This window comes from Pipistrellus hanaki (genome assembly GCF_964339955.1).
Source record: "Pipistrellus hanaki genome assembly, chromosome: 4".
In the NCBI taxonomy this organism is placed as follows: Eukaryota; Metazoa; Chordata; class Mammalia; order Chiroptera; family Vespertilionidae; genus Pipistrellus; species Pipistrellus hanaki.
The window spans coordinates 48157837-48446194 of NC_140506.1; the positions used below are offsets into that span (position 1 = coordinate 48157837).

At 40.8% G+C, this 288358-nt stretch overlaps 7 protein-coding genes and 2 long non-coding RNA genes across 18 annotated transcripts in view; 5 read left to right on the top strand and 4 right to left on the bottom strand.

Moving 5' to 3' along the window:
- ARSK (arylsulfatase family member K) overlaps positions 1–13613 on the top strand; it is a 25359-nt gene extending 11746 nt beyond the window's left edge. For all 3 annotated transcript variants that reach the window (XM_084882681.1, XM_084882682.1, XM_084882683.1), the window contains 3 exons: positions 10301–10525; positions 11753–11977; positions 13168–13613. In XM_084882681.1, the coding sequence (XP_084738807.1) occupies positions 10301–10525; positions 11753–11977; positions 13168–13490 (773 nt within the window). In that variant the 3' untranslated portion in view covers positions 13491–13613. The remainder of the gene's footprint in view (positions 1–10300; positions 10526–11752; positions 11978–13167) is intronic.
- Positions 13614–20150: 6537 nt separating this feature from the next.
- GPR150 (G protein-coupled receptor 150) lies at positions 20151–21607 on the top strand. Its single transcript, XM_084880632.1, has one exon. It carries the CDS (start codon positions 20216–20218, stop codon positions 21497–21499), a length of 1284 nt encoding a protein of 427 aa, XP_084736758.1. The 5' UTR covers positions 20151–20215; the 3' UTR covers positions 21500–21607.
- A 7956-nt stretch (positions 21608–29563) lies between these two features.
- On the top strand, positions 29564–38608 carry RFESD (Rieske Fe-S domain containing). Of its 3 annotated transcripts, XM_084881972.1 has the most exons (6): positions 29564–29692; positions 30859–30903; positions 31626–31712; positions 35606–35788; positions 35889–35923; positions 37309–38608. In XM_084881972.1, exons 4-6 carry the CDS (start codon positions 35611–35613, stop codon positions 37570–37572), a joined length of 477 nt encoding a protein of 158 aa, XP_084738098.1. In that variant the 5' UTR covers positions 29564–29692; positions 30859–30903; positions 31626–31712; positions 35606–35610; the 3' UTR covers positions 37573–38608. The 3 variants fall into 3 exon arrangements, with proteins under 3 accessions (XP_084738098.1, XP_084738099.1, XP_084738097.1); XM_084881973.1 differs by lacking the exon at positions 31626–31712; XM_084881971.1 differs by lacking the exons at positions 30859–30903; positions 31626–31712 and having other exon boundaries at positions 29565–29692.
- Positions 38609–38770: 162 nt separating this feature from the next.
- SPATA9 (spermatogenesis associated 9) lies at positions 38771–90068 on the bottom strand. 5 transcript variants are annotated; one of them, XM_084881967.1, is made up of 6 exons: positions 89934–90068; positions 78070–78214; positions 61181–61269; positions 53713–53940; positions 44056–44151; positions 38771–40297 (listed from the first exon to the last, which is right to left on the bottom strand). In XM_084881967.1, the coding sequence occupies exons 3-6, from the start codon at positions 61244–61246 to the stop codon at positions 40019–40021; spliced, it is 669 nt and encodes a 222-aa protein (XP_084738093.1). In that variant the 5' UTR covers positions 61247–61269; positions 78070–78214; positions 89934–90068; the 3' UTR covers positions 38771–40018. The 5 variants fall into 5 exon arrangements, with proteins under 5 accessions (XP_084738093.1, XP_084738094.1, XP_084738096.1 ...); XM_084881968.1 differs by having other exon boundaries at positions 53713–53953; XM_084881970.1 differs by lacking the exon at positions 61181–61269.
- LOC311621665 lies at positions 57795–60836 on the bottom strand. Its single transcript, XR_014794861.1, has 2 exons — positions 60636–60836; positions 57795–59790 (listed from the first exon to the last, which is right to left on the bottom strand). It is a non-coding gene; the product is annotated as an uncharacterized lncRNA (long non-coding RNA).
- Positions 90069–90242: 174 nt separating the features above from the next.
- RHOBTB3 (Rho related BTB domain containing 3) lies at positions 90243–146673 on the top strand. The gene is given in 14 exon segments (XM_084881964.1): positions 90243–90617; positions 90770–90995; positions 95633–95819; positions 103264–103418; positions 106644–106755; positions 109328–109693; positions 118986–119098; positions 121498–121618; positions 128911–129084; positions 130688–130854; positions 136175–136271; positions 146180–146300; positions 146302–146609; positions 146612–146673. Coding segments are annotated over 14 exon segments (2196 nt in total). The 5' UTR covers positions 90243–90615; the 3' UTR covers positions 146659–146673.
- Positions 121790–126399, top strand: LOC311621666. Its single transcript, XR_014794862.1, has 2 exons — positions 121790–122758; positions 122993–126399. It is a non-coding gene; the product is annotated as an uncharacterized lncRNA (long non-coding RNA).
- Positions 146674–157407: 10734 nt separating the features above from the next.
- On the bottom strand, positions 157408–166377 carry GLRX (glutaredoxin). Of its 2 annotated transcripts, none has more exons than XM_084881974.1 (3): positions 165799–166377; positions 160181–160303; positions 157408–158576 (listed from the first exon to the last, which is right to left on the bottom strand). In XM_084881974.1, the coding sequence occupies exons 1-2, from the start codon at positions 166018–166020 to the stop codon at positions 160187–160189; spliced, it is 339 nt and encodes a 112-aa protein (XP_084738100.1). In that variant the 5' UTR covers positions 166021–166377; the 3' UTR covers positions 157408–158576; positions 160181–160186. The 2 variants fall into 2 exon arrangements, with proteins under 2 accessions (XP_084738100.1, XP_084738101.1); XM_084881975.1 differs by having other exon boundaries at positions 157408–158571; positions 165799–166308.
- Positions 166378–215060: 48683 nt separating this feature from the next.
- On the bottom strand, positions 215061–286293 carry ELL2 (elongation factor for RNA polymerase II 2). Its single transcript, XM_084881965.1, has 12 exons — positions 285973–286293; positions 264828–264875; positions 243028–243149; positions 237067–237230; positions 230881–231140; positions 228343–228467; positions 228110–228197; positions 225638–226205; positions 221915–221981; positions 218840–219011; positions 216795–216839; positions 215061–216703 (listed from the first exon to the last, which is right to left on the bottom strand). The coding sequence occupies exons 1-12, from the start codon at positions 286117–286119 to the stop codon at positions 216587–216589; spliced, it is 1923 nt and encodes a 640-aa protein (XP_084738091.1). The 5' UTR covers positions 286120–286293; the 3' UTR covers positions 215061–216586.
- Positions 286294–288358: the final 2065 nt, after the last annotated feature.

The window sequence follows — 288358 nt, forward strand, 5'->3', positions numbered from 1 at the left end:
CTGAGGGGCAGCCGAGGTCTCTAGCAAGCTAGGGAGCGATCCTCTGGACAGAATTTCCTGGCCACGGCGGCGGCGGCGGCCCGCGGCAGCGGCAGCGGCGGCGGCGGCGGCGGCGCTGCGAGAAAGGAGTGGCTTCTCTGAGGCCGGGAAAGCCCACAGCGGAGAGGTCCATCCAGTAGCTGAGACGCCGGAATTGGCGCAGGCGTGTGGATTCAAAGGAGTTCTTCGGTCACCCACGGAAAGGTCAGAGTTTGCGGGGAAAGCCTGAGAGATCGCGATCCTGCGGCACGGCCAGCTTTGGTAGCCGGAGAGTTCCGGCCCCGCCTCCATGGAGCGCCCGCAAAGCTGAGCCCTAAGAAGGCTGCAGCGACATCTAGTGCTGGGTTTGGCATAAGCTTCCCCAGAAGCGGGAATTTTTGATTTTATTTAAAAAAAAAAAAAAAAAAAAAAAAAAAAAAAACGCCAGGGGACAGAGTGTTAAGAATCGCGGCTGTCCCGCCAAGGGCGGAACGTCTGGACACCTCAGCGCCTGATCCCCTTCAACCCCTAGCTTCGGAATACTAGGGAAGGCCTGCCTAGTTGGGCATATCCAGGGAATTGGCAGGGAGAAATTCCCTTTCGGGAAACAAGGGATCGGAGCCAGAAGAGATAGTCTGGGAGCCAGCTAGCACCCTGCCAGCTAGAGCCATAGAGAAAGAAGGCCAGAGCAACCAAAAAGACTGGGAGGTCAAACCAGAAACACTGACACCTAAGAGCTGAATTACAAACTGCCCTTCTTTTTTTTTTTTTTTTTTTTTTTTTTTTTTCTTTTCTTTTCTTTTGTCTTTTAATTAATCAAAAATAAATGGACACAAATAACTAAGATATAGCCTACTTAAAATTAAGGATTACCTTACAAAACTGAGGTGCAGTGGAAAGCTGGGAACTGCAAGACTGTCTGGTCCGAGAATCAGAAGTGCCAAATACATTAACTGAGGAAGTAAGGGACTACTACTGGTCATTTTTATGCTAATTTTGCTATTCTTTATTTTATTTTCATTTTTTACATCTTTTATTTAATTTTCATTTTTCATATCTTTTACTTAAGAAACAATTTTTTTTCTTTTTTCCTTACTTGATTTTACCTTTTCAATTATTACATTTTTCAATCTCTATCATCACTATTACTACTGCTATTTTGCAATTTTTTTAAAAAATTTTTATTTATTTTTTTTTCTCTCTCTCTCTAGTACCATTTTATTTTTTCTTTATTTTACATTAGGAGTAACCTTCATTCTATTTTAATCTCTACTATAACATCATTCAACCCTATCTCAACTCAACCTTTACATTATCACTCTCTTACTAAACTTTACCCTTTAGTCTACAGTTTATCCTATCCCATTCTGGCTTTAGTTTTTCCTCTATTCTCTCTGTATACCCCCTGCTAAAGCTCTCACTATACTTATAGATCTAAGTTCCAACCCCTGATCCAAGTGTATAAATACCAATCTCTGCACTATATTAACTAGTTAAAAAAAAAAAAAAAAAAAATCTGTTCTCCCCTCTATCCTTGTCGCATTGTTTGTGTGAAGGTTGATTATTGTGAATTTTTATGCTTTTTAGTGAAATTGTTATGCTTATTCCTGTATTGTTATTGTTGCTTTGTATTTTTTTTTTAAATCCTCTGTTTTTGTTTGTTTTTTTTACTTCTGTATATCATAGCCTTACTTAATAATAGTGGATATAGTAGTTTGTAATAATCTCCAAATATTGTTCCTGGCATTGGCGGGGTCCAGAGGTTGTTCTTTGGCAATTTTCTCCACATATATATAGTTTGTTTCACATTTCTCTTTTAGTTTGCTTCTTCTCTCTCTTTCTCTCTCTCTCTCTCTCTCTCTCTCTCTCCATCTTCTTTTTTTTTTCTCCCTGTTTTCCAACTTCATTTTGTCATTATTTTTTTTCCTCTTCTTCTTTTTCTATCTCTTTATCCCTCTTTTTTTTTTTAATTTACTTATTTTTTTTTTTTAATTTTAATTTTAAATTTTTTTAAAAAAATTTTTCTTTATTTTATTTTTACCCCTATTCCTTCTCAACTATCCCCTAAGTTGCCTTTCTCTAGTGGTCACCTTTATTAGAGGTTATTAATATTGTAAATACATTCCTGTTAAGTGCCTCTTGTGTTGTACCTGGTAGTGTTGTATTTTGTACCTCAAAAATCAACGCAGGAGAAGGAATACCGCATAACCAGACTTCCTGAAAAGATGGGGAGACAAAAACATAGTCCGCACGTGAAAGAAAAGCAGGCATCACCAGAAAAGGAAGTAAACGAGTCAGAGGTAAGCAGCCTACCAGAGCAAGAATTCAGAGTAATGATCATAGCATGGCTAAAAAGAATGGAAGAGAAATTTGACAATAGCCAAGAAGAAATGAGGAAGAACCATGAGGAAATGAAGAAGAGCCATGAGGAACTGAAGAAGAACCAAGAAGAAATGAAAAGTGACATCGCTACCATGAAGAACTCAATAGAAAGCATCAAGAGTAGACTAGATGAAGCAGAGGACCGCATCAGTGAGCTAGAAGATAAGATGGAAAAAAATACCCAAGTAGAGCAATTTCTAGAAAAAAAGATTAAAAAGCAGGAGGAGAGCCTACGGGAGCTTTGGGACATAACAAAACAAAATAATATTCGAATAATAGGGGTTCCGGAAGGAAAGGAAACTGAGGTAGACATGGAAAAAGTATTTCAAGAAATAATGACAGAAAACTTTCCTGAAATAGAAAAGAAAAAAACCACACAAATCCAAGATGCCCGCAGAGTCCCAAGCAAAATGAATCCCAGAAGACAGACTCCAAGGCACATTATAATTAAATTGGCAAACAACAATGACAAAGTAAGAATCTTAAAAGCAGCCAGAGAGAGACAGAAAGTTACATACAAAGGAACCCCCATCAGACTAGCAACTGATTTCTCAACAGAAACTTATCAGGCCAGAAGGGAATGGGACGAAATATACAAAGTCATGCAAAGGAAGGGTCTGAATCCAAGAATACTGTACCCAGCAAGGCTATCAATCAAAATTGGAGGGGAAATCAGGAGCTTCACAGACAAAAAAAGACTGAAGGAATTTATCTCCACCAAACCAGCAATGCAAGAAATGCTAAAGGGTCTACTGTAAAAATAAAGAAATAAGAAGTGAAGAAGGAACATGGGTATAGAATAAAAATGGCGTCAAATGAGTACCTATCAATAATAACCTTAAATGTAAATGGATTAAATGCTCCAATCAAAAGACATAGGGTAACAGATTGGATAAGAAAACAAGACCCATACATCTGTTGTCTACAAGAAACTCACCTCAGAAAAAGAGATGCACACAGACTGAGGGTGAAGGGATGGAAAAAAGTTTTCCAGGCAAATGGAAATGAAAAAAAAGCTGGGGTAGCAATACTTATATCTGACAAATTAGATCTCAGAGTGAAGGACATAACAAGAGATAATGATGGCCACTTCATAATAATAAAGGGAACAATCCAACAAGAAGAAATAACCCTGGTAAATATATATGCACCCAATACAGGAGCAACCAAATACATTAAAAAACTGCTGGAGGACATTAAGGGAGAGATTAATAGCAATACAATCATAGTAGGAGATTTTAATACCCCACTGTCACCCTTCGACAAATCATCTAAACAAAAAATCAGCAAAGAAATATCAATCCTAAATGACTCACTAGACCAGTTCGAATTAATTGACATCTTCAGGACACTCCACCCCAAAGCCACAGAATATACATTCTTCTCAAGTGCACATGGGACATTCTCAAAGATAGATCACATTTTGGGACATAGGCAAAGTCTCTTCAAATTCAAGAAGATAGAAATCATATCAAGTATCTTCTCAGACCACAATGGCATAAAACTGGAAATTAACTGCAATAAAAATAATCCAAAGAAATCAAACACATGGAGACTAAACAGCTTGCTATTAAACAAGGGCTGGGTTACCAGAGAAATCAAGGAAGAAATTAAAAGCATCCTGGAAACAAATGACAATGAAAACACAACAATCCAAAATCTATGGGACACAGCAAAAGCAGTTTTGAGAGGGAAGTTCATATCCTTACAAGCCTATTGCAAAAAACTAGAAAAAATAGTAACAGATGATCTAACTCTACAACTCAAAGAGTTAGAAAAGGAGCAACAAGAAAAGCCCAGTGTAAGCAGAAGGAAGGAAATAACAAAAATCAGAGCACAGATAAACGACATAGAGACCAAAAAAACAATACATAAGATCAACAAAACCAAGAGCTGGTTCTTTGAAAGAATAAACAAGATAGATGGACCTCTAGCCAGGCTAACCAAGAAACAAAGAGAGAGGACCCAAATAAACAAAATCAGAAATGAAAGAGGTGAAATAACAACAGACCCCACTGAAATACAACGGATTGTTACAAAATACTACGAACAACTCTATTCCAACAAACTGAACAACCTGGAGGAAATGGACATATTCCTAGAAAAATACAAACTTCCAAAACTCAATCAGGAAGAATCTAAAAATCTCAATAGACCAGTGACTTGGGAAGAAATTGAAACAGTCATCAAAAAGCTTCCAGCAAACAAAAGCCCAGGGCCAGATGGCTTCACAGGAGAGTTTTACCAAACATTCAAGGAAGAACTAAAACCTATCCTTCTCAGACTATTCCAAAAAATTCAAGAGGAAGGAACACTTCCAAACTCCTTCTATGAAGCCAGCATCACCCTAATACCAAAACCTGATAAAGACAACTCAATGAAAGAGAATTACAGACCAATATCCCTCATGAACATAGATGCCAAAATCCTCAACAAAATTCTAGCAAATCGGCTCCAGCAGAGCATCACAAAGATCATACACCATGACCAAGTAGGATTTATTCCAGGAATGCAAGGTTGGTACAATATCCGCAAATCAATAAACGTGATACATCACATAAACAAGTTGAAAGATAAAAATCATATAGTCATATCAATTGATGCAGAAAAAGCATTTGATAAAATCCAACACCCTTTCCTGATAAAAACTCTTAACAAGGTGGGAGTACAAGGATCATACCTCAACGTAATAAAAGCTATATATGATAAACCCACAGCCAACATCATACTCAATGGGCAAAAACTAAAACCATTCCCTCTAAGAACAGGAACAAGACAGGGATGCCCACTATCGCCACTCCTCTTTGACATAGTACTGGAAGTACTAGCCATTGCAATTAGACAAGAGGAGGAAATAAAAGGCATCCAAATTGGAAAAGAAGAAGTAAAGTTATCCTTATTTGCAGACGACATGATATTGTATATAAAAAACCCAAAAGACTCCATTAAAAAACTAATTGGCTTAATAAATGAATTTGGCAATGTAGCAGGATACAAAATTAACACCAAGAAATCTATGGCATTTCTATACACCAACAGTGAGTTTATAGAAACAGAGACTAAAAAAGCAATTCCATTTACCATCGCACCAAAAAAATTAAGATACCTAGGAATAAACTTAACTAAGGAAGTAAAGGACCTATACGCGGAAAACTACACGACACTGAAAAAAGAAATAGAGGAAGATGTAAACAGATGGAAGAACATACCATGTTCATGGATTGGTAGAATCAACATCATCAAAATGTCCATACTTCCTAAAGCAATCTATAAGTTCAATGCACTCCCCATTAAAATACCAACGGCATATTTCACTGACCTAGAAAGAACTCTCCAAAAGTTCATTTGGAACAATAAAAGACCCCGAATAGCCACAGCAATCCTGAGAAAGAAGAGTAAAGTAGGAGGTATCTCAATACCAGACTTCAAACTGTATTACAAAGCCACTGTTCTCAAAACAGCCTGGTACTGGCACAAAAACAGACATATAGATCAATGGAATCGAATCGAGAACCCAGATATCAACCCAAATCACTATGCTCAATTAATATTTGACAAAGGAGGCACAAATATACAATGGAGTCAAGACAGTCTCTTCAATAAATGGTGTTGGGAAAATTGGACAGATACATGCAAAAGAATGAAACTAGGTCACCAACTTACACCATACACAAAAATAAACTCAAAATGGATACAGGACTTAAACATCAGACGGGAAACCATAAAAATACTAGAAGCAACCACAGGCAACAAAATCTCAGACGTATGCCAAAAGAACTTCTTCACTGATACTACCCCTAGCGCAATCGAAGCTAAAGAGAAAATAAACAAATGGGACTACATCAAAATAAAAAGCTTTTTTACAGCAAAAGATACCATCAACAAAGCAACAAGAAAGCCCACTGTGTGGGAGAACATATTTGCAAATGTTACCACTGATAAAGGTTTAATCTCCAACATCTACAAACAGCTTATACAACTAAATAAAAGGAAGATGAATGATCCAATTAAAAAATGGGCAATGGACCTAAATAGAATATTTTCAAAAGAAGACAGAAGGAAGGCCAAAAGGCACATGAAAACATGCTCAAAGTCACTAATTATTCGAGAGATGCAAATCAAAACAACAATGCGGTACCATCTCACACCTGTCAGAATGGCCAACATCAACAAATCAACAAACGACAAGTGTTGGCGAGGTTGTGGAGAAAAAGGAACCCTCGTGCACTGCTGGTGGGAGTGCAGACTGGTGCAACCACTGTGGAGAACAGTGTGGAGTTTCCTCAAAAGACTGAAAATGGAACTCCCATTCGACCCAGTAATTCCACTTCTAGGAATATATCCCAAGAAACTAGAAACACCAATCAGAAAGGATATATGCACCCCTATGTTCATAGCAGCACAATCTACAATAGCCAGAATTTGGAAACAACCGAAGTGTCCGTCAGCAGATGATTGGATCCAAAAACTTTGGTACATCTACACAATGGAATACTATGCTGCCATAAAAAAGAAGGATTTCTCATCATTTGCAGCAAACTGGATGGAATTGGAGAACATCATGCTGAGTGAAACAAGCCAATCAATGAAAGAGAAACACCACATGACCTCACTCATTTGTGGATAATAAAGAACATTATAAACTGATGAACCATAAGATAGATATAGTGACAGTATATCAACAAGTAGACTGTCAAATTTCAGCGGGGAGGGGAGGATGATCTGGGGGAGAAAATAGATCAACGAAGGACTTGTATACATGCATATAAGTGCAACCAATGGACACAAAACTTTGGGGAGGGAGGGGATGTGTGGGAGGGAGGGAGGGGGTCAAAAAATATCAATAAAATATATTTAAAAAAAAAAAAAAAAAAAAAAAAAAAAAATAAAGGCAAAGTCAGTTTCCCCGTGTGTATTCTGGTACAGAATCATTTTGAAGTTCCTTCTCTAATTCAGCTCAAAACCAAATCTGTCTCTATAAGATGATTGTCAAGAAAGTGTTTGTAGAGTTATGGCGGTGTCCAGTTCAGGTGGAGAAGCCCTAGTTTTAAAAAAATACACATTTTTATAACAAGTTTTTCCCCCCCACAAAACAGTATCATTTATTTTGTTGCACATTGAAGTAGAAGGTAACTGCATTAGTGAAGTATGGGTCACACCTTTTCTGCACAAAGTAAACTTCAGGTGTGAACAAGTGAATGGTTTTCTTTAAAAAGCATTTATTGGGCAAATATAGAAAAGTATAAAACAGAAAGCAAAACAGCCATATGGATAAATTATAATTAAAAGAGTCTAAAGGACCTTCCAATTGCTTACTCTAAAATACAAATCAGATTTTGAGTCAGTTTCTTTAATCTATTGAAATTATATCTATATATTTTCTAATGTTAGTGATAGTCACCCAACTACACCTTGAAAATCTCTTTTGAGTCAAAACGGGTTTGGCTCAGTGGTAGAGCGTCGGACTGCGGACTGAAAGGTCCCAGGTTCGATTCCGGTCAAGGGCATGTACCTTGATTGCGGGCACATCCCTGGTAGGGGGTGTGCAAGAGGCAGCTGGTCGATGTTTCTCTCTCATCGACGTTTCTAGCTCTCTATCTCTCTCCCTTCCTCTCTGTAAAAAATCAATAAAGTATATTTTTAAAAAAAAAAAAAAAAAAGAAAAGAAAATCTCTTTTGAATGTTTGCTGCTATCCATTCTTCCATGTCTACTAACGTGAAATAGGATGTAATGCTGCTGAAGAGAATACTACTCTTGAAGTTTCTTCAGGCAAAAAAAAAAAAAAAAAAATTTTTAAATACAGCAGCTCACTTCAAGTTACAAAGGTTATGAAATATATTGTATCCTTGTTAAATTCATAACTGATTTTTGTCACCACTAAGTATTATGGTATTACTGTTCACAATGCTTGTTCAACAAACATTTAGTGCCTCTTAGTAATCAGGCACTATTGGGCACTGGTAGTATTAAGTTGAATATTATTATTTTTTAAATAATGTATTAATTAAAAACCCTTTAGGCATGTAGTCTCTACCTGAGGGCCTTATATTCAACTGTTCCCTCTCCCTGGGATGCCTTCCCTTTGCTTTTTACATAGCTAACTATTGTCAGTCTTTGGCTGGCCACTCAAATATCACCTCCCCAGGCTATCTCCCCAACCACTAAGTTAGTATACCAGCCCCATCATCCTACTTACTCTTGTTTGCTTACTTTATAGTCTTTGTTTTGTTGATTTACTTGTCTGCTGTCCATTTCCCTTGAAGAATATGAGCTTCATGAAGGCAGGAACATTGTCTTATTCAGCATTGTATTTTGAGTGCCTAGCTTTGCAACCATAGTGCCTGCCACATGGTAAGAACTCAGTAAACATTTACCAGCAATGATAATACACTGTTGTAACTACAGTAATATACAAGTTCTAGAGTCTTGGGGGACTCTAGAATTTATATATTACTCTACCTGGGGTAGTGGGGACTGCTTCACCTGGGAGGAAAGGCTTGAGCTGGGTCAGAAAGGAAGAATGGCAATTTTCCAAGATGATGATGGAAGAAAAGGCATTCAATAATAGAAGGCAGAAGTACAGAGGCAAGAAAGTCTAAACTAACTATTATTAGTTCAGGGAATTCTAAGTTGGTAGGGTTGTGAAAGTTAAAGGTGTAGGAGAAGCTGAGGGAGCTGAGCTTGGAGGGTGGACAGGGGCTTTGTGTGTTGTACTAAAGAATTAAATGATGGGAACTGTGAAAAAGGTCTAAACTGGGTGTCACATGATCAGATATTTTAGAAAGCTATCCACCAGAATGGTACAAGGAATCTGTGGAAGGGAAGGGAGGAATGCAAGCAAGATCAGTTAGGAAGCAATTACAATTGTCCAGTTAAAAGATCCTCATGGTCTGAACTCTGTAAATTACTCCATGGAGTCCTGGTCTCAGTTTTGACTGGACCTCTGAATCACCTGTGATTTTGTGGTTGTTGTTGTCTTGGTGTGTGTGTGTGTGTGTGTGTGTGTGTGTGTGTGGGTGTGTGTGTATGTGTGTAAAATAAAACAGAGAACCCTGGATCCCAGATTGAGGAACTGCCAGATTAGGGATGCCTCCTCTCTCTTGACTGTGCCTTGCTGTAATTCTTAATTATAATGAGGAGGCAGTTTCAGGACACTAAGAAACAGAGACTGGTCAGAGGATGTTACTGTCCAGGTATTCCCCTTTCAAGAATATGCTACTGTCTATACTACTTCCTGTCCTCCTTCAAAAATGGAATTCCGTAACCCTGCACCACTTTCATGGGCATGATCTGGTGATTGGGGATTTGGGAAAAGGGTTGCAGGAAAGAGGAGTTCTGACCCCTCTTATCACCTCCCATTGGACAGCAGTTGTGGGTCAGTGTGATATCAATCCTGGCACTATCTGACATGTATGGAGTGCTGATGTCCAGACCTGTCTTTGTATCATTCCAGTCGCTAAGGGGAAATTTTCCCCCCTATTCTCTAATCCTATATAATAAAGAGCTAATATGCTAATTAGACCAAACAGCAGAATGACCATCCGAACGACCTTCCAAACAAATCAGAGGTTGTGAGGGCTGAGGCAACAGCCAGGGCAGATGTGAGGGTTTACCTTTGCACAAATTTCGTGCATCGGGCCTCTAGTAGAAACATAAAAAGCCTGCCAGCATGATCTCAAATAAAGAAACTATACTATAGGGTATTATAATTTCTCCTTCCTCTCTCATCTATCCACTGAGGAACAGGCACATGCAACAAACAGTATTACTTAGGAGCAGTAGATAATATTCAGATGTTAAGTAGCATCCTGACAAACTCTTATAGGATAGAGTTGTGATGAGCTTATTATGATAGAATAAAGCATTAACTAATTAAAATTTATCTTGATTATATTGTAGGTGAAATTATTTTGGCTCTCCGCCAGTTAGATCTTCTTGAGAAAACTATTGTCATATACAGCTCAGACCATGGGGAGCTGGCCATGGAACATCGTCAGTTTTATAAAATGAGTATGTATGAAGCTAGTGCGCATGTTCCACTCTTGATAATGGGACCGGGCATTGAGGCCAACCTACAAGTGTCAGATGTGGTTTCTCTTGTGGATATTTACCCTACTATGCTTGGTAAGTAATGGAAGTCCATAAATCTTTATTTGTAATAATGCTGGAGCATGAGGAAGCAAATTAGTCAGAGGCCCTGCTGCCTTGTTTATAATCTTGAGCAACTCCTCTGTGAGTCAATCCATATTTGAAATATGAGGATAATATTCCTCAGGTTCCTTTGGCCTTTACTCCATGTAGTCATTTTTCCTTCCAGAGATTCACAATCAGGATATGACTATCGAATAAGCCACTTAAGATATTCAGGTTCATAACTTCGTAGTTATGATTGTTTAATTTCTAGCAATGCAGATACACTACTTATAACTTTCTATTTTTTATTAGAAATATTTAATTAGACCTAAAAACGCAGAACATTGAAACCAGAAAGGGAGTGGAGAGGGCAACTACAGGCTCATTTTGGAACTATCCTGAGTGCCTGGCCATAAATAATGATAATTTTTCTATAAGAAGAAGATAGTTTGAATTTTAAAAAGACACCTTAGAAGCAATTTTTACATTATATTTAAATACCCCTTTTTTTACAACCTCTTTTTAAGTTAGACATTTCTCATGCCATTTTTATATGTCTATATTTGATGAGGAAAAAAAGAAATTATTTTTCCTTAAATCAGTATAATCTGGGATTTATCAACATATGTTCTGCAAAATACTAATTCCTCAAGGTACTATTTGGGGGTAAAAAAATGTTTTGTCATCAAATAACTTTGGGACACATGGAATACTATACACCACTTCTGAAGGTTTATGATCTGTATCAGCAATAAATTTACATTTACAATAAATTCACCTGTGTAGTTTTAACCATTGTTTGCAAACAAGTGTGACTAATAAACCCCTTCTTATATAGGTGCTATTAATATCTTACGGAACAAATGTGAGAAACAACTGTGATTATTTAATCACTCAGAAATAAAGGACTGATGCTATAAATTAATATTTGTTGGAGGTTTCCAGATACTGGTCTCAGAATTTCATATAAATTATCATATTGAAACCTAAAATAAGCCTATGAAATACAGGTGCTATTATTATTCCCTTTACTGATCAGGAAACTAAGATTCAAAATAGTTAACATGCCCAGGCATGGTTATTGGAATAACCACTTGGATGCAGGCAATCTACTTATAAAATACACGTATAGCCTCTGTGACCTTTAATGATGTCATTAATGAATGTCCAACTAACAAAAAATGAGTTATTTTAAAAGATTGTATTATTTGTGTTTAGACATTGCTGGGATTCCTCTGCCTCAGAACCTAAGTGGATACTCTTTGTTGCCATTATCATCAGAAATGTTTGAGAATAAATATAAATTAAAAAACCTACATCCACCCTGGATTCTGAGTGAATTCCATGGATGCAATGTGAACGCGTCCACCTACATGCTTCGAACTAACCAGTGGAAGTATATAGCCTACTCTGATGGTGCTTCGGTATCTCCTCAACTCTTCGGTAAATTTGTTCATATATTTCCTAAGTGTAGTATCATGTGTGCTGAGCTGACCTACATAGTGTTGCCTAAGAGATCCAGTAATCATTGTTACATGAATATCTGCTGCTTCTCCTGGTAGAACAGACTACAAAAAAACTGCCCGTGTGAGGAGCAGATCCTTTGCAAATCACCTTCTGTATTTCAGAGCTAGTGCCCTAAAGCTTCTGATCTGAGACTCAAGATCAAAACCACTGTTTTTCTCTGGTCAAGGTGTCTTCTAATACTCATGGTTATCTTTCCCAATCAGTAGTTAACACCCTCTCATTATACCTTGCTTTCAACTGTTCTGGAGGATTATTACCTATCTATATATATAAAATCCTAAGCAAACAGTTAACTGGTCAAAAGCTCGATTGGTAGCTATGACACGCACTCACTACCACGGGGCAGATGCCCAATGCAGGAGCTGCCTCCTGGTGGTCAGTGCGCTCCCACAACGGTGCCAGATGCTGCTGCATGTGCTTCTCCTGCCTTCACAAAAGCAATACCAGCAGTCTGACATGCCCCAAGAGGTCCTGGATTTCGAGAGGGCACAAGCCAGGCTGAGGGACCCCACCGGTATCTTATAGACTAGAGCTTTACAACACTACTAGATGAGACCATTATCCTGCAAAATCTGTGAATTAATTTTAAAGCAGCATTATTAGAATTGGGGTTTGATTTATCCCTTGCCTCCTTTTTGTACATACTATATGTATTAATGCCATTATTAACATTAATTTCTCCCTACATTTCCTTCCTTGTTACAAAATTATTAACTCAAAATTATTCTTTAGTTTGGGTTATTGATGTGGGTCAAAGAAAGCATACTATTTTTTTTTCTCGGCCTGTCAAAGAAAGCAAGGCATCAAAGTCAGAAAGAATTAGCGCTAAGCCGCTCACTAGTGATAAGGATTTGACTGTTTCTGCCATCTAAGTGTGGATTAGAAAAAATGGGATAGTGGGATGATGGTAGGGAGATAATTTGAAAAAACATTCAGAGAGGTATTTAACTTTTGGTACACTTATACTGGCCATCAACCTACTATACTAAGAGGAACTGAAAACAAAAATAAATTCTAAAACATCGTCTGTCACAGAGTAATGACATCCTAAAAAATGTTCTTGTTTCAGGTAATTCTCTTGACATGTATTTAATTTTTTCTTTCAGATATTTCTTCAGATCCAGATGAACTAACAAATATTGCTACAAAGTTTCCAAAAATCACATATTCTTTGGATCAGAAACTTCGGTCCATTATAAACTACCCTAAAGTTTCTGCTTCTGTCCACCAATACAATAAAGAACAGTTTATCAAGTGGAAACAAAGTGTAGGGCAAAACTATTCAAATGTTATAGCAAATCTTAGGTGGCATCAAGACTGGCTGAAAGAACCGAGAAAGTATGAAAGTGCAATTGATCAGTGGCTTAAAACCCATACTCCTCCAAAAAAAAATCTCAACAAAAATAAGAAAATAATGTTCTGGAGCTAGATAAAAATATGTTAAAAGATAATGATTAATTATGTGTTTTACATGTTTTAAATGTAAACTTTTATTACAGGTATTTTTATTTTAAAGAATGAATATTCTTTTAAATAAATCATTATAGAATTATATATTTTCAAAAATGATTACTATTAACATCTCATTCTTAGCAACTTCTTACAACTTAATGGAAGTATTTAAAGGTTAAATCAGCCTAACCAGTTTGGCTCAGTTGGTAGAGCGTCAGCCTGCGTACTGAAGGGTCACAGGTTCGATTCTAGTCAAGGGCATGTACCTTGGTTTCAGGCACATCCCCAGTAGGAGGTGTGCAGGAGGCAGCTGATTGATGTTACTCTCTCTCATCGATGATTCTAATTCTCTGTCCCTCTCCTTCTCCCTTCCTCTCTGTAAAAAAAAATCAAATTATATATTTTTAAAAATCTCTTTAAAGGATAAAATCAAATAGAATATAAAGTTACATTCATCTGAATAATATAAAATGTAGAATAACTTTATTATTGATTATTACTTATAGACCATAAGATAGTAATTTGTGGGTATTTGCTGGTATCTGATGAATTATTTGTATTTCATGGGACATGGGCTGTTTATGTTTATGTGGTGCAAGTATTTGAAATAATTGATGGTAAATAGACCCTGGATATGACTGACTTTATTAATGCCTTTTAAAATAGGTCTTATTCTATAAAAGGTACAAGCTTTGAAAGGTATAAAGGAGTTAACAGTGAACATGAAGTTTCCTTTCTTTCCCAGTCCCCCAGCCACCCAGTCCTCCGTCTTGGAGGCCACCACCTTCTTATGCATTCTTTTAGAGACAGACCATGTGTCTACAAACTTCATACTCTTACACACACACACACACACACACACACACACACGGTAGCATACTATACAAAAATATTCTGCATCTTGCTCTTTTTCTTTTCCCACTTAATAGGTACCTAGAAGTGAAATTGCTGGTATAAGACCTATGTCTAGCAAATTTACACAAAATACTACCAAATTACCCTAAGAAATGATGCCAACTTAAATTCTCACCCAGCAATGACCTTCACATCCTTTGCTAACCTGATAAATTAAAAATATACTATTACTTTTACTTTTCTGAGTAAGGTATAATATATTTTCATATGCTTACTAGCCATTGGAATTTCCTTTACTGTGACCTATCCTATTTTTCTATTCTTTGTCCATTTTTCTTTTGATGGTTGGTCTTTTTTATTACAGTTATGCTTTAAATATTAGGTCTTTGTAAGAAAAGCTGAAAGTTTTTTGTGGTTTTTTTTTCTTCTCCTTTTTGTAATTTATCTTTTGACTTTGTTGTGGTGTTTTTGACATGTAGAAATTGGTATTTTCATGCAATCAAATTTATGAGTATTTGCTTTTGTAGCTTTGGGATTTTGTCACATATATTTAGAATGATCTTCCCCATTTAACTTCTTTCAGAGTTTATTTTTCATCCTTTTTAACCCATCTGGAATGGTTATCAATTAGAGATTTAACTTCAGTTTGTTTTATAAGATGGCTATTCAGTTGCCTTGCACTGAGTAAACTAACATTAATCCAATTGGTTAGGAAATGCACTTGATTATATAACATTTTATTGAATAAATTATATTTTCCTCTATTGATTTGAGTTCTTTCAGAACATTTTTCATTTTTCAATGGACCATTCTAATTTGTTTACTGGTGTGATATCTGGTCAGACAGGTCCCTTTGCTTTTCAGAATTGTCCTGGCTAATCTTTTTTTTTTTTAATAATGTTTTTGTTGATTTCAGAGAGGGAGAGAGAGACAGAAACATCAATGATGAAAGAGAATCATCCATTTGCTGCCTCCTGCACACCCCTACTCGGGCATGTGAATGGGAATCAAACCTTCGGCTCCTAGTTCCGTGGTCAGCAAACTGCAGCTCGCTTGAGTGTGGCTCTTCCACAGAATACCACGGCCTGGGCGAGTCTATTTTGAAGAAGTGGCGCTAGAAGAAGTTTAAGTTTAAAAAATTTGGCTCTCAAAAGAAATTTCATTCGTACTGTTAATATTTGGCTCTATTGACTAATGAGTTTGCCGACCACTGTCCTAGTTCATGGATCAATGCTGAACCACTGAACCACACAAACTGAACTGTCCTGGCTACTCTTCCTAACTTATATTTCTCATACAAATTTAGAACAAATTTGTCTAATTTGAAAAATGAAAAATCTTGTTAGACTTTTCATGAAATCATATTAAATTAATAGCCAACTTTAGGGAGAATTGAATTCTTTGACATTCAGTTATTCTAAAGAATAGAGTATGCTTTTCCATTTCTTCACATCTTCTATGATAACATTCAGTTTTCCTAAAATAGATCAGTATCTTCATAGAGATATTTGGAAAGTAGGAACCTTTAAAAAAAAATACCTCCTAGGTCCCACTCCACACCAAATGAATTAGAATTCTAGGGGTGGAAACTGGGCACTGTTTTGTTCTTATATTGTTTTGTTTATATCCACCTGTTGATCCTATCATATAGGTCAGGGGTCCTCAAACTTTTTAATGTGGGGGCCAGATCACGGTCCCTCAGAGAGCTGGAGGGCCGGACTATATGAACTACTAATTCCTACTGTAACACCTCGGCTGCACTCACTGCCCAAAAAACCTGGCGGGCAGGATCAGACTCCTCTGCGGGCCACATGTGGCCTGCGGGCCGTAGTTTGAAGACCCCTGAATAGGTGAGCTTACTCCCGGTTGTTTTATCATTTGTTGTTGGTGGTGCTATTTTAAAGTGGATCTTTCTTCCAATATATCTAACTGGTTATTGCTTATTTATGCAAACTCTATTTCTATATGTTTATTTTGTACCAAACCATCCTGTTGTTTGCAGTAGTTTTTCAGTTGATATCTTATGTTTTCCATTTACATAAACTAATCTGTAGATGATTTAATGGTTCTTCAGTGAGTTTGTATGAGGTTGCCTTTGTAGTTATGTATGAATTGCTGAGAAATAAATTTCACTTCAGGCATATTCTGATGTAAAACCCTTAAGAAAGACATCTCAGTTTAGAGTATTAAGGTTAAAAGTAAAATATGCAAATCTACCTTCAATCTCCTGATTATAACTAAAGAACATAAAATAGCTAAGGCGTAGACATATGTGTTAGTTTTAGGAAAAAATAAAACAATAATCATAGAAAATGGTTCTGAAAAAACAGGTATTTGAAGATAAATGTAATCTACTTGTCCTATCCAAACCTTTTACTATGCATCCCTTGTTAGAATTTACTAAGCATTGGGAATATTTTAAGTATTTTAGGTACAGAATCATAATTAGGTATATATAATTTTAAGAACAATATCTAATTCAAAATGGCATCTAACAATCAGAAAAACAGAAAAACTTACAAGACCAAGACAAACTATAAACTGAAGACAATATTTGGGCTTCATTTTTAACTACCTCTACTGCTACCATCCTGTTACAATCTACCATACTCTGATATTTAGAATTTTGCAATAACCTCCTAAGAGGTCTCTCTGAGTCTGCCCATTGCTGATTCTATTAAAATATATCTAATCACATCACTGGATACTCAAAACGCTCCACTGGTTACCCATCTTACTCTGTAAAAGCCAAAGCCAAGGCCTATAAGACCCTAATGATCTGCCAAATGTTCTCTCCTGCACACTGCCACTTTGTTCACTCTGCTCCAGCCACACTGACTCCCTGTTGTTTCCTGGCACACCAGGCATGCACCACCTCAAGACCTTGGTGCTTGTCCATGTTTTTGGCCTGGAACGCAGTTCTGCCCTCAGATTTCCACTTGGCTCACTTTGTTACCACCTTCAGGTCACTGCTCAAATTCTGCCTTCTCATAAAGCTTCCTGCTTTATTTTCCTCCATAGAAAACACCACACCCAATTTAGTGTGTGTTTTGCACATTTAATTTGTTTATTGTGTCTCCCACATCTCCTTCCCCACAAAGATGAAAGCTCCACACAGGAATGGCCTTTTGTAGCCCAAGTGCCTGACACATGGTAGAAGCTTAGTATTTGTTGAATTAATATGAGCTAGAATTAGAGTTAAGAGTTTTTCAAATATCACATTGGAGGAGAAAACTAACATTAGGTCATGGCAGGGCAGGGGGTGAAAGGAGTAGCCTTCACAATAAAGCAGAACCTTCTAGAAACTGTAAATTCTAGCAAAATTCTGCACAGGACAGTTGACCAACTATCCCTCTTTGTTTTCTTTTTCTATGAAAAAGGCCAGATACTATTTTAAGCTTTGTAAGCCATATGGTCTCTGACAATTACTCAGTTCTGCCCTAGAAGCATGAAAGCAGCAACAGTAAATAACAGACAATAGTAAATAAATGAGCTTGGCGGTATACCCAGGAAACTGTTTACAGAAACACAGGATTCGATCTGTGGGCCATAATTTGTTAACCGCCAATCTGTAACAATGGTGCACAACCTGGCTGCAAATTAGAATCACCTGAGCATGTTTAAAGACTATCAATGCCTGGCTCTCACTTCCAAGCATGGAGGGTTTTATTTATTAAATTAAAAAATGAAGAAATAACAAACACTTTTTTCATGTAAGAGAATGACAAAAATTAACAATGATGGGACTCAATGGGAAAAATACACATACATTGCTTGTGCACCATGTATTAAAATGCTCTAAAAATTCATGTGCTCTGCCCTACCAATTCCCATTCTAGGCTTTTATCTTACGGGAATAACTGAATGCCAATAACTGTATGGAAGAATGTATCTGAAGGGAATTATTTCTAAAGTGAAAACTGGAAAACATTTATCCGAAAATAGGGGGCTATTTAAATCATTGTAATTTCACATTAAACCATAATTACATCACATCTTTTTACTGACTGGCATAGACAGCTGTCCAAATATAATTTTAAATGAAAAAAGCAGGATACAAAATATTATATATTTTTGTGAATATATAGATCTAGTCATTAGTCTGAAGGATATGTAACTTGAATATTAATGTTACCTCTGCATCGTGTGATAAGTGTTTTTGTTGCTAATCTGTATTGTATAATTTTTCTGCAATTAATATGTACTATTTTTATAATAAAATAAATACTTAATTTTGAAACATATGTCCTATGTCATCAAAATTTAGACAAACTAGCATTATGTGCCCTGAAATGATTACACTGAGGACAAATTATCTCCTGTAAAATTTCTGCCCACAAAGTCTAATCCAGATTTAATTAAGTGGAAACAAATACACACGGTAGAAGCTTAGTACTTGTTGAATTAATATGAGCTAGAATTAGAACTTTAGAGACAGTCTATAAAACATGTGCCATTGACCCTTCAGACCCATCAGTGTCATGAAAGGAAAAAGGCAAAGAAACCTTTTGGTTTTACTTGGATTACTACAGCAAATAGCAAGACTGCATTTGCACCCACCACGCCCTCCTATCCCATGCACCTTGAAATGCCAAATGTCTTAGCCTGGATATGTGAACCCCAACAGACTCCCAGATCAGGAAGTGCAGGAATCCTACTTTCAGGGTGACTAATAAGGAGGGTGCACAAAAGACAAATGGATGCTTCCAACAAGAAGACTAAAATTTGTGAAGATGGAGGGCTAAAATAAGAGGCAGCATTTAACCTACACCATTTCCTGTAACTTGGATTTCTTTTTAAAAACTTGGCTGCCTTGTTATTTTCTTAGTCACCTTTTCTCTAAGCTTATTGGAAGCGTAGTCCCTCCTAGCTACCTCCCACCTGCTGGAAGACAGAACCAAGATAACGAGAAGCCATGATGACACATCATCGCTGGATGAAAATACTAGGGGAAAAGTAACAAATGTACTACCATTTGCATGAAATCTCTTGGTGCCCTCTTCAGACTAATAAAATGAATTTTGTATCGCCCAGAGAGCAGCTGTGATCCTCTGCTTCCAGTAATGAGTATTTGAAACTAGGTATCTGCAAACCACTGCAACTCCTAATTGCTAAACATCACTGACTTTAGTCCAAGGAAATCCTCTCATTGTTAGCCAAAGATACATATTATTAAAGATTCATCTAATGGGATCCTCTCTGCTCAAAATGCTGTTAAGTTTCTTGTGTTTGTTTCTCTCCTGCTAGTACAAATCCACAACATGTCAAACCATTTTTTTATTGTTTTCATCAAAACTGGTTTCTTGTTTCTTTCTCTCTCCCTCCCCCACCCCTCACGTCCCCCCTCCCTGGAATCATGGAACCATTTGAGGGGTACAATCTCAGTCAGGAGCTTCATCTCTTGTGTGCTGGTCTTGGGTTAACATGAGCCTTTACAACGGCCCAGCAAAACGACCTTCTGTCCAGATAAGCTCTCCGGGTAAATTGGGAACCCTGGAGCCTCCAGAGCCCAGTGGTATGAGGCTCCTGCGAGGCCAGCCTGGGGGCCTTGGCAGAGATGGGAAGGGGAGAGGACTGGGCGGGCAGACACGGAGAAGGTGGAGAATAGGAATCATGTGTGATCCTCGAGTGTTACAACCCACATTCGAGTGACAAGTGACGAAAGGCAACCTGTGGAAAACATCTAAGCACAAATATACCGGAATCCAGCTGCTTCTCTCTTGCATGTGGGTTTTCAAGTAACTTTGGAAACGAACAGAAGCGGCATCGCGCCCGGCCACCTCGGTTTCCTAAGGTCTTGGGTACCTGCCTAAGGTCTTGGGTGCCTGCTCTTCCTACAAGGTAAGGATGGAGCATTCCTCCTTCAGCCTCCCAACTATGCCGCCTGCGCCCAACCACTCCGCACCCATCCCTCTGGGCTGGGGTCCCAACCTGACGTCCGGACGGGAAGCCCCAGCTCCGGGGCCGCCGCCGCCCGGCCGCCTGGTCTACCTGGGGGCTGTCCTGGTGGTGGCCGCGGCGGGCAACGCCAAGGTCCTGTGCCGCCTGTGCGGCAGCGGCGGGCCCTGGGCGGGTGCCAAGCGCCGCACGATGGACTTCCTGCTGGTGCAGCTGGCCCTGGCCGACCTGTACGCGTGCGGAGGCGCCCTGCTGCCGCCGCTGGCCTGGGACCTGCTGGGCGAGCCCCATCGGGCGGCGAGCGACCACGAGTGCCGCTTCGTGCAGCTGCTGCAGGTCTCCGGCCGGGGCGCCTCGGCCCACCTGGTGGTGCTCATTGCCCTCCAGCGCCGGCGCGCCCTGCGCCGCCCCCAGGGCGCCCCGCTGCCCATCCGCGCCCTCGCCGCGCTGGGCTGGCTGCTGGCGCTGCTGCTGGCGCTGCCCTCGGCGTTCGCGGTGCGCGGGGCAGCCCCCTCGGCGCCCGCCGTCCACGCCGGGCACGGAGGGCAGCGCTGTCACTACATCTTCGCGCCCCCGCCGCGCTGGCACCGGCAGATCTACGCGCTCTACGAGGCCGCCGCGGGGTTCGCGGCGCCGGTCGCGGTCCTGGGCGTCGCCTGCAGCCGCCTGATCCGCGCCTGGAGGCAGCGCCCGCCCCCGCCCCCGGCAAGTCCCGGCCAAGCCCCGGCCCCATCTGCTGGGGCGCCCACCGCGAGCCCTGGCCAAGCCCCGGCGCCCCGCGCGCTGCCCCGCGCCAAAGCGCAGAGAGTGAAGATGAGTCTGGTCCTGGCGCTGCTGTTCGCGGGCTTCCAGCTGCCCTACTTCGCCGCCCGGCTGGCCGCGGCGTGGTCGTTGGGACCAGCGGGAGAGTGGGATGCCGAGGACTTGGCGGCGGCCCTGCGCCTCGTGGGGGCGGCGAACAGCGCCCTCGATCCCTTCGTCTACCTCTTCTTCCAGGCCCGGGACTGCCAGATCGGGAAGTGGCTGGGGAGGCGCCTGGGCGCGGACTGCTGCGCGCGGAGGGGAGTTACGGAGGACGACGAGGAGCCTCACGGCCTCCGGGCGCTCCACCGCCACCGCTGGCCCCATCCCCACTATCACCACGCTCGGCGGGAGCAGCCGGAGAAGGGCTGCCTGCGTCCCCCGCCGCCGCCCCCCTGGCCGCTGCCCTGCTCCTGCGAAAACGCATTCTAGGTGGTTCGTGGCCAGAGACAGGGCATCTGTCGCAGCGGCACAGCCTCTGATCACAGCGGGCCGGAGGGTCTCCGAGAGAGTGGCACTGAAGCTGTCCGCTTTCTCCATTCTCCTGATATATATATATATAGTGTTTACATTTTTCCTACATTCTTCTGGTTCCTTTCAGTTCCTGTTCACATTTTTCCCACTTGGAAACCAGGGAGCAAGCCTTTGGGAAATTGTAAAAGTTATAATTCTTTTTTCAAAGTTCTCTTTTACGCTCCCATAGATTTCTGGATAACATTGTCTGTTTTAGCTAAATTGCCAAGCTTTTATTTGCTGGGTTGTCGTCTGTTTTTACTTAGAGTTGTGTTTCAATCAAGTATACCTTGGGGACCAGTTTGCCTTTCTTTCCAGGAGGAAAATCCCCACGTTGCTCTTCCCAGGAGCCTGGAAATTGTACCAGTGGTACTGAGAGAAAAGTAATTGTGCCGTTTTGGGTTTGTTGGGGTGGGGATGATATGTAGTGTTTTTGTTTCATGGCAGTGTTTTCTCAGAAGAAAATCAGTGTGGGTCTTTATCTACAACCTAGCTTCCACTCCATTAGAAGCTGGACTTGTAGGAGAGAGACATACAGCTTCCCTTGGTCCCTTTCAAAAATGCCGAGTTTCAGTAAGCATTCATCCTTGAGCCCAAAGCAGCCTCTACATGGAGAAAAGCACCAAGTGGTACGGGGCGGGGCTCCCTGTCCCAAGGAGATCTGCAGCTAGGAAGGAAGCTGTAACCTCAGAATGCTGTATGTACATATAAAACTCCCTTTTAGAAAATCAAAGTAGTGTCTATTGATGTGGATTGCTGAGAACAAGGTCAAGGAGTAGACTTAGTGGGTTCCTCATTAACTGACCTTGGTTCTGCAGCGTTTATGAACAATACATCCACTTGTTTGCCAGTGTCCTTCAGCTGAGAATCTGCAAGCTTTCCCTTATAGCATTTCCTGTACATGCACAAATGCAAAACTAAGGTGCAGAAAGGGGCAAAGGTTGGTAAAATCTACTTGCAGAGTTGATGCTCTGTCAGGTTTTCGTTTTTTAATAACTTGAAAATTAGTTGCAGACATCATATGCTTACACTTCACCTCTGAAAACTTGAGCATGTATCTTCTAAGACATGCTTGAATAACCACAGAAGTATTATCACTCTTAAGAAAATTAGCATTGATTCCCTAATATCATAATGCCCGGTTCATATTCAAATTTTATCTTTTGTCCTCAATATAATTTGTAAAGATTTTTTTCTTTTGAACTAAAATATAATTACAGTCCATCATTACATTTGATTGTTAAAGCTCTTTAGTCTCTTTTATTCTAAAACAGCCTCCCTCACTTTTTTATTTATTTTGTATAAAGTACACAGAAGCCAATTTATTATATCCCCAAAATTAATAATATTCAAAACTTTAGAATGCAGCATAAAAATTGAATGGTGGGCTTCCTACTTCATGAATATAAAGCAATATATTTGCCAAATTCTGATGTCAGTTGTAGCATTAGTAAAATTCCAAACTACTGAACAGAAGCTACAGGGGCCTGAGGAGCTGATGTGGAGGAGAAAGAGGTTTAGATGCCATTGTTATAGTGCAGAGAGGAAAAGAGAGGGCGCTATAGAAACATCAATGATGAGGGGGAATCACTGACTGCCTGGCTCCTGCAAGACCCATACCTGGAACTGAGTCCCCAACCAGGGCCTATGCCCTGACCCAGAATTGCACCCTGGCCTCCTCGTTCATTTAACCAAGCTAAACCACTGAGGCAAGCCAGCCAGTGCTTTCTCACATTTTCTACAGTGTACGGCTTTCCTCCACTATAAAAGTCTCTGATATCCAGTAAATTTAAGGCTATAGATATAGGATCTTGCACATGCTCTATATTTGAAAGATTTCTCTTTTGTATGAAGTCTCTCGTGTACAGTAATACATGAATGGCTTTTAAAGACTTGACTACATATTTCACAATCATAAGGCTTGTTCCCAGTCACATTGGGTGATGTTCAGTAAGTTCTCACTGCTGGTCAAGGACTTATGACACTCCTCATATCTGTAATTCTTCTCTCAATGCTACTCTGCTGCACAACAAGGCAGGAACACTGATTAAAGGCTTTGTTACATTTTTACATTCATAAGGCTCCTCTCCAGTGTGAACTCTCTGATGCGCAGTAAGGTTTGAGGACCATCTAAAGGCTTTGTCACATTTTCTACATTGATAAGGCTTCTCTCCATAATGAACTCTCTGATGATAAGTAAGGTGTGAGGACGGGCTAAAGGCTTTGTCACATTCTCTACATTGATAAGGCTTCTCTCCAGTATGAACTCTCTGCTGCTTAGTAAGGTGTGAGGAGCTGCAACAGGCTTTGCCACAATCTACGTTTATAAGGCTTCTCTCTGATGATAAGTGTGAGGACTGTATGAATGCTTTGCCACATTCATTACATTCATAAGATTTCTCTCCGCTGTGATTATCAGATGAATACTAAGTGCTGAGTGTCGGGTAAAGGCTTTGTCACATTCTGAGCATTTATAAGGCTTTTCTCCCGTATGATTTCTATGATGATTAGTATGTCTCGAGGACTGACTAAAGTCTTTTCCGTTTGCCCCGAGTTTGTAAAATTTTGCAATAGTATGAATTCTTCCCTTATGTACATTGAGAGATGAATGGCATTTGCCACATGCTTTACATGTGTAAGCAGCCCCCTCCCCAGTATGAATATTCTCTTGTTCATTGTAATTTGATGATTGCTGAAAAGACTGGACACGTTTACTTCCTGTGTGTGTCTTCTCCACAATAGGAATAACCTGATGTATGCTGTGATTGGACAGTTGGTCAAAGACTTTTCCACTTTTATAGTGGTCCTCTGCAAGCTCACTTGAACGATGATTAAGATGTGACTCTTGCTTAACGTCTTTCCAATGTTCAACCCACTGATAACTGCTATCTCCATTATGTATACTCAGTATTACTTCAGAGAATAAATCTTTTATTCTAGGCTTTGGCATAAAGACCTGGTTATCTTTAGGTGGTCAAGCCAGACGGGCCAGGTTGCTGTAGTTCTCCAACATCACATCCATGTACAATTTCCACTGAGCTGTATCCAGGCATTCCCACTCCTCCTGAGAGAAATCTACGGCCACATCCATGAAGGTCCATGGTCCCTTGAGAAGCAGCCATTTGGTCCTGGTCCTGATAGGGGTCTGGGTTGTTTTCTCAGGTGACAATACGTTAAGGAGTCCCAGAATGTGCCTTCAAAGGCATCCGCACCTCCTGTTAATCAGCTCACCTCACACTCGCAGTCAGGAGGATCTGGAAATGAGGAAAAGGCCACTCCCTCCTGTCCTTTGTCACAGGTAAAAGTCAGTCCTACATGGAGACCACACTGTGAGGTGTCTTATTTCATCTTCATGTGTCTCTCCTCCCAAAGACATCAAAAAACTGCACTGTGAGAGGCTCCAGAGCGGAGACTTAAACAAGGACTTCAGCGCCTGCAGCGCCCCTCAGCCTTCACTGCTGGGAGGTGGAGGGAGAGCATCAGCTTTAAAGCACAAACACCCTCCACAGGGAAAACCACCCATCTTCCCTCCCTGACCTTTTTTTTTTAAAAGGTATTGTGTTTTGAAGAGACCAATCCAGTTATCTTTCAGAATATCCCACAATATTAATTTAAAAAATATTTCCTTATGATATCTTCTAACGTATTCATCTTTTCCCAAACAGGTTTCTTTACAGAAGTACCTCTCAGAGTCATTATGTTACTGCACAAAATGCCTCTCCAAGTGTATACCTTTTAGGAGCCTCTGATCTCTTCACAATAACCCTTCCTTTGGGAATTGTCCTCATCTCCAAACAGAAAACACACACACATATACACAAGCCTGTGGAGTCATATTTCAGCTATGTAACCCCACCTTTGGGGCTAGCCCATTAGAAACACTTCCTTGAAGATGAATGCAGATATAAGTGGTTACAGAAATGTGGACAGTTTTATGGAAGAAGATGAGAAAAACAGGATTAAATACCTATTGTTTATAGGTGAGTTTGAAAGTGATACAGTTATTGTAGTTATAATGTAGTTATAACTACATTATATTGTAATATTGTAGTTAAAACATAATTCTCTTGCCTGTACCTGAGGGAACAGGCAAGAGAATTGTGTTGAGTTAGGTCCTAGAGGAGATACAACCAAGATGACACACACTAAAGTCAAGTCAGCTGGACAATACCAGAGCAAGTACAGGTCTGGCTTAGCTGTTGGTCTGATGGAAGGTTATCTCCTATTGTTACCATCCAACTTTAGGAAGAATTGTTTTTTGCACAGTGCATTATTTATGCAGGCTCAGAAAAAAATCCTGGGCTAGAAAAAAAGTGGAAAATAAAACTCTTACCATTTGTAACTGAACGGATGGACCTGGAGAGTATTATGCTGAGTGAAATAAGCCTGTCAGAGAAAGGTAAGTATCACATGATCTCACTCATATGTGGAATCTAATGAACCAAATGGATGATCAAAAATAGATCCAGAGTCATAGAAGCATGAACAGACTACTGAACCTCAGAGGGAAGACAGAGGAGGGTAAATAGGAAGAGATAAACCAGTGAACTTATATGTATAACCTGTGGACACAGACAATGGGGTGGGGGGTGAGGGTCTGGGGAAGGGAGGAGGGTGGGAGGGACAGGAACTGGCTGGGAGAGGTTAATGGGGGGAAAAGGATGACTATGTAATACTTTCAACAATATTTTTTTTTTTTTTAAGAAGAAGAAACGCAGTGTCTGTAAAAGCATGTGGCAGAGATATTCTTACTCCCTATGACCAGAGAAAACCAGATGGAGCAGTAGCAAGAAAACCAGATGGAGCAGTAGCCACAGCAGAGCCCCAAATGTGCACAGGTGATACCCCAGGTGGCACAAAGGTGAGGAACAGTTGGAGAATCACCTCTGCAAGCATGTTGCATAAACCTAATTCATTCCATAACAAGAGGAGCTGAAATCAGCCTCTGTGTTAAAGACTTAAAATGCCACTCGCAGAAGATGTGGAAACTCTGGCACTCCATAGACTCTCCCTCAAAGCAGCACACCCAGCCCAGAAACACCAGGCTCTGTGGAGGATTAGACGGGAACCCACATCCCTTCCCCTGTGGTCTCATGTAAAAGAATTTCAATTGGACTAACACTCCAGGACTCTATCCCCTATTAGGGTGAAAAGGGAACCGTTAAAAACAAAACCAACAAAGATGGACAATGTTGTCATTTATGGAGGAACAAAGGGAGTATAAGTATGTTTATGGGAGGAAATTACTTCAATTCAGAACACAAAATTTGAGACAGTTATGTATGAGATAGATTAAATATGCTATGTTGCAATCATAAACTGAAATCTTAAAATTTCAGTGGCTTAACACCATAAATGTTTATTTTTCACTAAAGTTGCGTGTCATTTATAGCTTGATAGAAGTTGCTGAGTTGGGGGAGCGGGTTGGTAGTCTCTTTTCCACATAGTCACTCAGGGACCCAGGCTGGTGGAGGCTCTACCATCTAGAACAGCAGTCGCCAACCAGTTGTCCATGAAATCTGAAAGGTTGGCGACTGCTGGTCTAGAACGTCAATTGTTGTGACAGAAAAAGGAGGTGACTGGAGAAGTCTTGTATCAGTTCTGCTATGCTTAAGTCTAGGTGCACTTTCACTCACTGTTCATTGGCCAAAACTAGTCACTAGGTCTCAATCAAGTGTAAGTGGGGTTGGGAAACATGGGGCAGTAGATGGGATGCTTGGTGAGCATCATTCTTTCTGCCACAATACCCAGGTTGGAATATCAGGCAGGTATGAATATTGTGCACTTCCATTTACAAGTCATAAGCAGATAGGTGGCATTTAAAGCCACCCTCACTTTCTCATCATCGGAATTCCAGTGGACTAATAAGGGCAATGTTATCTTTTTTTCTGGTTTGAAGGAATAGGAAATCCAGATTGATGGATATTCTTCAAACTTCCCTGTAGTGAAACTGGCAGCACACAGATTTTTTCACTAGCTCACAAGACAAGCCTGGCTTAGGATTGAAGGCAGTTTTTGAACCTTTCTGAGAGGAAGGACTTAGTCCTGGAAAACCCTGCCTAGAAACAGCCTGGTGCTCAGACCAGAGGAGTGAGGCTCAAAGGTGAGAAGAGACAAGTGACACTATCTGCAAAGATATTGAGGAGGAAGATCACAAAAGAAAAGGCAGTTTTTTGTGTTGGGTTACAAAACTCATGCCAATGGTTACCACTAGGTGTCACTAGTAGGGAAGGAAAGAATGAAAGTTAGGAAGAAAGTGCCTCCAAATGCCTCAGGTGGACCTTGTGGGAGCTGAGCCTACACTGGCTGGAGCTGTTGTAAATGGGGGAGGGGGGGAAGGGGGGAGGGGAAAAATGTAAAATGACAGCATGAATCATGAATTTTATTCTGAACTGTAATGACTTTCAAATGGACTTCACGGGCCCCTGCTCTTAATTCATGAGCATGCCAACACTGCATGTGTGTGTGTGCATGTGTTTGTATAACTGAGTCTCAGAAGTGGAGAAAGATAGTTTTTAGCCTACAGTTTTCAAAGCGTTTTATCCTTTTCATGACTACTCACATTATTTCTTTCAGTGGAGGTTTAAAAAAAAATCCCATTTCTCTCTCATGCTTGTATATGTATATATTCATGTATATCTACTGAGTTCTTCAGTTTATTCAAAATCAGATTTAAGGTCAGTGGATCTAAGATGTGCCTTATCTTAATGTCCAGCTTATGCCAAAGCAAAAAATAACTTTTCATTAGAAATAGCAAACCTTACTTAGTCCTTCAGTGACACCAACTGAGGACTACTTACATATTCCACATGTCAATAAAATAATTTGGGATTGCTAACAGATAATGTAAATTATAATAAATCCAAATATATTTTATTATCACTTTGGTATAGCAATTCTTCAAAACTATATGTTTAATTTGTGCTTGAATCAGTGAAACCAAAGGACAAACTGGAAAATCTCCCATAAAATACAACTATCACCCTAAAGCTATACTAAACATAATAAAATTCTGAAGAAAATGACATTGTAAGCAAACTCATTATTCTGGGCTTCTCAATCTTTTACATGTTTTGGCTCAGAGGGAAAAAAAAAAAAAAAAGTCATTTGCATGGCATTTTGGGTTAAATGGAAAAGGCTTCTGGGTTTCAGCAGCCCAAGGCCCTATTGGCAACTCAAGGATCTGCGATCCGTGTATCAGAATATTACACATAGATTGTGGTTTTCAACCTGACTACTGGAATCACCTGGGAAGTTAGAAAAAATGTATCCTTCTCCCCCTCAAGATTTTTACTTCGTTGGTCTGGGCATCAGGATTTTTTAATACCCCGAGGTGATTCTAATAAGTTTAGCCAGAGTTAAGAACCACTGCATTAGAAGACAGTCAAGGACGCTTTAAAAAAGCACACACACAAAATAAAACTATCCCAGCATCTAGCTCCCACTTTTGAACACAAGTATAAGGTCGTTGTTGCCTTTTCAATTCGGAAAAGTATAAAGAGAAAAAAAAAAGTAGAGTTCAAAATATGAAAGTGAAAATCTTTCCTCATTTCTCAAAAAAAACCCACTAAGCTATTGTTTTTTTTTTTTAAAGAAAAAGCTTATGTACATACCTACGTATTTGTATCTCGAGAAACAATTTCTTCCACTAAAGAGGGTACACATAGTCTCCACTGTTTATTTCCTGTGACCATTCCCTTGCCGGTGATCATTTGGCTATACTCATTCTTCCTTGCAATAAAGCATCTTTATCAAGGGATTCCATGCATTGTGACTAAACGTTTGCAAATGTTTTTACAAGGGCAATAATCCCTAGAAGTGAGATCGCTGGGTGCATTTAAAATGTGGATAAATGTGGGTGAAATAAACAAAATAAAGGGATGCCACCTACGTTTGTGAGACACAAGATTACCAGGATTTGGCTCCCTGGTCCCGGCAGAGGGCTGGGCCGCGGCCGCTGTTCAGTGAACCCGGAGGCGGGCGCTCCGGGTCACGTGGGCGACTGGCCCCGCCCCCGGAGGCCCGGCGGGCGCCCGGCGCCCCGGCTCTCGCAGTAGCTTCTCGCGGGGCCCGCGGCGGCCGCTCTCGCCGGGGAGAAGCGGGGACCAGAAGGTAAATTCCGTTCCGGCCGCGGAGTCTGGTGGCTGGGCGTGGGGCGGGGCGGGCATCCCGGGGCCGCTGCTTCCGGCTGGGGGGCGGGCCCGGGCTCGGACTTCCGGCGGCGGCGTTGGCCTCGGCTGCCCGGAGCTGGGAGGGGCGCTGTCCAGTGGCCTTGACTCCCCTCCTCCCCCCGCCGTTCTGAGGACCGCGGTCTCCCCGGGCCGCGGCCCCGCGCCGGTTAACCATTAACCCCGGGGCAGCTCCCGCCAGGCCCAGGGCGGCCACACGCCGGGTTCAGCCGGAGCCCGCGCCGCCGCCTCCGCGGCTGGCGGGCGGCTTTCCCCGCTTCCCCCGCCTTGTGAGCCCCAGGCGGCGGGTCCGCCTCGGCTTCTGCTCGTCTCCTGAAGGGGGCAGGCGGACAGCCCACCTCCGGGGGGCCCCGCCGGGACTGCAGACATTTACTAAAATGTCCCAGAGCGTGAATCCTGTGCCCGGAGCGGGCGGAGCCGGAGCACGGCCGGGCCCCGCGCAGAACACCGGCTGCCCTTCCTGCCGCGCCGGGGCCCCTGGCCTCCCTCGCCGAGGCGGGATTCCCCGGTGATCCCCTCTCTCAGGTCCCAGGGGTCCCCTGGCGATCTCCCCTCCGATATCCCAGGGGCTCCCCTGGCGACCTCCCCGCCGGTATCCCAGGGGCTCCCCTGGCGATCTCCCCGCCGATATCCCAGAGAGATCCCCTGGCGATCTCCCCGCCGATATCCCAGGGAGGCACCCCTGGCGATCTCCCCGCCGATATCCCAGAGAGATCCCCTGGCGATCTCCCCGCCGATATCCCAGGGGGGCACCCCTGGCGATCTCCTCCGATATCCCAGAGATCCCCCCTGGCGATCTCCCCTCCGATATCCCATGGGGCTCACCTGGTGATCTCCTAATATCCCAGGCCCTGGTAGCCGATTCCATAACGGCGGTGCGACTTCATTAAATTATTGGGGGAAAGCTTCCTTTTTAAACATTTGTTGGCAACAACTCTTACACATTAGCGTTCTTTAAATAAATAAATAAATAAATAAACAAACAAATAAATAAATAAGGAGGGCCGCCATCTGTCGTGATATATACGGTGAGAGAGAGATTTTTACTGTGTTAAACGGTCTGGTACCTTTCAGATTGTTTACTTGCAGGCCACGTGTTTTTATAAACCTTACCTGGCTGCCTGGTATGAAAAGGTAATGTTTATATTTGCAGATTCACAAGGATGTGGGTAAGGTTTATATTTCCACGTTCACAAAGGTAGACTCATAGGATCTGGGTTTGAATCCTGACTGCTCCTTTGTGAGTTTGAGGAAGCTTTTGTTTAAAAAGAGCCCTTTGCCCTTGGTTCTCTGGTCTGGAACAGAGATAGTGTACCGCTGGGTTTTGTGGAGATTAATGAATTCACATACGCCCAGAGCCCAACCATTGACACGCCCTGAAAGATCACTAGTTTCATCTATTATTCTGCCATCCACAGAGATGGCACAAAGATATTTCTCTTCTCTGAACCTAAAAGCAGAGGTGACACCTGGAGCTATGTAGACCATGTCTCCAGACTTAGTAAAAGCATTGTGCTCAGTGCTCAAGAGGAATAACAAATTCCTTTAATCTCGTGTCTCTTTTGGTCTCCAGTGTCTTATAGAAACTGGATTACTGTCTATTTTTAATGTAATCTGAATGGATTCCTTATGCTGGAAAGGTAGCTAATAGACACTGGGACCCATTTAGCTAATTTGTGATTTTATGTGGTGTCAACACCTTTAGAAACCCAATTTTAGGCATGAGTCAAAAAAAGAAATATTTCCCAAAGAGTGAACTGTGGAACAAAATGGCTAATTTTTTTCAGAAAGACGTCTTCCTCATCTATCCTGCAAACTGGGTAACCTGTTTAACTTTTCACTTTCTTTTTATCCAGTTAAGATTCTACTATCTTAAAGTTGATTCAAAGTAGAGGAAATGTGTGGAAGCATCTGAATAGTGCATCGAAGTAACAGTAGTTAAGGTGAATACATTGACTCTTAAGCTGTTCTCTGAAGGGACCAACTATACTCACAATATGGTTAAGAATAATATGGGTGTTAATTATAGTCACCAGATATCATAAATAAATAAATAGAGCCATTTATGATGCATATAGGGAAGAATTATTTGAAGGATGAGATAATAGTTTCCTAAGCAAAATGAAAGACTATGATCATGGTTCTCAGAAACCTTTATCATTAGCCCCAGCTTTCTCTGTTCATTTCTTATCAGCCCCTGGAAAGTTCACTACAGTTACTTTTTTTTTTTTTTTTAATTGAGGGCAAAATCCTGCAAAGACTGCATGTTCTAAGAGACTGAAACTTGAGGGAGGATTGTATTTAGCTCTCATTTATTTGGGAATGGGAGAGAACTTACTTAACCTTTGATGCTACTCCACATCTCATGTATTTTGTTACTTGCTTGATACTAGTATTTCCTTTCTAACTTTTGCCTGGAAAAAGAAATAGAACTATTTATTAATTTCCTCCCCTAATGCCACGTTTTGAAATAAGCTGTACAAAATTCTCAAATAGTCCATTAATGATCTATGCATAGGCACATTCTCTAAGGATAGAAAGTGCCATTTTATCCCATTTTTCTTAGATTTTGGATTAGTTGGGTCATAATTATAAAGTAGGATACAATATAAATTTTGAAAAAGAATAATTTTAAATATAAGACTAAATGTAATACTTTGAGATGTTTAAGAACATTTGTATTTACCATCTCCTTGCTTTTCTTTATAAATGTACTCTTTATACAGTGTCCATGAATAATGTTTTTGGTTTTGCCTGTTTTTGCATTTGATAAAAATATTTTTTTCCCCTTAAAGTTATATTTTTTAAATCCAACTTGACATAGCCATACTACTGCTACATTCTACAATATTGACTGAATAATAATTTAAAAAATTATCCATTTCACTGTTGATTGATTTTGAGTTGTTTCCTGCCCAATTTTGCTATTGTAACCTTTCTTGTGCATGTCCCCTGGTGTACCTCTGAATGTTTCTCTGTAATACACAGAAAGTGGGATTATTGGGTCATGAATATGTTCAGCTTTACTAGGTAATGCCAAGCTGTGGGGAGCACTAATTGATGTCATCACACTATCAGTTAGTTGCTCTGTATCCTTGCTAATACTTGGTATGATTTTTTTGCCAGTTTGTTGGGTAGAAAATAGTATCCCATGTGTACTTTGCTTTTCACTTCTTTTAAATTTTTCTACTAGTAAAGTGAAGCATCTTTTTGTGTGATTAGAAGCCATTCAGATTTTCTCATCTGTGAAATGTTTGTTCTATATTTTGCCCATTTTTCTATGATTATTTGGTATTTTCTTTCTGAAATATAGTTCATATATTCTGAATCTTAACCCTTTGTTGGTGAAATGTGTTGCAAATTCCATGTTTCTTGCTTTTTCTTCAGCCTGTTTCCCCCCTTTCAGTTCATCTTTCTGTTTCCATTTTTCTTATCATTATTGCCCTTCTGTCCTGTCACAAAATATGATAAAGGGCTGCACGTCCGCCCAACACTGTGGAGGTAATTACTACCACATGAGCAACTTGTGTACTTTGGGTAGCTTCCAAACTGTTTAGAGATGTAGTATTCAGAAAATCATGGCCTTAAAAAAAAAAACAAAAAAAAAACTGTATTTTTTTGCTTTTATTATGACGAAATAATTTTTCAAAAATAGCATAGGTGCTTTTCCCATCCTTTAAAAAAGGAACTAGGTTAATTAGAGCAAAGTTTAACAACGCTAATGTCAGAGCACAAATTTGACATGTTTGTACAATAATTCCCTAAACTTGATTTGTGTAATAATGCTTTCCTTTATACTTTGAACTTAAAGCTCCTGATTCTTCCCAGCAGCGCACACACACACACACACACACACACACACACACACACACACCCCTCATCCTATACTTCAATTTTGGAGCTCAGGCTCTAATATCTATCTTCCTTATGGCTCAGAACTAACTTCAAAATAGTGGTGTATAAATCCCTTCTATCTAAAGCTCATTTCTACACATTCACATAGATATTTTACCTCTTAATCATTTCTGTTTTATGAACTTTTTTTTAATTGACCCTCACCAGAGGATATGTTTTTATTGATTTATTTTTATTTTTTTAGAGAGGGAGAGACATCGATATACACTTGCCTCCCATGTACTCCCCAGGGGTCAAAATCCAAAACCTAAGTATGTGTCCTGAGGGGGAATCAAACCCACAACCTTTTGGTATCTGGGATGACACTTCAACCAACTGAGCCACCCAGCCAGGACTGAATTTATTATTTAAATGAGCTATCCTTTCATTTGCAAGTTGATGAGAGAGTAAATCTTAAAAATTGTCATTACAAGAGAGAAAAAATTCCATAACTATGTATACTGCTGGCATTAACTAGACTTATTGCACTGATCATTTCACAATATATATATCAAATCATGTTGTACACCTTAACCTAACATATTGTATGTCAGTTATACCTCAAAATTTTTAAAAAGCTAAATGAGCCAATGCTCTGTTCCTACTAACATTTTCAAACTTCTAGTCAGCCATATAGGATTAAATAAGTATTTAGAGAAACCACTAGAAGGCCTGAAGACTATGTTCTTAAAATATACAGAAGGTGTCCTTGAAAGGGTTGCTTTCAAAGAAATAGGCTAAATATCCGGGATGAGAAAAAAATCTATTTATAATACCTGCAAATGCTTCTAAATCTTTGTTTGGCAATATGAGTTTATATACTGCTGTAAATTAACTGAAGAGAAGCCATCTCTTTGAATGCCCAAATGAGGCAGAAGAAACTAATGACAATTTCTTAATTTAAGAAAGAAAGAAGTGTTCATTCACACACATCTGCTAGAATAGTCTGGTTGCTCTGTAAGAGCTGGCTGTCCATGCAAGGCAAAACCAAGTGAACCGACCCAGTAATTTCACTTCTGGGGATTTATCCAAAGAAACACAAAACACAAATTTGAAAGAATATATGCACCCCTATGTTCATTGCAGCGTTATTTATAATAGCCAACCTATGAAAGCATCCCAAGTGCCCATCAATAGGGCAGTGGATAAAAAAGCTGTGGTTCATATCTACAATGGAATATTACTCAGCCATAAAAGAGAATGAAATCTTACCATTTGAGACAGCATGGATGGATCTAGAGGGTATTATGCTTAGTGAAATAAGTCCATCAGACTTATACTGTATGATTTCACTTAATGTGTGGAATCTAAAGAACAAAATAAATGAACAAACAAACTTGAAACAGACTCATAGACCCAAAGCGAGAACTGGTGTTTGGAAATATAGTGAATATTGTGTACCTATGTATGGTGCCAGTTGAGGTACTGGAAATATTGAGGGAAACATTATGTAAATTATGATTGTCTAACCACTGAGCTATACACCCAACACCAATACATAAAGAAGGGGGGGAGGGAGATAATACACCTCAACCCAGAGGTCGAAGACTACCCAGACTATCGTGAAGTCCTAAATTCAACAGGATAGCAACCAAATGTTGTTTAGCATTGAGTTTGATCGGGAATAAAAGGATAGTGAAACTTTAGTCTTGTGTTTTAAGAGTTCTGAAATATCCACCTTACACACTGAAATGAATCTAATACAAGTCCAGCTTTAAAAGTGAGGAGTCCTCCCTAATTTTGGCAAGCTTTAAAAGTCTGTAACTCAAAATCATTACTGTAATTTAGTATTTTAAAATGTATTATATAGCTACAAAAATGCTTCTATCAATTTCAGAGAAATCAGACTTCTCTTACAATATGATTATCTCTGAGTTAAGATATAGTCTGACTAGTGAAGGCCACTTACCAATTTTTTTTTTTCTTTTTCATTTTGGTTCAGCTAGCATGGATCTTGGTAGCCCTGAACAAGATCCTGAAATGAAGGAAGAATATTCTTCTGTCTATGTTGGCAGAGAAGAGGACATTAAGAAATCTGAAAGAATGACAGCTGTTGTCCATGATAGAGAAGTGGTCATTTTCTATCACAAAGGAGAATATCATGCTATGGATATTCGCTGTTACCGTAAGATTTTATTTTTTATTTGTAAATCTTGTATTTGTTTGCTAACAACAAAACTATCAAAATTTCCAGTGACTAGATTTAATACTCAATTTCTTTTCAGACTCAGGAGGACCTTTACATTTGGGAGAAATAGAGGTATGTAAGATTAAATCTATTCTCAAAAAAACTCAAATGTTTTCTATTTATATTCTTATTTCATTCTGTAGTAAAAAGTAATTTACATTTGTCTTTGCACTATATTTTAATGCTTCTAGTATAATTGCTAATATTTTAGGAATTTTCAGCCCTACAATGTAAAGAAAACCATTTCACAGATAAATGTGAGAACTATGTATGTCTTCTGACCTACCAATTGCACTCTGAGATATCTACCCTACAGATATAATTGCACAAATGTTTAAATGTATATAGGAGATGGTCATTGTAGCATTAATTATTGTAATTAAAAATGACGACAACCTAAATGTTTTAACAATAGGAAACAGTTTAAATAAATTATGAATAGCCATGCTGTGGAATACTATGTTTTTCTATTTCATGAAACTGATAGCCCGCACACTCTATCCCTCTCTCTCTCTTTCTCTCTCTCTCCCCCTCTAACTAGTACAAAGTACAATCTTAAACATAGTGTTCCACTCTCTCTACACTTCATATATACCTAGTTCCCCACCTGCGCTCATGTCCTCATGTAAAAGGACATGTGTATTAAAATTATGTTAATTTATAATTTATGAAAATATGAATCTTTTCTAACAGTTTTCTGGAGATATAATGTCAGTATTCCAGCACTTCGAGTGTTTAAAAAAATGTAAGCACCTGGTGCTGATAAATGTGGAAGAATTTCTCCCAATTTCAGACCATGACAGACCTATAGAACTGTAAGACCTTGCTACTTAAAGTATGTTCCATAGACCAAAGTATGTTTCATGTGTCACTTGGAAGCTTCTTGGAAATGCAGTATCTTGCACCCACCCTAGGCCTACTGACTTTAAACAGAATGTTGGTGACTCCTGTGCTCTTTTAAATTTGAGAAGTACTGTTTTAATACAATTAAGAAATTGAGAATTGACTACTTTGGATCATAAATTGCTCTTCAATTAATATATGCACTCAAGCTTTTAGTAACCTCTCTTGAATTATATCTGAAGCTTACCATTCTTCCAGAAGTTAGTGAAAAATTCCTTAAGAAGCATCTGAAGCCATTGCCTCATTTCTGTCAAGGAAGTAACACTGACATCTAATATAGTTCTCTCATTTATCTGCAGCAATAGGTATAGTCGCTGAGCTAGTAATCTCTGGCAGAGCTCTAACACACTGGGATTCTCATCAACAGCAAAAGGGATGATGTGATGACTGCTAAGATTAGATCCTGTCTGATACTAATTTCTAAATGGGAAGGAAAAAGAAAAGTCGTCTTGTTCTTTAACCTGGTTCTTCTGCAATAGATTCCGTTCTGAGTCTGAGGTTTATTGTGAACATTGGAAATAGCAAACTATTAAATCAATTATTTCCTTCCCTAGGATTTTGATGGACGACCATGTGTAGTTTGCCCCTGGCATAAATTCAAAATTACTTTGGCAACAGGAGAAGGACTATATCAGTCTATAAACCCTAAAGACCCATCAGCAAAACCCAAGTGGTGTTCCAAAGGAATAAAGCAAAGGATTCATACAGTGACAGTGGACAATGGGAAAATTTATGTGACTCTTTCTAATGAACCTGTTAAGTATGACTCTGATTTTTATGCCACTGGAAACTTCAAAGTAATTAAGACTCCTTCCTGATAAAATCATATGGCAATGAAAAGTATAAATGTTTTAAAAATAACCTTGCTTCAATACCAAAGATGATTTTTTTCCAACATAGGCCCATTACTTATCTTTAAAAGTCATACAGTTCTTGATAGGTTCAATAGCACAAGTACTGAGTATGAAGAATATAAAATGCATAGGTCTGGAATGTGCACTTAAAGAAGGATGAAGGTAATTTGAACTAAAATGAAGAAAATGTATACAATAAGATCTATTAAGGAAAATTGGGGGGGGGGCCTCCTTATTTGATGTAGCAGATTTTATTTATCATGGAAAAGTTGAATTTATACAAAGTATACAGAATTATATAATAAACTCTCATCACCCAACTTCAGCAATTTCAGCAGTCTTCCATTCTTGTTTCATTGATACCTCCACATATTTCCTACCTCTCCTATTTGGTTGTTGTTATTACTTTTTAAGGTAAAATTTAAATACATTGAAATGCTTAAATATTAACTTCTGTCTTTTCAAATATGTAAATAGCAGACTTTTTTACACTTAAAAATTGCCTCCAGAAATGCTGAATTTAAAAATAAGAAACTTATCAATGTGCTAGACATCAAAGCCATGTAAATCTTGGCTCAGTTTCTCTGGTCAAAACAGATAATCTCAACATAGGAAGACACAGCTGCTGCCCGGCCCTGGGAGACGTGAAGTCTCCTATTCGGTGAGCTAAAGTACTTTGAATGCCTATATGCAATTTTCAAATAATTGTTTTTATTTTTAGAGAACTTTGTGCATGTATGTACAACTAAGTGTTTCATGTAAATGTTACAGAGGGAAGAAATGTAGGGTGGTGTTCCTCAGAATCCTTTCTGCTAAGTTGATGTTAAATGGCTTACCCTGCCAGTTATTTTTGGCCAATGCTGTTCTGGTTGCCTGATTCCCGAGGTGCTGGTGATCTAAAACTTGACAGCACATAGAATATATTACACTAGAGGCCCAGTACATGAAATTTGTGCACGGGGATGTGGTAGGGGGGTGTTCCCCAGCCTGCACCCTCTCCAATGTGGGACCCCTTGAGGGATGTTCAACCGCTTGGTTAGGCCCCATCCCACTGAGATCAGGCCTAAACGGGTGGTTGGACATCCCTCTCACAATCCAGAACTGCTGACTCCCAACTGTCCTCCTCTGCAGGCGTGATCCCCCCTACTGCCCTCCCCTGCTGGCCTGGTCCCTCTCCCCCCAATTGATCTCCCTTGCAGGCCTGGGTCCCCCCAACTGCCCTCCCCTACATGCCTGGGTCTTCCCCCCTTCCCCCCCCAACCAAATGCCCTCTCTTGCTGGCCTGGTTTCCCCCAACTGCCCTCCTCTGTTGGCCTGGTCACCCCCAACTTCCCACAACTGCCTTCCTCTGCAGGCCATCTTGTGTCCATATGGAGGCAGCCATCCCCTGTCTTGGTGTGATGGTCAATTTGCATATTACTCTTTTGTTAGATAGGATTTCCTTTTCTGGTGGAATATGGGTAGCATGAGGTAATACAACACTTGCTACTCATTTCTCAGATTACTACTAAAAAGCCAGGCTTGAGCTTTATATAAATATTGTTTATGGCAGTAGCTACTCACCAGGTATAGGAATTGTACCACCTCTAGGATGAACATATCCCAGCTTATTATATCAGATGCCAGTCCTCCAATGACCAGGCACATTTTTAATTTTAGTGCATAGAACAAACCAAAGTACCTCCTACAGGCAAAGCCACGGCTCTAGTTTGCAGGCTCACTTACAGAGCATTCTCTCTCAGGATCCAGTGGCCACAATGAGTAATATGGACTTGATTTCTGGTTTTAGATGTGTTACTCTAATCTGAAAATAAAAAATGTCATGTCAAGTCCTGTCCTCATATACAGAAATCTTCTCATCAGATTTGTAAATAACATTCTGTTTTATAATAAATTCCTGACATCTATGAATTGCAAAATATTCATACTTTACCAGAGAAGTTACAAAAGAAGCGAAATAGGCAGATTCAAACTATCCAGCCTGTAGATAGAAAACAAATATTCTTTGAAAAATGTCTCTAAAAAAAAAAATGTGTAGCATTTTGATAGAGGTTTTTTTCCTTCCCAGAAAAATAATTAGAAAGATTAAAACAAGCCTTTAATAAAAACATAAATGTATTGTGCATACTCCTATATTATAAACCAAAGCATAAAGTCTAACCCACCAAAGGGTAAATTTTCATATTCATTAAAAAACAATCAGAGAGTCATAAATATATTCTACACCAAGATTCATTTTGTTTTCTCTACCATATAAACACTTGAGAATGACATTTTACTAGTTCCTCCCCACTCTTCTTAAAAGCAGAGTAGTCAGTATATGAAAACTAGTTTCCTGGTTTTGTCAGATGAAATGTTATTACATAGATAAATCTTAAGCTGTTCAAGTGATATTCATGATCAGATTTGTTCATTCATTTATTTCAGTTGATTCGTCAAACACAGAATGTAAAACCTGGATCTTATTACTCAGCATATCATCAGGAAAATCAGAAATATTGTTTGGCTGATCCAGTAATGAAAAATAAGTTTTCGCTTTGATTTCATCTTTGGGAAACATAGGTTCAGAAAGTGCAGGCTCAGAAAAGGCTTTTCTAAGATGTTTGCTCTCCTCTTTGTTTTGCCTTATGGATTCTTCTTCTTGGAAAATTTTCTTTACCTTCTCCAGAACAGCATTAACACAGACTGTCTAATAATGAAAAAATATTGAAAAGTAAAGTTTCTTTTTAAGCTACTAAACTTGCAGATAAAAAGCCCAATAAAATCCTATATAATAAAGAGCTAAAATGCTAGGAACGACCTTCTTTAACGACCTTCCTGAACAACCAGTGGGCGAGGCCTTGAGGCAGTGGACTGCAAGGGAGCAGGCAGCGGGGGCCGCGAGGACCAAGCCCCTTACGTGAATTTCGTGCATCGGGCCTCCAGTGTTGAATATAAAGTCATTAATCTACATACTCTAATAAAGAAGCACTTCCTTTCTGGAACCCTGGGCACATGGGGTTGATTCCTTGCTCTAAATATATAGTACCATAATCTAGAAAGAAAATTAAAACCTAGTTTAACTCAATAAAGATATGCTTTACATCTTTTTTTCTCAATTCATTAATGTTCTATATATTAATCCTTTGATTTAATTAAATGGAACATTTCCTTTATTCTCCTGATTTAATTAAATGAAAATTTCTTCTGAGAGATGAAATGTCTCCAACATTTTAATACCTCACAATAGGTTTTCTGTTTTTGCTTTTTTAGCCACTGGACTTTGCTTATACCTGTGTGTACAACTGGAAGGGCACAACTATTTCGATAAAAATTTAGTAAGGTAAATGATTTCTAAACAGACATGATCCACTTCCCCTCAAAAAATTCCACTTAGAACTTTAAAAAAGTGTCAAAACATATAGATAAATACAATTCCAAAAACAGAAAGCTTTGGGTTCATGATGACATTGTAAATCCATTGTACAAATCTGGGAATGCCAACCTAACTCCAGACTTTTAATTAAGAGTGATATTTAAATGTCTTTATCAATTAAGACAACTGCAGGTATTTTTTTTTTTTACTTGTATCTGAGTATATCCAAACTTAGAGCTATAAAACTTGAGGTGCAAACAGCTTCATGCATTTATCCCAAATATGATCATTTTCTGTATAGGCCATGCTATGATAAAAGTTTGAGAAGCTCTATCCTATTTAATATATTTCTTTTTCCCTCACCTACAAAGTTTTATCTGTGTCCATTCTAACCACTTCTGTCCCAGTTTTAGAAAACGAGAGAAAGATAGTTACTTCCAACACTTTTACTACTAAATCTAATGGAAACAAAACCCTCACTTTTCTGCTTGTCTTGACACTTAACAATCTCAACTTCTGAGTCTATTTCCTTGACACTGTTTCTCCTGATTTTCTTCCTACTTTTCTGATTATTGCTTCCTTATCTCCATGGGTTTCTTCTTAGCTCATCTTACTGTTGTTGTTCACATTTCTGTCAACTTTTCTCTGGGCATGATTCCAGTCAGAGTGTTAATTTTCAACATATATGTTATATGCCTTCAAAACCATAATTCCAGACCTGACCCCTCCTATGTCTTGCTTGGATGCATATATGACCAATTATCAGATAACCAAAAATTGTTTCTATTACCTGCTTAGAAAGTTTATAGCATGACAAATCATGTGAGATTATTTCAAAAGCCTTTGGGACATTACAGTATAATTTTGGTTTTAGGCTTTCTTTTTTTCTTTTTTGTTCAACATAGCTATTTCATTCAACCCATTTTTTGCAGTGTATTTGTATTCTAGCTGAATTTTTGTATTCTAGCTGAAATTCACATTAAAGATATTGAATACATCTCAAAAATTTAAAACATTTTCAAAATATTTATTTGATAAACTCTGTTCTTAAAAAAAAAACAAAACCTGTATATGTGTTTAAAATCAAGTTCTTTATTTTTTAAGAAAGTTTTCTTGGGTATTCTTGACTCCTTGTAATTCCCTATAAATTTTTCAATTAACTATTCAACTTACACATATCTGCTCATATTTGAATTGGGACTGCACTGAGTCTAGATTATGGGGAATTTTTGTCTTTATTACTGTATGTTTCAATATGATAAAAATATTAACATAAATGTGCAAGACATCTAACAAAAAAGCCATAAAATATTAAGATAAATTAAAGAAGACCTAAATAAATAAATTAAAGAAGACCTAAAAGAGATGCCATAATCACAGACTGAAAGGAGGACTTATTCTGCCAATTATTAAGACTTATTATAAAGCTTCTGTAAATCACAGTGTTGAAGTGGTACAAGAGAGAAATAGATCAACTGTATAGAATAGAGAGTCTATAAATATACCTACATATGTAAGTTCACTTGATTAAGAACACAACAAGTGCTCTTGGGCAATAGTAAAAGGGTGTTTTTTCACCAAGAAAGTGAGTCTGTTCAATTCGATATCCATGGAGAAAAAAATTGTTTCTTACTTCATACCAATTCTAAAAGTGATAAAGCTCCTAGATTACATCAGAAGTAAGAGTTTCATGACCTTGGTTTAGGTCAAAATTTCCCAATTAATATATTTAAATCTCTTAACATAATGGAAAAAGTTAATAAACCAAATTATATTACAATTAAGAACTTCCATTTTAAAACACACTGATAAAACAGGAAAAGGTAAGTCCTAGAATAAAATAAATTTGCCCATATATAACCAAAAAAGGGCTTGTTCCTAATATATTTTTCAAGTACAAATCAAAAATAAAAAGGATGGGCAATTCCCAATAGAAAAATAAGATACTTCAACAAAAATTAACAAAAGGGATATTTAAATATCCAATTAATGTATAAAAAGGTACTCAATCTCATTAATAATCCATGACTAAAATGGAAAAGACAATACAAGTGTTGGTGATGATGTTGAGCTACTGGAATGAATTGTTAAAACCATTTTTGAAAAACTATTTGACAACATCTGTACAAGATGAACATGTACATATTCTATGATCCAGAAAGTTCACCAAAAACATGTACAAGAACATTCATAGCACCTTACAATAGCCAAAACTGTAAATATTCTAAATGTCCAACAGTACAATGGATAAATAGTGATAAGAGTCAATCAATGGAATACTACACAGCAATGAAAATCAACAAACTACTGCTATAAGCATCAAATGAATGAATCTTACAATGATAGTGCTGAGCAAAAAAAGGGCAAATACAAAAGAATATGCCTTATATAATTTTATTTATATACAATGCAAACAAAACTATGGTATTGAAAGTCAAAATAGTGGTTGCCTTTATAGACAAGGTTAGAGATTATGAGGGGTACAAGAAAGAGACTTCTGAATGATAGTAATATTTTGTTTCTTGATGTGTTTGGTACATAGGTTAATAGATTTTATGATAATTGAAGCTGTGTACTTTTCTCTTTGTTATACTTTTAAAAAAATTAAAGGTAAGTATAAATGGAAATAGATTAAAAGAAATAATCCTTATCATTTACAAAAGCCTTTATATTGTCATTTTTTTTATGAACGCTTTTTAATTACAGCACTTATAACTCAAAATACACTTTTAATTTACATCATAATTCAAAACGCACTAATATTTGTTTTCCCCCATATCACAGACTTAAACAATGGAATACTGTATTATAGCCAACCATGGCACAATGGCTGGAACAAAACAGCTATGGCTAAATGAAAGCAAAACCCACAATATTTTGACCAACTGGTAATAAACTTTTTGAAAACAAATAATTTAAATTATTTAAGCAAACTAGCTTTTAGTGGATTGAAGTAAATTTTTAATGTAAAATTATTTTGTGTAACAAGAGAATAATACCTTGGTTTATGAGTAGAATGTACCGTATACCTTTTAATCTTATATAAGTAAAGAATGTTTATTTCTAGATTCTAATAGTTTAGCTTAACTTACCAAATAAATTAGTGCTGCATATGAAGCATACATTATGCTAGTTAAAGCAGTCTTTGCTGGAAAGGAAATGATATCAAACAAAGAACCCTTTCTGATCTGCAAAAACAGAAGAGAGTTTTCTTGTTAAAACAAGTTTTCAATGTTACAATGTTAAATTTTACAGTGTTATTGAAAAATGAGAATTTATGTATTTTTTTTCCTAAATAAAGTCATCCACTTTAGATCTACCTGGGTTCTTTCACACTCTAAAAATATATTAGTTTCTCTCTTTTTTTTTTTTTTTTTTTTTTCCTTTTGTAAAAAGATATTTTCTTTTGCTCATCAAAAGAAACATCAATTTTAAAAACCTTGCACTGGGCCAGTGGTGTGACTCAGTTGGTTACAGCCTCTTTCCTTGTACCAGAATCAATGTTTCTGTTTCTCTTCCTCCCTCTCTCCCTCCCTCCAACCCTCCTACTGTCCCTCCCTCCTTTTCCCTCCTTAAGATCAAATAATAAAAAATAAAAACCTTAACTTTTTTTAACATATACCAAGTGTTCACTAGGGGGTGCTGCTGTGCATGTTAGAATAACTTTTATATAATCATCCTTTACTACATTATTCATTTCTTCAATTTAGCAAACAGTAATCAAAACACTGAACATTTCCTAGAGATTAATGACCTGGTTGGAAATGTTAATCATAAGTCTGCTGAAGGCCAGCCTTAATCCTAGATGATCATTAAGCTTTAGGAAATGCTATGTGCTCGTATCCAGCATGCTTTTTGAAACTAAGAGAAGGTTTGCATCAGTAATGGGTTTGTCTCTCAGATGTTTCCACCTTCTGGTAATAGAAGGTGTCCCTGCCTAAAACAATAATAATACATATTTGATTCAAGGGAGCTGTACTTTCATAGGCCACTTCTATTGCCTTGAGTGGGAGTGGGATATAAAATGAGGACAGTAGGAAAACCATTCCCTTCCCAATCAGCAGCGCCATGGCCTCTGAAGTAACAGCTGAGCTACTTGATGGCTTCAATAACTCCCAAAAGGTACAGGCTGTAGTGGATAAAATAATGCACACAAACTACAAGGAACAGATATTTACAACATTGGAAAACTGGAACAATTAATGATAGAATGATTAGGTAAATTACACTACCTCTACTCAATGGTATATTGCAGCCCTTTCAAATGTGTTTACGTGGCACCAGGTACCAGGTCCTGTTCTAAGTACTTGTTATTATAGTAAACTCTCTTTTTTCTTACTGCTGCCACTGCTGAATGGTGAACAAAATTGCCATCTTATTTCTTAAGAGATTTATGGAATGCTGAAGCAAAAATACTCTCTAGCCTAGTAGCTAAGAGATGGCTGGTGAAGGGAGGCCCTTCTTATTCCCTACCTTTCAGGCCATCCAACTCTTCGACATAGGGTTAGGTAGGGGCAGTTTTAGCCCCCTCATTCTATGTGTCATTCTGGAAAGTTTCCCAATGTTCCTGGCTTCTGAAAAGATTTTCCAGGAAATAAAGCACCTGTTGCTATTTTCTTTTTGTGGAAGAATCAAAATGATAGCATGCCTTTGAATTCCACTGTGAGGCTACAAGGAGATGTTACACTAATAGAGAGCAGATGCTGACATTAGGAAGGAAAGCAGATACACTCTAGCAAAATGCCTCCTAGCAGAATAAAAGATTATGAGTTTGTGAATATATAAATGCAAGTGAGAGGTCCATATTTAATAACTGGTAAGCCATATGCAGTAAAAATAGAAGTGTCTGGCCGAAACCGGTTTGGCTCAGTGGATAGAGCATTGGCCTGCAGACTGAAAGATCCCAGGTTCGATTCCCGATCAAGGGCATATTCCTTGGTTGCAGGTACATCCCCAGTAGGGGGTGTGCAAGAGGCAGCTGATCAATGATTCTCTCTCATCGATGTTTCTAACTCTCTGTCCCACTCTCTTCCTCTCTGTAAAAAATCAATAAAATATACTTTAAAAAAAAAATAGAAGTATCTGAATGCATAAGTCACTCTTTGAATGCATCTTTTAGATTTTGTCTTTCACCTAAAGGTAATTAAAACAGATTCGTTTCAAAATAAATTATGTATTTGATACACATTGTGCTTCTGAATGATGAATCTGTATATTGCCTAAGGGTCAGTTTTTCACCATTTTAATGTTTTTAATAAATACTTGCTATTCCTTTGACAAATCATCCTTGTAGAAAATACATTTCCTCCAAAATTCATGGCTACAGACAAGTGGCCATTCTCCAATTTTATGACTCACTTGTAATACATGTTTTTCATAATATAACCTACCCTGTTTCATCTTTGGCATGCTATGAGCAGGAATAGTGTATGGTAAAACTGAGATAAAGAGAAATTTGGTAAATTGAAGGCTTTATTTAGATTGTCTTGGCCTATTTCAGAAATTTTATCTTAACCTTGTTAATTTTATGTTTTTGCATATTTAAAAGTATTTCATATCAACATGCCCATATATTTACTTTTATAATTTGGTAATGTTACTACATAAGATATATGGATGCTTCAACAGTAAAAACATTTCAATATTTAAATTTCCTCCACATAATTTTGACTGCTTCATCTCATAAAAGAATTGTGTTTATTTTATTTTCACTAGTAATGGGATAAATCACCAAAAAAAAAAATGAAACTAACTATAAGCAGTTTAGAAAATAAAGATCCACTTACAAGTAACCTGAAGGTTAGAGTATTACTAGGTCCCACTTAGTTTATGTTGTCCAAAACCATCTTGGTGAGGGATACCAGGGGAATAATAGGGAAAACTAACTCAGTGACTCACGAGTAAGTGTTGAAAGAGATACTGACTACTGTTAATAGGTCCAGAAAAAAAAGAGTTTCCTATAAGTTTGGGAAAGTTACATGGCCATGTCTTTGCTTAGCAACTCACAATGCTCATGAGCACAGGAAATGATACTAGCCGTCCACAGAGTAAATGAAGTTATTTGACTTTGTTTATTCTAGTATTAATATCCTTTGTTAACACTGGTCTCAAATAAGCTCTTAATTGGGTGGTCCTGTAAAAGTTCAAATATCCCACCCTCTTGGTCAAACTGGAGAATTATGTCTTCAAGATTTCAGTAGCTCTGCTTTCCAGGAATGGGCCCTTTCCTCAAGTCTTGAATTATACCACCCAAGAGAGCCTCATGGCAGGCTCATCCAAGGACCTACAGAAGTGCCTGCTATTTGTGAGGCTTGTATATTTTAAACGCAAAACTGTAGTCTACACCAGAGGTTTGGGGGTAAGGAGTCAACTTTATTTAGAAAAACCTGACCCTCATCTTGGAAAAGGCACTACCAGTCTCTGGGGTCCACGTGTGGCACAGACCTTTTAGAGGCTGCTTGCTTCCCTTTGCCTGCACAAAGTAGAAACAGTTATCTCTAATGCCGGAAGTGCGCCCGGTCCTGTGGCCCTGCTTGGCCTGCCAAAGTCAACAACTATGTCTGGGAGCTGACGTGTCTTGGCCCAAGTCAGCATTCAAAGCTGATTATCTAGGTCACTGCAGCTTAGGGCAGCTTACAGGGCTTAGCAGATGCACCATTCTATGAGTGCTGGTGCTGGGACTGCTGAAAACCATCAGGATATTCTCCACTTGGTTTTCCATTCCTGAGCCCCTTATAGAAACTAGCAGATATATCAGTACAACCTCAGCCCTGCAGAACCTAAAAGGTTTTGAGGAGCAACCTGACTCGGCACCCACAAAGGTGCAAAGCAAGTGCCGGGCGCCAAGGAAGTCTCTTTTAACAAGACGTCCAGCGGGAACCTCCTAACCCAAACTCCCTGTGCTCATGTCACAACATGCCACCAGACTCTTCAGGTCACCTGTATCAGTTGAGTCTTTGGGTAATTCATATTTGGCACAATATCTTTGAATATGTCATTGGAGATATATAGCCAGTGTCCTAATGAAAAGACTCCTTTATGTTCTTAAGGGAGACAATCTGCCTGACTGGTGTTCCCAGCTACATAATATCCAACAGAGTTTTGGTAGGATCATTCAGGGTTCTCTGGGTACACCATCCTCTCATCAGAGATGAGACGGAGCACATGAAGAGGGTCTTTGAACGTACCTAAACATAGGTTAATGAGGCTGTTTCCTACATAAAGTGATGCCCTCCATGCATCCACAAAGCACATCTCCTTGCAAAGTAATTCCAGATTTCACTCCTTTTACTCCTGTACACCACAAATTCCACCTTGATACAGGCAGCCTGGAAAATCTTGAAAGAATCCATGTTGGAATTCTCTCTGCATAAGCTGAACTCCATCGCATTGGGATGGCAGCCAAGCAGTGTACCAGGGCTGGTATAGCTCCTCTGTGCTATGCCACCGACATCTTGACGCACTTTCGTACCATCGACCAATCCATTGATCTCCACACCGCCCATGTTATTCTGTTGTTCCTTTACTCTCCAGGCCATTGTCTTCACCGTTCATACTTCTCTTTTTGTCATGACTGAGACTTTCAGATTTGAGATACAGTATGTTGTTTTCTTCCTTGATGCAACTTAGTTTGCTCTCGGTGGTAATTCTGATTCTACATCCTAGCTAATGCATATTCCCCAAGTAAGGCTTCTTCCTCATTCCTACCCTCAAGGACCCAGGAACCTCTGACTTGGTACTTTCACACTTGTCTCACTCCAGCCATTTAAAACTACTTACACTTCCTAATTAAGGCATGCTCTTGATTGCTTCGGCATCTTAATATACACCGCTCTCTTCCTGGAATGATTCTCCCTTTGCAAGGCTAATTTCTCCTACTTTAAGTCTCAGGTCAGGTATCACTTTCTGGAAAACCTACATTGACTACTCTTTGGAATGACATGCTCCTTGTTGATGCTTCCATAGTGCACTTTGCACCTTTTGATGATGTAATTGCTATAATCTACTAGCATTGCTCGCTTACCTATAACACCTACAGTTCACAGGCCCAGGACAAGACATCTATGAATGCCTACTACCTAAGCTAATGATTTTACATGTCAGGTTTTCAAAAATATTTGTTGAATGAATGAAAAAGTAGAATTATACTTTACTTACTTCCAAAATCAATTCAACCATCTTATACTGAAATTTATAAAATATATTAAAAAGTAAAGCTGGGTCCTGGCAGGGTAACTCAATTGGTTAGAGTGTCATCCTGATATGCCAAAGTTGCAGGTTTGATCCCCAGAGCACATACAAAAATCAACCAATGAACAAATAAGTGAAACAACGTATCTCAATATCCACCCCAACTCAATTCTCTTCCCTTTCTTCTCTCTCTCAAATCAATCAATAATTAAAAAAAATAATAATAAAACGTACCCTGGCTGGTGTTTCTAAGTGGTTATAACATCAGTCCTCAGACATAAAGTCCTGGGTTTGATTCCTGGTCAAGGGCTTGGGGCCTGAACTGCAATTTCAATCTGCCCAGCTGCTCATGTGGGAGGCAACCAATTGATGTGTCCCTCTCACATTAATGTTTCTTTCTCTCTCTCTCTCTCTTTCTCCTCTCGTCTCTCCCCTTCACTTCCTTCCCTCTCTACCCCTCCCTCCCTCTCTTCCTTTCACTCTCTAAAATAATCAACAGAAAAAAATAAAAATATTCGTGGGTGAGAGTTAACAAACAAACAAAAAAAGCAAATCTGAAGGATATTTGGTTCCAGCAACATGGCAGAGTTAATGGAGAACCACACACAAAAAACCCACCTAAAAATTCTATGTAAATTCATACACCAAAAATGTAATATAAAACTGAGAAGAAAAGAAGAAAGAAAAATGGGAAGGAAGGAAGGGAGGGAGGAAGGGAGGGAGGAAAGGAGGGAGGGAGGGAGGGAGGGAGGGAAGGAGGGAGGGAAGGAAGGGAGGGAGGGAGGGAAGGAAGGGAGGGAGGGAGGGAAGGAAGGGAGGGAGGGAGGGAGGAAGAAAGGGAGGGAGGGAAGGAGGGAGGGAGGGAGAAAGGGAGGGGAGAAAAGAAGGAAATCCCCTCGCCAGGAACAAAGAGGAAACTAAAATCTGGAAGAGTAAGTATCTGAGTTTATATCCCAGGAACTCTGGGGATGTTACTGGACCCTGAAATAATGGCTGGGGCTTTAGTTTCAATAAAGAGACTAGAGATGAGACTTAGATACACATGAGGTAAGGAGTAGGCCTTTGGGGAGTCTCAGTGAGGGCGGGACTGGGACACCTGCACCCACCAGTCCAGGAAGAAAGTAAAGAAGCTAGGCTCCACCAGGGGCTGCTACCCCTGGAGCACTACCTGAATCCTTACAGGAACAGTTCTAAGAGACAAGGAATTTCTAATTTTAAAAAATTCCCGTTGAAAAAAAACCTTTCAGTTAAATAAAACAAAACACCAAAAGAAATTATCTACCATGAGTGAGACATAATATATACCACAGTAGTCAGGAAGACTAGCATCCTCCAAATATCTCATAGAAAAATCTATTAAAGAACCACAAAGAAGTGTGTTTAAAATAATTAGATTTTTTTTTAAAAAAAGAAACTCATAAAAGACACTTCGAAAAGAAAAAAAATTGGAAGTTTGAGGAAAACACCAAATAGAACTTCTAGAAATGGTAAATATAATGTTTGAAATTTAAAACACATTAAATAAGTAAAATGACATAGTAGATACAGCTGGAGAGAATTGATTAACTGGAGGATAGCTAAGAGGAAATTATTCAAAATGCATTTTTAAAAGATAAAGGGAAAATATGAGGACATTATATATACAAAGAATAAAGTGAGAAGGTTCTAAGCATATTTTAATAGGCATCCCAGAAGAAGAGATTAGAGAAAATGAGAAAGAAGTAATATTTGAAGAAATAATGACTAAGAATTTTTCAGAATTGAAGAAATTATTCTCAGATTCAAGAATCACAACGATCCCCAAGGTACTGAATCTAAAAAGCATTTGATATAAAAGCCAAGTGACCATAATGGTGGAACGACCTGAACAACTGGAATGACTGGAACGACTGGAGCGATTGGTTGCTATGACACACACGTGGCGGCCAACCAGCTCAATCAGGGCCCTGATCGGTTCCCCAACCTCCCACAGTGCCCCCCCCCCAACTGGCCCGGCCCCAATCGGCCCCATAGGGGTGAGTGGCCGGACCTCACCCATGCACAAATTCCTGCACCAGGTCTCTAGTAGATAATAAAATAGAAGTCATGCATCCCTCATGACCCAGCAATCCCTCTTCTAGATATACACCCAGATAATGTCTCATACATATGCATGAGGAGTTATTTACAAGAATGTTCACTGAAGCACGGCTTGTAATACAAAAAATTTGGAAACTAAATTGTCCATCTGTCTAGTAACAGATAAACTGTGAGTTGTTTTTCTTATAATAGACTAACCCAAAGAAGTAAAATAATAAATCATAGCTACGTGTATAAATCTTTGAGTAAAAAAGGAAGTTTCAAAATGATTAAGTACAGCATACCTTTTATATACTAGTAAATTTTAAGTATACATAGTAAAATACATGTATACAAATGTAGTGAAAATATAAACATATGCATGGAAATGTTCACATCAACGTCAGAATAATGATTAAATTTGGTAGAAAGAAAAAGGGGCAGGATTGGAGGGTGGCTAATTATACTTCCTTTTATAAAGGAGATTTCTGAAGGCAATATGGCAGAATATTACTACCAGGTAAATATTGATGGAACTTCTGATAAACTACCTTTCACATACTTTGAAAATTTTTATTGATAATGATTTTAAAAATAAAGCTATGTCCTAAAACAATTAGAACAAGAACAAAGGAGAAGAGATGGCATAGGTGTTGATCTTGAACAGATGTCAAAAGAGAGTCAGAGCTAGCATATGGACCTTAGATAAGTCATCTAATCCTTCAACCTGTTTCTCTCATCTCAGGTTCCTGGAATAAGCTATCACCACTAAGCTGTAAATTTACCTGTGAAGCTCACTGTCAATCAAGGCAAAATGACAAACACATTGTGGTTTTTGTTTTACTATAAAAGGAAACACAAATTCAACAGAAAATAGAGGTTATTTTTCTGCCACTGAATTTTCATGAGTATAGGAATACAGTTCTCCAAGGACTTCTCTCAGTTCTGTACAGATTGGATCTTCTGAGAAAAGGACATGGTTGAACAGCAAACAATTTGAAAGAAGTATATTCCTCTGGAGAGATCTAGCGATGTACTTCCCAAGACATGTCACAGGCACTAAAAGTAAAGGCCTTTGCTCCTTCCCCTCCAGACACATACGCTCTTCTCCCTTTCCCTCTCTCCCTCCTTCCCCAACCCCACCAAACTGGGCAGACTACCAGCAACCATATAAAAGGCTAAATCTCCTAATTGCAGGTGTCCTCTCCTATGATGCATCTTACTGTGTACACACAGAGGTAACATCTGGCTCTTAGCTCATTGCCCTGTGGGAACCGAGTGTAGAAAACTGACACAAGATACTGTGTTGGTTGCTGCACTAGCTGTGAATAATAAACTGCTGTGAATCTGCCACAAGGCTCTGTGTCTCTGTCATTGTGTGTGTGTGTGTGTGTGTGTGTGTGTGTGTGTGTGTGTGTGTAACTGTGGCAGGCTAACTTGTTAGCTTGTAAATGATGTAAAAATCTCATCCTTCACAGCAAAGAGGAGCAAAGGGAAAGACTATGTAAATAATGTAATGGACAGTCCCTTTAAACATGATTTCATAATGAAGACAGAAATAGTCTTCAAAGGACACTTTTACATCTATCTTCTGTAAAAACGTTGGGTCTAATAATGCAAGGAAAGAAAGGTCAAGGCAAAACATTAGAGTCAGACAGACATTTCAATGGAAATTTAAAATAATACAGGTCAGCTATATTTCTTTTTGATGATCTAAAGACCACAAACACAAATCATTTCTTACTTTCTCAAGCATCAGATATTATAAGAGAGCTCTTTATAATGCTGTCTCAGGCAGTTCCTAGTTGAAATATCTGATGGTTTCTGGGAAATGTCAAAATCTTTGGTTAGAGAAATCCCTGTATAATGAATATTTTGTTCATTTTAGCCATCCCGTCCATTATCCATTTTCTCGGCGCAAAACAACGCAGATTTTTGTATGAGGATTCATCCTTTCCCCTTTCTCCAATCCAGATTTTTGTTTGAGGAGTCATCCTCTCCCCTTCCTCAGATCAGGTGGTCCGGATGGAGTTCCAACCCTCCACTCTAGGAATGCTGCAGGTAATGGAGTTCTAGGCCAATTTGTGATCACCATTCCCCTGATTTAGACATAAGTTCCTCTCTAAGAGTGAATCTCAGGGTTGGCCAGGAATGCTGAGTCAAGGACACTCATTCTTTTAAGGTTTGTTGTAGGATTTTAGGTTTGACATAAGTAGTCATTTGTAGGCTTATATTTTGGATGATCCATCTGAAATTTACAGTTTCATATAACTCAATTAAATAAGAAGATTAAAAAACAGTCCACATAACTTCTTCTTTCAGATTTAAAGCAGAGAACATAATATCTTGGGAAAAGACCCAACTATTCATTTCTCTTATGCAACTGTTATTGTTTTACATGTAGGACAACCAAATGTGTCCTACATTTTCCAAATCTTGCAATTACAAAACATTTTCTATAAAAAGGATCCACATCTCGTGCAAAGGCAACGTTCACTCACCTGCATGTTGTATAGGGGCTGCTTTGGTGCATTCACTTCCCTCAGCAGGCGGTGAGATATGGCCCTTAGCTCTAAAAGTCTGCAGGCCAGCCGAGGCTGCAGGAGTTTGGCCACTGAATGGGAGGATCTGGATATGCTGTTCAATCCTTGAATTAATGCTCCTCGGTTGATCTTGGCTAAAGTAATGGCCATTTTGTCTTTAGATGGTTTTTTCATGGTTTCTCTTTTCTGGAAAATAAGCCTTTGAAAAGTGACTGATGTGTGATTATCCAGAGAATTAAGATCTACTTTAGGCAGAGACCAAGGACCACATAATTGTACACTGTGCATGGTCCTGGGCATACACTCCATGTTTACTGATGATATCCCACCCCCTACGACTCATAGATACCACCATGTACTTAAATCTATACCTGAATATATGCATTGTTCCTTAGGATCACTACCCAGAATTTCAGTTATTAGTGTCAAGATATACATTTTTCCACTTTTCTCTCTAGGTTTATTTATTTATTTATTTGCACTGATATTTAAGAGCTCTATAAAAAATAAACAATTCTTATTCAAACATTATTCAATGTTTGAATTATTCTTATTCAAACATTATTCAATGTTTGAATTAATTAAATGATAATTATCATTCAAAACTTGTATTTCCCAGCTTGCTTTAAACATTTTAAATGATAAAACAGAGCATACATATATAATTCATAAAACAAATACCCTATATACTGATCAACAAGCTTAGGACACTTTTATTTCTAAAAAATTCTATGAGTGTTCTGGTAGAAAAATGTGTGGCATTACCACAACACATAAAATGAAATACTTCTCTGCTCTACCAGAAAATGAATCACAGGGAAATTACTTACAATGTGGTCAGACTGCATTCCAGGCAACACACAAGTATAGTTTCCATTCTTCTTTAAAGTAATGTTACAGGCTTTTTTGGCTTTTTAGTATAAGCAACTTTGAATCTCTATTTGTTGAGTCAAAATATATGTAATTATAAAACATCTTTTAAGTGAATTTCTTGATCTACAATTAACATCACTAGTATATATTTGTCTAAGGGCTGAACATGCTATATATTTTAAATGCCTCCATTTTTATCCTGAAGTAATAATTTTATTATTGTTGCCTTTGTCCTCAAAGGTCAGTCTTCTCTTACTGGTCAGCATTCGCCATGGGAAATAAAAATAAAAAGCCATTCTAGCCTGTCAACGAGGATGTATTTCTGCAGCATGTGCTGGCTTAATCTGTTAACTTTATGGAAAAGTCCCATTAGCTCACCTGTGATCTTATCCCCCCTGCTAGTCAATATAACAGGAGAAAGTGCAGTCTAAATTATGGACTTCTAGAATTCCAAGCCACTTTAGAATAGAGTAATCCTCACAAGCAAGTATGTGGTAGAGAGAGCAAGCAAAATAGCTGGAGGTACAATCTACTCGGTTGCGAGCATACCCACATGCGGGAGAGGAACCACATTGTCGGCAGTAGCCAAAGCTCCTGTACATACAGATTCAAGTCCTCTGTGACCTTATGCTTAGCTGCTGTCAGGGCATAGGGCAGGCACCCCAAAATATTCCACAATGCAAAATATCCCACAATGGCATATCAATTATTTTGAATTAAAATTACTTAAGAAACTGCTCGTTCAAGAACAACTCTGGCCTCTTTCTCTCTCTCTCTTTCTCCCTCCCTCTCTCTCTCTCTCTCTCTCTCTCTCTCTCTCTCTCTCTCTCTCTCTCAAAGCAGAAGATAAATCTCCAATGTGAAAAGTTCTATTCCTGCACCTGGAGTCTAATGAGAGACATCCTTATTACCAGAGTTAGGGAATTCAGAGCTAAGAAGTGTGTATTTAAAAAAAAAAAATTATCATGTTTTCTTTGTTTTACTAATTTACTACCCAAGCCCAAATTTAGATTCCTCACTAATGAGTACCCAAATCTAAGTTCCTTCATTGTGATAATTCTTCACAATTTATTTCTTTGTCTGCAAGATATGAAATGCTGCATCGATCATTTCTCTGAGCATCATTGATGGTCTGTTTGCATGCCTCAAATTGGTTTTTCCCCTGTTATTTCAACTTGCGCCAATTTAATTATTAGTCCAGCTGTAAAAACTCAAGAGGGACAGAGGAAGGACTTTCCATCCCCCACACTGCACCAATTCTTCCTCGCAACTCCTCCTCAAGGTGAAGCATCTGGAGTAAGTACATTCTGATTACAATAGACTGTGCTTTCTCTCATTACAATTTCTAACCCTCAAGGTGAGGGCCACAGTGCCAGGGCAAACAGGAACGGGACATGCACAGCTGCTCTGCCTTTACTGGAACCTCCTCTACAGGATCATTCTGTGCTTTAGAACCCTTCATCTTTGCAGTTGCAGAACATTAGCATTCTACACTTTTCCTCTTTTTATTTTATGTTTCTTTATAAAATGTTGGTGATCTGTACACATTGGCCTATGCGCTGACTTTACATGTGCACTTCTATGAACCAATCTTAATTATTTCCCCCAAACACTATACTAAATGAGTCATTCAACTTGCCCCTTTTCTCCAAATTGTCTTTTCAAATTTTTCTCTCTGTAGAAAATTAAGCTTATTTGTAACTGATTATCTTTAATCAAAACTCTCCTGTAGGGTTTACATAATTTGTGTTGAGCAAAATAGTATGTATTATAATAATGCTTTCATGCACTTTTTATTATCTTTCTCTATTTAGTCTCATCGTGAATTTGTGGCTTTTTCCAACAAACTAACCTGTTCCTCATCTTTGTTTCCTTTAATGTTCAAATGGTTTCAATTTAATAACTATGCTTCCTTTCAGAGTTTTTTGTGTTTTTTTTTTTTTTTTAATCCTCATCCAAGGATATTTTTCCATTGATTTTTAGAGAGAGTGGAAGAGAGAGCGAAAGACCGAGAGAAATATTGATGTGAGAGAAGCACATCGATTGGTTGCCTTCTGAATGAGCCCCAACCTGAAAGGAGCCTGAAATGGAGGTACATGCCCTTGACTGGAATCGAACCCAGGACCCTTTGGTCCACACATCAATGCTCTATCCAATGAGCAAAACTGGCTAGAGCTTTTCAGAGTTTTCAAAACGCTTTCTCTTTTTTGATACTTTCTTAGATACCTTGTAAAGAATTACTTCTGACAACCAACTGTTTCTGACCACCTCCACTCTCCCTGCCACAAAACACAAAATCAACTTGTTACTGCTCTTAAGAACAGTGTTAGAAACCAAACCCAGCCACTGGATGCATGTGTGGTGGTTCCTCATGTCTCTGGAATACTAAAGTGACAGCAGAAGAAGCTAATACTTACATTCATTAGATGGATAATGAGACATTCTTCTTTAAAAACAACAACAACAACAACAACAACAATAACCAATCAATGAGTCCAATTAGTTACTTTTAAAATTAGCTCTAATAGAAAAAATGTAAATAAAACATTTCCCGTCTTTTTTGAGCTACCAGCTTTTTCTTTTTGTCTGTTATCTATTTTCTTACCTAGCTATATGTGTAAATTTAAATGTTAACTCCAAGTTAAGAAGTCCTCATTTCTTTTCCCTCAATTTTTTTTTTTTTTACTCTTGGCATAGGTAAGCATCCTTGAATTGGTTGCTAAGTATGCAAGCTTAGATGATTATTTTTTTAAAATATATTTTATTTATTTATTTATTTATTTATTTATTTATTTATTTATTTACAGATAGAGGGATATAGAGTCAGAAACATTGATGAGAGAGAAACATCAGTCAGCTGCCTCCTGCACTCTCCCTATTGGTACATGCCCTTGACCAGAACTGAACTTGGGATCCTTCAATCCTCAGGCTCTATCCAGTGAGTCAAACTAGTCAGGGCTTAGATGATTATTTTTGTCATCATTATCTTCATCAGAGCATATCAACAAATGCCAGAAAAGAAATTCCAACCACCACCCTCACCTCAGAGACACACAGAGGTACTTAAAGACCCTTTACCAAAAGAAACTCCATCAGATTGGTTCAAGAATCCCACCCCGGATTTCTCTATTTGAGCTCCATCCTTTCAATACATATCCTGCTTTCCCTTTTTATTTTATTTTCCCTAGAGCCAGGCCCATTTCTCTATCATCAGCAGTTTTAATGCTGAACTCCAATTTCTATTATGCCAGCTTTTTACTACCCTACAACTATAAAGCCAGCCTGTCAGCAAATCTTACTCAATTCTTCCTCTGAATAGCCCACTTCTCACTGTCCCAATACCAAGTCCATTGTATTTATATACCACCATCATCTCTTCTGGACTAGTAAACTAGCCCCCTCAGTGGCCTCCCTGCTTCCAACCTTGCCTGTTTTCATTCTTGTCCCCAACACATCAGCCAGAGAGCTACAATGAAAATGGATGTCAGATCATATCTTGCTTTTATTCTACTCAACTGTTTCCGTGGCTCCCTGATGTACTCAGTGTTAAAGCCAAAGTACATACCATGGGAGACAAGGCCCTACAAAGGTCGTGTTTTCTTTACCTCTCTGGCCACCTCATCTGTTTCTCTCCTTTTTCCTCCTCGTAACTTGTTGAACTAGTTAGGTATACTCCCAGCCCAGGAACCTTGCATTAGTTATGCCATTTGATCCCTCAAGGATACCAATGTTCTCTTCCTCACTTGCGTTAGTCTTAATTCAAGAATCACTTTCTCACTAAGACCCTCCATCAATTGTTATCCTTACCCTTACTTCATGTTTCTTCTATGCTGTATTTTTTTTCCCTTCTCCTTAAGACCTACCATTAACATAATATGTTTTTTTTTTCTTCTTTATTCTGTTTTTGCTTGACTAGGATTTAAGTTCTATGACAGTGTTTTATATCCACTTCGCTTACTCATCATTCCTTAGTGCCTGGAACTGTCTGGCACACAGTAGATGCTCTATAAATGCAAGTTAAAATGAATGAATGAACAAATGAAGACTATCAGAAAAACATCACAATAATGAGAAATATCATAGAAATATACCAAATATTAAATTAGAAATCACCCAGAAAGTTTTCAGTGCATAATGTAGTTTGTAACTTTCACAATAATGATAGTGCCCTACAAGAAACAACTCACCAAAAATAAAAATATAACTGAATTATAGAACATCCTAGTTACAATCAGGTAGATTCCTCTATAAAAACTTCACCATCATTCCCATCATAATTTTTTTTTTTTGCCCCAGACCAGCAAGATGGCCTTTTCCTAAATAAATAAATGCCTAAAATAATAATTTTTAAATTATTTAAATATTAATCACAATGTTTAGAGATTTAAAATACAATTCAATTAATAAAGCCCTCATTTATTTTAGTATGTTTGGGAACTAAAATGCATTATGAAAATAATAAAATTTGCAGCATTTACAATGTGACCTTTTTTTAAAAAAAATAATCTAGTTAACAGTGGAGTATTAGCATTGTTTTCTGGATAATTTATTTTTGGAGAGCAAATAACTTCAACATGTTACCATATCCCCTAACTATTTAGGTTCCCTGCCAATCTCAGTAACACATTCTTGATGGTAAATTGTGGAAAAGAACAATGTTAAGTGTTTTGAAAATGAGAAATGAAGAACTTTTAACTATGTCTATGTTCTCTGAGTGGGGTAAAGTTTTTATAAGTAAATGACTTCAGTGAATTGGAACCAGGAAGAGTTCTTTCTTTGAGGATTAGGACACCAATGTTTCACCAGAAAGCATGGTGCTACTCTAGTGATAATGAGGCTATGCAGAGGGTAGGAAGAAATGAAGGGAGTTGTAAAGAAACCTGCAATTCCTTTGATTAAATAAATACCTGTTCTCTAATATTGGCAATTGTGGAAGAATCACAGTCGGAAGGGGCAGTGGGACTTTCCAGGTCTGTGTCTGGCTCTCTCAATAATTAGTGCCACTGCTGTGCTGGCCTGAACCATTTTACATCCCAGACCAAGCACGGCCACCTGCCCATCCCTTAATACACCAGGGCATAGCCCAGAAAACTCTCCAATGCTTCAAAAGACTTATACCAAGACCAGGGGCATATAAAGAGGGGAATCAAAGAGACACTAAGTCTAAGATATGGTACTACAAAACCCAACTTGCCTTCTGGAGCTCATAGGCCTTATCCTACCCTACCTAGATGACCTCCGTCTGGATGCCACCTTACCGCTATGCATCCAGATAACTGTTCTTCACTGTCACCCCTCCCCAAGGTCTAGGCCCAAGACCCATGCCATTTATTCAGATTTACTTGACATTCTGGGAGCATGATGTTTAATACTTTCTGGTCTAACTGACACTGCTTCCTTTGAAATATTCTTCTCTGCTCCACTTATATCTTTGCTCAACTTGTAAACTCCTGTTCATCCTTTGACACTCAATTTAAGCATCCTTCCTATATCAAGTCCTCTCTGACCATTCTAGGTAGAGTCCTTTATTCCTCTAAACTGGATTTCCCTCTTTCCATATTCTAATGCAATTACTTGTTTACTACTTAGTCTCCACTAGATTACGCACAATGAGTGAAAGAATCCTATCACGTTTATCTCTGTATCCCCTCTCCCCAGTCCCATACAGTGGTAAAGTATTTAGTAAAATACTAAATACCAGTCTGATGCACTGTGTGTCTGGATGAATGGTTAAAGGAAGCTCTCATACCTCCTTCTCTGGGATGAAATATATAGATTTTGTGATTATAATGTGTTACTTGGAATGCTTTTTTGTTTACTTCCAGGTTTTGGTTACATTCTTCATGTTTGACATTGCCAAAAGTCTGACTTCTGGATAAGCAGATTGTTATTGTACCACCTAACTTTACAACGCATTCCATTCCAACTGTGGTCAAAATGACTGAAACACCACTTCCATTAAGAGCTGTGTACTTTCAAGTAAAGTAGGTTACATGTGTCCTCTAAACATGTTACTTTTTCCTGACCATATGTATCTTTAAAATTCTCTCTCTTATCCCTCTTCTAATCCCAAAATTTTATGTTTCAAATCCTTTTTGGAACAGATGTTTAAAACATATATACTTATCTTTCCATTGGAATAATTTATGTCAGTTATGCTTTTTCACTGACTAAAGTGCCAGATATTTTAATTAAAGCACATTTAGGAATTTTTCTGATTTTATAGTAATCAAATCTAAATAAACAACATTGCAATTGTGGCTGAGAGAGTTCTAGTTTTTCAATCTAACAATATAGTGACTATCTTTAAATGTAGTGACTATCTTTAAATATAGTTTATTTTTCTACTTCACTTCTTTATCCCTATCTCTCCCAATGAGTAAGAGTTGAAATTTGTGGGGTGGGGGTGGGAGGTGGGGGAGAAGCTTGAAGTGAAATTAATGTTTTTCTAATTTTCAAACACTGACCTCAAAAATAAGCATTAAATAGCTGATATGATATTAAAAATACAATATACTTCTTATAATTCTTTTCAGTTATGAAATCACATTACCTGATTAGACTGTGATACTCTTGGGATGTTAGAAATATCATCTTTAAACTCATCTACTAGGTCCATGGTTATTCTCTGGATCCCCTCACCTGAGACAAAAAGAAGTTAAAGGGGAGTGGGAATCTTAAAAAAAATAAATAAAAAAAATCCCCTAACCATAATTCAAAATAACAGGGAACACTGGGTCCACTGCTTAGGTGGCTGGGAAAACAAGCAAACCCTAGGGGGCTTTATTCTGTTTCCCACACCCATATCCCCTTCACAACAAGCTGGTGTTTACTTCTTCCAGAAAAGTTCTTCAACACCTGCCCACATATCCACCCAATATATCTGATTGACATGATGAGTTCTTGCTTGGGTTCCTTTTGCTTGACAAGCATGCAAGCCTGGGCAATGCTTGTCCTTCTCTCCCATTAGTGAGGGATGCAGGCAGCCTTCCACTCGGGGAAAGCAGGGAAGGGCGGAACCTTCAGCTTACTGCCAGAACTCTTTGTTACTGCACAATGGGCCTCTGAGAACTTGCTACAGAATCTTCTGAGATTACTCTGGCGGTGAGAACTGCATTTGGAGGCACAGAGGAAGAGAAAGGGGATTGAAAACTGAACCGCACTAAGGAGTTCCACAGTATAAATTGAATTTTGTTCCAATTTCTGCAGTGATACCTCAATTAATGGATCATCTGAGAACAAAGCTCCCTTTGGAATGAGTTGGCATATGTTTTAAAAGAAATGCTTCACACACGATGCCAAGTGGAAAAGAAATACCAGCAGTTAATTCAGAAGGACTTCTGGGCAGATTGTTTTCCGCACCCACATGAAGGTCACTAGAGCCAACCTAGGCAAAACGGTGCGGCCTTTGTTTTGTCTGTCTTCTTTACAATCTCTTCATCCTTTCCCCTCCTGATTCTCTCCCACTTAGACGACCATTATTCTCCTCTTATCAAACCGGGGAGGAACTGCATGTTGTACTGACTTAATAGACTACCTAGTTACAATTCAGTGTGGATGAGTTGATTTGGTTAACACAAATCCCATTGTAACTTGAAATCTTTTCATTTAATTGTAGCGGAATGATTTTCTTCAGTAAGCATAAAGCGGCTGCTGGAAGTCTATTGGTGGAAAGTGTTTGGAAAAGAGAAATGTTCATCAGGAGACTCTTCTACCCAGTGGGGCCTGACAGACTCTCGGCTTTCACACAGACCTTAGTCCTAAGAAAGCTACCACCACAGCACAACCACCCGTCCTAACCTTAACCTGCCTTCCTTACAGTTTAAGATAATCACACCCTTAACATTTGGGTGCGATCATTGCCAGAAAGAATATCTAATTATACAAAGGTGAATATCAAACTGGGCTCTATAAGAGAACAAAGCTCTTTATTTGCCTTATCAGGATCCTTGGCTATCTGAGTCTTCCTCAGAGGAAACGCCTGGCAGGACCTTCTCTTATCTTCTTCCCTGGTCTCACTGGCATCTACCCCCTAATTCTTTTTATCTATCTATTCACCCACAGGGTCCCACCTCCCAATTGGTTTCATCCAGTTTTCTTCTCTTTTCATCAGTTCTTGCTCTCCTGGGCATCCTATAAAATTAACACATCTACAAGAAAAATATTTTTCATGCTACTATTTTCTACACTTCAAGCATAACCCAACCATGTGTGTTATGCTAACAAAGTCCTTTTTGTCTCTTCTTTCTAATGGCCCTGATGGAAAAAAGACTGGGTGTGGTGGTGGTTGTAAAGAAAAAAAATTCCACCCTTCCACATTTATATTTGTGACCATACGATAATAGTTTGCTTTTTATTTAATCATATTTATATATTTGTATCCTGATATAGCATCTTAAGTGATTTTAGATAAAGTTAGATAAAATGTAAATGAAGATTATTTTCTTTATTGTTATTCTTTACAACTTATATTAGAGTGCTCCATACTGATACATTCTAATACAAATTTGAGGCAGCTTATATGTAAATAGCATGTTTGTAAACTGAATCTTTTGAAATATACTAGGGAAGCCCTGGCTGGTTTGGCTCAGTGGATAGAGTGTTGGCCTGTGGACTGAAGGGTCCCAGGTTCAATTCCCGTCAAGGCATGTACCTTGGTTGTGGGCACATCCCCAGTGGGGGGTGTGCAGGAGGCAGCTGATCGATGTTTCTCTCTCATCAATGTTTCTAACTCTCTATCTCCCTTCCTCTCTGTAAAAAATCAATAAAATATATATTTTTTTAAAAGAAATATACTAAGGGAACTTTTTCTTTAAAAGTAATTCTGGTTAAATTATTCTGTTGGGTAAATAATACTTGTTAAACCAAAAATAAATTGCTAATACATCTCTTGTAAATACAGATTTTTTTTTTAAAAGATGTTTCAAAACAGGCATATTTATATCATTTTTCTTCTTCTTCTTAAAAATTCTTTAAAAACTATATTCTATCAGTTCAGTTGGGTACCATTATATATAGACCTGGAAAGCCTGATGGAAATCTTCAAATAGTTACAGTAAAGTGCAGAATTAGCAATCTCAGAATTACTGCCCAAGTTTTGGGATTGCTGATGTTTGGTAGGATGGTAGGAAGTTGAGAAAGTCAGATTTGTTTGTTCACTATTTTCACTATCTACATATATAAAAACCTAAATGACCATTACGACCAGATGACTGGGTGACTGGACAATAGGCCGATAGCCATGATGCACACTGACCACCAGTGGGCAGATGCTCAATGCAGGAGCTGCCCCCTGGTGGTCAGTGAGCTCCCACAGCCAACCTCCTGTGGTCAGCCAACCTCCCACAGTCCCTCTCCCCGGCTGGCAGTCCCCAATTGGCCTTAATTGGGGCCGGCCAGCTAACCTCCTGGCCCCAATTAGGCCAATCAGGAATGGGCGAGATGGATCCCTGATCGACCCCAATTGCCGGCTAGGCCCAGGGACCCTGCCAGTGCACAAATTCATGCACAGGGCCCCTAGTCACAATATAAGCTCCATGAGTGCAAGGATTCTGGTTGGCTCAAGGCTATATTCCCAATAGTTAGCATGCTTTTACAATTTCACAATATTACAGTAAACATTTCCTGAAGTAATGTCATCAAATTTGTTACTGATATCTCAGGCAGGAGGAAATATTTTATCATTAACACATTCATTATGGAGTCAATCAATTGATCTACTAGTGCAGAACACATAAGACATTATACAGTATATATACAAATAAATGCACACATAATGCTTATCAAACATTAGAGGGAGAAAACTTTTTCTTCTACATACAAAGCACTGCATTATTACTATCTATTTAACCTCTCAGAATAAATACTGGCTCATGTCACATGCCCTAATAAACGGGATTAATTAAATCAAGATAAGCTCAATAAAAACTAGAAAATAGATACAATGACAACATATGTCTTTGATGTACTTTTCTGCTTTTTAGGGGGTAAATAATACTGAGTATATTAATTGCAAATAATCTATTATTCTTTATATCTGAGAATAAAAAATAAATGTATAGCAGGTTAATGGGGTTAGTATTGGTATGAGTAAAGTATATGAAAATATGTAATACAGTAGATATCAAAACAATGTACATGTGAAAAATTTCAAAATATTTATTTTTTAGAAAATAATCCCTAAAACTGAAAACCAGTTGAAAAAAATTAGCTGTACACCTAAAAATGATTTATTTTGAGTGATGTTAGAACATAATTCAGAAGATCCAAAGACAAAAAGAACTAAAAAGACATTTTAAATTTATTCAATCATTTTCTTGGTAGTGTTAATATTGGTTTTCTTTGAAATTTTCCTCATACTACAGGAAAGCACACTTGTAGATGAACAATGTTATCAAGAATTTCAGTAAAATATAAAAAAAACTTAATGAGAAAAATCAAAGAACAAAGTAAAACATTGTAATGTTGAACAGAATTGAAAATATTATCATGAACGAATGATTTTTAAAAATACATTTCTTTTCTAGCTGCACAGACTTCAAAGGCTAAAAACATTGCCAACTGGTAGAAAAGAACACGCAGGACTCCTTGGAAAGGAGGAAATAGTTTCTCTCAGTCAGGGGAAGAAGTACAAGGTGATCCAGGGAGACCTCAGGCCAGAAGGGAAGAAAGTTTTTTGAAGATTAATGAGGTCCTATTAAAAGGACACAGCAGCCAGCTTCAGGTGGCTTCTACGGGCCTTCAATGTGATGACTATGATTTGGGCTTTCCAATGGAAGGATCAAGCCGTCATCATGCTAATCCAGTGGTCAGTACAGCATCATTAATTATGGGGCAAACAAATCCTATGTGTCTCCTAATATAATGCAATATGAATTACACACCATCTATGACATATCCTAGCCAAAAATGTTCCAACTTGATCTAACTTTTAGATCTATCTTCCAGTTTCCCAGAATACAGGAGATGGGCAAATAATCTAATTCAGTGCTTCTCAAGCTGTAGTAAAGAACCAGTACTTCTGTAAATTAAAAATGAATTATCTGACGAAACCGGTTTGGCTCAGTGGATAGAGCGTCAGTCTGCAGACTGAAAGGTCCCGGGTTTGATTCCGGTCAAGGGCATGTACATTGGTTGCGGGCACATCCCCAGTAGGGGGTGTGCAAGAGGCAGCTGGTCGATGTTTCTCTCTCATTGATGTTTCTAGCTCTCAATCCCTCTCCCTTCCTCTCTGTAAAAAATCAATAAAATATATTTTTTTAAAAATGAATTATCTGAAAAAATGGAAGTGCATATGAAAACATCAAGGTGGTTTTGGTATTTATTTTTAAATATTTATACAGTCAGGTAAAATTATCTTTTCTTTTGAAATCTTCTGGTTTTCCTGTTAAGGTAGTTTTTTCATATATATATATATATACATATATATATATATATAAAATTTTGTCAGTTTTTTTTCTTTAAAAATTAATTTATTATTTTTAAATGTTCTATCTATGCTTCATTTTTAATAGGCTGTTATTTTATTCTATCTGAGTACCCAACTGTTTTAGTACCACTAATTAAATAAGCTATGATTTTCTCATTGATATGAAATACCACATATCTATATAGACACACACAGAGATATATATTATGAACTATTTCTGAACTTCCTAGTCTGGCCCACTGACCTATTTGTCTATTTCTATAGCATTACAATACTGATTTGTAGTATGCTTTATTTTCTGTTAAGGAAAGTTTCTGTTGCTCTTCTTTTTCATTCTATTATTTCTAGTAGAGTGACCCCTCAAAACCCAACCCCTACCTAATCTTGTTTTTTACACTAATCTCTTGGATTTCAGTATCATTGGGGAGGAGGAAGGGTAGTTATCATTTTATTGCTTCTTTTTCCATACCAATTATTTTGTTATCATATTTAACTGTATTCCCTAGGTCCTAGGACTTCAAAATGAAAGCTGAATAATAATGATTACAGTAGAAACACCTATCTTGTTCCTGTTTTCCATGAAAATGACTTCAATATTTTACTGCATACCAAAAACTAACCGCAAACATCATTCTAAACAGTCCTTCATGTACTTAGTTTCCTTCTATTGCCATTCTGGTTTTGTTTGTTTTTATTGCAAATGGTTGTTAAATTTTATCAACTTCTGTTTCATAGTCTAGGAATAGGATCAGTTTTCCCCCTCAATTTGTTGATATAATAAATTATATATTAACTTTCCTGACATTAGAAACATCTTACTATTCCCGAAAAAAAAGAATTTGCAGGTGATTTGGTTATAGTGTATTATTCCTTTGATATTTTGCTAGACTTTATTTGCTAAGATTTGATTTACACTTCTTTCAACTATACCATAAATGAGATTGGTTCATGGCTTTCTTTTTTGTACTTAATAGTTTAGTATTACAGTTGTGTGCGTATGAATTGAGAAGGAGTCCATCTTTCACAAGTGTCTGGAAAAAATCAGAATTATTTGTAATTTATTTTTTTTCTTATCTTTTCCTTTTTTATAATCTATAACAATAAAAGCATAATATGCAAATCGACCAAACAGCCGAACAGTGGAACGACCATCTGGACAACCCTCCGGACCTTCTGGATGAAGCCGGGGTTGCGAGGGCCGAGGCAGCCATCAGGGCTGCGAAGGTCCACTCTTGCACAAATTTTGTGCACTGGGCCTCTAGTAGAGCTACAATTTAAACACAGTAAAATTTCTTACATTTTTTTAGTACTAGTAAGAATTCAATTGTGGAACTATTTGATCCTAATATTTTTAAAAGCTATATTTACCAACTTTTAAATTTCACGTATGTCCACTTGTATATGAAAATTTTCTTGGGCAGGTTTCATAATTTATGTTCTATTAGGCAATCTTCTTTCACAACAGTTTCAGTTATGTTGTCACAGTTGCATATAATTATTTTAATCTTGTAGATGGATATTATTTCTAAGCTTATACATTTTCTTTCTCTTTTTTTCTTTAAACCATGCTCAGGATGAATTTAAGATAAGTGTAAAATTTTCCTAGTTTTAGTTTTCCTTTACTAATGAATGTGCCCTAGCCAGGTTGGCTCAGTGGATAGAGTGTCGGCCTGCAAACTGGAAGATCCCAGGTTTAATTCTATTCAAGGGCACAGACCTAGGTCGCAGCCCTGGTAGGGGGTGTGCAGGAGGCAACCAATCAATGTGTCTCTCGCATCAGTGTTTCTCTCCGTCTCTCCCCCACCTTCCACACACTCTCTCAAAATCAATGGAAAAATTCCTTGTGAGGATTATTAAAAAAAATAGTGTATTCTAAATATATCTTTTACTTTACCCCATAGATAGATGAAATAGTAATTTTAAATGCTTCCATTTATTTCCTCTTTGCTACAAGAACTATCTTAATTATGTTTTTAAATTTATAAGTAATTAAGATTTGATACTCTTCTTATTTATTTCTACTTGATTGGCTTTCCAATCAGATAATACAGCCTATAAAATCTCTACTTTCCTGATTTTAAGGTTCCCTTTGTGTCCAACTACCTGACAAAATTTTCATAAAGTTTTAAATCATACAAAGGAAACATGTTTTGCCAAAGAATATGAAAATACAATAAACTGAGTTTATCGACTGTATTATTAAATTATTTTATAGCATACTAATATTTTATAGCATACTAATATCAGCTCTATTACTGAAAAATAAATGTTAAAATATTTCACAAATTGTATTTTCATCAAGTTTTCATATTGTATTAAGTGCTACAATAGATGTGGAGCTCAGAAATTCTCAGACACTGGTGTAAAGAATGTTACCTACTTTGAGAACATAATTAGTAGCTATGAACACCATTTTCAATCTTAAAAATATCCACCAGAAGATTATTATGATCTCTGAATGAGTAATAATCTGGCCACTCAGTGTATATCCTATATAATAAAAGGTTAATATGCAAATTGTTCCCTCAACCAGGAGTTCTACCAGCAGGCAGGCCAGGCAACCAACCACCCATGACCCCTTCCCCTGGCCAGGCTGGCCGGACCCCAATCATGCACGAATTCATGCACCCATGCATGAGTTCAAATACTGATTGGCCAGATTATTATGCTTTCAGAGATCATAATAATCTGGCCAATCAGTGTATTTAAATACATATTAAATTATTTTAAGTATTCATTATCTATATATTTATGGCCTTTGGTTAGAAGTCTTAGATTTACTCACACTGTAACCTCTGCAGAGCATGACTAAAAATACATATTTGTATTTTTGCCACTGCACTTATGATTATACAATGTATAACTTAATTGCCTAGATACATAAACTGGTGTCCCTATTCAAACCAACAATGTTAAAATATAATGAAAAAGAAAACTGGTAATTTACACAATTATAAAAAAAATTGTTATGTTCACTCAACAGTGCTAAAAATGAAAACACTAAAGGATGCATTCCACTCTTTCATCCAACACTTTGACAGCAAGTTGATGACACCTCTTTAAAGCTCAGTCCATATGCCAATGTATCTAAACTCACCATGAGACTACATTTATTTTTATCCAGTACCAACCAATCCTCTTAGGTATTTCTAAGTTACTCTGTACAAAAACAATTTTTACATGTTTAAAATGTAATAAATTTCTCACAGTCCTAAATTGTGAAGACAACATGTAACATTTATATTAATAACAATGTCTTTTATTTTAAAATAAAGTCTACCTGGTCAATAATTTAAACTGCATTTACCTGATTTGTGGGTATTTTTTAATTTTTTTACATGAAAAAGCCAGTAAAACTCAAAACTATGTCTAGTATGAGTTATCTTGGCAGATAGAGGATTGGAAAAGCAAAGAACTCTTTGTTTTTTTTTCTCTTAAAGGGATGTAGTAAAGGCAGATTTCCTCCTAGATTTTATGTAAAACTAGAGGCTCAGTACAGGGATTCATGCACCAGTGGGGTCCCTCAGCCTGGCCTGCGGGGGTCGGGCCAAAAACAGCTTTCCAACATCCCCCGAGGGGCCCCAGATTGTGAGAGGGCAGTTCTTGGATGATGCACCCCGGAATCGAGCTCCCTCCTCTCTGGTTCTGGGTGCTTCACCCAGAACCACAGCTGCCAAGTCACCACAGCTCAGTAGTTCCTGCATTGAGCGTCTGCCCCCTGGTGGACAGTGCACATCATGGTTACTGGCCAGTGGCTTAGGCTTTTATTCTAGTATATATAGATAGGAAGCGGAATGATTATGCAGACCATACATAAGTATTACTATCTATACAAATGACAAATTTAACAAATCATCATAAACCATTCTGTTCTAGCAACATGCAACAATAGTTCTGGCTGTTAGCACTGAGCTTCATTCCTACTAAAGTCAAAATTTGTAATACTCTGACATGGGCCAGACCAGAAGGAAGCACTTATTTAGGAAGAAAATAGTATTAGGTCAATTGCCAAGGAAATTAATATTTATAAACTAGATTCCCCCTCAAGATCTGCAATTAAAATTTCATGAAAATAATAAAAGCTTTTGTGCTTGGACTAAAATGTTAGTAGAAGATCCATGTAAGTAAGATCAGTGCTAAAGTAAATATTTGTAGGCTGAGTAAACACCATTTTATAAAAGTGGCCATGAGATGTAGACTTTGTACAACAGTCACCTTGGAAAGCTTGACAGCCTTCCTACATTTCACATATTGATGGTAACATCCTGCAATAGTAAGGTTAGATTTCTAATTCAGTAATGTTCTATAAAATAATAACAGTGGACTAAAGCACTTCATGGTGTACCTTGTACTGAACTAAAATTAATGGAGTATATTTAAACTCTTAAAGGATTGTTTAGAAGCTTGTTCCATTTAAAACTATACCAGTAGTTTCATTTCATGACACCAAGGATTCTTTTAGGGGACAACTTAAGAACACAAAGTACTTGGCTTTTGGTCAACAAAGTTGGTAGAGAAAAAATATTTCTCTCCAAGAAGTAGGAAACATGACACAGCACAACCCAGGTATTTAAGATAATAATGGCAGAAAGTATTTTTTATGTTGTCTTCAAATTTGGGGCGGAGAATCTTAGTCTGATCTGGGGATCTACATCTAGTTTGTTCTCGTATTTAAGAATAAGTATCTATTTTGGAAATCCCTCTCAAGGAATATAATGTCACAGACAGACAACCATTTGTTGGGTGCTAATTCGGGGAGGAAGGCCTTGATATCCCCAATTTACAGATGCTTAGAAGCATTAAGTAATTTTTCTGCTATCACACAGCTGCTGAGGGGTAGAGTGGGATAAGAACCAAGTCTTTTGGGCTCAAATCCACTGCTCTCTGGCATATGCTATGTATCTATACATTGTTCCTACATATTTAAATAGAGCAGAGCCTCTATCGAGGAGCATTCAGCACTTTGTTCCTACATAACACATTTATTTCTTTAAAAGTCACAATAAAGCATCATTTCTTTTAAATCAGATGACTTTATTCAATTAAACGATGTATTCAAATAGTATTTTTTTTTCTTTTGGAAAAGGCTAATTAGAATCCTATATAATAAGGAGGCAATATACAAATTGACCATCACACCCTCACAAGATGACTGCCTATGACCAGGCCAACAGCGGGGTTAGTGAGGGACGAATGAATGACTGAACAAGCAGGCTGTGTGGGGTGACCAGGCCGGCGGCGGGCAATGAGGAGTGACCAGGCCAGCAGGGGGGGGCAGTTGGGGGTGACCAGGCTGGCGGGGGGGGGGGGGGGAGAGAAGGGAGCAGTTAGGGGCGACCATGCCAGCAGAGGGGCACAGTTGGGGGTGATCAGACCAACGGGGGGGGGGGGGGGCAGAAAGAGGTGACCAGGCTGATGGGGGGGGGGGGAGTTAGGAGTGACTAGGCCAGTGGAGGAGCAGTTGGGGGCAACCAGGCCAGCAGGGGGTGACAGGAGCGATGAGGCTGGCAGGGAGGGGGAGACCTGGTCATCAGTGGGGGCAGTTAGGGGCGACCAGGCGGGGGTGGGGGGGAGTTCAGGGTGATCAGGCCAGCAGGGGGAGTAGTTAGGGGCAACCAGGCCTCTAGTTAAATATAAATAGGGAAAACAGCAATTGTAGTATTACAATTGCTATTTTTCCCTATTTACACACACACACACACACACACACACACACACACACACCCCAAAGGGCCAAAATCTTCACTTTCTATGAAATTCATAAATAATATATAAACACATCAAAGGGAAAAGACTGACAGAACAAAGGATTCCTCCATTTATTTAACGAGTATTTTTGGAAAGTCTTCTACATACCCTGCACTGTACTGTATGTTAGGGATAGAATGAATGAGTATTCATTGATTTCATTCCATATTGCTAAAAACTGGCTTATTTAGGATAATTCCATTTTACAGAAATATGTGTATACACACACATCAGGAGGGACATTATCAAGTGGTCATCAGTGGGTGGTCAGATTTGTTTATTTGAAACAAAATAATGAACAAGCAATCAGGAGAAGGTGATGCCCCATCATACCTCTGCTGGTGCCACTGCTGGCAGCACAAGCCTCGGCCAGCCCTGGTTACCTGAGCCTCAGGTGGCCTGGGTGACTGGGGAGCCACCATCCAAGGCTTGCCTGTATCTCAGGCCAGCCTGGGTGGCTGGTGAGCTGAGGGGACTAGGGGACTCTGGAGGCAGGCTCTTTGCCTGCCACCCCAGCAGGACCAAGGGGACTGGGTGCCACTATCTTGTGACTGTGGGCACCACCCTCTTTGAGGACAGGACAGTCAATTAGCATATTCCCTCCTTATTGGATATGGGCACTGCCATCTTTTAGGGCAGGGCAGTCAATTAGCATATTCCCTTCTTATTGGCTGTGGGCATGAGGGTCAATTAGCATATTCCCTCTTTATTAGATAGGATAACTTCTCTTGGTGGAAGATAAATCTCTGACCCCTTTTTAGGTTTCTGTTTTTGTGACTAATCATTTGTTCCATCTATTTGTCCTGTGTACTAGACTATCTTTGAACATGTGACAGATGCATGGCTGTCACAGCTGCTAGTCTAAAATGATAACAAATAGCTTTGGGGAATCTAAACAGAAACAGACTAATATGAAACAGCTGACAGAAGATAATAATTTTTTATTTAATTTAAAAATTTATTTTGTTTAGATGCATATGTATAGAATTGTGTTGTTAATCTATAAGAAATAGTTTTAAATAAAATATGGATATCCATTAATTAATTAATAAAAAAATCAATAGAGAGATAAAACTAGTCCTCATAAAATAGTCCATATATATCATTAAATATTTCATTCATGAATTCAATAACTCCATATAGGAGCATGTCAGTGACCATTTTATAAATATATAATATTAATGGTTTAATCAGAATATAAAGTCACTGATTCTCAACTTTTTCATTTTTACAATTATGTCCAGAGTTAATCCTTAACATTTTCTTTAAAAGTCAAATAAAGGTCAGCTGGTAATAATGTTTATGAAGTATGTTTCCCTAATACAATTTTGTAAAAAGAAAATTAATTGAGTATTTATGGAGAGCCTGCTTTGAACCCAACACTGCACATTTATTTGAATGATGGTAGACTAGATTGAATTTCACTGTAATCTAATAGTTATCCAATTTTTTGCCACAGTGTAAGAAGCCTTTTCATTTTAAATAATTTTTTACAGCTAATAACTGTCAAGAACCACACAAACATTAATTGAAATTTGAAACAACACAAGAGTTAGTGAAAACCTATTTCCAGTGTACTGTATTTCTAGTATTTGTCCATGGTTTCTAATCAAACATAATCTAAGGTTCCTATTACTCAGAAACCTTCACAGATTTATTTTTAACATACAGAAAAAATTATCTATTTCCTTTCTATTTTATTTCTGAAAGGAAAGTAAAGAAGGCACGGAAGGAGGAAAGGCAAATATTTTTTGTATTGTTTGAGGGTTCACTGATTTCTGAATCACCTCCATTTGATCTTATCCCTCTTGTGGAAAAAATCCATTCCTCAGACCTCTTTTAGGTTGATTAGTACCAAATTCTTTATTTGCCCATTTGATTCCTGTAGGCTATGATGTTTTCCAATCAAGAGAGGATTCCATCCTTCCTACAGTAACTGCTCCACAGTCAGTCTCAGAGAGGCCTCAGGCAGATCCTCTGCTTTACATTGTAAAGGTAAATTAAGTCTTCCCCCTCCCTGCTCATTCCTTTAATCTCTTAACAGATTTTCAAAATTCCAATATTCCTTTCACTAACTTTCTACCTTTCTCAAACTTACCTAACCAGAAACTCTGAGTTTATCATAAAAACTTTCAACAATGCTTATTTTGTTTGATATATATCATATAAAAGACACAATATAAAATTTTGTATGTAAAGTCTATTTTATATTCTAATTCGTGCACCTGTGGGGGTCCCTTGGCCTGGCCTGAGGGATTGGGCCAAAACTGGCTCTCTGATATCCCCCGAGGGGTCCTGGATTGTGAGAGGGTACAGGCCAGGCTGAGGGACCCCACTGGTGCATGGCTGGGGAGGGACATGACAGGTTGGCCAGCCAGGGAGGGACTGCGGGAGGACTCCAGGGTGTGTCCAGCCCATCTCGCTCTTTCCCCATCAGCCAGACCCCTACCAGTCAGAGCATCTGCCCCTTGGTGGTCAGTGCACATCATAGTGAGCGGTTGAGAGGCCCTAGCATATCGTTAGCATACTATGCTTTGATTGGTTGAACAGATAATTGAATGACTGGACACTTAGCATATTAGACTTTTATTATATAGGTTTTAAAAGCCTAAGCAACCGTTCAACTGTTCGACCAGTCACTATGACATGCACTGACCACTAGGAGGAAGATGCTCAATGCAGGAGCTTTCCCCCTGGTGGTCAGTGCACTCCCACAGAGGGAGCAGTGCTCAGCTGATCAACAGTCGCCAGACACTGGGCTCATGGTCCATGGACACTTCCCTGTGTGCCCCTCCTCCATCCAGACATGCACCAGTATTGGGACCGGCATCAGGACCAACTGGGCACGAGCCTGGGGTCACTTTTCGGTCATAGGCGCTCTGGTATTGCCCTAGGACAGGCTCGCAGAGACTGCAGTGGAGCGCAGTGAGCCTACCGAGTGGTAGCGGCGGCAGGCGCAGCGGGACCAGGATGAGCAGGTGCGGAGCGCTGCCTGGCCCAGGCTTGGCTCCTCCCCAGATGCCTGCCATTTTGTGCACTACTACATCCTTCAGGGGATGCTGGACTGCCAGTTTTGGCCTGATCCTCGCAGGCCATGCCGAGGGACCCCACCAGTGCACGAATCTGTGCACTGGGGCTCTAGTATCCAATAATAATAAAGTATATTGTTCATTTTTTTGTTTAATATTTCTGCTTTACAGCTAAAGAGACAACAAGCTCCTTGCTTGCAGGAATGTGCCTTATCAAGCCACTTGTACTAGTATAATATAATGGGGCAATGGAAGGTTTGGGTTTGCCATTTTGGCCCTGCTGTATTTGAACCCGAGGGTGTTTTGATACAAAACATTTTTAATAAAAATACTTAATATCAAAAGCAAACATAAACGAATCTTAGAAGTCCACAGTCAGCTAAATTATCATTCAAGAATGAAAATAAAATAAAAGTGTTTGGGTTTTTTTCCAGACAAGAATCAGAAGAATTTACCAAACCTAGAGCCTATTCAATTTTATTCTTGAATGACAATTTAGCTGAAAGAAAGATGGGGGTATGATAAAGTTAATAAAAGAGATTTATTAGCACATGCATAAATCTAACCGAACATTGAACTTTAAACTTATAACAAGGACTAAGTTTAACAGTAAAAACAGAAAGCTAAAATACTGGGTACAAGAAGAGGACATGTGTGAGCAATCTGGTTGTTCCCCAGCTGAAATCCTAGCCAAACGTAAGCATTATCTGTCAGACATGGGAATGAAAGTGGTCTCCAGATGATTCCAGCCCCAAGTCATTGGGCCACTCAACGCTGTTGCTTCACTGTGAGCCATTAGAATCTACTCTCTCTCATCTACATATATAAAAGCCTAAGCGACCTTTACAACTGAACCACCAAATGACCAGAACAGCTGGTCGACCATTCACTATGATGCGTACTAACCACCAGGAGGCAGATGCCCAATGCAGGAGCTGCCTCTGGTGGTCAGTGAGCTCCACAGCCAACCTCTCATGGCCAGCCAACCTCCCCATTTGCTGCCCCGGCCTATTCCTCCCCCCTGGTCCCTTTCCCCGCTGGCCAATTTCTTGCGGTCCCTCCCCCGTCCATCCTCCCGGCCAGCAGGCCCCGATCAACCCGGCCCCAACTGTAACTGGGCGAGATGGCTCTGATTGGCCCTGATCACTACCAGGCCTAGGGACCCCACCCTTGCACAAATATGTGCACTGGGCCTCTAGTATTTACCAGGGTTAGCCAGAGAAATGCTATGGTTCTGTTTCTGTGACTTATCCTGACGAATACAGTTGTTGACAAATCCAGCCCTGCTAGCCGTTGGAGAGACTTGGTAGGGATGACACCAGGAGAGGGAAATATCCTATCTTATTTTGCTCCCTCTAGCCTTCCTGTTGACAAAATGCAATCAAAAGCCAGAAAGGAGAAGGAGTCTATTGATATACAAGGTGTCCCAAAGAAATGTATACACATTTTGAATGATTATAAAGTCAGTGTTTAATAACTTACAGTTGATTTTTGAAATTTAAAAGAATCTACAGACATGAATAAATTTTTTGTCAATGCCTGTTTTCAAACTAATTACCGCTCTGGTCCAGGCACTGCGGATAACACAAAGCAATGGAATTGCAAACATCAAGAATCATTTCATTCGGTATTTGTGCACCCTCGATTTATCAACTGTTGCTGGTTTTGTACTGTAAACTTTATTTTTTATGTATCTCTATTAAAAAAAAAAAAGGCTAGTAGCACTTCAGGATAAGTTTTCTTTGTTCAAAACTTAGTCTGGCTTCACCCATTGTTTCAAACCAGTTAAACCTGAAAAGGAGTGAAAATTGAGTTAAAGTATGTATGTATTTTGGGGGACACCCTATGGTTCATACAGCCTAGCTTCCCAGTACACTGGAGCAGGGTGGAGAAGAGAAAAGAGTGGGACTGGATGGGCAAAGAAAGAGTTAAACTGTTAAAGAAAAGCTGTGTAATTATTACCGTAAAATTCAGAATGGTGGTCACCTCCAGAAGGGTGAGTCAATAATGATCCAAAAGGGACACATAGGTGGCGGTGGTGAGGGGCGTAGTTTCTTAATCAGAATGGTGTTTGAATGGGTGTTTGTCTTACAATTATTCACTAAACTATACACGTAGGTTTTGTGCTTTTTGTATATTTCATAATTTAAAAGTTTAAAGAAAAAACAATGCTGAACAATAAGAACTTGTCCATTTGAGTTCTAAAAGTCATAATAAATTTTCAGATGAGCACAGCTGAAAATTTATCTTGTTTTAAACAGACTTTAAACAAGTCTGTTTAAAACAAGAAAATTTGTTACAGAAAAGCATACAAGTCCTGACAAGCGAAAGAATTAAATAACTCATAACTAAAAGATATTTTCTTAAAAAAAAAAAGTTTGCTTCAAGCCAGATGGGGAAGAAAGTATAGTAGCCAGAGTCTTGAACTGTTTAAATGCTGACAGTAAAAACGGTAGAGAGACCAATGCTGAAGGAAAGGGAGAGAGATGCAGTGCAGTCCCTCCAAGGTCAAAAGGGATACACAGAGCACTGCCAGGGGAACGAGGCAGAGGGAGGATGAGGAACATTTATTGCACTCTGGCCGAAGGAAAGAAAAGCATGCATGTGGCTGCATTTACATTTGCTGGCTTAGTAGTGGGAACCAGGGGAGTTCCCTATTCGATGCTTCCTTTTTCTGTGACAGAAAACATGAGGAAGGAACTGTCAAAGTCAGAGGTGGGGGACAGTGAGAAGGCTTATACCAGGCTGACATCATGGAGGACCGTGGACATATTGGGGTACAGAGAAAAGCCGTGAACAGTTTATAGGGGACCATAATGGGGTTACATGGTGAAGTTGCTAACTGACAACAACAGAAGAGAAAGGGGGCAGTATAGTCTCTCTTGGATCTCAGAACAGAAGTTCTTCAGGAGGAGGGGGTGACGGTCTGGTTCTCATCCTTCACTCCAATGGGAAGTAGAAGATGTAGTATAAAGTAGGAAGCAAAGCATGGGCCAACCTAGCGGACCAGGATAAGGTATAGATGGGCCTGTAGTGAGAACATCAGGAAATGGAACATGTTAGGTTAAACCAGCTGTAAGGTTTTAAAGAAGAATTTGGCCTGATACTGAGTAGTGGGTGGTATGGTAGCCTAGATGCCCAGGTTGGCTCTGGAAGACTCCAAGTTTTAGATCACTCCCTGACAGGAGAATCCAGTGGTAAAGAACACATGCTCATTATACACAACTGTTTGCATACCTGTTCATCAGGTTATCAGATTCCTCTGAAGCTCTGGGTTAAGACCATATTTAGAAGGTGGCTTTGTGTTGAACGTGCCTATTGGGTGATGTTCATGGCTAATTCCTCATGCAGGTAGGTATTAGTCTCTCCTAAAAGGCTGGGCCTGCCAATCAGAAGAGAAAACTTTAGAAAGTTGATCAAAGCATACATTGGCTTAATGTAGTTTCCTTTGGAAAATAATGTCTTTCTCTATGACAATTCAGTGTTCCCATAATTCTAATTAAAGTGTTTATTATGCACAAACGCCCTTGGGATCAAAATAACCTGTGCCTTAGGTGCTGAATAAATGTTTGTTGAACTCAAAAGATAATAATGGGCTTCCCATGTAGGCTTTCCTGCAGAGAAAAGAAAATGTAGACCACCTATCATATGTTCCTAGGCCCCTGGATAGTTTCCTTTCTCAATACCAATGAGCAAGTTAGTATTCTAGTTTACACACTGGCCTCTTGTGCACTGGGTTAGCACAAGCTTTGTCCCTTGAGTAAGATCAGCTCTGGGCACCCAGACAAAATAAAGTTTCTGGACTTGCAAAACCAAGGAATGAGCCCTGGAAAAATGTGACTTGGGTGAGGCAATGTTACCCTGAGGCCAGCCCAAGCAGCCCAGCTGGCCTCTCCCTATGACATTTCTAGCTTGGTTGCTCGGAACAGTGACTCTATTTAAGACAATCTGACCTCCTGCCATAAAAATCTTTGAAGCCCTGACGAAGTTGTTACCAAAACATTGTTGTAATCATAGTTAATGCAAGAGGGCTGAGCCATTTCTTAGACATCGCAGTGAATTAATAAAACACACTGTCTGAAAACGCCTCCTAAATTCTCGAGTCTAGCACGGGAGCTGCTAACAGTGCACACTGTGTGAGTGTTCACGGGGAGCAACCTAGAAACAGACTGTTCCATTTTAAGGCTCCAGCTAGTGCGTTCCAGCCTGTTTGCAGCAAAACACAGCCAAGCGCTATACATTCTGCTGCTGGGTCTGTTCTGTTTTGTTTGTATTCTGTTACACTTCATTGCTTCTTGTGTTATGCCAGGGTTGCACATTTCTGATTGTCTCATTCTTTTTGTTTATAGAAATCTTCGACTCTTCCCCACATTCTGAAGAGGTAGACATAATGACCAGTAAAAACAGAATTTTTCCCCCCCCCAACTCAACAAGCATTCCAATAACAATTACTGATGATTCTTTTGTTTCTGTTCACCTACAAAAAGATAGATTATAACTAGCTAGATCTACAAAGTGTCATTTCTTGCCAGATTTCACAAGAAGAGTTTTCTCCTCCATCAGAATTTCATAAATTCTCTTTACGATTTGCTGATTTCCATAGTAGCAAACCAATGTATGTGAAAGAACAGGGTAAGAGGTGGGGTGGGGCAAGGAGTGGGGCGGAAGGGGGGAGGGGAAGGTTAGAGATGCAACGTTGAAGGTTTTGCTCAAGTGCCTTTTTTGGGGGAGAGGGGTATTTCAGAGGAGAGCTTGAGAAAGTCTGCTTGCTGCTGACATTACTCCAGGAGCGTCTTTGCCTTGTTTCCCTATCTTATCTCTTCACTGAGGAAGCTATGAGTGCCTTTTAGTGTGCACTGAACTGCCCTTGTCCTAACACTGGAAGGAGCCTGTACCACGAGAACATCTTGAGAAGCGCATGGAACAAGCCCCCTGGTGAGCAGGAACTGTCAGCCATGTAGGAGAGGGTCGATCATTGGCTGAGAAAAGGGTTGGGTTTGGAGCTCACTATGGTACGGAAAGAAACTGAGAGTATAGCTGAAGCGATGATAATAATTACAGAAGCCCAGGTTGTTTTAATTTAAAAGTGAGGGAATATAATAAAAAACGATACTCAAGTCCCAGATTACGATGTTAAAAATAGAATGGATTCTAAAGAGGAGCATGGAGATCAGTGTCAGTAGGAATGTGACCAAGGAGACCTCTGGGGAAAGTGAGAAGCAGGGAACGATAGGGGGAAATGTCCTTCAGATAAGCCAATACATATTTAAATGCTTCAGCGAGGTGATTTGTTAGAATGCTGAAAGTACTGTTCACCAAGAAACTAACCTGCAAACCTCATATTAGGCGGGGGGGGGGGGGGGGGGGGGGAGACATATAAGAAAATTTCTATTGCTATTCACTGTAAAATAGAGTTTTAAACTGCAGTCAGGATTATAGACTCAGAAGTATAAAGTAAAAAGCACGTCAAGAAAAATAAGGATCAGAATTACTGTGTGAGGGCAGAAGTCAGGGTAAGTGGCTTATGACAGCTGTTGAATGACAAAGTAGAACACTGTAAAGCATGCTTATGAAATGCCCCAGTGGGGATGATATCCAATGGTTGGCCATAGCAGAGACACATGAACAGGACAAGTTAAAGAGTGCAAAGGATGATGGGGAAGACTTCAGAATTTACCATTGTAAATGGCACAACTTTTAGTTCAGTTAAAACTAGAGTCAGGTTATAGTAATATTTTTAAAAATCTATTTTACAAAATATATATTTATTGATTTCAGAGAGGAAAGGGGAGGAGGAGAGGAGAGAGGAAGGGAGAGAGAGAAGAAGAAAGGGGAGAGGGAGAGAGGGAGAGAGAAATATCAATGATGAGAGAGAATCACTGATTGGCTGCCTCCTGCACATCCCACACTGGGGATCAAGCCCACAACCTGGGCATGTACTCTGACTGGGAATCGAACCAAGACCTCCTGATTCATCAGTCAATGCTCAACCACCCAGCTGTGCCAGCGAGGCTATTTTTTAAATGTATCTGAATTCTTCAAAAAGAAGGTTTATAGAATTCAAATCTAATATCCTGTATTTCTGTTTGGCTACAAATGGACAACTTCACAAAATATTATGTATAAATAAATGATATAATCAATAGTGCTTGATTAGATACTTGTATACATATTTTTCAAGGGCTAAATAACAAAAAGACATATTAAAGGCCAGACTTCTTTGAAGTTCAACCCTTTGAGAAATGCTGGTAGGAATAGGCAGTCCCATTTCAAAGGAACATATATGTATTAGTATTTTAAAGTAACATTTTAACTGAAAACAAAACAAAAAAACAAAATGAAACAGCAGAACAGTTGTTTTAAAAACACAACTGGCCGGGACCGGTTTGGCTCAATGGATAGAGCGTCGGCCTGCAGACTGAAAGGTCCCGGGTTCGATTCCGGTCAAGGGCATGTACCTTGGTTGCGGGCACATCCCCAGTAGGGGGTGTCCAAGAGGCAGCTGATCGATGATTCTCTCTCATCGATGTTTCTAACTCTCTATCCCTCTCTCTTCCACTCTGTGAAAAATCAATAAAATATATTAAAAAACAAAAAAAACCCAAAAAAAACCAACACAACTGGTAACATAAATCCAATCAAACAAACAAAATGAACATTTTAGACCTTTTCTGAAAGAGCATAGGATAACAGTATTTTGCATATAAATAACATTCTGGATTCCCACTTTAGCTACTCCAAACAGAAATGAGGATATTGCAGCCTTGTGCCTTAGAAGAAACCAACAATTTAGAAAAGAAAAAAAAACAAAAAACAACTGTTGGTTATTTATGTGAGAAAAATTACCCAGATAATAAAAAGAGTAAAGTCAACTTTCCTTGTGACTAACTGTATGCTTACCAACCCTGGCACATGACTTTGCTTAGGTTACTCTATATGAAGTATGTGCAAGCTTTTGTAAAAAAATAAAATAAAATAAAATGCTAATCTTGATTTTAATGATTTTTGTGTAAATTTGCAAACTTTATCGCTCACAAGATTAGTTAATACATACAAATACATTTTTCACGAGGCAAGTAGACCTGCAGTCTATCTGTGTTGCCTTCTCCTATTTCCTTTCCCACAGCCTCCCTGGCCCCAGCAGCTAGTCCAAGTTCTCTGTTCTGCTTCCTAGTGGCTCAGGACTCCGCCACCGTGTCCTTCCTTCTTGGCTTGCTCTCTAAAGCACAGCCCTAGGCACCAGACCAGTAGGTCTGGAAATTATTTATTTACTTATTTTTCAATTACAGTTGGCATTCAATATATTAGTTTCAGGTGTTCAGCATAGTAGTTAGACATTTATATAACTTACGAAGTGATCTGCAAACTTTTTTGACTCAGCGCCCCATATTTTGAGTATGCCCTTAATATCTTTATAAATTACATACATATGACTGCCAATATATTAGGATTACAACAAAATATTCTGAAATAGAAAATTTTCAATAGTTGAGATAAAGATTAGATAAATCATTGATTTGAAACATTTAAAAATGCATTAATAAAACCAAATACATTTTCCTCCAAAATTGTATTGTTAATAAAGCTTTTAAGGAGAACAATGGAATATGCCTCATTGTTTTTAAAATCTCGGTTTAACATTTTTGTGATACAGCAATGCCGATTTCTGCGTTTAGTTACGTTTATTTAAAGGCTCTCTGAGGAAAGCTCACAAAGATATGTGGATTTATTTATTTATTTATTTATTTACAATATACTAGAGGCCTGGTGCATGGATTCATGTACTGGAGGGGTCCTTTGGTCTGGCCTGCAAGGATTGGGCCAAAACCAGCTCTCTGACACCTCCCAAGGGGTCCTGGATTGCGAGAGAGTGGTTCTCAGGTGATGCACCCCAGAACTGGGCACCTTCCTGTCTGCCTCTGGCTGTGTCACTAGAGAACAACAACAGTTGCCAAGTCACCACAGCTCGGCAGCTCCTGCATTGAGTGCCTGCCCCCTGTTGGTCAGCGCACGTCATAGCAACCAGTCCGATGGTCAAATGGTTGCGTGGGCTTTTATATATATAGATTTTTTAATTTACTTCAGAGAGGAAGGGAGAGGGAGAGAGAGACAGAAACATCAATGATGAGAGAGAATCGTTGGTCAGCTGCCACCTGCACACCCCACACTGGGGATCGAGCCAGCAACCAGGGCCCATGCCCTGACCTCCTGCTTCATAGGTCGATGTGCAATCACTGAGCCACGTCGACTGAGCAAGATATGTGGATTTAAATGGTAGAACTGCTTCCTTAGCTGTTTTACTAAATCGTGACACTTATTTTTCAGTCCCATTACTCATTATGCAAAGATTTTGGCTGAAATCTGATGAATACATTTCCATCTTGCCTACTATTACTCATTTGTTGCAGCAAACTAATTAGGTGTCATACATTTTTATATTGTTCACAAAAAATTTCAAAGTCGATAGCAATTTTATTTGAAAAATAGGTTGGTTTTAAAAATCTTTTAAGATATGAGTTATTATAGGCTATATTCATTATTTTCAATCACAAAAGAGGCTGCATGCATTATTTTCAATAAAAATTATGTAACGAAGGAAACATCAATCATCAGCATAGCATAGTGGGTATGGGCACAGATCCTGGATCCAACTGTCTAAACTGGAATCCCAACTCCTCTGCTCACTACTTGTGTAGCTGTGGGCAAGTTACTTAGCATGCTATGCCTCAATTTTCTCTCAAAATTAGGATCCTAATAGAGCCTAATTCAATAGGGTCACTATGAGATTAAATAAGCCAATACTTATAAAGCACTTACTATAATATCTGGCATATAGTAAGTATATTAAAGTGTGTAAAGGATTATGGGAAGATTTCTTATGCCTTGCTATTAGAAGTGTCATCATTAAAATTACTTTTGAAATCACTTTGGTATTATCTACCAAAGTAGGACATACACCTACCCTGTGACAGCGTACCCACCAAGAAACTATGTTTTAGAACAAGAGCAGTCCTAGCAGCTGTATTTGTAATAGGCAAACCCCAGAAATAACTCACATGTCCATCTACAAGAAAATGGATATTTGAAGAGTCACATCGAAGGCTATTCAAAAAGAAATGAAAAGAACAAATCACAACTACAGCAACGTGAAAAAATCCTACAAATGATGATAAGCATAAGAACCCAGACACATAGAGTATATCCATTGTGACGTCTCCTTTATCAAGTTCAATGAGAAGGATAACCAAAACATTAGTTTAGGAATGCACATATAGGTACTAAGACAATAAGAAAAAATAAAGAATCATCAAAAAAGTCAGGCTTGTGATTATCTCTGAGAAAAAGAAGATAACTGAGAAAGGGCAACCAGATAAGGGGGGCGTGTGTGCGTGTGTGTGTGTGTGTGTGTGTGTGTGAGTGTGTGTGTGTGTGGGGGGGCGTGTGTGCGTGTGTGGGCGTGTGTGTGTGTGGGGGGGGCATGTGTGTGTGGGCGTGTGTGCGTGTGTGCGTGTGTGTGTGTGTGTATGCAGTGTAGACCTTGCATGAGTGCTGATAACGCTCTATTCTCCTGACCTGGAAAATGTTTAGAAATGTTTATTTTATCATTATTTATTAACTTGTGTGCATATATATTATGCACCTTTCTTAATATGTGTGATATTTCACAATGAGGAAATGTTTTTTTAAAAAAAAACAAAAAACAAACACCCAGCTATACAAATCTTGCTTTCACAAACCTAACCACATTGATAATATCCTATATTATATGTATTCTGGCTCCAGATTCTTTGCTAAAACAACTATCTCTGAGATATATCATGAGTGAATTTAATGTAGTTGCTCTCACTGTAACCTTAGTTTGGACTCCTTCCATTATGTAAAAATATTTTTTAGTCTAAACAACTAATCCATCAGTGGTTACATTTATACATGTCTTGCATACAACAGTTTTTTGTTTTTTTTAAGTCAATTGCTTTTTAAAATATCATTGAAAGATGTACTAGAGAAAGAATATCTTCTCAAATATCCCTTTCCTTTAATGGCTCACCAAAAAATGTTATTTTAAAATGTATTTTGTTATTAAAGCACAATCTGATAAGTACCACTCTGAAACAGAATCTATTAAAACCATAACGTTTTATGTTTTTATATATATATTAAAACCGCCTGCACCCCTGCGATTTAACCTTATCATAAATTTCCCACACTGTGTAACTTGTTACAATACCTCCTGTGTCTTTTTGGGTCTTGAGCAATACTTCATATCCATATTCTCAATGTATTCGCTGCCAAAGGAATGCAGTTTTTGTTTTTTTCATTTGTGTCCCATGTATAGTTCAGCCATTTCTATCTTTGTAAGAAGAAAACTATTTTCCCTATTCGTGCTGCTTTTTCACTTTCCTTTTTTAAAGGAAGTTCAGAAGAGGCTTTATAGCATTTATAATCGGTGAGTTTTCTTTAAAGTATCAGCTTTAATAGTAATTTACTTTAATATCCTGCAAATATTGTTGTTTTATCTTCATGTCTGATGCCTAGTTTTTAAATGGTTACCTAATTGTGATCAGTTCAGCATATCGCTATCTATTAACTATACTACACACTTAGAGTGAAGTTGATGTTAGCAAAAGTAAGATGCAAATTAATACCAATGTTCTTTATAATTTCAATTATTATGGCCAACTTATTGTCAGATCTGATTAGTCATTAGTTTTTCACCTCCCAATATGGCTCCCTAAGGGTGTCAGAAATGTCAGCTTAGCCAATTGTGTTAGCCTATTATTGCATTATTAATACTATCTCCATTGGTCCACGCTGTAACAGTTAGTTTATTTAAATATCCATAAATCCGCTTAGATACAAAAGCTGCAACATGTGGCAATATGTTGACAATCAACAAAGGAGAGAACCCTCTGTCCCCCACCTGTGCTGTGCTCCCTCCCACTCCCAAGAACACCGAGTGCTTGCCCACTTACAGATCAAGTGGCGGTGCCTCATATTAAATATTAGTAAAGTTTAATTTCTTTCTCTCTTCGGTTTAAAACACACACACACACACACACACACACACACACACTTGTAAATAGAAGTTCAAACACTCAATTCTGGAATTTCAGGGGTCATCTTTTGCACCCCATTTTGGAGACCCTTGCTTTAGGTAAGTAGTCTTTAAATTTTTAACATTAGAAAGCACTATTTTTAACAAAAATGGACAAGAAACTCAAAAAAAAAAAAAAAAAAAAAAAAAAAAGATGGCAAGAAGCCTGATGAGGGAGCAGTAGGGGCTCAGACCCTCCAGGCATTTTCTCCCCTGCTTCTTCAGGTGGACTTGAAGATGCCTCGGTGGAAACCTGGTTTCCTTGAAACACAGTAGGAAAAATCTTATGCCATCTTATGCCAGGCTTCCTTCTGCAGACCTGCCCTTACTAACACTTGCTTCTTTAAGCATCAAGGAACCAGCGCATTTTTGAAAGGCTGCCATATTAATATTCATGATCTGGGGACCAATGGTAGTTCACTGAGTTACCTTCCCCTTTCCTTACATTCATTTGTGGCTACCTTTAATCTGAGGATACGGACATCTATCAAAATAAATATAAAATGGTGGCATTTCACCCAACAAAATAGGAAAACATGTTTTTTTGGGCTGGAGGCACTTCCTTGTGTGTTGTTCCCCAGTGAACTTGAGTTTGGAGAACATATGATAATCCAATCTGTTACACCCTGGTTTAAAAAAATTTAATGCTACTAATGAGAGAAAGTACAGATATATAAACCAAATAAAAATCTATAATATCTGTAATAATAAATATGCAAATCGACCAAATGGCCGAACAGTGGAACTACCAGCCAGATGACCACACTATGACATCCATTGGTGCCAGGCCAGCCAAGGCGGGTGCGATGTGATTGGTCGGGAGGCCCAGCTATTGCCCCATGATCACCCTCCAGAGGGAGGCCCAGGCCACTGGCTGGTAGGGCAAGTGATCAATTGGGGGTGGGGGGGCTCCACAATCGACCCAAAGAGGGAGACCCAGGCCACTGACCAGGCTGCAGCAGGTAGCCTGGGCCTCCCTCTGCGGGGGGAATCTATTGTGGAGCTCTGCCTGGACCTCCCTTTTCGGGGGGATCAATCACAGGGCTCCCGGACTGTGACAGGGCGCAGGCCAGGCTGAGGGACATGCCCCCCCCGCATCAGTGCATGAATTTAGTGCACTGGGCCTCTAGTTGTAAATAAAAGGAAAATAACTATGAAAATGTTTTAAGATAATTATGAAAAAAAATCATTAAAATACCAGGAAATGGATCATCTGTGATAGTATATTAACCAAGATAATTAGCAATAATGCTGTAATAATTGACCCCAAAATGTCTGGTTTAATTCAACAAATATATATTTTCTCATTCATATTACAGTGAAATGCATGCAGTGAAGAGGCTTTACTGTGACCGGTCATTTAGGGACTCGAGCTTCTTTCACACTGCAGACCAACAAATTCAAACTCATGGTGTCAAGGTTGACCTAGTTTTATCCAGTTGGTAGAAGGAAAGATAAAAAGAGCATGGAGCCGAAACTGGTTTGGCTCAGAGGATAGAGCGTCGGCCTTTGGACTGAAAGGTCCCAGATTCGATTATGGTCAAAGGGCATGTACCTTGGTTGCGGGCACATCCCCAGTAGGGGGTGTGCAAGAGGCAGCTGATAGATGTTTCTTTCTCATCGATGTTTCTAACTCTCTAACCCTCTCTGTAAAAAAATCAATAAAATATTTTTTTTTTTTAAAAAGAGCATGGAGAAGGCACACCTTCTCTTATTAACTGCTCAGCAGGGATTATGTTCTGCTGGTGAGAACTAATCATATGATCCTACCTACATGCAAAAACTTTGGTAAACATGGTTTAGCTATGGGTCCTGGAAGAGAAAGTGGGTTTCGGTTAGCATCTAGCCAGGCTTGGTCAGACATTCAGAGGTTGGTTTAGGGATTCCCAATCTATAACGTGAACATCACCAGGTCTGCCTTTGGAAACCTCTTGGGTAGTCTCTACCACTCTCTTTTCAACCGGCTGTAATAACAGAATCTGCCTGCCAGCACCAATGTCAGCTCTCATTTCCAGAACAAGTCCCGATCTTCCAGTTTTTCACATCTTTGCATGTGATTTGCATATGATGCCCAGTACTCCTTCCCTCCCAGCCTCCTCTTGCTCCAAATCTCCTCTTCGTCTTTTAAGACCTAAGACAATGTTTACATTCTCTATGAACTTGCTCTAATGATACAGAAGACACAGATCTCTACTTAACATTCACCAGACTTGACTCTTGTAGTTCCACTTCTATCATTAGACTCATTAGCCTGTATGAGGATTATTTAAGGAACCAGTATGTTTTCCAAAGGATTGGACACATTAATATTCACAGTATAGTGACCATGAGTAGTAGACTTAGCTTCTAAAGGGTAAAGACTGACTGAGTCTTATGTACCTTAGTAGCTCCCCTGCCTCCGCAGCACAGGGTTGGCTCACATAATAACCGAGGGGAAATGCATCCTGTCTCCCCTCCTGCCACTTCCCCGTATCTCTCTCCCTCCTTTGGGTATTGTGGTAAAAACACAACAAAATTTAGCATCCTCACCATTTTTAACTGCACATTACGGTAGGGTTAACTATATGCTCCTCGTTTAGGACAGATCTCTAGAACTTTGTCATCTCACAACTGAAACTATACTCATGAAACAACTCCTCCCTTCCCCCCTCTCCAGTTCTGAGTGACCACTGTTTCTAAGACTGTGACTACCTTAAGCTATCTCATCTAAGTGGGGGGAAATCGAATTTGATTCTTTTGTGATTGGCGAATTTCATTTACTAAAATGCCCTCAAGATTCATTCATGTTGTAACATATGACAGAATGTCCTTGTTTTTGAGGCTGACTAATATGTCATTGCATGGACATATCACATTTTTATTTATCCGTGCATCCATTTATGTGTCTTTGATTTTGACCTGTGGTCACGGAAGAGGGCTAAGAGAAAATAGATTTTCTATTGACCCAAGAGAAAAGGCTTTCTTGTACTTAAATATTATAGGATGGCTTAGGTTCTGGAGACTAAAAGATAAATGATACTAAGTGCAAAGAGAAATTAGATTTTTTTTTTTTTAATCAGTGACTACAGATAGAATGCCTCCTACCATGCCCTACCTGAGCATAAGATACTGGCACTCTTTCCATGGGAGCAACAAGGGCCCATAATAAACAGCGCGTTCCAGAGGCCTCTTACCCTGGTCTACTCACTGCCCTACGCAGTACCTCCTGCTTCGTACCCTCAAAATATCAATAGCTCTGTTGAGAACAAGCAGCTGCAGAATGTTAAAGTAGGGCGAAATAAATGAATAGAGGGATAAACAAGAACTCGTTCAACACAGAGCACTTGTAAGAATTTTCATGTTGATAGAGAAGCTGAGCCCAGGGTAACCTACGGCCCTTCTGCGTATGAGTGGATTCCAGCGTTCATTCGCACCGAGGTGGTGTGAGGCCCTTAAGAGACGTCCATAACGTCCATAACCTTGGCCACCGTGCGCTATCACGAAGGAATCTAAAGTAACCTTGCATTAGCATGAACCTTATTTTTGCAGTTGGTCCCATGATAGACTATTATGAAATACGTAGCCATAATGTGTGCCGAGGGAGAAAAGAAATCTCCAAGAAAACTAACATTCAGCTTGTAAACGCGTCGAACACCTCATGCATAACTTGTTTAAAACCAGGGCACTACTACGAACCCCAGCACTTAAAATCCTGCAGTGTTTTCTTTCTTTTCTTTTTCTTTTTTTGTAAAATATGCCAAACGTAGCTTGAAATTGTAAATAATCCCCCCCCCACCAGAGCGATATTAGCAAATTGGTGTGTGAACAAAGGGCCCTTTCTGCACCAGCATGAATGCCGCCTCCCCCCACCGCACCCCCCACGCGCGATTTTGGAAAAGAGCTGAACTGCATGTTGACAAACCACAAAGCGGCGGACGCGGTAGAACCCTGTCTGTCAAGGCCCAGGGGGGGACCCCGGGCTGCTGGAGGGAGAGGCGGGCGGGCTGCCATCCCGGGCTTCACCCACCTCCTTTCTCTATCCAGGCTTTAGGGAGCGGGGCCTCCCTGCCCCACCCCCTCTCCCGGGCTCCGGTTACAGCCTTCCGAGTTGAACGAACTTGCTGCGGGCGGCTCGGCGATCGGGAGCCGCGGCGGCTCGGGCGGTGCATTGATTCATTTCCATTCCGCCGCCTCCCGGGCTCCGGTGGCCTCCCCCGCGCCCGCCCGACCCCAGCGGCCGGCACGTGCTGCGCCCTCCCCCGCCCGCCCGCCCGCCCCGCCGCGGGGGCGGAGGCCCGGCTCTCCGAGCCCGCTCCGGCCGGGAGGAGGAGGAGGAGCAGCAGCAGCAGCCGGAGCCGCAGACGGCGACAGCTGCCCGGCCCGGGAGCGCGGCGGAGCGGGGCTGCAGCGCGGGGCGTGGAGCTCCCGGGGCGGCGGCGGCGGTGACCGGGGCGGGAGGGAGCGGCGCGGCCGCCCTGGATGCTCCCGGGCGCTTCCCGGACCGGCCGGCCCCGCACGCCCCCCGCCGCCCGGGTGCTCGCCGCCCGGCGGGGCCCGCTCAGCGTCGGCCGCGCGCGCCGCGGCGGAGCCCGCGAGGGGGTCGCGGCCGGGGATGAGCTGATCGCGGGCCAGCACGCCGCGGACCGCGCCGGGAGGCCGTGCGGAGCCGCCTTTCTCCGGGCCGGCGCCCAGCCCCGGGAGCCGAGACCATGTACGTAGGCGGCGGGGTCCAGCCTTTGTCTCCTCCGCGCGCTGCGCCCCGGGCCGGGGCTGGGGCCGGGGCTGGGGCCCGGCCTCCGCGCTTCCCGTCCAGCCCCGGGCTCCCGGCGCTGACCCCGCGCCCCGGCCCCTCTGTGCCCGCAGGTCCATCCATATCGTGGCGCTGGGGAACGAGGGCGACTCCTTCCACCAGGACAGCCGGCCGTCCGGGCTCATCCGCACGTACCTGGGGAGGAGCCCGCTGGTGTCCGGGGACGAGGGCAGCTTGTTGCTGAGCGCCGCCAGCGCCGTGGCGCGCCCCGTGTTCACCGAGTACCAGGCCAGCGCGTTCGGCAACGTCCGGCTGGTGGTCCACGACTGCCCCGTCTGGGTAAGGCGCGGCGGCGGCGCGGAGCGCGCGGACACGGCGCTTCTTTCATTTTTCCCCTCTTCCTCCCCCCTCTCACCCTCCCCCGCCCCCGTCTTTTATGTAGGTGAAGTGGCCGGTGGAGTTTTGGAACGTTAGAGGGGAAACCTTGGGTTCTTTGTGTGGCCGGGCAGGGAGCACTCTTAGGAGGCACGGAGCCCAGCGGGAGAGGGGAGCGCGCACACCTCGCGGCCGGGCTTGCCCCGGGGTGACGCTGACAGCTGAACGTGCCAACCACGAGGGATGGGGTCACCGAGTTTCGCCAGCAGAAAGCAATGAGTGTATGCCCGCCCCGGGAGTGATAGTGTAATATTAGCGTTCTAAAAATAAACCCTCCCTCTGAAGGCTCCACACAGGCAGAAATACATTCCACCGGGCAGGTCGGAAACAGGACCGGGAAAGGAGAAAGACGGGGGCTGAGGATTCATGTCAAAGAACTCATTTATATTACTGTGAACCTTTGGCATTTCTTACCTGGCGTTTTTAATTTTGCCAATACGGATACTCTTGGTATAGTAGGCATTTGATTTTAGTGATCCATAAATAAGAAATGATACTACTAACATGCTTGGAATTTTCCAAAAGCTTTACATTTGGCAATACTTGGACAACACTTGTCATGAAAGTGATAAATGCTAATTCGATTCTTGACTGTTTGATAAAGGGAGAAAGGAATCCACTCCCTGACACATATAAATGTTTTCAGTACACAATGACATCATATGTTTAAATGTTTTCATTTAATCTTATTTGAAAATGCCTGATTGCTACTAAAGGTTAGACTTTGTAACCGAAGAAAGTTTAGTGTCTGAAAAAGGGAGTACAAATGATCATTATGTGAGATTTTTACATCTGGCAAGATTTAAAAACTGAATTTGGGGGAATAAGGAACTAATATACCTTTCTAAGGAAATGTGTAGAATGTACAAATTTCTAAATTGTGGAAAGAGATCACTTGTCCAAATAAATTTGTGATTAAAGGAAGTTTACACTAATAGACTAAAATAAATGAAAAACAGGCCTTTTTAATAATAGTGATGCTATTAAACTAGTGATGAAAGAGATGTTGCTGATCATAAGAAGCATTGATAGAGAATTTATTGTTTGAAGTCCATGCAAGCAAATAAAACACTGCTTTTAACTTCGGTATTTCTTTGTGAAAGATTTTACAGTCTAAAAACTTACTGGCTCTACGTGAACTTGATCAACCATTGAGTGAGTAGAGGAAATAAATGTAAGGAATATAGCATAAACTGGATTAGGATGTTAGGATTACCTTTTACATTTTTTTCTTTAAGCTGATAACTCTTTCCTATTTATAATATTAATTTAGCAAACAGCAGTACTTTTGTGATCCAATGAAATCTTCGAAATAGATTAAAATAAGCTCCAGTGGATTTTTGCTATTTACTGATTATTATGTTTTATCATAAAATCACCTTTTGTTTGGTTACACTTGGGCCCTATTTAAGGTAACGAGGTATAGTTTTCTATAGTTATAATGGTTTGCAGACATAGTAGAATATATTTATAGAGCTATTCTTTTTAAGGTGTGTTTCTTCTCTTGGTGTTAAATAAAAGCACATCAGAGATATTAAAGTTGATTGTATTCAGCAGCTGATATTTGACATGTACTGAGTCAGAATATTAAATACAACAGAGCAAAAACAGCACAGGTTTTGATGTCAAAAGGACCTGATTTCAGATCCTCACATTGCTGCTTAGTGGTTGTATTCCTTGCTAAGCCACTTGTCCTCTTTTTGCCTTACTTTCCCTGTGTATAAAGTAAATATAATAATCCCTGCCCCCTAGAGCTGTGCTGGAGAGTAAATGAGATAGTACAGGTAAAGATCTTAGTATAGAAACTGGCACGTAGTAGGTACTCAGTAAGTGCTAGCTGCTATAATAATAGTGTATTTATTACAACCTTAGTGTAGCCAGGTATCACTTATGCTAAGCCAAAGTAGTTTTCCCATACATCATTCAAGATTTAAACAAATACAGTACATTGATGCAGAAATGTTAGTACTTAGTATTGTATTTGCAGCCCCATAATCAAGTAGAATAAAATTGTTTTGCTGTAAAAGTTCAGATTAGTTTTCATTTTAAAAAGATGAGTTTGATTCTCCAAATGTGACTCCAAGCCTTGTGTTACATAACCTCCTAGAGGAAATCCTGGAACTGATTTACAAGGGGCGGGAAAATTTTGTTTCCTTCATGTTTCTAGAACCAGTGGAGCGTTTTTCTCTTTGAGAAGAAATGTGGTGTTTTCTTGGACTAGAATGAGATAGCTGTGCTTCTCTTTTCTAGTTTTCTTCTCTAGATCGGTAGCCTTACTCTGGATCCTTGCCATATAAACTTGGCATTTAAAAACTAAATGTGCTTCAGATTCATTTTATGTAGCTCATTATTTAGTATGTCTTCCTCAAACCCACCCTTTTTTGTTACAGTTATTTTATTTCTAGATCTTTTCCTGTTTACCAAAAATAATTCCACAAGAAGCAGTGAAGTAATGCATGCAATTTTCTTGTGCAAGGGTTGAAACTCTGATTTGTATTAAAAATAAAATGATTTATGTCTTTATATTCCCAATACCATAGTGCTAATGACACTAAAGCCCATTTTCTCATGACATTTTCCCTTAAATGTTTCTCTCCCTATCCTCCATCCAACCCCCTTACATTTCTCCAGTAACTCTGGATTTTGAACTATTTGGAATGCAAAGAGCAAGTTACTTTTGTTTTGTTCTCTTAGAGTTAAATGGCTGCTTTCTATTGATTTCACTTATGTTTAGTTTTTGTATACCATTCTTCTGATGTCCTTTTCCATTGTTATACTTGTATACCCTCTAATACTTCTATACTTCGAGTTTGAATACTATAACAGATACAGTTGGAACTGAATGGGTTTTGTGGTTTGGGATTTGGAAATTAGCCAGAGCTCTGCTCCCATTTTACACCCTTTACTAAGTGCAAGACTTTGCACTTTATAGTCATATATTTTGCCTTTGGGTTTTTTGTTTGTTTTAATCTTCCTTTAAAAATGTGGTATTCATCCTACTTTCAGCAGGGTTCGTAATTCTGGTTATTCTGAGTGTACTTGTAGGAAATGGGTGGGTTGGGAAGGTGCAGTTTTTGCTCAGGCTGTGGAGGTACGGGTGAGAAGAAGCTCTTTGCCCAGGGCACTGCTGGGTAACACTTCTCTAGAATTTTCCATCATAGGGTAAGAGCCTTGATACACAGGCACAGATCCTGATTGATTGATTCAAACACTATTAAACTTGTTTCAGACTCCTACGTCAAAACGAACACTTCTATAATCCAGCAATTTTTGGCACTGTTTACTATATCTACCTGTCTATTTTATTTGTGTGTGTTGTGTGTGTTGTGTGTCTGTGTGTGCAAGTGTGTTCCAGTAAATCTTTTTTCACACAAAAATAGGTGTCAGACCATATTTTCTTAATCCAACTCTATTACATCCATAAAATGCGTATAAAAGGCCACATGACAGGACAAGTAATGATGAATAGTTAACTAGGATTTGAGAAGAAATTATTTATGCATATTTAGCAGTGGTATTAAGACACATAAAGATGTTTTCTTTCTGCTATCTACACAAAAACTTTGAAAAACTTAAAGCCCTGAATTTTAAGGACTAGGGTCCATAATGAATTATTCTTGGCCCCAGTTCTAAATGTAAATATTAGAACTCTCATGCAAAAGTATTTCAAAACTAGAAAGATTTATCCTGAATTTTTTTTAATCCTCATTCAAGGATATGTTTTCATTGATTTTTAGAGAGAGAAGAAATGGGGAGAGAGAGAGAGACATCAATGTGAGAGAGAAACATCCACTGATTGCCTCCAGTACATGCCCTGAGTGGGGATCAAACCTGCAACCTTTTGGAGCGTGGAAGAGCACTCCAAACCAACCAAGCTGCCCCACTAGGGCCTAAATTTTTAACTTATATGAGCAAAATACATGAACTGCAAGTAGAGTTCTTACCATGTTAGCATCTTATAATACACAGTATCTTTTTATAGATGCACCCTTCCCACCATGCACCTGCATGTACATACTGTATGCATGCGGTGCTGTCCAAAGTATACATGAAAATATATATGAATTTTGAAAATACAAATAAAATATAGAGCTCCACAGAATTTACAGTGCATTACAATTCAAAACACTGAATAATTCCGCAGTGTCTAACTGGGTCAAGGAAAATCCTCTGAAGCTTCCTTACTCATACTGATGCTTTGTATCTAATGTTTAGCATTATGTCTTTACAATTATTAGGTGGTAAGAATAAGGCATCATTTTAAAGCAAAGTGCTTAGTTTTAAACACAAATATTGAAAGAGGTTGCTTATTTCATTAGCTTCTCAGGAATTCTCTAGATTGTCTACCATTACTTAGTTGTCTAGGCTAAATGAGTAAATAAGAAGCTGTAGACTTCAAACATTTAAAAAATTATGAAATTACTTTTGTGAAATAAAATTTTTAATGAATTCCACAAGTTAAATTATAACAAAGAAATTAAACTACTGATACATGATTGATTTGAAGACAGACTAAAGATTACTCTTTGCATTTTGTTTAGGACATTTTTGACAGTGACTGGTACAGTTCTCGAAATCTGATTGGGGGTGCTGACATCATTGTGATCAAATACAACGTAAATGACAAGTTTTCATTCCATGAAGTGAAGGATAATTATATTCCGGTGATAAAAAGAGCATTAAATTCAGTTCCAGTAATCATTGCTGCTGTTGGTACCAGACAAAATGGTAAGTATAACATTTTCTCTTTTATAATGTGAGTACCATATTAATTTTAAATAGAGCTAAGTTTATTAATTATTAATATAATTTTTATTTAAAAAAAAAAAGCCTAGATGACTGTGGGTTCAGATGCCAGCTATTATCTCTTCATCATTGGATTTGATCATGAGATGTCAAAGGAAAGTATTGAAAACTGCTGTGATTACAATGCATCAAGTATCCCAGAGCCAACTCAAAAATCACTTTGATTTGGTGATACCTTATATTTCTTAATAGTACTGGTATTTTCTCAGTAAATCTGTCTTTAAATATTTAGTTTTATTCATTTATTTATTTTTATTGAGATATAGCAGAGTAATGGACATGAAGTTCACTAATCTTTGAGTGCAGCATTTTTACATCTGTATGCATCCATGCAGCCATCACACTGAGATATAGAACATTTGCAGCATGTAAGAAGGCTCTCTCTCACCTCTTCCCAGTTATAATAACACCCCTCCCCAGAGGTAACCGCTGTTCTGACTTCTAAAAACATAGATTAGTTTTACCTATTCTTGAACTTCATGCAAATGTAATGACTGGTGTCTGACTAATTTCAGTTAGCATAATACTTTTGAGATTCATCTATGCTGTGCTTATCTGTCATTTGTTCTTTTTATTGCTGTATATTCCATTGTGTGAATAGCTGCAATTTATTTATCCATGCTCCTTTTGATGATGCTTAGGTTTCTACCTCCAATCGGGGCTGTTGAGTCATAGGATAGGAACATGTTTAACATTAGTAGATACAAATAAGTTTGACCCTTCCTTGACCCCACATCCCCTCTATATCTCTATTTTTCTTCCTACTGCTGGCTGTGATTCTTGAAAGTATCTTCCCATTCATTCTTCAGTGCACTACAGTCTAATTTTGACATTTACAATTACATTGAGTTTGTTCCCACTCAGGGTTGCCAGGTTATTATATGCTTATTGCCAAATGTAATACATTTCAATAATAATTTGCTCTTTGAAATTATTCAAACACAGCTCTTCCTTTGGTTAATAGAGTTATTTGTACTTTAGTAATTGGTCTAGTTCTTCTTTACTGCTACTCCCCTACCTCCTGTCCCCTCACCACATGCACATATCTCAGTGCGTCCTGTAGTTGTTGCCCAGAGTTCCATCCGTTGACATCACCTTTTCTTGCTCTTGACTCTGACCAGGAATCCGCTCATTCCTTGCCCCAGCCTGCTCTGTAACAACACTGAGGATTACCCAGTCTCTTTCTCTGGCTCCCGTCTCCCGCACGACCCCTAGCTCCACAGACACCTTCCTCATTTTACTGAATTCCCTATCTTGGTGAATAATTTCAAATCTATACATTGATCCAAACTGGAATCATCCAATCATGCTTTCTCTCCCACCCCCTATATCCAATTGACTGAAGAGTTCTAGATTTTACATTTTAAACGAATCTCAAACTCATGTTTCCTCTCCATGGTCACTGGATCCTAGTCATTTACTCTTCTGTCATAGCAGCCTTCCTTTTGATCTCCTATAGGGACAGTTCCAGATTTTGCAGGACCTGAAACTTACACAGTTTTAGAGATTCTTAGTAAGGAAAAATAAAAACAACGTATATGTACATAAATGAATATTTATGAAAGAGAAGAGAAACAACAGATTGTAAATCTTAAACAGCTGTCAAATACCACAAAATACTTAAACAATCTTTCTATTATTGAACAGCTTGACACTTGTTTAACTTTTCTTATCTTTTGGGGGCTACACGGTCTTTGATCCCCTCTTTATAGGATAAGCACTTTTTAATGTCTTCTACAGAGAGAAGAAAATAATAGTTTCTTCCAGCATATTTCTCCGCTGACCACAGTGGTGCAGGGCGCTGTAGTTTGTGTTGCGTTCGCCCTTTAGCTTGGCATCTTTGTGTCATGGCATCAAGTAAATCAGCACAGTGGGTGGCAGGAACATCCTGAGCCTCTTCAAGCTAGCTCTAATTAATTTTTGAGTTCTTCCTTATTTTCTGGCACAAGATGCCCCAGGCTCATCTTACACGTTGCCTGCGCCAGGCCTGGCATTCGTCCTTTCTTCAAGGAGCTCTGGTTCCTGATAATGAGGAATGATATTTAGAAACCAAGATCTGGGCTCTGGGGTGTTCATTACTGTAGGTGTCAGGGCTTCTAGGCTTTGATACCCTTATCCTAATCCGATGTTTTAATCTTATTTCCATAATTTTCTAATGCAAAGTTGTGCCTAAAATACAAGATAGGTGTATCCTCTGTGTCCTATGACCATCACACTGAACTCTGTGAAGGACTTAATGTCTTTCTTTAGATCTGGGAAGGTCCAGCTTCCTCACTTCTTCAGGTATCACCTTCCCTTCCTTTTCTCTATTCTTTCCTTTTGGGACTCTTACAAAACTGATGTTGAAACTTCTGGACCTTGCCTCCATTTCTCTCATCATTTTTATTTCCTATCCCTTATTTCTCCCTGTCCCATTATGGGAGAATTCTTGGTCTTTTTTTTTTTCTTCTTCTTTTTTTTTTCCTCTTTTTCTTTTTTTTTCTTCTTCTTCTTCTTCCCCAACTCACAAATTTGTTCTTCTTCTTCTGGGTTTATTGCTTTTTTCATATCCAAGATCTCTAATTGGTTCTCTTTCATAATTTTTTGTTCCTGTTTTAAGGACATAACTACTTTAAAAAAACTCAATTAATTATACTTATTTCAAGACTCTGTTTTGATTGCCCTATTAAGTTTGGTTTTGAGTGGGGAGCATTTTATAAGTCTTTCCATTTGGTGAGATTTTATTTCATGGTATGGATGCTTCTCAAGTGTTTGATAGTTATTTGCCTACGTTTATAATTTATATTCCCTGTTGATGCCTTCCTCCCCCTCTGCCCATCTGCTCTCTGGGGTAGGCGTGGGAGTGGAAGTACAAACAGGATCTGCAGGCCTTGCAGCTTTCACTAGGATACTCGATAATCTCCACTGGGTCGCCCTTGGGACTCCCTCCCTCCCCAGTCATCGAGCAGGGAGCATTCTTGCCGTTGACACGGTGCAGAACTTCATGACCCACCAGTACTCCGAGCTTCAGCTTTCTCCTTGGGTCCTGTGCCATCAGCCTGTGGCCTCTCATGCAGTCCTATTTCCTGGGTGAGAATCTCTCCCCTGATTTTTGTTTTGCTGTATATGCATATATCCCTTCTTCCCTCCCTTCCTTCCTCCCCCAGCCCTCCCTTTCTTCCCTTCTTCCTTTCTCCCTCGTTCCTCTTACCCCCTTCTCCTCTTTATTTTATCATTTTGTGATTCAGCAGGGAGAAGAGGTTGCAGTGTGGGCCTAGCTCGTCATCTTGAAACTGGAAGTGAATGTGTTCTATTTTTTCTCTCACGTCCAGGCCTCTGCGAAGGCCACATCCTCTGATTGGAGTGCCCCTCTGCACACCCCCATCCTACCTGCATAGCAAATTCATGTTTATCTTTTAAATCAGTGCCTCTTCTGTGCAGCCTTCCATACCCCCCCCCCCCCCAGGCAGAGTTCATTTTCTTCAATTTCCATGGTGAATTTGTTTACCTTTATTTTAGTACTTACATTATAATTGTTTGCAGTCATGTCTATATTGGCTCCGTTGATTATGAATTTCTTTTATCTGTGTGTCCTTATATCCCTAGTATTTGATGTGGTAGGGGCTTAATACATGTTTGCTTAGGAATGCTTTAATCTTTTTTATGAACCACAATACATGATGAAAAAAATAAATTTCACTGACAAGATGAAATTAACTTGCCTTATAAGAATTTATCACAAAGTAATTGCAAAGTTAAATTTGTCTATTCAACTCAAGGGCATTTATTGTCTCCCAATATTGTCTCCCATTTATTGTCTCATGTATGCCAATCCCTTGTAATACATGAAACTCCTGGTAACTCCTCTCTTGGTCTCTTTTTAGCATTGGTTTAGCAAATACAATCAATCTCATTTCTCCTTTGTTACCCATGTTTTGACAAGCTTGAGTGTATATATCTTCTTCATTGTTCTTGGCTCTGAATAAATTTTTGGCTTTTACTAAATATTGAATTAATCTTTAAAGTAGGAAAAGGATCTTTCAAACATGCCTCGGGTGTATTCATAGCCTTCGCTCCTGAAAATTGGCTTCCTATCTTCTTTTTGAAGCTCTGATATAGCCTAGTACATTGCTATGCTAGAATTGTTACAAGGATTTTTTAAAAATATGCTTTTATTTATTTTAGCGAGAGGAAGGGAGAGGGAGAAAGAAGAAAAAATTGATGTGAGGGAAACATAGATCAGCTGCCTCCTGTAGGCTCCCTACTCGGGATTGAGATTGTAAACCGGGCATGTGCCCTGACTGGGTATCCTACCAGCAACCTTTGGGTGTGTGGGATGACGCTCAACCAACTGAGCCACTGGGTCAGAGCATTACAAGGGTTTCTAAAAGTTTCAAGCATTGGCAACATCGTAAGAATCACCCTAAAGATTCACAAAGCCACCTCTTTGAAAGAGATGCCGTTCATTTTAATTCCAGAGTTACATTGTGTTTGCTTTAAAATGATGAACATTTAGTGATAATTAAAAAGATAATATGGAAGAAAAAAAGCTACAATGTTAACTGGAAGCATAACACTCTGAGTCACAAAGTCCCTTTGACCCTGAGGTAGGCTCTTGGGAGTAAACTCCTGAAGAAGGCTCCACAGTTTAAAATTATTTTGGGTCTTCCAATTGTTTCTGATGGAATGCTCAATGAAGGCTTATTTAAGCCTTAAATGTTTTGTTGATTTTCTCCTACCCAACACATAATGCCTAGATATTTTTCCTTTTGTGTGTGTGTGAACAAAAAGAAATGTCTTTTGTGTCTAAGAAGCTACATAAAAATCTATAATAATAAAAGCATAATATGCTAATTAGACTGGATGGCCGAACAGCAGAATGACCTTCCGGATGAAGCCAGGGCTGCGAGGGCTGAGGCAGCCACTATGGCTGCAAGGGCTGAGCCCCTTGCACGAATTTCGTACATCAGGCCTCCAGTTAGATATAAGGAGGAACATTTTAGTGTCACTAATATATGTATGGCTACTCACACTGGGAAACCCTACTGAGCTGGATTAAATCTGAAATTAGTTATATTTTCCTTCAAATCAGATTATTTGTTAAAAAAAAGTATTTCAAATTCTGTTCACTTAATTTTCACTTGAAAACTACTGACTTTGCTTTATTTTTGTGTAGAAATAAAGTTTAATGCCTGCCCACCCCATTCCATCCACATAAGAAGAGCTTTGAGGACATAAGAAACCTTCTGTCTTCAGAAAGTTAAAGGCGCCGTTTATGAACGCTTTCTAAAGAATGTGAAATACCAGTGTTTTTCAGAGTAGGCTAAGTTCTGTGTGAAGACTTTACTCCAGACCTAAAATGATCTTGGAAAAAGTAAATGCAGAAACTCAGAGTAGAAAGTATACCATACTTTAGAGAATCCAAGTTTAACTGTTAAATCTCCACATGTTTAGAATCCATAATTATTTATTCAAACTAAGTTTTCAGCTTATTTCTTTCTTTCTTTTTTTTTTAAATAAATTTTATTGATTTTTTACAGTGAGGAAGAGAGAGGGATAGAGAGTTAGAAACATCGATGAGAGAATCATCGATCAGCTGCCTCTTGCACACCCCCTACCGGGGATGTGCCTGCAACCAAGGTACATGCCCTTGACCGGAATCGAACCCGGGACCTTTCAGTCCACAGACCGATGCTCTATCCATTGAGCCAAACCGGCTTCAGCTCAGCTTATTTCTTGATGTTGCTTTATTTATTAGATGGAGCAAGTAACAGTTGTTGTTTTTTTTTTGTTTCTCCATTTCTAACACAAGGAGACTTGGACAGTTCACTTAACCTCTATGAGCTTCAGTTTCCTCTGTAAAATGAGGATGTGAGTATGTACGTGGTTTCTGAGCTCTAAAATGCTTTCAATAAAGCTAAAATTATCTGTCATGTGTGCACACACACATAGTTGCATACATAGTATGCACATGCACTCAGTATCCTTAGCATACACCCTATATACACACGTGCTCTGTCGGTACGTGGCTCCTTGGTAGAGGATTTGCTGTGTAGGCTGTGGGGAGTTTCCCAAATGCCCTTTCAAGGCCACTGTTCTTACTCGCCCTGTTGCTGGGCTCATTGGCTGCTGAGGCCACGGAGCTGAGCCCCTCTCCAGGCATTACCCTCTGCCTGTAGCAGCTGCTTTCTCAGGGTTATGGCTCCCGCACGCAGGGGTCCTCCTCTGATTGCCAATGGATTTAGGGATGTAAAGGTCCGGCTGCCTTTCCCCAAAGGGAGCCATTCTAAGGGCCATTTAAGCTCCAAAACACCCTGTACGATCAGTGGAGGCTTCCGTTGCAACTGTATTGCAGTTTGAGATTTTCCTCTGCCCAATCCTACTTCCTTCACTCTTAAGAAGAGTTGTTCCCAAGATCACCCCCCAGTAAACCACCTGCACACCGATTCCATCTCAGAGTCGGCCTTGCAGGGAAGCCAGCCTCCAGCAGCATGCATTTCTAGAAATAGATTTACCCTCTTTGGACTTGGCCGCCTTTGAGCAGTGACATATCTCATGTTTTGGCATGAAACAAAATGAAGCCAGCGGACAAATACAGAGTTGAGCATACGTTTTTAGCCTTATTAAGGAGTGTATTTAATAGCAGGTTGATTTGGCACCTTCCCAGTCATAGATTTGTACATGTTACAAACTTGAACCTTGGGACAGTGCGCATTTTGAGTAAGTGCTTTTTATTCCGTCAGTTTTTATTTTTTATTTTTTTTCAATCTTGAAGAAAAAGATAAAGAGTGATTGAATGTGGTCTCTGCTTTAAAACCTAATAATTGAAATGTTTTGATGAATAAGAATATAGTTTATATGAAATCTACAAAGAGGAGGCAGTCTTACAGCCTTGAAGATTCAGGTCAAATTGAGGATTCTATTAAAAGTATAAGGTCTATTCAAACTTGGTGAATATATTTAAAATATAATGAGAGAGAGAGAGAGAGAGAGGAGAGAGAACCCACTGTTTTCCATGGTTTCTATGGACAACCATGTTGTTAAATTTGTATTGATACTTAGGATGTCAAGGTTGTATAAAAGGAAGCAGGCCAGCCATCACTGACTCACGGTACAGTTGCTGTAATATTTGGCAATATCCATAATCCTATTTTTAAATTCTTCTGTATTCTAAAATACTGTTTCTTCTTCTTGCAGTTAAAGCTTGTTTATCTTAGGGACTTTTCATTGACACTTTTTATTCAGAGTCGTAGTGGATCATGGATGTACTAAATGCCCTTGAGATGGGTATGAGTGTTTAAGTTGTTATTTAATGTTCAGATCGTCTGTACATACCTCCCCCCCCCCCTTTAAACTCAAAGCTCTTTGTTGCTCACATTCCTCTTAGAAGAATTACCTTGCACGTGCCCACTGTGCACCTCAGACAGAGGAAGCTGTGTCAGTACGACCGAAGGGATCCAACTTGCCAAAGAGCTAGGGGCTACCTACCTGGAGCTGCACAGCCTGGATGACTTCTACATCGGGAAGTACTTTGGAGGCGTGGTGAGTGGAAATTCCTGTTACACACATGGATGGCATTTGTCCGCTGTTTCTTTATCTAGTTTCCAGAACCTCAGTTCGAACTTTAGTTTTAAAGGCACGATTAGTTTTAACCTTGAGAAATAATATGAGTGTTAAGTAGGAAAAAAAAAAAAAAAGGTTTTGTTCAGAATACAATTATAATTTTATTTTTCTCTCCAAATGACACATCTCCTCTTGTCTATGTATGATGTTTTGGAATTTTCCATTTGGTGCCACTTTATTAAAGTGTGTTTATTTACACGAGCCCATGATGTCAGCTTTGATAGTCATCTTTAAATAGCTCAACCAGCCTGGCACCCGGAGCCGGTGGGCCTGGAAGGTTCTCCTTCATTTCTGTCTACTTGAAAAGAAGAGCTATTCTTCTCTGTGTGAATGTTTCAGCAAGACTCCATGCCCTTCTGGTCTTGGTGTAGCTCAGAACTGAGGAACTACTTACAGGGCAGCTTCTTGCGGGCTGTGTGGGGAGCCAGGGGTAGCTCAGTGCAGTGATATTTATGGGCTCTGCAGGCACCTAGGAGGCCAGTTTCTAGCACACAGCACCTACCCTACAGGCCTGGGGCTGCAGGGCCCCTGGGGAATGCCGTGGAGGTGTGTCATTTAAGTATTACTGACTGGAGAATTAACCTTCCCAACCCCCTAGGAAGCCAGTCAGCCTTGATAAACCCTGCATTAAGCAGTAGCTCTTCGGACTTTACCCTCAGTTCCTCATCAAGTACCCTTTCCGATAGGCCAGAACATTCATTATGTAGATTTATGTTAAGATGTTGAGGTTTCCACAGATAACTTATAGAAAATTCATTTGTTCTGGAGTCACTAAACTCCAGATAAGAACCAAAGCTAAAATAAGGATCAGATATAAATGGTTCTAATTTCTACCAAATAGCCATACTTATATCACCCAATAATATAAGAAACATTAATAATAAACCACTATGGGAGATGTACTCACAATATTGATATTATCAATGACTGAGAAATTCTGATCTTATTTAATTATATTGATAAGCAATGGGCAGATAGACTGGGAGAGGTGAAACCTAATTTTCCTGTGAAGCAAATATTATAGTGGCTTAAAAAAAAATCTTAATTTGGTTTAATACCCTTACATTTTCCTGAAATACCTATGGAAAATAGGTATGGAATTGGCTGAGGGGTGGGGGTGTGAGATACAGTTTTGTTTCATTTGTTGGAGAAGAGGGGCTGGTTCTCTTGGTGGGGATAGGGGTCTGGGGAGGTCCTTGGGCCTCTTGTTTCCCATTCAAGTTCCTGAACCTGAAACTCTGAGTCACTCTGCCCACCTCCCAGCTTTCACTTTCTCTTCTTTCCTCTCTTCGCTCCCGATACCAGTGTTACAGCTAGGGCTGGAGGTGTGAAGAGAATTGAAGATGTGGCCAAGGTTGGAAGAAACACATGGCAGTTTCTTTTTTTCCCCTTAAGTCAGTGTTTCCTTACCTCGTTTTTTTCTAAACTCTCTCAGTGGGAATGTGGAGATAAGATCAGAGCGGTCTCTTCTCAGACTCTTGAGACGTAAAGTACAGCTGAGGTCGTGAGTGTAAGAAATGAAGATATTTGTAAGAATATGGGTGGAGGGGATGATGTCAGAGTGAAAGGAGCATTGGAAATCCTGTGTTTGAGAGTCGGGGGCGAAGAGCTGTGCAGGATTACCTCGGATCAGGGCAAGGCAGGCCTGAGCCCTGGAGCCTGAGAGAGCCTCATTAGTCCTCCAGTGCCCCCCCCCCCCGCCCAGGGCACGAGACCCTGGAGCCAAAGGGCTGTGCCCTCTGGAGCTGGGAGCCCCTCCCAGACCCATGGCATCTAATAGGGTAGCCACTGGCCACATGCGGCTAATTATGTTTAAATTAATTAACATTTTCAGTTCCTTGGGCACACTTGTCTCATTTCAGGTGCACATTTTAATAGCCACATGTGGCTGCTGTGCTGATTAGCACAGATATTTCAGAGGGGTTGTATTGACCACGCTCCAGAGCCCAGGACCCCAGGACTCTCTGGGTAGCTGGCCCGAGTCTGTGCCCCAGGCCTGCTCAGGACTCTTTTCTGGGTCCATCCTCCAGGGGGACCACAGTGCTGGTGGGTGCACCCCTGGACCTGAGAGGTGGCCGAGGGGACATTGTGTTAGAGGATGGGGGAAGGGAGAGTGGGTGGAGCTTGGATGTGTAGCTGGTGTGCATAAACCTCTCCAGGGCTTGGGATGGAGCCAGGGCTGAGAAAAGAAGGGGTGATTTTGGGGCCTAAGAGTTAGGGCCCAACTCGCCCTGTGCTGCAGGAAACTCTGAGGACTCAGAATTCAAATCTGAACCTGGCCTTCCAGGCGTTCATGACGACCTATTTGTCAAAGCAGGAGGATACAGTATTTTCACATAACAGTTCTTTTTCTTGATGTATAATATAGTTTAAATATTTAGGTATGTGGTACGGAGACCTGCACTTGTACTTTTGCCCCAGACCTCGCAATGTAAAGCATAGGCCTGGAGCTGTGTAAGTACATGTGGTTAAGATTTTAAATTTATAAAATAAAGGATGTATTTGTAAGGAATTTATTCAGGGAAAAGAGCAGTGAGCTTCCCTAGCTAATATGAGCATATGTGACCTAGCATATCTCTTCCTGCCTTGACTTTCTCTAATGTTAATTGCCATGGTTACCAGAGAGATGGTTACTGATAAACACAGTTGTATTGCTAGGCTTCCTTGATTATTCAGGAGAATAAACAGTTCCTTCTTTTTTTTTTTTTTTTTTTTTAATATATTTTATTGATTTTGTACAGAGAGGAAGGGAGAGAGATAGAGAGCTAGAAACATCGATGAGAGAGAGTCATCGATCAGCTGCCTCTTGCACACCCCCTACAGGGGATATGCCCGCAACCAAGGTACATGCCCTTGACCGGAATCGAACCCGGGACCTTTCAGTCCCCAAGCCGACGCTCTATCCATTGAGCCAAACCGGTTTCGGCAACAGTTCCTTCTTGAATGGATAGCTTATTTACGTTTAGACAAGGCTCAATATTACCTGGTACATTTAAAAAAATAATGTTTGAAGGTGTTTGCTAAAGCTTACATGTCAATGGTCTGGGCATTCAAAACATTTGGCAAAAGTGATTTGGATACAAATAATCATGTCACCTACATAGTTTTGTTGGAGCTTTAATTCACATTTGCTTCACATTTTAGTTGGAGTATTTTATGATTCAGGCCTTAAACCAGAAGACGAGTGAAAAAATGAAGAAAAGGAAAATGAGCAACTCGTTCCATGGAATTAGACCACCTCAGCTTGAACAACCAGGTGCGTTTATTAGCCCATGTCCAGATGTTCTGTTGATATTTATTACAGATCACTTCACAGGTCTTAGAGCAATTGTTCTCAGCTTTCAGTATGTTTAGGACTTACCTGGCATTGTGACTCAGCAAAGTGGGGATGGAGCCTTCAATCGGCCTTTTAAATAAGATTCCCAGGTGATTTGGAAGCAAGTGTTACTTGGACCATATTTTGAGGACTACTGTCTTAAAAACTTGAACCTATAGATTCTTAAACATAGTGTGTGCTGTGGTTCTAGATTGTGGTCTAAGAAATATACACCCAAATACAATGCGTGAACCTTGATTAGCTACTGGCTCAATAAAAACATCTAAAAGATGTTCATGGTACAGTTGGGCAAAATTTTAATACAGACTAGAAATTAGGTAATATTATGGAATTTTCTTACTTATGATAATGCCACTGTGCTTAATAGAAGAGTGTTATTATTCTTAGGAGATAAATGTGAAAGTATTTAAACCCAGAATATCCTGATGATTTCATCTTACTTTTAAATGGGTCAGTACTGTGAGTGTGTGTGTTTATCTAGAGATAAAGCAAAAAATGGCAAAATATTAATAATTGCAGAATTTAAGGGAAGGGTATATGTGTGCTCATTATATACTTCAGCTTTTTTGAATGTTTGAAAATGTTCACAATACAAGGTTGAAAGAAAATAAAATTTAAAAATTAGTAAAATTACATCAACTGTTAAAAGAATTTTTTGCATAATTTTGTGATAGATGTAGTAGGACACTATTGTATAAAAAGTAGGTACTTCATACAGCATTTTTTGAGTGAGTGAATGTAAATTTAAAATCAGGAAAATATAAATTAGTATGGGGAGTCAATTCAAGGTTTTAAAAACAATTATAGAGATATTTACACCATAAATCAGATGTTTTCAAACTTTTTCATCTCCTGGCACATATAAACTGATTACTAAAATTACACCAAAAATATATTTTTTGCTGATCAAAAAAAAAAAAAGGTGTAATTTAGATCGGTTCATACCAGATGGCTATTGTTGTGTTAACTGCTGTCATTTTTTTTAACAATCTAAGGAAAAAGAGGTCAGTGCCCCTGACTAAATTAGTCACGTATTGCATGTTTTAGAAATGCTTGCGGCACACCAGTTGAAGATCGCTGCCGTAAACGATACACACATGGCTTTGAACTTACTATTGTACAGGGAAAGGAGAGACATGGCCTATTACATAGCAAACACTGGGGCCTTAAGTACCTCCTGGATGAGAAGATGGGTTTGAGGGGGAGGGAATAGCCAAATAAATAATGCAGATAGATAATTTCTTAGTCCATTTTAGGAAGAAAAAGCACACCAATTCCTCAGAGGAAGCAAAGCCATTTCATGTTATGTACCACTAAGAGAACTTTGTTCATCTTACAGAGTTTTGCTTTAGCATAAAACATTTTTATTGCCAAAGAAGTTTGAATTTCACTGACTCAGGTGATTGCAGGTCCTCCAGGCACCGCTTCCCAGATAACACTTTCCTCAGCTCAGCTTTGGATAAAAGTTAGCAGAGTTTTACAATTAGGCCAATGATGAGAGCCTGGGATGCAGACTCTGTGTGGACGTTTGAATCAATATAAGGCTAATCTATTTTTGTTAGTGATCAAACCAGAGAACGGAAAGTTGTTTCCTCTTTTGGAAATTAGGGAGCTGAGCCAACACTCAGATGTGCTGAGGGGGGGAAGTTGATTCTAGGGAAGTATATTGCTTTACCGGGAGGGACAATATACTAATTTTAGGATCAACACAAAATGGTCAAGGTGGTTTTAAACAATGAAGTCCAAGACATTGAGCCCTGGCTTTGAGAAGTTGCAGTTTTTTGTTTGTTTTTAAAAATATATATATTTTATTGATTTTTTTACAGAGAGGAAGAGAGAGGGATAGAAGTTAGAAACATCGATGAGAGAGAATCAGCCGCCTCCTGCACACCCCACATTGGGGATGTGCCCGCAACCAAGGCACATGCCCTTGACCAGAATTGAACCTGGGACCTTTCAGTCTGCAGGCCAATGCTCTATCCACTAAGCCAAACCGGTTTCCGCAGAAGTTGCAGTTTTAATGATTTATTTCCCCATTTCTAGTCCTAGGAGGAAAATGACTTCCCATGTCATTTTCAAGACTTATTCAATAATTTGTTTGCATTTTTGACAGGTGACAGTAAAAAATAATGACTATCAATATACTAAAATTAAGTATTTGGAGCAGTGTTTTATTTGGGGGCACAGACATAATGAGAAATGTTATTGCTCCTTATGGCGTTAATGAGTTTTTTGTTGGCACTATAAAAGTACAGCATTTCTGTGTCAGAGTTATGAAATTTTACAGTCCTTGGATCATTAGTTTTATGTTTTTAATTGATTAAACTTATATAAAATTGCTGGTTTTGTAAGTCAAAAATGGCCAAATATTGGCAATTTTGCATGATTCAGCCAAATACTATTAAAAAATATGTTTTGTTGTAAACCTGAAATGATTGGTCTGGAGACCTAAGAGAGTCATTTAATGGTTTTATTTTCTGTCTTGAAACAGAAAAAATGCCCGTCCTGAAGGCCGAAGCCTCGCATTATAACTCTGACTTGCACAACCTGCTGTTCTGCTGCCAGTGTGTGGACGTGGTGTTTTACAACCCAGACCTGAAGGAGGTGGTGGAGGCCCACAAGATCGTCCTCTGCGCCGTAAGCCACGTGTTCATGCTGCTTTTCAATGTGAAGAGTCCTGCTGACATCCAGGATTCCAGTATCATCCGCACAGCCCAGGATCTGTTTGCTATAAACAGGGAGGCTGTGCTCCCAGGTGCTAGCCAGGACTCTCCAGGCAACCCACCACTCCGAGTCATCGTTAAAGACGCCCTCTTCTGCTCGTGTCTATCGGACATCCTGCGCTTCATTTATTCAGGTATCTTGTCTGATGGCTCTGGGACATTCTCTTAGGCTATTGAAATATAGGTATGCCTGTGGTCCTCAAGCGTTTTCACACTTATCTTCTTCCTGTCATCTGGAGTGAAGATTATACATAAAAAATCGTATTGGCTTTATGCCCATGAATTGTTCCAGCCTTTCCATCTTCCTTACTGGTTTATTTGGCCTGGTTTTACATCCTCTTGTCTAAAAAATAATCTCTTTTCATACTAAGCAAGAAAATGATTTAACTTTAAAGAAATAACATTGTCCAGGTGTATATCAAAATAAGTGTCTGCATCTTAAAACCTAGCTACATGTTCCCCTTTCTGTTTGACTCTTAGGTTTGGGGAGGGAATGAGGAGAGAAATTAGCAGGGTCATTGCATTCTGTTTAGGAAATAGAAATAGCACTACCAGGTAGTTTAGGCTAGAGATCTGATCAGTTTTGGCTATGACTATTTTAGACTTTTTTCTTCTTACTGTGCTCTTACTTTTTTAGGATTCAGCTTATTCATTATTTTTCTCCTTATCCTTTTAAAGACCCAGGAGCAACTATATTTTAAAGAATAGAAATTTTACCACAGTCATTTTATCAACTGAATTGATGGTCTCACATCTGAGTGTCCCATATGGGAATGGAAAAGAACGAATGTAAAAGGACTTTTAAAGTATCTAAATATATATATTCTGAGGACTTATTTCTTCTTTAGTTTTTTTCCCCCCAGGGTAGAATCACATGTTAATGAAATATTAGGTTAAGGTCACTCCTCTCAAATGTGTCTGGAGAAACATTTATAGTCCATTTTTAGACATCAGAATTGGGAACAGAGATGAAGCTTATAAAGGTTTGCAAATAGAGAAGTATAGTTTCCTGTAGGTAAGAAAGTTTTGAGTAGCCCTTCAGTTGAAATAATTGATGCTAAAAATAAGATTTTATTTTGTTCATTGTGGCTATAGTTATATAATTTTCAGTTAAAAATTAATGGTTGTCCATGGCCTGTAAAGTTCAGCAGTTAGAGCATCAGCCTGGGCACCAAAGAGTCTCAGGTATGATTCCTGGTCAAGGGCATGTACCTGGGTTGTGGGTTTGGAGTGGGTCAGGGTGTGTGTGTGCAGGAGGTAACCAGTTGATGTCTCTCTCACATCAATGTTTCTCTCTCTTTCCCTTTCCCTTCCTCTCTCCCTACCCTCTTTCTCTTCCTCTCTCCCAGCCTTTCACTTTCTCTGAAAAAGTAATAGAAAAAATATCCTTGGGTGAGGATTAACAAAAATAAATAAGTAATGGTTGTGAAAAGTACAGTTGCAGCATGCAGATTTTAGTGGGTTAAAATCTATCATCTATCTATCATCTATCTATCTCTATCTATCTATCTATCTATCTATCTATCTATCTATCTATCTATAAAAGCCTAAGCGGCCGTTATGACCCAACAACCAAAACACAGGTTAACCAGTTGCTATGATGCACACTGACCACTAGGGGGCAGACACAGGAGCTGCCCCCTGGTGGTCAGTGCACTCCCACAGCCAAACTCCTGTAGCTGGCTGGCAGCATCAGTGGCAGTGTCGTTCCTTCTGTGTCTGGCCTGCAACCATTGCTTCCTCTCTTGACCCTTTGGTCCTGGGCTGGGCTGGGGTAACCTGGGGTGGGTGATGGCAAATGTGGTCCCTTTCCCATGGGGCTGTCTACCAACCTCCCATTCCCTATCTCCCCCCCCCCCCCCCGCCCCCCGCAAGGGCTGACAGGCCCCAATCGGCCTGACCTTGATTGGCCCTGATTGTGGGCCAGGCCTAGGGACCCCACCGGTGCACGAATTCATCCACTGGGACTCTAGTATAAATATATTGGAGTAGAATGTGGTAGTAGGTGTTAATTGAACAATGAACAGTATTCATTGTTCAGTGACTATTGACTTGGAAAAGGCATAAATAATCTCTCTCACAGGGCACACAGCACGGTGCCTTTAGCATGGAGGGCTCTCTGCCAGTGTCGGTGAAACTAATGAATAGGCTCCAGGAATGGGGAATCGTATGTTTAAACCAGACTAAAGACTTCATTTGGTTCTACAGATTTTTATGTTTAAACCTAGAATCTCACAGTGCATAATTTAAGACCAATTGTGTAAAAACAAAATGTTTACATGTTAAGAAAATTACTTTAATGATATGTTTAGAAAACTATGAAGGAAGTGTTGACTGCCCCCTTTCAATGATTTTATTGTTGTAATTATGAATTATTCAGCAAGTTTCCCGCATACTGAATACTTTTGAAGGCACATGAGCACTTTGAGGTCAGTTATATCCTCTAATATTGTAGCAGTAAAATTGCTAGCTCTCTCTCCAGTGACAGACCTGCTTGTCTTCTCCTAGGGAGTCATTTTTCTAAATTGCAAAATGAATACATGCAGATAGGAGGAAGGGAGAAAGGAAAAAGGCAAGTACTCCTCATCCCCCAGTTCCCTTCCCCAGAGTCAATGACCTGTTACCGGGTTTTCACATGTTCCCCTTAATGCTGTTTGAAAGAAATTACATATTGGGAAATTTGCATTAATGAAAATGTAATCTTTGGTAACTGCTGTTTCCCAGGAACCACGGGCAGTTCCCTGTGGCTGGAGCAGGAGTGGGAGGTGATGGCTGGAAGGAGATGAGGCTGGCCAGACCAGTGTTTACTGTTCTTACAAGTGGTTCTGGGGTTTTAAGCATGACCAGACTGGGCTTTAGGAAACTCATCTCCAGTGAGGGAGGGAGGAGTGAATAGAGCAAACAAGACAGAAGTCCAATCCCGAGGCCCCCTCACTGCGATCCACCTCCGGAAGGCCAACATCTGACAACAGGTGGTTGAGTTGCGGTTTGTCCATCATCTGGACCAGTGCTTTTCAAACCTTAAAGTGCGCACACGATCTTGATAATGTTCAGGGTGTGAGTCCGTAGACCCAGGGTGGGCACCAGAGTCTGCATTCCCAAGCCTCCCAGGTGGTGATTGACCACGGCGGTTGCAACACCTCTTGGAAGAACTGGGGACAGCCATAACCAGGGCGTAAGGACCTGGAATTCACTCCAGAGACACAGGAGTGGAGCCCGGTCCTCAGTTTTAGTGCCAGAATCAAAACGGGGTCCACTGCAAGGCTGACCGATGCAGAGCTGTTTGGAGCTGGGGCCCTCGGTGCCCTGCTGTATCCCTTCCTGAAGCTGGGAGAGTGGTTCTTAGCGGCTGGGGGAACTCAGCGAGCCTGGGAATAGCGAGGAGAGGGCCTCGGGCCATAGGCCGGGAGAGCTTACTGATCTCCTTGGCCAGGTCAGCACTCTGGCTGCTTAGTCTGACACTGAGCTGTTGGATTTCTGTTCTGATGTCTCCTGTAAGTCACGGCCCAGCAAGAGGTGGTGTCAGGTCTGAGCAGGGCCACAGGCCCTTGACCTGGGGCTGTAAGGGAGACCCCAATGCTTCAGTAGGCACCTGTGCATTATTCTCTAATTATTTACAAAGTGTAACCTCAGACTCAAGCAAAAGTTATATTATCTGAGTTATGCTTTAACAGATATTAAGGCTCTATTTCCATAGTGAAGACAAATTTTTTAAAATGCAGAAAATGTATGGAGAAAAAACATCAGATTCCCACTATCCAAATGCCTAGAAATTTATTAATGTTTTATATTGACTTGGTTTATGTTTTATTTTAATATATTTTTCTATCAAATCAAACAAAAAATGTAAACCCACTTTTTTTTTTTTTTTTTTTTTTTTTTTTAGAGAGACTTCAGTAAGGAGGCCAGGTTCGTGAGCTGTTTTTTTGTTTGTTTGTTTTGTTTTTCTTGTTGTTTGTTAAACATTTAAAAACTTGAACAGTGCACAGGTTCTAAGACCCAGTTATGTAACGGTTCCCTCACAGAAGCCTTCCCACAGCTATGTTGGTAGGAGCTGTCTGTACTCACGTTAGCTGGGCTGGCAGCGCAGAGGTAGAAGTCCAGGACGTGGCACACTCGGGAATATTTGCCCTGAGCACACGTGGCTGAAAACCCATATAAAATCTACCTCCTAGCCTTATTGTTAATGAACCAAATTACAAAGAATACCTTAGTTTTTTTTAAAAAATAACCCCCCTTTTTTATCTTTAGGAATTTGAAATGAAAAGGAAGGGCCTGTGTAATAGCCGGGTTAGCACATTACACCGATGAGGTTTCGGTTTATTTTTCTATCCACATTTCTGAGTAGACACCGTAAAAGTACGTGTGCTCTATACATGTTAATTCTCCACTGGACAGTAGCTAGCCCTGCGTGATGTGTAAGTCCTGACTGACTAACCCTGAAGAAGGAGTGATCTGGACAGGGAGGCAGCCGTTTCCCGGTCTTCGTGGAGCAGTCCTTAAATGGCATACAACTGCAACATTCTTACAGCCTTGCTGTGCCCCTCACTGCAGTCTTTATGCTTGCACATTCCTGAGTCACACGACCTCAGATGGTTATGAATTGAAATATTTGTAAGAGCCTCAAGAATTTAGCTTGAGCTCTTCCTGCCACAGATGGCCCTTCGAATTTCACATCACTCATTGAAATATGCCGTCAGGGTAAATGAATATGTGGAAGCACATTTTCATCTTCAGTTTGCATAGTATATATGTCAGCACTTGGAATTATTCTGCGGCATGCTCTTTTCTGCACTGCATAAAAATGTAGCTTCGGACACAAAGGTATGCTATGCACTCTACGAGTCTAAATAAAGTAAGTAAATGTTCGGAGAAGTTAAAGGAAATACCAGCCAGTTATACAAGACAAGTAAGTTCTAGGGATCTGTGCATACAACATCATGCCCATTGTTAACAGATACTGTTTTGAACACTTAAAACTCTGGGAAGGGCATAGAGTTCATGCTAAATAGTTTTATCATAGTAAAAAAAAAAAAAAAAAAAAAAAAAAAAAGAACAAATCCCAGTTGAAGGATTATTGCTTTATTAGGACCTAAAAGTGTCAGAGATGATTAGTTAGCATTTCTAATTATTAAGAGAGTGCGCTTATGAACTAGTCTTCATTCTGGTTTAGGTTATTGGATCTTTCTGTGTCAGCTCTTAAACAAATTCATGGCCTGTGGGGATTTATCCCATTAATCCCTGCCATTAATCCCATCTATTTAGATTTGATGATTGCTTTCTTTCACATAATCTTCTGACTAGAGATATTGTATAGGTGTTCTTTAGTTAACATAATTTTACTTTTAAGAGACAATGTCTGTGCTCTCCCTTAATAGCATGGGTGAAACAATCACAGGAACTCGCACTTACTGTTTGCTGCATGCCACTAACCCTGGGTTTTGGCAGTGGGTGAAATGTCTAAGGGAAGTACACATTAGATTAAGCTGGGAGGCTTTTCAAATCAATGTCTGAGGGCCTAACTGGTTTGGTTCAGTGGATAGAGCATTGGCCTGTGGACTCAAGGGTCCCAGGTTCGATTCTGGTCAAGGGCATGTACCTTGGTTCCCAGCACATTCCCCAGTACGGGGTGTGCAGGAGGCAGCTGATTGATGTTTCTCTCTCATCGATGTTTCTAACTTTCCCTCCCTTTCCCTTCCTCTCTGTGAAAAATCAACTATATATATATATATATATATATATATATATATATATATATATATATATATTTTTTTTTTTTTTTTTTTAATCAATGTCTGGGACCCTGCACCAGAAATTTTTAATTCAGTCTGTCTGAGGCTGAGACCTTCTCTCATAGTATTTTGTAAATGATCTATTTTATAAAAGACACATGATTGGTTGCCTCCCACATTCGCCCCTACTAGAGACTGGGAAACCTGCAACCAAGGTACGTGCCCTTGACCAGGAATCAAACCTGATAGCCTTCAGTCCACGCCGACGCTCTCACCACTGAGCCAGTGGCCAGGGGTTTGTTAAAGATATTTAGGTAAATGTAATGCATAGCAAGACTTGAGAACCACTGGCGTAGAATACATCTTATTGACCTGGCATCCCTTGGCTTATAAAGGGCTCTTCTACTTCTGACATTGTATGCAGACTTTAATGTCTACCTGTGCGTGTGCAATTTCTGGAGACAATGCAAAGAATTTATCAGCTTGTGAAAAGAGTATGTGTGACCTTGACATTAAAAATCATCAGTGCAGGGAGAGGAAAACAAAAACTATAGATTTGTTCTGGACTGCACACCTTTGGGAATCTGGGGTGGATGGGGAGTTCAGAGTGAAGTCGGAAAAAGAGCAGTTTAAGGAAGGAAGTAGGAGGGCGTGCTGGAGCCAGCTGGCACCGCCTTGTGAGAGCCGATTGCGTGTTCTGGATGTCACGTTGGTAGCTTGAATATGGCCTTGGTGAGAGTATCTTCACCACAGAAACAGCACACACTTCAAATCAGGGCTGTCCTTCCCCTGCCCCATCCCACCACAGTACTCTGTAGTCATCATAAAGGCCGGGGGAGAAGTTTAAAGATGTGCGTGAGTACCGAGTGCTGAAGGGCTCTTCTGTCCGAAGCCTGAGAGCGGCAGGACTACCAGTCTGGTTCTTCAGATCAGCCGTGGATCTCACTGGGACAGACTGGCTGCCATTGCCTGACCTCGTGGTTCTGTACATGGTTATTATGTGCCCTCTGCCGTCCGCAGTATCTATGAAGGCATCTGGCAAAGTTCTAGATACATAAAGGGAGACGTCGTAAGAGACAGGTTGAGAGCATGTGGAATAGGACCACAAATTACTTGCCTAAAATCATACCAGTAATTAATGGCAGAGATAGAACTAGAAACTGGGTCCCCCAACTATGCCAACTCCCACACCACATCTTTTTAAATTCCATTTTTAGGAGGTAGGACTTCGTATAAACCATGGAGTGGAGGAGGATAGTCTCCCGGAATATCATGGTCAGAATTGAAACCTATCAGCATTGAGTAAGGGGATAGATCAGAGGGGAAAGGCCACTAGGGAGCAGGGAGGCTGCTCTAGGCCAAGGGAGAGAAGTATGTGTGGAAAAGGTGAACTTATGCTGACCATACAGTGGGAATTCCTCAAAACATCGAGGGGAAAGGGCTCACAGAGTATGACACAGAAGTGGCGTGAGCCCAGGAAGAGAGAACTGGGAAGTGGGTCAGGCTGAGGCCAGAGGAGTGAGGGACTAGGTGGGGAGATTTTGCTCCAATGCCATGGTCATGTGGCTCCTCAGAAAATTGTCTAGCTGCCCCTCTTCTGGTTGGTCTGTAGAGGTGGCTGTGGAACATATCTTAATGTGACCCTGACAGTGCATTCTGCCCATTCCTCTGCCCGGGGACAGTCACTGCTCTCCATGATCCTGTGAGTTATTCAACTTGAGGAAAGACCAGGTCCGCCTTCTTGCCCAGGACCAGTACATAATTTGGGTGTTGGACCACTTGTGCGGTAACTCACCTCCTGGCCATTGCTGTTACCGCCAGCTGACCACCGACTGCAGAAAGGTGGCAGCTCTCTGAGGACGAAGACTAGGTTTGGAATAACTAAGGGGAGGGCAAACTGATTTTTTTGAAAATGTGAGAGTTGTTTAAATGTTTTGGTGTCATTACAAGGATATATATTTGGTAAAGGAAAATTAGAATACTAAAAAGGAGGGAGCATGGATTTCTTTCTTTTTTTCTTCTTCTTATGTTTTGATTTGGAACTTAGATTCTTTTTTTTAAAAAAATTGATTATGGTCTCACATAATTGTCCTTATCTCCCCATTCTTATCCAAACCCCTCCCTAGATATGCTGCCCTCCCCCCCCCCCCCCCATTGTCCATGGCCACTGGCTAGGCCCATATGTATGCACACAAGTCCTATGGTTGATCTCTTCCCCTTACCCCCATCCCCCCTTACTTTCCCTCTGAGGTTTGAGAGTCTGATCGCTGGTTCTCTTTCTCTGGGTCTGTTTGTGTTGTTCATTATTTCCTCTAGATGTGTGAGATCATGTGATCCTTGTAAGAACCTAAACTGCAACAAGCCATAATGGTTATGCTGAGAGGTAAATGAATCAGTCTGTAGTGAGTTCCTTTCTGGGCCAACAGTTCTTTTGCGTCCCAATTTCAATGCCAGATAGTTCCTTATGTGTACATGCCAGCCATGATATTTCAGATCTGGTTGGTGGACAAATGGCAGTAATGCAGGTCCGCCTGTCTCTGGTTTGGTCCTCGGCTGCTGTCTGCTGGTATGCTGAGGCGTCGTCAGCATCTTCCATCTCTGAATTGTGTCTCTTCTGTCTTCATGGCTGGAGCACTTCTGTCTATTGCTCTCTGTTACAGGATTCCAGATGGTTTCAGAGTTGTTTTCTGAAAATATACAAACATATTCTCGACCAAAAGTTAATAAAGGGATATTTTCTTTAAATTTTATTTGGGATTCTTTTCCATTTCCCTCCCCCCCAAATGATTTCCCCCTGGCTTGTTTTGTCACCATGTGTGTATTTTCATGGGTATCTTGCTATTAGCGTTTCGAATTAAGGTTAATTTTCTAAAGCACAAATTTTTTAGATGTAAATTATTATCAGGATATATTTCCTTACATGATATTCTTCCACTGTCACCCCCTTTTTTACTTTAAATAATAGGAACCTTTTGGAAATGTTATACTGTAGTCATGATAGCTTTTACATTTAAGTTAGTTGCGCTACACTATGACTACTTTAGATTCATAACATGTTGTGCAATTTTACCGTGGCCGCTCTGCCAATAAGAATTTTTGTTAACCCATTAGGAACAGCTTTTTGAACAGTACAATCAGGTGTTTTGTTTTTTAGAATATTCATTTATTTCCATTAGCCACATTACTTTCCGCTGAGAAATTGGCTACCATTCATCTGTCATACTCAACTAGCATCAATCTCATTTATCATGTGTGTATTAGTGGAGTTGATTATTTCCTTTCTTGAGAAGGGCCTGAGCATTCCTGCTGCTAGGCTGGACCTGGATATTAAAAACCCACTTGCCCACACCATGGGTATGAGTCCTCTCAAATAAGTCTTGTTGCAGTGAGAGGGCAGCTGCTGTCAGCCAAGTCTCAGTCTGTTACCTGGGTCCCGCTTTGAGCTGTGCATGGGAAGCGACGCAGCCAAGGGGGCAGGAGACCTCCCTCAGGATGGGAGAAGGTTCAGGCGCCTGCCATGTTGCAGGGGGGGTTGGTAAGGGTCTGTGCCCCACCTCTGTTGACCCCCAAGTTCTCTCCTGATGGCCCCGCTGCGACTGTGCCTGTCTTAGGTTGGGGAATATGGATTTCTAATAAGATACTCTTCTTCCCGTTTTAACAGAAAAAGTGAGTATGCATGTTCATTTGTTTACAGGTGCTTTCCAATGGGAAGAATTGGAAGAAGATATCCGGAAGAAGTTGAAAGATTCTGGGGATGTTTCGAATGTAATGGAGAAAGTTAAATGCATTTTAAAAACACCAGGAAAGGTAAGTTAGTTTTTGTAAGGTTATTTTTACTTTCTCTAAATTGTAAGTGATATAACGAATATGATACTGAGTCACGAAAAGACTCAATCATTTACAAATGTTTTCCTTAAGCGTATTTTTACCTTTTAAATATTTCAAATGTGAACATATGTAAGAATTAAAATACGTGCAAGTCATTTCTTGAAAATGCTGACTTGTGGGTTCCTTCCTCTGAAACATTCCCCCGATACTCTGGAATATTCAGGAACAAGGCCTTTCTCGAGAGTTCTGAGGAATCTCTTTGGGCAAGTGACCAGTTAAAGGTTTATTTTTCATCTAACACAGGCTCAAAAGTAAAAGTTAGATTCACAGGTTATAAAAAGGCAGACTTTCCGTACGGCCAGATGCTGTGCACGTTAAACCTCCCGTCACCTAGACTGTGCAGCGTCTGCAAGGCTTTAACAGTAAATGTGCTACATTTTAGAACAACTGCGTTACACAGGTTAGCCAGGGTATTCTTAGTTCACATTCTGTGATCAACAAACTGGCTACAGTAGATAGAAAGGTAAGTTATGTGCAATGCCTAGCAGAATATAGTTTTATATTAAATGTAAGAACCATTATTCCTTTAATTTTTTTATACAGATGACTTTGTCAGTTCTACAATCTAAGCTATTCACATTTTTTTAATCCTCACCCAAGGATATGTTTTGAATGCTTTTGTAGAAATCTGCACATAAGCCTGCATTCATTTTTCAAAAGTTTTCTAGGTTATCTGGGTTATGGACCATTGAAAATGTACATCCAAACTTCTGCCCTCTCATTGCAAGGCATAGGTGGCAAAGGAATCTTCATGATATACAAACTCATGCCCTGTACGTGTGAGTGGTTAGGACAGAAGTGTTGTCGTTTGTTCTAAGCCAAGCCTTCGCTGGGTTTGTGTCTGAACACAGTCACTCCTTTGAGTACGAAGAATAAAACAGACTCTTGTTGGGGAAAGGGAGGCTGAGGCTATTTGAGTCCGTGATTTTGAACTAAATCCCCTGGTGGGCCTGGCAGGAAAGAAGAGGCCCCTGTGCCTTCTTCCTGTGCTTTCCAGGGGTAAGGGTCTCTCATTCTTTCAGAGTGGCGCAGGGATTGGGAATCAGGAAAGGTACCTTTAAATTGTGCTGCCATGAATTATCTCTGTGGCTTTGTGCACGTCTTCTCGGGGCTGTCTATAAAAGGAGAGGTCAGCGGGTGGCTTCTGAGGGTCCTGCTAGCTCCCCGATTTTGTGATGCTTTCACGGTTGCTCTCTTTCATGGGTGACACTCACCTGAAGGCTCTCCATCGGCCCCTTCAGTGTGTGTGTGGAGGTGCATTGTGTATAGGATCAGCACGCTCTCTGTAGGACCAGCGTTGGTATGGTCCTGTTTTGCTCTCCTGTCTTGCTCACAGATAACATTCTGGAGGGTTTTCTTTCTCCTTGTGAGGAAGGATAATATTTTTTTCCCCTCCTTGTCAAATATTTTAAAGTCTCATTGTAGTAGATTAATCCGGAGTGGGAAGCCGGTGACATGTATTCTTAATACTAAAATTGTATGCCCAATTATTTTTTTTTTTTTTTAGTGAGAAGTCTTTCTGTATTCCCCAGCTAGGCAAGCAGAGGTCAGAGTGAGGTTATGAGATTCATCAGAGGAATGGGTGGAGGGTGAGGGAAGATGGCAAGAACGGATAAACAAAGCACCCAAATCCCCGAGTTGTGAGCCGAGAAAGGCTGGGGACCCCTAGGTCAGATGGGCACTGTTCCTGGAGGCGGGGGCTGGAGCGAGGGGATGGGCGGGCAGATGTCGTAGTCCTGGGAGAAGTCCTGGGGCCTAGATTGGAGATCCTGGACACCTGTGGCCGGTTTCAGCAGTCCCTGCTCTGGGAGGGCCTGGTACTTAGAATTATAAAATTGTCGATGAACTAATTCTTCACTCTTGGGTATTTTCATAGAGATCTAAAATAGAACATGGAGTGATCAGGGGGAAATAGGTATTTTTTTTTTTAATCACATTTTGGATTTTGTGTAGGTACTTTCTTAATTAATGAACAGATGAGCAAGTTGTATATGTAAACATGTTTTTCTGGGCAGTCATGTGAGGTTGGATTGCTGTTGTCTGTTTCCCAGGTAACAGAGCCCCGGGACTCAGGACCCCACAGCTCCCAGCCATAGAGTTGGGTTTTCACGTAGCCAGTTCATTTCACTGCTGTGAATGCTGCACAGTGCAGTGCTGCTCTCTGGCAGGTAGAAGGCACAGTTAAAACTGTGATGAAAGAGGCCATAGGTACTCATTTAAACATTTAGCACCGTTTTCCAAATTCTCCAATTAGCCCATATATGCTATCAAAGCTTTTTGTATAACATTCACTCTTGTATTTCTGTTTTTCCTTACAGATTAATTGCCTGAGGAATTGCAAAACCTATCAAGCCAGAAAACCTCTGTGGTTTTATAGCACTTCCCTTAAGTTTTTCCTTAATAAACCAATGCTTGCTGATGTTGTCTTCGAAATACAAGGTATGCTTCCGTTTTTACAAAGCTGATTATTTTTACTCCCTGTTTTCTTACCCTTCTGTTTCAGCTTTGAATATTTAGGGTGTAGGAATGACTTTATATATATATATATATTATTGATTTTTTGCAGAGAGGAAGGGAGAGAGATAGAGAGCCAGAAACGTCGATGAGAGAGAAACATCGACCAGCTGCCTCCTGCACACCTCCCACCAGGGATGTGCCCGCAACCAACGCACATGCCCTTGACCAGAATCGAACCCGGGACCCTTCAGTCCGCAGACCGACGCTCTACCACTGAGCCAAACCGGCTTCGGCAGGAATGACTTTTCTCTATTGCAGGACATAGATTAACTCTGCCTAAAGTTCAACAAAATAGTCTAGGGTAATGAAGGGTTTTATTAAAATAAGAAAATAAATTTAGATTTTTCTTAGATTTTTTCCTTTTACTATATGTTTCATTAACTTTTAGGGACCAGCAAGGTGATCTTTAATATGAAATAAAATATTTTTGTTTGTGTATTTCTTTTAAAGAGCCTTGTTTTAATTATCTGAAACCAGTCCCCTTAAAATTATATTGCTTCTTATTCAGCTCTCTTAGTTGTTATTTGAGTAACAGCAACAGCCATGGGCTGAGGGTCATGCCTGGCTTAGATTAGGCGTCTACATTTATTCCTCCCAGCACTCTGAGAATCATCACCAGAACTGAGAGCTGCTTTTTATCTCTGTAGGAAAGTAATGCTACTTAATTTTAATTACGAGGAGCTGCTTTAAAGCCCATTATTGATTATTCACTTGGATAATTCTGTCACTTGAGTAGATTAAGAGCATCATCTTAAAAATGAATTGTCATATACCTTCAATTATGCAAGGCTAGAAAGAGTTGTTTTTAAACGGAATAAGTAGAACTTCAGGTAGGCTATCACTAAGAGGAAGATATAATTTTTGTCTTACGGTAGAAATGTATGACAGCCAACAGTCATTTACTTTTTAAAAACGTTCCCCAGAAAGATCCATTTTACTTTTCCATTTGGCCACCTACCAAGGCTAACAGCGAACTGGAAACGTTCCCAAGTGCCTTCTGAGAAGCTACCGCTGGCACTGCCTGCAGTATGAGCGTGGGGCACTGAAAATGGGACAGTAAGAGTCACCTTGAGCCGGGACCGGTTTGGCTTAGTGGATAGAGTGTCGGCCTACGGACTGAAAGGTCCCGGGTTCGATTCCGGGCAAGGGCATGTACCTTGGTTGCAGGCACATCCCCAGTAGGGGGTGTGCAGGAGGCAGCTGGTCGATGATTCTCTCTCACCGATGTTTCTAACTCTCTATCTCTCTCCCTTCCTCTCTGTAAAAAATCAATAAAATATATTTTTTTAAAAAAAGTCACCTTGAAATGCACACAAAAAAATGATTTTTGGGGGAAAAGAAAGTGAACAGGAGACCAGATTTGCCTCTTTACACAAGAGCCATTAACACCTGTTTAATAGTTGCACGGGAGGCGTTGACACCAAACCTATGTCAGTGTAACCTACTAAAAAGATTTTCAAAAGGAATGTAAAACACGTGAAAATATGTTCTATTAAAAGAAAAGAAATAAGCGGTGACATGGAGAACCTTTCTCCTCATATACTTGCTTGCGTTTCTTCCACGATTCCACCCCTGGGCCCTTCCGCAGGCGCCTGCTCCGCCCACCTGTGCGGAGCCCGGGCCCGGAGGGCTGGTTGTGTGGGGGCCTGTGCTGGTGCCCAGCAGCACTGCGGGGGCTCTAGCCTCTCCAGCTCCGATGCCCAGGCCTCCCGGGGAGTGAGGAGCAGAGAGAAGCAGGAATGGTGGGCGCAGGGTGCCACGGCAGTTTCTCCGACATCATCTGGAGGAAAGGAAGCCTCCCTTCTGAAGAGTGTGGCAGGAAGCTGCCGGGGCGGAGGGCAGGAGTGCTGTCTCCCACAGGAGGCCGAGCCCTCGTGCTGGAGCCCTAGCTCCAGCCTTGGCCTTGCATTCCAACCGGTGTGTGTGTCCTTGGACAAGCCACTCAACACGTCTGGCCTTTGCAGAGGGAAGAAGGTAAACCGTATAGATTGTAAAATGGCCCTTTTTAGTGTTGAGCTTGATGAAGTGGTAGTGGCAGGGACTAGAAGACCTGGCTTGGATATTGCTTGGGTGCATATCTATAATAATAAAAGGGTAATATGCTAATTAGACCGACATCCTTCCTGACGAAGCCAGGGCTGGAGGGAAGTCAGCCCGGGTCCCAGGTGCCTGCAGGCAGCAGGAGGGGAGAAGCCCAGGTCCTGGGTGCTGGAGGGAATCTGGTGCCAGCAGCTGGGGGAAGGAAGGCCTACTCTTGCACAAATTTTCATGCATCGGGCTTCTAGTTTACTATATAATAGGTTTGCCTGTGTTACTTTACATTTCTGATCCTTTGTCTCCTCGCTTATAACATGGGGATACTAATTTCCACCTGGTAGCGTGGTCACAGGGATTGAGACGGTGTGTATAAAGGTACAGAGAGCAGTAAAGTTAAAAAATAAAACTTATTTCAGATTGAAGAAAAATAAAAAATAAAGGTGCAGAAAGAGACCTGCCTGGTATACCCCTTCTCTCCCCTGCACTGGCAGCCAACTCTGCCGGATTGATGTGCTGTTTCTTCCTGAACCCAGGGCCTCAGCAAATCCTTCTTTTAAAATGTTCTCAGCCATCATCAGCAACTGGCTGGAGGTGACGTGGGATATAAAACCTATTTACCATCCCTGCAATAGATACTAATAAAAAAAATACTACCACCCCCAATTTGTTTGTGTGGGTTTGTGTCTTTTTCCATGAAGTCATTTTTAAAGAAGCCACCTGGCAGTTCCAAAGCTAGTCTTGGTAAACATTTAGACCTGATATGGAAAGATATGCGTTTCCCTTTGACATTGGAAGCTGTGTCTCGTGAAAAATACTCTTACATTCTGTCCCTGTTTACTTAAGTAGTACATATTCTAAATCTCCCTTGGAGTAGGCAAATTTACTATTTTCAGAATAAAACAAAAACATTTCTGACATTTTTATTTTTAAAACTTGGCAAGTGATATGAAGAAGTATTACAAATGTAGCATTTTATTTTAGTATATAATAAAAACAAAGACCTTTGATAATCTATGCTAAATTATTAGAAAATTTGGTCTTTTAAATTTTGTTTCACTCTTAAAACTCTTTTCCTTAAAAAAAAAAGTTTCTTAAAACTATAACAGCAATTAGATTCTATAGGAAAAACACTTTTGGTCGTGACATTTTCAAAGAACATATTTATCTTTTAACCAGAAAGTTGATGTATTTTTCCCTCCCTGAGTAATACTTCAGCTCTAATCTACAGCTGTTTAGTATATAAACACTGCATTATGTTTTTTCAGCAAGTTTTGTGCAGTATTTATATATTTATATAATTTATATACAGTGTTTAGAAATGTGACTATACTGGGGTACTGATATTACAGTTTCACAATAGAACAATTTATAACACCAAAACAGTAGTTTGAAAAGGTGAGAAAGAAAAGTTGATCTTTCCTTAACTGGAGATATAATGGTTTTCTAAACCAAATTCCAATACAAAAGGTATTGAGCCTTTTGTTGCTGATTTTGTAATCACATTATCAATGGAAATTTTCTGTTAAAATTCCAAGATTCTCAAATTCCTTTCCCATCTACTATCCACTTGGTATTTTGGGCCAATCTTTTTTTCCTTTTTTCTTCTTCAAAATCCAACAACTTTTATTGTTTAAAGTATTACATGTCTCCTTTTCCCCCCTCCAATTAACCCCTCACCACTCCCACCCCTGAGGACAAGCCCCCAACCCCCAAGTGTCTGTGTCCATTGGTCATGCTAATAATGCATGCATACAAGTCCTTTGGTTGATCTCTAACTCTTCCCTGCCTTCTCCCAGAGGTTGGATGGTCTGCTCAGTGCCACCTTGTCTCTGGATCCATTTTTGTTCATCAGTTTATGATGTTCATTATATCCTACAAATGAGTGAGATCATGTGATACTTCTCTTTCTCTGACTGCTTTATTTCACTTAGCATAATGCTCTCCGGTTCCATCCATGCTGTTGTAAATGGTAAAAGTTCCTTCTTTTTTATAGTAGTGTAGTATTCCATTGTGTAGATGTACCACAGTTTTTTAATCCTCTCATCTGCTAATGGGCACTTAAGTGGTTTCCAAATCTTAGCTATTGTAAATTGTACTGCTATGAACATAGGGGTGCATATATCCTTTCTGATTGGTGTTTCTGGTTTCTTGGGATATAGTCCTAGAAGTGGGATTACTGGGTCAAATGGGAGTTCCATCTGCAACTTTTTTGAGGAAATTCCATACTGTTTTCCACAGTGGCTGCACCAGTCTGTATTCCCACCAGCAGTGCATGAGGGTTTCTTTTTCTCCATAGCCTCGCCAGCACTTGTCATTTGTATTTCACAGACCTAGAACAAACTCTCCAAAAATTCATCTGGAATAAGAAAAGAACCCGAATAGCCACAGCAATTCTGAAAAAGATGACCAAAGTAGGAGGGATCACAATACCAGATATCAAGCTATATTACCAAGCCATGGTTCTCAAAACTGCCTGGTACTGGCACAAGAATAGACATACAGACCAATGGAACAGAATAGAGAAACCAGAAATAGACCCAAGCCATTATGCTCAATTAGTATTTGACAAAAGAGGCACAAGCATGCAATGAAGTCAAGATAGTCTCTTCAATAAATGGTGCTTGGTTAGATACATGCAAAAAAAAAAGAAAAAAAGAAAAAGAAAACTAGATCACCAACTTATATCCATACACAAAAAGAAACTCAGAATGGTTAAAGGACTTAACTGTAAGGTGGGAAACCATAAAAATCTTAGAAAACTCCATAAAGCAGCAAAATATCAGACATATGTTGTAGCAATATTTTTACTGATACAGCTCCTAGGGCAATGCAAACTAAGAAAATAAACAAATGGGACTACATCAAAATAAAAAGCTTCTGCATAGCAAAGAAAGCCCACTGCATGGGAGAACATATTTGCCAAGGCTATTTCAAACAAAGGTTTAATCTCCAAAATTTATAGGGAACTCATACAACTTAACAAAAGGAAGATAAAAAATCCAATAAAAAAATGGGCAAAGGACCTAAATAGACAATTTTCAAAAGAGGACATACAGAAGGCCAAGAGGCATATGAAAACATGCTCAAAGTCACTAATCGCCTGAGAGATGCAAATCAAAACGACAGTGAGGTACCATCTCACCCCTGTCAGATTGGCCAATCTTAAATTCCTCTGCTTAACCCAAATGAAAGGGTATCTAATTTGTGTAAGCCATGCTTCAAATTTTTCTTTTAACATAGTAACCGGTTTAAGATTTTAAAACCTTATAAGTCAAATTGCACTACCTGTTTGCATTCTTTGTTGTTGCTATGTACACATATCTCTAGCAGGCACTGAGTATGGAGACTGGTCGTTTCATAGATGGATGCTAATATTGAGGGCAGGTGGCCTAAAGGCAAAGAGGCAGGCTTTAAAAGGGCCGAGAGGGTAGGATATCTGCTAGCAGGTGTGTGTGACCTGGTAGCAATGCTTGCTGTGGCCCCTTCCTCCTGTCCCGTGGGAGGCGTGCCTGGCAAATCAGTGCCCAACAGCGAGCTCAGCACTGGCGATGTTGGGACTTGCTTCCAAATCCTGAGGGATTATTGGCTTTGGAGAAAGCCACTGGGCTTCGATGGAACTCTGTCCTGAGCCAAAAGATGTTGTGCTTAGATTTACAGAGAGCGAAGAATCCAGTGGTTGCAAATGTTTTAGGGAAGGATCTATGCTCCTGAGGAGAAAGAGATCTGAAGGATGCATAGTGAAGACTCTTGGTCATAGCAGGGTGGTTTGGCTCATAGTTACGTTCTGAAGGTGACAGCCTGTCACTCATACTGGCTGTGGTGTCTTCCACCTAAAAGCGTGGCTTCTCCTAAGCTGGGCAGCTTTGTCTTTCTCATCTTTGTACTTAGCACGGCGATTAGCAGGTGAGGGGTGCTCAGTAATGATCTGTTGAACTGATCTAGACTGACTTGAGGGCTGGCTGTGGATCCATGGCTCCCCATTCTGCTGGGAGTGGTGAGAACTGCTTCTGGGTTTATGTGTCCCTCTGGAGCTTTGCATGATCTGGAGAAGCAGCTTTTACTAGAGAGTCAGTGCAGTTTAATGAGCTTCAGTGAGGGGCGTGGGCTGAGGGGCATTTAAAAAGTTACAGAAGCTCTGTCTCTCCCAGAAGTAGGCATTGTTCATTTAGGAAAGAGAGGTTCCTGTGGGAGGCAGTCTGCGGGGGAGGCAGCAGGGAACTAGGCCATTCCCTTGCAAACTTTCCATAAGATCTGAAATGCTCCCCTTGGCTTCGTGGAGATCCCCTGGGCATTCTTGTGGTGGATGGACTGCTTAGGCCAAGGATGGCTTATTTCCTTTTTCTGATAAGGGAAGTCTGGCCAGGACTGTCCTGTGACTTGGCCAAGAAAAGAATGGCATTGTTTTCTTGGGAGGCACATGGACAAGAATGGCAGTGGTATTTCAGGCCAACTGGAAAAGATAAAAAATAGATGTTTCATTATAAACACACTAGAGGCCTGGTGCACAAAATTCGTGCGGGGGGGGGGGGGGGTCCCCTCAGCCCAGATTGCGAGAGTGCACAGGTCATGCTGAGGGACCCCACTGGTGCACCATTGGGGCCGGGAAAGACACAGGAGGTTGGCTAGCTGGGGAGGGACCTTAGGAGGGCTCTAGTGCGTGTCCGTATCTGGCCCTCTCGCCCAGTCCAGACTGGCTAGACCCCAGCAGCAAGCTAACCTACCAGTGGGAGTGTCTGTCCTCTGGTGGTCAGTTCTCGTCATAGCGAACAGTTGTGTGGCCTTAGCATATCATATTACACTTTGATTGGTTGAATGGACAACTGAACACTTTACGTAATATCCATTATCTCATATAGATACAATAAAAAATAAAAGCCTTATATTAGGCTTTTATTATATAAGATGAAGCAAAATATTTCAGTGTTTCTATCCTCATGAAGTATAAACTAAGAAAAAAATAATTCCTGACTTGCAAATTGTTGGTTTCAATGGCAACTTTTAAACACTTTATGTTTCCATGAAAATTAAGTCTCTGAATTAATACTGGCTACTACCCCCAAATTTGGTTTCCACGAATCAGCTTAACTGTACCGAATGCAGTACCATTCTAATCACAAGGAAAGTTGCTAGAATAATAACTCTGCAAGCTTATCTTACTTAATTCTGTTTCTGTGCAGGTACGACGGTGCCAGCCCACAGGGCCATCCTGGTGGCTCGGTGTGAGGTGATGGCAGCCATGTTCAATGGCAATTATATGGAAGCAAAGAGTGTTCTGATTCCAGTCTATGGTGTTTCCAAAGAGACGTTCTTGTCATTCCTGGAGTACTTATACACGGACTCCTGTTGCCCAGGTGAGCAGTATAAATGTTAGGTAATATCTGACAATTCCCTCTCTTAGAAATGTCAGCCATTTAAATAAATTGCTTTCTGTAAAACCTGTTTTCACTTAAGTCTTATCAGAGGTGACACCATGCAGAGTGCTAAGCAGGTGGAGGTAGTGTTGAGACAACAATGGCTTTTCAGTCCATTCCAGTGGAAGAGCAGTGATTGGGTACCTCTCCTGGGCTCTGAGTTGGGCATAAGTTCAGGTGTCCCTGCCAGCTCCAACAGCATATGGTGGCCATCGTGGGCACCCTAGACATGGAGATGTCTTGATTTTTAGATTTGGAAGATATCCTGTGTTTGCTATTGTTTATGTTATATTGACACTGGCAAACGTATATTAAACAAAAAATGGACAAGATTTGAAATAATGAGAAACTTTGTTTTCTTCGTCATCCCTTCACTAGAGTAATTGGTGCTTTGATTTTTTAGGTTTTATCCTACTGATTAGAAAGAATGCTCAGAGAAGCACTGGTAACTATAGGACAAAGCTCTTTACAAATTGGTAAAAGGTGTAGGGGCCATGAGTCAAAATGAATAACGTTAAGGTAGACACTGGGATATTTACGTGGGGACAATCACAGAAAGAAAGGTAACCTATTCATTATGTTAAATGACACGCACAGCATTCTTGGTTCCTAACTATAGAAGCAAGTAAGGCATTTAAGGAGGGATAAGAGCATTACATAAAAAATCAGATTTACAAGGAAGTGTTAAAACAACAACCAGGATAATGGCCAGGGTTGGGGAGGAGGCTGTGGGGAGTTCCTGTTTGTGGACACATTTCCAGTTTGGAATGATGTCTGAGTTCTGGAGATGTGAAGTGGTTATGGTTGCACAGCAATTTGAATGGATTTAATACCAATGAACTGCACACTTAAAAATGGCTGATGGTAGGGTGGGGGCATTGGAGGAAGGTGGTCAATAAATAAGGTCTAGAAATGTACAGCATGACTGTAGCTAACACTGCTGCATGATATATAGGCAACTTATGATTATAGATCCCAAGTTTTCTCATCACAAGGAGGACATTTTTTTTTCTTTTATTTTTTATTGTATCTATGTGAGATGATGGATATTATGTAACCCTACTGTGGTATTCATTTCACAGTATATGTCATTCAGACCATCGTGCTCTACCCCTTAAGCATTGATGTATGTCAGTTATTTCTCTGTAAAACTGGAAGAATGCTTAATGGTAAATTTTATGTTTATTTTACCACAATTAAAACAAAACAAACAAACCTGGAACTAAAGCGAGAAGGAGAAAAATTGCAAGAATATAGGTTAGGGAGCAGAAGGAATTATCCCGTAGTTCTGGACTTGATTATTAAGGGCAATTATAGAATCTCCCTCTCTGGATAATTAAAAACGACACATTGATTCTCTTCTAAGAATGAAAGCTTAAACTAGTTCTTTTTTTAAATGGAGTTTAGAATGCTGACTTCTTCAGGGTTTTCTCTGGGCACTCTGTTCTGCATTGAATGATAGAGTCAGCATTTTCTGTTTGTCTTAGGCCGTAAAATAAATGGTTTTATTGTCCATTTTCTTCTATTTCCCTCCTTGCATCAGCTGGCATTTTTCAGGCCATGTGTCTCCTGATCTGTGCTGAGATGTACCAGGTGTCCAGACTGCAGCACATCTGTGAGCTGTTCATCATTACCCAGCTGCAGAGCATGCCCAGCAGGGAGCTGGCATCCATGAACCTTGATATAGTTGACTTGCTCAAGAAAGCCAAGGTAACTGGCCCTATGGATCTGCTTGTTTGAATTTTTAAAAGTCTTCTTCAGAGAGATGTTAGTACCTCTCCTAGTTTGGAAGTTTGGCTAAGTGAGGCTCAAGTGCCCTCACAGCCGTTTCTGTGGGCAGGCAGTTTTGTTTGGAGATAGGGTTTCTGGGCAATCCCTTTCTAAGGAGGTAGAATTGGCTGATGGGGAACTTTTCAACTGAATGGTGGCCATTACTAGAGTCATTTGAGTTTGGCGCACTATTGTGTCATAGACATTATAGGAAATAGAATTTACCCAAAATGATCAAATCTTATGGTTCCTGAAAGGAAAATGACAGGATTGGGCCCTACAAACTGATAGGACGATTAGGCTGAACTCATTTATCTGTCCATCGATTCATTCACTTTCTGAACCTGTTTTGAAGTTTCAGTTTTTTGTAGGAAGTATAGGTACCGTATACTGCTTAATCCTTTCAAACCTCCTTTGTTGATATGTCTCACGGTATCTGGGATATATTTAGTAAAAATGTTTGAGTTGAGAAACACTACAGTATACCTACTGTCTCCTCAGAATCTCTTCCCTCTTCTAAGCTCAGGACCCTTTTTTTTTTTTTTTTTAATATATATTTTATTGATTTTTTACAGAGAGGAAGAGAGAGGGACAGAGAGGTAGAAACATGGATGAGAGAGAAACATCGATCAACTGCCTCCTGCAGCCCCCACCCCCCACTGGGGATGTGCCCGCAACCAGGGTACATGCACTTGACAAGAATCGAACCTGGGACCCTTGAGTCTGCAGGCTGACACTGTCCACCGAGACAAACCAGTTTTGGCAGCCCTTTTGTTTTTAATAATTGTATTGCTGTACATTCTAAGGAACAGGTAGATTTTACACAGTCAACTTACTGTGACTGACCCTAGAATATGAACCTTACAAAGGACCAAACTAGGTCTGCTTTCTTGAACTCTGCTCTGGAACTCTCACCTGTTGTCCCAGTCAGACATTTCCCATCTCCTTATTCCCACTCTCTTTTAATATGTTGTTGGTTTTCTTTTATTGGTGTCAGTAAGGAAAGGAGAGGGAGAGAGAGAGAGAAACATCAATGATGAGAGATAATTGTTGATCCGCTGTCTCCTGCATGGCCCCCACTGGGGATCAAGCCCACAACCTGGGCATGTGCCCCGGCCGGGAATCAAACCATGACCTCCTAGTGCACAGGTTGATGCTCAACCGCTGACACGCTGGCCAGGCTCCCACTCTCTCTCTTTTATCCCTGGGAGCAAGAAGTTTATGCAGATGGGTCATCCAGCCCTTGGCTATTCTACCATTTCACCCACTCCCTGGGACGGTTTCAGGGCCTGCAGCAGTCATACACACAGTGATGAGTACTGACCTTGCAGTAAACTGAAACTTAAAGGTCTGCTTCGTGGGAACATATTCGCTCCATCATTACAGACTATCAAAACTTTATAAAATGTTATCTGGCATACAACATTTCTATTCCTATCAAAGTTTACATCCAGAATTAGAAAAATTTGATGAATTTATCTTCATCCAAGTTGCTGAAATAGAGACACATAATTCAGAAAAGGACAGACTCTGAGACAGCTAAACGTGTGCTGAGGTAAATTCATTAATCAACATGTATTTCTAGGCATAGAATGGAATTCATTCAAAACATCCAGGTCTTCCTTACTCTTTCTAACTATTTTGGAGTTCTTTTCTTTCATAATCAAGTCATAAGATCATACATAGTTAATATTAGAGATAAAAAGAAATATAAAAAAATTGAGTAACCCTGATCGCTCTTCTTTGTAATATATTTATAGTGAGCATGGGATAAATAGCTACCCCCTAGATTTAATTTTAAAATGCATTTTTATTCTGTCTAGTATTTTCACAATCTCAGTTCATTTTTGATGTATCATTTTCAGACTATTCTAACAAGTCTGTCATACTTTAAAAAACTGGATATGAGCTTCTCTTTCCTTATCTTGTAGTATCCTTTTTTATTATTAATTTGAGAGAGAGAGAGAGAGAGAGAGAGAGAGAGAGAGAGAGAGAGAGAGAAAGAGAGAGAACATCAATTTGTTGTTCCACTTATTTATGCATTCGTTGATTGATTCTTGTATGTGCCCTTACCAGGGATTGAACCTGTAACCTTGGCATATTGGGATGATGCTCTAACCACCTGAGCTACCTGGCCTGGGCCTCTTGTAATATCCTTTTAAATAGATAGTTTATACATAAGAGAATTTTTAGTATGATTGCATTGGTTTCCTTTAAGTGCCCCCTCCCCCCAAATACACACACACACACACACACACACACACAAACACATCTCACCAGCATCATTTATTACTGCATTGTCATAAATTTTTCCTGACCTATTTTCCCCCTGTGTAGTTTCTGATTGTGCGATTATACTTATTTTTCTCTTGAATTTTAAAATTCTGAAATAATTCTTTTTAAATTTTACTGTTTCTGATAATGTTTCTATTTGCTAAGATTAAGCCTACGTTTATCAGCTTTCCTGTATTCTATTTCTGATGGTCCCTAGTTTGGAATTATGGGTCCCAGATAACAGGATAATTTTCTCCCTAAATTCTCTTTGAAACTTAGGGAGGTTCTATTTTGAGGTTCTACTTCACTAGCCAGTTCATACTGTAGTCAGAATTTAGTTAACCTTTTCCTCATTGTTTCTGACTTCTAGGAGGTGAAATTGTTTTAGCAGATTTAGACTTCTAGTAGCTCTCTGAGTAATTGAAATTTCTGATCCTTTCATCATCTCTGTTGCTGTGTACTGTGTGTCAGGAAAGCATCATTCATATCTTCAATAGAGATGAGCAGTTTTGGTATTTTCTCATTTCCCCTTCCACTTGTCCCTAAACTTTCTCATTTTTTTTTTTTTACCTTGTTTCCACTTTTTAGGTCCATATATTTCTATCAAGTTGAACTCTTAACTTAAAATACAGGCTTCTTTCCCTAATCCACCAGTTCCTTCAGGTTGAGGTAGAGATTTCCTTATCTCCACTCCACTTTTAACCCTTTCTAGCCAAACTTTGTGATTCCTGTGAAGTCCTGTTTACTCTCATATTAAAGTTTTAAACTCAATTTCTGTATAATCTGTGCATTAATATTTGGCTGATTCAGGCCACCAGTTTTGTTTCTGATCTTTTCCTGGTGAGTTTCTAGGTACTTTCTGCACCATTATTATTCGTTACAGAGCTGTTAAATGCTACAGCATTTGGCCGGGACCGGTTTGGCTCAATGGATAGAGCATTGGCTTGGGGACTGAAGGGTCCCGGGTTCGATTCTGGTCAAGGGCATGTACCTTGGTTGCGGGCACATCCCCAGTAGGGGGTGTGCAAGAGGCAGCTGATCGATGACTCTCTCTCATCGATGTTTCTAACTCTCTATCTCTCTCCCTTCCTCTCTGTACAAAATCAATAAAATATATAAAAATAAATAAATATATATATATTTGTGTTTTAAAAAATAAATAAATAAAAAAAAATAAAATAAATGCTACAGCATTTGGTTTACAGGTGTGTTTTTTTTTTATGCCTATTCTTTTTTTATTCTTTTGTTTATTTAAGTTTAAGCCTACTTTCTCAGTTCAGCATACATTTTTGTCCACAAGAAGTTTATAGTATCCCATCTCTTGCCAAGAGCCCACACTTCTGATATCGTAAATTTCAGTCAAAAAAAAATTCTGCATTTGAATTATGTTTTTGTAGGCAGCTATTTATTTCTTTGAACTCCCTTCTCTTTCAAAGTCACAGCCATCAGCAAGGTTCTGAACTCTGTTGGTAGGTTATTTGCTCTGGTTAATCATCTAGTAGTGTTGGTGGCTTCTGTTAAAATAGCTACATGTTCTTGCTCTATTCCTTACAGATAATTCACATTCATCTGCTAAAATACAAGGTAAAAAAAAAAAAGATTGTTAAAATCTGATGTGGGATTAGATGAACTATGAAGTTTCATACAACTCAAATAATAAGAATTAGAAAGACCTATGAATTGGAATGTTAAAACATATTCCCACATTATAACTTTTTAAAAGAGCAATACTTGAGTTTCTTCTTTAAGATTTGAGATTACAAATCTTTCTTCAATTTAGTACTACTTATTTTTTACATATTTTTGATTGTCCTTAACAGAGCTATATATAGCCTAAAAGTGGGAACAACCTAAATGTCCATCAACAAATGAAAGAATAAATGAAGTGTGGTATGTACATACAATAGAATATTACTCATCCTTAAAAAGAATGAAATTTTAATATATGCTGCGACATGGATGAACCTTGAGGACATTACACTAAGTAAAATAAACCAGACTGAAAAGGACAAATACTGTATAATTCAACTTATATGAGGTACTTGGAATAGTCAAATTCATAAAGGTTAAATAAAATAGTGATTACCAGGGACTAGGGCTAAGGGGAAATGGGACTTATTATTTAATGGGTAAAAGTTTCAGTTTTGGATAATAAAAAGTTCTGAGGATAGTGGTGATGGTTGCACTTAAAAATGGTAAATTTTATGTATAATTTACTGTAATAATAATAATAAAAAAACTACTACACTCATGTATCCAACTTTCCTGCCACCAAGTTACCACACTCTGAATCGAGTGGTTACATATATCAGTGAGTGTCACTGGATTGGCACCAACTTGTCATGGCCAAGTTGCTCAGAGTTCCCCCTCTGTTAGCTATTGAAACAGAATGAGAAATACGCTGGGAATCCTGCTCCATGTAACAGTACATCTGAGTTAAAAGCAACTATTCAAACATAACCTTCTCATGGAAATACTTGCACAGTGTCACCATAACCTTTGGTTGATGACACTTCCTCCTCTAAATAATTTTTAGTTTGCTCCTCAGATGAATTTCTTTAGATATGACCAAGTGTATACCTTTGCTGGTGATAATCTTGCACAGATACAAGTGCAGTTAGTGAAGGCCATGACCTTTGAGGCTTAGATTGAAAGCTTAAACAAAATCTTCAAGAGCCTCAGATAGCCTTTGTGAATCACGGATGCAACCATACATCTGCTTAAAGATATTCAGCCACTGCAGCAGCAATAACTAGCTATTTATTTGATTTGGTGTCTCCATCAATGTAATTTTATTATTATTTATTATTAATGCTCCCTTTTCCTTTCTGTTGTCAGAATAGGCTGAAGGCTGCATCATATATTCAGACACATTAAACATGGATTGGGGCTCTCCGTGGGTTCTCCAGACCCATTCTCTCTTATCTGATCATCGTATTGAAGGTCATTGTTTACAATACTGTTTCACTTTCCATTTCTCTTGCAGTTTCACCACTCTGATTGCCTTTCAACCTGGCTACTTCATTTCATTGCCACTAACTACCTCATCTTCAGTCAAAAGCCTGAATTTCAGGATCTTTCAGGTAGATTGCAATTATTGTGTTGAAAGAAAACTTTATGTTCTTTGTTCTTAGATTTGAAACGTAACTTTTAGAGGAATAGTAGTTTTTAAAGATTAAAAAATCAATTGTAATACACTCCTTTTAAATACACAGTGTGGTCATTGAGGTCACTTTACGTAAGTAGCTTGACCTGGGTTACACAAAATTTTCTAATGATTGTTTCATAGCTCCCATCATTTTTAAATGCATTTTTTCCCTGAAGTGTAGTGATAAAGTGGCCTCTGGTGGCATTTAGTTTTGATGAATAGGATCTTGGTTTTAAACACCCAAGTCAGAAGCAAAATTTAAACAGTACTGACTGAAAAACGTTTTTTAATATAAGAATTGTATCTGTTGTGTATTGTTTATAATATATAGTTATATTGCACTAATACCTATATCTATTAAGTTTATATATATAGGAGTTAACTGTATTACCTGGGAGTAAAAATTTTTTATGGATCAAAGAGGGTTACAAAACTTAATGTGCAGAGAAAGTATGTGTAGTGTGATTTTTATGATAAATTATAAAAATTAAAACCAATCAAAAGTTGAGCTCAGCGTTACGTAAGAGGAAAGAAAATGAAATAGAAGTCATCAGAGTAGATGACTACTTAGATACAGTGGTTTGCTCTCGTTATTACCTAGAATAGATTCAAGGAATAATCAGATTAAGAGAGAAAGGAAATTAAAGATGATCTAATCAAGTAGTCTCAAACTTGACACAGGGAACTCTTGGAGATTCTGAGGTGGGTGGAGAATGGGGAGTAAGAGAGGGAAGAGGAGGGAGCCAAGAGAAGTAGAGGGAAGACAAGGCTACATTTGTGCTTCTTGGATATTTTCCTCACACCTTCAACCAGAGTAATTCCACTTTTATCTGCTTTATATCTTAGCCTTCCACATCAAAGCTTACTTGTACAAGAGAATCTGCTGCTAAAACAAAGTGAAAGTGCCTGGTTTCATTCAACTACTTGTACAGTTAAGGAAACCAAGAAATGGTTTTTGGCAGACGCCTTAACAGACATTCATAGCCAGACAACAAACACTGAATGGCTAGTGGAAGCCTCTTTATGTAGAATCCAACTCCTAGTGCTGTCGAGTAACAAAATAAATCAAAGCAGCACAGCACAAACCATCTGCTTTGTGCAAGAAAGAAACAAAAAGTACATTCTGCTTGCTGTTAGTATAGACATTCTTATACAGTTATTCGTTCAGAAGTCACTTAAAATGAAATAAAGGAATATTTCGATTTTAGAACTACCTTCATTATGCTATCTTGGGTCACCTTCACTTGTAAACAAAAAATAAGGCTTATTTTCCACTTACTATATTGCGTAAGTGCATGATACACATGGAGAATGCTATTACAACCTAGGAGAAAGATGCTCTGTGAATCCTTTGAGTTATTAAAGTTTATTTTATTTTCTTACGTATACAATTGTCTATAAAGGATGTATGACCCCCTGGCATAGTGAAAAGCAGGGCCTGAGGTGTAGTTTGGAAAGGCGCAGGTAAGGAGATGAGGCTGTATCAGTGGTTTTCTGAGTTCCCTTGATGGGAATGAATGAAAGGGTGTCATGCGTGCTCTGGATCCGCGGTGCCTGTTTATGTCCAGGGCCTGCAGTGATCTTCCTGTTGGGCAGGAACCACCTGTGGATAAGGCAGAATTTGATATTCTAAATAGATGGTCACCAACTGGTAGTCTATTTGGACCACATGGTTTTTTGCTTGTTTGTTTTAAATAGAGTGTCAGCATTTAAAAATTGTAACATGTTACATTAAAAAAATTAAATTTTTGGCTTCTTTTGAAAAGTTGAAGATCTGGCTACTCTGGCCCATCTTCCCACCCAACAACCACCCGGAACTAAGCATTAGCTGCCGTGTCTTCCAGAGTGTCAGTCCCCTCTCCTCCATACTGCCTCACACCTGGCCCACAGCACAGGGTCACTTTAGGTTCAAAAGGGTTCTTGTCACAATCACTTCAGAACTTTCTTAAAGAATTGCCTATTTTAGTTTGAAAAATTATCAAATTATCAATGGAATTCTGCAAATGGTTTTAACTGAGAACTTTTCTTATTTAGGGGTGTTTAGAAATTGAAAGGTGTGACTGAAAAAGATGTCTTGTCACTTCTAGCACGAATGCATCAGAACTCAGAGTAATAGCTCTCATTAAATATTAGACATTTTATAGACTGGACTCATGAAAACAAACAGCAGTGCAAAGGAATATATTACTGTTGGCATTTATGGAGCCATTATTCTCACAGCTAGTTTAATTTAGCTGAATATCGTGTTATGTGTTTTACTAGAGACCCGATGCATGAAATTCGTGCATGAGTAGGCCTTTTTAGCCACAGCTGCCTCAATCCTCTCTCGCAGCCATGGGCGGCTGCATCACTCCGGCAGCTGCAGCTCGGGCTCCATCCCAGAAGTCTAATTAGCATATTATGCTTTTATTATTATAGATTCTATGGAGTTTTTTTTGTCTTGGTTGTTGTTGGCCAGGGGTCATCTGTAATAACATTTTTTCTGTTATTTTATCTTAACTAAGGGCGTAGTTTTATGTCACCTTTGCTTCTTAGTGAAACATAGAACTAGTTTTCCTGAGTAGCTAGGTCATTTCTCTTTATTCAGGTCTCTCAAGACCTTGTTAATCCAAATTACAATAGTTGAGATCAAAGAGTCGATGGAGAAGTGGAAACTTACTTAGCAGGAGAAACCTGAGTTCCCACAGAAGGGAATACTGATAAGAAACAAGCTTATTCACCCAGCAAAATACCAAAACCTTAGAAATTTGAGGTACCAGGTATTTTAGAAAGTGGAATGAGGCTTGGGACTGAAAGCAGTAGACTTACTTTTATGTAGATAAAGAAACTTTGCCATACACAATACCACCCAGGCAGGTAACTGCTTCTCCTTCATCATCACTAGAGATGGCAGGTTCATTCCTGAAGAAATTAAACAAAACAAAACAAAAATGATAAAATCACTATCTTTTAGTATAGTAGAGATGGGCAAGGAGCTTGGACTGAAAACATGTGGGTTATGGGAACGTTGCACATTTTGTAGTACATCTCCAGCCTCCTTCCAATACCCAGATTCTAGAGTTCTTGACTCCCCTAGTCTGGACAGGAAATCGAATCATCTTTCTCTAGCCTAATTTGAGAATTCTTTCAATGATCCCAACATTAGTCTGTTCAGTTGTGCTTCAGTGTATTCCACCAGTCAGCAAGTGTCTCCCCCCCACCCCCATGCCCTAAAGATTTCCAAACAGCTTTCTCCTATCTCATTCTTCAATATGAAGAGTCTAGCAGCCCGGTGCACAAAATTCATGCATTCGTGGGAGAGGGTGTCCCTCAGTCCAGACTGCACCCTCTTACAGTCTGGGAGCCGTCGGGGGATGTCTGACTGACAGCTTAGAACTGCTCCCCATGGGTCTAAGCTGTCAGTTAGACATCTTTAGTGCTGCCATGGAGGCAGGAGAGGTTCCCACTACTGCCACTGTGCTTGCCAGCTATGAGTCCAGCTCAGGGCTTCTGGCTGAGCAGTGCTCCCCTGTGGGAGCACACTGACCACCAGGGGGCAGCTCCTGCCTTGAGCATCTGCCCCCTAGTGGTCAGTGCACGCCATAGTGACCGGTTGTTCCGCTATTTGGTCAATTTGCATATTAGCCTTTTATTATATAGGATAACTGAGGATTAGTAGATATTTGAGGCAATGTCCAGCCTGAAAGATAGATACCCAAACCAAAACATAATGAATGAAAACAAGAGAGAAGTGAATAGGAAAAGCCTACAGTCTTTCCACCTGTGTTACTTTCCTCTGAGTCTTTATCCCGTGTGGTCTTTACTTCTCACACAAAACACTTCACTCTTGACGCTTCTGATCACCGAATGTGTTGAGGTTTTACCCCATACCAAGCAGTTCTTCTCACCACCAGCTATGACCTGGTGATAGTGAGAGTGCCAGATCCCACAAGACCATCCCCCACCCCACTTCAAGTCCAGTGTTTTTGAGCAACTGGTATAGATCAGAGATTCCAATGACCCTCCTCCATGGGTTCAGTTAACTTGCTAGATTGCCTCACACAGGCAGGGATGAACTTACTTAAGTTTACCAGCTTATTAAAGGGCACAGATGAATAGCTAGAGGAAGAGATACATAGGGAGAGGGCTCGGGAATCCCAAGTGCAGGAGCTCATGTCCAGAGGAATTGGAGTATATTCTCCGCCTGGCACGTGGATGTGCTCACCAACCTGGAAGCTCCCCGAACCTCGTACTTTGGGGGTTTTTATGGACACTTCATTGATGCAGGCATGATCGTTCATCAACTCCATTTTCAGTCCTTTTCCTTCTTAAGAGAATGGGGGTGGGGGGGCGTCAGGAAGGGGGAGTGCTGAAAGTCCAAACTTCTTCTTTTTTTTTTTTTTTAATGTATTTTTATTGGTTTCAAAGAGGAAGGGAGAGAGAGAGATAGAAACATCAATGATGAGAGAGAATCATTGATCTCCTATGGGAACCAGGCCTACAACCCAAGCATGTGCCCTTGACTGGAATCGAACCCAGGACCTTTCAGTCCAGAGGCCGATTCTCTATCCACTGAGCCAAACTTCTAATCATGTCTTTTTGATAACCAGCCCTCATCAGGAGCCCACCCAGAATTGCCTGATTAAAATAAAAGACGATAATACCACCCAGGAAATTTCAAGGGATTCAGGAGCCTCTGTGTCAAGAACTGGGTGCGGAGACCAATATGTGTTTTCTGTTATCTCACAAGAAGGAACTTAGAGGAATAAAGAGACACAACAGCACAAGGAGTAGAAGAAAACAAACAAAAACCTTTAAAATTAATATCCTCCAAGCATAAGACACAGCCAAGAAAAGCAGGGATGGAATGTTACAGCTGTAAAGACAGAGAGTAGAGTGGTGGTTTCCAGGGGCAGCGGAGGCAGGGATAGAAATTGTTTAATGGGCACAGTTTCAGCTTTGCAAGATGACGAGTTCTGGAGCACGCTTCATGGATGTGGTTGCACGACAACATGGATGTAGTTAACACCACTTACCATTCACTGTGCACTTAGAAATGGTCAAGATGGTTCGTTTTATTTTACATACATTTTACTACAATTTTCAAAAAAGCAATATGAGAATAGGAAGTCATTTTTGGACATTACAAATATGATAGCAAAAAAACAAAACAAAACCCAAGTGAATAAAATAGTCGAAAGTAATGATATCTCCCATAAAGAAGGACAAAAAGACCAGAAAGAAAAGTTTAAAAAAAAACCAAAAAACAATGGAGACTCAATCCAGGAAGTGAAATGCCTGAATAATAGAAGTTAATACGGAAAAAAAAAAAAAGTGGGGAAAAATTACCAAGAAATAATATAATACAAGGAGTTATCCCAGGAGTAAAGGCCTTGAGACAGCAGATTGAAAAGATCTGCTAAGTGCTGTCTCCAGCATTCTGTAGCAAACGAAATTATGAGTTGTGTGAGAGGAGATGAAAGACGTTTCATCACAAGCAAGGTCTCAAAAATACTTCTATGTACCTGCCCTTTTCAGGAAGCTAAGAAAGGTTCTGCTTCACCAAAACTAGAGAATCGAACAAGGGAAGGACCTGGCGTCAGGAGTGTCTGGATGAACACAAACGCATGAGGCAGGCCTAGGAAGCAATAGCGTGCAAGTTTGGGAGGAGAGGGTCTCCAGGGCAACACCCCAGCCCTGCAGGAATGGCTGGGCTACCTGCTCACTCTGGCTTGGTGGGAGAGAGGACGGGGGGACTTTAAAGAGTTTGGGAGGTTGTGTTAGTTACAAAAGAAAAAAAAAACAGAAATTTTATGGAAAAAACAAGTTCATTTTCATCTCCAGGAAAAAGCAAGTTTATATATATATATATATATATATATATATATATATATATATATATATATATATATATATTAAAAAACACATTATCAAATACTACTTGATGAAGTGATGGAAAGATGTATCCTGATGACTGATTTAACCAAAGTTGTATGATTTTGGAAGGCTTGAGGGAAGAGTAGGGAGTATATAGAAGAGCTTGGATGTCAGCCATTCAACAGGAAGGCAATAATTCATACCTAAACTCGATCACAAATAAAATATATTCAATTAACATTTTTTTTTTCTAAAAATTTTAGTGGAAGAACGCAGTTTTGTTGAAAAGCACAGATGGCCATCGAATCTGTACTTGAAGCAGCTTGCGGAATACAGGAAGTATATTCACTCCCGGAAGTGTCGTTGCTTAGTCATGTAACCTGGCGCTTTTATGTACACACACACTTAAAATTATCATCATCATGAAGAATGGGATACCTCTGGGTACCAGTAAAATTCTTGTGATGGAAACATGGGCGTTTATATATATATGGGTGTGGGGAGAAAAAGTCACCATACAGCTTAATGTGTTTACTATTTCTCTTTGAGAAAATGATGATGATGATCTTAAAAGGGAACGAAATATACTACACGCTAAGTCTAAGGCTTCACATAGTGTATAAAGCTGTTGTGCAGCCACTTATTCCCTTTAAGATGACCAGTTGCTTTGGCGATATTAACACCTTTCCCAGTTAAAAAATGTTAAAATATTTTAGAAATCATGTAGGATTAATACAGAAATTTCATCATGTCTGATTAATGGCTTTCTTAAGATTAGGGGCATGTAGAGACCCAGTGTGACTACTTCTATAATGAAAAATCTAGGGGACGACTCATCAATCAGACTTTAGGAATCGAATTTTGCCTGACATTTTGAATGTGAAATGACACTTGTTTTCACATCAGTGTTTCAACCATCATGAAAAAAAATTATGTTTTTTGTCTGAAACAACCCAACTGAGCCACCTTGTCTCTGCCCTAGGATTCAGATTAGGTAGGAAACCTAAGGGAGGATGATTGTATGGCCAGGGAACTGTGTAGTCCTTGGATGTATACCAACACTGTCAGAGAGGAAAAATAAAAATTCTCTACATATTTCTCCCAAGAAACCGGATTTTAACTGTATAGGGTCAGAGCTTAGAAGGGCCCCTGCTTGGTTCCATCTTGAAATTCATAATAATGTTTGATGAAGGGGCCTGCATTTTCACTTTGTGCTGGGCCTCTGAAATGATGTCTGTCTTGTAGTGGGATATGTACTGTGTTTTCTTGCTCAGACATCATTGTTCCTGAAAGCAGAAAAGAGGCACCGATACCCAGGGGAGAGGAGGAGGCTTTCTGGAGGGAAGAGAGCTTTGTGGGGGTTCTGAACGCTTTTGGGAAATGTGTTCCTCCCAGGGCCTCTGTGCCACCTTGACTAGTGAGTGAGAGATGTCTTGTGTTCGTTATCTTTAAGACACTCGCTGTTCTGGCTCTGTACCAGACGAGCCAATACATTATTGATCATTCTGTAGCACCAGGATATTGGTAAAAGCGACTGACCAGCGTGACTTTTATACGTATTTATGAAGATGCTCATAGAAAAACGTGCTTTTTAGAGAAATTGCTATTGAAGGCTCAAGATGTTTTTGTTTTAGTGTATTTACTAAGATTAGGATGTCAGTGGCTTGAATTATTTAAATTATTTTGAGGAGTAGCACGAGTTTTGTCCTTCAAGATTACCCAGTAAGTTAAACGAAAGGATGTAAGTGAAATACTTGTTCCATGTAGAGAAAATGGTACTAGGATAGAGGACAGAATTCTAGTTTCTTTTGTGTTTCATGTCAACAGAAATAATTACACAAGCAGAGAGAGAGAAAACCAGATTACTGTGTTATTGTTGGCATCATTTTCTTCTGTAATAAAATTCAATATTGGATATATGTATTTTTTAATTTTCAAGTACTTTAGAATACATATAGTTTCCCAACTGTTCAAAGGTTTGATTAAACAGTTTGGCACTATAGAATTAGAATCACATACAGTTAGTCCTTGGATGTATACCAACACTGTCAGAGAGAAAAAATAAAAATTCTCTACATATTTCTCCCAAGAAACCAGATTTTAACTGAATTCTGTTGATGAAAATTACTGGAATGCATTTTATGTCTTTTGAATTTTTAATTACTTGAGCTAATCAACTCTTGGCAAATCCCAGTGGGCATGCACTAGCATGGTAAAGAATAGACACTCTAGTGGATTTCCAGAAATTCATTCACTTTTAAGAACTTTTTAAAGTGCAGTGACAGCATTTTATTCTTCATAAGCATTACCCCTATATGAATTAGAGCACTTAAAATTCTAAATCAGTAACTCTTAATCTAGGAAATTGAAACAAAAGTTCTAAAGCAAAATATGTTCTTGCAAATACTATTTAACATTTAAATGGACTACATATAGGTTTTAGGTCGTTTGATTGGAGCTGAGTGTGGAAGTGGATGCTCTGTTGATGTTAAGCATGTAGTTTTTATTATCAAAGTCCTTTACACCTGTGTGAGCGATTTAGACCCGAAGATCTCATAGCTCTTCAGAGCTGCTCAGAATAGTAATCAAATTAGTTTTTAAATCTAGATTAAAATGTTTGAATTCACTCGATTTAAAATAACAAGACATTATAAAATACTCTTTAGCTATCTTGGAGAAATGAGTACTCTTTTGGTTTTGATTTTAATTGAAAGATTATTTCTATATGAATGTGTGCTCTGTGCTCATCTCTGCTTCAATATATTTCCCAATCATTTTAATTAGAGGAGATACTGTATGGTAGAGCTAAGGCCTTCTCTTTCTGGGCCAGGTTTTCACCTTATGTAACCCTTTGTATACTTCTGGCTACTCTGTGTCATATTGTAGAAAAGCAGGCTCGTAATATAGAAGTTTCAACAACATAACAAATTTATTTAGTCCAAGCCAGCATGATGGCTTCGTTTTGGGCAGTAGCAGAAAACTGAAGATTTGGATAAATTTGACTTTCAAGACAGATAAACTTTTCAACTGTTATTTTTAAAACTACACTACACTGATACAATTAATTATACAAAAAAAAAAAAAGTCCTCAAGAGTATTTTATTTTATTTAAAGCATCTGTTTAATTAAATCTTTAATAATTTTGCAAAGAAGGATATGTGTGTATTTTAATATAGCCTGATCTGAATTTATATGTTTTTAGCTTTAGTATTTAACATTTTGTAACAAATAAACCTTTTTAAAAAAATAAGTTTACCACAGTGTTCTATCGTTATTTTATCTTGGATGTTGAAATGCTGGCGTGAATTTGGGAATACTGCCTTGTGTTTATCAAGTATAATTATGTTTCACAAAAAATTTCCATTATGTGTAAAACTTTTAGAATATTGCTGATGTTGTAGATGATTCATATGTGTGTGATGAAAGAAATTTATAAATTCTATAGAAAATTATATTTAGCAGCTATTACTACAATTTCTCCTAACAATATAACTGTCTTTGTTTAGAAAAAGTGCTTTATAATTATTTAGCATAGAAATGAGCCTTCTGCAGGCTTGAATGTTAGCTCTGCATAAGGGACTTGAGAATTTGGAACGTTTACCCTGGCTGGGTAGCTCAGCTAGCTGGAGGATAGTCCTGCTATGCCAAAGTTGCAGGTTCTATCCCCATCGAGGCACATTCAAGAATCAGCCAAGTGGAACAATAAATTGATGTTTATATATGTCTCTTTCTTTCTCTCTCCTTTTTTCTAAAATCAATCCATACATTAAAAATTTAAAAACATATTCAAAAGTGTGTTTTTTTAAAAAATATTTTTATTGATTTTAGAGAGTAAGAGAGAAGGAGAGAGAGAGAAACATCAATGCTGACAAAGAGTCATTGATTGGCTGCCTCCTTCATGCCCCCGATTGGGGATCAAGCTGCAACCCTGACTGGTCAACCACTGATTTGTGCTATCTGGGCTTTTTAAAAGTTTTTTTAAAAAAGGCGAGACTTCCCAAAAGCCTCCCTCTTGCAGCTCGGCCACCGACATGCCATCCAGACTCAGGAAGACCCGAAAACTTCGGGGCCACATGAGCCACAACCACGGCAAGCACAGGAAGCACCCGGGGCCACAGTAATGCTGGCGGCTTGCATCATCACAGGATCACTTTCGACAAATACCACCCAGGTGACTTTGGGAAACTTGGTATGAGGCATCACCACTTAAAGAGGAACCAGAGCTTCTGCCCAACTGTCAACTTTGGTAAACTGTGGACCCTGGTCAGTGAGCAGACACGGGAAAATGCTGCCAAAATCAAGACTGGAGCTGCTGCTGTCATTGAGGTGGTGCCATCAGGCTACTACACAGTTCTGGGGGAGGGAAAGCTCCCAGAGCAGCCTGTCATTGTGAAGGCCAAGTTCTTCAGCAGAAGAGCAAGGAGAAGATTAAGGGTGTTGGTGGGGTCTGTGTCCTGGTAGCTTGAAGCTACATGGAGGGAAGTTCATTAAAATGTCCAACTACTTAAAAAAAAAAAAAAATAGAAGAAGAATTTGGAACTTCTCAGAGCTGAGGAGCCCAGATAGGAGCAGGAGAAGACCAGGAAGCCCTAACATGTGGATAGATTATGCACTATATATTACAACCTCTCCCCAGGGTTCCCACATTGTCAGTAAAGGCTGCTGTATCCATAAAGTCCTCCACAGTTGCTTTGGAATAGTGTTCCTGACACAAATTTGAGCTGGGAACACACTCCTAGAAGACAATTGTTGCCTATGGAACAGTGGTCGGCAAACTCATTAGTCAACAGCCAAATATCAACAGTACAACGATTGACATTTCTTTTGAGAGCCAAACTTTTTAAACAAATTTCTTCTAACACCACTTCTTCAAAATAGACTCGCCCAGGCCATGGTATTTTGTGGAAGAGCCACATTCAAGGGGCCAAAGAGCTGCATGTGGCTCTCGAGCCAAGATTTGCTGACCACTGACCTATCCCATCTATTCTACTTTGACGTTCGGGACTGTTCATCCAGATTATCTATATACTTGCACACCTCATACATTTCCTATGGCTTGGTTTGGGTTCCCATTCCCTGTCTACTTTGCAAACTCCTGCATATCCTGTAAAGCCCAGCTTAAAAATCCTATCTCTTGCTTTCTGTGACTCTCCCAGGAAGAATTAGTTGCTTATACATGTTTCTTTATTAGCTCTTTATTATTATTTTTTTATATAGAGGAAGGGAGAGGGAGAGAGAGAGAAGGATCAATAATGAAAGAGAATCATTGATCAGCTGCCTCCTACATGCCCCCTATTGGGGATCGAGCCCACAACCAAGGCATGTCCCTTGACCAGAATCGAACCTGTCACTCTTCATTGTGCAGGCTGATGCTCTATCCACTGAGCAAAACCAGCTAGGGCTTTCTTAGCTCTTTTGTGGCACTTGTTGCCTATTAGGTATTGGTAGTCTCTACTGGGCAAGAACTTGAGAGTGGGGACCATGTCTTGATTTTCTTTGTGAACCACTCTCCAACCTTCCATTAAGCACAGGGACTGACTCAGGCTGTGTGTTAAATAAATGGCACTGAAAAGGCCAGATTGCCTCAGCTGGAATAGTCAAATCTTGCAGATGCAAATGAAAAGTATGCTCACACTTGAAGCTCTGTGTGCTCTGTCTCAGGAGTAACCTGAGTTAATAGTCATGAGACCTGGAGTGACCAGGGCAGCTGGCTGCCTGGAGCATTGATGAACATAGAATGGAAAAGTGATTAAGTGTTGGGCCATTGTGGGGGGGGGGGGGGCGGTGCAGAACATGTACAAAATCATCCTTGTGGAAACCCTCTGCCTGGGAGTCTATTGGAGATTGGGCAACAAGATGCATTTGGGAGTGCAGAAGAGTTCTTATTGGACATAAATGGCTTCCAGTGTTAAACATAGTGTCTGATTGCATGCAAACAATTCCATAACTGCATGCAAATGATTCCCGTGGCATGCAGCAGGCTATGTCCTCAAAATCTTGGTTGTCTGGTCTACTGTGACAGCTAACCGCTCAACAATTAGCTAATGACCAGCGTTAGTATGAGAGTGACTGACTTTCTCTTTTACATGTTAAAAGCAAAGAGCTCTCTTATGTGCTCCCATTTAGGAAAACAGCATGCAATTTAATGGACACAGTATATTATTTTTAAAATGAAGTGGAAAGGAGATGGGATCTCAGCCCTTCTTTGTGGGAAACCTGGAAATCCTCAGGGGAGTACTGTAACTCAAAAACAAACCAAAAGTTTTCCCTACAGGCAGCCGAGGCCCTCATCTATGACTTAGTGCCTGTCTTGTTTACAATGGCAGGTTTTGCTACTATCTCAGAATACACTTTTTTTCTTCTTTTTTTGCCTGAAAATGGTCTACCTTTTTATTTTCTACTAAAAAAAAAAAAAAAAAAAAAAAAAAAGACTCAGTTGCCCTTAAGAATTGGAAGCAATATGGAAGCACAGTCATAAGTAACTAAATTTAAGCCAAAGGCCTATAGGGCAAATGTTTGGTTAAACCAGTTTGGTTAAACTACTCTCTTATCACAGAGAGCAGGAAATTACTGATTACTCACTCCCCCTCACACAGGTCTGCTGCAGGCTTCTGAGCGCTTTTCCTTTCCTCCTCCTGGTTTTTTTGTACTTGCTTTCCCTTCACTTTTAGTAACGTTAAGCATGTAGAAAAATAACTACAATTCCCCCATGTATGTAGTTGATTTCCATTTCCATAGACATTTCCTGTCTAAGTCTGTCCCCATGGTCACGTAGGTGACAACACATTGTTGTTCTTGGGTCTTCTGTCCCCTTGGTTGGAGGAGGAGTGGGGGAGGTTTTCTCAGTTTACAGAGACTACTGCCTCCAAGTGAACTAAGACATACCAAAGCCCCGAGAGGCCACAAATAGAACCCCTGGTGATGGTAGGAGGGCGGATTCCAATGCTGCAATGCCCAGGGGAGGTTCAAATGCTTTGCTTGGCCAGATGGAAGTAAAAGTTAGGACATTTCCTTGGCAAGAATTCAAATGTAAAGACCATTTAAATAAAGTAAATAGATACTATCAAGAATTGCCTGGGCATTTTTCTAAGCTATAACACCACCACCAACAACAAAACTTTCTATTTTACAACCCTCACTGTTTTTAATGAATATGGTAAGAAAGGCTGATCTTGTATGGGACTTAGTAGATGCCAGGAGTTCCTAAGCTGCTATAGGGTACCAGTCTGGACATACTGGTTGCTTGTATCTTGTGTGGGAGTGTATTCTGGCATCATTTCCAAAACATAACAGTTGCTTAAGAGACATCTACTAACTGTAACAGCACACAGTTGACAAGAGTTGCTAGTCTCCAAGATGACAGTGTTGACTGTGATGACCCATTTCTGCTTAGGGCCCAGGGCGTTTAGCCCTGTGAAGAGGGAAGGAGGATACTCCCAGCAGAAGGGACTTCAAGGGCAGGGCCTTCAGGGAGGGGCAAGTGTGGGAGGGCAGGAGATCCAGGTGAGATACCCCAGCAGTAACTTTGAGAGATTTAGGAACCTGGGTCATGCAAGCAGAGGTGTGATGAAGTGAAATTTTTGTTATTACTGTTGGTATGAATTCCATCGGCAGGTAGAGGCCTGGGGAGATTGAGGTATTATTTACTATTTCAACATTATCACTTACTGCACTGTTACTAATGCCAGGCACGATTCCTGTATTATTTCCTTAAGAAGAGGCAGGAGAGTGGTCTGGTGAAGCGACGGAACACAAGGGTGATGAAACCAGACTGCCCGGTTTGAATCCAATCCCAGCTCCAGCTCATGTGTGACCTCGGACACATGAAGTGGCCTCTCTCGACATTTTTTTTCTTCCTCATTTGTAAAATGGAGCTACTGGATGTAGCAACCTCATCGTTTCATTGGGAGGAATAAAGGGGGTGATACGTATACTCTGACACTATTAGTATTAGTATTAGTTAATATTATCAGATAGTTCCAGCAGACCCATGAGCCAGGTTGCGGTCAGTATTCCATTCTAAAGTGAGCAGTGAGTAAAAGCCCAAGGCCATGTAGTTAGTAAATGACAAAACTGGGAAGAACCGGAACCTGATTCCAAAACCCAAGTGCTCTACCAACCAGCAATCAGCCCCCGTAAGTATGCCAAGGAAAGTGTACCTCCATCCAGCTAAGGCTGGAGTGCCAGTTCCCTTTGAAGGTGCTGGAACCCTGCTGGCTCTGTGGAAAGAGCAAACTGGACATGTTCTGGGAGAGGCACCATTGAGCTTCCTTGCAAGGATAACTCCAAAGTCAAGAAGTTATCAAGGTCGTCACTCCGCCCTTACCTCCATCCCTTCCCTCAACTCCCTTCTCAGGAAACTGTTCCAAGGTCTAATCTGATCACAATTCTCCAAATGATAGGACTGGTTAGCATTTGTGGTTAATGTTTGAAATAAATAACCCAACCCAAGGCTGGTGACCGGAAACAAATAGCATATCCTGATATGAAGTGGTCAGAGAGAAGGGTAGCTCTCTTTATTAATTTTAATTCTCATAGTGAGAACTCAAACCAGATAAATTTGCATAGCCACAGGCACACATCTAGGAAGTAGCCTAACCAGGGTTTGAATTCAGTCCATGTCGCTTTTAAACCAGAGAAATCTACCCTTTGAGCAGCAATTTCATGTTCCTGGAGCAATGATGCAGCTCAGGTGAACCCTCTTCATTCAATTGTATAACTGAAATGGGTGAGTTATGTGAGCCATAGACTACTCCTAAATAAAGTTGTGTTTGTTTGTTTTTAAAAAAGAGAGAGAGAGAGAGAGAGAGAGAGAGAGAGAGAGAGAGAGAGAGAGAGAGAGAGAGGTCAGTTCCCAGGGGAGGGGTTATCGATTCAATTACTTGATCAGACTTAACCATGACGACTTTGGAAACTCACGATGCACACTGGCATATTTGAGACTCTGAAACGTTCCCGGGTAAAGCTGGCAGCCTGATGGGCCTGGCAGAGCCTTCCCAAGCCTCGTGGGTGTTTCTGGGTGAATTCGACAAGCTTAGCACCTGTCCAGGCTGCCGCTGCTGCTCTGCTGTGAACACCCAGGACAAAGCAAACTCTCAGTTCTACTAACATGACACAGATGCTGACTTAGGACATCTGGAAGGTCCAACGAGTAAAACAGGTCAGGGCCTGGTTCTGCTCACCTGCTTATGATTTTATGTGACTCATCCCCACATCCTCCTCCAAGCTGGAGGTGCCCGCAGGAGGCTGTTTCCCCAACATCATCCATTGTTGTCCCTTTCCCATAACTCAGCAAAAAAAGAGGGGTCAAAGTTTATATGCATGTGGAGTTTTTTGAACATAAGTATTTATATATATATATATATATATATATATATATATATATATATATATATATATATATATATATATAATTTAGTTTTTAAGATTTTTTTAGAGAAGCTATAAATTCACAGCAAAAGTCAGCAGAAGGTTCGGAATTTCCCATAGAGCCCTTGTTCCCGCACTTGTACAGCCTCTTTCATTATCAGCATCCGCCCACCAGAGTGCTACATAGGTTACAACTGATGAACATTCATTGACACATTGTAATCAGGCAAAGTCCACAGTTTACCTCAGGCTTCACTCTTGGTGGTGTACAGCTGCAACCTTGGTATAATTGCTCATTAGTTTCTGAAGGGTTTTTTTCCCTCAGTCTTTGGATGTTTTACATAGATGATTGTGTCATCTGTGAACAAAGAAAGCTTTAGTACTTCCTTCCCAGTCTGTGTGCCTTTTGTTTCCTTTTCTTGTCTTATTGAATTAGCTAGAACTTCCAGTGAGATGTTGAATGGTGAGAGGGGATGTTCTGGCCTTGTACCTTGTATTTGATCTTAGTGAGGAAGCTTCCAGTTTCTTACCATTAAGTATGATATTAGCTGCGAGGTGTTTTTTGTTTTTGTTTTTTGTGTGTGTTTTTTTTGTGTGTGTGTGTGTTTTTGTTTTTGTTTTTTTGTAGATAATCTTTACCAAGTTGAGGAAGTATCCCTCTAGTTTACTCTAGTTCTAGAGTTTTTACCATGAATGGGTGCTGGATTTTATCAAATATTCTTTTCTGATATGATCTATTGATATGATCATGTGATTTCTTTTGGTTAGTCTGTTAATGTGAATGATTATAATTAAGATTATAATTAATTGATTTTCATGTATTGAATCAGCCCTGAAAATCTGAAATAAGTCTGCTTGGTTGAGGTATGTAATTCCTTGTATGTGTTGTTGGATTTGATTGGCTAACATTTTGTTGAGAACTTTGGCATCTGTATTCATGAGAGATAATGGACTGTAGGTTTCATATAACGTCTTCTCTGGTTTCAGTATTAGGATAATGCTGATCTCATAGAATGAATTAGGAAGTATTCCCTCTGCTTCTCTCTCTGAAAGAGATAGTAGAAACTTGTTATGATTTCTTCTGTAAATGTTTGCTAGAATTCACCAGTGGATCTATCTGGGCCTGATATTTTCTGTTTGGGGAGATTATTATTGATTCAATTTCTTTCATAGGTTTAGGCCTATTCAAATTGCCTATTTCTTCTTGAGTTTTGGGAAATTGTATCTTTTAAGAAATTGGTCCATTTCAGCAAGGTCATCAAATTTGTGGGCACAGAGTTGTTCAATGTTCCTTTATTATCCTTTTCATGTCCGTGGATCAACAAGGATGTATCCTCTCTCATTTTTGGTGTTAGCAATTTGTATCCCTCCTCTTTTTTTAGCCTGGTTAGAGACCTGTTGATTTCACTGATCTTTTCAAAGAACTAGCTTTTGGTTTTATTATTTTTTTTCTACCGATTTTCTGTTTTCAATTTTTTTTTGGTTTATGTTCTACTTTTTATTATTTTTTTCTACTTAATTTGGGTTTAATTTGCTCTTCTCTTTGTAGCTCCCTAGGCTAAAGCTTAGATGACTGATTTTAGATCTTTTTTTAAATCCGCACTCAGTGATATAAAATTTCCTCTAAGCATTGCTTTTGCTACATCCCACACTTTTTTATAAGTTCTCTTTTCATTTTCATTTAGATCAAAATTTTCTTTTGAGATTTCTTATTTGACTTGTGTGTTTTAGAAGAGTTGTTGTTTAATCATCATGTATTTTCAGATTTTTCCAGGTATCTTTCTGTTACTAATGGCTAGCTTAATTCCATTGTAGTGTGAGAGCAGATATTGTATGATTTCTATTCTTTTAAATTTGTATGAATTATATTCTCTTAAATTTGTTATGGCCCAGTATGTGGTTTATCCTGGTGGATAGTCCATGTGAGCTTGGGAGGAATCTGTATTCTGCTATTGTTAAATATAGTCTATAATGTTACATCTCATTTATTGAAGGTGCTGTTGAGTTCAATATGTGCTTATTGATTTGCTGCCTGTTGGATCTTTCCATTTGTCAGAGGGGTGTTGAAGTCTCCAACTATCATAGTGAATTTATCTATTGTTCTTTGAAGTTCATGTTTTGCCTCATGCATTTTGGTGTTCTTTTGTTAGGCACATACGTGTTAAAGATTGCTATGTCTTCTTGGATAATTTATTTCCTCATTTTTATGTGGCACACCTCTCTTTATCCTTGGTAACCTTCCTTTCCTTGAAGTCTGCTCTGCCTAAAATCAATATAGCTACTCCTGCTTTCTTTTGATTAGTGTTAGCATAGTGTATCTTTCTTCATTTATTGTACTTACTTTTAATCTATGTGCATCTTTATATTTAAAGTGAATTTCTTATAGACAACGTATAATTGAGTCTTGTTTTTTGGTCCACTCTGACAATCTATCTTAATTGGTCTGTTTAGACATTCTAAGTGATTATTCATATACTTGGATTAATATCCACCATATTTGCTACTGCTTTCTACTTGTTGCCCTTATTCATCATTCCTATTTTTGTCTTTAATTCTTTTTCTCCCTTTTGTGATTTTAACTGAAAATTTTATGATTCCATTTTTTTCTCCTTTCATAGCATTTTATTTTTTAACTTTTTAAAAATTTGTTTATTAGTTGTCCTAGAGTTTGCTGTATACAATTGCAAATAATACTAGTCCATTTTCAAATAACAATACATTGCTTCACAGGTAGTGTGAGTACCTTCTAATAACAAAATTATCCCAGTTCTTGTATGATTGTCCGTGTATAATTGCTGTCCCTAATCGCATGCATTCTAGATGCTGGGGGACAACTTCGCGGCCACAGCTTCAGGCTCAGCTAATTTGACCTTCCCAGGAGTTGTTGGTCCTCCATTCCCCAATTGGATCCTCTAGGAATGGAGGACCCATGTGACACTTCTGGGTAGAAACCAGGGCAGATTGTGTTAGAGAGCATCCATACCCTTTCCTCAGGGTGACCTGGAAGATTCCTAAGGAAAGACAGTGCAAAACTCTACCTTAACAACTTGTAATTTTATGTGTGAAGTAGTGCCAGTTTCACAAGACACAAAAGAAAAGTGAAAAGGCAGTTGCTCTGCTCCCTTCCTAGGAAGCTGGGCTGTAGGGGCTGCCCAGAGGCGGCAGCCTTGCTGGCTGGGAGGGAGAAGCCCACTGGGTAGGAGCAGCCATTGGGATTGAAGCCCCAGGTGTGCTAGGTGCAGCCTGGAGAGATTATACAAAGTCCTGCGCTTTCGCTTTCATTGGCTCTCCTAATACCCTTCCTTCCCCTTCTTCCTTCAGTCCTGCATGGCTCGCCAGGAAAGTCACCTGGACATAGGAAATACAAGTCTCTGCATAGATAGAAGCCCATGCTTAAATACGATTTGTGCTTAAGGGACCAGGCCAGAATGCTCTTCCACCAATGAGTAAGATTAAATTCTGCCCCTTCCAATGTTCAATGTATTTAATAAGAAAATAGCCCTATTGATTTAAGAAAGGAATTTTATTTCAAATATATCAGGAGTCCAGTTCTTTCAGATATTTCCAGAACCACTAACAATTTCTATGGTGCAGTGAATTAGGGAGCATGGCTTTCTCTCACATCCATCAACACTCACTGCTCTCAGCCACACGGGCCCATTTAGTGCCCATGGCTGTTTCTCCTTAAGGGCCATCTTTGGACAGCCTTGAGTTGGGGGCCAGTTCTGGCCGATGGGATGTGAGCAGAGGTGCGCACACCCCCTGGGGTGATGTGACTGTGGAGTCAGCATACCCACCCCTGGGCTGCTATGGGAAGTAGGCGTCTACTATAATTTTATGTTTTTGTTACAGCAGTTTAGCTATGGCAAATATATATGGGGTGTGGGGAACAGGAGTTGACTCGGGAGAGAGGGAAATGGAATTCCTGGGATGACAGAGAAGGGCGTAGACCCCAGGAAGAGAGCAGTGCCTGGCTGCCCTGCACAGAGGGCCCGGATGATTGGAGCAGTGTCAACACGCTGAGGGCTCTCCTGTTGTGTGTTTTTAAACTTGAGGACAGAATGCCCAAATGAGCCTGGAGCAGATCCTTATCTGCACTTTGCTTGCCTTGTGCTGATGACAGTTCTGTTCACACTGCACACTAGCCAGCCAGGGGGCGTGGGAGCGCCCCCCACCACAGAAGAGGCACCTGCTCTGACCTGCTCCTGGAAGCTGGAGGTGGCCATGGCAGCAAAGAGTGCCCAGCAGCCCACTCCCATTGACCATCTATTCCCTGCTCACACAGTAGCCTCCCAACACCTGCCCGGTATTCCCAGGGGCTCACTCAGGACCACCCTCTGGTCAATTCCAGGGAAGCCGAGCCTCTGTTCAGCTTCTCTCCTCCCAGGGTCATTCATCTGATTGTTATATTGCCCTTTTCTTGCTGTTATGTTGGTGTTTGCTATTGCTTTTCTTTTTAAAAAAAATCTTTGTTGAAAGTATCACCTATGTCCCCCCTTCTCCCCCCATTGAACTCTTCTAGCTGCCCCCAACCCCCACCACAGGCCTTCACCATGCTGTTGTCTGAGTTCATGGGTTATGCATATATACAGACAAGTTCATTGGTTGATCTCTTCCCCCCGCCTTCCTTTCAAGGTTAGACAGTCTGTTCCATACTTCTATGTCTCTGGATCTCTTTGTTCAGTTTATTTTGTTCATTCGATTACACACACGAGTGAGATCATGTGGTACTTACTTTATCCGTGCCTTTCAAAACTAAACTGCATTGCTTAGGGGTATTGCAAGGAGTAAAACTATAAAGAGGAGCATCAGAATGAGTACAACAGACACGACGTAGACTGCTCTGTGGAGGAAGGCAAGGACTCACTGGGAAGGGGCCCATGGCCTCTCAGGTACTTTGTCCAGACTTTATAAACACTGTTCTATGGCTCCTCTGTTTCTTAACTCAGAAGGTGGATACCCAGGTTTTAATTTAAGTAGGACTCTGCCTGCTTACACTCTAATATCTGTTTAAGCCATTTTATGATGTTTTAAAATAGGATTAAGTACGCATGGAACTGATAAATGTGTGGCAAGGACTAGGGTTTGGGAGGGGTGCAGGAGGAAAGACTTTGGTATCGTTTGACATGGTAAACCACAGGCAGCTATTGCTTTGATAACATAGAACTTCTGTGTTAGGAACTGGGCATGCAACAATGTTCAAGTCCAGGCTCTTGCCTTTGAGTACAGTATTTCTGAATCTGGCAGGAGACCAGTACAGATTGATCAACTTCCATACAACCTGGGGAGAGTTGTCAAGTGCCCAAATGCACAGTGCTTTAAGATTATAGAAGAGGGAATAATAGCTGCTTTTAGTAAAAAAAAAAAAAAAAAAAAAAAAAGCAGTGAGAAGAGAGGGTTATGTACAAGGGAGATCATTTGTAAATGAGTCTTAAAGGAGAAATTTGAAAAAAGAGCAGAAGAGAAGAAACACAATGAGCAAGGATGCAGAGGTGTGAAAACAAGTGCAGGTGATGGTCTGCAGTGGATCAAGGGCTGTGCAGGCTGCACACCATAACATCCAGGGGGTGGCATTCATAGCTGTGCAGTGAGTGACCCACACAATATGCACCTTCCACCACAGTCTGGTTGAAGGAAGTGGCCAGGGCCCATAAGGGAAGGGAGAGGAAGCCAAAAATGTAAGGACATTTGGTGAGAAATTGAAAGATGGAATGTGCTATGGAAAAAGCACATTCCATCTTTCAAATTCTCACATATTGAACCCTAAGCATTATTCAATAGGCTAGTGTTGACATATTCAAATTATTTGTCATTTCAATATGATTTTTAAAAAATCACGTCAACCATTCTCAGTGAATAGCATGTACTTTTATTTATAATGGCAGGGGACAAACATGAATAAAGCTCCAAATTGATGTGTTCACATTAATTTCATTCCTTAAGAACCAAAAAAAGTCAGTCATCTGTGATTACCAAAATATATTAACCTTTCACCCTAGAGACTGAAAAAGGAAGCTAAGTTAATCTTGTAATTCTAGAACAAGCTTCATAATGAGGGATTCTTAAGTTTTCATAGAGTGTGGGATAAAAGGTGATAAAATCATTTAAGACGGTGTTTCTCAAGTGGAGCTCCTTTCACAGACATTCTTGGAAAGATGGGAGCTGCAAGATTTTTATGATAACGTTTTAACTTTAACTTTTGCTCATCACCTAACATTCACACACACATGAGCAGGATCCTCTCACAAATCAGTGTTGCCACATGATCACAGCATCTGCACGTGGACCTCTGAGCCCTGTAGACCCAGTAAAGCCTCACTGTGCTTAACATCTTGTGTGGCACTTCTCACATCGGCCCTCAGACCCTTCCCAGGATGGTTGAGCATTTCCTATGACCTCTGAGCTGTCAAGGTTAAGAGCATGAGTTCAGAGCAGTGATTCTCAAGATAGGATAGGGGGAGACATATGGAGTTTGGAAAAGCACATTCAAAATACCTATGGACTTCAAAATGCAAACTAGGAATTCAAACTCCACAAACTGATGTTTGGGCAGTCATGTACAATGAACTATCAGTTCATCCTAGGGAGCCTGGGATAAACTGGTTGGGAAACACTGGCTTAGAGGTGGGACTCCTGACACAACCACAACAGTTAGTAAGAACCACATGCAACAGAGAAAGAACTTGTTTGGGTCCATGAGGGAATCCTGAGCCGTAACTTGTCCCGGTCTATTGAAACCCAGGGGCCGATCCGGAAGAAACCCGAAGATGCCCATCCACCATCTCAGACCTGTGGTCTGTGGCATGTGGGTCCACTTTCAATAGAGTTGAAAGAAAAGCCTGTTTTTGCTGAGAACGCTCCCATTTTTTTTTTTTTTTTTTTTTTGGTTTAGATATTTCAGAAGATTAAGTAATCAGTTGCTGGGTAAAGTTCGCCCCAGATCCATCCACCAGAAGTGCTGCCACCGTTCACAATGCCATCCCACTCTCAAGGGAGACATCAGCCTGGGTCTGCTCTGCCAGGAAAAAAAAATACAGAGAATTACATTTTCTTGCAAAGGTGAATTCCCCTCAGTTCTCTTTCATCACCAGAACACGTACTCCTGTTATTTATACACAATCCATTACAGGTGGCCTTGAAAGCATCTGTCAGCAAAATACTGAGAGCATATCATGCTGAAGGGCAAAGCAAATAAAGAGGCCTTGTGAATATGGGGACCTCATAGTTGGGGAAATGGTATTTCCCATATTCCCAGAAGAGTCATTTGTTTTCTTCCATTCTTAATCTAAGCCTAGACTGCTAAAATAAAAAAAAATAAAAAATAAATAAAAATGGTGCTCTAGAATAGCTAACATGTGGCACCCCAACTAATTGAATTTTGAGAGCTTTAGTAGATGGGGTTTGGCTGGAAAGCTAACAGACATAGTAGTCACCTGCTGTGATGATGTCATAGAATTGTCTAGAAAATTTATAATAGTGATTTTTATTTCAAAGGATTCATTTGTATTTTTTCCGAACTCTTTTTGTTGTGGTTATTCTGAGTAACCACCACTAAGTATATATACTCATTGCTCAAGGCTATGTTATTAAATAACCCTCAAAGAACATTTTGGTTTTAAGAACCAGAAATGTCTCCTTTGACTAAAAAACCACCACCAAGTCTGTGTCTGAGTCTGTGGAACTGGACTAGTTAGAGGCTAGCTAGCATTAAGGGGAGCTGAGGAAGAAGGGGGCTCATCAGACCCCAAAAGTATCCTGGTTCCTATCTAAGGGGTTCATTGCCCTGTGGTTTTCTATTCAGCCAAGAATACCCCTTAGGCCACTGGTCGCCAACCTTTCAGACCTCATGGACCAGCAGTAGTCTGTGGACCATAGGGTGGCGACCGCTACTTTAGGCTACCATTTTAGAAAACTTCCATTTTGGTGTTTGGGAAGCCCTTCAATTGAAATTGAGTTGCAGTGTGAACACAGATGAAGCACACATTACCTTCATTTCACATTGCAATTGTTATCATCTGAATTGCTTAGCATGGCCTGTGAGCTCTGGCCTCTGCCCACATTTGTTACTACTCTCCTTTCTCACTGCACTGCTCTTGCTTTCTCATTCTTGAATTTTTCTATACTGACCACCTCAGGGCCTTTGCACTTGCTATTTCCTCTGTCGGAAAACCTCTCCTGCTTCATCTTTACTTGACTGTCACAAGATCTGAACTCAGCCGGCCCCTCTCAGAAAGACCTGCCCTTACCATATTAGCTAAATTTGCTCCCCCACCCCTGCCATGTTCTGTCACATTAGTCTCTTCATTTGTTTCATGAATTACTTACTTAACTTTTTATCTGCCCACCTCTCTAGAATATAAGGTTCATGTTATCTTTTTGTTCATCACTATATTCCCAGGGCCTTGTATAGTGTCTGGCACATAGTAAATGCTCAATATTTGTGAAATGAAGGTTGAGTGAAATGATGTCTCCCATTGGCACAATCCCTTTGTAAAAAGGGAAGTTAATAAATAACATTACAGTTCCTCAGACCACTCTAAACCATCCTGTACCTAGCCTTGGCAGTAGAATTCCACCTTCTCCTAGTGTTCCCGGTCCAGCATCCTACCTGTCACTCACCTGTAATTACAGCTGTAGAGCTCCCATTTCTATCAGCCGCACCTTCAGTTCCCCGCTCTTATCCATCTCTACTAGATCACTGCATCCACCTATACACTCTTTCCCCATAAAGATTCGAGGTACCTAAAAAAAAAGCAAACAAGCCAGGTCACTTAAGGAACTTAATTGTTAGCTTAGCAAGAATGACATGTTCCCCTCTCTCTAAATATTTGCGACAGTCCAAGCTATTCAAATCATTTTACAATCTCCTCACGTATATTTTTAAATTTTATTCTGAGGATAAAATTATCCATTAAAGAATGTTTTTAAGCCACATATCTTTCAGATTGAATATGCTGTGCATGAGATTGCCTAATGTGTCAGTGATTTAAAGTTTTCACTCTACCAGGTATAACCCAACAGTGTGGCTCAGTGGTTGAGTGTTGACCTGGGAGGTCATGGTTTAATACTAGGTCAAGGAATATGTCCTGGTTGCGGGCTCAATCCCCGGTGTAAGGCATGCAGGAGGCAGCAGATCAAGGATTCTCTCTAGTCCTTGGTGTTTCTATCTCTCCTTCTCCCTTCCTCTCTTAAAATAAAAATATATATATTTTTAAAATGAAATAAAATTTTCACTCTATAGCAGTGTTTCCCAACCTTCTCTCATGATGAGAATCACCTGGTGGAGTTGTTAAAACACAGATTCCTGAATCCCAACTAAGAAGTGCTAAACTAGAATTTTTGGGAACATATAGGTAAAATTGTATACTTAACTAGTGCTCTAACACAGATGTTATATACAGAGCACTAAGTTAGGTATGCACTTTTACCTATATGTTCTCAAAAATTCTAGTTTAGCATTTCTTAGTTGGGATTCAGGAATCTGTGTTGTAACAACTCCACCAGGTGATTCTCATCATGAGAGAAGGTTGGGAAACACTGCTCTATAGAAACACATTTCTGGGAGGGAATTTTGATTGGCTACAGCTGGACCACCACCCTGATTGACTTCTGGTATCTGTGCAGCTGGGACCCTTAATGCAGTGGTTTGCAATGTAAATATCTGTGTTCTCCAATGGTCTTAGGCTCTACAGCAGCGGTTCTCAACCTGTGGGGACAAAACCCACAGGTTGAGAACCTGCTAGCAGGGTCACCTAAGACCATCAGAAAACACAGACATCTACACCATGATTCATTAACAGTAGCAAAATTACAGTTATGAAGTTTCAACGAAAATAATTTTATGGTTGGGGGTCACCACAACATGAGGAACTGTGTTAAAGGGCGGCGGCATTAGGAAGGTTGAGAACCACTGCCTTACTGTGAGCCAGGGCCAGCAGGAAGGAATTTGTTTCTAAATATAGCTGGCAAAGTATTTACATTAGGTCTTTGCCCCTGAATTTTAGATCCACCATTTATTAGTCAGCTCTCTCCTTCGTGAGCTCTGTCCTCAGCTGGGAAAGGCATGGTGGTGTCCGGTCTCTTTCAATTCCCGGCCCGTCCTAGGATGTATAAGTGCAGTTATACATCCTTGATCTGCTGCCCGGGAGCTACGGCCACTCCTCTGCTTTCATTTCACACCTGCAACAGTGCGTCACACAAGGCAAGCCAGACCGATGCAGCCCTTACTCCTGACGCATTTGTTCATCTCCAGTCACCTGCAGGCTCCCTCCCAGCTGCTGGGAGCAGGCACACTCCAGAATCCCAGAGGGCTTTGGGGATCCTGAGGGAGGAAGAAGTCCTCTCATGGTGGCCTGGACAACTTCCGGGCGAAGGGCCCCGCCACAGAGAGGCTGTCTGGCCGCGAAGCAGCAAGCACTGCATCGGCCACTGCATGCCGGTCCTGTTCCTGAGCCAGGAACACCTCGGGAGAGGTGAAAGACAAGAAGTGGTAAGAATATTTTCAGGGGGGGACAATGGTAAGATATGTACACATATAATACCTTAATAAAAAAATGAAAAGAAAAAAAAGAATTTTCAAAGCTTTCGGCTTTCCTTGAAAGCCATGGTAATTCAAGTAAACTTTCTAAAAAGTGAGCCGAATTACTTCAGGTAAGTCCTTACATTATTTTTATTAAGGGATCTGGCCCAATGTGGTTCAATAGTTGAGTGTCAACCTATGAACCAGCAGGTCATAGTTCTATACCTGGGAGTGCAGGAGGCAGCCAATCAATGGTTCTCTCTCATCATTGATGTTTCTAGCTCTCTCTCCCTCTCCGTTCCTCTCTGAAATCAATTAAAAAAAATATTACAGCAAAATTTTTTTTGAGGGGAAAAAAAGGGGGGGCGGGGCAGTCTGGGTGGAAGTGGACTTTAAAAATTAAGGCCAAATATTTAAAAAGAAGTCCAGATATTTCCTGTGCCCTGAGAGCGAGTAAGAACACGCAGGGCTGCGTTCCAGAGAGGAAGCCGGGCGCTGCCTGCTCCCCCAGAGCACGCCTGGGCGGAGCTTTGCAGGTGGGCGGAGTCATCCAGGCACCGTTGCTTTTCTGCGGCTGAAAGAATAGCCACAGACAGTTGAGGTCAGAAGCCTAAGTGTTCCCCTGGGTCCTGGCCATTACTTCAGAGAAAATAAAGCTTCCCCCACAAATTGTTGGGGCCTTTTGGCTTCTGTCTCCCCCGGAAAACTCGGCTGTGGTGAGTTGTACCAGTAAATAGAGCAGAATCCTAATGTAGTTCTAATATACTGCAGCACTCCTGTGGAAGGCAGTGCCTAATGAAATAAAGATCAACTGATTTCTATACTAGATTGTATTGTATGAGGAGGAGATGTTGGCATTCTAGAATTTCTAATCTTTGCAAAAAGAAGTCAGCCATTGTCACCACTCCTACAGCTTGCCATCTGTCCACCTGGGAGTGGGGTATTGGCCAGAAGGGTGTGAGCTAAATCAGTAGGAGTCCTGAAGGACCAGGAGTCTTCTTTTCAGACAGTGGAATGCACAACCGGCCTGCCAACAGATCTCTACCCCCCCCCCCCCCCCCCCCCCGGTTTTCCCACAATTTCTGATACAGGAGATCTGAGTTGGGGCCAGGAATTTGCTTTTTTAGTAAGTTCCCAGGTGATGCTGCTGCTGCTGCTGCTGCTTCAGGGATTGTGTTTGCAACGACTGGGTGACACTGAGCATCTGTTCCTTCCTCCCAGGGAAACTGAGACTTCAGAACCCCACAGGCCTGCAGCAGCCTCCAGATGTCTGAGACAGGCCCGAAACACCACCAGCCGTCTCCAGGGTGGAGCTCTGTGTCCACCCTCTGGCAAGGGAACTGGTGGGCCTGAGAGCCAAAGGTCCCCTGGCTCTTACACCGTCCTCTAGTGTCAGCAGCCCCCAAACCACCTTAAAGCCACCAGGTACAAGCACCTCCAAAGGGAGCTGAATTACAGGCTGTACCCACCAGAGGTGTGTGTGGGTGTGTGTGTGTGTGTGTGTGTGTGTAGGTGTCTGTGGTGGCAAAACAGGAAACTTGATTCATTTGAGGAAGGAAGAGTCACCCTCAGTGCCTGCCCCTCCTGGCCCCATCCCCTTTTTCTGGGAACTTGAGTCTTACTGTCAAGAAAGAGAGACAGCTCTTACCATAAGCAAGTTGGTAGGAGAAGTAAGAGTCTCCAGTCCCAGCTTCAGCTAGGAGGCATTGTCTGTGCTGTAAGGTTACTCAGCTGTGGCCATTTTTATTTCAAAGGACTAACCAGTGGTCGGCAAACTCATTAGTCAACAGAGCCAAATATCAACAGTACAACGATGGAAATTCCTTTTGAGAGCCGAAAACCGACTTCTGCACATGGGCCACCAAGTTTCAACCCCACTGTACGTGCGCACCCGCACGTGGTATTTTGTGGAAGAGCCACACTCAAGGGGCCAAAGAGCCGCAGTTTGCCGACCACTGGTCTAGCAGATGCAGGAAGAGGTTCGTTTTCTCCTGTAAAGAACAGGTGCTGCCCAGCTGAAAACCGTAGCTCCCAAACCTTGTTGCAAATTGGAATTACCTGGGGATCTTTTCTTTGGATAGAAAATAAAACTTTCCCCTAGCTTTCATGAAGTGCAGTTGACCAATTATATATATTAAGGTACGAAATATCACGATTTTCTTATTTAGACACTACAATGATTACCACAGTTAACACACCCATTGCCTCACACGGTTAACATTTGTGTTTGTGTGTGTGGTGAGAACAAGATCTCTTTGCAAATGTCAAGCGTACATACAATATTATCAACTATTGTCGCCCTGCTGAACATTAGATTGCTAGAACTTACTCATCTTATAACTAAATGTTTGTACCCTTTGACCTATGGATCTTTAAAACCCCTGAGGCCTGACACAGTGATTTCATTGGTTTGGTTTGGGATATGATGTGGGCATGGGGGTTTTATTTTTTATTAAAGCTCCTCAGGTGATTCTAACGTGTAGCAGCATTTGGGAACCAATGGCCAAGAGGGACCCGGCACAGAGAAGGCCTTGGCAGTATTTGCCTGACTCTTTCCTCTCACAGCCCAGCAGCCTAGACAGCTGCGGGGTGGGGGTGAGGGGTAGGGACGAAGCCAAGCAGCAAGTCTCTCTGCTCCAGGACCTTCCAGAGACGGGAGTCCCCCGCCCACAGCTGGGGCCCGGGAAGCAAAGGGGGAACCCAGGTCGCCTCCCTCTGCACCAGGGAAAAACCTCCGTATTTTCCGTGAGAGCCCTGGGAAAACCCGGTGAGCCAAACTCTCGTGGAACTAGGACATGTGCTTCTGCAACCCTGTGCCCTAGAATGGAAAGGGATTGGGTGAGAGCTGGAGGGACATCATGCACCCCAGCCGGCACCAGGCTTGGTGCAGGCAGCCTGGGTGGGTGGGCACCCCGCAAGAAGCCTTATCAGACATGGGACAGCCATTCCTAGAGGGTCCCCCGGTCCATTCACAGCAAAGGAAATGTAGAGGTGAGGTGGCTGCTCTAGGCTTGCAGCAGCGAGGAGGTCCTTGGCCTCAGAGGGGGTGACCTGCCCAGGATCACACAGCAAGCCACTGATAGAGCGAGGCCGGAACTCTGGCCTCTGGACTTCCTCCTCCTAGGAGAGGCCTAAAAACACCCTCATGTAGAACAAGGGGCACATGAATAAGCCTTTTTGACTCATTAGATTTTTTTTCCAGTGGGAGGCGTTAGATAAGGGAGAATGAGCAAACTGGATTGGCGTCAGAGAGAGCCTAGAGAACAGACAGAAGGGCAGCAATCCCACGTGGCCACCTGAGAACAGAAGGGCACGCAGGACCTTCTTGTGGACAACAGAAACGTACGGATCCCACTGGGCCCCTTCTCCCCGCCCACCCCAGCTCTGCAAGCTGGAAACTCCCCACAGCAGGCTGAAAACAGAGCCTCCGCTCACTCCCCACACCCGGGACAGCTGCTGGCCCACGGACCCTGGCCCGGTCCCGGCAGCCTGGGCCCTTGGCTGCAGGCCCGCTGCCCAGGCCAGGGAGCAGTGTCCGCTCCCCGCCCTCCCCGGGGCCTTAAGTGACGGACGGACGGAGCCCTGGCGGCGTCCTAGAGAAAAGCACAGGCGAACCCTTTCAGGGCCCTAACTAGCAAGAAAAAGGAATCGGGTATCCATCATCCCTCCCGCTCCCCCGCCCCCTCCCCGGCCTTTCGGAACAAAACCCCAGCCTCACCGTTCTGGCTCCTGTGAGTTGCTGCAGGTAATCCTGAACCCGCTCTGTGTTCCTGGTGACTGTGATATCCACGAACACCAGCGACTCCTTTTTGAAGGGGTACTGCAGGAGGAGCTCCTCGGTCCGTTTGCAGAAGGGGCAGGTGGGCTTTATGAACACCACCATCCTCCTGGGCTTGAGGTGGCTGTCCACGAACTCCTGGGCTGTGCAGGTGGGCTGCATCCTGGGGGGGGGGCTCCTCCTCGCAGGGCAGGTACCGCTCAGGAGTAAGAATGGAGGCCCCGTCAGCTGGCCCGCATTTAAAGGAACCTCCCTGGAGGAGGAGTTTGCCCCATTAGCCTGGCGTGCTTGATTTTTAAAGGGACAGCCCGCCGCCAAGTCATTGCACCCTGAGGTGATTCACCAAGGAATGCATATTTGCGTTTCGTCTGTAGCTGGGCTCAGGGTGTCATTGTCTCGGCTCTATCAGGGGCGCCTGTTCCTTCCGTGGCAGGAAGCAGGGCCAGAACACTCCCACAGCCCGGACCCTCCCCAGGGAGGCGTCTGAGCCGCTGTGACCTCCTGTGTAAAATCTTTGTGTGCCCTCGGGGAGAGATGGTTCTAAAAAACGAGTGTGCAAACAGAATAATTCAAGAAATGGGATGCATTGAAATCTCCTTACAGGAAGTGAAACAAAAATTGTGACTGGTCTTGAGGTTGCTCCCTGGGCTGTTTTCTTAGCCTGCACAGGGATTTTTGTTGTTGTTGTTGTTGTTGTTGTTGTTGTTACTGTGAGTGTTTCAATGGGATGTTTCAATGAAGTGTTTCAGTGGAATGATTTTACAACATTTAAAAATCTGGGGATTTCATAAAAGAATCTGGTCTTGTTGTTCTCTGGAAAGTCAGGTCTGACGAAAGAGCTGGCAGCAGCTGGGGCCGAGTAGCTGTTATCCACACTGGGCGGGATGATGCTCTGCCCTGAGGTGCCCATGCTCGCTGGGGTCAGCTCTGACCCCCTCTGTGTTCGGTAAGTTCCATAAGCAAACCAAAGACCAGCCATCTCCTTCCACAGTGACATCTTTTCCACAAGAAGTTTTGAGGCAGAAGAGTTAGATGTTAGAATTTATTTATTTTTGACAAGTGGGAAAAGGGAAACGGAGGCACATGGTCAGAGACAGACAAGCTAAGCAATTTACAGCTGAGCTAGTAAATCATAGATCATATCTTCTTACTTTCCCTAACCAAAGACACTGGGAACAGTTTACACCCCTCCTCCCTAACCAGAGAGTAAATAGCTTACATCACGCTGGTCAGGGAGATAGAAAACAGAGAGCCCATTAGTGCCAGCCAAACCCCAGGACAGATAAAGTCAGGGGAATACGTAACAACAACAAAAACCATCAGACTAAAACAAATCCAACACAGAGGAGAAGCTGACCAGGAAGTGACCCTAGTCCCTCTACACACTCGTTTGGAACGTTAACGTATTAAAAAACATAACATAACAAACACACCTAGAAAGCTGATGAATATGCTGCTGAAACCTTCCCACCTGCAGGAGAGAGAAAAGCCCTCAAGGCCAAGATTGCCAGCTGGGGCTTCTTTTTATTTTCTTTCTCCTAAATTCTCACTGTCCCCAGCTTTAAGAAATACACTCTTAAATCCACCTGGCCTCCTCATGCTGTGGGATCTTTCCTGCCGGCTGGCCCAGTCCCCATCCAGGAATAGTTTTACACTGAAACCTGGAGTATCTTCCGAGAGGTGTGGCAGGTCAGACCTGGACCTCCTCACGGACTGCCCCGTCTGTGGAATCCCAAGCCTCGTGTGGTTTCTCAAGGGAAGGAAGGGGACTCCTGCAAGCTGCTCTAATGATTACTGAAATTAACCGGCAAAATGGGAAACACCCGTTCCAAGTAGCACAGGGGGTGCTAAGAAGTGAGATCTCTGCCCACAGGACGAAGGTGTGGGGCGAGCAGGCCCAGGGCACTGGTTGGCCAGGGCTTGGCACTTCTCAACCCTTAGCTTCATCTCCCTCCTGCATAAGCTCTTGGGAGAGTCTGGTCATCTCTCTTCTTTTTCTTCCTTTAGCTCGGACTCCTGTGGCCAATCCCTCCCTGAGGCAGGGTCTCTGCAGGACCCTCGGAGCTGTCTCCACCTGCTCGCCGGCCCCGGTCAGCAGCACACCTCGGAGCTGGCTGCCCCTCCTCCACGCCTTGCTCTCCTCAGTGTCTGAATTCACTTCTCCTTCTCCGTTGAATCCTATTCCTCATCATGTGACTGCTCCAGTCTCTCCCTTTGTAAAAACCAGAAACACCACCTTCTATCTCATTTGGCCCTGCTTTCCTGCCTCCATTCTTTTTTCTTAACGGACACGTTTCAAGAAGTTGGCTATTGTGTTTGCTTTCTGGCCTTTCCTCGCTTCCCGCTCGCTCCTCACCTCAGTGCAATCTGACATCCTATTCATCCTTCCTGCTGAGATCCCTTTGGCCAGTATCCATCAGGCTAAACCATCTTGTAGTCAAGTGTGCTGACTCAGACGAACTCAGAAGTAAGTGTAGGTAGGTGTGGAGTTTGGGGGTAAACTGGTGGAGTAAACCTCCAGAGTGTTTGCACAGGGTCCCAGAGGCTGGGGTGTGGAGGGCCACGGGCCACCGCTGAAGAAGGCCTTTGTATGAGGGACTCTGTGAGGCAAGGAACACAAGCAGATGGCAAGGACGGGGTGTCTGCTCCGTGTCTGAGGAAATGCTGTGGCTTCCGCTGAGTGGAGAACTTAAAGCGTAGGCTGCCCTGCTGCGTTGGCATAGCGAGGGAGGATGGCGGTGGCCCATCAAAGACGTGCTGGTGCACCAGGATCCAGGCCACGTGTGGCTCCTCTAGGAAGGACCCCTGAACACGTATGTCTTTCCCATGTTGGATGGGGTGCCCCTCAGCTGAGCTCACACAGCATGCTGTGCCCAACTCATTCCGTGCCATCGCTCTTTTTTATTCCTTTTCTTTCACCTGCACGGAGCTCCCTGAGGGCAGGGAAAGGGCTTTCATCCCTGTATTATCAGAGGCCAGATACACACTGGTCCTTATCCATCCAACCATGCGTCCATGCCCCACACACTTACTAGTCCACCAGTCTGGGCCAGACACAAAGATCAATCAATCAATTACATGTAGTCCAGTCATAAGGAAATTATAGTCTAGTGGGGGGCAGAGACATGGACAATGGACACAGTGGTGTGGAGTTTTCTAGTTGGTATAACAAAGTATGGATGGGCACTAGGGCAACCAAAAGAGAGTGGTGACTAGGGGAAGGGGACAAAGGAGAGCTAGACTGAATTTGGAGAAGGTGACGTGTTTGTGAGTCTGCAAGGCAGGTGGGGGCCCTGCAGGCAGAGTAGCAGGAGCAGCAGGAATGACACCGCAGTAGTATTGAGTACAGCTGTGTGTGGATAGAGCACGGGGAGTTGAGATGGGAAGAGACAGCTGGAGAGCAGGCAGAGGATGCGTGTCCTTTACCAAGCTAAAGGATGGGGACTTTACACCCAGGAGTGAGGAGCCATTGCAGGTATATTTAAAGCACGAGCAGATTTGCAGCTAAACATTAGCTGAATTAAGGATTTTCTAGCGTGATCGTGGCCATTTCAGTCCCTAACAAGAAATGACCAGTTAGGTAAGCTGCTGTAAGTGAATGAGCCGCCGTGCCAGCAGCCTTCAGACACGTGAAGATGCTGGCTGGTGGTGGTTTCCATTTTCAGTCTGGTCTTATTTGAGGCTCACTCTCTGGACCTCTCTAGATTTGACCAGGACGACGAACCCAACTCTAACTGTAGATTCTAACTCTGGATCCGACCACAGAGGACTCTGACTGTAACCCCAGGTGTAGTAACTCTGGTCAGATGTTTCCTCCCCTCCCTCCTCTGGGTGGGAGAGCTCGGTGCCGAACGCATTGACACCGACAGCGACCATTTACTCTGCACGCACCGAGGGCCAGGAGCCTTACACGCATCCTCTCCCCTCCCTCGCCGCATCTTTGAATGGCAGATACTTTAGGCCCCAAGCCGACTAGAGGAATAAGGAGAGAGGGTCCCTGACTTGAAGGACCCGAAATTCAACCAAGGTCAGGGGTGGAGGCTGCTTTCCAGTGAGCTCCACCATATATCTGGAAGGTCTTTCTTGTTGCCTCCTTTCCCAGGGTCCAGACTCGGTTTTGATGTGGTGTGTCACCCACTAATGCTGGTGGCCTGAGAGGCCTCGGGTCCCTCTGAGGTTTCTTGCTGTCATTTAAGTTGGAGACTGTGCCCTTGAGCTCTCTAGGTGTTTCACACAAGGTCTTATTCTTGCTATTGGCTCATGGGAGGGAATAACCCCTATTCCTCTTTTCTCCTTCGCCTAATCACATCAGGCAAGTCAAACTAAGCCCTTCATTTAGTTTGAATTTATTAGGAATCTCTTTATTGGGGGCATCAAAGAGAAAGTGGCATATGTTCTCTTTCCCAACCCTCGGTGCCAAGGTAGAACATCTCACAGGGCATCAGACCAGTCTCCTTTGGGATGGGCGTGGTTGGGGGAGATGGAGGGTTAAGGATTCCCATGATGCTGCGATTGGATTTCCTCAGCAGGGTCCTGGGGTGTTTTGAGGGAAAGCACATAGACCTACCTGTCAGAGCATCGTGTGAACAAGCATCATATAATACCTGTTTTTGTCGCTCCAGCCTCTAACCATACTTACTGACTCAAATATCTTAGGTAGAAAGTAACTGGTGTGATTAGGGGGTTGCTTTTCCCGGCTGTCGGGATGCTGGAGGTGGGAAGAGGCTCAGTGACCCAGGGCTTGGGGAGAGTGTCTCTGAGATTCTCCTGGTCTTCCCTCGGGATTGCAGACTGCTGCAACTGCTCTGAGCATCCGTCCTCACACACTGTGTTGTAAGGAAGTAAGGGGGCAGGGGCTGGCACAAGCAGGGCGTTCCTTCTTCCATGCTTTTCCCTGGCAGACTTCCTGGCTGCTGAGGAGGACAAGACAAGAGACAGAGGACTCTAGACCAGTGTTTTTCAACCTTTTTTGGGCAAAGGCACACTTGTTTCATGAAAAAAATCACGAGGCACACCACCATTAGAAAATGTTAAAAAATTTAACTCTGTGCCTATATTGACTATATATAAAGTAATTCTCTTGAATAGGAATCAAATAAACACAAAGAAAGTATTTTATAATTACTTTGTTATGAAATATTAAGTAAACAAAATAGTGAAAAATTATAAAATTCTTGTCTTGTCTGCACCTACGGCACACCAGGCAACATCTCGCGGCACACTAGTGTGCCGCGGAACAGCAGTTGAAAAACGCTGCTCTAGACTGACTCGTGGCTGTAACAGCCACACGTGGGCGCAGGCTGGAGAGGACTCAGGTGAAACAGCAGAAGATGAGAGAGAAGGGGAGAGGTTCCTGTCAAAACGAAGGTGAAAAACTGGCTCAGTGGTTGGTATTAAAAAAGAATAATGAAAACAGGAACGCCCGTGCATGCCCCACAATGGGATCAAGTCTGCACCCTTGTACCCTTGACCAGAATCGAACCTGGGGCCCTTCAGTCTGAAGGCTCATACTCTATCCATTGAGCCAAACTGGCAAGGGTGCAGGCTCTTAAGCAAGCCCTTGGTGGCTGCTTGGCTGCAAGACTGACTACACCTGAGCAGCAGGATCAGGGCGCTGAAGAAAGCACCCACGATTAGGAAACATAAAGTCGCCTCAGGCCTTTCTTGAGAAACGCAACTTTAGCTAAAATGACCCTGCAGCTAAGCAAGGAGTGTGTGAGCAGGGAGGCGGTACTGGAGGAGAGCCACCCACCGGGCTGATGACTTACCGCGAGTCAGGAACATGACACTAACCCTTCTGGATCGCCGGGCGTGCAGCGTGCCTCATGCAGAGGTGGGAGCCACATGTATGCACAGCTGGTTGTGAAAAAAATTCCTCACACGTGAGCTGAGATGCTTGAAAGAAGTGATTCACTCGGGGACAGAACAGCTTTAATGGGGAAGGACAGCTTGTCCCAGCTGGCATTTGGAATGACTTGTCCCAAGTGCTTGGGGTAAAACGGGAAGCAGCTAAAACTGGGAAGTATAGATCTGAGCTGATGGTAACAACTGAACACCATCACCAGGAGGGTTAAGGGATGAATCAAGAGGAGTCACCATGCTCCCAGCCCGTGAATTTTCCCTCCATTTCTTTGTGTCCAGCATCCTTTACCTGACTAACAGCTCTCGGTCTCCATGATTCCTCCAGAATATGAGGTTCAATTATTGATGTGAAGTGTATTTGTAACAAAAATCTTCTTCAGTGGGCTTCTGGTTAATACATTTTGGATATCCAACGGATGAAAGAGGATGTAGTTGTTAATGATAACTAGAGAGGGAAGAATGTGCTGGGTTTTCTAGGGTCTAAAAAACAGACAGATGTGCACGCCCAGCCAGCACGGCTCAGTGGTTGAGCATCAACCCACGAATCAGGAGGTCTCGGCTCGATTCCCCGATTCCCCGATTCTCCATCAGAGCACAGGCCCCAGCTCCAAGCTCACTCCCCAGTAGGGGATGTGCAGGACACAGCCAATCAATGTTGCTCTCAGTGATGTTTCTCTCTCTCCCTCTCCCTTCCTCTTTCTGAAATTAGTAAAAACATATTTATAAAAAAAAAAAAATACCTGCCTGGGCTTCATCCTGGACCCCACCCTGGGCCCACTGAATCGGAACCCCTGGGGTGCACGCTCCCGCCAAAGACCTTAGGAAGCCCCACCCCAAGAGGTCCCCTCTGTTCTTGCCCAGAGCAGGACATTCCCTTGGTGCTCAGACTCCCCTGCCAAACCCGGGGAAGCTCACTGAACCCGAGAGGTGCCTTTTCACAGTGACATTAAGCCCACAAAACGGGCTCAGGTCCCTGGGTAAGCAGGGCCCTTGCCTCTGTTTCCCCTCTCCCTCCCCCCCCCCCAATATATTTTTATTCATTTCAGAGAGGAAGAGACAGACAGAAACATCAATGATGAGAGAGCCTCATTGATGGGCTGCTTCCCGCATGCCCCCTACTGGGGATTGAGCCCCAACACAGGCATGTGCCCTTGACCGGAATCGAACCTGGGACCACCTTTCAGTCCACAGGCCAATGCTCCATCCACTGAGCCAAATCGGCTAGGGCCCTTGCCTCTCTTTGAAAGCCTCCCTTATTTATTTGCGGAACGTATTTCCCCTTGTAAAGGGCAAAGATTTGTTGAGGGGGATGTGTACCAGAGCAGTTGCCGGAAACTTCCCCTACACGGGAAAGAGGACAGGCCTTTGTGTTCTGAGTTCTGGATGCCCTTGTCCGGGCTGGAGAAGCGGCCAGCGTTGTGCTATTTTGCACTGTAGAATGGAGACATTAATTGAAATGTAAGGAGGAGATGGAGCGAGGAGGGGGTGGGAAGCGGATTTTGAGGGGAAGAAGGGAATGTCCAAGTTCCAATGGCAGAGAAAGGGTGACAGATCTTGAGTATCGGGTTCTGTGTGCCTCTCATTATCCAGAACCCCAAGCTGGGCCACACCTGGGGTGAAGTGAGTGAAGGAGGTGAGGTAGATCTAGGGGGGAACATAGAGGACCGGGGAGCCCTGGGCCTGGCTGGCCAGCCAGACGTGGAGGCTCCCAGAGGAGCCTGAAGGGGAAGCCAGGCCCCGGCCGTGAACAGGGCGATGACTGGGATGCACCCACAGCCCCACCCAGTGTGCCCGGATCCTCGAATCTGTAGAATTCTTCATGCCCCGGAAGGAGGCACTGGGGCCGGTGGCTGGGGACGGGGCCAGATTGCATTTTCTTTGGAGACACTAAGAGGGTGGTCGTTCCTCTGCTCTCGGGTAGTCGAGTGACTCCCACCCCGCGCCTAGATTTGTTGGTGGACACTGAGGAAGGGAGTGTCCACTGGTGGCTTTAAGGGTGGGGGTGGGATTGTGTGGAGCAGGGGTCCTCAAACTTTCTAAAGTGGGGGCCAGATCACGGTCCCTCAGAGAGCTGGAGGGCCGGACTATATGAACTACTAATCCCTACTGTAACACCTCGGCTGCACTCACTGCCCAAAAAACCTGGCGGGCCGGATCAGACTCCCCTGGGGGCTGCATGTGGCCCTCGGGCCGTAGTTTGAAGACCCCTGGTGTGGAGAAAGGAGAACATATGGAAAGAGACAGCAGAGCTGAAGGTGTGAGGCAGAGAGGCCGGCAGAGGAGCTTCCAGAAGCAATGTTCCGAAGGGATTCGGGGACCAGAAATCCCTGGGCGGTCTGAGGGTGAGGGTGGGACCCCTCCTCGGCCTCCCGCGGACACCCTCGGTCTGCTCCCTTGCTCCCGATCGCTGTGGCGCGGGTGGCTTCTCCTCCCCCTGCTTCCTCATTAGAAATGTTTCGCAGCGACTCCGGGTCATTGTTACAAAAGATGATATGTGTATTTCAAAGATGTGCTTCCTCTTACTCCTGACCCCATGAGTTCCTCTCTCCACATGCAACCATGGTTACCCGGTTCTCATTTATGGAGATGGTTGTTTATGTATTTTTTCCCCCTCAACAGTAGAATATCTGCCCACTCTCCTGCCCTCGCCTGCTCAGGAAACAATGGGCCTAGAGTGCCTGTAGCTCCAACTCATCTTTGCCGATGCCACTTCGTGTTCCATGTTATGTGTGTCGGGGCGTGTTGAACCAGTGTCCTCTTGTTGGAGTTTGGGTTGTTTCTGTCAGGCAGCACTGCTACCAGGCATGCCCTTGTGCTGTGAGCGTGCTCTTGCCCCAGGAGCCATGGGGGCGTGGGCAGAGCTAGCTGGAGGGGGCTTGAAAACTTGAGGTCAGAGACCGACACATATAAACTCCCAAGGACTTGTTGACACTGGGGCCCAGGAAGTGGAGATCTGGGGCAATCCTAGAGATCTCTCTGGCTGACGGCCCAGTTTCCCCCTCCTCAGCACCCCAGAAACACCCGGCCAGCCTCCCCGAATGTGCTTGCTGCAGGGCCTCCTGGAGGGGAGCTGACTGTTCTTGGCCTTCCTTAAACTTCGATGGGACATATCTTATTCTTTGTGAACAAAAGTGTGGCATCTGTTTCACTGTTGTTGTTGTTTTCTTTCTGCATCTTCCAGTGCAGAACTGCGGGCCTTGCAAAGACCTTCCGGTTATTTCTGGGAATAACCAGAGGGTGGTTTGCAAGAACTTCACAGTCCTTTCAGAGGCTGCATGCGGTCCCTGACACTCTCACCTTCCTCCTCACTCGGGCTCCATCTCATTGTTTGCGGGGCTGAGCGGTGCACCTCACCTTTGACCCCACCTGAGCTCTGTGCTGTGTGCCCTGTTCCTGCCACGGCCCTTGCTCCTCACCCACAAGAGCAGAAACGTTCAAGTGTGGGTGTTGGCTTCTCCGTCCGGCACTGGGTCGATGTTTAGGGATTATGAAAACAAGCTCATCATCTCCTCCTGACCTGAAAAGCAAATGGAAATTCCTTTGGGAGGAACGCGTGGGTGACTGACGTATAGATTTCTGCTGAGTTGCCTAATAGTGGAGTGCTATTAGGAAACTCGGCAGGAGGGCGATGCCACCTGATAGCAACTTGATGGAGTGTAGGTCCTCATTCTGACACTCAGCAACGCACTGGCTGTGGTAACTCGCCTTTGATAATGTCATCCCTGGTACGAGAATAAATTGGCTAGGAAGGAAGGCTTATGCAAAAGAAAGGAGAAAGAGCATTACATAGTTCCTATCTTTGTTTCTTCCTTCCCCAGTGGAGTTTTGTATTAACAGCAGGAACCCTAAGGCTTATTTCATTCATTTTTAGCTGAAACCACGGTGGAGGAGCAGGCGGGTGAAGGCGGGAGGGGCCTCAGGAGGGATTGCTGGGCTCCTAACTGGGGTGCGTGCAGGACTGATGTTCTGCCGGTATTCCCATCAGGCTGTAGGGACCAGCATTGTTCTGATCGGCCGGGGTCCATGCCCTTCGAGATGTTGAGTGTTTTATTTATTTATTATTATTTTTTTAATATATATTTTATTGGTTTTTTACAGAGAGGAAGAGAGAGGGATAGAGAGTTAGAAATATTGATGAGAGAGAATCATCAATCAGCTGCCTCTTGCACACCCCCTACTGGGGATGTGCCCACAACCAAGGTACATGCCCTTGACCAGAATTGAACCTGGGACCTTTGAGTCCGCAGGCCGACGCTCTATCCATTGAGCCAAACCGGTTTCAGCTGTTGGGTGTTTTAAATATGTTTGGGTGTATTCTGCAAATCATAGTTAATATTACACAATCATTTCACACATGGAAAACAAAAAGGACTTTCTGTGGTAATTCAAACTACAGGAAGCGAAGCTCGGCAAAAAGGAGAAACGTGAAAGGCAGAATGGGAGAAAATAAACCACTGGGACCAAGCCAGAGTTCCGGTAGTGGTGGTAAGAATTTTGCTCTTATCAGAGGGCGTGTGGATGAAATAAGGTTGAGAAACACTCGCTACCTAATAGAGAGGTGGCTCCGGTTAGGTACCCCTGGGTAACACATAGAGAAACTCCATGGCAGCCCTTTCTGTGTCTGTTGGTTGGAGACGTGTGTTGCCAGACATTGTGAAACCCCTCCGCTCTGTGGTCTTCACGGGGGCGCATGGCCTGCTGTGTCTTTGGGGCCCGTGTCGCGTGCACCTTGTGTGCTGTCAGCATTCCGTGCCTCCAGGCTTCCACGCTGGGAGCAGAGGCCACGGAGGGTGCTAGGTAGTAAGCAGTTCAAAGCACGGCTTCAGTGTCAGGCAGGCCTGGTCCTAGTCTCCGGCCACTGGTGACTGGCTGTGTGACATCAGCCCGTGACTTCATCTCTCCGGCCCCCAGTTTCCTCTTTGGTGGGTGGCATTTGGTATTGGAACCTCCCTCCGAGGAGAGGAGGGGAGGACATGAGCTAACACACGGAGGCATTTCCCACGGGGGCGCTCCGTGGCTGGTGGCTGGCGCTGCCCATTCACAGCGGTGGAGGGAGGTTCGGGGAGGCTCACCTCCTGCCTGAGAGGAGATGGAAATGTCATGGGTCCAGGAACCCCTGTGTTTAGGGACCTGAAAAGGGAAATGACTGGGAATAATGACCATAAGAGAACTGTAAGATTTCCGAATCTTTGAAATTTTTCCAGTCCTCAGTGTATTTCCAGTTTTAATTAGAAGGAAAATCTTCTTCCTTGTTTTCAGGAGTTTCAAATGTAGCTGGGAAGACATGTCCTAGGCCTGGCGGTTAGGATAAAAGGAGCTCCCAGGAAACAGAAAAATGCCGGTGCCCTGGGGCCTGCCGGAAAGCAGCTGGCACCCAGCCAAAGCTCAAAATATGGCCCTGAGGGCTGACCAGCCTGTGGTACTGCCCGACACAGTGGCTCCTGGAAGCCAGTATACCCAGTAACCCCCCCCCCCCCGAACCCCCCCCCCCCCATGGGCTCCATCCAAGTGTGTGGCTTACTGCAAATAGCCATTGGTGTAATGAACACAGGGCTGAATGGGCAGGCCAGCTCACTAGTGGTTCCTGTAACTTAGCTGCTCCCAGCCCACCGAAGACGTCGGGTGTGCGTTGTCCGATCAGCACAGAGAGAGGCATGGCTGTGCAGACGAGGGGATTCCACAGCGGTGGTTTTTGCTGTCTTAACAGCCCTTCTTCGAGCAACAGAACCCATCCTTTCCTTTTGGGAGCCACTCGCAGCCCTTGCCTTGGGTTCCATCTTTGAAGGCTCAGTCCTTGCAGGATGTGTGACCTCTGGTGAGTTCTCAACTCCCAGGGCCAGGGGCGGGCATGTGGCACAGGCTGAGCCATCAGAACCAAATCCATCTGTTCAAGGAGGAGCATAGGCGACAGCCCAATTCAGTGAGCTGCTGCTACCAACCCCTGGCGCTACAGGCCCCCGGGGGCTCTCTTCCCGGAGGGCGTTGAGATGGTTTGCCTGCAACTGTTGGAGTTTTGCTTTCCTTTCGGGAGAGACTCAGTGAGGATGTAGTCAATCAGAATGAAGTGGAGGCAAGAGAGGGAGGGAAGGAGGCCTGCTGACACCATATGCAGCACCTGCCTCTGACTGAGCGGAGACGGCCTGTACTTCTCTGTGCGGGGCTGCTGAATTCTCCTGTTTGCTCTAGAGGTGAGCTTCTTTCACCTCCTCACAGCAAGCCACAGGGTACACCCTGCTTCCTTCTCACCCGCAGAGGAGAAAAGCAGCGGGTTCTTTCCCAAGTGGCTGGGTCTGTACATTTTCTTTTTTTAAAATACATTTTATTTATTTTATTATTATTATTATTATTATTATTATTATTATTATTATTATTTTTACAGAGAGAAAGAGAGAGGGATAGAGAGTTAGAAACATCGATGAGAGAGAAACATCGACCAGCTGCCTCCTGCACACCCCCTACTGGGGATGTCCCCGCAACCAAGGTACATGCCCCTGACCGGAATTGAACCCAGGACCCTTGAGTCCACAGGCTGACGCTCTATCCACTGAGCCAAACCGGCTTCAGCTATACATTTTCTGCTGCTTTTTAAGAGTTCATCTCTTTGGCTGATGCTTGGTTTTTCCTCACTCATTGGACCGGAGCTCCTGAAGCTAGTCGGAAAGTAATTCCACATTGTGCCAAATGAGGAGGAAACAGATGTTGGCGAGAAAGAGTATAAATGCTGTACAATGAGAATGGATTTGGGGCTGAGTTCTGTGGGCATGGGTTTGGGATTTAATAAGTATTAAACAGGTGTGAGGACCCGTGTCTGTGCCTCTGGTGAAAAAAAATGTCTTTCTTAATTGAACCTGGGAAGCAAACATAAACTCCTTAGTTTCACATGGTTTGACAAGCACGCTGTGCTCACCGGGGGGTGCAATGAGATGTCGTTCTTTCTTGTTCCCGTGTGAACACGGCTCTCCCTTCTTCAGCATATCCACACGGTCCCCCCCTGAGTGTGGCTTTGGGAAGGTCCCTAGTGTGCTCCTATGTTTTCATCTGTAAAATGAGCAGTTTGGACTAGATCAGTGGCTCCAACTTAAAACATATTGTAGAAATAAAAAAGCAAAGCATCAGGATTCCTTGTGCAAACATAGCTTGTGCAGAAACCCACCAAACTGGAGTTATTTGGCTGAAATCAGGGTGGCAGGCTGGCTTCTTTCCTGCTCAGTCTCCAGGGTGGCTCCTGAGGTAGCTCCCCAAACCCTTAGGACTCCAGGGGACCATTTTAAACATCCTGCCCAGATGTTCCCCAAGGCCCTTTCCAGCTCCAGATGTTACAGTTCTGTTATTCTGAGTGCCACCTCTTTCAGGAGACCTGTCTACTACCCTGGCCCGCATGGATTGCGTCTTTTTCTGTGCGTTGTAGCATTTGTGAGCATATCACACGCCCCACCATGTTTGCAAACTGACTTAGATATGCATTTGTCTTCCTTTGAAGCTGGCACATCCATGTGTTTCTTTGGGGAAGTGGCTCCAAGCTTACTTGAGAAATTAAGTAATTAAAGGGACTCGAGGAAATGGGAGAGCAGCTTTGTTCAGAGACTGGGGAAGTCTGGATCTCTGCATCTGGCAGCAAGCCGCTCCTGCTGACAAAGGCTGAGCTGCTCCCCAGAGCACGGACCAGGCAGGGCCAGCTCAGACTCATGTCCCACTCTGGTCCCTCCCCGCAGACCTTTTCCTAGGGCACATGTAGCCAGGCCCTGGTGACTGGACAGTCAAGGAAGGTATCTGTGTGAACTGGATCATGACCCCACCTTTCAGCGTCCCTGGGCCAGCCCCTGGATTTGGAGATTAAGTTACTGTGAAAAGCCTCACCCAGAGGAAGAGACTGGGCCTGTCCGCAGCCCCCACTTGTGTTGGTCATTTTCTTACCTCTGTCGGTAGAGTTCTACTTACCTGAATAGAGTGCCTTGCCACTGTCATGCTCACGCCAGGGTTCTGTGTAAACTTTGGTGGTTTTAGAGACATGCTTCCTGTGGTCAGATTTTATTTAAGGCTGGCCTTGATCCAGTGGGGCCGACCTAAGTGCTATGCTACAAAGCAGGCTGCTAAGGCTCAGGTAGCGATATCATGGTTGGAGCACCACCTAGCGGCAGCAAAGAAGAGTGCGTGTGATGAATGTCGGGAATCTTTCCAAAGGGTGGCCAGTAAGATAAAAAGCACTCAGGTATCTTCAATCTCCAAAAAGCAATTCCATTGAAAATAAATCAAAATTATACTAAGCATAATTTTTAGTCCCTTCTTAGTGATTTGAAAGACATGTCAGTGTCATCATAATGAACACTAGTTATTATTATAGCGTGCTACAAATGTAGGAGAATGGAAAAAAATCTGTAAGAAACTTTCTATCCCATTTAAAAAAAAATTCGGTACATCCAGAAATATATACCATGTAACTATTAAGAAGAAAGAGGTTTAGGTATATAACTGGCTGAAAGAAACAAGATATAGAATAGTATCATAGAATGCTATAATTTATGTGAGAAAAACATTAGAAAATATCTCTCTGTGATTATATATCTACCTACCTATGCGATTTACAGTATAAACCACATGATTGTTTTGTTACTTTGCATGAATATCTAATAAGCTAATAATTATGGTGGCGTTTGAGGAAAACCAAGGGCCTGGGGAAAGAAAACTATCATATACATACATACATACATACATACATACATACATACATATATATATATGTGCATACACATGAAATTTATTACTTCTGTGTTGCTTTTATACCCTTTGAGTTCTGACAAGGAATGTGTTATCTATTCAAACAAATAAAAGTTATAAATATAGATAAAGTGCTTAATAGTACTTATCAATGAGTAGCAGCCATTATTATTATAGCAGTAGTCACAATAGTCATAATATTTTCATTTTTATCTTCTTTCTAGAAAAGCTGAGTACAGAAAACACTACCCCCCAAGCTAGCACTTTAAAAACTCCGCTCTTCCCTGTCAGTGAACTTCTACTTAGTGAATTTATTCACCAGCTGATGTTTCTTTATCTGGCAAATCAATCGCTTTTTATTTCTACCTAACTGTCTGCCTATCCATCCACCCACTCATCCATCCATTTATCCATCATCCATCCATCTCTTCACTTATTGGCTCTGGTGGTCTTTGTTTTGTTTGTTGACAGGCATAAACGAGTATATATAGAGCACTGGTATGTGATATCTATTATTATCTTATTCACTCGCTGGTATCTTGTGTGCATTCTAAGAACAACATGTCACTGAAAAGTTTAAATTATATCTCTATAAAAGTATACATCCATGGCCATCTATGGACTTCAGATGACAGAGTTTCTAACGCCAGCTGGTAAGCGTGGTGTGGTGGTTAGGAGCACCTCACTTGGCACGTAGAGGAATGGCTGGGCGGATTCTGAGCCTTCCAGTGGGAAAGAGGTTGATGTATTCAAGTCTAAGTTCAGGGTCAGACACTTTGAAGCTTGAAAGACTATTCATTTAGATTCTCTCTAATTTATGAACTTTTGAAAATTATAAGTCTCTAAGCAAACAGAGTTAACAAGTTGTTTGTTGGTCTCTGAGTGTCTGTGAGGCCTGTTTCAAAAGCTCACAGTGTAGCACACAGAGTGGCCCTTGTTCCCAACCATATTGAGGACACTTCTCAGTAGGAGATACAGAACAAGGCCCTTTTGTTTCCGAGACCCGCTGCTGGGTGTAACCTGAAGCGCTGGTCCTGTGCCTGCTCACCTGGTCACCCAGGGCTACACTGGCAGCGGCCACTCCAGGCTTTCCTGGGTGAGCTGAGCCCACCGCTGATATTCACTCTCTCTTCCTACTTGTCCGGGAAGTCATAGCACATGTTCCAACTGCGCAACTCAGAAAGGTCCTGGGCAATTTTAAATTAACTGCCAAGTGCCGCAGAAACTTTAAACAGACATGGATGGGGTCGGTGAGCTCAGGACCCTAGCGGCCACCGCCCCATGGCCAGAGCACCTGCTCCTGCAGGGCAGATGAGGGACCGCCGGGCACTGCCTGACAAAGGTGGTGGGCGGGTCACTCAGATGAGCCAGCGCCAAGGCCACCACAAGCTGGGGACCAGCTATGCTTCCCATGTGACTTACTCCTTCGCCAACTATACTTTAGTTGAAATTAATTATTCACTTGGAATCTCTACTTCCTGCCAAGTGCCCAGCTGGCATGGCGGCAGCTCCTTTCCCAAACCAACACGGGAGAAACTAGAGAATCAAGAGGGAACCATAGATTCTAAAAATTACCTACAAACCACCCACCCCCATGGTGCTTCTCCCTCAGGTTAATGGCTTGCACGCTCACATCGCTGCCATGAGAATGTTTGAGTGGTCTTTCGCCTCAGAGTCTCTCCCTCCTCTGATGAGTCTAAGCCTTAGACTCTAAGGAAACCAAGGCCACTTGGTCTGGTCAATTTCTAGTGCCTCCATCTGTGCTGCTCCCGAGCCTGTGGGTGGCTCTGGGAGTGGGACACGGGCCCTGCTCCCTGCTGCGGGGTGAGGCACAGAAGGACAATTAGTCCCAAGGCCTGGCTCTAAGTAGGGTTGGGAGAGAAGGCCCCCTTCCCCAGCCTCTTGCTAGTGATACTCCTTTTTGTTAACTTCTCCCTCTCTCGTTCTCTCTCTATCACACACACACACACACACACACACACACAGCCATTGCCCCCAAGGTATCCCCATAGTTCAGGGAACTAGTTCTAGTCCTGACACTCAGACAAGCCCTCCCTGAGAGGGTCCTGTCCTAGGGCTTTGGCCTGGTCACCAGTCCAGACTCCATCATCCCTCACCAGCCTTTTCCCTGATGTTGCTGCTAGCCTGGTGGCCTCCTGTGAGGCTGCTGCTACCCACTGAGATGTTCTAATAATGTTGACCCTCCGAAGGGAAGGGCCAGGGACTCTGTCTGCACACCTGCTGGATAACCAGGTCTAGATGTGTCTCCTGGGCAGCCCTGCTGACTTCCTTCCCAGGTCCTGTCTCAGCCCGTGTTTCCCCCAGTTTTCAGCAGGAGGAGCCTGGGAATAGCTGCTCTGGGACAAAGATCGTCTTCTCAAAGGCTCATCGTGATACTTCAGTGGCCATTTCTCTCATTCATTTTTTATTTTTTATTTTATTGATTTTTTACAGAGAGGAAGAGAGGGAGATAGAGAGCTAGAAACGTCGATGAGAGAGAAACATCGACCAGCTGCTTCCTGCACACCCCCCAATGGGAATGTGCCCGCAACCAAGGTACATGCCCTTGACCGGAATCGAACCCAGGACCTTTCAGTCTGCAGACTGACGCTCTACCACTGAGCCAAATCGGTTTCGGCCATTCATTTTTTTTTTTTTTTCTTCACCAAACGATCCATGGTGTGGGGTATCATTTTATGAATTTGTGGTCATTTTCAAAGTTAATTTTTAGAAGCAGAACTATTTTTTCCAAATAAATTATTAACTAAAGCTCATCATTTATATTAAGGTTCACTCTTTGTGTGGTATAGCTCTGTAGGTTTTGACAAATGCATAAATAAGACCATGTGTCCACCATTACAGTGTCATACCGATTAGGGTTACCATTTATCCTTTATATTGTCAGATCCTACCATTATTCACTACAGCATGCAGCTGTCATCTCTATTTTTCACGCCAAAGCCTCACACAAGCCTTCCTTTACGTTACTACTCTCTTCCTGCACTTGCTGGTAAACTCATGAGCATTATAGATACACTAGCCCATACTTGACCATTGCCCCAATAATGGACATTCATACTACTAGCTGTTTTTTCACTTGTCATATATGATATTTTAAAAGCTTTCCAGGATCTAGATGGCATTAAGGAAAAAAACAAAAACAAAAACAAAAACAGTTTAGGAAGAAGCAAAATGTGGTGTCCCCCAGTGCCAGTTTCCCTGGGGCTGCCTTCAAAGCACAACGCTGGGCTCTCCCTGGGGGGCTGGCTGGGGTGCAGCTTCTCTGCTCCTACAAGAATACTCAGGCTGACACGCATCCATCCAGTGCCCTCAGGGCCTTCGAGGTAAGCCTGACCCGACAGCAGTCCCCCTTCTCCGCAGTTTCATTTCTGAGGTTTCTGTTACCTTTGGCCAACCATGATCTGAAAATTAGTAAACGAAGAAGAATTCCAGAAATGCACAATTTGTGTTTTAAGTTGTGTGCTGGCCACCATGACCTGAGTCATCCCTGGGTTGGTGTGTCCGTGCTGCGTGTGCTCCCGACCCGTTACTCACATCGGGCACCCCGGTTGGGAGACAGTCAGGCGTTGTTGTAGAGCTTGGTCAAGTCACCCCATAGTCGCCGAATGCTAGGCCACAGTCCTCCGGCATTCGCCTCGCTGCGTCTCGTCACAGGGACGCTGGGTCATCCCCATCACAAGGGTGAATATAGTAAAGTAAGATATTTTGAGAGAGAAAGAGAGACCTCTCTCATCATTTTTAGACCTCTCTCGTCATTTTTAGTATTGTTGTAATTGTTCTATTTTTATTATTAGTTATTGCTGGTAATCCTTTACTGTGCCTTACACATTAAACTTTATCGAAGATACGTATGTACAGGAAAATACAGTATCTACAGGGTGGGGCGAAACTAGGTTTACAGTTGTTCATATGGAAATAATACAACAATTAATAAGTAAGAATATAAGAACAAACTGTGTTTCACATCCAACTGTAAGCCCACTTGAGCCCTCCCCTGCACAGGGTGCAGTACTGTCTGTGGTGTCAGGGATCCTCTGGGAACCTCTCCCCCCGGGGACCACAGGTGCTCCTGGAGTTTCCTTTGCCCTCAGGACGGCTGGCTTACTGGGGAGAACTGGGTGTGTTCTCAGACCCGCCCGCTACCAGCTGCTTGGAAGCCACGGAGGTTTGATTTCAGACTTCTCCTCCCACAGCTGGCTGGCGTTGTCTTCCTCTCAGACACAGCCTTCGTCTCCACACCGACGGCCCGGCCGCCTGGCTGGGGGTGTGACCGTCTCTGTTTCCTTGTGGGTGAAGCCTTTTAAAAAGGGGGAAAGTGCATTAGTTCGAGGTGTAGGTGAACCTGGCTTTGGGCTGGAGGACAGCTGTGAGGAGCCTGTCACTGATTATACCCGCTCAGGTCAACTGCCTTTTGGAGACTTCAAACTACGCAAGTCAGTCGAGAAAGCGCTCACGAGAGGCAAGGCTGCGAGGACCGTGTCCCCGAGCCGTGTCTCCTGTGAGTGCAGCCCAGAATTAAAGCGGATAACAGCACCTCTCTTCTCCGCGGAGCTGATCTCCAGGAAGCTCACTCTCTGCAGAGCCCGGAGCCCGGCAGCACGTTCTCCTGTGACGCGTGCACGCTGACCACACCAGGCCAGCGCAGCAGGTGTCATTGTTGCCACGTTGCAGGGAGAAGCCCTGCCATCTCAGAGAAGACGCTGCTGTCGGCTGCTCCCTGCGTCTGCCCACAGCTCCACAGCTGGCATGTGACAGAACCGGAAGCTGAATCCAGCCCAGTGCTTTCCTCCCCCTCCCCCGCTGCCCACCGACGGGCCAGGCCGCCCTCAGACCCAGCCGTCCCATTCAGAGACACGAGCACCGGCCTCAGCCTGCAGGGTCCCCACGCAGCACCGAAAGCTGCTGTGACAGGTCTTGTTTGTTTTTGCTGTCATTGTCCAGGCTGTCCCCTGACCTCTGACCCAGAACTATTTGTCCCAACCACTCTACAGTCTGTTGTCCCAGCTCAAAACAAAGTGAACGAAAGCTCCGTCCTTAAGCCTTGCTTTCATACGCAGGGGGGGTCGGTGAAAATAACTGGTGTCATGTGGCCGATGAGTCACGTTGGCCCTGAAATAAACAGCAAAATATACCATCGTTCAGGGCCTAGCAGGGGACAAACAACGGGGAGGCAGTAAACATTAGGAGCACAGTCTTTGGGCCCAAGAGACCTGGGCTTGAGTCCTGGTTGTATTCCTCAGAGCTGTGTACCCTTAGGCAGGCCACTCAACCTCTCTGGGCTATAGTTTCCTCATCTGTAAAGAAGGCTGATCATAGCATTATCTTATAGAGCAGTTGTGAGGATTACATGAAAGAAAGAAAAAGGTAAAGCACTTAGCCTACTGCCTGGCACAGAAAGCCCTCAGCATATGGTAGTCTTTATTATTCAGTCGTCAGGAAAATCCGAAAGCACCCATCTGTTGGTCACGGGCGTTCCTAGCACTGTGAGCACACACTCCCCCGTGGACAAAGCGGGTGCCTTGTCTCCCGGGCCCCCTGCTTCAGCTAATGTCCCTGCTGGTAGGTTAGTAGCCTCTCAGGCAGTTTAGTAGCCTCTATGTCACCTCGTAGTACAGGAGCTCCTCACTAAAGAGCCAAGGAAGTTCTGGCAAATACCGACTCGGGCCTGCTCTTGTGTTCTCTGACCCGCCCACTACCAGCTGCTTGGAAGCCACTGAGGTTTGATTTCAGACTTCTCCTCCCACAGCTGGCTGGCGTTGTCTTCCTCTCAGACACAGCCTTGGCCTCCACACCGATGGCCCATCGGCCTGGCTGGGGGTGTGACCGTCTCTGTTTCCATGTGGGTGAAGTCTCTTGAAAAGGGAGGAAGTTCATTGGCTCGCTGTCATTCTGGAAGGTGGTTAGGTTATGAGTAATTTTGGGGAGAGCTAAGGTGCTGCCAGTTCATTTGGAGAAGGCTGTTTTCTCTCCTAGGGCAGAGTAGTGGGGGTTAAATTCAGTGGCATCATTGATGCAAAAGTCTGTCAGCTGTCGAATTCCTTACCCATCCAACAAGGAGGATGACAAGGGCATCCCTTTTCCTACTTTTGAGAGGTCACATACAGGCACACCCAGATGCTGAGAGGTCACATACAGGCACACCCTGATGCTGAGAGGTCACATACAGACCCACCCAGATGCACAACCACCTCCAGCCCCATGCACGTGTGCACACCCCACACCGCGTTCTGCGGTGAGGAAATGGTCGCGTGTGGCGCTGGGGATGGTTTTGGATAGAGGATGACTATTTCTGCGAGTGTTTCTGTTCTTCCAGTCAGGCCTGGGTTGCTGCCTGAAAGCACACAGGACGCTCACTCACTGTTGGGACTTGTGGTCTCCGAGGTCAACTCCAGGCGGCTGCTGGATCGCGCTGCGTCCGGCAGGTGGCGCTGCGCCCCCACGAGGCGCGGGCCGCTCGGTCTCTGTCCCCCGCGGAGGCCGGTTGCTGGGAGGCCGGCGGGGAAGCGGGGCTGCGCGCACCCGTCGCGGCCCTGGCCGGCGCCCTGGGGGACACAGCGGCTCCCGGGCGCCTTTGTCGGCAGCGGCGGGCTCTGGCGTCACCGCGCCGCGGACAGCAGAGCGCTCCCGCCTGCCCGGAGAGCCCGCGTTCCCTCCCCACCGGCTCTGGGGCCTTTACAGGCAGGATGAGCTCATGTGAAATGTCAGGATTTTGCCGTGACTCAGCCGCACTTTCTGTAAACCGGAGTCCGCAGGACACCCCCCCCCCCTCCCCGTGGGCCATGCCTCCCACTGCGAGGCCACCCAGGGATGTGAGCTAACGGGAAGGGACAGGAGCGTTTCATAAAGCACTTTGGGACAGATCGACTTACTCTTTGAGATTTTTGCCACGCTTGGCTATACAAACTGGTTAATTGGATGTATTCAGTGCATGTGTTAAACCTATGCCATGTAGAAACTTCTTCTTTTTTTCTTTTTTTTTAACAAGTGAAACTTGCAAAATACTTTTCCGGCAGGAAGCCTCGGAGGGGATTATTCATGGAAAGGATGACTGGACCAAGTCATGGGAGCAAGAAACGAAGGCGAAGAGGAAGTGGACGGGGACGGCCCAGGCCCAGAGTTTTTTGATTCACAGGAAAAAAAAAAAAAATGTAGGTGACCGGAATCGGTCTGTTCTGAGAATGATGTCAAATTTTTTTATATGGGGGCAGAAGATGCGGTGGAGTTAGCATAGGAAGGAAACAACGGTCCTCCTAGGAGGGTTTGAGCAGTGAGCAGGAGGAGCTGAATAAACCTGATTCGCATCAGCTGGCGCCCCTGAGGCGCATTCGCGGGGAGGAGGCAGGGGCTGGGAGAGCTCCTGGTCCCTCCGAGAGCCAGAGTGAGGAGGAGGGCGGCTGGCCTGAGCTGCAAGGTCATGGGCGGCCCTGGGCCCCGCACAAGGTGATTCTCTTCCTGCCTTTGCACCACGTGCTGCCCCTGACTCTGCTCCACCAGGTTTAGAGGGAACCCTTCCCGGAGCTGCTCCCCGCGTCCGTCCCCGTTCCCGGTTTCAGCTCTTTGCTCCCCCAGGATTTCTTTCCACGGACAGCCCCCCCCTTTCAGATCCTGCCCCCTCCAAGTTCTCCGACAGAGCTCCCAGCGCCTGCTTTGTGCTTTCCTTTCTTTTCTGGTTTTGGTCCTGAAGAAGGGACGGGAGGGAACTGTCTGTGGCTTCTTTTCCTCCCAGGCCCGGGGCGGGGGTTGACCACCAGCTGCCCCGCTGACCTCGTGCGTTAGTGGAATTGGATGGGGGCCAGCAGGGCGGGTGTGAGTACATGCACGGAGTACCTTTCAGACACAGGGATAGGGACGTTTCAGGCGAGTGAGCAAGTAAACAAAGAAACCAAAAACTGAAACACTGTGAAAAACACGTCTAGCAGAGTTTGCTTTGTCCCTCGAACCTCACCCCCACCCCCACCCCTCAGGTCACACAGGGAGAACGGTGCTCACATGTGCAATATGTCCTCGTGGATGTATGAAATGTTAGGAGTAATTCTTGGTGTGTGATGTAAATTCTATCCTCCTCCTCACTCGGAGAAACACAGGGATTGCAGAAAAACAATTCTGCTTCCTTATGAGTGTGTATGTTCGTGTGTAATTAATGCGTTTTATGTGAGAGAGGAAACAAATGCAAATGGAAACTTTGCTAAGTAACGGAACCCGGCAGAATCCAATGCACCAGGGTGGTAGGGGACCGCGAGGCCAAACCCCCAGAGAGGACAATTCCCCCTCACACTGTGATCTGTCCATGACACTAGGACACGAGGACACTTGCTTTGGTGTCGCACTTGTAACACCTGACTTTGTAGAATAGTTAAGGCGGATTTGCATCATTTTGGAGATGGGGACCCTGAGACTCTCAGAGGACGTCAGTCAGTTTTGAGACCATAGTATGTCAGGGGTGCAACTAAGACTTTTGACCTCCAATTCCTGTCTTGAAACTCCTGCCTCTGACCCTGGATGAGGTGGCTGGGAGAGATCGGGGGCAGGTCTGATAAATGCCTTATTCCGTTTTCAGAGATGCTCAGGTCGAGTGCCTCCTACAGTTCGAGCAGGCTTGCCAAGACCGGGGCGCGATGCCCAGCGCTCAGGTGAGTGAGTGCGTGTGCTTCCGGGTGTGCCTGGTGAGCCCAGCAATTGCGAAACGCGCAGGCAGGCAGGGAGGCTGGCTAGCAGATTGCTCAATATTCTCGGTCAACAGACAGCGTTGGTTTTACGTAATTTGAGAGGAGTCTGGCATGTCAGCAAGGCTTTATCACACACACCCCCCTCTTCCCTTCCTGGGGGTTGTTTGCACTGTGGCGATTTCCTGTCTATATTTTTAGCGTCTAATTCTCCGTGTTTGCTCAAGTCTCTGTGACCATGTTTCACTGACTCACGCCGAGGCCCCGATGCCCCCGATAGGACTGATGACTGTGGAGGGGAAAGCGGCCGGCGGAAAGCCCGGGAATTGCCCCTGAGTGTCTTATTGGCTGCAGCTGGTTTCCACAAGTTTCGCAGAGAGCGCATCTCCCAGAACTACAGGTGTTTCATTAGTTACCTTCCTTCGTGCCGAGTCGGAAAAGGGATGTATTCTGGGGTAAAGCGGAAGGGAAAGGGCGCAGCGAATATCTAGGCACCGTGTTCTCCCCCGGCCGCTGCCTCGGGCCAGCTGCAGCCCGAGCCCTGCGTCTGTGGCAGCGAAACAGCTGAGTCACGGCTTTGCATCTCCTCTGTAATTACCACGTTTATCACCTCCTCTGACATAGAAAGGGTGTTGGTTGGAAATGCACATTAGAAACAGAAAGGAAAAAAAAAAAAAGGCAAACCCAGCAGAAAACGCTTTCATAACATGCAGGGTTGTTTTCCCCCCGAAAAAAGTCTGGAGCTAAGGCTAGGAAGAGAACATCGAAGTCATCTCCCCACCCCACTCATACGGTCGTTCCCGTGAAAACATCCAAATGGACAACACTACCTGTCCCCCCCAACGGCACGGATCTGCCAGTTATTTTGTTTCGTGCCCTCTCTGCTGTTCCCATGGTCTCTCGAGACCTTCTTCAAGATTACCTTCACTGCGAAATCTTTTTGTCCCCCTACTACACGTTTCTTCACGGTACACTATTGTGCTTCTGAAACTTAAAAATAATAATAATAATAATAATGGTTGTGGGGTTATTGTCTGAGTGACCACGGGCCCACCAGCCCGAAGCTCCCCCAGGGCAGAGGCGTGTCTTCCCAGCCTCTCTCCTCCTCTCCACGGGGTGGGCTTCCCTGGGAGAGGCCCCAATGAATCTCAGCTCTCTCCCTCTCATTCCCAGCTCAGACCAGCCAGCTGCCCCCTGCCGAGCTAGGAGGGACCTCCCCACAAATGCACAAGTAGCCAGAGGCCCGAGAGCCAGGCCAGCGCTGGTGAGCAGTGCTGTCCACCCCTCCCACAGGCGGCCTTGCCGATGATAGCATCTCCTGTGTGAGGCCGGCTGGCCAGGGATGCTTCTGTCGCATGGTTGCTGTTTGCCACATGCTTCCTGGACAGGTTTCCAGGTAACCTTAATGGCTGTGCTTCTGGGGAAGGAGGAGTAGGAAATAACTCACCTCTTCAGTAAGTGGTTTTAAAAATATGACAGCATTTAAAAGCTTTTAAAGAGCAGCTCCCTCCTTCCGGCTGCTCGGGCCCTGTTTGCCGTGCCTCCCGCTTGGCAGCCTCCGATGTAAAGACCAGGGGATTGATTTTTCCGTGGAGGCTTTCTGTGAGGGGCGTGGGAGACGGATCGCTAGGGGAAGTGAGGCTCGCTTCTCCATACGCTCTTCATTCATGCATGAAGCTGAACACACTCTTTGTCTCCAAAAGCGAATTCGAAACCACAGAGAAGGGTGAGGGTGGAGGGGGGGCAGTGTATCCTGGAGCCCTAAGGTGATGGGGAACCTGGAGGGAAGGGTTGGGGCCATCACGGCCTTTCCTCCCACACCCAGTTCCATCCCAAACTTGCAGGAGAAACGTCCCCAAACGGCTTGTGTGTTTTGCTTTGATGTGGCCACGGTGTGGCCACCCAGGCTTATGCTGGGGCAGCTGGATCCTGTGGTTCAAACTAGGCCTGACTGTCCAGTTTTGGAAACTGGGAGGAGTCTGCCCTCGGCCAGGGCTCGGGTTTACCTTCCCCAGGGCATTGAGCAAGAACCTCCTGTTTACAGAATCCCAGGCCCCATGGTTTCCTCCTGCCAGGGCAGGAGGAGGAGGAGGCACGTAATGCCAGGAGACCCTGCAACCTCTGTCCCTCGGTGCCTGTCCAGCACAGAGTTGACGGGGAAAGCGTATGTAAAGGTGGGGTGCTGGGGGTGAGGGCATGTGCTAGTTGTCTGAACCCTGAAAATATCATTTTAAAATTCTCACTGCAAACCAAATCTTGATGTCTTCTGCATATAGTCTCCCCTTCCAAAAAAAAAAAAAAAATTCATAAAAGACATATATAAATTAAAATATAAAATCTAAACTATCTTTTAAATGCTCCAGGCAATGTATGTTTTTTGTTTGTTTGTTTGTTTGTTTTTTTCCTTTAAAGGAGTGTTGTTGCGAATCCTCTAAAAGATGTACACTCTCCACCTGGTTTATTTTTTGTGTGCAAATTGATATATTTTTGATATAGCAAAGGTATTTAAAATCAAGCACTTTGACGATATCTACCAGCAGCCAAACCAACCCCAGACCTTTTCAAGGCTTTTTCACCCTTTGGTGCTGCCTCGAACAGAAAACCACACACACACACACACACACACACACAGCAGCTGCCCGTCCACATCATCGCCCAGGGACCTGCCGATGGTGGCCTTTCCCACCTTGCTGTGCAAACTGCTCTCCCTAGTTCAGGGACAGCTCAGTTACATAGCACCTCGTAGGCCTTAAAATAACAAATAATCAACGTCCCTTTTATAGAGTGGGTCCTGTGGACCCAATTAAAATATGCACGCAGGTTCTTTAGAAGTTAGGAGAGGTAGGAGCCCTGCAGTATTTACATGTGTGAAAAGATAACCACCTGTATTTTGGGGTTCATTAACTCTATGAAAAGAAATACTCCAAACCATCACCAAATTACCATTTGGTTTTATCATGTAAAGGTTGAAAGTACTGACTTTTAAACAATTTCCTAAGGAAGTTGGGGCCACGCAGGATTGAAAGATAGGAGCTAAGTGGTTCATATTCATGTAAATGGAGGCTCCCTGTGTCCCAGATTCTAGCAGAACTGGCCTCTCCGAGTTACATTGACTCTGGGTGGGTGTTTCACTGGAGAGCGGGGAATGGCAAAATCCAAACTGTAGGACACTAGAGAGCAGGGCCTGATGGTGATATTAGAGTCCCCGTGAGTCAGAAATATTAAGATTCATGTGTTCTCACACCACCATGTGTAACTCAAAATAAAGACTACTGGAAGCCACGATGTACATGTAAAAAAATATCACAGGATAGCTACCTGGTTAATTCAAATTTTTATTTTTATTTTTACTTTCTCTCTGAATTGCTGCTGCCCTAAGAACATGCTTAGTCTGCTTGCTAGCTACCTTAGCAAGCTTAGCAAGGTGGAGGAGGACAGTCATGGGGTGGTCGTTGGAGAGCATGGAGGTGCAAGGCCGTAGGTAGCTCTAGCTAGAGTCGCCCTGTCCAGCCACACGGCAACTGGCGGGAAGAGACAGACCGAGCCGAGCTCTAGAGTGGGTGGGTCTCAAAATGTATAAAACAACTCCTTGTAGGTCCCAAGCACTGAGTACTTAGCTGATGATTTGCACACACTCATTTTTCTGGCTGGAAGGCTGGAAGCAAACAGACAGCTCACTAGGAACAACCAAAGAGCTAAATATAATGGAGAAAGTAGGCAGCAGATTCTAGACAGATGAGCACAGCTCACCGTCCTTCAGGGGAGATCAGAGGCCAAGCCAAACCAGTGTGTCTGTCCCTCAAGGTCAGCCATCTCGGGCTTTGTCAGCCCAGGAAGGGAAAAGAGTTTCAAAGGGCCTTTTGTGGAACTCACACAGCGCTGGCCCCTGAGATTCAATTCAGGATCTGGAAGCTTGTGTAGCAACCGCTTGCATGCACAATGCTTAGAGACCAGCCAGGTCCCTCCATCCTCTTTCTTTTTTCTTTCTTTGATGAGCACTAAGGTTTCCCTGGAAGTGGGAAAGAGATCATTTAAAAACAAATAAAACAAGAAGCAGCAAAAGCTGATGTTATTTATTTTTTTAATAATAATAAAAAACATTACATAATATTTTTTTGTTGGACATTACTATTCAGAAAACTGTATAGTAAATATATTTAAAAGCCATTCAAGACATGATTTGTATCACAGACCATGCTACCTAGTGGGTAATGCTATATAATATAAATAAACCTATGAGTAGATCAGCAATAACTTTCTTAAAAATTGGAAATACAACTTAAAGTAGATTCTCAATTATTTTTGATCTTCAGTTTCTTTTGCTGGATCCTATCTTCTGTGTATATCTTCCTTCCTCCCTCCCTCCTTCCCTCCCTCCCTCCCTCTCTTCCTTCCTTCCTTCCTTCCTTCCTTCCTTCCTTCCTTCCTTCCTTCCTTCCTTCCTTCCTTCCTTCCTTTTCTTTCTTTTTGGCTTAGGATGGCTAATAATGCTTCTCTATTTTTTTTTTTTCTATCTTCAGAGGGTGTTACAAAAATTACAAATTGTCTCTCAGAAAACATGTGAATTGTACCTCTGTTTACTGCTTTGCTCCTGAATCTCATTTAGGTTTCAGTCAGCACATAGTTCTTGTTTGCTGTATTAGTTTTCCTCAAGCAGCACTTGCAAGGGCTCTGGACTCTTCAGATTTTTGTGTGAGAAGAAGCCCAGGTCCTGAGAGCAGGAAGCCTCCCCCCCCCACCCCCCCACCCCACTTCTAGTCTCAGGCCTGTGGCTGGTCCTTTAGGTTCTCTGAGATAAGCTTTTAAAAATATGTTTTAATTTTCCTTATTGATTAAAGTATTACATATGTGTCCTTATTCCCCCATTGCCTCTACTACCCCCCCACCCCCCGCTCATGCCCTCACCCCCCTGGTGTCCGTGTCCATTGGTTAGGCTTATATGCATGGCACACAAGTCCTTTGGTTGATCTTTTCCCCCTTCCCCCCACCCTCCCCTTCCTTCCCTCCGAGGTTTGATGATCTGATCGATGCTTTTCTGTCTCTGGATCTGTTTTTGTTCATCAGTTTATGTTGCTCATTATATTCCACAAATGAGTGAGATCATGTGATATTTATGAGATAAGCTTTTGTAACTGTTTACAGAGTAGTTTTGAACACCAAACAAAATAATGATGCTGAGAGCATTACTCAAATTTAAATTATGTGCTATTATTAGTAAAATTTATATTTTATTCCAAGACAAAGGTAGTCACTAATTTGTTATTTCTTTTATCCTATCATCCATTTTACATTTCCCCTCTTCTATTTCTGTCCACGGTTCTCTTCAAATTTTATAAGTATAAAATAATGTCATCACTGAGTCATGATTCTGAGTCAGCCATTGAGAATATGAATCAGCTGAAAGGGAAGAATCATCTCAAGTCCAGTAGAACCTGACTCGATTGAGTCAACTTCTGTTGAAGACAAAGAACCTTCTTTGCATTGTCAAGTTGTAAACAAAACTCTCAAAGTAAAAAGCTAGAACTTCTAGGGCAAAGAACCAGGGAACTCAGTAGGCATTGCGTAGAGAGTGAGAAAAATGTACAAATGGCTGCAGAGGGCAGTTTTAAACCTGCAGGCCCAGCAACCAATAATCATCCTTGAAGACAAGAATATCCTAGCCTCAGCAAGCTGACTAAAGGAGGCCAGCCAGTGAATCAAGCCTGTAGTTACGCAATGGCTGGCCTTGCAGTTCTGAGAGCTTGCTGACAATCGTTTCTCTTTCTCCCAACCCTTTCATTGAAATTTCTTGACCCAGCAGGGTTGAACACCTGTTAGAAACAGATGCCTAGATCATATTCCTTAAGCACTCATCATTATCATATGCCATGTTCCTATTGTAATTAGTGTGTGTACACATAGTCAAATTCATCCCCGAGACCCTAGTGCAGAGTTTCAAACTTTGATTTTAAGCCATAGTCCCCTTTGGAATTTGGGTAGAGCCTATGGACAATTTCTCAGAATGATGCTCTTAAAAGTATAAAACAAGGAAGGTGGGATACGGTGGGCAGGTGGGAAAAGATCAACCAAAGAACTTGTTTGCATATATGCATATCCCATGGACACAGACAATAGGGTGGTAGAGGTCTGGGGCGGGGGGTGGGGGGGTTTGGGAAGGGGTGGGGCTGGGAACAAGCTAGAAGGGGTCAATGGGAGAAAAAAGGCGACAAATGTAATATTTTCAACAATAGAGATTTTTAAAAATAAAAAAATTATCTCTTTTTCTTATATTATATCAACAAATAAATTTTTAAAGATGTTGCTATAATATTTTTTTTTTCTGATCAAGCCTCAAAATTTTTTTTTGATATATATAATGTTTGCAGCGCATTATGTTGGCATCAGCCAAATTTTATATACATATTTATAAAATATGTATGTATACATGTGCATCTGTATGAGTATATGTATAGTTTTTCATATGTGTTATTGGCTAATACCTGGATAAAGCATCACTTTTAGAAAATAAAGGATAGTAAACCAAAGGGATGACCCAGAAGTGCTCACGTCTACTTACTCGGTTTCTCCTGAGTCAGTCACGCACACAGTATTTCCAGACAGATGTCTAAGGGAGTGACACATACTTTGTTTAAGGTTGAGTCGAAACTGGATGAGGAAACGGCTATGATTAGAAAAAAGGGAATTCAAATTGTGTGGTAGTTTTAGGAAATGTGGAAATGAGGTCATTTAGAGAGAGCAACATGTCTCCTTTTCCCCCCATTGGCCACCCGCACCCTCAGAACATGCCCCACCCCCCTAGTATCTGTGTCCATTGGTTATGCTTAAATGCATGCATACAGTCCTTTGGTTGACCTCTTTCCCTCAACCCTCACTCTCTCCTGCCTTTCCTCTGAAGATTGATGGACTGTTTGATGCTTCTACTGTATTTCTCTGAATCTATTTTTGTTCATCAATTTCTGTTGTTCATTATATTCCACAAATGAGTGAGATCATGTGATATTTTTCTTTCTCTGGCTGGCTTATTTCACTTAGCATAATACTCTCCAAGTCCTTCCACGCTTTTGCAAATGGTAAGAGTTGTTTGTTTTTTTACAGCAGTGTAGTAAGTATTCCATTGTGTAGATGGACCAGAGATTCAAATTTATTTTTAAAATAAGCACTTTTCTGAAATGGGGGAACTGCCAGTGTCTCTGGGAAGTGGCCTTGGTTGGCTGAGGGCAGAGATTGGGAGCGGCGGCTGCTCCCTGTGGAGTGGCAATGCAAGGGGGTGGGAGTCAGCTTTGCAGGTCATCTCCTTGTCATCTGTGTGCTCTATTCAGTGCCTTGATTTTCACAACAATCTGAGCATGCCGCAAACCATTCTCATGATTTCTTTTGCTGTCTTTTGATTTCGATGTTTCCAAAAGCAGTGTGGTCTTGCTTTGGCCTCGGCTCAGCGGTCACTAGGCTTAGGGACAGTCTGTGGCCAGGCTAACTCCATCCTCTGCACACGTGTGTGCTGACACTGGCTCATGGATTCCTCACATCTACCCATTCCCGTCCACAGCAGGCTTGTGGTGCAAGTCCCAGCCATGGTTCTCTCCAGAGGTGCAGCTTCAAAACTTAACTATTGTATAGAAAAAGCACCACCATAAAGTTTCTCTAGAATTCATTTTTTTGTCTTAAGTACAGTTGTGAAACAGTTGGGGTCCCTTGCTCCCAAGAAAATTTTATTCCCTGCTTTTCTTCATAGACGCCATTTCCTTCCTGGAACATTGCAAACAAAACAAGCGCTGGGACCTGTGGGAGGATTAAGAATGACCTTTAGCTCAGGAGCCAGGCAGCACACTACAGGAGATTCTGACCTATTTTCCTTCTGTGTGTATAATATTGCACCTCTCTGGAAAATACTGGCAAGGTCGTAAGTGAGCCTTACACAGACTCTAAATAGTCTCAGATAAATGGCCTTCAATCAGTAGAGAAATTGTCTAAATACACACCAGGGTAAATGCCAGTTAAAACCTGTGAAAGGTGTCTTCTGTTCAAAGGAGGTGCTGAGATTTCTTTTTAAAGGATACAACATAAAATAAGGCATACATAATGATAATTCCATTTCCTCACACCACCTATTAACTGACAGTTTGAGGAACACTTTGATGATTGCCTTTCATTTGATTTTTTAGAGTAAGGGTAATAGAGCAATGATATAGTCAAGTTATACAATTATCCTATATAATAAAAGCCTAATATGCAAATCAACCAAACAGCAGAATGACAGGTTGGCATGGGGCAGGGCCAGTGAGCAGGCAGCACCAGGCCAGCCAAGGCAGGTGTTAGTGGGCAGAGGGAGGGGACGTCAATTGGGGGTGGGGAGTGGTGACCACCAGTTTGTGGCGGTGATCGGCTGTGGGGCCTGGGGCCAGAGCTGCCCCCTGGTGGTCAGTGTGCTCCCACAGAGGGGCACCACTCAGCCACAAGCTGGGATGAAGGCTGGTGAGTACAGCGCTAAGGATGTCTGCCTGCGGCTTCCCAGGGAGTGGGCCTAAGCCACAGTTAGATATCTCCCAGGGGCTCCCAGGCTGCAAGAGGGTGTAGGCCAGGCTGAAGGATCTCCTCCTCCTGGCCCCCAGCGCACACATTTTTGTGCACCAGGCCTCTACTATAACATATAATCAACAAGGGGTAAGAACACTATCTTAAAGGAAAAATAACACACAAAAAGACTTCCTATGTGTTTAAATAGTTAATACAACAGATATGGCAAATAAGGGCTAATATATGATAAACAAGTACAGTTAATTCAGAAAGAAAATAAACATTTATGAAATACCTACTAAGAGCCAGGCACTATGCAAAGATATTGACAATATTGACATGCATTATCCCACTTGAGCCTTACAACAGGTTGGCAGTACAAAGAAAAGAATGGACAGTCAGAGAAGCCTAGTTTCACTGAGGGCGTAGAGTAATGGCATGATCTGAGAGGGAAGCCCATGTCTGTGTAGCTCCAAAGCCCATTGTCTTGTCCTCAAACCACACTACCTCACATTACTCAGGATGAATACTGCCTGCCCTTTCTTCTTTTTCCTTTTAGCTTTCATCATTTCTTTGACTGGAGGTGATCACACTCTCCATAGCGCCTTTCATTACCATCATTATGGTGATGATTCATAGACCCCACTTAGTACATCTTACTCTTAGACTCCCCCTCTTTCCTATGCTATGCCACATGCTCCTTGAAAGTAGGTCTCTCTCTCTCTCTCTCTCTTTTTTTTTTATCTTAAGCAACATCTTACATACTGTACTGTATCTAATATCTGCTCAATTAAACTTTCAAATGAAACTATGTGAAGCAAAATGTTTATAATCCAGAGAACCTATTAACTATGGGGGGGGAGGGGTGGAGTTCTAGCTAAAGGAAGATGGTGTAAAGTCATGTATGCCTAGCTGGTTTGGCTCAGTGGATAGAGCGTCCGCCTGTGGACTGAAGGGTCCCGGGTTCAATTCTGGTCAAGGGCATATGCCTGGATCGCTGGCTCAATCCCCAGTGGTGGTGGTGGTGGTGGTGGGGCATTCAGAAAGCAGCCAATCAATGATTCTCATCATTGATGTTTCTATCTCTTCCTCTGAAATAAATAAAAATATATTGAAAAAATAATAAAGTCATGTTTTCTTTACCCTCTTTCATAAAACCTACTAAATTGATAAAATTAAAAAGGATGGGAAAAAATTAAAAAGGATGAAATTTTGATAGGAAAAGTCCATCTGCAATGTAAATAGGAAATAACTAAAATCTCAAATTACATTATCTGCCAAATATGGAAAATCTGCACTGACTCAAGGGAGGCTACAGGGAGCTGAAACACACTTTCTGGGTTCCAACTACAATGCTGGTAACGCTAAAAGTAGTTGCTCTAAAGGGCCTAAGTTAGGATCTTTTATTTAGAGCAAGGACTAAAGGTGTGGGTGGGACATGAGAAATATAGAACCTCCCTCTGGAGGGTTGTTCTACATTGTGTAGAAAAGAGGATGGTCAGACAGATGGAAGGAAGTTATTGGGCAAAATATACTCATTTTCCCTCAAAGTAGAATTCCTATTTACAAGATGAGATAGGGAAGATGAGTAAGTAGCAGCAGCAACCAGCTTTGCAGGAGTTGATCAGATCCAAACAAGCAGCTACAAATAAGCACAAACAACAAACAAAGGATTGTAGAGTGGGCCTTACCACCACGACTCTTACTAACATCTTGCTTGGGTGATCCACTCTCTCGAAAGGCCAGAGACTATGGCCAATGTGGCTGAAGCTGCTGTGAGCAATCAGATCCCATCTGAAGCCTGCAGCTGCCCGCTTCCCCCTTGACTCCTCTCCACAATTCTCTCCACTCCAGGAGAGAACCACTTTCCCTTCAGAACAGAGTCTATGTTTTCATGAGCATCTAGGCATATTAATAACACCAAAAGCAAGTAAAACCAAAGAGAAAAACAAAGGAGGAAAGAAATCCAACAATCAGAAGGCAGATGAAGAATAATATTCTTAAAAAGAACAATTCCTGCAAACATCTGAAGATGCAAATTTAGCTCCACTCCCAAAGGAATTTTAAAAATACATGTCTTTGTAGAATAATGAAAAGTGAAATATAAGAGATCAAACCAGAATAGGTCAAAGAAGTAAGCTAAGAGTGATTAAAAAAAAAATTTGAGGATAAAACCATCCTAGAAATAAAAATCACATTAGGCCAGATATTGTTGGGAACAAAGTCATGATGTAGAAGTCAGACTAAAGAGAACAAAATAGCATTTACAGGGGAAAAAAACCCCAAATAAATAAAAAATTAAGTAGGGAGAATATGTCCACTATTAAAAACAGTCAATAGCCAGTTAGTGTATGGAATAATTATATCCTCGAAATAGAGAACAGAACAAATAGGGCAGGAAATAAAAATGTCAAAAATAAAATTAAACTCCACTAAAATAAAATATATCTGCGTATTGAAAGAAATTCCAGAGGAAAAAAAACCTGAAAACAGAAGAATCAATATGAAGACACATAGTAGGTCAAGTAACTTGAAGGCCGACAGAAGAATCCCATGGACCTGTAGGCAGCAAAAGCATATTGCCTAAGAGGGAAAAGAGCAGGCCGACCTCAGATTTCCCAATAAAGAGATTCAATTAGAGAAAAAAGGAGACAACTATTCTACTATGAGATGAATCAAAATAAAGCCTGAAGAAAGGTGAAAGGCTTCGTGTCACAGGACTGAGTTGGAGCCTTGAGTCCATTTAATTAAAGAAATAAACCAAATGCATGAAAAGTGACAGTTAAAGAACAGACTGCAACTATTATAAATCCTAAACATAAAAAATAACATAAACATATAATAATCCAAAATCATCAGTAAGGAAATTACCTTTTTTTTTTCTTCTCTCCTCATTCATAGCATGGAGCCATAGCTACGACCAAAGTTTTCTGAATTCAAGAAACAAAATGTACTTGATAACTTACAGAATTGATGTACAGTATTTAAAAGTTTTGGATTTGTAAATAATTTCTGAACATCCTCCAAACAGTCTTTATATTTTTATAGTTTTCTCGTTCATTAAAAGGACTTAGAAAGTAGGGACAGTGATTAAAATGTCAGTAGGGACAGTGATGAAAATGTTAAACTACTTGGTTAAGAAAATGTATCTGGCCATGTTGGTGATGATTTCAGTATTGATTCACAGTTTGACCTCTCCTGAGCACCTCTAAGCCCAGCAGTAGTATCCTGTTTCCCCGAAAATAAGACAGTGTCTTATATTAATTTTTGCTCCCAAAGATGCACTAGGTCTTATTTTCAGGTGATGTCTTATTTTTCCATGAAGAAGAATATGGCACACATTTATTGTTAAATGAAAATAAAGAAAATTTATTACCTGTATATGGTTACGGTAGTTGTCAACACAAACCAGACAAACTGTGAATCCTACAGTATCAAGAATTTACTCATTTATTCAATGACAATCATGTCATCATCTTCTGGAACATCATCATAACAATCCAATTCCTGAATTTCCTGGTGAATTTCTTGTGACTCCATTTCTTTCAGAATCAGTGGACCAAATCTCTCATGTTTAGCCTAGGGGGGCCTTATTTTCAGGGGTTGCCTTATATTTCACTCAGAAGGAAACCTGTAAGTAGGTCTTATTTTCAGAGGATGTCTTATTTTTGGGGAAACACGGTAGGAATACTCTGAATCTCAATCAGAGTGATTAAAGTAGGAAATTATGTCATAAACAATGAAATACCATGCAGCTGGTAAGAGGAATGAACTAAGTCAACAGGGACTAAGATGGGATGATGTTCAAGTAGTGTTGCTAAATAAAAAATTAAGCTGCATATCTACTTTGATACCTTTATGAACAAAAGAGAAAACTATAGCCTGGCTGGCATGGCTCAGTGGTTGAGCATTGACCTATGACCCAGGAGGTCATGGTTTGATTCCCAGCCAGGTCACATGCAGGCTCTATTCTCAGTGTGGGACTTGTAGGAGGCAGCCGATCAATGATTCTCATCATTGATGCTTCTATCTCTTTCTTTCTCCCTTCCTTTCTGAAATCAATAAAAACAAACATATATTTTTTAAAAAGAGAAAACTGTACGTGGATATGTATTCTTAGTGCTTACTTTTGGAGCCTGAGGTGTGTGAATAAGAACAGGGGACTTGTGCTTTTTCTTTTATTTACTATTTGAAATCTTTTCTTAGAGCAGAAATAACTTTATTTTTTTTACAACAGATTAAGAAAAGGACAAAGGACAAACTTTAATTTTTTATTGGATGGCCATAATAGTCCTGGTTGGTGAGTCAGAAACTGATTTGGTGAAACTGATTTGCTTGGGAGTGGCCTCGAACATTCTGTTCCCACTGCTAGATGGAAACTCAGTCTGGCCATGATGGAGTACATTCCACCTTTGGGCAGAAGACAGCAGGAGGTGATGGTTACAATAGCGGATGGGAGCCTGGGAAGGCTGGCCTGAACACAGGGTGGAGGTAGCAGGAAAGGAGGCATTTTCATAGCCCACAGAGGTGTTTAGCTGGTTGCAGAGGCCAAGGCAATAAAGAATACCCAGCTTAGAGCATGAGAAAGAGAATGGAAATTTTACCTCCTCTTAGTAGGTGTTTACTTTAATACTCTTAGAGGAAAACTAAATTTCATGGAGGCACAGTGTGAGAGGTCTGTGAGGAGATTGTTCTAGGTTCCCTCAGTCACCAGGTAAGTCTGATCGATGCTTCCCTGTCTCTGGGTCTGTTCTTGTTCATCAGTCTATGTTGTTCATCATTTCCCCTAGATGAGTGAGCTCATGTGATACTAGAAATACACTTATAAGAACCGAAAATGAGGCAAGCAATAATGGTTATGCTGAGAGGCAAATGAATCAGTCTATAGTGAGTTTTTTTTCTGGACCAACAGTTCTTTTGAGTCCCAATTTCAATGTCAAACAGTTCCTTATGTGTACATGTCAGCAATGATATTTCAATTCTGGTTGGTGGACAAATGGTGGTGATGCAGGTCCGACCATCTCTAGTTTGGTCCTGGGCATCCTTCAGCGACGCACAGCTGCTGGCTGCTACCCTGTTTCCCCGAAAATAAGACAGTGTCTTATATTAATTTTTTTCTCCCAAAGCTGCACTAGGTCTTATTTTCAGGGGATGTCTTATCTTTCCATGCGCTAGGTCTTATTTTTCAGATGATGTCTTATTTTGGGGGAAACACGGTAGTATGGTAAGGCGTCGTCAGCATCTTCCATCTCTGGGCTGTTTCTCTTCTGTCTTCATGGCTGGAGTAGTCCTGTCAATTCCTCTCTGTTGCAGGAATCCACATGGTCTTGGAGTTGTTTTCTGAAAATATACAAACATATTCTTGACCGAAAGTTAATAAAGGAATCTCTTCTATAAATTTGACTTGCGATCCTTTTTCATTTTTTGCCCAAATGATTTTCCTTTGGCTCGTTTTGACACCATGTGTGTCTTACATGGGTGTCTTGTGCTGCCGAGCAGCGCACCTTTGGAGGTGGAGGTCCCAGGGTCTGCGGGTCTGCAGCTGGGGTAGCAGGATTTTGGCTGAAGTGACAGGGTGGCAGGGCAGTTCCAAGGCCTGTCTGGTTGGTGGTTTTGATGAGTTCAGAAACCTGCTGCTGGGTGCCAGGAGTCTTGGTGTCACTGGGTCTGCTGCTGTGGTGGCAGATCTTCTACCAGAGCAGCTGTAGTGTCTTGGTTTGCTTCGGACACCAGACTGGGTGGTGGCGAGGCTAAGATTCTAGTCTCAAGCACTTCTGTTCTTCAAGATGGTGTGGTCTCTGTGCCCCATTTGTTTATTTTCTCTTTAGTTTCCTTTGCTCTAGGTGTATCTGTGAAGATATTGCTTCGGCGTATGTCTGAGATTTTGCTGCCTGTGGATTCCTCTAAGATTTTTATGGTTTCTCGTCTTACAGTTAAGCCCTTTACCAATTTTGAGTTTATTTTTGTGTATGGTGTATTTTGGTGGTCTAGTTTCATTTTTTTTTTTTTTTGCATGTATCTGTCCAATTTTCCCAATACCATTTATTGAAGAGACTGTCTTGACTCTATTGTATGCTCTTGCCTCCTTTGTCAAATATCAATTGAGCATAATGCTTTAGGTCAATTTCTGGGTTCTCTCTTCTATTCCATGGGTCTATATGTCTATTTTGTGCCAGTACCAGGCAGTTTTGAGAACAGTGGCTTTGTAATACAGCTTGATATCTGGTATTGAGATAGATCCTTCTTACTTTGTTCTTTTTTCTCAGGTTTGCTGCAGCTATTTGGGGTCTTTATTTATTCCAGATGAATTTTTGGAGAGTTCCTTATAGGTCTGTGAAATATGCTATTGGTATTTTAATGGTGAGTGCATTGAATCTATAGATTGCTTTGGGTAGTATGGACATTTTAATGATGTTGATTCTACCAATCCATGAACATGGTATGTTCTTATGTCTGTTTATATCTTCCTCTATCTCTTTTTTTTCAGTGTCCTGTAGTGTTCCAAGTACAGGTCTTTTACCTCCTTAGTTAAATTTATTCCTAGGTATCTAAATTTTCTTGGTGCAATAGTAAATGGGATTGTTTTTTAAAAAATCTCTCTTTCTGTAAGTTCAGTATTGGTGTATAAAAATGACACAAATTTCTGGGCATTAATTTTGTATCCTGCTACCTTTGCCTTAATTCATTTATTAAGACTAATAATTTTTTGATGGAGTATTTAGAATTTTCTATGTATAGTATCATGTCATCTGCGAATAATGACTGTTTTACATCTTCTTTTCCAATTTGGATATCTTTTATTTCTTCTTCTTGTCTAATTGCTATGGCTAGCACTTCTATTTTTTAAAAAAATATATATTTTATTGATTTTTTTTACAGAGAGGAGGAGCGAGGGATAGAGAGCTAGAAACGTTGATGAGGGAGAAACATCGACCAGCTGCCTCTTGCACACCCCCTACTGGGGATGTGCCCGCAACCAATGTACATACCCTTGACCAGAATCGAACCTGGGACCTTTCAGTCCGTAGACCAACGCTCTACCATTGAGCCAAACAGGTTTCGGCTGGCTAGCACTTCTAGTACTATGTCGAATAGGAATGGTGAAAGTGGGCATTCCTGTTTTGTACCTGTTCTTAGGTGAAATGGTTTTAGTTTTTGCTCATTGAATATGATGTTGGCTGTAGGTTTGTCATATAAGACTTTTATTATGCTGAGGTTTGATCCCTCTATTCCAACTTTGCTGAGGGCTTTTATTAAGAAAGGGTGTTTTATTTTGACAAAAGCTTTTTCTGCAGCAATTGATATGACTATGGATTTTTATCTTTCAATTTGCTTATGTGATGTATCATGTTAATTGATTTACGCATATTATACCATCCTTGCATCCTCAGGATAAATCCTACTTAGTCATGGTGGATGATCTTAGAAATGCTGGATCTGATATGCTAGAATTTTGTTGAGGATTTTGGCATCTATCTTTATGAGAAATATTGGCCTGTAGTTCTCTTTTTCTGGTGTCTTTATCTGGTCTTGGGATTAGGGTAATGATGGCTTCATAGAAAGAGCTTGGAAATGTTCCTTCCTCTTGAACTTTTTGGAATAGTCTGAGAATAGGTTTTAGTTCTTCTTTTAATGTTTGGTAAAACTCCCCTGTGAAGCCATCTGGCCCCGGGCTTTTGTTTGCTGTAAGTTTTTTGATGACTGCTTCAATTTCCTTCATAGTTATCAGCCTATGGAGATTTTTAGATTCTTCCTGATTGAGTTTTGGAAGGTTGTATTTTTCTAGGAATATGTCCATTTCCTCTAGGTTGTCTAGTTTGTTGGAATAGAGTTCATAGTATTTTTTTAAAAAAAATAATCCTTTGTATTTCTGTGGGATCTGTTGTTGTTTCACCCCTTTTGTTTCTGATTTTATTTATTTGGTTCCTCTCTCTTTGCTTCTTGGTGAGTCTGGCTAGAGGTTCATCAATCTTGTTTATCCTTTCAAAAAGCCAGCTCTTGGTTTCATTTATCTTTTTTTTTTTTTTTTTGTCTTTAAGTCATTTATTTCATATTTTATCCTTGTTATCTCCTTCCTTCTGCTTACTCTGAGATTTTCTTGTTGCTTTCATTCTAATTCTTTAAGTTATAGAGTTAGATAATTTATTATCATTTTTTCCTTGTATTTTGATGTAGGTCTGTAGAGCTATATACTTCCCTCTTAGAACTAGCAAGCTAATTTTTAAGTTGATAATTCTGTATGGCTTCTGTACGATTTTTATAAATATCCAAATGACTCTTGGCAGAAAAAAAGGTTCCCCACCCCTGTTGTAAAGGAATTAAAGAGAGGGTCAATTTAGAACATCTGTGAAAATGCTTGAAAACAGCATAAAACATTGTACATTGTAAAGTGATCTATAAGAAGGTATCCACCTCACTCCCCTACTTTTGCTCATTTTTATTCCCAGAAGTGCTTTTTTTTTCAGCTTTGTGGACCTTATGGCATCTTTCTCTCACCACTCTTATCTTGGTTTGCTGCTTGCCCACCCATTACCTTGTTAGAGCCTCACCAGCCAGGTTTGCCTGGCTGCTGACAACAGAGAACTGGTTGGTAATTTTAATAGTACAGATGTTTTTGATTGATTGTTTTTCTCAGAGAAACTGTCTCTGGCTGATAGGGCTCTATCAATGTGGCCAAGATTTCTTACTATTACCCCAGATCCCCCCACCAATGGAGGGCACCTGCCCATCTTGGCTCTCTGCTCATTCTGCATCAGCCTCCCACAGGCAGACAATGGGCTCACCAATTCCTGGGAAAGGCACTCCCTGTTTCTCCCAGTTCTTCTCCATGTGAAAGTTCACACCTTGGTTTGAGGTCAGTATGCCACTAAATTGACATCCCTCTATTTTGGAAACTTTCCTCAGAACTTATTGGCAACATCAGTTGGCCACCAGATAAGAACCCTGAGTACCAAGATGTTTCTGATAAGCAATAACCCAAGTGCTTGGATCTCAAGAGGAAACCGTGTGTAGGCTTCATGCCTCCAGAAATGCTTGTAAGGGCAAAACGGCAATGGAGGGAACAAGTTCAACACAAAAGCAAGACCTTAAATGGTTTTTGTAAATGAGAAGTGATTTGGATAAACATGTATTCAGTGAGTGCTAAAGGCCTTCTTCTCAAGGCCTTTCCAACACATTCTCTCTTTCTGGTACACTCTCTTCTCAGCCACCTCTTATTCATCCTCAAGTATTAGTTTCATGCCATTCCCTCAGGGAAGCCTAGCCCCATTCTCTCACTGTCCTGTGTCCTGTTATCCATTCTCATGGCTACCCTTTTATTTTGCAGCATTTACTGCATCATTCACATTTGTCTTGCTGTATTCCCACCAATGAGCACAATGCCTAGGAACACATAAGTATTTGTCGGCAGAATGTACAAATGCTATGCATTAAAATTCACTATGCAATGAACAGGGTTTAACCAGGACTCTGACAGCTTTGGTTGAAATGACAATGAATGCCACCTACCCCCGCAATGTAAAGCAAGGTGCGGGACCACACATGCAGGGCTTCCACAGGAGGTTGTGAAAAAAAACCAAACAAACAGGTTTGCTCCCTTTAGCTTCTGGCTCCTCACAGGCATAAGGGATTGAAGTTGAGAAGTCACTGATGTGGGAAATCAGAAGGTTTCCATAGAGCAGGAAGTGTGCTTGTCCTTATCACAGGCTATTAAGAGCGACTTTCTGAAGACCACTTAGATGTCAGTGAGGATGTGGAGAAAAGGAAGCCCTTATGTACTGTTGGTGGGAATGTATATTGGGGCAGCCACAATGGAAAACAGTGTGGAAGTTACTTAAAAGATTAAAAATAGGACTACCATATGATCCAAAAAGTCCACTTCTGAATATTTACCCAAAGGAATTAGAATTAAGTCCTCAAAGAGATACCTGCACTCTCATGTTTATTGCAATATATTCACAATTGTCAAAATATGTCCACTGATGGATGAATAAAGAAAATGTCACGCACACACACAAACACACACACACACACACACACACACACACACACTTCTAATATTCAGCCTAAAAAAAAAAGAAATCCTATCATTTGCAACCATATAAATGAAACTGGAGTATGTTATGCTAAATAAAATAGGCCAGGGAAAGACAAATACTGTTTTTGTTCTTTCTCACTTATGTGTGGAATATAAAATAGTTAAACTCATAGAAGCAGAGTAGAAGGTGATCAGTAGAGGCTAGAGGAGTGGGGGAGATGGGGAGGTTATGGTCAAAGGGTACAGGTGTCAGGACAGGCCCTGACAATGCCTACAGGAAGCCAAGGCCAGACTCACTCCCCTTATCTCTTCGCCCTACCTTCTGCTCCTTCAACCTGAGGGCATTGCGTGGTGGGAGGATGGCAAGAAGCACTTGGCTTCCTGCCTAAAGCAGGCCTAAGCTGAAAGAGTGGAACAGATTTCATTTCAATTGCATTTCAGAGATTTGGCTTCTATATAAGACCAGTCTTATTAGTTACTGAAATGAGACCTATGCTAAAATTGACCACAGGTCTTACCATATTAGAATTGTCCTGGAGAAATTATGAGACCTGGCCTAGATTTTGTTGCTGGGGGTAGAGAAACGGCCACCAAGGTGGGTTTTTAGGGACACATGTGAGAATAAACAGTGCTGCTTTATGAGTGCCCGACCCAGTCCCTTTAGTTGAATGCAACAATCTAATCTTCACTTAGCCACGGTATGTAGGCATTATCCTAGTTTATAAAAGATGGTGGAAGGAAGATTCAGCGGTTTAGACAAATTGCCTTGCATCGTCACAGTTTGGTAAATTTCAGAACTAGGTCTGAGACCCAGGTGGAGGACTGCAGGTTCCATTCCTTGCCCTCTCCATCTAAGAGCATTTTTAACTTTACTTCCCAAACGTTTTGTGTCTTGCTTGTAGGTCCCTGGTTCTGAATTGGCCTTCTTTATCACTATTTTATAAGCCAAGTCATCTGTAACCAAAGACAGAGGGGAAATGATAAGATGTGCACATTAATGTGCACATTAACGGAAGGGAGGAGTCATCATGGTTCATTCAGGTGAGAATAGTGAGCTGAGAAGGGAGGAGCAGGTGGGGTGGTAGTAACTGGCTACCACAGCAATAAAAACGTGTCAGCTGGGGCAGAGAGAGAGAGAGAGAGGCAGGGAGACTGAGGGTAGACAAGAGGTGGCTTCGCCCGCAGTCCCCAGTGCCCTTTTATAGCTGCTCTCAGCTGCAGGGTTCTGTAGCTCAGGTGGCCTGAGACCTCTGGAGACCCTCTTGGTACTCCATTGGCAAAGTTGACTTAAATGAACTCTATCCTTGAGAGAAGGAAAAGCTTACAGGTATAGGACAGAGTTGTGTTCATGGCGGACTTCTTCACAACGCATCCTACCTGAAATGAACCGTGTCAACCCCCTCTGGTAACGAGGGGGCAAGAAGCACTTAAACTGACAGACTACAAGGCTCGTTTACAAACTCTCCCCTCTGAAGGCAACTGTAAGAAAGGATTCATAGAGAGTATGTTCAAGTTTGGAACAAATGCATCGGCACTATAACCAACTTACTGGTATCCGTGCTGTTTAGGGCCACTAATGTGGCACTTGAAAAGACTCACAGAGAAAACTTATTTCTTAGAGTAGTTGGGAGCAGAGACTCTTAAAATGATCTGGGATGTGTTGATCTCACATGCGGGCTCCATCACTGTGATGCAAAAATCTTAATGAGCCCAATAGGGTTTCCAGTTCTGGCTGGCTGCTTATGAATCAGGTATATTGCTAAAAACTGTCCAAATCAAAATAAAAGGAGAGAAATCATTAGAAGAAAATAAACCATAAAAGTACGTATAGGAAACTTATTAGGTGCCAGGTGCCATTCTACCTGTGTTATCACAACAACCCTCTGAGGTGGGCATGTCCCATTCATGGATAGGAAACAGGCCGGAGAGCTGTGTAAGCTTGCCAATGTGTGTAGTTTGGGAGTGGCAGACCCTGGACTCCCAGTCAGGCTTTCGGGCTTGGTTTTCTGAACGGCGTGAGTGGCCCATCGTGTTTGGTACTTTGTCAGCCTCTCTGTAGGAAGAGTGTAAGCTCCTGGGGTCGCCTGGCTCTGACACCCCCATCTCATCATCTGTGAAGGGAAGGCGGCGGGCCTAATACTGCTGATGGGCTCTGTTAGCTGTCATTACAGGAATCCCCAAATCCTTGGATAATCCTTCATATGCACACTGCTTGGGAGGTTCCAGAAGTGTCGGGCATAAAATAAATTTCAATAAAAGCACATGTTGACTTTAAAGAAACATCAGGCTGGGCATGCCTTAAGGAAGATGGACACATGATACGCAACACTATCTGAAGACGGCTGTCCTCTCCCACATTGTTGAGAAGTGAGAGAAGAACCATTGAAAAAAGTGATTAGGAAGTGAATCAGAATATGTCAGTTATAATAAAAGTAACTTTTAAAAACCATTATATTTTACATTCCAAACCATGATAGACGGATGCAGATGCTCATATCCCAAAGGTGACCGGAGGGGTGAACCCAATGTTGGGAAGACGTGTCACCTTTGAAGGTGTCCAGTTAGTGAACCGTGGCAAAGGGGTTCCCCAAGTTAGGTCAGTGAGCCTTTCCTCCATCATGACTGCGGGGCACGAGGTGGCCGGGCACAGCGAATGGCACAGCAGACCCTCGCAGTGGTCCAAGTCCTCTGCATCATTAACTCGTGTGACATACACGAATAGCCTGCTTCCTTCATTCTTTCAACCCATTATTACGGAGTACCTTCCGCAGGCCAGGCACTTGGCCAGGAGCTGGGGATACCCTAGTAGGCAAGACAGTCTCTACTTCCATGAAACTTACTTAATTAGTAATAATAAAATTAGCACTTGGTTACAATTGTAATAAATGCCCTAAAGGAGAAGTATAAAATGAGAGCATATGCCACGGTGACCTGAGTTTGTCTGAGGGGAAGCTTTCTGGAAAGAAGTGATGTTCCAACAGAGATCTTCAGGATAAGGAGGGATGAGCTAAGGGAGGAAGGGCTGGAAGGGAAGGCTGGTGGGGCAGAAGGAACAGCAAGTGACCGTAAGGGCCTGAGATAGGAAACCCTGTGGGCAGGCCTGTGTGACTGGTGGCAGAGTGTGAGTGTAGCAGGAGACGGGACTGGCACATTGGCTCCCGCTGCCTGTCTAGAATCCTGTAAGCCCACCCGGATCCCGAGTATAGAAAGGCAGCCAGCCATTCCCCTACCAGCCCCCGCTTTAAAAGAACGCAGACTTGGTGGCTAATTCTGGGCGCTTATCTTCAGGAAGCATTCTCCTACATTCACAGACCCAGATATGGAATTTTTATAGTCCATCTACAAATGCCCACATTGTACCAAGTGTCTAATTACAGTGAGACAAACCAGCCTGGCTGGCCCGTTGAATTAAGCAGGCAGGAGTTGTGAATGACGCATCTCCAGTCACACACAGCAGAATCATCTGACCCCAACATGACAATTAAGCAATCATAAAGTATCAGAACCATCTCTTGCCACTGCTAGCCTCCTGTCCGTGTCAGAAAGGCGAAACCAGTGGAGCAGGTACGCGAAGGCCTGGCATTCAATAAGACAAAACCCCAAGCACTCACCTAGAAACCTAAAGCCTCTCTCTTCTCTCTGCCTCTGTCCCCTTTGCCATCAGTCAAAATGGACCCATTGGCACCTGGAAAATAATGCTCCCAAGTCTCCCTATGCATTCAGCAGACAATATGTAATTTAGATAGCTGTTTTCATGGAACACCCAGGCGCTTTATAAACAGTAATTAAGCTTCTCTCATACCCAGTAAGAAGGCGTATTTCCACTTTACAGCTGAGGAAAGGAATCAAAAGACAAGCACATGCTAAATGTCTGGCGGGAGAGGGCTGCTGCCACAATTACGTTAGGAATCTCATTAATCCGTGAGGCTCCTTGTAAACCTGACCAGAATAACTGCTGGCACTGAACATTCCAGGTTTTTTTTTTTTTTTTTTAACATATTTTATTGATTTTTTACAGAGAGGAAGGGAGAGAGATAGAAAGCTAGAAACATCAATGAGAGAGAAACATCGACCAGCTGCCTCTTGCACACCCCCTACCGGGGATGTGCCCGCAACCAAGGTACATGCCCTTGACCGGAATCGAACCTGGGACCTTTCAGTCCACAGACCGACGCTCTACCACTGAGCCAAACTGGTTTCGGCAACATTCCAGGTTTTTAACACCAATGCTTAATTGAGACTTTCTTCCTTTCATCTTCCATTATTCCTACAGAAAACCTATAGAGACTGGAGGATCAGGATCCAGCCAGGAGAATGTCCTTATGGCTAATTCAGACGGGGAGAGCTGTTGTGAGGGAGACAGCCTTTTCATATGAAGAGAAAATGGTGTGATTCCAAGGCCATACCCCTGCCTCCTGTCTCCATCTTCACTGCCTAGTCTCCTCCAAACAGCCTCATTAAGACTACACACAGTCATGAAGAAAAGAAACATCTTTTCTTAAAAAGTATTTTGGCCTTCCTTCGAAGTTATCAATTCTGATAAAATCAGCCTACTGAGAATAATCCAGTAGACATCACACTCACATTCTAGTCTCCTTTGAATCAAAACATTTCTAGCCCGTCCGATGTTACTAGAATGATCACTTTGTGAAGATTAACCCTAAATTGGTACCAATGTATGAGGGGGAGCATGGAGAAGTGGTTAAGAACACAGATGTGGGGATCAGGCTTCTTAGGCTCCACTGTTTATTAGCTGGGTGATGGGCAAGTTTCTTAACTTCTCTAAACCTTAGTTTATTCACCAACAAAATGGGTGTAACAGGGCTGTGGTGAGGAGAAATGGGACAATGGATACAAAAGGGTATGTATCCCACAGGAAAACCCTCAAAAATGCTAACTATGATTACTGATCCCCTAGTGTGGCCTGTGGAGGGTATGTCCTAACTTATAAACAGGCAGGGTCCCGGAGCAGACGGACACCCTGCTCCCACTTTCTAGAGTCACCAATAAATAATATCTGTCCTAGGAAGATCATTTACCTTAGGGCATCAGAGAGCACTTTGGTGTGGGGAATTTGTTGTTGTTGTTTTTTAAGACAAAGTTAAGGGTTAAGGGCTTGAAACGACATAAAGGCAAAACAAATACCAGAAGTGCAATGTTAACATTTTTATTGAACTGAAATCAGTGTAGAACAACAGGGACCACCATAGCTGCTGAGCTCAGTAACAACTGAAACGTCCCTGTGACATTTTACCTTCGGGAGTCCTAACATGGTCTGGATGGAACTGAGAAACTGCGTATATAGTATATATGTAGTTTTTAACACTTCAGAATATTTTGAAACGAGCCTCACAGCCTTGTTCAGTTTTTTAGGTTCCATAGAAAGTGGATAATACCTCCTGTTGCCTCCATTTAATAGTGCCCGTTAAATATCCTTTCCCAAAATGTTTCTCTCAAAGTGCTGGTTATAAGTTTCCCCCAATCTGGTAAATGTAATAGAAGGATTTAGTAACACTTGGGAGGAGTAATAAACTGTAAGAACTTCAGAAGCAGTAAAGGCATATACCAAGCACACATGACAACACTCACCCTTCCAGAAAGACAATGAACTGGCTAAAGCGTTTCAGGCAAGCTCCAGAAGCAAAGGATAAAGTTTTCAAGAGGTAAGGCAACCAAGCAGTGTTGGAACTAATGGAACATTTGTGGCTAAACCTCATTTCAACATCTTGCTTCCAACATGCAAGCATGCATTTATTTTCATAATAAAGTGAAATACTTTAAGGGAAAAGAAAACTCCTCTAACAGTTAAAAAGATCCATCAGAGATGAATGCAAATTAATACTGAATTTTTGGAATCAATGAATGGAGCAATGATAGAAACTGACCACACCAATTACTTTTGAGAGAGCCAGTCCTAACATCTACCACCAGAGGTGAAAGTTAACCCTCTAAATTACTCCATGAGAAATAAAACCCAACAAGATAGAAAGTGAAATCCCCACATAAAAAACAAAACCACATCTAATTAATGTTCTTTTTGGTTTATATTAAATTAGCTGCTCATTCAATTTAGAATCAATTTATGAGTGTTGATAAAAATCTTCAAAAATGCTTCAAATTATTTTAGATGAAATGTGATAAGACATAACTCACTCATCTTGACAATGCTCTTTTACACTGCGTCTTTCAAAAAAAACACTAAATAGATTCTTTGACAAAAACAGCTAAGTGACCACACATTCCTGCAATGATGACTTGAAAGTATCTAAAAACCTAACGGTAGGATATGAAAAATGATATATTTTAATAGGCTTATGCCCATCTTCAAAAGAAATGCAGCCTCAGGTAGCAGCAAAGTCAGAGATTTATAACTGATACACATTTTATAAGGATCTTCCCCTGGTACACAACAAATGTCTAATTTAAGGCCTTTATAGGTTGGTGGTCAAGTCTATGGGTATACAGTGCTGGATTTTTGTGAAGCATCTCCAGCTTCTATTACCCAATTTGTAAACCCGAAGACGCGCTGATGTAGGTGGGTAGGAACTCCAAGGGCTAACAATTAACAACTAGAAGACTTGTCTGTAAACAGGTTCTAAAATAAGAGTTGGTAGTGAAACAATTGAGAAGGTGCCTCTCATCTTGTAGAGGAAAAAAGTGATGTGTGTCTGCTGATAGAGATGGTTTTAAAAAAAAAACACACAAAAAACAACAGAAAACACAACTGCAACAGTTGAACTTCATTTCAAGACTGAGATTTAGAGACTTAAGGTTTAGCACTACATCTAAGCCAATGGTCCTCATACGTTAGCTTGCAAAGTATGAGAGGATACTTAGGAAAATGTGGGTGACCCCCTGGGCCCTACACCCAGAGATTCTAATTTGGGTGATGTAAGTGGTCCAAGCACCTTGCTTTTGAGAAACACCACTCATAGATAGCAATAGCAGCACACAATCTTTGATTAAACACCAACGAGGTCATTATCTACAGACAAATCCCTCCGCATACTCCACCATAATAATATGAGGACCAAATTTACCCCCAATTAAGTTTCCTATCTTTTTTGCAAAGTTTGAAATCAATGAACATTTACTAATGATTGTACCAGTTATTAGGAAAAAGGAAGAGCACCAGGGATCTCGATGGTAAAAGAAATCGAATTTCCTAGGAGGTCCATGCTACATAGAAATTAAGTTTCTGAAATAATGTTATAGAGGTGTAGTGTAGAGGGTCTTGTTTTAGTCTTGGTCTAGTTTATGTATTTATATTACATTATCTACTATTTCCAGTTAATGTTTTAGAAGAACTCCAAAGAGAAAGTTCATCTACATGCTCTCTCAGGTTTTCTAGATAATAATATTTTTCTGGTTTATAGTGATACACAACAAAGTTATTTTTTTTTTTGGATGCTGGAGACAAACATCTTTATTAAAGATACTACCAAAATTTGGCAAACATTTCAAAACAGATTTGTAAACATAATGCTTCCCTTTTTAACTGGCAGCACTTTGAAAAGACAATACGGTAATACAACACAACTTGAATCAACATTAGTTCAAAATCCTTACATTTTGACATAACTTATGTTCCCACATGATAAAACAAGTGATAGTTTAAATCAACGTCAACAGATAAACTCCATGAACTGAAAGTTTGTGCTGTTTGATGAATCACAGTATGCTATTGTTAAATATATCCACTCTTTTTTATATTCCTGGCACCCAGGATGAAGAAAAAAATCTTTAAATATACATTTCATGTAGGTAATAACTTCTTTGCACATCTCTCCTCAAAAAATACTTTATAGCAGTATATAAATAGGTTACCTACATATTTAATTTTATAATTTTGCCCCAAAACTATAGATTCGTTTCATTTTCATAACATAACAATTTTGCCCAACGACAAAGCTGACAAACAGTTGAAATGGAAATGCTTTTGTCTTTCACAATAGAAGTAGCAATTTGAAAAAAATAAACCACAAAAAAACAACAAAAACAAAAACCTACAGTAACACTCGTCAGTTGTTTAACCTGAGCGTTTGGCCTACTAAGAGTAGCAGCTTTTTTTCCTTCAGGCACGCTCACATCCACACCACCTCCGCACACACACAGGTCGCGCACACGCTTTCAGACGCTGGTAGGCCACAGTGAGCTTCCCGTTGCTCCAATCAGGTGGGAAGCAGTGTAGCTAATGATTAACCACACTATATACATAACTAGCAAACACCTTAAGGCAACCATTGCAATGGGGGGTTAACTTGCAGGGCACTTTACCGTTCTAGATCAAGTCAGCCTGTGTATAGATATATATTTGTGTGTATGTGTAGCTACACACATATACATACTCATAGACCTTTTTATTTCTTAACCCTCCAATACAATGTTTTAATTTTTTTGTATTTTGTGCAAATTTCTAAATATTCTACCATTTAAGGCAAAGAGTTTGCATTAAGAAAGGTCAGAAAATAGGCTTATGTTTATCCAAACGCATTTCACCTTGCACATTACTGGTTTGTTTTTTAACACACATAACTTTGAAGTGTGGACACTGGATCCCCAATATCTAAAAAAAATCATTGCTAATTACAAACAAGTTTATAAGGGAAAAAAACTGATTTAAAGTATAGATACTGGATCCCCAATATCTAAAAAAGAATTTACTTCTATTGACAAACATAAGTCTTGAGGGAGGAAAAAATAGGACCAGTAAAAGCAGCTTCAAAATTGCAGGGAAGCAAAGCAATCAAGGGTTGTGGGGAGGGGGGACAGAAAGAAAAAAATAGTTAACTCAAGTTGACAAATACTGAAACTTTCGACAGGCAAAGTTTCCTTTTTTAGAATCTTAGAGCAACTCATTTGGAATTTTAAATAAATAAGCTTAAGTTTATTCACATCTTCTGGTCCAAGCAGAGCTCTAGTGCCATGCCTCTGCTTGCTGTTGGTCAAATTCACCTATCAGTCTTTTGATATGAGCCAGCTTGTTATGAAGATACTCGCATCTGTATTTTTCTTCATGGTAATTGGGACTAGACTGTGGATGGAAAAGAACAGGAGGAATCAGGTTACATAATTTGTAATTACTTCCCAACTTCATGTCAGAAAACAATAGTGATGACACCTACCTGCTTGATCTTTTGATATTCTTGTAAGACTTCTTCATGAACATTCTACAAAATTAAAAATTAGAAATCAGAAGAGAACTTTTTTTGTTTTCAACATATATAGTTAATACACATTTGAAAGTGTGTGGGGAAATATTGATGATGGGGATGTAAATCAGTACAATTACTAAGGAAGGTAATTTGGCAACTGTTATCAATACAGCAAATGCAAAACTGGCTCAGCACTTAGATTTTCTTTCCGATTTCCTGGTGTCTGAGTGAAATGGTGTGTGTGGAAGGTCACTTGCTGCAGCACTGCTTGTGAAGCAAAAGATAGTAAACAACATCTAAGTGTCCATTAATCCATGCAAAGGAATACTAAGGAGAGCATTAAACAAAGGAGAAGTGTTTATGTACTTATATTTAAAAATTCTCTATGATTCATTGTATTGTTCAGTGAAAAAAGCAAAGTGCAGAACAATTTATACAATTGACATCACTTGTTTAAAATGATGTCAATTGTATATTCTAAGAATTTCATTAACTCCAAGATGCATATTTCTTCCCATCTTAATGAAATCAGGTAAACATGTATCATAGTTTAACTCATTTGAATGTAACACAATAGTGTATCTTATCACTACACTTCTTAGATTTAATTATATATGGAACCTATGTGAATTTTCTTACACACATACACACACACACACACACACACACACACACACACACACACACACACACACCTCTGAAAGAATACACTGAAACCAGCACTACTGATTATCTCTAGGGAGGAAACCTGGGTGGCTGGGGAAAATGGCTAACCCTTAAGTATCATATAACCTGATATGCGATGGATCTAAGCAGGTTCCAAATGCTGACATTTATTCTGTACAAATCTATAGTCACCTCATTTTATGGATGGGGATTTTGAGGCAAGTTAAATAACTTGCCCAGGATCACAAAAGTATTAAATGGTAGGAGGTTGGAACCAAACCCAGCATCTGGCTCTGGAGCTACTTCTAATCACCAAACAATCCTTGGAAGATAATCATGCTACGCTGGTAAATAACTACATAGAAAACAACAAACCTGAAACACATATCACCGTCTTCTCGAATCCTCAAACATCAACTCCTCTGGCAAAATATATAATTCTAGGCGGCTTGTTTAAGAGAGTAAGGCCTCCTAATAGAAGTCATAATGGATATCTAAGACACAGGCGCTCCCCTGTGGGAAAACTCAGCCATTCTCTGGCTCGATTCCTGTCAGAACAAGGGCAGTGGGCCGGGACGGCGGCACCATCTATGCCTGTGAAGTGCGACGAAGTTATCTGGTCTATCAAGCAAGGAAAGACTCATTTATATTAATCCTTTTGCTAAGAACCATGAGGATATTCAGGCCAGGCTTCTGCTGTTCTTTGAGCTGTAGTAATATTACCACTTAAAGTAGGAAAGTGAAAAGTGATCACTACCTGCTAACAAATAAATGTCTGTCTCTGGAATAGCTGGAAACACTATGTTTTTCTTTACTTAAACCCCAACCTTCTGTGGTATTAAGACCCTTGTTATATTTTATGTCTACATCTTCCATATTCTATGCCAGGCTGAGGTTATTTAAAAATTACTTAAAGTATTGATTTGGAATTGCAGTTTTGAGGGACAGTACCATATTTAGAGCTGGAGCCTGAGTTAAGTTGACAACGCAATAAAATGTTTTGATGGAGCCAAAATCCAATTTGTTTTCCTATTTATTTGTGTTTGGTATTCTTCGCAATGCACTTTGCATGTATTGCTGCAGCACTGTTTGCATTAAGCATATATTGCATATTTTATACATATGATGTTAAATAGAAGGTTATTTTTTTTCCACTGAGAAATACAGGTTGAAGCACTATAGTTCAAATATTTAGTTACCAGCTAATTTTAAATGGAAGCTAAAAGCTGCAGAGAAGCTGGTCAGCAAGAAGGCCTACGCTGAAGGCTAACAGGATGCCTGGGGGTTGGGCCAGGCAGAGATAAAAGTAAAACATGAGAGCCAGCCCGTCTATAAACACATGCATTTACCTGATACTCTTTGGAGCCTGGAGAAAGGCGCTTTCGTTGTGCATCCAGTTTGATAAATCTTCTAGCTACGGTCTCCATTCTGGCATGTAAGGCCCTATATTCATCATACTCCGCATTGAAGTCAGCCTTGTAATTCTGGCGTTGTTCATAGGAGACGATAGCAATATATTTTCTAATAAGGAAAACAGTATAAAAGATAGCCATGTCACTCCTTCCAAGACCTGCCAGGTGCAATTCTCCCACGGAAGAGCTTGAGAGCTTCGGTGAGGAGAATAAATTTAAAAAGACACGAGGGAATTATGCGGGAACTGTCTTTGGGCCTTTCACACCTGCTGCCACCAAGGTGCCTCAGGCTTCCTCCCCTTTATGATTAGGCAAATATTTAAAATACAAAAGGAAAATTGTCCTTTAAAAAAATGACACAGTATAACCTGTATAACAGGAAGGCAGTGTTGTGCTGTTAGTCTAATTTACTTTCTTTATAAAAATGCCATAAAGCTGTTTTACTTTGGGGTCTGAACACTTGTAGGGATCTGGTGAATGAAGACCATTTTCCCAGAGTGTCAGTTTACTCAGTGGTAAGTAAATTAAACCAGCATTTTAATATTCATATTATTTGTTTGTGGATCCAGGGGCTGGGATCACATCAGGGTCCTTTGCACTCTGTGCAAAAATCCCTTGACTTCATTGAGATAAAAATTGAGATTTCAAACAGGGAGCCCCAGGGGGTGCATAATATTCTTCACTGTGGGAAAACCTTGGAGTTCAATCCTCTCCAAAATGGTTTCAGATAACTTTCCAGTTATATTTAAATGTAATAGCACAGATACCTAGTTGGAAATGTGAGAAAAGTAATGCAGTGAGCAACCTTAATGTCCTCCTTAATATTTTTATTCACGCTGAGTTAGGGTGGAGGTTTAATTTTCTAAGTGTAATGGAGACTACGGTAGTATGCTGTTTGAGAGCTGCCCTGCTGGAGTCTGTGCTGTAAAAGGAACACCACCAGCCCAGCAAGGAAGCAATCCTTTCCAGACGGGATGTCCTCTCCTCTCCTCTCCGCACTGCAGAGGGAGCCCACTAGGGAGAAAGTTCCCGGGACAGTACGTGAGGAGATGGCTAAACAGATTGTGAAACTCAGGTTCAATCTGTTATGCAAAATATTCATTCTGCTTTCTCAAAACCACTCTCTCAATATTTTATTTAATAAATTCCTTAGGAAAGTTACAAACCGACCAACAGCTGTGTTGTTATTATAGAAGATTATTTGATTATATTGGCATTTTAACAAAAAGCACTTTATTATTTTTATCAAAAAGTATGAGTTCTACAGTTGGTTCTTAATGCAGGAATGGAATAAAATTTTAAACAATTTGGACAATTCACAACCAGAGTAGCAGAAGTATTCTTATTATATAAAAATTAGGAATACTGAAATTAAGTATGCATTATTCAGAAGTTGACCATTAAGGTTTTATAGTATGATCTTTCAATTTCTTATGAAATCAAGTTAAGTTTTATTTTTATAGTTTTGGTAATTTTTTCTGAAAATTCATTGTTTCTCACTATTTTTAGAATTTTTTGTGTATATATATATGACTTAGTTTTTTGTTAAAATAAGTTGCTTTTACTTAAATAAAGCAAGCAATCACATAGCTTCTGTATTTTTGTAATTTTTAAAGAGCTAAAAACATGATAAGGGATCAGACATGCACTGATGAGGCAGATACATCAGTAAGTTAAAAAAAAAATTTAATATAGAATTAACTGATTAAGTTGAAAAAACACAGCCTTACTCCATGGGGTGAGGGTCAGAATTATTTTTCTGTCTCCCTACCTGATCTATCATATATTATAAGTATACATCACTAGGGCAAAAAAGAGAATTTCAAAATCCATCACTTGAGAATGAGAGCACAGTACTGTAGTTGTTATTTGAGGGGGGGGACAACTTTCATAGCAGTTGGAGAAATGAACCCCCCATCATTGGTGGAGACAGGTGCTGTCCCCCAACTGACTCTTCCTGGGCCAACTCAGTGGTGCCTGCTTTTCAAAGCTCCTGCACAGAACCCAAAACCAAACACTATTTCAGATGAGAGAGTACTATACGTGGCTTCTTTTTAGTTAAGAAGAGATGATAACCAGTCTTATGGTTTTCCTGCTGTATCATTTGACAATAAATATAGCTTTCACACTACTGTTAAGCAAAAGTAACACATTTATGTATAAAATATTCTCTACTCCAGAAATGAACATTTCATGGGACACTGAGGGCTAAATAGCATAATTCAACTTTGTCCATCATGGTACTAAATTGAAAGAAACTATTCATACAGCCCAGATTTCATTTTCTATTTTACATTCAAGCTATTTTGCATGTTTGTTCATTTTTTAAGCTATCGACAGTTAGACCTGTTTGCTCTTTCACTCTCCATTTTCCCAGGCTCTTGCAACTTAATTATTTTCTTCTTATGAAGCCTTTGAGTCTGTAAAAAAGCTAGAATTATGTGTCCAAGTTATAATTTCTGTGATAGCCAGTTACAAAAATGTCCCCGGCGCAGCGTTTAGCAACTTGTAGCCACAACAAGAAAAACATTATAACCTGTAGAAAAGTGAGATGATCAAATTTTACTATTCTCTTAAAATTAATTTGATAGCATAGCTTTATTTAAACAAAATCAATCTACCTCTCCTTTGTATTAACTGCAGAGGTTTAAGCACTTTATCAGAAACACATTCAGAGAAGGTCTGTGCATTGACAGACTGTCAGCTTTGAAGAGTCCGATCCCTGAAATCTTCCATAATCAAAAGCTTGGCCTGGCCCCGGAACAAAGGACAGGCTTCTCTATACTTAAAGCCCCCAAGCAGAGCTCTGAGCAAGGGGAGGCACAACCTGCTGAAGCCGGCTGGGTGGATTTGGGACAAGCAGGCTTAATGGCAGCCTTTCAATTGCAGGGGTGGCTCCGGGACACTATTTCTGGAACTTCTTACTTTTCTGATTTGCAAATTGTGGGAAAAGAATTTGCAAAGTTTCTAAAATTAAACAGTTCTCTCTCAATGGCAGACATCTGAACTTACATCAAATAATCTGGGAGTTCAATTGTTGAAGAAGGCTCCATGGAGGCAGTGCAACCCTCTTTAACTCCTACGAAGAAAGAAATTCAAGTGTTCACCAACAGTACGGTTATAAAATGCCTATATTTCTAAAATAGATCAGAAACATCTGGAACACTTTTCCTCAAATTCTTTTCTTCCATCTCAATAAGCAACAATGAGCAAGGAATACAATTGAACACGAACAATGGAGGCCTCTGACCAGCGCCAGCAGAACCGACGCCAGGCATTGAAAGCACCCTGGCTACTGCAGTGTCTGCACAATAAAGGAATTCCATCTTAACCCAAGGTCAGTCTTCTATTCTTTCAGCAACAGTTGTGGCATCTGCCCAGCAATTCAAAGACTGCGGTGGCAGATGCAGCCAGACAATGGGAGATAAAATTTTACATCAACATCTACTTTTCATAGGATTCAAACAAGGCCGATGAGACACTGAAGTCAGGTAGCAGACTGCTTCGGTCACTGTATTTTTACTGCTACTCTTTTTGTATGCAGACAGTAGAATTGGGTAGGAAATTTTCCCATCCCTTTAAAGTAATTTAAAATAAGTTATTAACACAGACTTACACTCCTCTAATCACTAATCCTCATAACAGATTTGTTTTTAAAAGGACAAGTAAATAAAGTGCTAGTCCCTCAAAACTATGCTATGAAGTGTATAAAATCCCTCAGTATTTCATTTGTTTGAATGCACATTTTCCAGAAGGTATGATTACACTTTTTACTTGAGTAATTTTTTATCATTCAAAGTAGAATTAAAGTAATAACTCAAGCCATAACCCTGCCTGCTGGCAAAACATACATGTTCAATATAAAACTAAAGTGAATATTTGATACTTTTTTGGTTTAATACTTTAAAGGACAAAGTATATTTATTAAATTATGCAAACTTGTGGACTTACTGTTCATGTACATGTACATATAGATATACACACATATATGTATATATATGCATATATACACACACACATATATATACATACACATACATACACATACACACAGATATATATATATTAGAAGTCCCCCATTAAGCATAGGTAATATGTTCCAAGACCCCCAGTGGGTGTCTAAAACCCCTGATAGTACCAAATCCCACATATACTGTTTTTCCTATACATGCACACACTTTACAGCTTCACTTTGGCACATCTGAATTGCCAGCATCACTACTTCTGTGCTGTGGGGCCATTATTAAGTAAAATAAGGGTTACTTGAACACAAGCCCTGTAATACAGAGACAGTCTATCTGATAACCCAGCCAGCCCTAAGTGAGTGTCAGGCAGGTAGTGTATACAGGGTGGAGACACTAGACAAAGGGGTGATTCACCTCCTGGTTGGTACAAAGGGAGACAGTGTGAGATTTTATCACGCTCCTCAGAATGGCACACAATGTAAAACTTATGAACTGTTTATTTCTGCAATTTTGTATTTAATATATTTGGAATCAAGGTTGACAGTAGATAACTAAAACCACAGAAAACAAAACTGTAGATAAAGGAGACTACTGTATATTTTGATTCACAGGGGAAAAAAGCTTGTTTTTACAACAGCCTTAGTCTTAAAAAAAAAAAAATAAAGGCATCAAGTGCGTGTCACCTGGCTTCTCCTTTGACACAGACACCAACTAAGTTCCAACAAACAGGTACAGGGGATGTGGGTTTGACCTTCCTCAGTTCATGATAATCTCAATTGTCTTTGAAAGATGCCATATCCTCATTGAAGGATTCAGAAAGACTAAGTCTGCTTCTCCAGGCCTCCAGGTTTCTACATCCTGGGACACAGTCCCCCCAGCACTAACCTCTGACTCAGGATCACCACTTAAGGGTAGGGAGTGTAGAGAGTGGGGCATACTCAGGGATCTGATGTACTGACTCTGAACGGGAAGTTGTATTACCTCTTGCCTCTCCTGACCTGTGTCCAAATGACAGTGTTTGAGGAAAGAAGCTTACACCTATCTCTTAGTCCACTATACAGTACCATACTGATGCCAATATTTCAACAGATAATACCATGATACCATGACATGCAATATATTCAATCCAGGTCAATAAAGGCACTATAAGATACTATTCTATAATCAAACTTCTCACATGGTAAAAACAGTAGTTAAATCTAAGGATTATATACTTCTAATATTGAGGGTAAGTTAAAGAAAGACAAATCTCCTTAAACTCTATTCATTAAAATAATTTTTCTGAATTTGTATTTTCCTGGGGAATTTTGCCTTGATTATGTTGGGTTTAAAATGAGCAGCAATGCTAAATGATGGTTTGGGGTCTTCTATGTGCTGGCATGTATGACATTATGCTTTAGAGGACAACTCTTGAAAAAAAGAATCCAATTTTGTTATTAGGTTTTAAAAATCACTATATCCCAGGTAAGCAATCCTATTGGTTAGCTTTTCTTTAGAGGTAAAGCATTATGTTAAGCCTCTTTGGGTCTCTAGATATTTGGCTTTTAAAGCTCAAAATCTTGAAATGATTAATTTTATTAATAACAACGGATGGTGGTATACTCAAATTGCTTTTACTCTGAATGAAGATGATTTATGAATCTGTAAATGTAATTTTACCTCGTCTGTTCTATAAAGAATTTGATATTTCCCCTGTGCTAATATCAATTAAAGCAAGGGTGACCCTGTTTCTTTGGCATAGAAGGAAATGAATATTTTTATTGCTAATCATGTGCCTAGCTAAATCAGTTTAAGAATGGCATATAATAAGTCATGTTGAGGTTGCATAACACCATCACAGTATGGAAAAGGGCAGCAAAGTCCTCCTTCTTTAAAGGGGTCTTGGGTATGATAGGGTCATTTCCAAATGTCATTAACAAGTTAGAGGCTCAGTGCACAAATTCGTGCATGGGTGGGTCCAGCTGGCTGGGTCTTTGGAAGGAGGAAATAGTGGGAAGTTGGCTGGCTGGCCTGCCCTGATTGGGGCCCAATAAGGGTTGGACCAGCTGAGGGGAGAGGCCACAGGTGACTGGCCAGCGGGCCCCATCCCTGATTGGGGTGGGGGAGCTGATCTGGGGTGGGGCTGGGTGCTGGGAAGAACTGTAGGAGGTTGGCTGGCTGGCCCCACCCCCTATTGCAGGGGGTCAATCAGGGGCGGGGCTGGCCAGAGAGGGGGGCTGTGTGCCAATCAGGGTGGTGGGGGCCCATTGGGGATAGGGCCAGCCAGGGGGAAGGGCTGCAGGCCAATCGGGGTGGGGCGGGCTGATTGGGAGCAGGCCAATTGCGGGGGAAGGACCATAAGGGGGTTGTGATCGGGGCGGGAGAGTCTCATCAGGAATGGGGAAGATTGGCTGGCTGGCCCTACCCCCTGATCAGGTGGTTTGCTGGCCACAGTGGGTATCATAGCTGCCAGTCATTCCAATGTTCTGGTTGCTGGCTTTTTATATATATACTAGAGACCCAGTGCACAAAATTCATGCACAGAGGGTGTGTGTCCCTCAGCTCAGCCTATATATATATATATATATATATATATATATATATACACACACACACACACACCATATTTAACAGGTGTCCAAAAAAAGCCTTCTCAAAACCACAATACTAAGATTAATAACTAAATGGGAAGCTCCTTTGATACTATTATAAACAGCATAACCTCACACTTATGACAGTCCCCTTTCCCATTAATTTTCATGTATAGTTGGTTTTAATAAGTATAAAATACCTTCATTGGAATCTGTACTGGAGTTGTTCAGCTTGGCAATTTCCTCATCTCCTTTAAGGTCCTCTTCCTTTTCCTCACTCATCTCAATGTCGTGTGTCTTTATTTGGTCCTTTTCCTTGTGTTTTTTAGACTTCTTTTTGGACTTTTTGTGAGACATTGAATGGTTTTCTTCCATAGGCTTTGGACACTTTAGTAGAACTGAATCAGAGGGTAAGGTTTCCAGAGAAGTCCTAGAGGTATATTTGTCTTGCTGGTCCTCACAGTTACTACTGTTTTGACTAAAACTGTCAACAGGTAGGTCTTGAGTCCCCCGGCCTTCTGGAGTGCTAGGGGAGTTGGAGTTAGAATCTACAGTCTGAGGAGGGTTGGAGGCGGGCAGGTGGTTTGAAGGCAGTGGTGGAGCGGTGGGGATGGCAGCAGCTGCAGGGGGTGGCAGGAGGCCTGCAGATTTTTCACTGGTGGAATTCAAATGACCATTTAATGTTGGTGGCACTCTATTTGTCAGGTGAGATATTCGAGCTTTTTTATTCATTAAAGGATCAATGAAATCTGACTCCAAAAGCCGTTTCTGGAGGGGGGAACAGAAAAAAATATGAGCCAGTTTGCACTAAAATTCAATATATGCATCCTTGGTTACCATAAGAACAACTGAATAATTTTATTCATGCTTACTTCTCCAAACTTAGCAAGAACAAACAAACAAGCCACAAAAACACAAGTGTCGTAAATTCTTATGTCTAATGTAAAGAAGTAAAATCTGGCAAATACAGGGGTGGGCAAAAACAGGTTTACTGTGCCATGGTGACATTCTTAAGTTAATAAAGCTATTGTAATAATCATAACCTGCCTGTCTTTTTCCATATGAACAACTATAAACCTACTTTTGCCCACCCTGTATATGTATGTTGGAGTTCCTATCTTTTTCATCATACAGCCTCACCCGAAGTTCTTTGAGAGACTATTGCAATTTATGTAAATTATACTACTCAGGAGAGTTCTAAACAGAAGTGGCCTCCTGACCTACTTATAATAAAGGAGAGGAGGACACAGTTTGTACCATCTCCCTCTGTCAGAACAGGGTTGGTAAAAGACAATAAGCCTACATTTAATCTCTAATGTAAGATGCTCCAGTTATGAATATTTTGACTGTCATTTATTATTTCACTTGTCTGAAGATGGGAACAGCCAGCACCTTCAGAGTAAATTCTCCAAGTATCTCTGAAATACTAATCATTGTTGAAATATTATTCATTTTTCCCCTTCACTGGATTAGAAAATAAATCTTAATAACTGGTCCATAAAAATGATATGGAATTACTGTTTCAAACATTTAAAAAAAACACTAAGATTAGCCCAATTCAGCAGCAACAATAGTATTTAAATTAGAAAGAAAATTCAGACAGTTGAAAAGTATTAAGTATACATCCAATGAATACTGTGGCTTAAACCGCAGCTTGAGATAAATAAGTTAATCACCCCATTAATTAATCTGTTTTCAATTTAGCACCATTGATTTGGCACCCAGTATATAATCAGATCAGAAATATCAGCAGCTTCATGGTAAGTGGCATTACAATTGAGGCTTCTATAGATAATGTATATGCAAGGTCAGAAATGCTTTCATTTTGTTCCTCTTCTGTTCCTCACAACAGGCTGCTAATATTTTCTGACACGAATAGCCTTTACGCAGAGCATGCTAACGGCTTGTCACACATCTGTCCTGCCTCTCTAATCCTTGGGAGGGGAGGGCAGAGAGAGGGGCACTCTGCCAGCAGTACTGGGATAAAGAGGTCTATCTCACTGTCAATCCCAAATACCTGGGATACAGAGGTCAAGGCTGGCCCTCTGAGAACCAAGCAGACTTGAACTCTAATACTATCCAGGATCTCCGTACCCTTTTCTAAGGCAAATTGAATTGCTTAGGGGAAACCAAGCCATATTAAATTCTAATTGCAGTGTTCTGCTTGGGATCTAATTGGGAACTTTCTCTACCTCAATAATAATAGTGGTTACAGCAAAATTGTTTTCAGAAAATAAAAATGGCAAGAATTTTTTGCTCGCTTATTTTAAAAAATTTTCCCCAAGAATATTTTTCTGGAACGTGTTTCAGATAAAATTAAATATTTTCAATTTTCTATATAATATGAGACTATATATAGGATTGGATAGGTCTTCAAGTTAGTGACCAAATGGAAAAGCAGATAATCTTACAACAAAATGTAAGCTTTAAAAATGGAAAAACAAGGTAAACATTAAGTACTCTGACAAGAACTGTAGTACAGTGGAGAAGGGATCTTGGCTGAGAGCTAGTACCTGAATTCCAGACTGAGTTCTGCCATAAACTAGCGATGTGAGTTTGGGCAGACAAGCTAAGCATCTTCTGTGGCCTCACTTTCTTCACATATAAATAGAGGAACTTAACTAGATGCCCCAAGGTCCGCTTAGGACTATGGCTGTAATTCTATGCAATACCTGAGGAGAAGACGCAATGTCTCTACTGGAACAGACAGGAGATTCTGAACGCCTGGTGCTGGCAGCATTCTGAGATGTATTTAATTTCCTGTAAAGGACACACATGTTCCAGTTATGGAGAGAATTTTCATGATAGAAAGCTTACCCTTGCCTCTCTTTTCCCAGCTCAACACTAAAATAACAATGACTAAAATAATCTTATATGCATCATTTTTAAAGGAAAAGAAACTTACTTTGAGAGCACAAAGTCTAATGAACGTCTGTCAGTTTCATTGTATCCAGGCCAATCTCTCTGAAGCTCTTTGAAAACATAATCCTTTAAGGTATACGAGAGGTCCTTAGGATTCAGATTAGCTACCTGATACATGGTGTGAAAACAGAACGGAACATTAGATTCTTTTGCTCTTTTCTAACCTAAAACAGGTAACCTTTTGGAATTATATTGAAAATAGCTGCATCAATTGGCCACAGAGGGACTGCTCGTTTTGCATATACCTGATCTCAACAAATGCTATTCAACTTTATTTGGCCAATTAAAATTTTATGTAAATAGCTAAGAAAAATTTCCCCCTAAATGGCCACTGCACTTGCTATATTTCTAATCAAATAGTAAGCCCACATTAGGCAAAGAATAGAGAAAGATTTTTTAAAATAAATTTTTTCTAGTCAAAGGAATTAAAAAACAGTTATATTATATTATCAACATCATTGCTATCATTATTATCTACTTTGATTCTTTAGTCACTTGTATTAAGTAGAAACCAAGTAGTGCCCAAATGTTAGGTTACAAACTTTCCCTTCAGTAATCAACAGAAATTATTTCCATAAATAGTATCAATTGTGACAACTTTGTCATTTTCTTGGATAATAAGAGCCACTTATTCAGTCTTTGAAATTCCAAAAAATGGAAATAAACCAAAATAACCCTCAAATGACATACAATTACTGTTATTAGTCTGTCAGTTTAGTCCCAAGTGTAATCTTTTCTTATCCCCTAACTACAATTCCTAGAGTGTCCAGGCCTAGATTCTATTAACAACACAAATGTACTGATGGAAGAATCAAATGGAGAGTCATTTTTAAGGCTGGCAGAAAATTATTCCTCTTGTCAATTCCTACTGGAAAGGTCTCCTTTTTAATGACTTCTGTGTAAGTACTATTAAATATAGTAGGCTAGTATATGCTTTCCTCACAGCTCGGCAGAATCCTAACATATAAAAACCCAGGGTCTGTAAAGACCGACTGAAGGCTCCACTGAACACCAAAAGTCAGTCCTGCAATCAGTGCTGGGTTGCCGTGTGACCCAACCCTGACTGCTGCTGGTGCGGGCACAGCGACCTAGCACCGACTGCTGAGGATCTGCAGATCAGGCCCGAAGAGAGGTCAGAAGAGAGAGGCAGGGCCTGCTCTGTAGCCTCCTCTGACCAGGTGTTGCCTCCGTCTCCGGACTTCGCCAGCAGCTGCACCTGTTTCTCTCTGGGCCTCTGTGTGGGCTGCTGATCAGCCCTGCCTCTCTGATCAGGCCTGGAGATAGGCGGTTAGGAACCAGAAGTCCCAGATTGCGAGGGGGATTTTAGGAATCGGATCTAAACCAGCAGTTGAACATCCGCTAAGGGGTCCCTGATTGGAGAGGGTGCAGGCTGGGCTGAGGGAAGCCCCCCCCCCCCACTCCATGCATGAATTTCGTGTACTGAGGCATTAGTACTAATATGTTAATATTGTTGCAAAATAGATAATGGTAGGCTTATCTTAAAATTTAAATATGCAAATAAACTGACATGAGGTACAACCAGACTTCTCAAAGTGAAATAATATAACAATCCTTAGAGTTCCTATTATCTGGGTTACTACACATGCTAATAACACCCCAAAACTAGAGATTATGCTTTCACTCTCTCATAAGAGTTAGTATCATGCCTTTAATGTAAGAGAGAATAGGTAAAAATAGACTTAAAAGTGTTATTCTTTGAATAATAGATGAAAACCTGCAGGGTTTTTTGTTTGTTTGTTTGTTTTTAATGATGAAATTTAAGAACAACTTTGGAAATATTTCTGCTTTAGAAAAAAAGATCACATATGGACTACCATCTATGGTTGATTTGAATGCTAATCAACTTTTATGACCCAAAGTCAATATAAAAAATATAGGAAGTTCCAAACTATTGACTTGAACTAAATTTATGATCTACTTTTACAATTAAGCTTGTGATTATAAGATTACTGATCAGAACTAATACTTTTTTCACTCATGTCTTTAATGAAGACAAGCGATCTTAACCTATGCAATGGTAGTATACCAGGCAAGACACAAACTATGTAGTAGGTAAAAATATTCTAATCTATACCAACCAAAGATTGGTAATACATTGTACAACTTCACCTATATAAACCAATAAAAATTATGACAATCATTTAGGTGATTCAATATTAAAAACAGACAATGAAAGAGTCTTACTTACTTTTTTAAAATGAAATTTCAATGCAAAGTTTATTTAACCCAAATGAAGATAATGACTCAAAACTTTAATTGTTTAACAACTCAGAAGCCTCTAACTTATAAATCCTAGTATAAATGCCTACATTTCAATTAGTTTTTAATTCTTTAAACAAATGCTTTAATGTAATATTCAGGAGTTATATTTCATGTAGCAAAAATGATTCTGAACTTTCTCTGCCTCAATAATAATAGTGGTTACAGCAAAAACAAGCCTTCTTAAATGAACTTCTCAATAAGAACGTAGGTGGAAGGAACTCTCTCCTGCTGTTCTTACCTGTTGCAGAATTGCTCCGAGAGAGTTCTTGTCTTTTTGATTGACACCATCTTTCTGCAGTCGAGCCAGCAGCTCAGGTTTCTTGTAGGCCTTCAGTGCCAGTAAGTGAATCACTCTGTCCCTATATGGCCGCTGAGAAACACTGCTGCTGCCTTGTGTCTTTCGAATCGTATTTGCAGGGTTCATGGGGGTTGACCGTTTCCTCTCAGGCACTGCATCTGATAGAGCTTGAGGTACTTTCCGAATCTGCACTCTTTTCCCTACAGTCCAGCAGAAACGACATTTGTTACACATTTGTGTATAATAATATGAATTAGATTTTTTTAATGAAATAATTTATTGAAATAAATATTTATTATAAAAGTATTCTGGCCACTTAGTTATGCATTGATAATAATTAATGACACACATCATAGCAACAAAGTGGAAATTTTAAGGATGTAGGTATTTGATGTTAAATGGAAATTTGCAGAACTTTTTACATATTATTTCTACATATTACATATTATTTCTAAAATTACACCTAGAAAAGGAAAATTAGAATGAAACTGAGTAAGACCCTCATTTTATAATGTCTGAGGTATAATCTTATAATTCATTTAATATACTCTAAGTCCCTAACTGCTCACTCTGGTTAAAGAACAGAAACAACTGGCAGTGATATACAATGAGGGGCAACTGCTTTAGGTACAAGTTTAGCAACTAGAAATAATGACTAAGGAAAAGAAGTCATTTAAGTGCTATGGTCTAGAGTGAAAATGGCTGGCTTAATGGGGCAGGAGATTTACTGAATAATTCTGTCCATGCTAGACTCCGGAGGCCTGGCCAGAGGGACTGTTTGAAACCATCCTACTGAAGGTAAAGGAGAAAGGATGAATATGTCACTAGCTCTTATTGTTCTTTACTATCTTGACTTAACTAATTTTAAATATCAGGCCAAAATACTGTACAACTAAGAAATTCAACATGAAAGGAATATTGTCCCACAATAAGAAAAGCTGTTAAATTAGAGAGCAATTAGGGTTTTGGAATTAGATTTATATCTGGTTTCTGAATTTTTCTTGATTTAGAGACAGCTAGATCAATGTCAGATGCACTGGGAACAAACTGGTGATCATGCACCAATTATGTGTTGGGGAGGGCACTGCTTTGAATGGGATAAGCTCAACGGTAAAGTACTCTCTTAGCATCTGTAGGGTTCTATGATAAATACCCAAGTTTTCCTACTTGTACTTCTTTGCAGAAAGGTTTCATGGACAAATGCCTAATGTCCACTGTTGCTTCATGTTAGGCTGCTAACTCCATGTCCCTCAGCAGACCTTGATTCAGAATATAATGGCTAGCAAAGTGAAAGACTAGCAAAGTGTCAAAGTGAAGACAGCAAGAGAACAATTAGATAGTAGAGAAGCCAGAATCAGTGGTGTGTATTCCCACACTGCCAGACTGCCAGAATGGAAAGACATTGAAATTTCTAAAATGGAAATGCAAACCTCCCAATTCACCATTTCTCGGTTGCATTAGTGTTAACAAACAGTACTAGTCCCTGAATTTTTAATAGAGATTTGGGGGAGGGGTAAGAAAGAATTGGGGTCACAAAAGTTTAGGAAATGCTATAAATTTCAAACTCCCTTCCCCTTGAAACCTTTTTAACTTACTCTGACCCAAACAAGATTACTGTGGGGTATCCCCACCCCAATTCCAGGGAGGGAGGGAGGTGGGCAGAGAATGGTTAGTGAAGCTCAACACACGATGACTGGTCATTTAGAATTAATTCAAGCCACAAGACAGGCAAATAAAATTGAAAACACAAAGTGACAGTACTACCTCTGTGTTCTGGGCTATCTTACTCTTCTGTACTTCTGATCCTCAGTCTCAGGAGAACCCCCAGGTCTCCTGAGTTTACCCGCACCCCTTCCTGAAGCAGACTTAGAGCAGACAAATGAGGCTCACTCTGCCCTTAAGAGGAGTGTAAGTATGATGTTTGAATAGAAAATAGAATCTGGACAGGGATGTGACAGTGTTAGAGTCACCTAGGGCCTAATGTGAGACTGTCATCCATCAGTCCATGAATATCTTCATTTTTCTTTTAAATTGCCAGTATGAGGTAACCCATTTCTTTCAAATGTTGAAAGAACAATCCAGCCACACTGGACCAATTAGTTTCATACAAAAATTACTTGCTCACTGGCTCCCAATCAATTTGTGCCTATTCAACTAGGGAGGAGTCCTCTGGTTAAGGTTAGAGAGCCTACAGATCAGTGCTGTAAGTAGTTAAAGAGTTCAGATGCTAAAGAAAAAGAAAAAAAAAAAAAAAAGGCTGGAAAATGTCAGGGTCAAAGTGGACGGAAGAAAGGCTTTATTTTTATTTCTTACATCTGCCTCAGAAAAGTCCTTTTAATAAAGCCTATGGGAGAACCTAATTCTCTTCCCAGACGCAACCACTAATCAATTCCCTGGGCTCCTTACATAAACAGCAGCAGTAGGCCTGATAGGGTTGGGTAATCTAGGACTATATCTAAACTGTTGTTTCATAACAAGGGGTCCACTTCTAGCTTCTCCACTTAATGAGATGGTAGCAGTATCTATCCCTTCATCTAATGGCTGAGTAAATCGGAAGGTAAATCTTAAAAACAGTACATCAGAAAGACATAAGGGGTTGTAGCCATCTCCTGCAGTTGTTTTTCTGTTCTGTGGTACCTGACCAGAAGCCCTGACAACACTGACCCAAGACTTTAAAAACACTGGCAGGACTTTGATGATGGTGTGACTGCCATGGTTAAATACATACTCCACTGCAGTGGAATCCATCTCCACCATGTGGCATTTATGATCACATTTCAAAGGGTTTACTATCAAAATATATTTACACAACAGATACAAATTGGTAGAACTACAAAGAACCTAGATGTATGTAGTTCAAATTCCCATAGTTATTATTTGAGAAAAGTAAGGTCCACAAAGGTGAAATGATTTGTCCGAGGTCACTCAAATATGCATTAACTCATAAGAAATTAGGAGGATGGGGGTAGAAGTTAGGAACATTGGGGACAGAACCTGAGAAATTAGATTGGTTGCGTTGTTTTCTATACCTAAATAAATATTAGCATTATAAAAATTTGTAATTCAGTACAATTCTAGAATTTTGGTAGGAGTCACTGAGCAGACTTAAGATACTTGTAAACCTGAAGCAATGGTAGTGATTTTTTTTCCTTTTTAACAAACAGGATTATAACACAACAGTGCTTACCACTGATATAAATGCCATGATTCAAAGTAGAAATTCGACTGAAGAAATAATATTTTCTATTGCACTTCTCCAGGCAAAACAGATTTTGGTTCTTTTCAGCCCTCAAGAGGTTTTCAAAGCTTATATTCTTGGGTGACTAAGCCAGGTGACCCCTAGGAATACAGTCCCTTAAACTTGGCCTGAGCCCTAATTCAACTGACAGAGGCCTGGCATTATGCCACCATAATCCTACAGTGGGACCAGCATTATCCCCATTTATCCTCTAGCTAGGCTGACACTGTTGAAAGAAACCTTATTCTTCAGGTACCTCAAAGTTGGCATAAGTGAACTTTTGGTATCATTTTATATGATATATTCAATTATGAATTAAAGAGGTATCTCCTATTGTCTTAAGAAAATAACATGTTAGTGACGCCAAATTCATAACATTTGCTACTTGCTGATACCAACAACTTGATATATAAAAGGAGAGGTGGAGAGGTAATCATAATCTACTTCATAGGGTGGTTGAGACATGCAAAATGCTAACCAGTGCCTTTAGCATCACAAGTACTCAATAAGGGCTGGATAATATTAATATTGAAGGGTGACTGCATTTTAGATAGCTGAATGAGTCAGATAGTTTTGAGATACTGAAAAAAGCAGAAAGATGTCCATTAAGATACATAGAAGGAAAGAAACATGGTAAAGGGCTAATGATGGATAAAGTTAAAAGAAAAAAGTCAAAACATGGGATAACAAAGAACAGTAAAAAATATATAAAAAAACAACAATAACTGAAAAGCCCATCTGGATACTAGTCTTTTGCTCCCCACACTTCAGAGTTGGTGAGACTTTTCTTAAGAGTAGCTTGTCCAGTTTTGAACTTTGAGGTGAAGAATTGGAGTTAGTACAGAGGATAGCAATAAAAATAATTAAAGGGTTGGGATACAGGCCATATTAAGAAAAGTTAAAAGGAGCTGGGGTTATTTGACCTAGAGAATAAAAGGCTGAGGAGGTTAATGACAAGATTCAAGACCAGAGAAAAATACTGTGCTGTGATGGTGAGCGGCTGGGGCACTGAGGACACAGCACAGAGGAGAAGGCTCGACAGAGCACTCGGCCTGGCAGAGGCCACTGCAGGGCTCCGAAGAGGGAACATGTGTGCAAAGTGGGGGGCCAGCTCTTCTTCGAATGTTGTAGATGTAATGTGGTTCAGATTAAAACTTAGGTAACCTCAAGTCTTATGTGGGTCACTCCCAAAAATATAAATCCTTTGTAGTGCCTGTAAGAAACCTTGCAATTCTAAAATCCCCATACCATTCTGGAGTATATGGTCTATGGGACTCTGGGTGTTAAAAAGTGTGTTGTGTAAACTGCAAATGAACTGTACCTGAACGTATCAAAACAAACAAAAACACATAGACATAGGGGGCAACCAAGGATCATTCAATGGAAGAGTTTAGTAATCATTGCTGACTTTCAAACTTTGGAATAAATCAACATAAGGGTTTTCAGCTAGTTATACTGGGAGGGGAAAAACTGATTTTGATGGCTTAAGTCTTCTATTCCTTTGTCAAACACACCAATTTGTCTCACTATTTCTAAAATGGTGGTGGTGGACAGTAAAAAGTACAATAAAATAAAAAATAAAAAAATACAATTTTATATATATATATATATATATATATAATATTTAAAGTGTCAGGGATAGCTAATTCATAGTTTGTACTTAAATATAAATGCAGCAGATCTTGTGCATTTTAAAAATAATTTGGGATTTAGCCTACTAATAAAGAAAGTTAAGTAAGGATAAAAGAGAAAGATCACCTCACTCAGCAACAAAGGGAAGGTGAAAAATCTCATTGCTGGTAACTTACTGGACAGGGAACTGGACCCCGTGGGTATAGATATGAATTGTTGTTAAACCAAACTAAATGTATCTAAGCTAAGCACCAGGTCCCAAGAGCATTGGCTTTGTTCCAAAGAAATACTTATTAAAGACACTAGTGGAGCTTCTCAAAGCTGATTGTATTGTAGTTAGGTCAGCAATGGGAAAATTACAGAAGCAGGATTCTAACAAACTATGGAAAGATATTGATTAAGAGATTTGGTTTTTCAAGAGACTATTTTTGTGAGCATATATGTTTCCAAATTAATATCCTTTCATCATTTACTATCCAGTGACTTAAGTTACTAAACTGACCAAAGCCTCAAAGAGTTCATTTTCACCCTTGACAATTCCCTTTATTACTGTTAACAGTCACTGTGAATGAACCCTAAAATTGTTAGGGTCACTGCTCATAAAGGAGAGACTCATCTTGCTGGTCTGGTCTTCCTTCCCTTCAATCTGATGCATGTGAGTGAACTGATGATAAACATAATGGAAGTGGGGCAGGCTCTTAATTAATGGATGAGGATGAGGATCCATAAATGACATCACAATTGAGGTACGAAGGAGGCATAACCTTAATGCTTGCTATTTTTGTAATAAAATTCACTATTATGCAAGTGCCAAGATCCTCTAAAAATGGAAGCAAAAGCTACAACAAAAAGATTATCAATTCACAAATCCTACCAAAAGGTTTTTGTAAAACTAATCCTACAAAAGTGCAAAATAAAAACCATACCATCCGCCATTGAAATTACATCATCCAATGACAAAGAAAACACAATGGTACCATTCTTACAACCTCACATAGTAAAATAACTTGACCAGATTCCAATAATATAAAATAGTAATCAATAGCCAACAGAGAATTCAGGTTTATGGAAGAAATAAATCTGTTCTTCAATTAACCAGTAGTCTGAAGAGAACAAATGATTTTGACCATGATATCTAAAATGTACTGAAAACTAATTTTTGTGTTTTCATGAAATTAATATTACCAGTATTTACCTACAGTGATCTTGCAATATTCCCATCAATCAGCGAGAAGAAGGAAGATATCTATACAAACCTACATATGGTCCACCAGGTTTAATAACTTTTGTGCTTCGGTTGCGGGATTCCTCCTCGGCCTGGGTCATTTTTTCTCGTGTCATCTGATATGAGTCGTTTGTTGCACACACTGTAATTTTATCTTGAATAAATCCCAGGCAATTGAGCTGGGAGGCTCCAGAGCTGTCAAGTAAGGCGATGGCTTTGTTAGACATGCCCCTCATTTTGTACAATAAAGTACAAGAAATAATTATACAATCCTAAAATCAGCAGCCCAAATAAGAACTGAAATCCTAAAATAACTAATAATAGCAATTTTTAACTGTAAAGATTATTTAAAATATTTGTGTTTCTCTTCTTCATTTCATGTCACTTGAAAAAAAATATTATTGTGAATAGAATGGGTGAAGTGAGCTCTTAGAGATCAAATCCATGAGATTATTTTGGAAAATCAGCATTTGGAATGAATACCAGAATCTTGATAGGCACTATAGTTCTTCCATTTAACAGTCTAATATTTTTAAGAATTAGCTACCACTGATATGAAAAACATTAAAAGTTCACTTTTAGTGGAACCATAATATAGATGGTTGTTAGACTAGATGAAACAAACACACCACAATTCTTTTGATTATTAATAAGATTAGTTTTAAAGCTAAAACACTGCCACATTAAAATTTTATTAGTATTAGCCCAAAGATTCTAAACATTTGTAGAATTTATATTTAATGCATTGTTAAACCTCTATATAAGATGACCTATTTATATAGCAAATAATGAAGAAAATACTGGATAAGAGATTTTGTCAGAAATAATTACCATGGCCTTAAAATAGATTGGACTATAAAACTAAGGAAAATGCCATTGCAGCTCTGATACTCGATTTCCAAACTCAGTTGGAAATGGCTTTGCTATAATGCTAAAAAATAATTTAATAAAAATTTTGTAAATTGCTAATAACTGTACAAATACTTTCAAAAAATCGGTTCATTCATCTCATAAATATTTATGGAGCAGGGACTGCATGCCAGCAATGTGTGAGTACACAGGCTATGACAAGGACTGAGACAGATGTGGTCCCTTTTCCAAGGAGCTCTCTGTCTAATGGGTGACAAGGATGAACAAACTGGAAATTATGACACAATGTGATAAATGCCATGGTAGGGAACCTCCAGGAAATGCTGCATCTGGATGTGTGGGAGAGGGGAGAGGCAAAGGCTTCCTGGAAGAAGTGATGCTCAAGTGACCTAGAGGGATGACTAGACAAAGGGGAAGAAAGACGGAAATGTTCTAGGAGAATAAGCAACCTGTGCAGAGCCAGGGGGAACAAGGAAGAGTTTTTCAGTTAAGCCAAATAGAGTTACAAAGGGCAATTAGAGATGAGGCTGAAGAGGGCATGAGAAGTACCATACACAGGGCTTTGAGGCCCTGATATGAATTTTGGACTTTATCCTAAGAATAACAGAAGCTGAACATATCTCCTTTGCATTGTAGAAAGATCAATTTGGATAAAGAACAGACTCAGAGGAAAAAGGTAGGAGAGCAGTTAAGAGGCTGCTGAAGAACTATAGGCAAGAAGTGATGACTTGAACTGGTGTAGGGTGATGTGAATGCAAAATAGTAAGCAGATTCCAGAGATAGCGATGAGGCAGAATTGATAGGAATTGATCAGTCATTGGCCATAAAGGAAGAGAGTGGGGAATAGAAGTTAAAGATCATGCCCAACTTACCAAGTGTGGAGCTGACACTTATTGAGACACTGGGGTGGGGTTGGAAGAGAGAAAATAAGTTTTGTGTTGGACATGGTGACTGAAAAAATGAGGAGACATCTCAAGAGGGAACCAACTGTGAAGAATACTTAGAATAAACAATAAGATGAAAAGACCACAGGAGACTAAAAAAGTAAGCCAAAAGGGTCAGCCAAGGTAACCAGAAAAGCAGTGTGTCATGGAAGCCACTGATACAGAATGCTTCAAGAATCAGAGTAGTCAACAGTGTGAAATGCTGGCAACAAGTCTAGACCAATAAGAAACTAATAAACATTCACTGGATTCAGGACAAGAAGGTTAAGAACTCCCATGATGGAGCAGTTTCAGTGGAATGGTGGAGACTGACGCCAGGTTTTGGCTCCAGAAATGACTGCAAATGAAGTTGTTTTTCTTTATTTTCTTTTTTAATGAGATACCTGAGCATGTATGAATGCTGAGAAACTGATAAAGGAGGTGAATGAGAAAGGGAGAGATTTAAGCTTCAGGGGATCAGGATGGAGAAGAAAAAGAGAAATAGAAGATTGTAGTAGAGTACAGAAAAGACCACAGGTGGCAGGAAGTTTGAATTCCAAGATCTCCCACTACTTACTATGTCATTTACATAGTGAGAATAAGCTGAATGTGTTGCCAATCACAATGAAGTTTTAGTTTGCACAATTCAAGATCAAGTTAGAACTCTTTCAGTGATGTGTCTTATTTTATATCTCGCCTACTGTGCTTACTTGAAATACAACTTTCTCAACTTGCACAATTCAAGATCAAGAAACAGATCTTTACATGAAAATTAAATCCTGCAGGCAAGAAGGTACTCTCTAGAATTCTACATCCCTTTTCAACTGAGGTACCTTAAAAGTTCAAATATGCTGACATACTATCCTATATAATAAAAGCCTAATATGCTAAGGGTCTGGTCGTCCGCTCATCTGTTCAACCAATCAAAGAATGATATGCTAATGATATGCTAAGGCCGCTCAACCACTCACTATGACGTGCACTGACCACCAGGAGTTAGACAGTCAACCAGTCACTATGACGTGCACTGACCACCAGGGGCCAGATGCTCTACCTGGTAGGTTAGCTTGCTGCTGGTGTCTGGCTGAGTGGGACTAAGCGAGATGGGCTGGACACCCTGGAGCCCTCCCTAGGCTCCTCCTTGGCTGGCCAACCTCCTATATCCCTCTCCGGCCCCAATCATGCACCGGTAGAGTCCCTCAGCCTGGTATGCGCCCTTTTGCAATCTAGGACCCCTCGGGGGCTGTTGGAGAGCTGGTTTCGGCCTGATCCAACAGGCCAGAATTTGTGCACTGGCCCTCTAGTATGTATATACTAGAGGTCTTTCTCTATCCTAGCTCACTGTCTCCCATACTTGAGTGCTCAAAACTATGTATTTTCACTAGGTCTGTGAATGAGCAAATTTAAGGAATTTTTGAAAAGTAAATTTAACTTTGGGATTTCCTCCATTTTAAGGAGAATTATAAAGAAAGATAAGAAAGGAGAGTAGTTAATATGTAGTTTTTGACCATCCTTTTATTTAGTATTTAATTTGAGCTTCACCAGCATTGTAAGACTAGAAAAAGGGTATAAGAAAGCCCTTGCCTTTGAGGAGCTTGCACAATTGCATGAAAGACAGGATCCATTGGAAAAATAAAAATTAAATCGAATAGAAAGGTGGATACAGGTTAAAAAGTTTTGCTTTCCAGGTTGAGAACTGAAAGTTTGAGTACTTTTGATTTTTTTAGAGGCAAATTTCAATTTATACCATACCACACCACTTTATAAAGCTCTTTGAATCATGCTTTTATACTTGGATCACACTTTTTATACAGCATTGCATTTGTCCCAAATTTTTTCACAATAATTATTTCTTTTCTCTTGCTGCATCATGTATAGTTTTAAGTGACCTGAAATCCTTCTCCAAACAAGCAAAGTAGAAATAAGTACACAGGATATTTGTGATGTAAGGGAGAAACCATATCACCTATTATGATATTACTGGTATTAAAAAGGGAATTAAGTTAATAAAATTCCTAAGGGGGTATAGTTCAATTTGATGTCAAAATGATATCACTACCTTATCCTATCCTATTCTATATACTAAAAGGCTAATATGCAAATAGACTGATCAGCGGAACAACCAACCAACCAGTCGCTATGACATGTGCTGTCCACCAGGAGGCACACGCGGAACATGCTCGGCTCCATCAGTGAGTGTAAGTGGTGGCTGCCAGCCTCAGTTCCCCCTCAGGGCTTCTCAATCTCCCTCTGCTCCTGAGGGCTGATTAGGGCTGGCAGCTGCCTATAGCACCTGCTGCCAGCGATGGCCCCTCTCATATCCGCAGCCAGTGCCAGAGCAGCTGCTCATACTTGCTGCTGGTGCCCACCACTGGCCCCGATCGCTTGGCACCGTCAGGGGGTGCAAGCGGTGTCTGCCAGCCCCGATTACCCCTGAGGGCTTCTCCACTTCCCTCAGCTCCTGAGGGGCGATCAGGGGCAGCAGCCACCGCTTGCATCTGCTTATGGCACCAGCACTCCAAGCCATCCGGGGGTACGAGTGGGGCCAGTGCCATTAGCACATGGGAGCGGTGGCAGTGGGAACGGGGCTGCAAGCAGACAGGATCAGGCCACGGTGGGAGAGGCTGGGTGAGAGCATGGAGGATGGGCTGAGACCCACCCCTGTGCCCACCATAGCATCTTAGCCCACATTCCTTTTAAGGTGCACAAATTCATGCACTGGGCCCCTAGTAATATAATAATTCTCTAAAGATAAGCATTCGAGGTGAATGCACCACAATTAGAAATCAGTATGCAGTGTGGTATGCAATAAACACTGGACTGAAATTAGAACTCGGTTCCCCTTAGGCCCAGTCCCTAACTAAGCAGTTATATAACTGTGGGTAAGTCACCTGTAAAAAGATAGGGTTGAACAATTACCAAGGACCCTTATGCTTGGTGATTCTATAATTGATTGTAATACTGTCCTATAGAACTTTATGCAACGGTGAAAATGATTAATATCTTTGCTGTTCACTCTGATAGCAACCAGACACCTGGCAATTGAGCCTGTAATGTGTGGTTAGTCTAAGTGAAGAAGTAAAAGTTTTAAATTTTATTTCACTTTTATCAATTGAGATGTAAATAGCCACATGTGCTCAGTAGCTATCCCAGTGAATAGTGCAGAAAGGTCTATAAAATTTGTAACATGCAATTTATACCAAAAATATAAGTTTGGAGGTGGGCAATTTTTAGAAAGCAAAATTATCATATACTTAGGAGGAAAGGTTGATTAAAAGGTAGTCACCTTAAATAAGAGGAGAAATTTAAATTCTTTCAATGATGTTATATCTCTGCCTACTGTGCTCACTTGAAACACACCTTTCCCTTCATCTTTCTCTCATGCACAACAAGCATAAACACAGCTTCAAGTGCAGCTCAGACAAGATAGGGATGGATGGCCCAGGGCACTCTGGGCCAATATCAGTGACTCCTGGAAGGCTTGGAGGCCCTAAGGCCTTATCTTTATCCACAGGCAGAACAACTCCCCCTACTCAAGGGGCCCATTCTTTAGGCAGAAACAACCACAGCAAAGAAGAGTGAAACAAGTAGCTTATTGTGTAGAGAATCTAAGTAGATAAGAGTTCCATGGTACCCTGGGATGTGGGTGTGTATTCTTGTCTTCTTTATAAAAAAAAAAAAAAAAATCAGAAATGACGGCTATGCTGGGGTTAATTTCTTGTTTTCATTCTGCTGCAGAATAAATATTTTTAAAAATCTACTTTAAAATAAGGCTTGCATAGGGAAGAAGAAAAAGAATATGCAAGGTATATAGGATTTTTTCCCCCCTCCTTTACCCTTAAATACTAGTCTTGATTGTACTATAAAAGGCTCTCTTATTTAAATGCAGTGAACATAAACTTTAAAATCCCCAAACTTGTTTTTAATAAAACAAGCAAATAAACCATGTTTTATAGGTTAAAAAAAAATGTACTTTAAAAATCCTTCGAGAGTAAGAATGTTAAAATTTTTGTGATTGTTGCCCACAGTGACAAATATAATTTCTAGTACAGAGTAGGTGCTCAATATTTCTCAAATACTGTAAATGAGCTTTGCTATTCAATTCAGTAAATATTTATAAGTAGCTACTATGTATTTTATTGTTTAATTTTTTAAAAAACCCTCAGAGAAAAATGATTTTCTTTTTTTCATTTACTTACCTAGAGAATCTCTGCTGAATGCAGTCAAAGCTGCCCTGAGGGTTGTCTTTACCCACATTTGACAAATAGAAGTTAAATGTATGCACTTCATTGATGGGATCATTTCTGGGAATTTTGACAAGCTAAAAGGAGAGAAGAAAAAAAAAAGAAAAAATGCCTCAAATTATAAATTTTCAATAAAATGATCTGATGGCTGTCTTTCAAGTAACGTTCACTTTATACCCGAGCCCTATTTTGCATTTAAATTACCCAATAATCTAAGAAATCTGGCAAGTACATTTATAACTCACCATATTCTCGTGTCCAACTTTTTACCCTAAAGTGCCAGTAATCACTTCTACCCAGCAATTAGTTTATGAGAGGAACCCTCTTCATTGCAAATAAACAAATATTTATAATTCACACGAAAAGAGTTACTAGTGAATTGGCCAAAAAGTTCGTCCTCTTTTGAGCTACACAGGATCTGTTTGGCTAACATGACCCCTTGCTGAATAGCTTCTAGATATTTAAATGCTAAGATAGCTGTGGCCTGTGCGGCTGAGTTGGTTGAGTGTCATCCCATGCATTGAAAGGTCGATGGTCCGATTACTGGCCAGGCCACAGTCCAGGTTGCAGGTTCAGTTTCCGGTTGGGATGCAGTCAATGTTTCTCTCACATTGATGTTTCTCTCACATTGATGTTTCTCCCTCTTCTTTCCTCTCCTTCTAAAATCAGTTTTTAAAAATACATGTAAATGCTTTCTAAGATAAAGTCCATGTCCCAATCTTTTGCTCTCTTATTATATATACATATTTAATTTAAATCTTGCTACTTTAAGTAATATTTTTGAAGAATATCTAGCAGCATAAGGTGAATGCCATAATTACATTCATAGCAAAATGAACCCCTCATTCATCCTTATGCTCATAGAACAGGGTCAGCAGCCTACTGAGATGATTTTGTAAGGCACTCTGAGGCTGAGCCCAGGCAACACTGTGAAACAGGGTATGTTTTCCATGCTCCTGCTCAAAGTCTGGTTTCTCTACTAGATGAGGGAAGGGATAGGACTGCTATAGATAACTGAGCCCCTGCACCAGGATCATATTCCTGGCACATGGTAGAAGCTTCAGAAACATCTGTGAACAAATGAACTAGAACATTCTCACGGTCTTTCAACTGTTGCACCCTTTCCAGCTCCTGAAACCTTTCTTGCCTTGCGTGTGCAGGGGCCACCACAGGACAATTACAAAAAGGATTTGTTGGCATGAATGTAAAATATGACATCCTGCTGTCCAGCCCCCAAATACACATAGTCAGTAATTTAGTTTGAAACTGGGAGGGGAAAGTGTTGTATAATTCTCATTCTTCTCCCCGCATCTGTGCTGTCTATGATTGGAAGATTAAGACTCAGAGTTAACTGGCATGCACACACATACACATACACTCATAAATGTGCTAGTAAGTATAAGTATGTATGACCTCTACATTAGTGGTTTTTAGAGCTGTAGCTATGCAGATGGTACAGACTGACCTAATCTCAGGCACTTGCTGGAAAAGATCTGAATAAGATGTCATCAAGGGATCTTTATATCTTCAAAATTTCAAAAGCTTAAATTAGATAGTTTATAGATGTAGTGTATCTAATTTCCTAAATATGGTACAAATTAGATTCAAATTTTATTTGTATCAATATCTAAATATACTCTTACAAATAAAATGGATATACAAAGGAGTACTAATATTTATAGCTGGTAAGTCTGCATAACAATTTGGTCCCAGGGGGAGTAAAATAGGAGACTAACTTAATGGAAAGAGCAGGTTTTGCATGACAATTTGGGTAGGTAGGGTGGGGGGGATGGAGACTTCAGAACTAAACCAAGGGGACCTCAGAGGGAACTGTGGAACTGTTAAGGTCACGGATAAGGTGGGATTTGAGAGCTTGTCTAATCAAGGGCAATAAATAAGATATTTCAGAGACTAGACGTGAGGAAACTTACGAATACTCATATCTCTGACATATAGGAGCTTATTCCACAGTGAAATAGGAGTCAGTCCTTTCTTCCAGAATGGTCACAAAGCATTTTCTTATCAACTGGCTTTTGAATTTACAGAATATGAAAGGGAGATGAAAATGAAATTACTGTTATTGGTGGGCCTAGGGTCAACTTCTAGAGACTGGGCTAGCCACCATGGGAAAAGAAATTCTGAAGTCTGATTTAGAAGCCATCCTTGGAAGAATATCCTTTAGTGATAGGAACTTCTCAATTAATTATAGTATTTTAAGCTTTTTCTATAGGTAAGTGGGAATAACTTTATATTTAGATTGAAATTTTTAGCTAAATGCCTTAAGAATGAAATATTTTTAAAGTATCAAAGACTATGGTTCCAAACAGCTTCTTATTCAAGATGAAGAATATAAAAATATACCACCATGTTCTGGGTAACTGGAGAAGTAGATGTTAAATTTCATTCCAAAAATGAAAGATTGAAAATCAAAGATTTAGGACCACATCCCAGAACCCTCTTCCCAAACTCCAGTCTGTCTTTGATAAAAAGCTCTGAAGAAAAAGTTTCAGGAAACTTTCAGACATTTATAATTAACATAAACACTGTATATTGCGATTTGTTAAGTCAAGGCTTCTAATTATTCCAAGATACAGGCTCAGGCATGTGGCAATGGAATACTGTCTGAAAGGTCATTTCAACATCAAGTCACAGATCTCCTATTTACATAAGGATGTAGGGCAGAAATGCAATGTGCACACTGCTGCAAATTTCTCACATGGGTGTGCTAACTTCTGCTTAAAAGCCATTGGTACCTTTACTTGCAGGGGTTACTTACCCTTAAGTCAATTACTTTCTACTCAATATTAGATGGAGGTAACACACTTAAAAATAAGACCATTAGGTTTTTCTTTAACATTTATTTAATAAATAAATGTTTTATTCTTTTGTGGGTATTACAAGTGATTTAAACTTATAGAAGCTTTTCTTGGACAGTAATTCTGTGAGTTTCAATAGTGAGCTGTTCCTGCTAAGGTGACTATAAACACACACTGAGATGCTTGTGACCTAGCAGTACCACAGCTTGCTATGATAACGCTTGGTCTTTAAAGCAGACTCATAGTGCTGACAAGCCTTAGAAATCATCTAACTGAATTTCTTCATTTCATAGAAAAGGAACAGAGAGAGGTTCAGTGACTTGCTCAAGGGTTATGACTCTATTTAAAATTGCAACTCCTTACTCTTGACCTCCTAATCCTGCCCCATGTTTGTCTAGAGCACTTACTATCGCACTAAATCACAAAGTATGTTTATTCTCTTTTTCCCTTGACTATAATATAGCCCTTAGAAAGATGGAGACTTTTGTCTGGTTTGTTCCCTGTATATATCACTAGCATCTTAAACAATGTGTGGTACAAAGTAGTCACTCCATACATGTTTGTTGAATGAATGAAAATGCTGATTAATGCCTGAGCCAGTTCTAGAACATTTAACATGTCTGCTCTCTTCCCACCAGTATTTCCAAAGCATGTTAAAAAGTTTCCTTATATATATAAAAAAGTTCTATCTTCAAATAAATTTGGGAAATGCCTGGTAAAACTAAACCGTTTTCTTTGCTTATAAGTCCTTTCAAATTAGTCGTTTCCCAATTTGTATGACCTTAGAACCCATCTCCTCTGATATCTCAGGAGGCCAGCTTGGCTCTTAGTATTATTTGACTACGATATTTACTATTTTGCTACATATACACTATATATCTTTCTTTGGATATAGATAAAGATTGCTAAAAACATTTAAACTTTAGAATTCCTCATTGTTCTCAAATCCTTTCCACACTTTAATGATTCTGTCAGTTTAGCTATAGGAGTGCATTTGCATGTTCAGGTGTCAGAGTTTAGGAGCAGCATAAAACATCTAGAATCAGAACAGAAAACAGAAACCTCAACCTGAAAGCCACAAGTCCTATTTTTTAAACTAGAGCTGTAGTTATGACTTAAGGCCTAACATTAAGGGTTTAGGAAGGAAAACAAAAAGGCTTCTCAGATCACCCAGATGTGGAAACTAAAGGGGTGGGTTTGGGAGAGCACGAAAGGCAGGGTATCTTTCACTGGCAATAGAAAAGTAGGACTACAGAAATCAATAAGAAATAAATATTCCCACTGACAGGCAATGGCAGGGGTAGATAGGGCCCCATACATGCTAGAAATACCTGAAATTTCCACATGATACTTTACCGAGACTCTAGTACAAAATGCTAATTTTTCTAGCACAAAAAGAAAACACTGGCAGTTATAAAATAAATTCAGGCCATGTAGCAATGAATATGTATAATTCAGGAAAAAGTAAGTCCATTTATTTCCTTATATTCTTTGTCTTTAGTAAGATGTCTATTAAAGAAAAAAGTAAAGTACAATATCTTTCCCTATTATTCTTCACATAATTTCTGTAGATCCAGTTATTAAAATTTCTTACAAACTTCTTAATGAAAGGATAGAATAAGCTAATATTAAGCTTTCTTGGTTATGTTACAATTATAGGATATATGGCTTATTAGAAAAATTATTTCTTGAGAATTGTATTTTCATCCCTAATATACTCTTTCAAGTTCATGGCCATTTTGGAGAAACCATTGATGGCAATATTTCAAAACTAATTTTAATTGGTTATGAATAAGCAATAACGTTTATAGAAATAAAGTGCTAATTTTTAAAAGTCAAATACACCCAAGTTAATATATAATTAAAACTAAAAACAAAAAGCAAAACACACACACACACACAAAAACAACTCCCTGAGTAATTTTTGGCTCTGTTAATATGAAATCAATCTTCTAAATGTGTCTCATAAGATGACATTGATTGATGGATTTGTTCATTTAACTCATTTATTTCATAAATATTAACTGACTGCACACTATGTCAGGCACTATTCTAGTTTCTGTGATACATTAATAAATAAAACTGAAAAAAATCCCTGCTTTGAGGCATATATGTAGATGGATTTGAGATACAATCTGCAAAATTCCTAGACATACTGAATGTAAGGAATGTAAGAAAGAGAGAAATCAAGGATAACACTAATGTATTTTCCCTTAAAAGAATGGAGTTGTGTGTGTGTATACAAATATATTTATGTGTCTATATATATGTATATATTATCTTGAATATGATAATAAGTATTAATATAACTAAATCAATCCATACTAGGTAAGTACATTAAAATACAAATGACCAATGCTGGTTTCACCAGCTAAAAAGGGGGCTTCAAAGTGAGTTCTGTTATGACTCATTTTGTAGTGTCATGGCTAAAAATTATTTAGAAAAGAACAGGTGGCTGAGTCTTTTGGTTGGTAGCTGGGTATTTCCAGGAAAAAAAAAAAAAAGGTGGGTTCGTGTTTGACAGTTATTGGCAGAGGAAATATGCAAATAGTAAATAATAGAGATACTATATCAGGGGAAATGTATATGGATTATGAAGCATGAGAGAATAGAAAAATCTGTATTTGAAAATTACTGTAAAACTTATTTAAAAGCCAAAGTAGCTTTTAGAAGGAAAGTGAGAAAGTCACTGAAGTCTGTTCAAACTTCATGGCTATTAATCCACAAGTCTTTCTTTGATAGCAAAAACTAAAACCTCTCATTCAGTTCTATAACTATCATAAAACTGCTTTTAATTTTCATTTTATTAATCAGTCCCTTCTAAAACTTAAGTATATTCCTTAGAACCAATGTTTGTATATAGAAAAGAATTCTCATCTTATCCTTAAATCTGCCCACCCTCCCACATCATCCATCTCCCAGTTCATCAACTGCTATTTATCTAGTGACTGAGGTTACTGGCATCCTGGGGAGTCAACTGGACTCTTCTCTCACACCACTGAACACTCTTCAACATCCAGATAACCATAGCCCTACTGCTTTTACTTCCTAAATGACCTCTCACATGTATGTTCTCATCTCCTTCCTCTGCTTTGGGTCAATATCACCTCTTGCTTGGACAACTGTCCTTCAATCTTCACTTCTGCCTATTCTTCCCATTCCTCTAATCATCCAGCTGCCCAAACTAGTCTCATAAAATGCCCATGTCAGTCCCAAGAGTAATTTTATTTCTTCATGGTTCCCTACTACATATATACCATATAGTCTAAGCTCCTTAATAGAACATATGAAGTTCCTTCTCAAAAGAAGGGCCTGACTCTCAGCTTATATTTAACGTCCCCACTTCTTGTCTTGGCATGTGCTAACTTATCCTTTATTTAAGACTCATTTCGTAAACCCTTCCCTCAGGGAGCAATTCCTTCGCCAGGGAGGTAGGTTTAGAAGCCCTGTCAGGGTTCCCACAGCCCTCTGGGTCCATCTCTATGCCTGCCTTCACTAGACTGCATGCCAAGTATCTGTTTAGGTGTCATCCTCCCCACCAGACTTTGAGTTCTTTGGGGGCAAAGACCATAGTCTTACTTTCACATGTATTTGGGACACAATAAATATCTAATAAAAATATATTGGATTCATATGAAGAAACTTGGGTCTAGATTAAGTTCACTCAGAAGTCTTATGATAAGGACACTAAAAAAATAGAGATGCAGCTGAAATAGATCACTTAAGAGTCTATGGAAAACCAGATCTTTCAGAGCAGGCAAAAATAAATAACAAAATGAAGGGAGAAGGGAAAAAATCCCACACAGTTGCCTGCTGTGTGGTACAAACATCAGTATGAGAATGTTTTTGACCTCTCTTGTGCTATATTTAGCCCTAAAACCTAGACCAAGTGGCTTCAGGGTTTGTGGAACTTTGTAAGTTTTATATTTTTTTAAGTATCTTTATTAAATACTCACAAAATACCCTGGCCTCCCCAAATTCCATTTGAAAATAATGATCCAGCATTTTTAAGCCACTTTATATTTTAAAGGATTTAGGGGAAAAATCACAGTAAGTAATTATCAATTTGTTAATTCTCCTGGTCAAGCAGGAAGCAGAATTTTGTTTTAAAAATGAGTTGTTTCTTCAAAACAAAACCCAAATCTGAATTCTACAAGGAAAAATATCTTAAATGTGTTTGTCAATTTCCAAATTCATTGCCAATCTTCTCCTTTTCTTGCTCTCTTGGAGTCTTAAGGAAAGCTCTTTTTCTGTCATGCCAGGAGGAACTGATACAGAAACATTGGTGGGAAGAACATTGACTAATGGCAGTCAGAAAGAGTTGTATAAGTCTAGGGGAGAGACTGATACTTGACATTGTGAACCCACAAGATTAAGTTGCTGAAAGAAACCCAGGCCCTAGATTTTAAAATACATATGGTTTCACCCCAACTCAATCAATGTTACCACGAAAACTTGTAAATTTAGTAACATAAATAATATTTAAATCTGAAGACTATTTCTATACAGACTTGGAAGTATATTTAATTCTTAATTCTCAATTTTTCAACATCAATAATAGCCAAACCTTTTAAAAGCTATAGAGTAATATTTTTTTAAAATCTTATGGGGATGCCCTAGCTGGTTTGGCTCAGTGGATAGAACGTCATCCTGCGGACAGAAGGGTCACAGGTTTATTCCACTCTAAGGGACATGCCAAGGTTGCCAGCTCGATCCCCAGTAGGGGTCATCCAGGAGGCAGCCAATCAATGATTCTCTCCTATCATTGATGTTTCTATCTCTCTCTCCCTTCCTCTCTGAAATCAATAAAAATATATTAAAAAACCAAAATCTTATGGGGAAACCAACCACATATTACAAACAGAGTCAGAGTTGCTCTGGGTGAGGAAAGGAATAGTGAGTGGCTGGGAATGCTGAGGCAACAATAACATCACAAAATCTCCAGGTTCGGGACCAAAGACGCAAAACGAGGGATCTATTGTACACTAAGGAAAAAGAAATAGCAATAAGATGTACCATAGCCAGGGGATGTAACTGTATTAGTTAAATTTTAGTCACATCTTAAGTGACAAACATGATAGATTGTTTACAAAATATGAACTCTTCTGTGCCTTTTTTAAAATGCTAATTAGTGCCAAATACTTGAACGATTCCAAAGATAGGAAACAGTGTCCTTGTCCTCTTTGCTTTTAAAAATGTTTTCTTTATTATTGGATCAGCTTGTATTTCCAGTTCATAGGTGGGTTTCCCTCAATGTTATGAGAAGAAAAAAGTAAGCACTCTTTTACACACACATAAAAAGGGAAGTGCAAATAGACTACAACCAGTATGCTAGGTCATGAGCTCTGCAGCAAGTTGCCCAGTTTCCAAGTCTGACTCCACAGTCTCTTTCTTATCTGCGTTACCTGTAACTTAACCTCTTTAATCCTGTTTCCTCATCAGTACAATGTGGTTGTATTGATATTACCTTGTATGGTTGTTGTGAAGTTTAAAAAGATAAACCTATCTCACCACCATTCTCTGATTGAATCAGAACTAATCCTATGTAGTGATAAATGTTAGACTTATTGTGATGACCACTTGCAATATATACAAATATCAAATCATTATGTTGTATACCTGAAACTAAGATAATGTTATATGTCAATTATAGCTTAGTAATGAAAGAATAGGTAAGAAAAAGATAACCCATCTAAGATACTTGGCAAAGTATCTAGCACATAGTATAGGTCCAAAATTTTTTGCTCTGATGATGTAAAGACAGTATTAGGGAGATCACATTTCAGCTTGTTTGATTCAAGCACACACATGCCTTCCTTAACATAATGATGCTTTTGATTTTTAAAGTAATTTTCAAATGGTAAAGAACTGGTAATAAGGGCCTTGTGGGTAATCAAAAGTTGACAATACTCATTCTGAAACCTTGGTATTTACAAAAGTAAGGAGCTGGAAACCTTCAGGGTCCTAACTTAAGGATTAGCCAGAAGAAGCCATAAAAACCTATCTGGGCAAACAAACCAAAAGACTAGCAATATTTCTAATTGTTCTAAACTCAGAGAGAAAAGACATAAGAATGAATAAGTCACAACAGGTGTTTATGGAAGGCTGAAAAGTTGCAGGTGCCTGCTGCTACTCTAGAAAGGTAGTAAACACTGCTTCCCATGAGCCCTATCCAGAAAAAGAAAACGCTGCCTCCAGAGCCCCAGAGAGCCCCAGATACTACCTACAGTACAACAAAGAAACAAAGAAAATAGAATTAAGGATTCTCAGGGGGAGCACAACTTTGTGACTAAAGCATTCAATATTCATAAATGCAAACAATATTTTAAGGGTTGTGTTTCTTTGCTCGTGTCAAAGTCTACAGTATTTTATATTTTATAAATCTCTTTCAAAACATCTATCCTGGATACATGTTCCTTAGGTAAGATTCATTTCATAAAATGTAATTCTAGTCAGTTTTCACATGCAAATATCCTTCAAGACTACAAGAAAAGTAAAACTATTTCTGATTTTACATGTAAAAAGCTATTGAGACATAGTTTTAACCCAGACAAAAATTGCAGTTCTGACCCAGGCAGAAAAAGCTAAAGGAGTTCATCACCACCAAACCAAAACAAAATTATAGAAGAAATGTTATAGTGACTCTTTAGGAAAAAGGAAAATAAAGGAACACAAATATAAATAATAAAATGACAATAACTACATATTTAACAATAAACATTTCAAATGAAAAGGATTAAATGCCCAATAAAAATATATAGAATAGCTGAATGGATAAGAAAACAAGACCCAAATTTATCCTATATAATAAAGAGCTAATATGCAAATGGTTGTCATACCCTCACACAATGATGCCCTCACGCTATCACAGTCCATCACCAGGAGGCTGCATGTGCGTGGAGACCCGGTGGTGGGTCCTGGTGCCTCCAGCTCCATGGGGTGAGGCTGGGGGTCCCCCTGAGGCCATGCCTCCCACCCTGGTGCTGGGACAGGGGGACCTAATGCTGTGACCCCCTCACCCCAGTGCCGGGACATGAGGCTGCCGTTCCCCGCCTTGTGGGGATTGATGGGGTGGGGCTGGCCAGGTCTTGGTTTCGCCCAATGGGGGTGGAGATGGCTGGACACTTCTATTATAGAGAAAGGGCAAATAGCAATATTAAAATATTTCCTCTAATTAATTCCCCTCTAATGTGCATGAATTTTGTGCACCGGTATATAGTATAATAGTATACTTTTATTATACTATTAATATATTATACTATATTAATAGTATAATAAAAGCTTAATATGCAAATCGACCCACTGGTAGAATGATCTTTGGAACATCCGGTTGCTATAATGTGCACTGACCATCAGAAGGTAGATGGTCAATGCAGGAGCTGACCCCAGCCCACAGGTCCCAGGCCTGCCAAGGCAGGTGCCAGTGGGGGGACCCCTGATTGCCCTGTTGATTGCCCCAAAGAAGGAGGCAACTGGTAGCGGCAAGGGGTGGGCCAGCGAATAGGCAGTGCCAGGCAGTGCGAGGTCGACCAAGGTGGGTGCCATTGATGGCTCCCTGATCGTCCCACCGGTCGCTCCACAGGTTGCCACACAGATCGGACCTGATCACTGGCCAAGCCTAGGCACTCTACCCAGGCTTCTAGTGCTGTCTATAAGAGACACAAATCAGATCAAATAACACACACCAACTAAAATTAAAGGAGTCGGGGGGGGGAGGGAGGAGGGTAGCTGGGTAACAATACTTATATCAGACAAAACTAGACTTTAAAACAAAAACTATAAGAAAAAAAAACAGGACATTTCATAATGATAAGAGGATATAACTCATAAACATTTATGCACCCAACATAGGAGCAACTATAAAGCAAATATTGATGGACATACAGTATTAGAGTTATGGTTAGGTAACTGAAAAGGGAAAAAAAAATAAAACCCAGCAGTTCTGATTTCTAAGAGAATTGGTCCTTCTGATGTAAATAAGAGCGCTTGTCAAGTCTCTTAGATCAACTGCTTTATGACTGCAAAAATACAGAACTAAAAATATTCATTTTTAAGAATAGTATGCTTAAGCTGTTGGTAAGCCCATCAAAGCTATGTCTTCAAATAGAGAAAGAAATATGTGGGCAAAGGAAAATGGTTTACATGTAAACAGCTAAGGTAATTACTGTTCTTGGATAATTCATATTGTAAAGCATTTGCTTGATTATCTTTTAGATAATTATTCAATTTTGTTAGAAGGCAGGTTCATACACACCAATGTTCCTCTAGAATAGGGGTGTCGAACTCAATCAGAGAAGGGGCCAAAATCTAAAATCTAGCCTAAACCGCGGGCCGAATGGTTTACTGAACAGTCATAAACTGACAATGTCATAAACTGACAGCGGAGTGCAGTGATGACAGCGCGGTGCAGGCCACATTGCAAGGCCTGGCGGGCTGGATTTGGCCCGCGGGCCTTGTGTTTGACACATGTGCTCTAGAACAATGTAACTATGTGAGGTAGCAAAACATTTTATCCACGTGCCAATAACTCACTTCATTGCCCCATAAAAAAGATGGGTTCATGAGAAGTTTGTGATATTTCTGTTAAGAAAGACAGGCAGCCCTGGCCAGATAGCTCAATTGGTTAGTGTGTTGTCCTGATACTCCAGAGTTATGGGTTCGATCCCTGGTCAGGGCATACATAAGAATCAACCAATGAATGCATAAATAAGTGGAACAATAGATCAATGTTTCTCTTCTTTCTCTCCCTTCCTCTCTCTCTAAAATCGAGCAAATAAAAAAAGAAAAAGAAAGACAGGTATTTAAAGGTAAGGGTGGAAATTCAAAAGCATTAAATTATTAGAACCATAAACAATGTAAAGAGAAATAGAATGACAAAATATGTAAAAAGCTAGAGAAATAGAGTAACTATTTTAAAAACAGAGAAATAGAGTAATTATTTCAAAGAAAGTCCATGAATTAATAAAAACTTCTCCCCACTATAATGAGAGAAACAACTCAAAACCACTCCTAGCAATATCAGATGGAGTCAACACATTTGATACTTGATGTTACCCATGCCAGATAGTTTCAAGTAAATTATACTATTAGTTTTTAAATATTATCAAATAATTACTTTTGAAATTTAAAAAACATGTATTCAATACTGGCCAGGGGAAAACTTCCTGATAGGCTCTTAAAAATAGCAGCAGCAGCCGAAACTGGTTTGGCTCAATGGATAGAGCGGGCATATCCCCAGTAGGGGGTGTGCAAGAGGCAGCTGATCGATGACTCTCTCATCGATGTTTCTCTCTATCTCTCTCCTTCCTCTCTGTAAAAAACCAATAAAATATATTTAAAAAAAAAATAGCAGCAGTTTTCTGGGGTTAAGGTGGAGGTGGCAGTGGGGTGGGCAACTGGGAGACAGTTATAAATAACTTTTAAAGCACCTTCTGACCTAGTAATGCAACATCTAGGAATCTATTCTAAAAATACAATTAGAAATGGAAGTAAAGATTTTGTTTGTTCATCCTACCCTTACTGTTATATAGAAACTATTAATAGATAATGGCTAAAGAAATACTGGTGCAGCTATAAAATAAAATGTTAGGTAGCTATTTAAAAGTAACTTTTACTATTTAATGTCAGGAAAGTTCTCATGACATATGTTAAATGAAAAAAATCAGGATATAAAAAAGCAGTAAGTACACGGTATGTGTGAATGTGGGGGGAAAAACAAAAAAACACCCACAAAACTAGAAGAAATCCAACACTAAATGTTTTCAAGTTCTCGAAGAAGGAATAGAATACTATCTTCCTTAAAAAACAAAAAGCAAAACCAAACAACAAACATCCCTAGTAGGAGGTTTTTCTTTAGTCAAATACAAAACTCTCAAACAACTGGAGAAATATGTCAGCAACATCTGTATTGTTTAGTGGAAATGGAACACTCTCAAGTACCTTCCCTCCTTAATCTGTAAAGACTGACTTTAATGAATTACCAGAACAATTAGATTAAGAGAAAACTAAAAGGCATTAAGATTAGTCATTAGGAAGAATTTCTTAGTATTGATAGAATATTAATATATAAATCAATGTGGCTATGCCTTATAGTCTCACTCTAAAATAAGATATCACCTGTATAACTGAGTGATTATTAAACCCTCTAAGTATCACAAAAAGCTGCCCTTTCACTAGGGCTGCTTTAAGTATCAATTCAACTAATATTGTGGGCCCAAATTTAATTATCAATCAGCTCTCCACTGCATTCTGAGTTTTATTACCCGAAGGCCCTTAAAAACCTTATCTTTTAAAATTCAAACTGACTACTACTTTTCATTCCTACAATCTGACCTTTCTAGATCTGACCCATCCCAGGGGACCTCACAATATTCCTGCTCCAAAATGTCAACTGTTAACTCATTAAGGAAAGTAGCCTCTTCTTCCAAGCCACTGATAATACCAGCACTCCTGCCTGTACTTTGCTTCTACTTGGGAGAAAGATCACAGATGGAGAGAACATTTTCTTTCTCCACTGATAGATGACAAAGCAACTCTATCAAGTAGTTGACTAGCAAAGTATTTAGCTGGTGTCTAGCTATAGATAACTTCTCAAGACCTACCTTTTCCATTTTTCTTGTCAACCTGTTTTTGAAACCTTGAATATTCATTAAGCCTTTCTTCTGGATTCTTGACATATTTAAACTTGACATCTCAAAAAATTTCTTTTATGTAATTAGAACAATTAGGAAATATATAGATATATAGTAAATTAGGAAATATATAGATATATAGTAAATCACCATCTATGACATTTTGTGTACAGCATTTGGTATACAGGTCTTACAGCTCCTTGGTTAAATTTATTTGCTAGGAATTTTATTATTTTTGATACAACTGTAAATGGAATTGTTTTTTAATTTCTCTATTAGTGTATAGAAACACGAGATTTTTGTATATTGACTTTGAATCCTGCAACTTTACTGAATTCATTTATTACTTCTAATAGTTTTTTTTTATGTTATTTTTAGGGTTTTCTGTATATATCATGTCATCTTCAAATAGTGACAGTTTTAATGCTTTTTCCAATTTAGATGTCTTTTATTTCTTTTTCTTGCCAATTGTTCTGGCTAGGACTTCCAAAACTATGTTGAATAAAAGTGGTGAAAATGGGCCTCCTTGTCTTATTCCTGGTCTTGGAGAAAAGGCTCTCAGCTTTTCACTGTGAGTGTGATGTCAACTGTGGATTGGCATATACATAGTCTTTATTATATTGAGAAACATTCCCTCTATGTCTTGTTGAGAGTTTTTTTGTGTGTGTGTGTGTGTGTGTTTTTAAATCACAAATAGATGTTGGATTTTGTCAAATGCTTTTTCTGCATCTATTGAGATGATCATATGATTTTTATCCTTCATATTGTTAATCTGGTGTATCACACTGACTAATTTGCAGATGTTAAAAAAATCATCTTGCTTCCCTGGAATAAATTCTACTTGATCATGATATCTGATCCTTTTACTGTATTGTTTAGTTCAGTTTGCTAATATTTTGTTGAAGACTTTTGCATCTTTATTCATCAGGGACATTGGCCTATAATTTTCTTTTCTTGTGGCATACTTGTCTAGTTTGAGGCCATAATGTTGGCCTCAAAATGAGTTTGTATTTTTGGGTAGAGTATGAGAAAGACTCGTATTAATTCTTCATTGGATGTTTGGTAGAATTCACCAGTGAAGCCATCTGGCTATGAACTTTGGTTTGTCAGGAGGTTTTTAATTACTGATTCATTCTTGGTAGGTTGTATAGTTCTAGGAATTTATTTATTCCTTTCTTCTAGCTTATCCAATTTGTTAATATACAGTTATTCACAGTAGTCTTTTGTGATCTTTTGTATTTGTGATATTGAATGTAACGTGTATTTCATTTCTGATTTGAGTCTTAAGGAAATAAATTGAAGACACAAATAAATAAAAATATATTCCATGCTCAAGAACTGGAGAATTAATATTGTCAAAATGCACATACTACTGAAAGCAATACAGATTTAATGTATCTCTATCAAAATTCCAATGGCATTTTCCATAGAAATTAAGCAAATACTAAAATTGGTATGTAACATTAAAAAACAACAACAAATAGCTAAAGCAATTCAAAAGAAAAAAACAAACAAACAAAAAGCTGGAGTCATCATGCTCCCTGGTTGCAAACTGTATCACATACTAGCTATAACTGAAACAGCATGTTACTGGCATAAAAACAGATACATAGGCCAATGGAACAGAATAGAGAGCACAGAAACAAATCCATGCATACATGGTCAATTAATTTATGACAAAGGAGCCAAGAATATACAGTGGGAAAGGATAGTCTCTTCAATAAGTAATGGAAAGATTGGAGAATAACATGTAAAAGAATGTAACTGGACCACTATTCCTGATCATGTTATGGGAAGCTTGATCTGCTGTAGTCCACACAGAGCCTGTGTGAGGCTGTGGTCCATGAGTACTTTGAAACAGTTTCCCCAGGTTCCACAAACACACAAAATTACCTTCCCACCCTCCACCATTCTTCACTCCTCCAGAGCAGACGATAGGCTAGGTTGCTCTTATGCCACTGGTGCCTGTAGCAGTACCCGGCTGAGTTGTAAAGATACAGACAGTGAATTTAGCTCACTTCTCTCCTTGAGAAACCCTATGGCTAGTTCTTATATAGAAAGAAGAGGACAGAGGAGTATGACAATATAAAATAGAGAAGTTGGTCAATTTACAATAATTTCAAACTATGATTCAATTATTGTGTGAAATAATATGAGTTTCCAGAATGTCAGACCATTCCCCTGGCCAAATATGAGATTCTACATATACAGGCATAATTATACATTTACTAGAGGCCTGGTGCACAAAAAATTCGTGCACTAGTGGGGTCCCTCAGCTGGCCTGTCCCCTCTCACAGTCCGGGAGCCCTCGGGGGATGTTCTACTGATGCCTTACCATGGGGAGCAGGCCTAAGCCGCAGTCTGACCTCCCTCTATGGGAGGTGACCGGGCTGATCAGGGGAAAGTGCTGCCCCCTCACCCCACTGCTGCTGCCACTGCTGGCTGCAGTGGCTGTGAGGCCTGATCCCTGGGCCTCACAGCCATTGTGGCTTTGTGCAGATGGATGTCTGGAAGACATCCACCCTAATTAGCATATTACCCTTTTATTAGTATAGATATATTACATATACATATAATTATAATATATACTATATAATATAATCTTTGATATATATCAAAGTTAACTCTTTCCAATTAGATAATTTTCTGTTGTAACAATACCTTAGTAAATTAACATGTGGTTAAAGAGTTATAATTCAATGCAAATATTAAAATGTTATTTACATGTCAGCCAGTTAGTATTAAAAAAATAAAACAGAACTAGCATTACAAAAGAATATAACTTTAGCATCCTTCTAGTATTAATTACATTCAGAGCAGGGTGTATAAAGGTAGCTGTTAGTCAACAACTTTTGAGCAGACTGACTAAATACAACTGTTGGCAAAACCAGTGGGCTAGCCAAACCAAAATCAGCAGTGAAAGCAGTCAGAGTGCAGGCATATCATCTAAGAACGAATGGCAGTGTTGGGGATTTATTTTTATCCCTGTTGCTATTTCAAGTGGAAAGTTATCTTTGCTTCCCAGGTATCAAGTAGGTTAGAGAAGGATAGTGTTCAGGAAGCCTTTGCAGGTGGGCTGAAATTGCCTACTAATTTCAAATACTGTGTAATTTAGTTTTTTCTCCCCAGCCTGCCAAAGGAAAATAAACAATTAAAAAAACAAAACTTGAAGCACTTTGCTAAGTTTGGAAGTTAAAAAAAAGAGAGAAGAAAAATCCAACCTCTGTTCTTTAGCATCAATGACTCTACTGCAAGAATTTTATAGCACTATTCAAGCCTTTAAAATTAACAGTTAAATGCTAATTAATCTTCAAGTCACTATGGCTTTTAGAAAGACATACACTTAAAACTTGTTTGGCTGGCTATTTCTTGTTTATTCTTGGAAAAGTGTGTGTGATTCCATATTTTATAGGAGATACTGCCTGGTACTTATAGAAAATATTTTCCATTTTCCAGTCCTTTTCTTACAAGCAATTTCTAAATTATGTATGCAAACCTAACTTCTGTTCCTTAAAGCCTCTGAGATTGCTGAGTGTGAAGTAAGCAATTAAATTAGAAAGAATTTGGAACAACATCCTCATAGCAAATACTGAGTTAGTACAGGAGTCTGGGATCCCATTTGCTGTGACGAAGTTGATACTGTTTCTCATTGCCCTGTGGCAATCATTCCCTGCACACCTGAGTCCCTGAGGCGGCAGGCAAGTCCACTCTGCAAGGCTGCCGCACACCAGAGGATGTGGCCTTTAGTTTCTGCAAAAAACCTTGCCATTTCAGATTTTGTCCAAATTATAAACGTACCACAGATCTACCTTTTTGTGTATGTGTGCACATGGATTTTAAGGAGCCTTTTGGAATTTCACGTACCTACGCCAGGATATAGTATTTTGCATCTAATGAAACCTTAGTTTAAAATGCTGACTCATATCAATCAGAAATATACACATAAACCTCGTTCCTGACAGTCCCTTATTTCTATAGAAGTTCCCAGTGGAGGGTTCTGGACATGCTCTACCTTATTATTCTTTTCTGAGTATTGGTCTGTATGTTTGTTAGAAGGAGTGTCCTGAGGGCGGAGCCCATGTCTTACCCACCCTGTATCTTTGCACACTAAACACACTAAACACTTAGCAGATTATGTGGGACTATAGGGGCTAAACGAATGTGTCCCAAAATAAGAAACAAGCAGAACAATAGAACTATTAGCACATCCTCTGATGATAGTTTATTGTCAAAAATAATTATATTAGTAGATAGCTTCATCAGTTACAACTGCCATTACTTTAAAACACTGACTTAATTTGCTTCTGGTGCCTTTCCTTTTAAAACTTTGCAGTAATAGCGAGGAGAACTTTCCCCTGGCGATGTGGAGACCTACAGTACAGTTACAGGTCTGCCTCTATATCCGTGTCTTTAGACAAGAAACGTTCAACAAACAAAAAAAAAATACAGGGTTTAGTTCTTAAAACTGCACTGAGACACACTTTTTGAGAAAATGTCCACCTGTCACAATTTCAGTATATTTCCGTTAAAATGTGAGACAGAACTATTCTGATTTGTATAAAGCTTACCTGACAATAAAATGTAGCATTTTCCTCTGAATGTTGTAACCTGAACACCTCAATACTGTAGCCCACGTGAATCTTACCAGATACTTTTTCTGTTTAATTGAAATGGTCTACATACAGGATGTATAATCCTAGGAAACCTTTAGTTAGTGAGCATCACAGGTATGGATTAAAACTGTAAGGATAATTAGTTGACTCATACTCTTCAGGGAAGTCAACAAGACTTTTGTGGCTGATTTATGTAGCTCCTGATAATCACGAGTTTAGAAATCACAATCAACTGCTCCTACAGATATTTCCTCCTCTTTCTGAATCCATAAAATGCCTTCAATGACCATTCAATTTCGTGAGCACCGTCTTCCTCTAAAGCAGGGGTGGGGAACTTTTTTCTGCCAAGGATATTTATAACATCATTCGAGGGCCATACAAAACTATCAACTTAAAAAGTAGCCTGCTATATTTGGTCAAACATTCAATTAACTCACCCCTAATGCCTTGGCAGGGCCAGACCAAATGATTTCCCCACCTCACATTCCTCACCCCTGTTAAAGGAGTGGGGTGAGATGAATTGCGAAAGATACAATTTACATTTTTTATGCTATGAAACTTGCTGTGATTATAAAAATCCAGGTAATCAATGATTCTCAGAATTTTTACTCTTTAACAGTATATTGCTATATTTTGTTTAATGTTCCACTCTGCATTTTTTTTTTTAGAAGAAAATTTCAACCTAAGAGAACATATTCAGGCACAAAAGTAAATATGCTTAAAAGCTAACCTTCCAAAACTCAAATTCTGATCTTCTAAAGACACTACTGAGTTGGGGAAAATCCTATATTAGTAACAAGGCACGATATAACTATGCAGTGCTCAGCATCAGGATATATATTTTAACAGTAAACCTTCACTTTTAAAATGACATTTTAACAATGCTTCAGATATGCCTACATATGACATTATCAAGATTGTATATTTTCCATCACGTTTGATGTAAAAGCTGTAAATTTGTTAGATTTGCTAAATCCTTTCTAGAAACATTTTCAAAGTTTTCGAATTGCTGTAGTAAAAGAGAACTAAAATTTCTCATTAAGGAAAAGTATCTTTTGTGGGAAACCTAAATTTAAACCTTCCATTTAAAGTCCTAAACATTTTCCACGTAGGAAAACTGTAAATGTACATCCAAGAGTTTCTAGAGCAATCAGCATAGGCAATGTCGAATTATCATGCCTCTCTCTAGACAAACAGAGCACTGTACAGAGACCCTCACACTTGTGGCCCTGTGTATTCCCTGTGGGCAGTGCCAACCCACTCTCTCCCCCTTAATGACTCTTTGTTTCCACCAAGTCCCAAAAGGCTGGTGAGAGCTAAGCAGAGAGAAGGGGGAAGGGGTGGATGGAATGCAGCTGCAGGCTGTGAAACAATGCTGAGTCCATATATTTTGTTCCCAATTAGAATAAAAAGTGGACAGCAGTTGGGGTGGAGGGTACAAGGAGACAGAACCCAGAAGAAGCAAGATTGGACCACATATCCCACAGCTGTCAATCTGCAACTTCCTCCTCTTCTGCTCCTCCACCTTCTACTCTGCAAAATCCAATAACCATTCATTTGGGTTAAAAAGCTTATCTGCTAAAATGAAAACACCTATTGAAATTTAAACCTATCAGCCATTTATATCCAAATTACTTTTATCATGAACTATACTCAGGTGAGGATGGAATAGGGAGAGAGAATGGAGCTTGCATAGGTAAACTGGGGAAGCTGAGACGAAAAGCTTGGAGGAAGTAGGTAGAATTCAGAAAAGGATGTCCAAGGTTTCAAATACAAAGTGCCTGCTTTGCAATGATGCCTACAGCCTGAGGGCAACTGGTAGGGCACTATTTCCCACCAGAGCAGGAGACTACAGACCCCTCATTTTTACTGTTATTGTGTTAATTGTTGACTATCCTATATCCACCTATGTGTATGTCCATTCCTTTTACGTTTTATCCAAACCCAGAGATTTCCTTTGTTTTCTCTAGTCTCCCTAATCACCAGCAAATTTCATGTAGCCCATCTACATCAACCCTTTTGATTCCGATGTATACAATGAGTGCTAAAACTACATGTGCTTCCCCTCCTCCCAGGTGTGCATCTCCCAAACTCTAAGGGTACCCACGAGACTAACCATCAGGAGAGCAAAGGGCAGTGGCATCTTGTCCAGGGCTAACCCATTGAACCTGTCTCCAAGGCCCCCTTTCCTCTGACTTCCCAGTGAGCCAAGAAGCCCCATCTAGGCTCTTACCAGTTGCTTCTTCTATCCTAAACCCTTCACTGTTCCCAGGTTTAAAAAATACACACTAAAAACATCCAACAAAACAAACAAAAAACCTGCCATTTTTCCCAAGCATTTTCTCAATCCATTGAGATTTTGCTTCCTGGCAATTGTCCTCATTTTGGCTCAAATAAACTCATAAAAACTCTTACAGGTCTGGGTGTTTCTTATGTCAACATAACCCTTTACTGTTTCTGTGGAGCCCTCCAAGGTTCATGGACTCAGGCCTGCCTCTGGAACATCTCTTCAAATATAACTAATACTATTAAAAATTTCCAGAAAAGTCAAGAACCCTTAAGTAAACAACTAAAAAAACAAAACAACACAACAACAAACAAAAAGACTCAAAACAATCAAGAATCAGCATGCGCTACCTTAAAAGCTAAAAAACAAAATTAAAAAGAACCTTGTTCCAATTACAATCACTCAGTAACTTGGGAGGAAAAAAAAAGGATGTTCTTAATAAGCTATCATGTAAAGCTCTGACATCTACACACAAACATCTCAAGTCAGCATTACACAAAATTTAAAAGTACTCCTACTTGGTGTTGAATGATATAATTAATCTCTTGACTCTTGAAATGTTTTCCAGGTATTAAGTTTAGAAAGATTGGATTTATTTACATTGAATTTTGCATTTTGCGGCATGATAAAAAGTCATAAGTATATAGATTTCCAGTAAGCAGAAATATAATCTCCACACTGTCCCAACTTGCCTTTTCTCTATAGGCTAAACTCTTATTTACAGATATTCCCACTCTTCATACTATACTATACAGAGACAAACTCAGAAATGCATGTTAATTTGGATGAAGGAATGACTGTGTCTATTTATTTAATATTAAATATTAATAGCAATAAATAATACTGATAGTACTGTAAAGTCTATCATCTGTTATAAACAGAAAATTCATAGGTGCATTTTATTATCATTTATTATGTTTTTAAATGTGCAATAAAATAGAACCCTTTGTTTATTCTATGTACTGGAAAAAAATCCATTTTCTATTTATACATTTAATTTCCTAGTATGTATAATCAAAGAAATGAAATAGAATAGTTGTTAATAAAAATAATATCACATAATCAGAATTTTCCTAAAATTAATAACTCCTTATAAGTTAATTGTGTTAAACAAGACATTCTTATAATACTTTGCATATGTTACACTGCAGTAAAATAGTTAAAAAATGCAATTACCTATGACTTGCAAAAATCTACTGCCAATAAGTATATCTTAACTATTTTTTAACTAAAAAGAAGATAATTCAAGTGTTGTAAAAGTGTCGGACATTTACATTTAGTCACAAAGTTCATAAAATATGAGTGACAGTACATTAAGAGGCACAGATGAAAACAAATTTTAAGACTTAGGTAAAATAATGTATTAGGTAAAATAATAGATTTTCTTGCTAAATCAATGAGTACTCACCCCTTGGAGCCCTTGGAACTGAATTGAAGGTCGAAAAGGAATTAAGTTCTGTTAAAAGAAACATAAAAAACAAACAGGTCAAACTTGATTACTATGACACAGAATTAAATGTTTAAATTTTAAATCTGCATTTGGTCAGTGGTATAGTCTGTGAAAATACCTTTTCATTCTATACATAGGTTTACACATCATTTTATTAAGATGTCTTGATGAACAGAAGCACACTCTTGACATTTCTCTGAATAACACAACCAAAGGTATCTTTTGGTAGTATAGCTGATCAGGTTTTTTTAAATGACTGATTCAATTTGGTAAAAATATGATTTGTATACAGATTCAATTTTACTAATACATAAAAAATCATACTCTGGCTTAGTTTCTTCATATTTTTTAAAATACATTTTTATTGATTTCAGAGAGGAAGGGAGAGGGAGAAAGAGATAGATACATCAATGATGAGAGAGAATCATTGATCGGCTGCCTCCTGCATGCTCCCTACTGGGAATCAAGCCCGAAACCCAGGGCATGTGCCCTTGACCAGAATAGAAACTGAAATATTTCAGTCTGCAGGTCAATGCTCTATCCACGCAGCAAAACTGGCGAGGGCTCTTCATATGTTTTTAAATTAGGTAAAAATAGGAAAGATAATTGGAGGAACTTTGCAAAATCCTAATAGGACACTAGAAATATAAAATTATAGAAATACTTAAAAATTAAAAGAAATATAAAGTTTAAGTATTTGAGATTGAGTGATTGTTTCTATTTTCTCACATTTTACCAGAGATAAGTTTTTAATTAAGGGTCAAACAGGTTACCAATTTTTTCACAAGATGCTCACTAGGAGAATACTGTATTTCTACAACAATATTTTGTTTTATAATGAATTCTGATAGCTTTAATATTTTAAGAAAAGCTGTAATTATAAATATCTACCATAGTCTCAGGCATGATATCTTATATCTATAGTTACTGGAATTTTTTTCTATGGGAATGCTTGTCTAAATTGTTAACAGAAATTTACAAGGAAATCAGATATGGGTAACATTTAATAATAACATATCAAACTGTAAACTATTCCTCATATCCTTATATCCAAATACAAAACACAAAAACAGAAACAGTAGTTTCTGGTCTCATCTTGATCTCCAATAAAAATAGAGCCAGGTACCCATGTGCCCCTCCCTTCAGCCACTGAACATTACCTACTACTTTCAGTTTCTTTGCAGAACTGCTCTGCAGATTTAAAAGTTTATTACTGTTACAGAAGATGGGAGAAAAACCAAGCAATGCTTATAGAAAGGGGGGGTTACATTTTATTATAATTATGCACAGGCCTAGAAAAAAAATGTGTCTTTCAAATACTGAGCCCTCCAGCATGGAGGAAACTTTTTCTATTCAATACTTTTTCTAGCTCTTTGTCTCCCAAATTTGTAAAGAGACTTCCCGGCCTTCTGAGAAAGAAGGCCTGTGTGCTGGAAGGGGCCATGAGACTATATCTCAAGGCCTGTCCAGGACAACTCTGTATGGGGCATAGTTTATGGCCTCTCTAGAATGGGAGTATTCTTATTTTCCTTATTATTTAAGCAAGCAAAAGTTTACAGAAGCCAAAATAGCAGGGTTAAAAATATAGATTAAATATAAAAGCACATGGTAGCATTAACCATTCTATTATTATTTATATAAATAGATAAACATCTTGGAAAAAAACATTATAATAGATACTATTATCATTGTTTTACTACCCTAAAATGACCATTAAACTTCAGACTTATAAGCAGGCTCAAAGTACTACTTGTAAAAAAATCATTTTATGGTGTGTGAGAAGTGGATTTTTTTTTTTTTTAAAGGAAAGTTAAAGGTTAATGATTGAAATTGTAAAATAATTTTTAATAGTGATTCATTCTAAGTCGTGGTCTTTTATGAATACATAAATATAGATTAATGCTAGAATTTCCTTAGACAAAGAAAACTCTACCCAAACCTACCTTTCAGAGCTACACTTCTTCCTGAACTAATAGGAATGAGGCTGCAGAAGCCTAAGGAAGCCTTTCTTCCGTAGAAGTTGCCCTACAATTTGGATAACACAGGTCTAGGCTCCAGTTTTCACAATATTTCCATCAGTCCTACCTCATGGCTCTCCTTTCAAATCACAAACATTGAACATCTCTGAAGCTCGTTACACTTTCCGCCTTTACTCAATGACAGCAAAACTGACAAACACTAAACCACCCTACTTCACCCCCCAAATTGGCACCTCTTTCCTACTTTTTTATCAAGGGTACTTCTATCGGTTTGGTTCTCCAGGATCACAACCTTAAATTTATAGTCTTCTCTCTCCTCATCCCCACCATAGTCTATCAGTCACTGCAGACCACTAGAATCATATAATTCTGAATCTAGGGATAATATAGTTAATGCTCATCCCCCTTAGGCAATGTGTTCCATTACTAAACTGGGACCAGAACTCAGTACTCAATCCTCCTATTTTGTTGCTTTTCTTCTACTACCTTGTGTTCCACACTCATCTGCTATGGGAGATTCAAGGGTGTGGGGGCCTATTCCTTCATGCCAGACAGTTCACATTTTAGTTAGGGAATATTAGAGAATGATTAAATACTAGGCTAAGTACCAGGAGGTGTGGTAAGGACTCTCAAAAAGGAAGGGAGATTATGAGTTATAAGATATACTAGAAAAGCCAAAGATCTTGTGGAAAGGGTGGATCTTGGGTAGCAATTTAGAAAAGACTAACTCCAGGGAGAAGTGCTCCGCCTGAATAGAAAAGAGAGGAGACAGGAATGAGTACTATGTGGGCAGAGGACAAGTGTGTCTCTGTGTAGAGTTATTTCATACTTGAAACACTACACAAAGGATAAGAACTGGACCTGGAAATCTCTGTCTAATCTTTCCTTGGGCTCAAAATTTGTCTTCAGTTTTGCTTCTATCCACTACAGAATAAATAGCACATACAGTAATTTAAATTTCAGACATCTGGGATTTCAAAAGATTTATTACCCTGTGAAATAATCCCACCCTAATTCTCTCCATGACCCTCTCAGGCAGGGTCTTAGACCTGATAACTAATTGGAGACTCATCTAACTTTTGGATCAAGAGAGGGAGTTGCTGAAAGAAGTGTTTCAGGGAAAGTAGTTCCTTCAGTCACATATAAGAAAGTTGGAGATGGGACGGATTGGGGCCAGGATAAAGGATTAGCTCCAGGGGATTCTTAAGAATACTCGGATGATAAGGGCCTAAATTAGTACTACTTTATCTGGAGTAAGCACTCAGATGGAAGAAAGATAAAAAGTGCTGCAAGATTGACTACCAGGCACCAAAGAAAAATGAAGTGAAGGTGGCTCCAAGGGTCCTAATCATCTCTGGCCAGTTAGCTCTAAACGTCCTCAAAATAAGCTCTTAGTCTCATCTTTGAAAGCCTCTGTCTATTTCAAGCCCCTATCACAAGAACCTAGATCAGGGGTGGTGAACCTTTTTTCTGTCACGGGCCATTTGGATATTTATAACATCATTCGAAGGCCATGCAAAATTATCAACTTAAAAATTAGCTCGCTGCATTTGGGCAAACATTTAATTAACTCACCTCTAATGCCTAGGTAGGTCCAGACCAAATGATTTCGAGGAATGGGACATTTCCCTATCCCTGATCTAGATAAAGGCCTTCCTCCCTACCTTAAACTCCTTCCCAATGCTGCTCATCATTCAAATAGCTAGCAGAAGCTATCTCAGACACCACTCAGTACCTTTCACAGCCTACAATGGGTTCCATCAAAGCAAAGCAAACTTCTCCACATAGAAAACAGACCCGCCACCATCTACAGAATCAACCAATTTCATGCTACACTGCCTCTAAACTATGGTTCAGCCATGCTAACCTTTTTGTTTGTTTGTTTGTTTTATGGACAGTTTCTTTTCTATTATTCTACCTTACTCCTGTTCCTTCAACCTGGCATACCTTCCCAAACACATTTTGCCAATCCATGTTAATCACTCACTTAACATTCAAGTTTAAGATTACTTTCCTCACCTAGGCCTTCCTTTGGATACATCCGGAATGGAAGACTTAATGTGTTTAATAACAAGGCAGTAAATGTGAGACAGGATATAAAGCAATAAGGAGTAGTGAGCACCTGAAGAATAAACGCCCAACCTAGAGAGGATTCAAATTTTTAAAAATTAAATCTTTTTCAGGCTAAAGAAAACACTGCTGCCACCATTTTGCTAATTCTGACCTATACCCACTTTGAATTAGCTCCTGTTAGCTGTTGTTTTTTCAGATGCCTGTGTCTATGATTCTACTACATTGGGGGTGTATTTTTTCATAGATTGTCTTACTTCTAGTTACAATGAAAGAGAGGAATTCTGCATTATGCTCAGATTAAAAAAAATATTATAAAATTATTTGGCCATATTCTCTTTATATATGTGGTACACATGATATACTTGTATACTTTACAGATTACTATTCAGAATTGTATAGACAAAAAAATTACAACTATGCTTTACATCAATTTAGAAACTTTAAGAGTAGTTTTTACTTTATCCAGTTGTTTGTTTGTTTGTTTTTGCCTTATCACTGAATTTAGAACCTAACCTCCTGATATGCTTATTGTTCTATTTGTATTGCTGATTCCTCAACAAAAATGATAATTCTGTTTACATGGTTTTGTAATGCATAAAGCATTTTTATACCCATTGTCTCAAATGATCCCCCTAAAACCAAACCTGGGTGGTAAGAAGGTATCATCATTCCCCATTTCAGGGGAGGAGATAAATGAGTCTCCAGCAGGTGAAGTGTGTTGCTTAGGGTCATCAAACTAACGATTAGCAGAGCTGGACCTCAAATCTAGCCACCTCTTGAATTCCTTCCTTTTTCTTGCCTCTATAGCCAGTTATTTTATAGTGCTGAGTACTGAAAAGCCCATATGCTCATTCAGTTATTCTGGCATTTTGTTTCCAAAGAAAATAAATTTCATGAAACTGCTACAATTTCTAAAGTTCAGTTTCTTATTAGAAAATGGGTTTTGGTCCTGTAAGATATGTACATATATAATACCTTAATAAAAAAAAGAAAAAAAAAAGAAGAAGAAGAAGAAGAAAAAAGAAGGGGGTTTTGGTCCTGGCTGGTTTTGGCTCAATGGTTAGAGGATGAGCCAGAGGACTGAAGGGTTCAATTCCAAGTCAAGGGCATATAACTCAGTTTCAGTTCAATTCCTGGCCCGGATCAGGGCGCATGGGGGAGGCAACCAATCCATGAGTCTCTCACATAGATGTTTCTCTCCTCCTCCTCCTCCTCCTCCTCCTCCTCCTCCTCCTCCTCCTCCTCCTCCCTCCTTCCTCCCCCCTCTCTTCCACACTCTATCTAAAAATTAATGGGGAAAAATATCCTCCAGTGAGGATTAAAAAAAAAAAATAGGTTTTTTGTTTTTTTTGCTATAAGGACCATGTATAATAAATATTTGTGCTAGCATTTTCCATTTATAAAAAAAATATATATAAAAAAAGTTGTGAGCTTATCCAAACTGGAAAAACTAAGATTACTGTTACTAAAAACTCCCTTAAGATATCTGACAGCCTAGGAAAGAAAAATACATGAGGATCTCAAATGCTTTATTGATTTTAACTCCAATTTTAGATTTTAAAAAAATGCAAAAGGCAGCTAGAACTCTATGCCACTTAAGCATCTGACCAGTGTGTTAATGGGATAGCTACCAGGAATAAGTTCTAAAAGTCAAAAAACAAATGATTCAAGCAGTTAATTTTTAATCTAAATGTTTCAAAGCCTAACTGCACAAACATAACTGAATTCACTGTACATTTTCTAAATGATCATGTAAATATAAGCGGCCAAATATGATATGGCATGTTTTAAAATAATGTTTAACTCACTAAGTACATTTCCATTACAAATAAATTTCAACAGGGCTTCAACTTTTGACTTTTCAGCTTTAATTAAATATTGACACCAAATAGCTCTTTTAAAAATTAAGTAGCGCTAGGGTTTAACTGAATAGTAGTTAGCTTATAAACTAAGTAATATTGTGATTAGGTATCTTCATCCAGCCAAGAAACAATGCAAAACTGGAACTAGCTGGGGAAACTCTTTTTGACAAATGCTTCAATAACTTGATAAAGGTGATGTTTTGCAATCAAAATGTCTGTTAAGTTCTTAGTCCAAAGGCTAACATGGGCCAAATAAACAAGGTTTTAGTTTATGTGGGCTACAAAAAAAACAAAAGCTTTAATTTTCATAGAAACGTAGGTTTATTTAGATAGGGACATGTTGAGTACAAAGGGCTGACATAAATGAGTTATCATTAACATAAAATAATAGAAAATTTTAATATAAATTAATTTTCTCTTGACTATTAACTTACCAGACACTGAATAACTGCACAAGTAAGCATAATGCAAATAAACCCTTTTTTTTTTTGTTCCCGAAAGCAAAATACTTCCTGTTGCGCACACCAAACAAGTCAGTCCAAGACTAATGGCGTGGCAACCGGCTGCTAAAATACTGGCTGCGAGTATTAATGGAGAGGAATGGTTCGCCTGTGCGTAAGGCATGTAAGGGAAAAGAATGCAACACAATTGCAGTCATCAGTCATTAGCGAATGTTGTAGTTTGTTATTAATAATTATGTATAACAGGATATTAAAAAATTAAGTTACAAAATTTTCATTAAAATGTTTCTTTCTTTTTTTTAAAATATATTTTATTGATTTTGTACAGAGAGGAAGGGAGAGAGAGAGAGAGTTAGAATCATCGATGAGAGAGAGTCATCGATCAGCTGCCTCTTGCACACCCCCTACTGGGGATATGCCCGCAACCAAAGTACAGGCCCTTGACCGGAATCGAACCCGGGACCTTCCAGTCCCCAAGCCGACGCTCCAATCCATTGAGCCAAACCGGTTTCGGCCTAAAATGTTTCTTACATCTCTTTATATTGGCTGGGCTGCAAAAATATTCGTTGTGGGCCACCTGCTTGGTGTAGGAAATACTAAAATGCCCAAAAGTTTAATTATACTCTTGACATGTGCTGTTGTAAGCCAATTCCACTGCAACAAAAAATTGTTCTATGTCCACTTATTTTCAGGGACTATTCCTCAAATATATTGGGACTATAAAAATAATAAGTAATTTGCTAAGTAATCTTAATTTTACTGAGTAATATTAATTTATGACATAATTCTTTTAGGGTGAAAGAGTAGGAGCAAAGCTCAGGTTTCTTTGGAGTTGAACAAAAGAAAATTATCCTATAAAAGTTATTATAACGATTTCTTGGTTGTTTATATATTACTTATGCATGTAGACAAATTAAATCTATGGTTACTTTTACTCTATCAACTACCATTGTTTTTGTGAATATACAAACATAAGAAATGGCATTCTTGATCTAAGAAAGCAGAATTTCTCTAAGAAAATCATTATAGAGATTTTTTCTAACTTTATTCCCTAAGGTTAGAGATGTACTCAAAATACCTTCCACTTCCCTTTTGAACCCATCATGGAACTTTGACTTAACTCAGTTAACTCTTGAATTATTCTTGAACTAATTAAGAATTCTTAAATTATTTTAAATCAGCAAACAAGTATCTATTAGTAGTAAATGTTGAATATTTACATGAATACTTAAGCTGCCTTATGAGTTATGATAAAGACAGTGCTAAAAAAAATTTCAAAGTCAAAAATAGTTTTGGAACTTTACCAAAACCAGAAAACTCTAAAAATGGTGAGTGCATTAAGTAGGGTTGTTTTAAGAAACAATTATAGCTACCTAGTCATATTTATTGAGTGCTTAAAATGTGTCAGGCACTACAATCATTTTTTATTAACACTTCTGGGAACTTTCAGAACACTTTTATGGGGTAGATACTATTATTTCCACTTCTTAGGTAAATCTTATGTTTATCTTATGAATTATCTAAGGTTACATAGCTAATAAGTTACCTGAGATTTAAACCCTGGCCTATCTCACTTTAAGAGGCTAGCTGTATAAAGTGTTTGACCCACACTTTATACAGCTAGCCTCTCTTGCCCCTCCTTAAAATAGTTAATATCTCTCTATATAAAATGCTAATATGCTAAGTGTCCATCCAACCAGTCGCTATGATGTGCATGGACCACCAGGAGGCAGATGCTCAATTCAGGAGCTTCCATGATGTGCACTGGTCATTTACAGAGAAATGGCAATGTGGACCTGGAGCCCACAAAGCAGCACTCAGCTTCCACCAAGTAGGACACAGGCCCCACCACCACCCCGGAGTGATACACCATGAAATCGCAGTTGCTGCGCTGAGATCCCCATGGTGCAAAATGAGGCCCACAGCCCAATCCAGCCCTGAAACAGTGACTGTGGGTGTTGGGTAATGACGTCATGTAGCAAGGCCTGCCTTCCTCTCCCTAGCAACTAGACTCCTTGGAGTTTCTTCAGCCCAGGAACATGACTTGCTTTATAGCCAGGTACAAACATTTCACACTTTAACTAAATGTCTGTGAAGCGTTTTCCCATGCCTCATCTCATTTGATCTTAACAGAAGTTCTGGAGTAGGTAGATAGGAGATTTGATGGAATCCTATTTTCTTTTCATTAGCCAGAAAATGGAGATTTAGAAAGGTTAGAAACTTGACCCAACTGAAAAGAGTATGAAATGGTGTACCTTGAAAATGACTTCAGGTTTTCACATTGTGCAGAATATAGTCAAACACTGCTGCAGTTAAATATTTTACCCGCTAAGTTGGCTCACACATGCATGATACGTATAAAGCTCTCGCTGGTGCCAATTGCACACGTGTGTTTCAATCTGTCATTGTCGATCATAAATTTGGTTGACACATATAGAGAAACAGTGAATAGTGATATTAAAATATTTCTTCTAATTAATTTCCTTTCAATGTGCATGAATTCGTGCACTGGGCCACTAGCAGTTATATAAAATGTGAAAGTTCTACCCACCCAGTGTAACTCAGCAGTTGAGTATCAACCTATGAACCAGAAAAATCTCAGTTTGATTCCCTGTCAGGGCACATGCCTGGCTTGCAGTTTCCAGCTCCATAAAGGGCATACAGGTGGCAGCCAATCAATGATCCTCTCCCATCACTGATGTTTCTATCTTTCTCTCCCTCTCTCTTCCTCACTGAAACCAATAAAAATGGATTTTAAAAAATAAAAATAAAAAGTGAAATATCTGAAAACTGGATATTAATAACAGATGAGAACTGAGAGCCTTTGAGGGGATCACTTGTTTTGGTTTTGCACTATAGCTTAAGGAAAATATCAGACACCTGAATTTGTTTTCACCTGTGCAAGTAAACAGCAAAAAGTATATATTGTGCTGGCATAAAATTTGTATAAGATAGACTATATTTCTTTCCTAAAAGAGTTACAATACCATTTTAATAACTTGTGCTTATGGCTTATTACTTTAAAAAGTTATTTTACTCCGTTATTTAAAAAATCTCATGATAGAGAAAGCAAAAACTACACAATTATTATATTTTAACTGCTATAACAACAACAACAAATAATCTAGGTAGGGAGAGAAGAGAAAGAAAATTGGAGCTAAAGCAGGAAACAGCACAGAAAATCAGACTATTGTTCATGAAGAAATCAAAGATACTCAGCTCTTGTCAGAAACTGGTAATATGTTTAGACTGATAACATGAATGTGAAATTTAGAGATAATCCAAAGCCACCTTAATAAAGGCTGTCTCTTTCTGTGCCCCCAGTCTTTTATTAGTTGCCCATCCCCTAAAATAGAGTTATTAAGCTCCACAAAGTCTAGTATTTTGCTTTGTGAATCAATCTAAACTTTTTCTGGCCGTCATAGCATTGAAAAGAGTGAAATATAAAAAGGCTTACCAAAACAGTAATGAAAAGAGGTCAAAAACTTAATATAGTTAATACAATCCTTGTTTTGAAAGATAGCTTCTGGCAAACTGTAGCTGATGCAGGCCAAATTTTTACAAACATTACTGTTGTCTTAAATCTTTCTATTTCAAATAGCTCTTAAAGGAACATAGAAGGCAAAAATCTAATCTGAACAAGCAGCTAAAAAGTTAGTTACTATGAACCAGACTTTAAACCAATAATACTTGAAGTATAGCATCCTATCACTTTTTTTCCAAAACAGAGCTTAATGTGGGGTTTATCCTCTTATCTAATAAAAGAGTAATATGCAAATTGACCATCACTCAAACACACAAGATGGCCACCCCAGTGTGGTCAAAGATGAATGCCCCCATGTGAACACAAGATGGTCAGCAGAGGAGGGCAGTTGGGAGGGACCAGGCCTGCAAGGGAGGGCAATTAGGGGTGACTGGGCTGGCAGAGGAGGGCAGTTGGGGGTGACCAGACCTGCAGGGCAGGGCAGTTGGGGGGGACCAGGCCTTCAGTGGAGGATAGTTAGGGGTGACTAGGCCTGCAGGGGAGGGCAGTTGCGGGGGGACCCAGGCCTGTAGGGGAGGGCAGTTGGGAGGACCAGGCCTGCAGGGGAAGACAGTTAGGGGTGACCACTGCAGGGAGGGCAATTAGGGGCAATCGGGCTGGCAGGGGAACAGTTAGGTATCAATCAGGCTGGCAGGGGAGTGGTTAGGGGGTAATCAGGCTGGCAGGCAGAAGCAGTTAGGGGCAATTAGGCAGGCAGGCAAGCGGTCGAGAGCCAGCAGTCCTGGATTGTGAGAGGGCAGTCGAATATCCCTCAAGATGTACTAGATTGGAAAGGGTGCAGGATGGGCTGAGGGACACACACACTCACCCGAATTTCGTGCACTGGGCTTCTAGTATATAATAAATCCCTAATATACAAATTAACCTCATGGCAGAACAACCGGTCACTATGACGTGCACTGACTACCAGGGGGCAGATGCTCAACGCAGGAGGGAGCGTGACTGGTGACAGCGGCACGGGAAGGGGGGGGCAGAGTCACACAGTGGGGGCACCAGGTCACCAGCCAAAGCAGGTGCCAAGCCCCACCCCCCCAAATGGCCTCGCCCACCAATTGCCCTGCAAGTGAGGCGACGAATAGCAGTGGTGGTGGTGGTGGTGGGGGACCAGACAGTGGGTGGCACCAGGCCACCAGCCAACATGAGTGCCAGTGAGAACCGCCCTATCACCCTGCAACCCCATCACGGTTGCCTAACAGATGGCTCTGACTGCCAGCCAGGCCTAGGGGCCCTACATTATATATTGGGAACAGGCTCTTAGATTTAAAAATTAAAACCTGGCAAGGCTACTCTAACACTGAAAAAACAGGATGATGTAGCAATGACATGCATGGACTCTGGCTTGCACATTTTGTGGTCAGCCCTGATTCTGACACTTATAACTGTGTGACAAAATCAATTGCTTAACTTCTCTCTGCTTCAGTTTTCCACCCATAAGATGGGGGAAATGGTACTACTGCCTCAGAAGGATCATGTTATGCACTACTTTTTATAATCAGGGCAAAAATATGTAACTGCCCATACAACAGCAAGATGCCTTTCACCTGTATGAAAAGTATGGTCACTGGTGCATGCAGCCCTCCAGGCTGAGAGAAGGATGTCTGACTGCCAGTTTAGGCCCGATATCCCCTGAGGGGTCCTGGATTGCATGCAGGCCAGGCTAAGGCACCCCTGCCCCGGCCCTCCCCTCTAGTAATTGTATAATACCTTACATGTCAAATCTGACTATAGATGTAAATGAAGATTTATCCCCTAGGATCACAATCTCTAGAGCCGAAGTGTAAGGAGGAGTAATAAAATAAGCTTGGATTCAAAGATGGAGATTATTTTTAAAATACTAGAAGTTTCTAAAATGAAGCATTAAAAACACTTTTACAAGGGAGCTGTTAGGAAGGTAAAAATCAGAAAACTACATGATTACACTTAATGTTTTAAAAAGATCACTCTGCTTGCTGCGTGGAGAATAAATGATGGGAGGAAGAGTGGAAACTTGGAAACTAGCTGGGAGTCTATGGCAGTGGTCCTTTAGAGAAATGATGGTGTCTGGGATTTGAGTGGTGGTGATTGATGGAGTTAGGTTTTATTTATTTATTTATTTATTTGTTTGTTTATTCGACAAACATTTATCAAGTATTTATACTATGGGCCAGGCAAAATGTCAGATGGTGTGCAATCACAAATTTAAAAATTAAATTTAATTGGGTAAGGAAGAGGTAAATATGTAAGCAAGCAATTACATATTAGTCAAATCGTTGCGGGGAGTGAGTGAGATCTGAAAGATGAGTAGGAATTTTTCAAGCAGACAACAGTCAGATATGGGTGTGGGCTAGTTTGGGAGAAAGTAGCCCACATTTCTGGTATAGAGCACATTGAAAAAGGGCAGAAATACAAAACAACATTGTTATAATTGGTTAGAACTGGAGTACAATGTGCTCTAAGGAACTTAATGAGAGCTGTGTCTGAGAAGGCAGGAGCCTGAATATACGGGGCGGTACATTAGGCTAAGAAGCTAGCTGGTCTTCATTTGCTTGGTGATGGGGATGATGGAGTTAGATTTTAGATGACTGAAGACTGACAGGACTTGTGGATGGATCAGTCAAAAAAGAGACACATATGCCGGGACCGGTTTGGCTCAATGGATAGAGGACTGAAGGGTCCCGGGTTCAATTCGGCCAAGGGCACGTACCTTGGTTGCGGGCATATCCCCAGTAGGGGGTGTGCAAGAGGCAGCTGATCGATGACTCTCATCGATGTTTCTGGCTCTCTATCTCTCTCCCTTCCTCTCTGTACAAAATCAATAAAATATATTAAAAAAAAAAAAAAAAAAAAAGGAGAGACACATAAAGGACTACTAGTTAATCCCACTTACAAAAATACAAAATGTAAGTTTGTACAGTGAAATCAAGAATTGTGTTTGGATCTGCTAAGTCTGGGGTACCTATTAAACTTAAATAAGGAGATGAGGTGTTGGAAGTAGATGCCTGGAGTTGGAGGGAGATCAGAGTTAGAGATAATATTTGGAAATCATTAACATAAATGCACTTAAGTTCATAGGGCTAGATGAGCTTACTTAAGGAGAGTGAATGAAGAGAAGGGAGCTGGAACCTCTAGCATTCAGGGGCTAGTCAGGCAGAGGCTAGTCAGCAGAACAGAGTGAGAGAGATTGGGCTAGGAGGTAGGAGGAAAATCAGGATAGTTTCTAACTGGAGAGGTTGGATAACAGGGTGGAATGCTGCTAAGGTTGGGTAAGACAGGCACAGAAAGATGACATCAGACTTGGTAACAAGGGACCTAGTCAGTTGCAGTCTTAGGAATGTGGTGGAGACAACCCAACTGGAGAGGGCTGAGCAGAGGATGGGAAATGAAGAAGTAGACACTGCTTCTCAGGCACATCCTCAAACATAATTACTCTCTTTATAGACGTCCCCTTTGAGGAAAGAGATTATTGAATTTTTTTTACATATGTCTGTACTTTCTTGATGGCAGGGACTGCCCATAACATTAATCTTTACATCCCTGGTGCCTAGTTCTATGCCTGGCACATATCAAAAGATTAGTAAATGTTTGCTAAAGGAATCAATGAGTATTTGTAGTTATAATTCTGACTCCTACCTCTTAATCTTTTATTAAAGAAAAAACATCTTAAAATACTCACCTGAGTTTTTATTACATGGATATGTTTTCTGGTTCTCTGAGGCAAAAGGGTTTCCAATAATTGAAACCAAAAGCAATGATACTAAATAAATATTATTCTAAAATATGCTAACACTTAAGTTTCCAGGTAAACATATTTAGATTCTAATTTATTTCAGTGAATCTTATTAGAAAGAATAAGCCTGGCTTCACCCTTGAACAAGCTCATTGTTCACTGAAAAAGACTTCTAGCCAAGATTATCTCATGGATCATAAACCAAGCACCCATAACTAGTCCATGACATTGAGTATGTATGACAAAAGCATTATGTACTCATGAAGATCTTTCATTTTGTTTTTCACAATGAAATTGTCAATCAAAAACAAAAGAAAATAATGAAAACACTAAAACAGAAATGTAATGTAGGAATAGTGAAAACATTGACCCTTTCAAAACCTTTAGAAATCATTTCAAAATGATGCTTGAAATATACATCCAGGTATATGATAGTAATCAACACGGACAGAAATCACTGGTCTCATCTTCATGTTAAAATCAAATTTGCTTTTCATATTATCTAATTTATAGAGAAGGTTATTGAATAAAGGAAGTCCATAAAAATACAAAATTTTAAAAATTCCCACTTAAAATCATAAATTTCTTCCACATAATAATTCCAATTTTCCCTCAAATTTCCATCCAAATGTAAGTTTATATAAAACATGTAAACAATATAGTATTGTTCTAGACTAGCCTCAAACCCTGAAATATACTTCTCAAATATAAAACATCTAATGAAACCTAAGTCTCTTAACCACCAAACAAAACAGTGAATGTTCATTAACCTGGTACACATCATCTTTTTAATCTTCAACCCCACCCTACTCTCCCAACTGTTTCTGATTTTCCTTTTTCTACTAAGGGTACCTACTCCAGCTAGTGCTGATGGCTAGAAATCTTAATTCAATCCTATTCCTTTAAAACCTGTTGTTAAATTCTATAGATTCTATTTATCTCTAATGCCTCCCACAAGCATCTACTTTAGACCAAAATTATCTCTGGTTTGAACCACATACTTGTTTGTAACTTCTCTATTTCTTTCCAGGTTTACCTTATATTCATCATGTACACTGAGGCCAGAATAATCTGAAAGCATAGCTCAAATCACCTTAAATTTCTACTCAGTCTCCTCAGTCTTAACAAAATAAAATATAACCTGTTCCAATCGGCCTTCCTCTTTAAATCCAATTACATTTTTCTCCTTCTCTCCAGATTAAGTGGAACAGGGTCTTCCTTACAACTCTCGAAGCCTGTTATAGCTTTTTCCATGCTTGTGCCATTCCCTTTGTTGGAAATGTGGTCCCCCATCTAGACTCTGCCTGCTCACATAAAATAAAATCCTTCAAGAACCCACATGATCTGTAGACCAATAACATACAGGATCCCCCCAAATGAAACAAACTATATGGCATTTGTCTAACAATCTAAATAAAACTAGTAGCCAAAAGCTCTGACTGTAGAGACTATTCAAGGCGGTAATTTGATTCATGAATCTTTAAGGAGCACATCCTAATTTAAATATATATAAATATAATTGAGCAAGTATATTTATAGATAGGTAAATAAACTAGAAGGGAGGGAGGGAGGAAAAGAAAAAAAACAACAACAGAGTAATTCTTGTAAATTTAACCTGAGTTATGCCATGTATTGATTTCAGCTTCAATTTGGCTATGGAGACACGGCCATTAAATTACTATATTCTATTCCAGACCCATTTTTCTAGATTTTTGCTTAAGTCATAGGAAATATCATATGGAGTTAAAGATATGCAGGAGAGTCAAATGTGGAGTTATATCCATGTTGTTTTCTTTATTCTAAAACTTAGCTCATCTTATATGCATAAATGCCCCAAAAAGCACATTTTAGGGACATCTTCTTAAGTACTCCAAATATATTTGACCCAAACTGGCAAATAAGTGTGATTAAACTCTTGTGCCAGGTCTGAGCCTCACTTTGGTCTGCCAATTATTAAAAATGACCCAGCATTGGTTTAGCTGAAATTCTCATTTTCCTCTCTCTGCTGGCTTTATCACAAATTACCTAATACGTGCTCTGAGCACAACTTCCACAGTGCAAATAAAGCAAATGGAAAGGCAGATCTGGTGATTGTCCTCCAGTAAGCTTTTCTGTAAATCATTCCAAGAATTCTACACCCCTTTCCTTTTAAATTCTTTTCTTGAACATGTTCCAATCCTTCACATATGTTCTTTCTTTCTTCTCCCAACTCTGGTGCCAAAATCCCCAGTCTATCTTTTTAGTCAATCTGGCTACTGCTTTTCACTGGGAGGAGGCCCCTCTTTTGCCCTGAGCACCTGATCATTTGAATAAACTTTTCAATCATACTGCAACATGGGGCACAAACTTCACTTTACTTGATAAAAAGCATTTTAAGATCAAGATCAGCTTGAAGATAGGTCTAAGTTAAAAGTCAGTAAGATTAACTTATTTAAATTAAACCTGGCTACATTTAAAAAGTGCAACAAAAGGAATGTGCTAATGCAGGCCTCATTGTTTTACTTAATTACATGTCAGATGACAGTGGCAGCTCTGTGCTGGCAGGTCTGGATGCTAAAATGGTGCCTTTTGGAGAACAGGGTCTTCTGTAGTATTTATAAGGTAGATTATTGAACACACAACACACATACACACACAATTGAAGACAAACAACAACAAAAAAGAGGTAAGGAGAAAATAAGGTATGAGTCTTTTTTTTTTTAAATAAAAATATATTTCTTTATTGATTTCAGAGAGGAAGGGAGGAGAGAGAGATAGAAACATCAATGATGAGAGAGAATCATTGATCAGCTGCCTCCTGCACACCCCTCACTGGGGATTGAGCAGGCAACCCAGGCATGTGCTCTTGGCCGGAATCGAACCTGGGACCCTTCAGTCCGCAGGCTGACACTCTATCCACTGAGCCAAGCAGACCAGGGCAAGGTATGGGTCTTTTCTCTGCCTTAAACCACAATCAATGAAATGTTGAAAAGCTATCCCGGTGGAATGAAAGACTAAGGAGAGGAAATCACCTACCCCCTATGACCTGTGAGACCAGTGATTTTAATAGATCAAGTAACACTTTAAAGGGAGGTACTATGAAGGCCATTACTATGGAGATTTAAATAAGACTTTATGCTTTGATAGTAAATAATAGTATCTGGCAACTGAGAGAGATTGAGTTCCTCATGCAAAATTAAATGTAAGTATATTTGTACAAACCTTCAAAACACGATTATTTTCCTAATCAAGGCAAGAAAACTAAGCCAATAGAGTTGACAAGAGAATGTGTTTACAGAATCCTTCTTAAAGGCATTTCCTTTCTGATACTCAGACATAGAGAATGAATGAATGGTCAAGCCTCTATCCTCAAATGCATCTATACAAGACTTTGTATGTTAATAGTTGGATAAACATGATAATATTATTTTAACCACCACATTTGAAGCTTTAGGTAAGCATAAAAAAAAAAAATTGACAGGCTCAGTGATGTTAGAATCTTCTTAGACTATCTTGATAAGATTTATATTACTACCAATAAGTTCCTTAAATGTCAAGATAAAGCCAGCTACATTATTGAAAACCTTTAGCTAAGATATATTTTAGAATTTTAGGTTTTAATTTTAAATATAGTTTTAGGATACATTTCAGAGAAATATGTAATTACAGTAATATATGCTCATTTTAAAAATGTAGAACTTATATAGACCACACAATCACAGACATCAATTTAGGATGACTATAAAGTTATAATTTGTGATTTTATTTATTTTTTATAGCAACTTGTTCCCTCATCCAAAATAGTCTATAGTAAAAAAAAAAGAAAAGAAAGTAACTTTGCAATATATCCACATCAGTATCAGTATGTCTAAATTTATTCTGCAAACTATGAAAATAATGTTTCAGTTAACATTTTTTATATAAAATCAATTTGAAACTATTTCTGTATTCAAACTGAATGGAAAAACAACCTTTAGGAGATATTTACTCCAACTGTAGCTACCATTCCTACACTCATAATTTCTCTCCCCCACTCTAATCCCTACTTAAAAAGGTTCCCAAGTTAGCATTCTTCATTTATTTAAAAATAGAAAACTTAAATAATGAAGGTCAATTAGGTTTGTTTGTTTTGTTTCCAATTAAAGATTGTTTTTCATGAACCTTAATAATTTCATATACTTGCTCAATTATATCTAAAGAACTAACTGTATTTTGTCTAAAACACAGTTTCCTAAAATTCCTGAATTTACCTCCCTGAAACCTTAGGTCAGTGGATTAATTTAGAATACAAAACCCAATGGACAAAAATAATCTGGATAAAAATAACTCTCTGGTGCCTAATTTAGGAAATTAACCTGTTGAAATTTCTGGCTCTTAGAAAGTCATTAGAAGAGGAGGAGTAAGTGATAATCTTGTACAGGCCAAAGCCACTTGGAGGCCACTTGTCAAGCATTATGCACCTTCCCAAACACAGGAATAATAAGGGCAGTTCTATATAAGAAATTAAAGTCATTTTCTCCCCCAGGGAGAATAGGCTTGACCATCAGAAACTTCTTCCCAAGTACCTAACACAGTGGTAGGCACACTGCGGCTCTCGAGCAATATGCGGTTCTTTGGCCCCTTGAGTATGGCTCTTCCACAAAACACCATGGCCTGGGCGAATCTATTTTGAAGAAGTGGCGTTAGAAGTTTATGTTTAAAAAATTTGGCTATCAAAAGAAATCTCAATCCTTGTACTGTTGATATTTGGCTCTGTTGACTAATGAGTTTGCCAACAACTGTCCTAACACATGACAACACATTTCCAAACAGCAGCTACAATTTAAAGTCAAGAGCCCTTCTTCTGATAAGGGTGGAAGGTGTAAAATACCAAATAAGTATCCTTCTACTGGATGATAAAAGCTCAGCCTGAAGCCCAAAGCTGGCAACTGTTATCTGAACGAGCCAGAGGACCCTGCGATAGTACCAACAGGGTGATAGTCACCTGAAGGGTCCCTCATTTCTTTTTCTCCAGTCTCTTCCTACTTCTCAACCATTAGGAATTAACGTTCTCACCCCCTTCCTGAGCCCCAGTGGTCAGACACACATCAGTGAGCACTGAGGGCCTGTCACCTCACTCTCCTTGGGTACCATCCCTTTCCCCTGTGGGCCTCCTCATGCGCCTCCTCCTTGCCAAGTGTATAATGTTTGTCAATCTTGCTGTGATCCACTGTATAGTTTGCCTGTTGTCCTCCCAAAGTTGATCGACTGTCCCCAGAGATGCCTCTCCACCCTGTGTGTCAGTCTTTCTTTGCTCCCTGGATCTGTTTCTGATTGGGGACTAGCCTCTTCCTGCTGGCTTCTTCGCCTCCGGCCTTTCTGTTTTTCTCTTTACATCCCCTGACCTACCTTCTTCCCACTGTCATTCCTTCCCACGTTCTCCCCTCGGAACAGGCAAGCTTATCTCCATCATGCAGGGCTGAGTTTCTCTCTCCTGTCTGCCTCTGTCCCTCAGCCTGCCTATCTGGCTTCCCCCATATGGGCCTCCACACTCCACGCTGGTGCCGGTCTCTTCCCTGCAGGTGCACCTGCCTGGCAGCAGCTACTAACACATGCAGTATTGTATTTCCTGTCTCTCATTGCATTCCTATTGCTGGGTGTACACTGACCTCTCAGCCACACATGAGACGTTTTCCCTGGGATTTCATGGTAAAGGTAACTTTCTCCCTCTGCATGCACTCCTCCCTCCCCTCCCAAGTCTGAGTGTTTCTCCTTTTATGCCTCTCGGGAGGGTAGCATATGTGCCTTGTTGTGTACATCCATGTGGCCACTCAATTCTGTGAGTGCCCTCCTGAGACCACACTCACCTCTCTCTCCCCTGATGTTTACACCTACACTGTCGTATGAGTTCATGTGCTCCCCAAGAGATGCACAGCTGAATGCCTCCCGCTGTGCGCATGTGTATGCAGGGGGCCGCTCTGAATGGGAGTTCCCTTGGCTCGGGTTCCCATGCTCCCCGTGAACCAAGGTTCACACCTCTCCCCCCCGTGGCTCTCTACCTCTGTCTTCCCTGTATGCATTTAAAGTGCCTGGCACTAGTGGGAGCTCAACAGATGTTCCACTTCCACTTTTAACTGAACAACCGAGTCTGCATCTGAGTGTCCTTCTGTGCCTGTTTCATGACATCGGTTAATTAGAGCGTGTTCCCCGGACATGAACCGAGCTATTGGTTAGGATGCTCTGTGAGTTCTATCTCCCTCCGACCGTCTCTCCTCTTGGAGTAAAGGTTACCCGTCCACATATGGTAGACACCTCCCCTTACGCGATGTGTCCACTCCGGTCTCCCTCATCCACACATGTCCATAAACGGCTTCTCCACGCACCCAGACTGCAGCGTCTCTTCTCTGTCCCTCACTTTTTTTTTTTTTAAACGTGAGATTTGTGCTCCAATTGCGGCTCGTGAGTCTACCAGAGCCTTCGCTGTTACTCGAGTTGTGTACGGAGCGCGGTGCGGGGTAAGCCACTGGATGCGGTGCCTCCTCCCCCCATCCTGGATCTCGTTCGGTCTCCACGTCCTTGAGCCCCCTCCCTCCCTCCTTCCCCCCGGAGACACCGGGCATCTTTCGGGGATACGAGGAGCCCCCATGAATCTGCCCCCCAGGAACCCACCATCCCTAGCTCCTGGGAGAGCGCTGGGTGTGTAGCTCCCGGGACCGCGGCGTTCGTGCGTCTCGGGAACCCAAAGCGCCTCGTCCCCAAGTCCCCGGGAGCGTCCCCCTCCCCACTCGCCCGTGTCCCAGCCTCGGCGCGTACAGGATGTGTGCCCCCCCTCCCCCGCCCCGCCTATGGGGGGTGCCTGTGCCCCCATCTCTGCGAGCACACGGTGTGCCCCGCCGCACACCAAGCGCCTCTGTCCCCAAGTCCCTGCGAGTACAAGGTGCGTCCCCTCTCCCTAAGCGGAGCGCCCGGGTCCCTCCCGTCTCTATGGTCTGCGGTGCCTGTCACCCCCAAACGCGGACGGCCGGTGCCCGGGGGTCCGCAGGAGCTCCTTACCGGTGCGCTGCACCCCCTCCCCGCCCCCGCCCCCACCCCGGCCGTAAGCGATGTGGTTTCCTCCCTTGACTCCTGGTCCCCCTCTCCCTCGCGGGGACAGAAAAAGCCAGGAAACCCGCGGGCGCCGTCGGAAAGTCCCGCAGCGGCGGCGGCGGCGGCGGCGCAGCCAAGGCGGAGCGGCGGCTGCCCCGGCCCCGCCGCCAGGGGCCGCCCGCCCGCCGGCCTCTCCGCGCCCGAGCGCCCGGCGGGCCCAGGACGGCGGCGCCTCCGGCGACCCTGCCCGGCCCGGCCGCCGCGGGCATTGCCACGGGCATTGCCACGGGTGCTGACCGGAGCGGCGGCGAGTCACCGCACCCCCGGTCCCGCGACGGGTGCCGGGGCCGGGGCCGGGGGCGGGCGCGGGCGCGGCCAGGCGGTGAGGGGCGCCCTCGCCCGCCCCGAGCCCCGCGCGCGGCCAGCTCGCTCACCTTGTGGCTCTGGTAGGTCTCGAGCGCCCGGATCGCCGTCTCGGTGAGCTTCACATGCAGCACGGTGATGTTGTCCTGCCCCAGCCGTCCGCACGATAGTCCATAGCGCTGCTCTTCCCGCAGGCCCGCCGCCCCCCCTGCCGCCATCTTAAACTCCCCGGGGTGCCGACGCCGCTCCGGCTCCGGTCTCCACTGCGGCCGCGGCTGCTGCTCGGGCTCCTGCAGCCGCCGCCACAGCTACGGCCATCCCGCGGCTGACGTACTGTCATAGACTGCGCGCAGCCAGACCCCGGGCTGCCGCCGCCGCCGCCGCCCCGCCCCCGGCCCCGGGCCCCGCCCTCCGGCTCCTCTCACTGGCCCGGCTCCCCGCAGAGCCGCCCTCATTGGCCGCCGCCCTCCCAGGGGGCGGAGCCCAAAGTCGCCGGAGTTTTGCTCGCAGGACGGGACAGCCGAGAGGTGAGACAGGCTGACGTCGAGGTGACGCGCAAACTTAATCACATCTTACGTCATGTCTGGTTGTCTAGGCTCCCCGGCCACGATTGGGTAGGCTGGATTCGGGCCGGGGGAGGGGGGGTCCCTTGCTAATGGGGTGTCCAAGTGTAGCCTGGTCCGTTTACTTGGAGTCAGAGTCCTGAGAGGGGAGGGCCCTCAGCCCCAAAAGTGTGTCTGAGTGTAAGGAGGACTCCGCCCCCCGACGGCCCCGGGGAGCTCCTCCAGATTGGGGGGTGTGTACGGTTGAGGGAGGATGCAGTAGGCGGAGTCCCTGGAGGGCTGCTCCCCAGAACTCTGGCTAGTCCTGTGGAGCAGATGGCACAGGGGAGGACGCCTTCTTCGTCTTTTAGCCCTGAACTTGGAATTCGAGAATGGATCTTAGCCTCGAGGCTGGTGTGTCAGAGTGTGTGGAACAGCTTAAAGACGATATCGTGACTAAGGCTTAAACGCCTTTGGTGTGGTGGGTGTCCTGCTACAGAAAACAGGACCCTGCAGTGTCTTTCCCACGCCGTGCCCGCCTGGGATCCCATAGGAGCAGGGTCCGTTCCCCTGAGCTCGCCGTGGGGGCAGGGTGTGTGTGCCTTTTCGGGGGGAGGAAGGGGAATATAGGGAAGGGGGGTATTCTTGGCCGGGGTGGTTACCTCCCTTTAAAGGATCCTGGGAGAGGAGAGCTAGCCTCCACCTAAACCAACAGGAACGTCGGCACCTCTCACGATCCGGTGTGGAGTCCCGTCCGTCGCATTTAACAGGGGTGTGGGAACACCTGGCCGGGGCTTGCTCTGTTGGGGTTAAGCCGGGAAGATGGGGTGTGAGGGCGGCGGCGGGCCGGGCATAGTTTCCATTCCTCTCGCCGCTCCGGGCGTGGGCGTGGCCGGAGGAGGGACCGGCGGGGAGCCCTCCCGAGGCTGCGTGTGCGCCGGCTGCCCGGCTGCGATTCCCAGTGGATGGGTTCACTGGGTGATCGGAAACACCACGTACAAAGCCAGCCACTGGAAGGCTTGGGAATGTGGAAGAGCAGTTTTTAGAGATTACTTCTGGGGGGCGGGGAAGTATTGGGACGCTCGTTGTTTCTTTCAGATTGTAAATCCCTGTTGCGTTTTTCAGGGATTCCCCAGAAAAAAAAAAAGTACAGGCAGTGTTTCCCGTCCTTTTAAATTGGATAGGGCTAGATTTTCCAAAAAAGGTCCAAGTGGGAATGTTTCATGATTTACCGCCCCAGCCCTCCCCCCGCCCCCCCTTCCCCGTCCCCGCACCTGAATGAATTCCTTCCTTCGCCCACAGGTACACTACCTCTTGATTAAGAACCTCAAAGCATTGTACGTGTACAGTATGAATTACGGAACTGATTCTTCATTTATATGAGTATGGGTTCAGTGGAAACACCTGTATTGTGTTGGTTACATCACAGGGGAGCATTTTTAAAAATTGACTTAATTTCAAACCACTAGCATTGGCTAGCTGTTGAGACGTGATTAGCACTTGTTAATTTAGTTTACTAGAGTGTAAATGATCTTAAATTCAGTGAATAGAGAAATTAAGGGAATCAGAAAAAAAATTAAAAATAAGTTTACACTTGAATTTTTTTTTTCTTGTGTTTGCTTTACTTTGGTAGGCAACTATTTACTTTGACAAGTCTAAAGCCTTAATTATTTGTCAGGGGGAGGAGTTTGACCAGAACAAGTAAAACCTGTATCCCATTGCTTTTCCTGTGAGGGTGGGTAAATCCCCTCCCACATGGCATCTTAATACGGCCTTCTCTTTCTCAGAACTTCTGATGACATCCGGGGTGGGGGAGGAGCAAGGGTGGTTTTCACTGCAGTTTTCAAATGTCTAACCTGCAGTCACTTTCTAGTAATTGATTTTATTTTCTTAATTGTAGTAAAAGAAATTTTAT

Coding starts and splice junctions, on each gene's coding strand:
- SPATA9 (XM_084881966.1), bottom strand. CDS start 54,063: ATGGAGTGTATGCCCAGGACCATGCACAGTGTACAATTATGTGGTCCT. Junction 44,152..53,712: donor AGCCCCTATACAACATGCAG/GTGAGTGAACGT, acceptor CTGTTTTTGCAG/ATCAGAAAGGGTTCTTTGTT. Junction 40,298..44,055: donor ATGCAGCACTAATTTATTTG/GTAAGTTAAGCT, acceptor TTTCATTATTAG/ACAGTCTGTGTTAATGCTGT.
- GPR150 (XM_084880632.1), top strand. CDS start 20,216: ATGGAGCATTCCTCCTTCAGCCTCCCAACTATGCCGCCTGCGCCCAAC.
- GLRX (XM_084881974.1), bottom strand. CDS start 166,020: ATGCAGCCCACCTGCACAGCCCAGGAGTTCGTGGACAGCCACCTCAAG. Junction 160,304..165,798: donor AACTCACAGGAGCCAGAACG/GTGAGGCTGGGG, acceptor CTTTTTTTTTAG/GTACCTCGAATCTTTATGGG.
- RFESD (XM_084881972.1), top strand. CDS start 35,611: ATGGATCTTGGTAGCCCTGAACAAGATCCTGAAATGAAGGAAGAATAT. Junction 35,789..35,888: donor TATGGATATTCGCTGTTACC/GTAAGATTTTAT, acceptor ATTTCTTTTCAG/ACTCAGGAGGACCTTTACAT. Junction 35,924..37,308: donor TACATTTGGGAGAAATAGAG/GTATGTAAGATT, acceptor TTCCTTCCCTAG/GATTTTGATGGACGACCATG.
- ELL2 (XM_084881965.1), bottom strand. CDS start 286,119: ATGGCGGCAGGGGGGGCGGCGGGCCTGCGGGAAGAGCAGCGCTATGGA. Junction 264,876..285,972: donor AGACCTACCAGAGCCACAAG/GTGAGCGAGCTG, acceptor TTCTTTTAACAG/AACTTAATTCCTTTTCGACC. Junction 216,704..216,794: donor AATATCAAAAGATCAAGCAG/GTAGGTGTCATC, acceptor TTCCATCCACAG/TCTAGTCCCAATTACCATGA.